At 38.5% G+C, this 243793-nt stretch overlaps 1 protein-coding gene across 2 annotated transcripts; it reads left to right on the top strand.

Annotated features, from left to right (window-relative positions):
- The first annotated feature begins 13716 nt into the window (after positions 1-13716).
- Positions 13717-200360, top strand: COL28A1 (collagen type XXVIII alpha 1 chain). 2 transcript variants are annotated; one of them, XM_033193259.1, is made up of 36 exons: positions 13717-13858; positions 16693-16853; positions 17697-18253; positions 25384-25404; positions 27550-27606; positions 29394-29447; positions 31632-31673; positions 33636-33662; positions 38333-38377; positions 42028-42072; positions 43124-43177; positions 59020-59088; positions 60207-60275; positions 71835-71903; positions 74347-74415; positions 92246-92314; positions 94970-95038; positions 96093-96161; positions 105200-105271; positions 106028-106096; positions 108804-108875; positions 112208-112276; positions 113202-113270; positions 116948-117016; positions 117119-117187; positions 139057-139125; positions 141400-141468; positions 169987-170055; positions 170740-170820; positions 170910-170945; positions 176076-176112; positions 177724-178272; positions 180074-180231; positions 196511-196649; positions 198222-198398; positions 199946-200360. In XM_033193259.1, the coding sequence occupies exons 2-35, from the start codon at positions 16730-16732 to the stop codon at positions 198392-198394; spliced, it is 3378 nt and encodes a 1125-aa protein (XP_033049150.1). In that variant the 5' UTR covers positions 13717-13858; positions 16693-16729; the 3' UTR covers positions 198395-198398; positions 199946-200360. The 2 variants fall into 2 exon arrangements, with proteins under 2 accessions (XP_033049150.1, XP_033049149.1); XM_033193258.1 differs by lacking the exon at positions 199946-200360 and having other exon boundaries at positions 198222-199153.
- Positions 200361-243793: the final 43433 nt, after the last annotated feature.

The raw sequence follows: 243793 nt of genomic DNA, 5'->3' as shown, positions 1-243793 counted from the left end.
TGAGGGTGGGATACATTTTACAGTCATCACTGTTTCTCTCATTATTTGTGGAATCAAAAAAATGAGTGCATGATGAAAAATTATACAAACACATACATGCTTTCATTCCAATTGAAAATTTAAAAATATGACTGTTAAAACAATGTTGAAGGACATGTAATAAAATTCAAATATTCCTACCATGCACAATTGTTTTCTCTGTGCCTCTTTCAACATTTATTTGTGTGAATGCACAGCATATTTGTTTGTGTAACAGGATGTTAAAAAATAGAATTTGTTACCTGTAGTTTTTGCTAAAGCTCTACTAGACTGTAACAGAACAATAGGTGGTGAATACTCCATTCCCCATGAGATGCTACCTACCTATGTAGAGCTGGAAAAGATTTTGCGACCTGAAGACCCAATTCTTTCTGAGAGATATAAAGGAACAAAAGAATCTGGAAGAGATTTCTTTGGAGAAATTCATTTTCTGTGAGTCTCACCCCTAATCCCCTATGAGATATCTGGGGGTGAGGGGCAGGTACTGTTCCACACAGAGAGCTTGAGCTGTGCATCTTGGAAGAGGGAGGTGGGTAGGGAAGAGGGTGGGCTGCTTTTGGACTCATGCCTTAAAACTCAGGTACTGGGGTTGGCTGGTTCTAATGACCAAGAGGTGAGAGGTGCACCTGTGGGGAACAAGCTTCACTCTCAGAGTTTGTCAGGATAAAGGATATGTGGGCCTTGCCCTGCAGATGGGATGTGGACTACAAGGGCAAGAGAGTCAGCTTAAAGAAATCTGTAGAATTATCTGCCAGGACTGAGGTGACCACAGCAGAGAGGTGTTGGAGGTATTCTGTTGGAAACAAGATAGTGTGAGGTAGAGATTGTGTTTGATACCTGCTTGAGAAGAGATATTGCATTAAGGCCAGCATTAAGAGAACTTCAGATGAGAAATCCTGGTGAAGCAAAGTCTCCAAAGAATGCATGAGACCTCTGCAGTGAGGAAGAGATCACCTCAATACCTTCCAAAATCAAAGCATGGCAGTGACCAGCTAAGCAGATCTTTCCTGTCTTCTACCTGAAAGGGCCTGAAACTGCGATTCATGAATTTGGGGAAGGCAGAGAGGCACAAAGTGGGGAAATGGAAAAGTTGACCATGTCCCCTATCCTACTGCAGTATTCCAGAGAAGAAACTTCAAGCTCAGAATATTGGCTACTACCCGGGATAAATATTTAAATTATTGGAACGAGAGAGTTTTTATAACTAAATTTGAAAGAAGTGACTTTTTATATCAAAGACCAACCCAAAGATTCATGACCACTGCCTGTGATTTCATCCATGTTGCAAGGAAAATCCCGCCCCAATAGGAAGAGCAGTGGGGGAAAAATAAAGTTGTTTTATGATGCATCCTATGGAGTTCTACTCAACAGAGTGGTAACATTCAACTGTAATCAGGATGAGCAAGCCACTTTATTAAACTAAAATTTTAAACTTTAATAAATATAATACAAACTGAAAAATAAAAATAATTTTTCAACCCTACACAAAAATGTTAACTGCATAAACAGTGAGATGTTACACAGGGCTGAGGCCGATAGTTCTTCAGTTTGTACATTAAACGCCTCCATGGAGGGTCAATTGCATCCTACTTATTCTGACAGTTATCAGGTAGCAAGAGATTTGAGGAAGGGGCACTTTTCTAATCTGGGGTAGAAAAAGGAAGGATACCGTGTATCATGAGAAGTATTCACACATAGTGTGTCAATTAAACAAGTGCTCAGACTATTAACAATATTACTATGTGATGAGTGTTTATACAGTGGATTCAAAAATGAGCTTCTTTCTAGGAAGCAGCTTAGTTTTCATTAATTACCAGCATCTTGGAAATTATTTATTTAATGGTTTAAAAGTTAAAGTTTCTATCTATATTTGTTTTTTTAACATCAGCCAAGGAAATACATTTCTATCATATTGCATCTTTGGAAGTATGCAATAAGTGTAACTATTGAATATATATTGAAGAGCCACAGACACTGAATTTAACTGGAAGAGACTATTTTAATTAGAAAGACACTCAATCATCTCCTGTGATCAGCTTTAAGTTTTTGTTTTGTTTTGTTTTCTCTTATCTGGAACAAGCTAAGTTCATATTTAGAAAATAAAGTTAGTTTTTTGGGTGCATGGGTTTTAGAGTAAACCAGTAATTTAGTAAACTTTGACATTTCCACTTTGTCTCTAAACATTTAAATTCTATTTGTCTGATTGAAGTTCTAAGGCATTCTGTGTTTACTTAGAAATGATTCCATATATTAATGTTTACAAATGCTAAATTGTATTTGTTAAATACATGTCTTATTGCCTAAGAGTTTTCCTTTCTTGTAAGTTTTTAATATAAATGTCTAGGAAATAAGACTCCCATTTAATAGCTTATAAAGAATGCTGATGTATCAGCAGTGGCCTTGACGTTATTGGATGCAAGTAAGATATACACTGATGATTAAATATAATTGGCTAAGATTATCCATTCTAATAAAAGCACTGGCTCCATGATGTTTTCTTGTGGCTGAAATTAACATTCGTGTTCCTACCAGCTCTTTAATATCTTCGTTACTGAAAATTATTCCTTTGGACCTAATTTTTTCTTTACTTTGGATGTATTTGACAAGGTAGATGTTAGGGATTGGAGACTATGTAAAGAATGAAATAAAATGTAATCACTTTTAACTATATCCACATATATCCACAGGGAGATCGGGGTTAACACTGATAATTATTCTCAACATTCTTCTTCTGGGTTTGGAGTTAATTGAGAAATATACATAGCGGTCAGAAACATAGGGATCAACATATCAGCATAGTTTTCAGTAAAGCTGAATGTGCCTTGGACCTGCAACTCAAACCAAGCTTCTTAGTAGCTGTACCCATGTCTAGACCTTGGGGTTTCTCATGGGTATTACAGTTATAAAGGGTTTCACTTGCTGCCTCCCATCCTTGGATTCTGAATAGTAAGTGTAGAAAAGAGGAAGTCACAATGCACAGGACTTTTAACATATTAACTCCACTAGTTCAAGAAAAATAAACTAACGGGTGTTAGATCAATAGATGTTAGACTATCTCCCCCCATCATAACACTGAGATGGGTCAGTGTTAGGGTTGCTAGATTAGCATACACAAAAATTACAGGCGCCAAGTTAAATTAAATTTCAGATAAGCAATGAGTTTTTTTTCAATGTAAGTATGTTCCAAATGTTGCATGTGACATACTTATACTAAGGATGAGATACACCTAACTCCACACCTAACTCCTCCTCCTATGGGTAGGAGTGAATTAAGGGATATAGAGATACCTAAAATTACACACTAGCAGAGGTATCATGAAAAAAATGAAGGCAGGGGCATAGGATTCCCATGACATACTTTGGGGAATTTTGCGAGTTCAAGTCATCAAAATCTTTGGAAAGATAAAATTATTTAGAAGACAATCACATAATGCTACAATATTTAAAATAGTTGTTCATTTTACAACCATTGCTGATGAATGACTATTGCTATGGGCACTATAAAGAAGTAGAATTAAAAAAAAAAATTCCTGCCCTTAGTGAAATATATATTATTTAAGTATTATTTTATAACACAAAATATTTACTTCTCAGTGCAAAACACAGTAAGTATTGTTAGATGAATGGTACCATAAATAATGCTGAAAGAATTCAGAGCAAGGAATGATCTTTGTGGGCTGCATACCAGTTAAGAAGCATTAAAAAGTAGAAATTTGCCCCATTTCCTATGAGTCTAGAGATAGAATGAGCTTCAAGTAGAGGACAGAAAGAAATGGATGATGTCAAATGATAACTGGTGATTTGTTTATGAGTACATATAAAATGTCTACTTGGGATTTCTAGGGCTATTTGGAGAGTGAGTATTTTGCAGGAGCTAAGGATTCAAGTTAGTGAAGTGGCAATCTGGTGGTAAATTAAAGTCTCCATGAGAAATGCTGAAAATAAGAATTAATGAGACCTAGTGGCTTAAGGAGTAGAGTCCAAAATGATAAATCTGTGTAACTGGCGTGGTATCAACTCTGTTTTAACTATTGCTTAATAGGTTGAGGAGTTGAAGTGTTTTCAAAGTACTTTTTATTATGAAAATTTAAAAACATGTATATTAAGGGGAAGATGACAAAAATCTGTATACCAACCACTCAGAATTTAAATGTTTCAGGGTTTTAAAAAAATTATTCTCAGATCATTAGAAACAGAGTTGAAGTCCCCTTTGTATCCAGTCCCAGTCTTATTCCCCTTTCTCTCTGCAGTGATAACCACCATCAGAAAACTGGTGAGTTTCCTCCTATCAAAGTTTGTTATAGATTTACAACATATAGATGTATCTATTTTACAGATATATCTGTAAAATAGCTAACATTTTGTATATTTTAAAATGTTATAGAAAATATATCATATTTTTATATCATTCCATAGCTTTCTTTTCTATTTAAAATTATATTTTAAAGATATATAAAGGTTATAAGATATATTTGTTGAATAAATAAATCAATGTTGTTATGTCCCAAATTATTTATCCAGCCTACTGATAAACATTTAGGTTGTTTCAAGCATTTGATTAGAATAAACATTTTTGTCTATGTCTTTTGAACAAATGTGCTAGAATTTCTCCAGGGTATATTCCTAGAAGTGAAAAAAATACACATTTTTATTTTTAACAAATATTGCCAAGTTGCTCTATAATGCAGTTTTACCAAATCACCCTCCCACCATGTGTCCTATTTCCCAACATCCTTGCTAACCCTTTATTACTCTCTTTAAACTTGTCAATCTAATGAAAAACATACAGTATCTTAGTGTTTTTAGTTTGCATTTTCATGAATACTAATGAGAGTAAATACTTTTTCATATGATTATTAGCCATTCTTATTTCCCTTCTAAAAAATTGCCTTTTCATATCCTATTTTTTTCTTTTTCTTATATATTCTGGATACTGATCCTATACATTATGAACATGTTCTAGTGTTGTTTGTCTTTTAAGTTGTTTTTGAAATTACAGAACATTTATGGATTTTTACTGTTTACAAAGCTCTTTTGATACTCACCACAACACTGTGAGAGAGGTATTATTTTTGTTGTTGATTCAGATGCTGCTGTTGCTATCCTTATTTTTATTGGGCTCCTCCTCATAGTCTTGACTTGCAGATGTGGAAACTGAGGCTTTCATAAGTTACAGGTCCGTGTCAAAAAGTGGCAGAACCAGTTCTCAGACCTGTGTGCTATACTCTTTTAAGAGGCAAGAGGGCACCGCACAGCCTGGAAGTTAGGTATGGTCTCTGGTGTGCTGAAGATGGCTCATGTCACCTTGTGAGGGTCAACTGCTAAATTTCCAGAAATTTTGTGAACCAGTTGTTAACCAGAGATACTATTAAATGTTGTATTATATATTTAACTTACAAATACATAAATTACATTAAAAACAATAGTAATACATACTCAAAACTCATTACTTCCTAACTATTTAGTAAATCTTACTATTGTGTATGTACTTGAGGTTGTTTGCATACATGGCAACTGTATGATGGAAATCCTGCAGAGTGGTATGCTGCTATATATTTGTGTTTCTCTTTCCAACCCTCTGTTCAGTGATGCCACATGAGTCATTTGAAATCTGACATAGTAGGACTTTTTACACAATAGAAATCTGCTACAAATTAGGGCTTGAATTACTGTCTCATTTATTGTCTAGAACAAAGGAAATGATGGAGAAAACAATAATGCAGATTAAACTCAAAAGTGTATTTTATCTGTAACAGTTGAATAAGAAAAAATCTAAGAAAATGTTTCAGTATTTGAAAAGTATTATATTATTCAGCTACAAATTTGCTTACATCATTGACAAACAAATGAAGTTTCAATGCACATCCACATTTTTCTTTGTTTCACTTTTGTCTTACTTGTTAAAGAGGAAAATGCCAACCAACTTTCTTGTTGGAACTACACTCATTCATCAGTAACAACCATAGATTGGCTAAGGATATAAGAATTTGGTCAAAAATCAATGAAAGCAATCTGTATGAGTCAGTTTGCTATATAGAATTTATAATAGAGAATATTGTGTATTTTGTTATTTGAAATTTTATACCATACATTCATTATACCAATAACATTTCTAATAAACTTACGTATATGTGTGTGTACAATACACTTTTTTCCCTAGAGAGACAGTTATTAAATACTTTTCAGCAGACTGCTGGGTACTGTCTTTCTCCTTCATTTCTTCCACTTTCCTAGGCCAATTAGGTGCTAAGCTCTTTGATTCTGCTTCTTATTTTTTTTTTAGACTTCTTCACTTTGCATTCTCATTGCTGGTACTTGAGAGCCTTGTCTCTCACTGGTGTCATGGTAAGTTTCCTAGTAGATCTCAGCCTCCAAGCTTGTTTTCCTGCCATTATTCACACAGCGATTAGAGTGATTTTCCTAACATGAAAGTGTGATCATGTCACAACCCTGCTTCAAATTGTTCATTGGCTCCCATTGCTTTCAAGATAAAGTTTAAACCCTTTAACATGGCATAAAAGAAACTGCTGTTTATCCTCTGCTCCTGCACTTCCAACTTCCATATCACAGTCTGGGCTGGGTGCTCTCTGTGTAGGTCTCTTTTATAGATGTTATCACACTATATTGCTTTTGCTCTTTCTGGCCTAATATTTTGTTATGAAAATTGTCAAACATACAGAAAAGTTAACAGAATTATACAGCAAACCCATTACCTACCACCTAGATTTCACAATTGATATTTACAATGAACATATTTGCTCTATTGCATAATCTACCCATCTACCCATTCTTCTATCCATCTCTTTTCTTCTCTTTTTCTTTCTTTTTTTTAGATGGAATCTCGCTCTGTGACCAGGCTGGAGTGCAGTGGTGCAATCTCAGCTCACTGATTCAAGCAATTCTCCTGCCTCAGCCTCCACAGTGGCTGGGATTACAGGCGCGGGCCACCACACCCAGCTAATTTTTGTATTTTTAGTAGAGGTGGGGTTTCACCATGTTGGCCAGGATATTCTTGATTTCCGGACCTTGTGATTCACCCACCTGGGACTCCCAAACTGCTGGGATTACAGGCGTGAGCCACTACGCCCGGCCACATCTCCTTTTTTTATGATGCATTTCAAAGTAAGTTGCAGACACTGGTACATTTTGTTCCCAAACCCTTCAGCATGGTATTGTCAACTAGAGTTAGATATTTGATTACGTAATTTTTTTTTTGTAAAACTTGCCATTGCTCTTTACTTGCTTATTTTCTTCACTGGGTTGAAGTGACTGCATCTACCTGTTTTCTATCCAGTGCCTCATATATAGTAGAAACTAAGTTAATGTTAGTTAAATGAATGAGTTTTGGATTTCATCAGATGTTACTTAGAGAACTTCTTGATCTTATGTAAGAGTAGTTTTATCACTCTTTGGTTCATCTCCTCATTCTTCTGCCCAGAAAAGCTGTAGAAAGCAATTTATATTCCACCCATTCAGCATCGCAGACGATTAAAATGTGTAATCTGTTAACAATAGTTGACAAACTCTCACACTATGTCTTTCTACAAAGTCCCACAAGGTGGTGCCCAAATATCTTTTTTCAAACAACAGTCCCTCAAGACCCATGCAGAGTCCTGACTAAATTGTGTTAGTATTTGGCATTTCTGAATTTGGTCAATTAGAATAACAGAAAATACATAATTAAGTAAAAGTTACTCATTTTAAATAAAATTATATATGTGTAATTTCAAAATCTATAGTTCTGGATATAAACATTGAATAATGATAATAGGTACCTTATTTCTGTGTAGAATTTAATATTATTAAAAGGTTGTTCATATCCCCAAATATGAAAAAAAATTCACCTCAAGTCCCCTTTACTATAAACTTTGTCCATGAATAATCTACCCTTAGTATAGAATTTATAAAGGCAGAAGAAGAAACAAACTGTTGTACAGGAGGAACTAGATAATTTAGATGCAATCAAAAAAACAGATGACCCTATTACCTTAATTGGGAACAACGTTGTATAAACCAGCATTGTAACGGCTTAATATAACATGGGATAATAAGTTACTTAATGCTTTTAAAACACTTTTATTCCAGAAATTTGGGAGAGTTATTTTAAAACTTTTTTTTTTTTTTGATATTCTTATTAAATCTCAAATACACTGACCAGAAAACCCGAGTGGGTATTGTGTTTCCACAACTTATTATTCATGCAAACAATGATATCTACCTATATTACTGGCTATATTTTGATTAGGGATGAAAAACATGGGCCGTCAGTTACTGAAGTAGCTATAACAATTCCCAGTTACTCAGATAAACCTGCCCAAACCTATAGGAGAAAGTTTTTCAACCCAGGGTTCGAAGAGGTGGTGTTCATTGCCTTTAATGGCCCAGACATTAAGATTTACACAGTGAGGCCGGGCGCGGTGGCTCAAGCCTGTAATCCCAGCACTTTGGGAGGCCGAGACGGGCGGATCACGAGGTCAGGAGATCGAGACCATCCTGGCTAACACGGTGAAACCCCGTCTCTACTAAAAAATACAAAAAAATTAGCCGGGCGAGGTGGCGAGCGCCTGTAGTCCCAGCTACTCGGGAGGCTGAGGCAGGAGAATGGCGTGAACCCGGAAGGCGGAGCTTGCAGTGAGCTGAGATCTGGCCACAGTACTCCAGCCTGGGCGGCAGAGCGAGACTCCGTCTCAAAAAAAAAAAAAAAAAAAAAAAAAAAAAAGATTTACACAGTGAGAGGTGAGACTCTTTAATGTGCTGGAACTTAGCCCATGATGATTTGTTCTGAGCCATTTGCCACTAAAGTTAAATCCTTATAAATATAATTATTAGCCATACAGCCTCCTTTTTCTCCTGCTCAAGCACAAGCCTGGATAGTGCAAAGGCCTAAAATTTTTCTACGGATTTAGAGATAATGAAAGATGGCCACTTTGATGTACAAAGACTTAAACTTTATTCCCTCACTGATTAATGATTTGACCTTTGAGTGGGTCTTAATATCTGTCCTCTATTTTATCAAGTGTGAAATGGCAGAATTAAATAAAAGTGATTGCTAAGTTTCCTTCCAGTTCAGAGATTTGACACTATTGTTTGTCCCCAAGACAAGAAAAGTTTAAATACCAATCAGTGGTAATCAAAGCATTCACCAAGATCTAGAACAACACTGTCTAATGCCTGAAAGTAAAATGAACTCAGTGAAAAATAGAAATACTTTTCCATTTAAAGCAGGGTTTAGTCAAGGTGTAAATAGATCTGATCTTTCTCTATTTGTAGGCTCTGCATGAAAAAGTTAAAACTGCTCTATCCACTGACCAAAGAAAATAGTTAAAGAAAAATATTGAACATTCAAACCTATGATAGGACTAGATCAATCTACTTTCAGATATTTCTTAGAAAAAAAATTGTAAAATTTTCCAGATGGCATCTTGATTTTTTTTGCTCTAAAATAACTGCATTTAGTAAGGAATAAACAGCATGGAAAGAAGAAATATTAATATTGAAGAAACATTTTAGAGAAAGAGATTAATAGTCATAAGATTAGTATAATGGGAATTTAGCCTGTCACTATAGCCTATGAGGCACTGTGTGTTGCAGATGTGACACAATTATTCAAGCTGGGGATTGAATGACAAATAATGAAGCAAGAGATCTTAGGGAGTAAACAATATAAAATATAATTGAGTCCATGTTGCTGTACACCAAAACTGCTCTAAACCATAAAGTTTATTAAATAATAGTAAGAATTGAAAAATAGTAGAGGGAATGTAGAAGGATCAACTCAATCAGAATTTGGTGAGGGAATAGGGACTGAAGTCACGCTGTTCCAGATTTAAGCAATGCCACAACCTATATTTTATTACCAATGATAATTTTTATTTTCATATTGTCTTTGAATGCTTTTAATCTTTCCCTTTGTTGACAAATAAGACCAATATAGTTTTGGTGTTTGCTGTGGTTTGGATATTTGCCCCCTCCAAACCTTATGTTGAAATTTCATCCTCACTGTTGGAAGTGGAGCCTAATGGGAAACGTTTGGGTCATGTGGGTGGATTCCTTATGAATGACTTGGTGCCATCCCTGCGGTAATGAGTGTGTTCTCTCTGTATTAGTTCCTGGGGAAGCTGATTGTTTAAAAGAGTCTGACACCTCGCTCCCTGCTCTCTTGCTCCCTCTCTTACCATATGATCCTCTCATGCTGGCCCCCTTTCACCTTTTGCCATGAGTAGAAGCAGTCAATGGCCCTCACCAGAAGCAGATGCTGGTGTCATGCTTCTTGCACAGCCTGCAGAATTGTAAGCCAAATAAACCTCTTTTCTTTATAGATTACTCAGCCTTAGGTATTCCTTTATAGCAACACAAAATGGACTAAGGCAGTATCCCTCTAATTACTGATGAAGGAGTTGGGAGAATGCCTTAGTCATATTCTGGGTCCAAGGATAACGAATCCCAGAAATTTCAGAGCTTTGGGGCAATTGTTAGAAATTCTACTATATCAACTTTTCTACTGACAAAAAGAAGAAAGAAAAAGAAAAAGAAAGAAAGAAAGAAAGAAAGAAAGAAAGAGAAAGGGAAAGGAAAGGAAAGGAAAGGGAAGGGAAGGGAAGGGAAGGGAAGGGAAGGGAAGGGAAGGGAAAAGAAAAGGACCTTCAAGAACAAATTTCTTCAAATAGGTACGAAGGTCATTCATTTCTTCCTTGTTAGTTGGTAATTTTTTTTTCTACTCTAGATCAGCTGTGTGGGAGGTGGCTAAAAATAGGGAGAAGCTTGTGAAACTATACTATGCCTTAATCTTGGTCGAAATGTATAACTTTGATTTGTTACCAGCCTTTTTTTTTTTTTTTGTATTTCTATGACTTAATGCAGATAAAATTCTCTGAAATATGTAAGTCCTAGCAGACTTGTCTCTTTTTAAATGATTCTAGGACCCCAAAATACCATCACCACTGAAATTAAGATGTTGGCACTGGTACTAGAATCAATAAACACAATGCAGATCCTACTATGGTAGCATATTCAAAGAATTTGAAAAAGTTGAAAAAAGATTTTCATCTAGCAGAGCTTTGGAGAAGAGCAATTTATTGTATCATAGACCTCAAGTGATTGATAAACACTAAAAATTACTTCTAATAATCATTCATTTCACAAATATGAGTGCTTACTCTGGGCTATTTATAGTAGTAACAATGAAAATAGTGTGCTATATTTCTTCTAGAAAGACTTTACTACAAAATAACTGTCAGAAGGGCATGGGCTCCACGTTGCCTTTTTCTAGTCATTAGGGTTATCCATGCTCTCTTATTTGGTCTGGTGTGTGTCCAACAGCATACTAATTCAAGACCATCTGTTGGGATTAGGATTGCAGTGGCGCATTGTTTCTGTGGGTGCAAAACTAATTGCCTTTTATGGATTGACAAAACTGAAGATTTTATTTTGCATAATCTTCCCAATCAACTTAGTGCTGATTTTCACGCTTGGGAATGAGAGGTGGCAAATCTTTGGTTTGAGTTACCCTATTTAATGTTGGAGAAAGGGAATGGATGAGTAACCTGGACTCCAACCTCCTACCAACTTTAATCAAAACAGCTCCAAAACAGAAGGGCTTTAGTCCATTTCCCCCATCCAGGAATCACTTGTTTGCTTCTTAGTGGCATTATTATTCTGCATGTTGTTAACCTGCCTCAGCAAAGAGAGAGTTGACCTGAAAAGATGCTACTTCCTTGTCTCTTGATTCTCATCTCACAAAAGTAAAAAGTGTGATTAACACCCACAGACTACCAGGTAAATACATGGTTGTTCCCTAGGAAATTCCACTGTTACTTCTGCATTATACCCACTGTTTCTTTTTTCTGTTACCAAAGCCTCACGAAACTTCCTCAGTTCCTCAAAACCTGTTTTGTGAGGAGACAGTGAAAACACAGACATTCACATGGATACTTAATGACACAGTAGTTGTTATAAGCGAGGCTCACAGGTCTTATAAACCTGAGTTAAAAGTTCATTTTGCCATTCTCTAGTTTTAGTATGACCATGGACAAGTTACGGAACCTCTCTCTGCCTCTGTCTTGGAAAAATTTGAATTCTTACAACTTCTACTATAAGTACAAGGGGTCCTGGAATAATGTTTTGTTCAATGTCATTTTGTTATAATATTGGATGAGAGAAAAAAATCAATTCCTGGACCAGGCTCACTGTGTGGAGTTGACATGTTTTCCCCATGTCTGTGTGGGTTTTCTCCAGGTCCTGGGGTTTCCTCCCACATCCCAAAGCTCTGCCCATTAGGTACATTGGTGTGTCTACAGGGTCCCTGTCTGAGAGAGTGGGTGGGTGTATGAGTGCCCTGTGACAGGATTGCATCTTGTCCGGGGCTGGTTCCTGCCTTGCAGCTGGTTCAGCTGCTGGGACAGGATCTGGTCAACCATGACCCTGAACTGGAAACATGGAGGTAAACAGTTATCTTGTTTTTATCAATCTTTCATAAATGTATGTATGGCTTAGATTAATTCCAATGTTTAATATTAGAGGTGTTTTGAGTCTTTATTTAGAGGTTTAGTGATGTTTTTGTGACTAGAAATATGCCATAGGAGCTTAACTCTTATTTGTATCAATTAGCTCATGGGAAAATTGGCTTCATTATCTATTGTTTCACTTTATGTCACAGTTTCCAAGCACCTATGGAGGATGTTAAGTGAGGACTGTGGTTGTGCTTGTGAAGGACTAAATGAGGTAATGGGTGTGAGGCACTCAGGACAGTGCCTAGCACCTGGTAAGTGTCCATGAATTGGAGACTATTATTGCTATAATAAGGAAATTCATACACATTAAAATGCCTAAGAAAGTTCATTTTAAATAATCGTAACATGAACGTTTATATTGCTTTCTCGGATGATCTTGCCATTCTCTATTTCAGAGGAAGTCCATGGAGAAGTCTGCCTGTTAGTTGTCTAGGGGTCAAGTGGCTTCTTGGCAGTACATATTACACTGATAAACATTGACTTAATATGGGCTGTAACCACAAGGTAGAAAATAGGGAAAAAGAGAGTGGAAAAACCACAGTGACCTCCTCTCCTAGACAGAGACCAAAATATTAACCGCTGTACACCTCTCATGTTACAGTTTGAACACATCTTAATAAATGTTTAAATCCACTCTCTCATTTCATAAGTGGGAAACTGAAGCCCCCATAAGAGTTAGGGGTAGAACAATGACTGTACTCAGACCACTCTTTCCCTGTATATTATGTATACCTTTTATTACAAAAAATTTCAAAAATCACAGAAATACAAAGACTAGAATAATGCACACCTATGTACTCATCATTCAGCTTTAATAACAATCAAACTGTTACCTCTCTTGAAAAAACAGCTTTGAATCTGAGTCTGGTGTCATTTATACTCCTTCACAGAGATGTTCAGAACCAGTATCTTAGAGCACATCCCCTAGGCAAAGAAATGTAGCAATATAAAGAGAAGGACATAGCATGAGAAAAAAGGCAGGCTGTCAACCAATGCCTAAAATGTAGAAAGTTCTCTCAAGTTGTTTTTACAATAGTCTGGAAAACACAGTCTCATTCTGAAAGACACTGTTCCTTTAAATTGCTTACTGATCCCACCCAGATCTTGCACCCTGGCCAAATGCCTGACCACTCTTGCTTTAACTTAGTCGAATAAACACGAATAAAAGACTGCAAAAGATCCTAAAGCAAAGACTTTTATTTCCCACAGAGCAGAACAATATCAAATAGCTAACTTCACCCCCTACCACAGTCCTTGCTGTTGGCATTTACTCAACTAGTTTTTAATTCCTGTTTGACAAACTTAATAAGGTAAGACATAACGGATTTATTTTAGTCACTTGAAATCAGATAGGACCATCAAGGAACTGTGGAAGACTAAATGACTTACATACTTATTAGGTGAAGAAAGCTTGTCAAAAGTTTGTGTTCTCTGCAATTACTTCAAATCAATTATTAGAAAAATATTAACATTGTTAAAATGTAGAAATTTAAAATTTAAAGTTATTTTGAAATTGATTTTTAACTTACAGTCTTCTAAATTGTTTTACAATGATGTTAATATATTTTAGGATATCTTTTTCTCAATTTGGAACAGGGTTTACAATTCAGAATTAATTATAGAATACTTTACAACTTGGCTAATTTGTCAATTTGAATGAAGTCTTTATTCAATCATTTTATATTTGTGTAGAAACTGAGATGCAAACATTGTAACTAAAGTTGGTGAACTCTGCTATAAGATCATTTTATTTTTGAAAAATTATAAAAAATAAAGTATCTTGGATTTATTTATTCATCCTGATATTTACCCCAAATAAATTTTAGGCCAAAGGTAAAAATACGGTATTTGATTACAAATTATGATTGTTTCTGCATTTATAAAATTTAACCTATAGTAAACACAGAGGTTCACATTTCTTTCACTTAACTAATGGCACTGTTTTTTTCTGAAACCTATTTTGCTTGTATGTGACATCAGAAAGAGGGAAAGGTGAGAATTATTAAAAACAGAGGCAAAATAAAACATGGTAAAAAGTGATAAGAAATGAGTGGGCTCTCAAGATGCCAAACTGATAAAGGAGAAAGATATTTCAGGGAAGCAGTAGAACTAACAAACTAGAGAAACAAAACTAGAGAGGTATGAAAATGTCCTCTGGCTACAATAGGGAAACAGAAAGAAATAACAAGACTTTGGTTTGGGAGCGCTAGATTAAAAATGTCAGAGCAAATGAGAATAAAATATGATATATTTTGATTATTGTCAATGGAAAAGTTATGTTTGTGAATATCATATATACAGGGGTCAGGTATGAATTCATGATTATATGCCAAGAAAACAGTTAACAGCAGGTGCTTAGTTTTGGGAAAAGATAAATCTTTATTTAAAGCCAGTATTTCTAAAACCTTACATGAAGGATTTTGAAGAGTTGCTTGATTATGTTGCTTATAAAATCTTGCTCAGTTCTCAATGGAATTCAATTCTCAGTCTCTTGTTTCCAGAACTTCTGAGATGTTCCTTATGGTATGAACTCAACCAAAGAGAAAAGTAATATGTAATACCATGGCCATGGTGTTATTCCCTTTCTGCTTTGAAAATGCAATAACACCTGTGTCTTTCATATAGCCTTGTCTTTACACTAACCTTCAGACTTAAAGTTGTACATCATTTATTTTTTTCCTTGCTTAGCAAAGGGATAACTTGGGGAGAGACGGCCTTTGTGTGTTCTTAGCACACTTCTTGGTTTTGTTTTGTTTCGTTTTTAATACCCAGCTCTCTTTACATTTTGGTATACATTGTCTGAGGATCAGTTGGCATTTGGCCAATTGCTACCCAAGATGTTTGGTCATACCTATCCGAAGTTCTTTTAACAAATTTCCAGCTGGATGATGCTATGTGAGGAGCAGACTGTGGCATGAAGCCAGCCAATGGTCCTCTTCTAACCCAACAGTTTTGTTTCCCTTTGGGGTTTATCCATCTGGCATGTATGAAAAAAGTCAGTCTCCATCTCACTCCTCACTGCCTTTGCATGTATTTCCACCCTCTATTCAGAGTCTGGAAAAATCGTGCTCATGATTTCCTAGATTCTTATCCCCTAAAGGCAAGGTGCCAAAGAAGGAAAATGTGATTCCTTTTCCAGAACTCCTGAAGTCAATATAGTTTCAGCAGGCAAGCATTTTTAAGCCATACTAAATATTGATTTGAAATAAGCTTTCTCGTTGCCATTCTCTTGGGTATATTGAGGCAGCAACACATGAGTCTTCTCCTCCCAGGGAAATCTGTGAGTTTAAGAGCCATTTGGTGTGTAGCTAGGCATATTGACTGATGAAGATTCAGGATTTCAACATAGAATTAGATTTTTCATTGTTAATCTGCCCAGAAAAATAGTTTCACAGGGCTATTCAGAGGGGGTGCTTCTTGGCTTTAAGTCCTGTTTCTGTTCATTAGTTCTTTTAGCCATCCCTGGAAGAAAAGTGTTGCTTTTAAGCAAATCTATTGTTTTTGCTCTCATATTCTTTTGATTCATTGGATATGCAGATTTGAACCCCTGGTGGAGACAAAGTTTCCAAAGGTAAGGTAGAAAAGAGAAATGGGATTCTATGGAAACAGAAGGGCAATGAATTTTTACTTTGACCTCGGAACTCACTGAAGTTATGTGTGTAGTATTAAGCCTGAAAGGGTGGTAGTTATCTACAATACTACAAAATACTAGATTTGTCAGGAATCAGTTATAATGAAAGTGAATGAAATGACCACATAGCAATCTGAATTCACCCTGAAGAATTTGGAAATGTCAAAGCAGACCCTGTGACTGAACTACAGTACTCATACAGAGTGGGATTGAAATGTTTTTAAATGGCTCTCCCAACTCTATGCTCCTCATAATACAATGGGGAATTAAGAATACTTAAATATAGTTCTTTGAATATATAGAAACTTTCACTAATAAATGTTTGGTCATGGTGCCATGATTTATTTGGATTTAAATCTTTTAAAATCTCAATGTGAGTATTTTTCTAGAAATATGAATGAAAACCTATTTTTTTCCAGTCACATGACAGTTTTCAACTCTGCTGGCTTGAAGTTTTAAAATAACAAACACCATATTTTATTAAAGTATTTGTAACTGACTTTTCTATTAAAGGTGCTACAAGGCAGATGATTTTTCACCATCTACCATAATGTGGAACAGATATTTTGTCTTCTGTACCCTGCTTTTGTCAGCGTTTATGAGTCAAACAGTATCCGGACAAAGAAAGAAAGGACCAAAGCCAAATTTGCTTGCAAGGAAAAGTGATGTCCAGGGTAAAAATAAATGTGTTTGTTTTTAAGTTTAGCCTGTTAAAAATACTTCTGTGAATTTTTCTAAATAGCATTTGATATAAATAGCAAGCCATATACATGTATACATGTGGTAATCTACTTTGATAAAATTACATGATGCTAATATACCTGACATACTTATGGCACATAAGAGTTTTTAATAAGAGCACTTGTGCACTTATTATCTCATTTGAGCCTCACAGTAACCTTGTAAAACAGGCAGGACGGAGATTGCCACTCATAGTATAGATTAAAAAAATTGAGGTCTTAAGAGGTTGAGTGGCATACTCAAGGCCATAGACAAATTAACTAGTGAGATACAGGGCTGGGATTTAAACTTAAGTTGTGTTTAAGTTAGATTTCTTCCCCACTTACTCTTGGTACAAGGGGTATAGTCATTTTCTACCTTGATTTCAAGAAAGTTAAAAAAAAAATAGGGACTCACCAATATGACACAACCTGAGAATTAGAGTATCATTTGCTTCTAGACAGCTATGCTCAGTGTTAGTTGGATTTTTAAAATGTGATGCATCTTGACTTCCCATTTCCTCCCACTTTCAGCAGGTTTAACATTGAAAAGATGCTCAGAATATCTGATATCTTATTTATTTTAATTTGCATGATTTTACGAGGAGAAAATGATTTATAAACTTAGACATTTAGTTTTTTACAATTTAAGCTTTCTGTCCAATGTGTCTCTCTTACTCTCCTCACACTGCTCTCAACACCAAACAATATACAACACACCACTTCAGGGCTTTCCTTATGCAAATTTCTTTCATGATATGAATAATTATTTTGCCTAACCTGTTTACTCTGTTTCAGGCTCCATTTGTTTCATAGATATTGTCTTCATCGTGGACAGCTCTGAAAGTTCTAAAATTGTCCTCTTTGATAAACAGAAAGATTTTGTGGATAGCTTGAGTGACAAGATTTTCCAGTTGACTCCTGGTCGCTCTTTGGAATATGACATCAAACTGGCAGCCCTTCAGTTTAGCAGCTCTGTCCAAATTGATCCACCTTTTTCTTCTTGGAAGGACCTGCAGACGTTTAAGCAGAAGGTTAAGTCTATGAATTTAATAGGGCAAGGTACCTTCTCTTATTATGCCATCTCCAACGCCACTAGGCTACTTAAGAGAGAAGGGCGTAAGGATGGTGTGAAAGTGGCTTTGCTGATGACTGATGGCATTGACCATCCAAAGAATCCAGATGTTCAAAGTATTTCTGAAGATGCCAGAATTTCAGGAATATCATTTATCACCATTGGACTTTCTACGGTAGTCAATGAAGCCAAACTTCGTTTGATTTCTGGGGATTCATCCAGTGAACCCCCTTTACTGTTGAGTGATCCAACACTTGTAGATAAAATTCAAGATCGCCTGGTAGGTACCTAATGGGTTGGCATACAGTTATCAACATAATTTATAACATAATTTTGTTGTAAATTCCATAAGAAGAGATACTGGGTCAAAAAGATGGAGAAAATGAGAATTCACCTTGAAAATAGAAAGAAGAATCTTTCTGAAGTGTCACTGCACTTTCTTGGCAGTTTACTCCAGATAATCTGGAAAACTTCCAGGCTGATTCCCTGGAATTGCATTCTTAACTTTATTGCTAGCTGATGCTGAGGATTTTGGAAGGGGTTACTTTCTAATCATATACCTTAGGCTCCTGTTTATACAGCCTACAATCGTGAACATTGCTGACTTATACTCAGGTTGTTTTCAACTTATAGTGTTAGGCTATATTTGTACTAAGTTGGTCTTTTCCCATTCTATGTCTGTACAGATATTTTTGACATAATTTTGACATATTCTCTCTTACTCTTCTAAATGAGTATTTTTGACTCTGTCTCACCTATCGTTATATTATGCTACTCAAAGTTCACAGACTTCCAAATTTTAAAATTACCTCCTTGTTTCTTAGATGTTCACAAGCCCATCCAATTTAAAATCATCTGCAACTTGCAGTCAAGCAACAGTTTCTACCATCAAATCAATGAGTCCCACTTGATTGGTCTGGTCAGCTTTTCTTTTTTGTTGCTCAGCTGTGTGTAAAAGTCTTTCCTTGCTGCCTTGTAAAACACACGGCACCACAATCAAAAGGAAATCCCTCTTCGCAATATATCTCAAGGAGAAAACCCCTAGAGATAAATTGGTTGATTGGCTGAATGTTAAAAATTGATTTTCTTAAAAACTTGGATTTCTTTGATTTCCTGAGAAAGGAAGGTAAAAGTGTCCTTTATGTGTCCTTCATGCACTGAGCATTTCGTATGGCTGTTTTCTACAGCTTGCACAGAAAACTCAGGCTCTATTTCAGAGACTGTTTTGCTCCTTTTGTCTTATCCGTCGATCCTTTTCTCAACATTACTCTTACCTTTTAACTCCCTGTTGTTTTCAGTATAAGGTCTGAGGTTTTCTTACCTAAATAATAGCTCTTATGTATTGAGTACTCTCTCTGTATTAGGCATTTTCCTGAGCACTTTATATATTTTATTTTGTTCAATGTTTCCCACAATCTTATGATGTAGGTACTGTTATTATACCCATTTTGTAGTTGACAATTTAAGGCCAGTGAAGACTTCACAGTTTGCATACTTAACCCTATAAAAGCATATTGAGAGAGGAAATAGTAACTGCTTTAAAAAAAAAAGATTTTCTCAATCAGAACTGCTCTGAAACAGTTTAGTAGCAGCCCTCCTCCAAAGTTACTATTGTTTCTAGCCTTTTTTCCTTGGGGATTCAGGGTAAATGGGAGAGTTATGCCTAGATCAGAGATAGAGCTGATGGGCCCAGCCCTGCGGTGCTCAAGGTAAGTGCTCATTCTGAGCAGCTCTTTTGCATGAAAAGGAAATTTGTAGTGGTTCCTGCCTAACACTTAGCCCTGCCTGTGCCATGACTTAAGTGGTCCTCACCACTAAACATAAAACAGAGGGCTCCAGCAGGTGCAGGAGAGAATCCTGGTGATGTGATCATGAGTAGGCTGTTGGTATTTATTCATCTTCACCCTTAAGATGGATAATAGCTGACCATAGAAGATGCAGGAAAGGCAGCTCCTTTTTTGGCCTCATGTCTAGGCTCAGGTTGTTCATATTCCCACCAGATACACCCTCGCTGAGAGCACTTGCTTCACTGAGAACACAGGCTCTTGGCAAGCAAGACTGGAAGCAAAACTGTCTGTTCCTGGGGAACCAGAAAATGACTGAATAATACTGCTCTTCCTTAGCATCCGGTGACTTCAACTTGTTTGTTTAGCATTTGTGATTTCAACTTGTTTGTTCAGATGGAAGCTCCATCAATAAACTGCTTCTTAGAAGGAGGTGCTGCTTTCCAAACACTTCCAGGATCCAAAGTGCTTATTAGGCTCTTCAAAGAATGGTACACCAACTTTCAATGTTTCAAATTGCCACCATCTAGAAGGCAGAAATTGACTTTTTTTTTTTTTTTTTTGAGACGGAGTTTTGCTCCTGCCACCCAGGCTGGAGTGCAGCAGCGTGATCTCGGTTCACTGCAACCTCTGCCTCCTGGGTTCAAGCGATTCTCCTGCCTTAGCCTCTCAAGTAGCTGGGATTACAGGCGCCTGCCACCATGCCCGGTTAATTTTTTTTTGTATTTTTGAGTAGAGATGGCCAGGCTTTTCTCAAAGTCCTGACCTCAAGTGATCCACCCGCCTTGGCCTCCCAAAGTGTTGGGATTACAGGTGTGAGGCACAGCGCCTGGCCCAGAACTTGACTCTTGATGAGACCATTGGAAAAATTCTTTATTTCATCCCTTTGTATTATATCTTTAGTTGAATTTTAAAACTTTTTATTTTGAAATAATTATGTAGTTGACTTTTTAAATAAGTTAATTAGGTGTGATTGAAGTATACAACTGCATCAACTTGAAGTGCACAATTCCATGAGCTTTTGACATAGGTACGCACCTGTGAAACTACCAACACAATTAGGACAGAGAACATTTCCATCACCTCCCCAAATTGCCTCATGTCTCTTTGTAAGACCTCCTTTGCTCCTGAGCTACTGATCTGACTTTTGTGACTCTAGATTAGTGTATACTTTCTAGAATTTTATACAAACTCAAATAGTACGTATTCTTTTTGTGTCAGGCTTCTCGTACCCAGCATAATAATTTTCAAACCCATCAGGGTTGTTTTCCGTATCAGAAGTTTACTCCCTTTTATTGTAGAATAGACTTTAGTTGAATTTAATGGACGTGAGTATATAGAATGAATAGATTCTTCAGGAGCCGAGACAAATCAAATCATTGTAAATTCCTTGATGCCTCTAGTAGGAATTATCATGTAAGAACCCTATAGAAACATTTTAGTTCTGAATTACCCAAAAGAGACTTAATGATTACAAATTGAAGGAGACATGTAATATATTTTTACTGCTATTTTATTATAATTTACATAGTAGTATTGAAACCAAAGAAACAAATTCAACCCAAAGTCCTGGATATATATTACTTGGTCCTGTAGAAGAGTAAGAGAGGATACGTGAAAATTAAAAATAATTTTTCCCTCTGTTGCCTTTGATGTTAAATATTTAAAAAGCCTTTATGGAAATAAGGATTATAACAAATTTGTCTTTTTTTCTGAGATATTTTTAAAAAACATAAATTTAAGGTATTCCCTCCCTCACATACCAAGAAGAGATCAATGTGATGATGTCTATATCATCTTCAGAATTCTATGCTTTGTTAATCTATTAATTATGATCACTTTCCATTTTTTCAAGACTTCCTCTGTTTAGGGCCTTATTTTTGTTTTCTGTTTTAGATTTTATAGTGGCTGTTTTGCTACCATTTTAAGTTGAATTTTTTTGTCACAGGGTTTGTTCTACTTGCCTACCAAGTGCTTTATTGTCATTCTACCTGCTATGATATTTGTCCATTCCTCACATGTTTTCTGTCCCCTTCTCGTAGCATAGACCTTATACTCCTTGAAAAATTGGTGGCTCCATTCTAGCATTATGGTTTCACATATATAATATATGTGAATATATGTCATATATATGAATCCATTAATGAAATTCTGACTGCATCTTCTTTTGCTGTTATGAGACCCTTTCCCTATTTATCCTTTTCACTGAAACTCAAGCATCCCCGCAATCTGTCATTGAACATGCCCTCCCCTCAGGCTTTGACACAGTTCTCCTTGCAGCCTGCTTCCCTGCCTGGGTGCAAGCCCTCGCCACCTCCCAAGGCCTCCGGCTCTGTCCATGTGGGCCCTTCTGTCCACTCCCTTTAAATGTCCCTCCTAACTGCTTCCTTTGTCTTATTGCCCACACTAGTCCTTATGACTTTTTTTCCCCTAAACTTTGACATATAGGACAGCATACCATCAATGGGTGGCCCTTTGCATTCCTCTCTTCAAAGCCATCCAGAAAACCCATCTATTCCAAGAAGCCATCTTGTTACTGGCTCCCCCGCCCCTGGCCTAGGACCTCCTTCCTACTCGGGTTTCTGTGTGTTGTCCTCTGTTCCTGGGGCTGATAGCCTATAAGAGCCCTCAGGGATGGGACTTTGTTCTTTGTTTGAAACAGTCTTATCTATTGTGTGGTTTTGGGTTCATTTTTGTTTCCATAGAAATATAAATTCCAGCAAACACAAATTTAAATGAGTTCCAAAAATAGTTTTTTGCATTGCTATGGTTTTAAGCCTTATGCCACATATTTCTAAAGAGCAATATGGCAAAGCAGAAATTGAATTTTAAAAGAAAGAACTGAAAAGAAGTGTAAAATTACACATCAGACACAGTAAGAGCTGAATTCACGAATTTAAAAACTGATTAAGATATTGCTTATTGTGGCTGGGTGTGGTGGCTCACGCCTGTAATCCCAGCACTTTGGGAGGCCAAAGCGGGTGGATCACTTGAGATCAGGAGTTTGAGACCAGCCTGGCCAACATGATGAAACCCTGTCTCTACTAAAAATACAAAAATTAGCCTGGCGTGTTGGCGTGCTCCTGTAATTCCAGCTACTCCAGAGGCTGAGGCAGGAGAATTGCTTAAACCCGGGAGGTGTAGGTTGCAGTGAGCCAAGATCTTGCCACTGCACTCCAGCCTAGGTGACAGGGCGAGACTCTGTCTCAAAAAGAAAAAAAAAAAAGGACATTGTTCATTGTAAAAAGATTGTAAAGTGACAAAAATTTAAAATTTTCTTTATTTCAGTAGTGGTTTTTAAATATTACAATTTGACTTGAATTATTAGTTGTTTTACTGCCTCTGTTGAACTTCTTTTGAATTTCTCTTCTCTCTCTTTCTCCCAGAGGAAACCACTCTCTGACGTGGTTTGAAATATTTTACATATTTTAATAAATCAGATCATATTGTATGTATCTATCTACAACTTGCTTTTGCAGTCAATTTTTTTTTTGGAAATGTTGTCAAAAGGCATAGATCCAATGCGTTCAGTTTAACTGCTGAGTAGTATTTCATTTACTGATCCATTCCACTATTGGCAATTATTTTATTTACAGTTTTTCATTACAAAAAACAATGAATGCTAAAATGTGCAAGAGCAAGAATTTCCCTGTGGTGTGTCTGGAATGGATGTCAGGATAACAGGCAAAAGCAAGAATTGTCCTGGCAGCCTAGTGATAATGCATGTCCATCTTCAGCTTTGTAGGCATAGCCAAATGTTCTACAGAGGGTATACCATTTTAACTAAAATTATCAGTGTATCTGAGTTCCTATTTCTCCATAGGACCTCCTAGCTCTTAAAGATACAAATATCTCATCTGCTTTCAGCCTGGATTTACATGGCTAGTAATTTAAAATCATTTGGTTGGGAAGGGTGGTAGGTGAGACTCTAAATTTTGTACATAGTGTCTGTGGCTAGGGTTTTATAGCTCCTGAGATCATGTAGTCAAACTTATCCTTTTTAATATGTGGAGAAAACTACCTGGAAGGATTGTATGACTTGTCCAAGGCCATATAGCTAGTTAATGGTTGAAACGGGATGGAAACCCAGGATGACACTTAATTCCCAGCCTAATTTTTTCCCTATTAAATCATTAGAGCCACTTAAAGCATTTGTTATCTTGTCCCTCTATATTATTAGTTTGTACGGAAATAAAGTAAAAATAAAACTGAAGGGATGCAGCATCCTTCATAAAGCTGCATACTCTTATTTAACTTTCTTGTTAGCTTCTGCATTTTTAATATCTTGCAACAAATATTCCAGTGCTTGTTCCTTCATCTTTCTATTTTATCGTATGTAAATTACCCTTTCAGATGAAATCATAAGGCACTGGTTTGATATATAATTTCTAGGTTAAGAAAGTACTAATTCTATATGTAAATATAGGTTAGTTTCTTTCCAGCGTTTGACTTCCAACATGGCCTTCAGTGCACTTATCAGGTAATATCCCACTGAATTAAAGTATGGTAGTGAGGCCTAGGTGTTGGACAAAAACAAGATCATGACACTTCTGCAAAATTATAAATTTAAAATAGTTTTGAAAAATATTCTGGCTAATTTATTCCTGTATGGTACATATGACATGCACTGAGGACTGTCAGGAGGCACAGCCCAAGTGTGTTACCTTGGTTGAGTCACATTATGGTGGAACCATGTTTCCTTATTGCAAAGCAAGAGGTTGAGTCTGATTGACTTCCAAGACTCATTAAATTTGTTTTTTTGTTTTTCATAATGATCACTTTTTATTATGAAATATTTATTACTTTTCTATAACTTAATTTTTTTCCTAAGGTAGCCAGTTATAAATGTAGGTCATCTTTTACATAAGTAATGCATATTACTATGAACTGTTCAAAATTTTTACCAGAATATTATTCCTAATACTGTTTAAATTTAAAAGCTGAGTATCTTTTTTTTGCTTATGTTGAAATCCTATAAATAAAGTACCATATTAGAGGCTTTTCAAATTTGAAATAGAAAACCCTTCTCCTAGTGATCATAATAATGGAAATCTTTGTCTGCTCATAATTCAGACCATCTCAAAAAATGTCACTGGACTTTGTAATTTTCTCTTTTTGAGTTTTAATATGATCTAACACCTATTAATATTTCATGAAGTTATGACTGTATGTTATTTTAATCTTGAAAAATAAATCATGAAAAATAGATGCATGTATATGTGCATAAGGATGGAAAAAATTGAAAATACAAAATTATATATTCTGCCTCAGTCTTTGTATGTAAAAGTGAGAGCTTTCTCATTATGACTGATTAACTTTATAGTCAAATTATGGAGATTACAGAGCTGATAAAGAAAACAAAAGATAAAACATAGAATGCAGTAAGATGAAGTTCCTAGAAAATATAGATTAATTTTTAATGGTAGTTATATCTCCTATTATTACATGGCTCGAACTGCTCCTTGGGTAGTTGACTGGTTGGCTTAATTGCTTTTACAAGGTTAAAAAGGCTGAATTGCTATTCTTTGTGGAAACTTCATATCCCATGGGGGATAATTACGACTAATAAGTAGCTGAAAGCAGAACTATGAATTGAGTTAATGCTTCATTCTTTTTTCCCTTGTAGGATATCTTATTTGAAAAGAAGGTAAGCATCACATGCTTTGATTACTACGAATTACTCTAAAAACTTGCATTATCAGATCAGCATTATAATTCACATTAGAAGATTAAGTGTGACTAAATAAAAAAGCTTAGTTCTTTTAAAACGAGCCACTCTATTCTGAGGCAGCCATCTGATTTCTTTTATACTACCATATTCAATGCAAGTTGGAAAATTTGGAAAAAGTAGGAAATATTGAATGTGATTCCAGGAGTGATTTTAGAAATCAGTCATAAGCAAACCACATCGTTGTTGATTACTTTGATGTGCTTCCTTTATTCTAAGCATGTATCTGACATCAGCCACATCAGGTCCTCCATTTTGGGGGGTGTTCCTAGTGTTGGCTAGGTTAGGCAGAGAGTTCCCAGCTAAGAGACAGAGTTTAGAGTCATCCCCTGCTGCCAGACAATTGACTTTGAGCTCATTCTCCTTATTGTAAAGAAAAGGCAGCCTGATGATGGCAACCAGACATGTGGCCAAGGAATCTGGCCAGTAAGATTGAATGGGCCTTAGCACAATAGGCAATCATCAGCTTGCTGAGAAATCCTGTCCTGGACATGCATTTCTTAAAAGAAAGTGTTTGTAACATCTGAACTTTGTTCAATGAGCTGCTTATTTAACATCAGGAAATTTACACTATCATTGCATAAAATAATAGGAGTTAACCAAACCTGTAGTGCACCATGTTTTATTAAATTGTACATGTTCAGATATACCATTATGTTATGGACCATTAAGAAAGGAAAAAAAACGGCTGGGCATGGTGGCTCATGCCTGTAATCCTAGCACTTTGGGAGGCTGAGGTGGGTGGATCACGAGGTCAGAAGATCGAGATCATCCTGGCCAACATGCTGAAACCACATCTCTACCAAAAATACAAAAAAATTAGCTGGGGTGGTGGCGCATGACTGTAGTCCCAGCTACTTGGGAAGCTGAGGCAGGAGAATCACTTGAACCCAGGAGGCAGAGGTTGCAGTGAGCCAAGATCGCCGCTGCACTCCAGCCTGGCGATAGAGCGAGACTCTGTTTAAAAAAAAAGAAAGAAAAAAAGCCCTTGCCAACTTAACTATGATACAATGTCTTCTTATTAATTGCAATTCTTACTTTCATATGGAAAGAAGTTTTTAGACATTTTGGATGTAGATTTAAAAATCCTGTATCACTTTCATATATACATATAAGGGAATATATAAGCAAAATAACTTGGTTATTTCTAAAACTTTTTCACATCACAGTCTAAATCAAGCTTGTTCAACTTGCTGCCTGCAGGCTGCTTGCGGCCCAGGACGACTTTGAATGCGGACCAACACAAATTTATAAACCTTTTAAAAACGTTATAAAATGTATGCATGGATTTTTTTTTTTTTTCTTGGCTCATTAGCTATCGTTAGTATTAGTGTATTTTATGTGTGGCCCAAGGCAATTCTTCTTCCAATGTGGCACAGGGAAGCCAAAAGATTAGACATCCCTGGTAAATCTTCTGAATCATTTTTTGTCTGAGTTGTTGATGTCCTTGTTTTTCCACATAATACTGACCTCTATGCCAGCAAAAGCATTGGTGATGCAGCATGTCTTAAGAATGTTCTGGAATTTTCTTCCATTTCATTCTGTAAGTTTTGAAGTGCATGTGCAAAAAGCAACTACTTTGTCATGACTGAACCTGATCAACAGCTATTATAAGACTCATTCTGATTTCAGAGTTGTTAAAATGAGGAAGAAGGTGCATCTTAGAACTGGTAAAATATAAGTCAAATGTTTTCCTTTGCCTAGTAAAGGAGCATTTAATATTATTATATTATTGAGCTTTGATGTGTTATGTAGAAGAGAAGCAGCAGAAATTCTAAAAGTTCATTGAAAATATTTATTTTCTCCTTTTAACTGGCATCTATGTATTATATATGTATTTTTGATGGGATGTCTATTTTATTTAACTATGCTGAAATTTAATAATATTTTGTTAGCTGGCTCTTGATAGGTATAAATTTGCCTAGAATAATTTAATAGAGCAAAACCTCCATAAATGTGCAAGGTAAAATTTCTTAGAGAGTGTTCCAGTTGGTTATATACTGAATACAATTCAAAATGCTATATTTCACTGTGTGTTAATATCATATTTCATTATTGATTCAGTGTGAACGCAAGATTTGTGAATGTGAGAAGGGAGATCCAGGTGATCCAGGGCCTCCTGTGAGTATATTTTTACTTTGAACTTAAGTCAGAAAGTCCTAGCAATGATAGCTCTACTGCTCTTGAAAACACCGGGGCTATTTTGCACTGTTGAAAAGCAATTGTTTGGAAATGGCAGCAAAAATGGAAATGCTACTTCTTTCTTTTATTTCTAAAGGGACGCATTCTATCCTTAGAAATAAGCCTGGGATTTTACTGACCTGAACTGAGGGCAGGAGTGTTTTGAAGTTGTTCCCACACAAAGGACATTTATGTCCCTCCTCGTAAAATAAAGCCAGAATTTCTCAATAGTGAACTGAATACAGAAAAAGCTAATACAAATAATCGTGCTTTAAGCAAAGCTTTATCCCACTAGAAACAAGAAGCATAAGCCTCTTTGAAAGTTAAATGTTGGCTTCACACGAATGCAGCAGTGCAGCAGCAACACTGTGTGGCCTCATGGACAGGAAGCTGGTCGCGATGCTTTGGGGGATTAGGGTGAGTTCTGTGAAATGGAAGTAAGCATGTGGCAACCAAAAATAAATGGCAGGATTTACTATGATGATTCATCATTTGATAAGATAATCCAGGAAGGAGTGCTTTCTTTATATTCTGGCCTAATAACTTGTAGGTGCCATGTCTGTACTGGGAAGGCATTTGAAATGACATCTAGATCACTGGAAATGCTGAGCAGTTTTTTAACATTTATCTTCATAAAGCATCCACGTGCTTATTCAGTCTTCTATTTATTTGTGTAATTACAAATATTATCCTTAGGGTTCAGAAGAAGCCCTGTGGAGAGTCTCACAAAATGCATGGATAAAAATTTTCAACTAATGCTTGTATTTGGGGCCAGGAGGGGAATGTGTATTGTGAATGTATTAGAAGGTGACAAATTTTACCTTGAGACTCGGATCCAAAGCCTACACTTTTTCAAACCATCCTACCAATCAGAGGATCTTTTTCTCCTCAAATGCAAAGTTAGATGTATTATATGATAATGGGGCAGCCAGTAGAAGCTGACTTTGGCTAAAGCAAAGGTTTAGCCATCCCTTCATATAAAGTCTTCGTTTATCCCCATTACACCAAGAAATGGCCAGGGTAAGGAATATTTCTTTATATTTTAAAATGAACAGTAAGAAAGCTCAGCTTTCTTGCTAAGCACCTGACAATTTTGTCACATTCTTGTCACATTTTAGGGATAAGCCACAGAATATGTCATTTAACATCTATCGAGTACCCCCAACACCAGTTCTCAGAAAAGCAAGCTTTTTGGTTGATTAGGAAAAGGAAAACAAAATGCTTTTCTGGAACACGATTACAGAGCTCCTTTCTCCCATCTTTTGAGATTGTCTCCTGGATATCAGAACCTCTTTGACCAAAGGCGAGCAAGCTGGCCTGGTCCTTGTAAAAGTGAGTAACAGAGGGGAATTGTAGAAGTGACCCACACTGAAGAGAGGTTGGGAACAACTCCTATCCTTCGGCCTGTTGCAGCTACTCTTTTAAATCTTTGCATGAGTTTGATTTTGTTTTCAAAACTGCTGAGAAGTAATTGTTTTGGGAAGAAGTAATTGGTGGGAAGACAGAAACATTATTCTCTTTTGAGCAAATCTAGAAAATCTGCCAATTCACGACAGTGGTTTTCCCGGTGTAGAAAAAGGGAGAAGAGAGTTGAATTTCTGCTTGGCAGGTAAAGGTTTTACAGTTCACCCTCATTCTAGGAGACAAAACTGATCAGAATTTATTATAAAGTATAGACAACAATAGAATACCTACTTAAAATAATATTTTTTTCCCTTTGCCTTCAGGGTACACATGGAAACCCAGGTATCAAAGGTGAGCGAGGACCAAAAGGAAACCCGGTAAATGAATAAACAGCTTTTCTTTAAACCAGCATATCTCCTAGATTTGTTTTTTAAAACAACAATTTTAAAAATAAAAAGCACTGTAGTATATGGCAAACATCTGACAAATTTTGTGAAGAATACAGATGTCCACTTCCTATATTATCTATCTTATTTCTGTTAGCTTGTATTCACAAATTCTGAGTAACATATGAACATTTTAGTTAGTAAGTTTATGAAACCTGGGGACATCAAATAAACAGAAACTAGTACTTAAAGGATAGCAGCCCATCTTATTTAGGACAGTGTTTCATTAACTGCTAATATGTGTTCCATATCAGATTGACATTGGCACTTGTGCTTTTAATGGGTCTACTTTTAATGAATAACTGACAGTAATAATAGAAAAGCCACCAGATGGTTTCTCACTCCCAGAGCATCTTCAAGTACTTCTCCAATTCTTTTCTCTGTGTACCTACCCCCCCCCAAAAAAAAAAAAATCCTAGGCTTTTAAAGAAAACATTCACCTGTTCAGATCATTGTTAGGATTTTGGTTCCAAGTTCAAGAACAACAGCAGGAATCACAAAGAGAAAAGTAGATATAACTATGTGAAAATTTAAGGCAAAATTATGTGTAATGAAAAAATAATAATTAAAGAAAAGGAAGTGATATGCTTTGGTTGTGTCCTTACTCAAATCTCATCTTGAATTGTCTGTAGCTCCCATAATTCCCACATGTGGTGGGAGAGACTGGTGGGAGGTAATTAAATCATGAGGGGTGGGTCTTTCCCATGCTGTTCTTGTGATCGTGAATAAGTCTCATGAGATCTGATGGTTTTATAAGGGGAAGTTCCCCTACATATACTCTTTTGCCTGTCACCATGTAAGATGTGGCTTTGTTCCTCCTTCACCTTCCTCCATGACTGTGAGGCCTTCCCAACACTGTGGAACTGTGAGGCCGTTAAACTCTTTCTTTTATAAACTACCCAGTCTCAGGTGTGTCTTTGTTAGCAGCATGAGAATGGCCTAATATAAGGAGGGAATATTAAAGAAATAGAAATATCAGGGAATATTTGCATCAAATGTAATGGACATTGGCTTAATTTCTATAGCACATTGAGTTAATTTCTGAACACAGTTTTCAAGAGAGGAAACAAAACTAGTAAAGAAAACAGTAAAAGCACATTTAATTTCATTAGGTAATAAAATAAATTTAAATAGAGAGAATGAGCTATCCTTTAGTAGTGATACTTATGAGGATTATTTTTTTTTCTTGGTTTTCTAGTTCACATCATTTGTTTTTGTGTGTGTTTTGAAGTTTAAAAACATTTCTTTCATTATAGCAATTAACACAGCAATATTAAAACAATAATAACTAATTATAGCAATGTGGCAGTGAAACTGGTTTGCTTTTCATTGCAGGTAACTTGACACAAATAGTTTGGGAGCAATACATAAGAGGCACTCGAGTACTAACAAAGTTAACTATTAAAAATTAACTCATAAATGAACTCTAAAACAGCCCTATTAGAAAATTTTTAGGGAAGTAATGAAAAAAAATCGTAAGTTAAATGCATAAAAGTATTTTTGGCAATTGTCTGCTTGTCAAGGAAAGGGAATATAGCAACCTTGGATAGCTTTACAACATACACACACATGCACAACCAAACAACCCTATACTCACTCATCTTATATACATTCAAACTGATGCCATCATGTCTTCTTTTTGTTGTGTTAAATACCCATTAGAAATGTATGTTCATGTTTTATTTCTTTGGTTTGTAATTTTGTGCCACATAATATATTTTCTTAAATCTTGCTGAAATCAAGCAATTACTCTTGAGGACATTTTGGAAAACATTCCAAAGCCCCTTTGAGAAAAACCAGAGTGACTGGCTCCAAGTGAGTATAATGCTGCATTTGAGAACAACGGCTATGTTGTTCAACCGGGATGTGGCGTAAGCTGTGAAAATGTACCTGGATCCTGCACCCTACACATCTGGCTTCACTCCAAAGGGCGAAGTTTATCTGAGTTGCTATTTTTTTTTTTTTGCCTAGATTGCATGGGCAAAATGTCAATGGGAAAGACTAAAGATGTTTCCTAATTGGGCTAAGCTATTAATCTTCTGTATAATGCATTTTATTGAGCAACCAGTCACTCTTCAGGGTTGTGGAATTTTGACTGTTTTTTGTTTGTCACAGGGTGATGCTCAAAAAGGAGAAGCTGGAGAAAGAGGTCCTGGGGTATGTACACAACTGGGATGCCTTCCTGAGAAAGTGATCCTAGGTTACTGATTTTGTGGTTGACCATTTTGACCCCTGTAGTGCAAGTGCAAAAGTGATTTCTATCTATCCTGTGCTCTTGATGGCTCAGAAAGGCAATCAGAAAGATATGATCTTAGAATTGGAAATGTGGGGAGAAAATACTCAGCTCAACAGGAGTGAAAACGGGAGCAGGAGTGTTCAATCCTATCAAATTCTCTGATGCTTAATTTGACATTGGTGAAAGGCTCCAATGAGAAAAGTATTTGCTTTATTTCTTATGTTTTTAAAGATAAGGAATAAGTTAGAATTTCAGGAGCATAAGAACTACATGGTCTAAACTATGCTTTTTTAATCCAATTCTACAGACATAATAAAATGTATCATTCTATTCGATTTCTTATCCCCCAAATTAGAAGATAGTAGATATTGCCCAAGAACTAATTACAGTATGTTTCTTATTTTGCACTTTTCTGAGCATTGCAGTAAGTGTATCAAATAGCAGAGATGTGTACAGTGAATAAAAAGAAGACCATATGACATTGCCGCTCTCTGCTTGTCCCCCTGGATGTGCCCTGGACTTAGACCCAAAGATGTTAAAAACTGTTCTCTTGATATTTTTAATCAACTTCATTAAAAAATCTGATAGAAACTTTGGTAATGTCAACAAAAAATCTGAAATGTGTGTTACTCATTCCGGAAACATTTCTTAGGTATCTTCTATGTATAAAGCATACGAGTATGTAAAATAAAACTAAGATAAAATAATTGTATTTTTAAATAGCTTATTATCTCATAGGAAACAATTCTACGTTCATCTGTTCCTCATTGACCACACACTTGGAAGTTTTATTTCCTTCATGAAGTTTCCTTTTGTGAAAAAAGTCAGTCTAGGCAAAGTGACTCATATGTGTAATACCAGCACTTCGGGAGGCCTAGGTGGCCTTAAGTGATTAAGGCCACTTGTTCGAGACCAGCCTGAGCAACGTAGTGAGACCTTCTCTCTACAAATAAATAAATAAATAGATAATACTATTAATAAAAAAGTCATGCATAGAACAAAATTTTGTAGTCTGACTCACATGTAACTGCAATAATAGCTTATTTATTAAATAGGTTTCTTCAGCTGTCTAAATAAATCTGACAATTTTATTTCCATACTTGAAAAATATACCTGTATGAAAGACAAAAAAATCCCATTTGAAGAGAACTTGCTGCTGCTTAGAGTTGCTAATTTCCCAGGCCATGTAATACTCATTATTGTATTTCTTGAAGGGCAATGGGCAGTGACACAGTAGAAAAGCCTGTACAGGATTCACAAGGGTGACACACAGAAGACAGCAGAAGTGCTGGCCCCTTATTTAGTGTGAGATAAAAGACAGTAGCTTAAAGGTCACTGTCTCATCAGGGCTGATAAAGGAATCTGTCATGTCCTTGATGTTATATATTTTAGACTGAATTTGAAAGGAGGACCATAATGGATACAAATATTTACACACATTTTAAAGGCCATTACCTCAGCTCATTTTCAAAGCCAATTTCTTTCAGAGTCTCTGTGAAACATTTTTAGCTGCAATAGTTCATAGTTTAAAAGTCAATATAACAGTTTTGAAGGGACCATTACAGGCCATCACTTCTACAGTGACTTTCAGTGTACATTATCACCTCTAGTTTTGGGCCAAAGGGCAAGAAAATGGATATGAAAAAATACCTGAAACAGAGAATAAAATGTGATAAAGGGAAAACAGATTATTTTCTTCTCCTCAGTAAATGCACATTTCTCCAAGCACAAAGAGAAATGAAACAGTTTACATTTCTATGGTCTAATTTTCCAGGCGGTATAGATGTGTTTTTGTTATACTTTGTAATTGAAAAATACCTAACCCTTATTCTAACTCTGCCTTAGAGTATCATATTTTACTTTTTCTTCTCTTTTTAAATTAGGGAATTCCTGGGTACAAGGGTGACAAGGTAAGTTGGTAACAACAAATAGATAGACCAGAATTTCAAAATGAAAAACAGAAACAGAAATGTACTTATGAACTTAATAAAAGTTATTTTCTTTGTTTTTGTAAGTCTGGATTCCCTCACTCCTTAGTTAACATAAAACAATAATAGAACTTAACATGCGGATGTGTGTTATAGGGATGGAGGGTACCATAAGATTCCTGAGATTAGAATCCAGCCTCCTTCAGCTTTGCAAACATGAATTATTTTAATAGGGAACCCCGGTTTATAAGCCATGCAGCACAGGTATGCAGGCTAAAAGTTTCTTTACACAAACAGATTCAGCAATACTGCAAGTAGGTTGCTCCCTTGGTGCTTAACTTTCTATGAAAACCTAGACACCAAATCCTCTCCCAGGGGAAAGAGAGGATTTATCCTGGTTAAGCAGTGAAGAGCCACTGACTTCATTGAATTAGGCAAGTGGGTAGAGCTCTCAGGGGAGTAAATTTGGCAAACAAGCAAACTAAAGGTATGGGTTGGTAGATGATTTGATGATTATTTGTGAGTTACAAATTAGGATACCAAACTGCTTTTAAAGGGTTTAACAAGTTGTACTGGGGCTCAGGAGCCTCTAAGAGTGCTCACTGGTTCATTGATAAGTCTGTCCCACAGTTCTCATTATTATCAGATTTTCTATCTGAATCAGAACATGCACCTATCATCCATTCCGTCCTACAGGGCTACAACCCTCAGGCATGGGAAAGAGGCTGGAATTTTAGAGGGTCCAGCTCTGAGTCTCCTCTGGCCTCCCTACTTCCCATGGAGCCAAGAGTCTGCAGGAAGTCTGTGCTTCCTTCTCCTGGATCATACATTGGGTAGTCACGACCCCAAAAGGCCTGCTGCTGGGAGAGCATACAAAAACCTCCTTTCCATATCCAACATCTTTCTAAGCTGGAGGGGGAGCCAAATGGTAGCTGTTTGTTGGGGCAGGAGAGGTCATATAGGGGGCTTTGTTGTGCTGCCAGGGGCGTCTTCACACGTGTGCTCATGCTCTTCTTGCTTTGGAAGGAGTTGGAGGTTGGAAGTGAAGTGGGGGCCAGGCTGCAGGGGTCTATGTCTGGCAAGGACCTCTGAGGGATTCACAAGTCTTTTAATTCTTTATTCCTTTTGAAGACATATTTGTTAAAGAAGGAAGCCAGAACATTATTAGTTTAGTTATAACTTTCAACTATTTAGACACATGGTATGTGGGCTTCCACTTACACTCTTGCCCTGGGCCCTGCAAATATTAGGGGTGAGCCTACATGCAAGCCAATAAATATATCCTAATTGTTGAAAATGTTAGGCCTCCAAGGGGAAGAGTGTAAGAAATCCCACGATTCTACACTTAGCAGCCTTAAGAACTTAGGTAACTCAACATCTTGGAGTATCTGTTTCTTCAACTGGATGGATAAAATTTGTATAGGCCTGCCTAATTTACAGAGTGATTGGAGAACCAAATAGTAGGCGTGACAATGTATTCCAAAATGTTGGCTTGTCTACAAATGTAAGTGCCACTATGAAGAGGAAAGGAACAAATATTAGTATGGGAAAACAAAAATTTTCACAGTTGTAAAATTATCAACTGTGTATATAGTTGAGGAAAATTATGGGTGCCCTCCTCCTCCATTTTGATTTATATAGTGAGGTAGTTATCAACACAAGGAAGCTTTATACATATATTTTTTGAAAAGATTCATTTTACTTTCTGGAGAATTATTGATTCACTGGAAGAGTTCTCACTTGGAAAATACAAGCTGTCAGAGCAAAGTGACCCTGAACCATCGACATTCAAACCAGAATTTCACCAAGAGCAGCAGCATCAGAAAATAGAGGCTGAGAACAGAGCTGATCTGTTTATGGCTTTCTGAAGTATCACTCTCTGAAACTATGTAGTTGTGGCCATTCCACAGGGATTAATGAGCCTACCAAAAAGGAAAACGCCTTTGCAGAGGCAAATAACATGAATACAATATTTTCATTGATGGCAATCTGTGCCCTGCAAAAAACAAATGCTGTTCCTCAGGCCCCTATAGCTAACAAATCTGTCTGGACAAATGGAATGTAAATTCTAGCCAAAAGCATTTTAAGTGTATTTATGGTACTTTTCTGTTTTATATTTTGGTGGTTGACTCATTTTATTCCCATCCAAAATTATTAAATTAATTGTTTTCTAATTGATTCTTCAAAAGTGATTTTCCATTTGCATTCAGAAATAAATGTTCAACTTGTTCTAAGTGAAAGCTCAGTTTTTCCTGGGTCAGTTTGACTCACAAAAGGATGTGAAGAGAGAACAGATTGCTTTTGATCAGAGGCATAGCTGGCTCTAAGAGTCACACCTCCCTCTTCCCTGCTTCTGATGCCTGGAAGAGCCCAGGCAGTACCCTAGGCAGAAATGTTAGGTTAATGGAAAGTGACTTGCAGCCTATAACTGTGTGCCTTGTTCAGCTACGGGTGACTGATAAGAACATGGACTTGAGAGCCTAACAGACTCAAGTCTGTGGTCATGAACAAAGTATGTAATCTCTCTGAGCCTCATTTTGCTTATCTGTGAGTGGAGATATGTATATATACCTCACAAGGCCGCTATGGGGATTAGCAATAATGTAAAGGCTATGGCACACACTTCACATCCATAATTGGAAGTTACAATTGTGATTTCCCTCCATACAGCACTGCTATTAAAACTGTGGTCTGCAAGCTGGTTGCCAGTCTGTGAATGGTTTGTTGCTATTCTGCAGCAAGATAAAGCTTCCACCAGCATATACATCCACTATATCACTACGTATACTGTTTAAAGTTCAGCTGACATTTATTTTTCATAGCAAGACTTCCTTGATGAAGGAAGCAATGCATTGATTTACATTTGAATGCAATTTCCTTATGTCATTGTGTAGTGGCACTTCCAGTAACACGCCCTAGAGCAGTACAGAGGCAGAATAAAGTAGCAGCAGCAGAAGCTAATGTTGAGAGCACTGGACTAGGAGTCATTGGGTAGCCTGTACATTTAAGTAAATCATTTGACATCTCCAATTGTGTTTCCTTATCTTGAAAGTGAGAATTGAATTGAGGATCAAAATAACGATATATATATAAAAGCATTTTGAAAACTCTAAATTGATTTATAAATGAGATAATATTACTATGATTATGAAACTTTAGTCATTTTTCTGTCACCTTTTAGTTCTAATTATTAGAAGCCTCAAAAGTCTGATCTAATGAATTAGTATTCAGAGGTCCCAATTCTCATTCTACTTGAGGAAACTAACCTTTTAAAAACATTTATTTTTATTTAAAAATTTTAATTGACAAATCTAAAAAGTTCATATTTATCATCTTGTATAAAATATAATTTGATAAATGTATACATTATAAAATGGGTAAATTGAGCTAATTAACATGTGTATCACCTCACATAATGATCAGGTTTTGTGGTGAGAATGCTTAAAATCTACCCTTTTAGTGATTTTCAATACAAGACGTTGTTATTAATGATAGTCATCGTGTTGAACAATAGATCTCTTGAACTTATTGCTCCTATCTAACCAGTTTTGTATCCTTTGACCAACATTTCCTAAATTTCCACCCATTCCCCCTGGTAACCACCCTTCTACTCTGTGCTTCTGTGAGTTCAAATTTGTTAGATCACACATATAAGTGAGATTATGCCATATTTGTCTTTCTGTCCCTGGCTTATTTCACTTAACATAATGTCTTCCAGGTTCAGGTTCCTCTATGTTGTTACAAATGACAGGATTTCTTTCTTAAAGGCTAAATAACATTCTCTTTACTTAACCTTCTTAATTACAAATTTTTAGTCTATAAAATTGGATTAATATTTATCTCAGACAGTTAATGTCAGATTAACTGAGATAAAATATGATACACTATCACTGATAAACTCTAAAGCACAACTCAAATGTTTTTTCAGCAATATTCTAGGGAAGACGGGTAAGTAGAGCATAATAATGAAAAATATGTAGCATGCTTGCTGCCAAGTCCCACTCTCCTACAGCAGACTTCGCTAACTCATCATGGCACCTGTTCCCACTAACTCACGATGCAATCTCATCTCAGAACCTTTCTCTCACCGTTCTCCAGGTGAACACTACTGGGTGATCAAGGTTGGTACTCAGACTGAAGCATGGGGTTCTTGAAAAAAATAGGAATTCCAAGTTAGAGTATCAGGGTTCAGACTCTGATTAGAGTATCTGGGTTCAGACTCTTACTAGCTATTTGATAGAGGGAAGTTATCTTGTTGAGTTTAAATGTTCTCAATTATAAAATAAGAATGATAAAGCTCATCTCCTTGGGCCGTTATGTGGATTCAGTTAAACCACATATGCAAAGGGCCTCTAATATGTGGTTAGGTGCTAGGTTTCTTTTCTTCTAGTTTCATCCATTTCTTAAAAATGTCAAACCTTATTACATTGTTCCTGATTTGTTCCTGTCAAGTTAAGGATGACTCATGGGTAAAAATAATCAGATTTCAATGCCCATACAACCCACAGTATTGAGGCTAAGATTGTGTAGAAAGCAGCAGAGTGCTTATGTTACAAGAGTGCTGGGAATTTAAAAAACAAACAAACAAACAAAATTCTTAATAGTGAATGACTGCAAGTGTTCTCTTATTTATTTCACTTATTTTTTTTTAGGGTGAACGTGGGGAATGTGGTAAACCAGGAATAAAAGGTGACAAAGTAAGGAACACGTTTTTAAAATGCTTACAGCTGTGATCCCTTTGGGGTTGTATTTCCTTAAGGGGAAATTCCTGGGCTGAATTATGGTGATCTCACTACTAGAGTTGGAATCAATGGCTCAATTTTTCACATCTGTAAAACATGTGGTAGAAAACAAAGTGATGCCTGACTCAATAATAGAGCCCCCAAATGCCTTTCTTATGGACCATTAAGACTTCATTTTGTGACACCCTGACCTTGGAGGCCACACCTCCTGAATGTTACGGTAAAAAGAATTATTTAACCAGCAAAGTTAATTAAAGCTGCAGTTGGGTGAGAGTAGAATTGCTTTCCAGATGCAAACACTGAAAACAGGCACTTTCCAAACTAGTGTGAAGAACTCTGAAATAAGTCAGTGAAATAGTTATAAACAGTGTGGTGCAACTAGACATAGAGATTTAGACTTTTGAAAATGTAGACACAGACAATTGGATAGATATTCACCTTTATTTAAAAAATAAATATAGGCTGGACACAGTGGCTAACGCCTGTAATCTCAGCACTTTGGGAGGCTGAGGTGGGCGGATCACCTGAGGTCAGGAGTTCAAGACCAGCCTGATCAATATGGTGAAACCCCCATCTCTACTAAAAATACAAAAATTAGCCAGGCAGGGTGGTGTGCACCTGTAGTACCAGCTACTCAGGAGGCTGAGACAGGAAAATTGCTTGAACCCAGGAGGTGGAGGTTGCAGTGAGTGGAGATCATGCCACTGCACTCCAGCCTGGGTGACAGAGTGACCCATCTCAAAAATAAATAAGTAAATAAATAGACAAATAAATAGAAAGCACTTAAATTTGGAAAAAATTTTAAGGATGTTAAATAGTTCCTCAAAAGGCCAAATATATACAGAAAGTATATTTGAAACATGATGTTAAAGGGTCCGAAAAAGTGCAGAGTAAAAATAAATAGTTTTCATTATATTAAGAACTATTAACATCATGCCACCAAGATACCACACTTTTTCAGTTTCTATGTTATAATTCTGGAAGGAAGTCAAGGAGAGAAAATGAGGCAGAAGGTTAGGAGAAGAGAGTGAGATAATCACATTGGCCCATGAAACTAAACACTTTAAATAGACTGAGACTTTCTGAATGCTTTTAAACTACTGTAGAGTTAAAGGTCAGGTGGATCTGCAAAAGGTAGGCTTAGTAATTATCTCTAGTCAAAATGGAAAATGTGAAAATAAATAGATTCTTCCTGGAGTATAACTGAACATGCAAGATGGACCTGGATATTGGAAATACAGAAAAAGGGACACACATAGAATAGAATAGAAATGAAAGTCAAACAATATCTGGGAAAACTAGATGAAATTAAAATGGTTGACAAAGGATATCATATTTAATTGATTGAGATGTCAGGGATTGTTAAATGTCCCATTATTTTCCATGCCAAAAAGGAATAACGAAAAAAAAAAAAAACCCACTGCCAATTATAAATGTAAGGTGCAACTGATTGTAAAATATACCCCAATGTCAGAGATATAAAAACGTGAAAAAATGTGTCTTAGAGCCGGTGAGATATCGTGTCCTTGACACAGAGAGTTTATACAAGTTTATTTAGAAAAACATATGAGCAATATGAAGAGATATAGAAGTGGAAATTAAAATGGCTAATAAATAAGAAAAAATATCCTAATACAGTAGCAATCAGATAAGTGAAATTAATACATTAAAATGTTCGGCCGAGGTGGAAGGATCACTTGAGTCCAGGAGTTTGAGACCAGCCTGGGCAACATAGTGAGGCCCCGTCTCTACAAAAAATTTAAAAATTAGTTGGGGCATGTGCCTGTAATTCTAGATACTTGGGAAGCCGAGGTGGGAAGATTTCTTGAGTCCAGGGGGTTGAGGCTGCATTGAGCTGTCATTGTGCCACTGTACTGCAGTTAGGTTAACAGAGTGAAACCCTGTCTCAAAAGAAACAAAATAGGCTGGGCATGGTGGCTTATGCCTGTAATCCCAGCACTTTGGGAGGCCAAGGTGGGTGGATCATCAGAGGTCAGGAGTTTGAGACAAGTCTGGCCAGCAAGGTGAAACCCCATCTCTACTAAAAATACAAAAATTAGCCAGGCATGGTGGTGCACACCTGTAATTTCAGCTACTCAGGAGGCAGGAGAATCGCTTGAATCCAGGAGGCAGAGGTTGCAGTGAGCCGAGATTGTGCCATTGCATTCCAGCCTGGGCGACAGAGTAAGACTCCATCTCAAAAACAAAACCAAACCAACAATAAAACAATAAAATATTATATCAGCAGCGTGGGCAATTCAGGAGGCTGAGGTGGGAGGATTGCTTGAGCCTGGGAGGTAGAGGCTGCAGTGAGCTATTCCAGCCTGGGCAACAGAGCAAGACCCTGTCTCAAACAACAACAACAACAACAAAAATACCAACAACCAAAACCAAACACACAAAAGTATTATATCACCTATCAAATTAGCAAACAGTGAAGTAATTTATAATACTAATTGTTGATGGGGAGCCCATAAGATGAAGATACACTCTCTCATATTCAGGTAGTGGGAATGATTAACAAACAAATTTTATGGAGGAAGTTTCTCTCTCTTTATTTCTGTATATGGCATGTGAGACAAAAGAGAGCCAGTGAGCCTTAAATGTACTTATGGTCTCTGCTTCCGTCATCCTCTTCTAGGAGACTATTCTTAGGAGTGAATCAGAAGTTGGGCAGAGATTTATACATAAAGATGTTCACTATAATATTACTTAGGTCAAAACTAGGGAAATGAGTAAATAAATTATGGTAGTTCCCTATTCTTGTATATTATCTGTTTACTATGAGTTTTTAATGACGTGGAAAAAGGAAAAGTATTTTTGATACAATATAAGGCCAAATAGGTAGGACACAAAATCAGACATACACTTTGATCACATGATTTGAAGAGAAATATATTGGGAATAAAACTGGACGAAAATATGCCTAAAATGTTAACAGCATTTGCCTCTGTATGATTTTTCAAATTGTTTATTTACATGTTTCTATAATTGTCGAAGTGTGTCAATAGTTAACAGGTTATACTTTGATAAGCAAAAAAAAAAAGAAGTTGAAATCTGGGGAAATAAAAACTAGACCATGTTCTCCCTCACAAAATAAATTTCAAAGGGTTTCCTGGCTATGGGACAGAATGAAATATTTTCTATTAGAAGAGTATTGACTATAAACAGTGTTTTGCCAAGTTCAATGTTTTGAAGATGAGCAAAAGAGTGATCTAGATATCATGGAAATGCACTACATTGTTAATTTAACTGACATTACCCTTTTGGAAGGAAATAATATTCCAGTAAGTTTATAGCCCTCTAAGGAATCTTATAAAATAAAATAATTTCTTTACTCTAACCAAAATGACCAAAATGTCAATATGTAGGCAAGGTACTTACATCTAAAATTGTATTTTCATGGAGATTGTTTACTGAAGGAAAGTTTGACACTCCTGCCCCTTGGCTTGTTGATTAGGATTATTTCAATTTCTTGCCTTTGATGTAAAGATAACCAGGGAAGATGGCAATTACTGAGAACACATTTCCTTCCCTCCTACCTAAAATCACTGCACATTGAAGATGTATATTTAGAGAGACTTATTTTCAATTTTTTTCCACAGGGATCCCCAGGACCATATGGACCAAAGGGACCCAGAGGAATTCAGGTAAAGGGGTTAAAACCAAATCTAAGTTTGGATTAGAATCGCCCGGGGAGCTTTTAAAACATCCCCTTACCCACTTGCACCCTCTGTCAATTAAATCAGAATGTCTAGGGATTGAAGCCAGGCATTAATACTGTTTAAGATCCCCAGATGATTCCAATGTGCAACAAATTTTGGAAACAATTTCCCTAATGTTTTCATTAACTTAACTAAAACTCCCTAAAGATAGGTACCATCAGGCAAGTATTAGTGAGTAGCTAAGGGGATGAAGTTAAAAACTTCAGAGTCTGGAAAGACAGAAAGTCAAAGTGGCTAAAAACAGGATGTAACTATTTTTGCACTGCTACTATAATGTAGTTGGAAAAGTTATGCATTTTATCTAAATCACAGTATTTATATTGTTCTATAACCATAGATAATGTTCTATAATATGGACTGATTCTCTAAGGCATTTAAGTTAGACATCCATAGATTTCAGAAAATAATTTGAATCTTTTCCTAGCCTGGGAACTTACCTCTTCTAAAGTTATAGTGGTGCTCTATGTGAGGAGTTAATTTCAGTATTTCAAAAAGCCTACAGAAAGTTATAATTTTACCCAGAATTTCCTAGACACCATCTAGTCAACCACTAACTTCTTTGCTTTAGCCTGGAAATGTCAGAGCCAGGCAGTAATTCTGGTTATCACAAATTCATTGGAAGCTCCAACTTCAGTTACATATGCCTTAGATATTTTTAAAAAGAAGATGCTTAGTTGGCAAAATCTTTTTTTGAAAGGAGTCAAGAACGTTGGAATAACATTGGAAACACAGGTTTAGTAAACAAACATCTCATTAATTAAATATTTGTTCTTAGCATAAGTGCTATTTTGGAAGCTACTTATTTGATGCAGGAAATTTTATCTCATCCCACTTCTCAATTGAATGTGATTTCAATTAAGCTCTGAGTTACACAGTCTAACTTCTAACGCCAGGATCTCTAGGGACCCTAAAGAATGATTCATTCCTGCTGGCCTTTTGTACACAGAACTAATTCTTGGTTTTCATCCTGGAGCAGGGAATTAGTGGACCTCCAGGAGACCCAGGCCCAAAGGGGTTTCAAGGCAATAAGGTAATCTTACCCTTTGATTAAAGACAGGCAGAGTGTGTTTCCCCTAGTGCACTATGGTAATGTATGTTTTATTAGGTAAAAGTCAATGGATTCTTTGAGGAAGTACCTTTGGAAATGCATAATAATCTGCAGATGTATACAGAGCATCAAGTCCAAGTGCATTCAGGAAGTTAGCAGCATACCTTTATCATTTATTCTTATATTATTCAAAGGGAGGCATTATTAACTATAAGCCATTATCTAGAATCTTTGCTGTGTTTCCTTCTTACTCCTGACTTTTATTATTTTATGGTTCATTGGAAACCAAAAAGCAATAACAAGTGACACAATTCAAACTATTCTATTTCTCAAATGTAATGCCACCTCAATATACAGTTTATAGGGGAAGGAAATTTACAATTGTTATACCAACAGAAATCAAGCCTTGTTTAATTACAGGGAATTCTCAACCATCAGCACCATGCTTGTAATATCAGTCCACAGAAAACCAGCCAAGACAGCTGGGAGGGGTTGAATACAAGCCATGCAGAACAAAAAGATGCAGATGGGAGGGATCTTTAAAAGCCTAGTTATAAGGCTCTCTTTTCCAATGAGCGTGACCATTAATTTGCTAAAACAAGCCTTTTTAGTTCCTTTTTAACTCTTCTCAATGTTTAGTAAATTTCACGGACATAGTAAATATCCAGTAAATGGTGTCGACTTAGTGATTTGAGTGGTATGGAATTTGTGGCAGTAATAAAAGCAGAAGATGCCATCCTCAGCTGACCCTAAAGAAAGCCAGCTTTTTAAGGATGATATTAAACTGAGGTGTAGGGAGCAGTTGGGCTACTTGAGAGAGAGGAAAGAGAGTGGCAAGTATAGTATTTTTATTGAGATAATGACAGCGTGTGATTTACCAGGCCACTTTTAATTGTCCAATTAAAATAGAATGGGCTTCTCAGCAGGCATGTGCTTAGGCTGCATCTGGGGAAACTGTCTTTTTCACTTCTTGCCTACGATTAATTATCTCTGGGGAAAGAAATGGCCTTGTTGAATATTGATGAGCAGAAGTTTTCATAAAATTGTGTTGGCTACAGGTACAATCCTACAGTAAGAAAAAAATATATTTTGACAGACCACACAATTTTTAGAATTACTTGATTACCTAAGATGATAATTTTCATGTTTGTGAAAAAGAGGCTTAAAGTCAGGGATCAGAGCTGGGGTTTGCAGTAGTGATAGAAGTATAGAATGTTTGAGCCACTAGAGATGTTAGAGATCATACTGGCTTAGCATTTTCATTTTGGAAATGAGAAATAAAGCCTGGAGATCAAATGGCTTGCCTGAAGCAGAGTCCCAGCGAGGTCCCATCATCTGTAGAGGGCACTGAGGTGGTGCTGGCCTGGAAATAGTGCCTGTAGCTTTGGGTGATGCAGGTTGTGGCTGGCAGTTGTGGTGGTATGGTAGGGAATGGTCCATAAAAAGGTGCTCCTCCTCCTCCTTTTCTTCTTCTCTCTCTCTCTTTTTTAGAGATAGGATGTTGCTCTGTTGCCCCAGCTGGAGTACAGTGGCATGATCATAACCAACTGTACCTTGAATTCCTGGGCTCAAGCAATTCTCCTGCCTCAGCCTTCAAAATAGCTAGGACTAGAGGCACACACCACTGTGTCTGACTAAATCGTAAATTTTTTTTTTTGTAGAGATGGGCTCTCGCTTTGTTGCCCAGTTGAGTCTGGAATGCCTGGCCTCAAGGGATCCTCCTGCCTTGGACTCCCAAAGTGCTGAGATTACAAGTGTGAGCCACCATACCTGGCTCATTTCTTTATGTCTAATAGTGTTATCACTTAGGGTTAAAAATTATTTCAATAAAATTTAGCTTTTAATTTCAACAGTGCATTAATTTTTAATAATGCGTCAAGTGTGTTTTGGGGGTTGGTTATAATTTTTCTGACATAATAGCACTTTGTGGTTGACTTTTACAGCATAATCATACAAGGAGTCATTTTTCCAAAAGCATTTGAGCACTTCATCAATTTCCCAAGGGCCTCTCTTTTGTAAAATATACATGACATAAAATTGCCACTTAAGTTTTAATCACAAAGTTCACTGCCAAGTGAACAAAGTTCATTGCCAATTGAAAAGCTGTCAATTTCTAGGGGATGTTGGGGATTGCTGGGAGTCTATGAAGTGGGCATGAGTTTCCCCTTTTCCCTCTAGTCATAGTTCTGGTTTAAGGTCCTGACTTTCTTACTTTGACACTATTACTAACTTCTATATAATTTCTACTACTCTTTGGATCTGTTAGCTCTCGGAGATTCATGTCATATTGATCATTAGCTATTTTTTTCATTTTATACATTTATTAGTATACTGTCGTAAAAGTCAGTATTCAGGGAATGATTTCATCTTGCCTCCCAGAAGGTACTATACTTTGAAGACATAATAAGCTATTTTTGTTCCTCAATCTGGAAATAGTATTTTATAGTGACATTTACTTTTATCCATTATCATTTTATTAGACAATTTTAAAAGAAGCTGCTTTTGCAATTTGTGTAAAGAAACCCTCTAAAATTCAGTAATTCTGTATTCTCTAATGGGCACAAGGAAGGTTATTTATTTTGAAACTTCTATAGTAGTTAACATTTATTTTTTGTATATTTATTATGTATAGGTAAAGTTTTAAATACTCATTTAATACTAATACCACCTTTTGAGACATGATCTATTCTTATTTCTGTTGTACAAATTAGTCTACTAAGGCACAAAGAGTTTAAGCAATGGGTCCAAGGCTACAGAGCTAGTAAGGGACAGACTGAAGATTGAAACCCAGAAGTCTGCTGTTAGCTACCATATTATATTTATCCCTTTAGGAAAAATTGCTGAATTTCCTGAATATTTGGCCTGAAGTAAATGCATTTCTTTCTGACAGTATGTAAAGTTCTGTCTGTCTTGCCTTCTGGTGAACTCTGGCTAGGGACAACAGTTTGTTGAAAGGTGCATTTCTACCGGGTTTTAATGTTCATCTGAAAGTGCAGGAAAAAGGAAGGGAATATCTTGGGAGAAAGAAAACAGTAATGCTAATTGTGCATTTTCAAATATTATATTTCATATAAGACCTTAAAATAGAAACCTTTAGACTTGTTACATTTGCAAAGATTCCATGAGAGGTTCTAGATAGGGCCTGCCTATGTCTATGAATTTACGAATGGTCTTTCTCTTGAATTACACTCACTTTCTGTTGCTTTAGGGATTGACTTTTCTTCATTAAAGGGTTTTCAGAAAAGGTGGCCAAAGAACAAAAGGAAAAAAAATAACGTGTTAAATCAGGAAAAAATGTGCTCCTGGCCCAGTTTCACAGATTATTTCTGTCAATAATACTTTCCACATGTAAAGTAGCTCCTAGTCTGCCCTGAATGACTTTGTTGCCTTAGCAACAAAACATAGATATTTCTCAGAAAGAAGCCTTAGCTCAGAGTCCACCTCAGCCTCTACCACACATGAAGGTCATCTCGTGCCATTCACAAGAACATCTCGGCCAGGCGCGGTGGCTCACACCTGTAATCCCAGCACTTTGGGAGGCCGAGGTAGGTGGATCAAGAGGTCAGGAGTTCAAGACTCAAGACCAGCCTGGCCAAGATGGTGAAACCCTGTCTCTACTGAAAGTACAAAAATTAGCTGGGCGTGGTAGTGGGCACCTGTGATCCCAGCTACTTGGGAGGCTGAGACAGAGAGTTGCTTGAACCCGGGAGGCAGAGGTTGCAGTGAGCTGAGATCGCACCACTGCACTCCAGCCTGGGCGACAGAGTGAGACTCTGCCTCAAAAAAAAAAAAAAAAAAAGGGAACATCTCAATAGTCTCTGCAATCATTTAGAATTGTAATCACACAGGTGCCCAAGATGCCTTATCCCTGAGACCAAACTGAAATTGTGACTCAGGAGAGAGCACTGTGCTCTGAGGAAAGACTGAACCCCTAAAAACACAATGCCACTGCCTTCCATGGGGCTGCCATGGTGGCTCAGGTTGCAATCACATCTCACCCTTGAAAAAGGCCTGTAATTACTAGGAAGAATGGCTTATGATTGGTAGGCCTTTCAAGTCACAGAGGACAAGTTACCAAAACTAATTTTGAACAAATCAACACAGTGGAACACTGGGTTTGCCCAGCCTATATTAGGTAATTTTTGCCATTTTCTTGATGTCTTTCTGAGGTTATTTCTGAAGGGCATTTCCTTCTCAAATCTCATGCAAATCCACTCTTTCCGAGACTCTCTTTGTGCCTTGGGAGGAGGGACTGCACAGTGGCATGTGGAGGAAGCAGCTGGTGACATTTCGAAGTATCCCAGCGTTAGAACTTCAAGGCCTAAAGGGCATAAGGAGATATCCCTGATGCTTTTTTCCAAAGGGAAAGTACCATATGCTAATCCTCAAACAGTTAAAAAATACTGCAATATTATATATTTATCTTAAAAAATTAATTGCCTCCTTTCTCCTAACTCCTTCCGTTGTTCTACTCTAGGACATTCATAATATTCCTGCAGGATATTTGTCCTAAGTGTTTTTTCTTGCTGTACAGTCAAGTGTAAGAAACTTAGCATTCTTTTACCTATGATACTTTGTCTTACTTTATGTTCAATTTAAGCTTCTGCGATATTAAGAAAATCCATAGAGAAATAGCACTAGACTGGTCCAGTTTAACAAATGGATATGGTCAGGGTAAATGACTCAAACATTCATCCAAAATGGACAAAAGACCTACTATTAGTGAATGAACTACAACCATGTTTGAAGAGGAGTTCATTGCACGAAGGGTGATAAGGGTAGTACATGAAACATTTAGTTCACCCTAAAGTTTGCACCACACCACAGTTTTTGGATACCCTACTTTTCTGAATCCTACTTTGTCAAGTTTCCATCCCAGTTTTTGAGGTTCCCAAGCAAAGGATATATTTTTCAGGTTAATGATATACTAATGAGGAGATTAAGTAAACAATAGCTAGAGGTACAGACCCTGAACTTAAAACTGTAAGCATGCTAAATATCCCTACACAACATCCTGTTTTCTTTAAAGTGTTCTATGAAAAAGGGTTTTGGCAAGAGGGCTGGCTGTCTTCCCTTCAGATATTATATCAGGAATGCATGTGTGGGTATTTCTGAGAACTGAAAGTGTGCTAATCAATTTTCTCTCCTTTGAGCTTCCATGTATTATACCATTAAACATTCCTAGTTTTCTTTCAGATAGGAATCATTGGCAGAAGAACTGGACAGGTATGAGCAGGTCCATCACTATTTTTAAAAAGTCTAAATCAGAAGACTTGGGAACAATGGGTCAGGAACACCACTATCTGGGAGATTTAAAAATTCTGCTTTGCGCACTCATTCACACACATTTACATGAAGCAACAAGTATTTCTTGAATGAATGAGTGAATAAAAGGTTTTAAATATAATGAGTGGTCAACAGTATCATATTGAAGACAGGCCATGTGGGCAGTTTCCTATGTGGTAACTTAATTTGGCAATATTGAGGTCATTGGGAAGCTTTGAAAGAATACTTTCTGTAGAAGGGTCAAGGAGATGGCAATGAGTCATGGAGAAAACCAGAGAGAAGGATGTAGCAGTCAGGAATATTGACCATTCTTCTAACATGGTTGGGTAAAAACAGGACAGTGTTGACCCCCCATCAAAAGCTTCCTGTGTGTTAAATAATCCAATGTGTTACTTCTACTTTCTTCTAAAAGTGGCATGAAGACTTGGGGGCTTAATTTCTTTTCTTTTTTTTTTTACAGTTTCTTGTGTACAACTTAGAGTCTTACATTTTCTATGTCAATATTTTCATTAGAACAGAAATCATTAATGAAGATTTAGTAGTTTTAAAAATACATTCTTATTTTGGTCATTATTTAAGTACTTGGTTTGGCTCAAAATTAGCTTAGTAGCTAGGTCAACCTACTAAACATAACTAATGTTTCCAGTTGTGGGTTGGAAGTAGTTCAACATCACAAATATGAACAACTATAAAGAATTTTAAACTTTCTCCTCAAACAAGCATCTTGTGTAGATTAATTTCAGTTCTTATGTAACTCAAAAACCTATTTCCTAATATCATGATGTTGCTTTCAACCACTTAAAAAGTCATGATTTGTAACAGGATATAATTCCTTATAATTTATCACTTGAAGTGAAGTAAATCAAGTGAAAACATGTAGACACCTGTATTTCTTGGTAAAGAATAATTAATCAAACAAAAAACTGTTTTAAGTTCACAATTCTCTTAACAGAATGACTGCATTTTTGGCTTCATGTAAAGTATTTTAAGTATAGGGTACTTGAACATGTCAACTTTTCTAGTTGTACAAAAACAATAATTTGCTTTCTGGTTCTTCTGGCAGGATAACAACTTTGAACAAGGTTGTGACTGCTCAGTGTATAGGAAGAATCCCTTTACAATTTTAATTATAAATAGCTGTTAAATGAAGACTCATAGTCAAGCTGCCAAACGATGTGAATGTTTTTCCTTCAGAGATGTCAAAGTCTAAATGCTATTTCTGTTCTGGGCCTAATTAAAGGGAAGGAATCATTAGTAATCCAGCAATTCTTGCTGTAGAGAAGGCTTTGACCTACATGCACATCTGCCCACCAAGACTCTAAATGAGCTTATTAACTTGTTTGATGCGAGACAACTAATAGTGACAACTTGAAGTGGCTGCCAGAACATGTGGGATGTCAGTCAATAGCTTCAAGGTAGATGATTTCTATTCCCAAATTGCTGATGCATGTGGTTCTCAGCAGATGGGGTATATATACTCTGTGTGTGTGTGTGTGTGTGTGTGTGTGTGTGTGTATGTGTGTGTGTGTGTCAGGTAAAAGCTCTGATGGACCAAGGAACTGAAAATGCTGCCAACACTTCCCACAAAGTGGCTGAGTCTAACCTGCATGCATAGTCAAAGGGGGGCACTAATGTGGAACAGGATCAGCCACTGCAGTGTCTTCAGAGGGATGTCAGAATGTTTTCTTTGTAATTACATCAATGTCCTTATTTATTTCAAGTAAGTTGCAATAGCAAGTTTGTAACAGAGAAAATTAATTGTATTCCAAGGGTGTTTTTATTGTGGTAAAATGTATAATAACATAATATTTATTATTTGAACCATTTGTAAGTATGCGATTCAGTGGTATTAAATACATTCACAATGTTATATAACCATCACCACTATCTATACCCAAAACTTTTTCATTGTCTCAACATAAACTCTGTACCCATTAACCAATAACTCCCCATGTTTTCCTCCTCCCAGTCTCCAAGGGTGAGTTTTTAAGAAACATTATCACACTGTCATATGCACTCATCTGCTCTCATAAATCAATGGCCTTGTTTTTAGGTTAATGGAGCATGTCCACCCTGAATTTTTACCAGCAACTCATTTTGTGCTGGAGGATTCTAAACAGTGTCTTCTAGAGCTGCGATTCTCAAAAGCTCTCCTAATGGGCTGCTTTTAGGGAAAGGACCTCTCCTAAGGTCCTTCCTTTTAGGGAAAATGACTTGCATTTTCTTAGGTTTTGTTAAATATAATGAAGTATGACTTTCCTATTAGTTGAAACACATGAATTGCCATGTTTGTAGGCCAAACACGATTAAATATTATCAATTTCATGTGGTTAAACCCAATAGCATTCCAGAAGATGAGTTAAGAGTTACTAAAATGTGGTTCAATATAATTTTTATTATATTCTTCACCAATTCATTGTTATTATGGAGTTTTTTCCACTTTAGAAAGCACAAGTAGGTAGAGTATGTGGACTGGACTTTTTCTCTTACCTAAGTAGCTGGTATTCAAAAAAGATTTTAGTTGGAGATTTGACATAATAGTTGTTCCAAACTCAGTACAATTCACTTATTGGTTTGTATGTAGATTTACCTTGTGTGATCACAGTATTGCCAGTTATAATTTCATTACTTTTAATATTAAGTAACAACCAGGTAGACTTTATGTACCTGAAATAGCATGTGCATCAGCTTGGATAAATTATATTTCCTCTTGGCTTATGTTTTATTTTAGAGATGCTTTGTCTTCATATGATGGATTTTCAGTTATGAGTAGGTTGTAATTATATGACGCTTATATTTTTCATCCTGTAATAAAGATATGAATTTAGTCTGTGGTCATACAATTTTTCAAATACTTTAAAAGAAGAATTGAAAAGTTTCAAGAGGCAGTTTGGCATAGTGGTCGAGAGTACTGGCTTTAACGTCAAACCGCTGGGTTTCAAACCCAGTCGTATATTTTATTGGCTGTTTGATTTGGGCAAGTTACTTTACCTCCCTATGACTCAGTCTTCACATCCATGGGGTAAGTTAATAATAGTAGCTACTTCTTAGAGGTGTGGTGAGGATTAAATGAGTTAATACATGTGAGTCACATAGAGCAGCACTTGTTGCATAGTAAGTGCCATATGTGTTGGTCATTTTAATTAAGTAGTTAAGTTTTTTGACAACTGTCTTTATACTAATGTACACCAAGTTTATTCTGATAAATTTTCTAAAAACCAGCCTTTTATAACACAACACTTCCTCTGAAATGAGAAACTTGGTGCTAAAAATGGAGCTTGATTTAACAAGTACTTGATAAATATTCGCCCCTTCCCTCCCTTCCTTCCTTCCTTCCTTCCTTCCTTCCTCTCTTTCCAAAAGGAGGCTTTCTTGACCTTTCTTCCAAGTCTCTGTATACAGTCATCACTTCACTGAGTTTCAGCTGAGAATGTATCCTGACCATACTTGAACCATTCTGCACCTACAAAATGCTCATCTACCATTTTCTTCCATTTGGAAAGCATTAGATATATGCAATAAAACTTAAAATATTAAAGTTGGTGCCATACATATCTGGGAAATGATTTTTAAAAGTTGCTAAAACATCTTTGTAATGTTAAGAAAATATGATAAAATTGTTCATAATTGTATTATCAAAGAAAGGGTAAAGTTCTGTCCTCAATTCAGTCTTGGATAACAATTTTTTATGTATTATCTTAGAGAAATGAAGGATTTGCTTTTGGTTAGAATCAGTGCCAGGGATAGGGAGTATTATTTGGTTTTCTTAGCTGAATTTTCCTCTTCATTGTGGTTTCATTACTCTTTCAGCTAAAAAAAAAAAAAAGATTAATTGTGTCTGGGTGAATTGGTAGGAGAAATTGTGTAATAGGTACTTGATATCATTATGTGATTTATATACAGTTGCTTCTAGTTGAAAACCTAAGCAAACCACAGGGAACTCCAGAGGAGCATTCTACACCCACAGCTCCCTCAACCTCGAACAGGTTTCCAGTTTTGTTCACCTCCCGCAGCTAGCAGAGCCCCTGCTCCCTAGTCAATGCTCAGTAAATGTTTGCTGCATAAATGATTGAGTGAATGATAGTAATGAGGTAAACATTGAGAATGCAAAGCTGAACAAAATCATATGCATCATCCCCACAGTCTAGTGGGGAGGAGATGGAGAACATTAAATGCAAAGTTGCAACTGTAATGAATGCTCAGAAAAAAAAAACCGGTGCTATCAATACTAAAATAGCGATTTCCTCTTATCAGAAAAACCCTTCTTGAAGCCATGCTGCTTAACATAAGATCTGAAGGGTAAGAATCACTATGAAAGAGAGAGGTAAGAGCATCCCAGACAGACAGAATAGACTGTGCAAAGATCCTGTGGCAGGAGGAGCAAGGCAAGTACAAGGAATTCAACAAAATCAACGTTGCTGGGGTGGGGAGCGAAGAGGTGACTGATGACAGATGGAATGGAGAGGCAGGGCCTTGTAAGGAGCCCTGTCTTAGGGAAAGGCCTCAGAAGGTTTTACTAAGATTAAAATTAAAATTAAAAAATTGCTCTGCAGCAATGGAGGGAATAAATTGGAGCATGCTAGAGTGGGTGCAAGTAGAGTACTAAGGACTTTGTTGTACTCTGAACAAGAGGTATTATCAGTTTGCTATAGACTGGAGAGGCGTGGTAGAGGACTGAAATGGATGGATTAGAGAGAGATTTAGGAGGCATACTGATAGGTGTTGGGATGCATTGCATATGGTGGCAGAGGGAGTGGGAGGTATCACGAATGACCCCCAGGTTCCCGTTTGACACAGGAGGGATTCTGGTGCCCTTCCCTGAGGTGGAGAACACTGGAAGATGACTATATTGCGGAGTGAAAGATGACAATTTATCTTTGGAAATAATGAGTCTCTTTTTGAAATTCTCTTTTTCCCCAACTCCACACAAGACATCTTTGTATTCTTCCACTCCCACCTGACTTAAATGTTAGTTCTGTTCATGGTTCTGACCTGAGCCTTCAACCTCGTTAATCACTCTAAACCGCACTGCCCAATAAGGTAGCCACATGTGCCTACTGTGCACTTGATATGTGGCTAGTCCAAACTGAGATGTGCTGTAAGCATAAGATACACATCAGATTTCAAAGACTTAGCATCAAAAGATAGTAAAAAATAATTGATACTTTAAAAAGTATTGATTACATGTCAAAATGATAATATTTTCTATTTATTAAGTAAAATTTATTAATTATAATTTACCTTTTTTATTTCTTAATGTGGCTAGTAGAGATTTTAAAATTACAAATGTGGCTCACTGTCTACTTGCATTGGACCATGCTACTCCAGACAGTGGTCCTGGTGTCACCTTGTTTCCGGCCTGTTAGGCTCACAGGGCTGCTGACTGTCCCTAGAACATTTAACATCATTTTATGCCTCATACTCTTTCATCTTCTGTAACTTTTGTTTCTTTTCTTTTCCATCAGATTAGCTATGATTCCTACTTCTTTGTTTGGATCAAACATTTCCTCTACTATATGAAACTTTCCCAATTCCTTAAGGTAGAATTAAACATTTCTGCCTCAGAGTCTTATGTATTCTGTTAATATCTTTATTATGATAATTCACATGCTTGTATTTTATTTTATATTCATTTGTCTCTCCAGCCAGATTGTAAGCTTCTGCAAAGTGCAGGTGCAATCTGATTTATGTCTGTAATTAGGTAACCTGATATTCAATTACAGACATAAATTGTTATTTACCTATTATTAGTTTGGTGCTCAAAAAGGGTCTGGTGAATAACAATTAAATCTCTACATATTAAACAGGTGTTGTGTGACTGGTTATGACTTAGATGTTTTGCAGACAATATCTTGAATCCTCTCAACAATGCTACAAGGCAGATATAATTATCCTCATTTTGCATATGGAGATCTTGCAAAAGCTCAAATTGTTAGTAAATGATAGAACTAAGGTTCTACAAGACCAAATGATTCAAAGCCATGTTTTTTTCCCTGTGACTCCATGCATGAAGAGCCGGGTGTGCTGGCTTACACCTGTAATCCCAGCATTTTGGGAGGCCAAGGCAGAAGAATCACTTGAGGCCAGAAGTTTGAAAAAAACCCTGAAACCCAAAACCTATTTCCTATGATTGTTAGAAGATTAAATGAGATAATGTATATAATATGTCTGGGCAGTGCTGATAAATAGTAGGTTTTATTAAACATTGGCTTCCTGTCCTCTTGAAGCCCACAGCATGGGTATTCTTGATTTCTGAGAAGGATCAAGGCGGTTTACCTAAACTTTTTGCTGCCTCCACACACGCTCACACTCACATTCACACACATTCACACTGACATAGAGGTAATGAGAAACAGATTCTTTCTGGGGCTACTCATTTTAACCCAGACCTCTTTGTTATACTTGCCTGTTGGTAAATGTCTCTGATGACAAATGAAAGTACAGTAGAGAAATAATTAGTAGTACTGTGGACATGCAATCTTTTGGGCATGCAATCTCTCTCTCTTTGTGTGTGTGTGTGTGTGTGTGTGTGTGTGTGTGTGTGTTGCTAAGGGCTGGGGTAGAAATATTAACAGGGAAGGAATTATGCCTGCCGTCTTACCAGGACTATGCCATCTTGGCAAATTCCCAGAAATCATTCTGACTAGAGTGCTTACTCTTCCCTCCCTGTTTTGTTTTTACCCAGACAGCATATTTTAGAGTCAGGACCACTTTCTTTACTACCTCAAGATTCTCTGTAGGAAAGAAAAAGGGGAAATGGGAAGGGAATAAACATGAGCTGTAGACCAATACTGTTTTGTGGATCCTATCTTGGGATACCAGGCTCCTGAGAAATAAATCTAAGCAAGTGAAATGTGAAGCTACATTGCTAAGGGGCTGTGTTCAGGTAAGGGAGAGCAATCCCTCTGTAGTCTTCAGATCCCTGTAACTCCCTTGCAAAGCAATATTAAGATATTGCTCAGCTGCTCTTGGTACTTGACGAAGGCTAAGGGGATTTCTATGGGCTTAAGGTAAGAGAGCTGCTTCTACTCTTGATTCTCCTGGTCCATACATTTCAAGGTAGTGACCAAACAAATTTATTGTCACCAACCTGGGCTCTTGGTTTGTTTCTGATCAAACATCAGATAAGTGCCAAGTAAGGAAGAACTTCCACTACTCAAAAAATCCTCAAATTCTCTACCAAATATATAATTTAGATGCCTTCTGACCCATTACAGAACCAATGCTACATATAGAAGGGATAAAAAATGAATAGAATAAGTGAATTTAGGGCCTTGTATTGTTATTATTATATTTTTTTTTAGTCAGCCAAATTCAACAGTGGGTAGATGTTATTGTATTTTTAATGATATTATATATATAATATTATATACATGTTATATAATATATACATACTTAAAATTTTTTATTTCAATAGTTTTTGGAGTACAAGTGGTTTTGGTTATATGAATGAATTATATTGTGGTGAGTTCTGAGATTTTAGTGAACCCATTACCCAAGTAGTATATGTTGTACCGAATATGTAGTTTTTTATCTCACACCCTAGTTTTAAATGGTATATTTCATCTCTCAAGCTGGTCCCTTAAGTTTTGGAACTATGTCTTCAGCTTCTTTGAATTTTACTTCATGGCATTCCACATAGCAAGTACCTGGTGTCATTTGCTGAGTGATAGAGACAGTCACTCATATGCAACCTGTATAACTGACAAGGAGATACCAACTTGAATGGGGAGCATGAGAAGTTGTAAGGAAAAGGCATTTGGAAGCAAAAATTCGGAATCTCTAGACAGCTAAATATTCTCTGGCACTTGATTAAACTGTGAGATTAAGTAAATGCGTTGGGCGCAGTGGTTCACGACTATAATCTCAGCACTTTGGGAGGCCGAGGCAGATTGATCACTTTAGGCCAGGAATTCGAGACCAGCCTGACCAACACAGCAAAACCTCATCTCTATTAAAAGTACAAAAATTAGCCAGGAGTGGTGGCAGGTGCCTGTAATCCCAGTTACTCAGGAGGCTGAGGCAGGAGAATTGCATGAGCCCGGGAGGCAGAGGTTGCAGTGAGATCACACCATTGCACTCCAGCCTGGGTGACAGAGGCAAAAAAAAAAAAAAAAAAGAAGAGAGAGAGACAGAGAGAGACAGAGAGAGAGAGAGAGAGAGAGAGAGACAGACAGACAGAGAGACAGAGACAGAGATTAAGTAAACAAGTTCAAATTTAGTGAGAACTTTTATGTCTGATATTGTGAAGCAAGATAAATTCCACGGCTAAAAACATGTAAAATGAGAATGTCAGTTACCTGGCTGCTCAGAAAACTTAATCAATATAGAAAAATAAGTACAACCTTAGGAGTTTAAGGGAAAAAATATTTGCCAGACTGACTTGTATGCAACAGGATGCACAGTAAGTACTTTTGAATGCGATCCACTTAAATATCAAAGGATCATGGATGTGGATGACTCATTTTGAGGCAGGATTCTTTGTTTTAAATCACCCTGAGCCTGGGCATATCTTTTGGGGCGCTGGTTTGACTCTGACCCTTCTTAGCCCTTCTCTTTCCCTTTTGCAATTGGTCAAAGTCAACAGACTTTTTTTTTTTTTTTTTTTTTTTAAATAGATGGAGGCTTGCTCTGTTGCCAAAGCTGGAGTGTGGTGGCGTGATCTTGGCTCACTGCAACCTCTGCCTCCCGGGTTCAAGCAATTCTCCTGCCTCAGCCTCCCAAGTAGCTGGGACTACATGCACATGCCACCAGGTCCAGCTAATTTTTTTTTTTTTTTGTATTTTTAACAGAGACAGTGTTTCACCATACTGGCCAGGCTGGTCTTGAACTCCTGACCTCAAGTGATTCACTTGTCTTGGCCTCCCAAAGTGCTGGGATTACAGGCATGAGCCATCACATCCGCTACAGACTTCTTAAAGTAAAGCAGTGTCTTTAACTATATCCACAGAACATTGCTCTGGTTACTAGGTGTCTCTTCCAAAATCACAAGCTTCTGGGGCGAATTGAGACTTTAGTATTTCTGAAAATTCCTTTATCTCCCATCATCTCAGAGAAGGCTTGTTTCACTTTCCTGTTTCATTTTACTGTGGGTTAGTGAAAGCATGAAGAGAGAAATCTTTGGGTTGAATTAAATTTTAAATAGCAAATATTCATTAGCTGAAATGTAAGAGTGTTCAGAAATCTTCCTTAGCATAAATTAAAGGTACATGTGTGAATGTAAAAAACTGGAAGGAAATATACCAAAATTTTATAGTATTAATAGTTATAGATAGGTAATTTAAAATTTTCTTTGCATGCATGCTTTTTAATATATGACCGTTTTCTACATTGACATATTATTTTGATAAACAGAAAAAAATAATATTATGAGAAGGGTAACTGAAGTCAATAGCCACTCTCCTTCCCCTATCATCATGCTACAGGGCTTAAAGCCTGAGAGATCTAAAGAGCTGTAACTGTGTAAGTGGTATTCAGGTGTGAGTTTGGGCTGGCCAGGTAATCTCTCTGGGACTCAGGTTTCTCACCTGTGAAATGTAGGGGTTTGAGTGCAATGGTCGCATCTAGTTCTAAAATGCCTCAATTATATTATGGGCCTGCCACATCATAGGCTGTTATTATTTCAAAATGCTCTGACTTTGAGTAACAGAAATCTTGAGTAATAGTGGCTTAAATAATAAGAACTCTTACTGTTGAGTAAACAGAATATTTGAAGACACGTAGTCCAGAACTGGATCAGTTGCTCATTGAGGGTATCCAGGAGCCAGACCTCTTCAACCACTGGCTTTTGTCCTAGAGATTGTTGCCTCATAGTTACAAGATAGTTATCACATCTCTATGTAGGAAAGAAGAGGCAGAGGCAGTTTTCTCCTTTGCATCCAGTAAGGTCCTTCACATCTCGTTTGTCAGAATTAAGCCATGTGACCAACTGAGATAAATCAGTGACAAAGGAAAGGAGATTCCCATCTTGCATTAGGCCAATGATCATTCATATTATACCTCTGAGAGCAAAGAACAGCTGCTGACTCAATTAGGGGTTTATCAGCAGGGAAGGAAAGCTGAGAAAGGACAGCCACAGCGGAGGAAACAAAATATGTCTTCCAGAGCACTTAAATATTTGTGAATGAATGAGTGGTGGCCACGTTATGCCTGTTATGACTCCTGAAAACACTTGACTTTGTGGGCCCCTTCCTCCATAAAAATATTTTAAAATTACATTTATGAATGCAAGCTGGATTCGTTGTTAGTCATTATGTTTATTTTTATTTTGAATCAAAAAATTACAATTGGAACATATTTGCAGGCTCCTAAAAGTATTGTGGACCCAGACACTGTGACTACTGTGCCTAGTGGATAATTTGATCTTGGGTCTGTGTTTGCTTTCCAGATGAATTGTAAAAAATTGAGGGCAGGCACTATGTACTAGGTTTGTTGTTGCTCTCAAGGCCCCTATTGCAAAACTATACATCTAAGAGCTGCTTAATCAATACTATTGAGTTGACCTAACATATAACTGATGTCACTGTTTCTTCCTCCAGGGTGAGCCAGGTCCTCCTGGTCCTTATGGTTCTCCAGGAGCTCCTGGAATTGGACAGCAAGGTATTAAGGTAAAGATACTTGTCTTTTTGCCTATTGATGACTATTGAATTTATTGTAGGGCCTGAGGGAGCCGTGATTTGAACTCCATTTGGCCTAAACCCAATAGACACAAGGAGGTTTCCTGAAGTTACTTCATTTTATATGCTTGGACACAGCAATGTGCTTGTCAGGGGCAGTTACCACAAGAATAATTAATGTATTTTTAAATTTTGTTGGAATGAAAAACTTACTTGTCTCCAAATACCCACCCTTTTACCAAGGTACATGTAGTTCTGTTGAGTTTTCATGGACTTTAAACATTCACATGCAAATATGTTATTGGTAAGTGAAACAGCTTAACACATCGGCAATCATGGTTCACACTGAAACAGCATAAAGGGGCAGAAACCAGAAGGGCCACGGCAAAGAATAGGTCAATGATGGCAGAGAGGTTTGTAGAGAACTAGAAAGGGAAGGAAGGAACATCCATCCTGTGAGGCTCTACATTATGCAGGTTATAATAAAGCAGAAGTGCCTATTTTGAATGGCTTTTCTAAGTGGTTGTGACAATAAGATTTTGATGCAGGATTAAAATAGGAAGCAGTACGAAATAGTGTACTTTGAATGTAATTGAATATCCCCATGTATAGCATTTCAACAATAAGCACACTGAGACTCCAGGAAAGGTGGAGTTTATGTTGGCAGAGTTATGGAGAAGTTTTCTGGAAGAGATGAAGTCTGAAAAGAGCTTAAAGGAGAGGTGAAGTAGGATAGAGTGGAGAAAGGAAGGGGTGACATTCCTGGACGGTGGCAAGAGGGCAGGGCATAGCACACGCTTTGTCAGCTTAGTCAGCTCAGTAACAAAATGCATTGCCACACAGTGTGTCCTGCCAATTCTTACATAATATTTTGTGAAAGTTGAAAATGCTGAATTACATTTGGACAAGAAGAGATAACAAACATTTTAGGGTAATTTGTTCACTTAAATTCGAGCTATTTCTCTTCGTCTAGAATTTTTTACCTTTATGAATATGCAAATTTTGTCTATTTCGCTATTTATCCTTGTTGAAATCTCGAGATAACTTTATGCTATGTTTATTCTTTATTTAAAATCTCAAGATTTCATTCTATTATTTCTTTCTCTTAGGGAGAAAGAGGCCAAGAAGGAAGACCGGGAGCTCCAGGACCCATTGGAGTTGGTGAGCCTGGACAGCCAGTAAGTAGCAAAAATTCTAGATGAAATGAAAAGGACAAATATGGTTTTTGCTTGTTCTTTCTGGTTAGAATAAAGAGTCAAATTAATCCACCTTGTATCTATTTTATTTATTTATTTTTTTGAGATGGAGTCTCACTCTGTCACCCAGGCTGGAGTGCAGTGGTGCGATCTCAGCTCACTGCAACCATCACCTCCCGGGTTCAAGTGATTCTCCTGCTTCAGCCTCCAATTAGCTGGGACGACAAGTGCACGTCACCAGGCCCAGCTAATTTTTTTGTATTTTCAGTAGAGATGGTGTTTTGCCTTGTTGGCCAGGCTCATCTCGAACTCCTGAGCTGAGGTGATTCACCCGCCTCAGCCCCCGACCACCTTGTATCTTTATGAGCAACAAATGAAAATAAATATGAAAGGACCAGATCCAAGTGCTATTTTTCACAACACTTGAAATAGAACTATGTATATATGTATATGTGTAAATATATATGATGTTTACAACCAACTCTCTTTTACTGTAACTTCTTACAAGATTAATCAACTTGAACAAGAAGAAAAGAGTTCTCAGGTGTCAACATTTTCTAGGAAGAAGATCTGGACTCAAGCCTAATGTTTATACTTTATAATGGATTTCTTTGTAACCACAAGAAAAATCACTGAACCGGGCGGAAACAGCCTTAATTACGCCTTCTTTGGCCGGGCGCGGTGGCTCAAGCCTGTAATCCCAGCACTTTGGGAGGCCGAGACGGGCGGATCACGAGGTCAGTAGATCGAGACCATCCTGCCTAACACAGTGAAACCCCGTCTCTACTAAAAATACAAAAACTAGCCGGGCGAGGTGGCGGGCGCCTGTAGTCCCAGCTACTCGGGAGGCTGAGGCAGGAGAATGGCGTGAACCCGGGAGGCGGAGCTTGCAGTGAGCTGAGATCCGGCCACTGCACTCCAGTCCGGGCGACAGAGCGAGACTCCGCCTCAAAAAAAAAAAAAAAAAAAAAAAAGAAAAATCACTGAGAATAAAGACTTGGCTCATTATGTAATCCATGAGTATGCTCTAGAGTTGGGATTGATAATGGTAGACAGATAATACCTGTGTTATTCACAACATCTCTTTTATGTAGCTTTGAAGTTTACTGTTGTTGAAGAAAAAATTTCTATTAAAAGACATTTGGAGAGGAAGTAAATAAAATATGATTATTCTGGTATAAGAAGCTTGTTAACTTTTCAAGTAGTCATTATTGTCCTAGGGAAAAATAGTACCTGACTCACTTAGGTACAAATAAAAACAACTGATTGTGGATAGCTGGTCTTTGAAGTTGTCTTTGCACTGCATAGTTCCTCACATGTGTATATTCACATAAACATACACTTCCTTACTGCACTCTGTGAGTGAAATGGCAACATATTGTTTCGGTTTAGGCTTTTCACTAATGTCTGAATATACTAATTCAAAAAAGAGAGCATCATATGGAAGAAAAATACACTGGATTAATCATCTAGAGATCAGTCATCTAGTCTCAGTTTCCACTAACTAGATAGTACCATTAAAGATAAACCACTAACTTATTTTGTTCTCTGTTTTGGTTCTGTGTTTCTGCTTAACAAACTTCCTCAGGACTTAGTGCCTTAAAACAATAATTTGTTATTTCTTATGATTTTGCGGGTTGACATGAGAGTTCTGTATAACTTGAAGTCAGATGGAGTGCTAAAATGGCTGGAATGTTAAAAATGGCCTCACATGGCTGGCAGTTTGGTGCAGGTTGTTGTCTGGGAACTTAGCTGGGGTTGTTGCCCAGAGACCTCAGTTCTCCACCACATAGGCAGCTACAGGTGGTTGCTTGGGCTTCCTCACAACATGGCAGCTTAAATCCAAGCAGAAGTGTTCTAATAGGCAGAATTTGTGAGGCTCAGCCTCAGAAATTATATAGCATCATTTCTGTGACACCTAAAATAAGCATAGGAGCAGCTCAGATTCGAGTGGAATAGAAAAAGATTTCACCCCTTATGAAGAATATCAAAGAACTTGTGGATATATTTAATTTAGCAAAGTCTCAAATTTTAACTTCTATAAAATTAAAAGACTGGGTTCTCCTTAGGTCTATGATTTTCAGAGCTGGAAACATTCTGAAAATGTCAAAGAAATAAGCCACAATTATTATTATTATTTTAGAGAGTCTTGCTCTGTCATCTAGGTTAGAGGGCAGAGGCATGATCTCAGCTCACTGCAGCCTCTGCCTCCCAGGTTCATGTGATTCTCCTGCCTCAGCCTCCCGAGTAGCTGGGATTACAGGTGCCCACCACCACACCTGGCTAATTTTTGTAGTTTTTGTAGAGACAGGGTTTCACCATGTTGGCCAGGCTGGTCTTGAACTCCTGACCTCAGGTGATCCCCCCCACCCCCACCACCAGGCCTCCCAAAGTGATGGGATTACAGGCATGAGCCACTGTGTCCGGCCTAAAAAATTTTTAAATGTAGATTGACAATTGTTTTTTCCAAAGAACTTTGTGCTTTGCTATTATGCATACCTTCCAAACTCAGAACTAAACTTAAGAATGAGTTTCACTTATTCATTGTTGTTCTTAAAATGTTTTTGTTTTTAAATAATGAAATATTTTAATCATACTGGAAAATCTAGAGAATGAGTTGGTAAACCTCCACCAGGTAGATAATTAAACTTAGTACATTTACTACTCTTGCTTTAGATTTTCTTTAAAAAACATAAAACATTATGGATACAGTAAAGTCTCCCTATCTTTTTCAGACAATAGAAGAGGAAGAAACACTTATCAACTTATTTTATGAGGCCAGTTTTCCTTTGACACCAAAACAAAATACTAAACATACATAAGAGGAAAACTACAGACCAATATACCTTGTGAATATGATAGACATAAAAATTCTTAACAATATGCTAGCTAAATAGAATTCAATGTATAAAAAGAATTGTACAGCATGATCAAGTGAGGCTTATCCTATGGATGCAAGTCTGGCTTAATAATTGAAAATTAATCAATGGAATATACCATATTAATAGGCTAACGAAGAAAGATCACGTGTGATCACATCAAATGACACAGAAAAGCATTTGACAAAACTCAAAACCCTAATAAATGCTGATAAATCTCTCATAAAAACTCAGAAAATTAGAAATAGAGGAAGAATTTCCTCAATTTCTATGAAAAATCTAGAGCTAATATTACGCATAATAGTGAAAGAATGAATGCATCCCTCTAAGATTAGGAACAAGAAAAGATGTCTGTTCTCACCAGTCTTATTCAACATAGTATTGGAAGTTCTAGCCAGTACAGTAAGACAAGAAAAAGAAATATAAGGCATTGGTATAAAAACAATAAATAAAACTGTCCTTATTTGCAGATGATATGATGGCCTCCATAGAAAATCCCAAGAAATCTACACGAAAACCTCCTAGAATTAACAAGTGAGTTCAGCAAGGTCACAGGATACAGTATCAACATACAAAATCAATTTAATTTCTGTATCCTAGCAATGAACACACAGAAACTAAAATTAGAAGCACAACACCATTTTTAATTGCTAAAAAAGAAAAATACTTGGGTAGAAATCTAATAAGACATGTATAGGACTTGTATAAAACTACAAAACACTGATGAAAGAAATCAAAGATATTTAATAAATTTAGAGACATGTTTATAGATTAGAAGACTCAACAACATAAAGATGTAAATTCTTCCCAAATTGATGTAAAAGTTTAGTGCAAATGCTTTTGATATCCCAGCAAGATTTTGTTTAGACTTGGACAGGGCTATTTTAAAATTAATATGGAAAGGCAAAAGAGCTAGAATAACTTTTAAGAAACTTCAAAAAAAATACACTTGGAGAAATTATACTAACTTATCTGGTCTTAAGATTTATTATATAGTCACAGTAATGATGACTGTGTGGTATTGGCAAATTATAGAAATACGATCAGTGGAACAGAATAGAGACTCTAGATTCAGACCTACGCAAACGTAATCAACAGATTGCAAAAGCAATCCAAAGTGGAAACATAGTCTTTTCAACAAATGGTGCTGGCACAATTGGATATCTGTGCTAACACAAAAAATGAACCTCAATTTAAGTCTCGCACCTTACACAAAGAGTAACTGAAAATGGATCATAGATTTAAATATAAAATGTAAAATCTATAAAACATTTAGAGTAAAACATATGAGAAAAGCTTTAGGATTGTGGGCTTGATGAAGATTTCTTAGACATGTCACCAAAAACATGATGCCCCCTAAAAAGTAATTAATTGGACTTCATCAAAGTGGTAAATGTTTGCTCTGTGAAAGACTCTGTTAAGGATCTAAAGAGACAAGCTGCTGATTGGGAGAAAATATTCGCAAACTACAAATTTATAAAGGATTTGTATTGGGAATACTTTTTTAAAAAAATTCTCAAAACTCAATAATAAATCAAAAATCTAATTAGAAATTGGGCGAAATATCAAATATATATACATATCTCAAGCATATATACATGCACATACACAACTTGGTGTATATATATCTATATATGTGTACATAATACTTGTATATATTTTTACATATTTTGTTTCTTTTTTGTGGTTACTAAACTTTAATATGTGTTCTTTTTATTAACTTTCATTTTAGGTCCAGGGGTACACGTGCAGGTTTGTTATATAGGTAAATTGCATGCCACAGGGGTTTGGTGTAGAGATTATTTCATCATCCAAATAATAAGCATAGTATCTGATAGGCAATTTATCCATCCTCACCCTTTTCTCACTTTCCGCCTTCAAGTAGGCCCCAGTGTCTGTTGTTCCCTTCTTTGTGTCCTTGTGTTCTCAATATTTAGCTTCCACTTACAGGTTAGAACTTGCAGTGTTTGGATTTCTGTTTCTGAGTTAGTTTGCCTAGGATAATGGCTTCTAGCTCCATCCATGTTGCTGCAAAGGACATGATCTCATTCTTTCTTATGGTTGTGCAATATTTCATGGTGTATATGTAACACATTTCTTTATCCAGTCTACTCTTGATGGGCATTTAGGTTGATTCTTAACATATTTTCTTGACTAACAAGTTTGAAATGTCATCAATATTGCCACCTGCTCCTGAAAAATATACTGACCATATGAGACTTTTACTTTAATCATTTCTTCCACTTTCAGAGTATTATTCCTGTTGACTTAGTTCTACCTTATTTTCATCCTACCAAAATTATTTATTATTATTTTTGAACTTTTTAAAGTTAGTATTTGTATAGTTTTACCCATATATTTACCCATTTCTTAGTTGACATAGCTTCCTAAATTTCTCTTTTCTTCTTGGCCAATTTCTTTATTTTTTCAATAAATATTTTTTTCAGAAGATGTTTTCAGTAAAAGTATGTTAGTGCTAAAGTCTTTCAGCCTTTGGTTGAAATGCCATTGTTTAGTTTGCTTTGTAAGAATAATTTAGCTGGTGCAGTCTGGATTGTGTACTAATTCCATTGTCTGCTGGCAACTATGGTTTCTGTTTCCATGTTTTTAGTCTGTTTATAATTTCTTGCAGTAATTCATTTTTGCCTTAGGCTGTTTTGCAATTTTTTTTTATTCTTTAGATTTCCTGTAGAGGAATTATGATTCACATAAGTGTGAATATATTTTCACATATATTTTTTCAGATTTACTGTTTCATGAATCTGAGGACTCCATAGTTTAAAAAAGTTCTTAGTTATTATTTCTTCAAATATTTTCTTTCCGCATTCTATTTATCAAGAAATCCTTCTAGACGTTTGGTTGCAATTGGATAATTTTCTCAAATCTAACTTATAATCCACAAATTTATCTTTATCAGGTTATAAAATGTTCTTAACTCATTCATTGTATTTTTAAGTTAATAAGTATTTTAAAAATTCTTAAAGTTATTTAGAAAAATCTACTTTTTATTCACTATATTTATTATCTTTTTACTATACTGTTCTTGTATTTTCCATTATTTCCTTAAGACCATTAAGTATTTAAAGTACTGGCTGGGTGTGGTGGCTCACACCTGTAATCCCAGCATTTTGGGAGGCCAAAGCCGGTGGATTATGAGGTCAGGAGATTGAGACCATCCTGGCTAACACAGGGAAACCCCATCTCTACTAAAAATACAAAAAATTAGCCAGGCATGGTGGCGGGCGCCTGTAGTCCCAGCTACTCGGGAGACTGAGGCAGGAGAATGGCATGAACCCGGGAGGCAGAGCTTGCATTGAGCCGAGATGGTGCCACTGTACTTCTGGGCAACAGAGCGAGACTCCATCTCAAAAAAAAAAAAAAAAAGTATTTAAAGTACTTCTTTTTTGTCTCTATTATTTTATTCTATTATTTGACATTCTTGAGGAGGTTTACATTGTGTTAGTTTACTTTAATTCATTGTGAGTTATTTTCTTTTATGTTTTGTACTTTGCCATCTGAATTATTTTCAGCTGGGCTTTAATTGTGGATCCTAAGTTTTCTTAGGATTCGAGAGGAGTTTGTGTTTGTATCTCTTACTTACTCTAGGGGTCTCCTTGATGCTAATGTCTTGACTAAGGTGTTCATGAACTAGTTAGATAATGTCAATTGAAATCATAAACTCACACACAGCACAGGACCAGCTTAGAAATATTTAGTTATTATGAGCCCAAGTCAAGCAGACAAGATTCTTGTCATTCATATCATTTTGTTGATGGGATGGCTTTTTTCTACCTTGTTCTTTCATTGAATATATACAGATGCTCTTTGACGTACAATGGAGTTACATCCTACTATACCTATCATAAATCAAAAATACTGTAAGTTGGAAATGCATTTAGTGTTGGTAACACTGAAGATGGTTCCCAACTTACAATGGTTTGATTTATATATATATATATTTTACTTTATGAGGATGCAAACACAATGTATTCAGTAGAAACCATGAGCCCATTGTAAGTCATAAGGAGATCCTTGATTTACCATGGGGTTACATGCTGACCAAACCATTGTAAAATCCAAAAATCTTAAGTCGAACTCCATCTTAAGTTGGAGACTGTCTCTGTAAGTTTGTGGGAATCTCAATTTCTCAGTTTCTGTCTTCATTTTCCATTGCATGAGCCAAAGTCTTTGCTACTGTTTCTCCCTCTAAATTTCCTAGTCTTCCTCCCACACAAACACACTTTTCTATTCAGGACATCTGTTGCACCAGCTTAGATGCTTACCTAAGATGCTTAACTTATATGCTAGAATTTTCGAGTTTTGATTCTCTCTTTTTGAACCCTGTAATTTCTCTTATCTTCTTTGGAGTCTTCCGTGCCTTTAAAATTAATCTTAAACAATGTATATTACCTGTCTTTCTAACCGTTTGTAGCTGAGAGTTTTTAACAATATTACCAGAACATGAAATGCTTGCTTGCTTGCTTTCCAAGTCATAATTACACAGAGTTATACTTAATTGGGAACTAAAATCATAACACAGATGGGAAAGATCCTAAATAATGTATCAAAACGTTGCATCAAAATGTCATTATAAAAAAATCAACAATGTGAATTTTTTTTTTTTTTTTTTTTTTGAGACAGAGTCTTACTCTTGTCCCTCAGGCTAGAGTGCAATTGGGCAATCTCGGCTCATTGCAACCTCCACCTCCCGGCTTCAAGCGATTCTCCTGCCTCAGCCTCCCAAGTAGCTGGGACTACAGGCTCCAGCCACCACATCTGGCTAATTTTTGTATTTTTAATAGAGATGGGGTTTCACCATGTTGGCCAGGCTGATCTCGAACTCCTGACCTCAGGTAATCCGCCCACCTCAGCCTCCTGAAGTGCTGGGATTACAGGCGCGAGCCACCATGCTCGGCCAACAATGTGAATTTTTGAATTATTTAGAAGTAACATAAAGACTTATCTTAGGACTAACAAAGGTTCTACTGAAAGTCCTTTACTTCTGTTTCTTTGCCTGAATTATTTCAAGTGTTTCATATTTACTACTCTCTTTTCACTACCACACTAATATAAATCTGTTGATAGATTGAATTAATGTTCTAGCTCCGAGACCTACTTTTGAACTGTCATCTGTCATCTTTATGTGATTACTACTAGCGTTGTGCTGGTCTGGTAGATGTAACTGATCCATAAAAATTAAATTGGTTAAGACTGTCAGGGTGATCTGTTTGTTTTTTATGCAAGGTTATTCAGAGCACTGTAAATAAAAAAAAAAAAAACCCTGAAAGAGAACTGTAATTACTTTGAGATTAAAAAATAAAGTAGAAGGCAATGTTTGAAGATAATGGACAGTTACTATTATTATTGGCATATTTATTTCTAATGCTTGCAACGTATATTGAAAGCATTTTTATTATTAACACTATTGAGATTACTATGGAAAGTAATAAGATGAACATAATGAACAATCATATTTTATCCCATTGTTAATGTCTGAAATAAAGCATTTCACTGATCAGGTTGTGTTAACGGATAATTAGATTCCTTCATTATTTATTTTTTATTAGAGGTGTTCGTTAGAAGCCAAGTAAGTATGTCATAGTTGTAATTGGTTCTCATGGCCTTAGAAAGGACACTGAGTTTTTTTAACAGAAGGATTTCTGTCTTTTTTTTTTTTTTTTTTTTTTTTGAGGCGGAGTCTCGCTCTGTCGCCCGGACTGGAGTGCAGTGGCCAGATCTCAGCTCACTGCAAGCTCCGCCTCCCGGGTTCACGCCATTCTCCTGCCTCAGCCTCCCGAGTAGCTGGGACTACAGGCGCCCGCCACCTCGCCCGGCTAGTTTTTGTATTTTTAGTAGAGACGGGGTTTCACCGTGTTAACCAGGATGGTCTCGATCTCCTGACCTCGTGATCCGCCCGTTTCGGCCTCCCAAAGTGCTGGGATTACAGGCTTGAGCCACCGCGCCCGGCCGGATTTCTGTCTTTTAAAAATAATCTTTTGGTACTATCTTAATAAATTAAACTATAGCTCATTTAACCCAAGTACCTTCTACTTCTCTTCTCTGGTTAATGATCATCTTTCATTCTGAGTGTTTAACTGGAAGACTTGAGAATATACTGATGGTGTGGAATATTGCTCTGATGGTTTATAGAAATTACACTTTGGATCGCTGCTTTTTTCCCCTAAATGATTGTCCATGAGCGTTAACTCTCTGTTCTCAGCAGCTTTGGATACTTGACTCCTTAAAGCTTCCAATATTTTCACCTCCACCTTAGCTAACGTACTCTAGAAGTGCAGAGAATGAAGGAAGATTCAGTGTTTATTGTGTGCAGCATGCTTTTTACACATCGTTTAATTTAAATAACTCACTCTGACTGCCTTTATTTGCAAAAACTTCCATAAAAGGACATTCTTAGCAATTAAAAGTAAAATAATTTGGATAATAATAGCAGATATTTATTGAGTGCTTAATCTGTAAAAGATTTAAGTCTCTCTGACTTAATCCTTACATGAACACTTGTGGTTGAGGTAGATACTATTATTATCAACATTTTGAGGAGGATGCTGTGCTTTGCAGAGATTGACTTACTTGTTTAAGGTGAAACTGCTCATATGTAGCAGAGCTGGGACTTGAACCTCAGTCCAAATGACACCAAAATCTGCTTTTAATTATTATGCAATACTATCAGTTCCATGAGACAGGGAGCAGTTTTGTCTGCTATCCCTAGAACCTAGCAAAGTGCCTTTTACCTGCTAGGAGTTTGGTATATCTTTGTTGGATGAATGAAAAAAGTTGAGTGAACTGGAAAAATACTTCCTTACATTTAATGTAAATTGTGTTTTTTTTTTCATTTGTCATATTATTAGGGAAAAAATAATTTGTCAATGTTTTCTTTGTTAAAGTATGTGTTTTCTTTGTTAAAGTATGTGATGTTGACTTGGCACTTTTGGTTTAGTTTGCAATCTATTAATAATTTGGCTTAGCTTGTAATCTGTTAATAATTTTCATGCTCCTATTTATTTTTCTACTAGGTAATTGCTCTGCCAGTAGAGTAAACTGTCATGGATATTAGTGCTTTCATTAAGATCTCGAAAGTGTTAAAATCTAGGTTTCTGTTAAATGTTGCAATTTAAATTGAGTAAGATGTTAGCTTTTTCTTTTAATTAAAGTCTTTACTAAATCAGTATGTATAAATACTGAAGAAGATTGTCTTGCAAAATATAAAACATTAGGGAAGGACAAAAAAATTAAACACTGGAAAACAGATCTTTTTCTTACGAATCTGTAGCTGTGATCAGTCGCTGATGAGTATAATGCTGCATCCTCATTCTGCTACTGGGCTTTAGCGGAAAGCATGTCTTAAATCACCCTGGATTACTGTATCTCCAGCCCAAAGATCATTCAGTGGCTGTAGTGTGCTGGTTTAGGAACTTGTGGGAAAGTTGTCAGACTTTGTTCCATCATAGGTTGATTTCTCTGGCGAGTGAAGCCTAATTATCGTTTAGATTCATCAGAGAAAAAGCTTCAGTTTTTTCTTCTAAGATTCTTGTTATAAGTTCCTTTACTACTTTTTTACCTTCTGGCCAAGAAGAAAAGGAGAGAAAAATTATCATCTTTAAAAATTCCTGATTTAAATGAAAACCTCACTATTACTCTTTTATTTTTCCATTAGTACCTTTTCTGCAAGTCCATTCCAAAGCCTGAGACTGTGTTTTTCTTAACTCATGTGAGAAGTCATTTTTCCTAGTGGCTTTCTGAGCAATAGTTACATGAACTTCTTAATTTGAATCATTGCAATTGAAAATCCTGTTTCCCCTTAATGATCCTATCAAGATTTCAATTTGCATATAAAACTGCCTGTGGGTTCAACCAGTTCCTGAAATAATTCAAGTTTTAATCCAAGTTTATCAGTACAGAAATTAAAACACATGTAAACAGCACTTAATGCTTTAAAACAGCTGTGTGATGATTTCTTCACAGCGCTCCCCTGATAATTAAATTATTAAATCACTCTGCATCCTTCTCTGGGCCACACTGTTCTAGATTTTTAACATTTCCTCAGATAATTTATTTCTTAATTCTTATTTCAAAGCATCATTTAATTTCCATTTTCTTCTACTTTGAGAACACTGGAATAGAACATTTTATGCCAATCAAATGGAACGAGTATTTAATACAATGGGAATATTATTCTTCATAGCTCAACCATTCTACTGATCAGTATGGAGATTACTAGAAGGATTCTCACTAAAAATTTAAATAGAGCTACAGTCATTAGCCATTTCTTGGTATTCATGGGAGATTGGTTTCAGGACCTCTGTAGATATCAAAGTCCACAGATGTTCAAGTCCCTTGTATAAAACGGCATAGTATTTGCAAATAAACTATGCACGTCTAGTATACTTTGAATCATCTCTAGACTGCTTATAATACCTAATACAACATAAATGCTGTGTAAATAGTTATTATACTGTAGTATTCAGGAACTAATAAAGTAGAAAAAGCCTGTACATGTTTAGTACAGATCCAACTATCCATTTTTTCTTCTTTTGCATGTGAACTGAAATATAACCATTCTCTTTCTTCCTCTTTCCTCCCTTTCATCACTCCTCCTTCCATTTTCTCTCTCCTCCTGCTCCTCATTTTCTCCTATCCTAACCAGGGTCCCCGTGGTCCTGAGGGAGTACCAGGAGAGAGGGGCTTACCCGGAGAAGGATTTCCAGGACCAAAGGTAACAATACCTTCAGTACCAGGAAAAGGTGCTTTGTCTTGCATGCTCATGAATTACAAATATTAAAAATGTGTCCTAGCCAATTTTTAGAAGTTAAGTATTTTTCTGACCATCTTTATTCTATTAAATGAAGGAATATGTAATTTTCCCTGTAATGTGAAAGTACAGTAAAATTTGGAACTACAAATAAGTAATTGAAAGACTTCTACTTCATGTAATTACTACATATGAAATTAGAAAAATCTCTTAAAGTAGTTTGCAGTCATTAAAGCTACAGTGATAAATAACATCCTTATGCCCAGAGGTTAAATCATTATGTGTAGCTATGGCAATGCTTTGCTCACAGCTTTGTTTGTGAAACACAGATAAGAAACCAATCTGTAATAGTACTGCCATCAATATAATAAGAAAGAAAATTTTACCACAGGAACAAAATGTTACGAAAGACCTCCTTTTTACCTGGCCATTGAGAATTTCCTATCATTTCCCATATATAATTCTTGAGCTCAAGTTGTTCTGCACCAAGGATTGGCAAACTTTTCTGTAAAGGGGCAGATAGCAAATATTTTAGGCTTTGTGAGCCATATGGTATCTGCTGTAACTACTTAACTCTGCTGTTGTAGCTCGAAAGCAGCCATAAACAATGTATAAATGAATGAATGTGACTATATTTATAAATAAAAACTATATTTATAGTAAAAAAAACAGGCAGTGGGCTGAATTTGGCTTATGGGCTGTAGTTTGCTGTCCCCTGCTATAGGCAGTTTGTATATAATCTTTGGCACATTTGCTGAAGGCCACGTTAAAAAGCGTTTTCCAAAATACATTGAGCAGCATTGACAATGTTTCAGAGTATATAAAGATACATTTTGGATTCCTTCTTCCTTTATTTCCAAAGTTTTCCCTCAAAACGCACACATGCATATACATACATACTGCCCAGAGAAGTACATGCAGCTTTCTAAGTGTCTGAGACCCTCCACATCAGTCATTCCATCAGGTTACTAAGATATGACCTTCTCAGTATGGCCTCATGCTCTAAAAGTGCATTTCATTCTCAGCTTCTTCCACCATGATCAATATTCAATTACCTATGAGAATCCTAAATCTCTACTAGAGGGAAAACAATTAGATAAAAACAAATAATTCATCCTCAGTTGTGAGTGACAAAGACGCCCTTGTTAACAAACACATTTTAATTTGTCATGATAATGGAAATAATATGTTGGATAAAGGGATATTACTAACACCTCTGACTAATCACAGTATCACTGTCGGAAGACAGGTCAGCAACTTGGCTTGACATCAAGGAAAGTTTTATAACACACAGTTTGAAATTTTTTTGGCACTTAGTAAATTTCTATTTCTATTTATGTGTAGCCCAAATAATCTGAAAAATTCAAATAGAATTATTTCTCTTTAAAATCTGTGTTTTTTAAAGAGAAAGAAATAAATGAGAAACGAGTATGTGAAACATTAAGAAGAGTATTCCAGGGTATTTCATAATGACAGGTTCAACATACTTTTATATTATATAAAGTATTATCATACTTTAATGATACTCTTGTATGTAATAGCTCATGAGCATTGACCTCTATCTCATCAAAGAAAGAACACATCATGTTCTGTGCTGTTATAGGGTCAAGTATATGCAGTTATATTCTGTGGTAATGATCAGAAGAACCCATTAGTCAGAATATTTCATTCCTCAACCAGTCAGACTGATGGGTGTCCTCTGTATGTCCTATTTGGGGCTAATTTGTAAATGTTCTTTGATTTTACTCTTGGTTCTAATAAATTTATTAAATGAATGCTACTTCTGATTGATTATATGGTTTATTTTTCATAAAAATGCATGAAGTATTATGACTTGATATAAATTATATTAAGGACAGAGTTGTTCACTTAGGTCATGTAACTATAGAAGCATATCCAAGAAGATTTTCCATGAATTCTTTTAAACATAAATTTTCAATGAATGTTTATAAACACAGACAAAAAAAATTTAGTGATCTAATCCTAGCAAGTATTAGTTCACATATTAGTATGAGAGATAAATTTTCCTTTTGTGATGGACCCAGTTTCAGCAATATTAAGGAAAAGGAGGCTTGATCCAGCTAGTTATACTATGTGCTTGATTAGGTGCTCCATTTCCAGAATATTTTTGTTTAAATTGGGAACTGAGCTCTTTTCTAACTTCAGGGATGCTACATATGTGTTTTGCTTGGATAGCTTCCTTCTTGTTTAAGTGTTATGACTAATGTATTTTTTGCAAGTTGCGAATCTCAGAGTCAATTAGAATTACCCGTTTGTAGTAAACAATGACTATGGATGCTTGATTTAAAAAATAATTTTGAAGCACAATTCATAGTATTTGTAATGTAAACTCTTTTAAAATTCGGATTTTGGTTGGTGCATTGATATCCCTCCCTTGTACTTTCAGGGTGAAAAAGGTTCTGAAGGACCAACTGGCCCACAGGGATTACAAGGCCTGTCAATCAAAGGGGACAAGGTACTGTATAATAGGGTATACACTAGAAACAATGCCAATAAAATTGTCATCGTTTTTTATGTATGTACATTTCTGAACTGTATACATGACAACCATGCCACACAGGTATCTGGTTAATTATAAATCTAGTATGTTCTTTTTTAAAATTAATTTTTTTTATTTCCATAGGTTATTTAGGAACAGGTGGTGATAGGTTACATAAGTTCTTTAGTGGTGATTTATGAGATTTTGGTGTGCCCATCACCCAAGCAGTATACAGTGAACCCAATTTGTGGTCTTTTATCCCTCACCCTCTTCCCATCCTTTTGCCTGAGACCCCAAAGTCCATTGTGTCTTTTTTATGCCTTTGCATCCTCATAGCCTAGCTCCCACATATGAGTAAGAACATACGATGTTTGGTTTTCTATTTCTGAGTTACTTCACTTAGAATAATAGTCTCCAATCTCATTCAGGTCACTGCGAATGCCGTTAATTCATTCCTTTTTATGGCTGAGTAGTATTCCATCATATATGTGTATATATACACACACACACTATAATATATGTATCATAGTTTCTTTATCCACTCATTGATTGATGGGCATTTGGGTTGATTCCATGTTTTTGCAATTGCAAATTGTGCTGCTATAAACATGTATGTGCAAGCACCTTTTTCGTATAAGACTTCTTTTCCTCTGGGTAGATACCCAGTAGTGGGAATGCTGGATCCAATGATAGTTATACTTTTAGTTCTCTGAGGAATCTCCACATTGTTTTCCATAATGGTTGTACTAGTTTACATTCCCACCAGCAAGGTAGAAGTGTTCACTGTTCACTGCATCTACGCCAACATCTATAATTTTTTGATTTTTTGATTATGGCCATTCTTGCAGGATAAGGTGGTATCACATTGTGGTTTTGATTTGCATTTCCCTGATCATTAGTGGTGTTGAGCATTTTTTCATGTTTGTTGGCCATTTGTATATCTTCTTTTGAGAATTGTGTATTCATGTCCTTAGCTCACTTTTTAATGGGATTGTTTGTTTCTTTCTTGATAATTTGTTTGAGTTCATTGAAGATTCTGGATATTAGTCCTTTGTCACATGTATAGATTGTGAAGATTTTCTCCCATTCTGTGTGTTGTATGTTTATTCTGCTAACTGTTCCTTTTGCTGTGCAAAAGCTTTTTAGTTTAGGTCCCAGCTATTTATCTTTGTTTTTATTGCATTTGCTTTTGGGTGCTTCATCATGAAATCCTTGCCTAAGCCAATGTCTAGAAGGGGTTTTTCAATGTTATCTTCTAGAATTTTTATAGTTTCAGGTTTAGATTTAAGTCCTTGATCCATCTTGAGCTAATTTTTGTATAAGGTGAGAGATGAGGATCTAGTTTTATTCTTCTACGTATGGCTTGCCAATTATTACAGCTGAATTATTCCAGTTGAATAGGGTGTCCTTTCCCCACTCTACTCTTGTTTGCTTTGTCAAAGATCAGTTGGCTGTAAGTATGATGGTTTATTTCTGGGTTCTTTATTTTGTTCCACTGGCCTATGTGGCTATTTTTATACCAGTACCATGCTGTTTTGGTAACTATGGCCTTATAGTGTAGTTTGAAATCAGGTAATTGATGCCTCCGGATTTGTTCTTTTTGCTTAGTCATGCTTTGGCTCTGTGGGCTCTTTTTTGGTTCCATATGAATTTTAGAATTGTTTTTTCTAATTCTGTGAAGAATGATGGTGGTATTTTGATGGGAATTTCATTGAATTTGTAGATCACTTTCGGCAGTATGGTCATTGTCACAATATTGATTCTACCTATCCATGAGCATGGGCTATGTTTCCATTTGTTTGTGTCATCTATGATTACTTTCAGCAGTGTTTTGTAGTTTTCCCTGTAGAGGTCCTTCACCTCCTTGGTTAGGTATATTCCTAAGTATTTTATTTTATTTTTCGCAGCTATTGTAAAAAGGGTTGAGTTCTTGATTTGATTCTCAGCTTGTTTGCTGTTGGTGTATGGAAGAGCTACTGATTTGTGTACATTAATTTTGTATCTGGAAACTTTGTTGAATTCTTTTATCAATTCTAGGAGCTTTCTGGAGGAGTCTTTAGGGTTTTCTAAGTAAACAATCATATCATCAGCAAACAGACAGTTTGACTTCCTCTTTACCAATTTGGAAGTTCTTTATTTCTTTCTCTTATCTGATTGCTCTGGCTAGGACTTCCAGTACTATGTGGTGGAGGGGTGGTGAGATTGGGCATGCTTGTCTTGTTCCAGCTCTCAGAGGAAATGCTTTCAGCTTTTCTGCATTCAGTATTATGTTGGCTATAGGTTTGTCATAGATGGCTGTTACTACCTTGAGGTTTGCTCCTTGCATGCCAATTTTGCTGAGAGTTTTCATCATAAAGTGATGCTGGATTTTGTCAAATGCTTTTTCTGCATCTATTGAGATGATCATGTGATTTCTGTTTGTTGTTTTGTTTTTTTGAGGCAGGGTCTTACTTTGTTGCCCAGGCTGGAGTGCAGTGGTACCATCTCAGTTCACTGCAACCTCCACCTCACAGGTTGAAGCAGAAGGCTCCTGCCTCAGCCTTCTGAGTAGCTTGGATTGTAGGTGTCCACCACCACATCCAGCTAAATTTTATATTTTTAGTAGAGACGGGGTTTCACCATGTTGGCCAGGCCGGTCTCGAACTTCTGACCTCAAGTGATACACCTGCCTTGACCTCCCAAAGTGCTGGGATTACAGGTGTGAGCTACCGTGCCCAGCCTGTTTTATTCTGTTCATGTGGTGTATCACATTTATTGACTTGCGTATGTTAAACTCATCCCTGCATCCCTGGTATGAAACCCATTTGATCATGGTGGATTATCTTTTCTATATATTGTTGGATTCAGGTAGTATTTTGTTAAAGATTTTAGCATCTATGTTCAGCAGGGATATTGGTCTGTAGTTTTCTCTTTTGGTTATGTCCTTTCCTGGTTTTGGTCTTAGGGTGATACTGGCTTCATAGAATGTTTCAGGAAGGGTTCCCTTTTTCTCTGTCTCACGGAATAGTGTCAATAGGATTGATACCAATTCTTTGAATGTCTGGTAGAATTTTGCTGTGAATCCGTCTAGTCCTGGACATTTTTTGTTGGTAATTTTTAAATTACCATTTCAATCTCACTGCTTGTTATTGGTCTGTTAAGAGTATCTACTTCTTCCTGATTTAAGCTAGGAAGGTTGTATCTTTTCAGGAATTTATTCATCTCCTCTAGGTTTTCTACTTTATGTGCATAAAGGTGTCCATAGTAGCCTTGAATGATCTCTTGGATTTCTGTTTGGATTTCTTTTTGATTTTTGGTGCCAGTTGTAAATCTCCTGTTTCATTTCTAATTGAGCTTATTTGGATTTTCTCCCTTCTTTTCTTGGTTAATCTTGTTAATGGTCTATCAATTTATCTTTTCTTTTCTTTGTATTTTTTTTTTTTTTTTTGAAACAGAGTCTCGTTCTGTCCCCCAAGCTGGAGTTCAGTGGCACAATCTTGGTTCACTGCAAGTTCCGCCTCCTGGGTTCATGCCATTCTCCTGCCTCAGCCTCCCGAGTAGCTGGGACCACAGGCGCCCGCCACCACACCCGACTGACTTTTTTGTATTTTTAGTAGAGATGGGGTTTCATCGTGTTAGCGGATGGTCTCAATCTCCTGACCTTGTGATCCGCCCGCCTCAGCCTCCCAAAGTGCTGGGATTGTAGGCGTGAGCCACCACACCCAACCAATTTATATTTTCAAAGAACGAGTTTTTGTTTAATTTATCTTTTGAATTTTTTATTTTCAATTTCATTCAGTTCTGCTCTGATCTTGGTTATTTCCTTTCTGCTGAGTTTGGGTTTGGTTTGTTCTTGTTTCTCTAGTTTCTTGAGATGTGACCTTAGATTGTTTGTTCTCTTTCAGAATTTTTGATATAGGTGTTTAGGGCTATGAACTTTCCTCTTAGCACCACCTTTGCAGTATACCAAAGGTTTTGGTAGGTTGTGTCACTACTGCCATTCAGTTCGAAGAATTTTAAAATTTCCATCTTGATTTCATTTTTGACCCAATGATCTTTCAGGAGCAGGTTATTTAATTTCCATGTATTTGCATGGCTTTGAAGGTTCATTTTGGAGTTGATTTCCAGTTTCATTCCACTGTGGTCTGAAAGACTGCTTGGTATAATTTTAATTTTCTTGAACTTATTGAGGCTTGTTTTGTTGCCTTTGATATGGTTTATCTTGGAGAAAGTACCATGCACTGTTGAGTAGAATGTATATTTTGTGGTTGTTGGGTAGAATGTTCTGTAAGTATCTGTTAAGTCCATTTGTTCCAGAGTATAGTTTAAATCCATTGTTTCTTTGTTGACATTCTGTCTTGATGACCTGTCTAGTGCTGTCAGTGGAGTATTGAAGTGCACTACTGTTATTGTGTTGCTGTCTCTCTCATTTCTTAGGTATATTAGTAATTGTTTTATAAATTAGGGAGCTCCAGTGTTAGCTGCATATATATTTAGGACTGTGATAATTTTCCGTTGGACAAGGCCTTTTATCATTATATAATGACCTTTTTTGTCTTTTTTAACTGTTGCTACTTTAAAGTTTATCTGATATAAGAATAGCTACCCCTGGTTGCTTTTGACATCCATTTGCATGAAATGTCATTTTCTATCCCCTTACCTTAAGTTTAAGTGAGTCCTTATGTGTTAGGTGAGTCTCCTGAAGTCAGTAGATAGTTAGTTGGTGAATTCTTATCCATTCTGCAATTCTGTATCTTTGAAGTAGAGCATTTAGGCCATTTACATTCAATGTTAGTACTGAGATGTGAGGTACCATTCATCATGCTATTTGTTGCCTGTATACCTTTTTTAATCATATTTTTGTTTTATAGGTCGTGTGAAATTTTTAAAGAGTTTCTGTTTTGATGTGTTTCCAGGATTCATTTCAAGATTTAGAACTCCTTTTGGCGGTTCTTGTAGTGCTGGGTTGGTAGTGGCAAATTCTCTCAGCATTTGTCTGAAAAAGACTGTATCTTTCCTTCATATATGAAGCTTAGTTTCAGTGGAAACAAAATTCTTGACTGATAATTGTTTTGTTTGAGGAGGCTGATGATAGGACCCCAATCCCTTCTAGCTTGTAGGGTTTCTGTTAAGAAATCTGCTGTTAATCTGATAGATTTTCCTTTATAGGTTACCTGGTGTTTTTGCCTCACAAGCTGTTAAGATTCTTTCCTTCATCTTAACTTTAGATAACCTGATGACAATGTGCCTAGGTGATGATCTTTTTTGTGATGAATTTCCCAGGTGTTCTTTGAGCTTCTTGTATTTTGATGTCTAATTCTCTAGCAAGGGTGGGGACGTTTTCCTCGATTATTCCTCCAAATATATTTTTCAGACTTTTAGATTTCTCTTCTTCCTCAGGAACACCGATTATTCTTAGGTTTGGTTGCTTAACATAATCCCAGACTTCTTGGAGACTTTGCTCATATTTTCTTATCCTTTTTTGTTTGTCTTTGTTGGATTGGGTTAATTCGAAAACTTTGTCTTTGAGCTCTGAAGTTCTTTCTTTTGCCTGTTAAATTCTATAGCTGAGAATTTCCGGGGGGTTTTGCATTTCTTTCTTTTTTTTTTTTTTGAGATGGAGTTTTGCTCTTGTCTCCCAGGCTGGAGTGCAATGGTGCGATCTCAGCTCACCATAACCTCCGCCTCCTGGGTTCAAGTGATTGTCCTGCCTCAGCATCCCGAGTAGCTGGGATTACAGGCATGTGCCACCATACCTGGCTAATTTTTGTATTTTTAGTAGAGACGGGGTTTCTCCATGTTGGTCAGGCTGGTCTCGAACTCCTGACCTCAGGTGATCCACCTGCCTTGGCCTCCCAAAGTGTTGGGATTACAGGCACGAGCCACTGTGCCCAGCCTGCGTTTCTGTAAGTGTATCCATGTTTCCTGAAGTTTTGATTGTTTTTATTTATGCCATCTATTTCATCAAATATTTCTTCCTTCATTTCTTTTATCATTTTAAACATTTCCTTACATTGGGCTTCACCTTTCTCTGGTGTCTTCCTGATTAGCTTAATAACTCACCTTCTGAATTCTTTTTCAGGTAGATCAGGGATGTCTTCTTGTTGGGATCTATTGCTAGTGAGCTAGTGTGATTTTTTGGAGGGTGTTAAATAACCTTGTTTTGTCATATCGCCAGAGTTGGTTTTCTGGTTCCTTCTCATTTGGGTAGGCTCTGTCAGAAGGAAGTTCTAGGGCTCAAGGCTGTCATTAAATTCCTTTTGTCCCATGGAGTGTTTCCTTGATGTAGTAATCTCACCCTTTTTCTAGGGACGTGGCTTCCTGAGAGCCGAGCTGTAGTGATTATTATCTCTCTTCTGGATCTAGCCACCCAGCAAGTCTACTGGGCTCCAGGCTGGTAATGGGGGCTCTCTGCACAGAGTCCTGTGATGTGGACCGTCTGTGGGTCCCTCAGCCATGGATACCAGCACCTGCTCCAGTGGACGTGGCAGGGGGGTGAAATAGACTCTGTGAAGGTCCTTAGCTTTTGTTGGTTAGTGCAGTATTTTTGTGCTAGTTGGCCTCCTGCTGGGAGGTGGTACTTTCAAGAGAGCATCAGCTATGGTAGTATTGGAAGCAATAGGTGGCGGACGGGGCCCTAGAACTCCCACGAGTATATGCCCTTTGTCTTCAGTTACCAGGATGGATACGGAAGGACTATTAAGTGGGAGCAAGGCTAGGTGTGTCTGAGCGCAGACTCTACTAGAGCGGGTCTTGCTGTGGTTGCTGTGGGGGATAAGGGTGAGGTTCCCAGGTCAGTGGAGCTGTGTACCTAGGCGGATTATGGCTGCCTCTGCTGTGCCATGCAGGTTGTCAGGGAAGTGGGGGAAAGCTGGCAGTCACAGGCCTCACCCAGCTCCCATGCAAACCGAAGGGCTGGTCTCACTCCCACTGTGCTCCTCCAACAACACGGAGTCTGTTTCCAGGCAGTGGGTGAGCAGGGTTGAGAACCTGTCCCAGGCTTCCCGCCTCCCAAATGGGAAAGTCAGTAGAGCTTTCTTTCTTCCCCTGCCTGTGGAGTCTGCACACTGGATTCATGCCCTTTCCTGAGTTCTGACCAGGAGACTTCTCAATCTGTTGAAATTATTACAAATTCAGTTGGAGGTTTCCTTCCCACTGTGGCCTTTTCCCAGTGCCTCTGGCAGACATCCAATTGATATTCATGATTATATCAAGTGTTGGGTTTCAATCTTGAACGACTTATTTTTATTTGCTGGTAGTTATTTCTTCTAGCTGTTTGTATTTAAATAGCAGAAATAAAGAGTGATATGAATTTTAGATGCAATACAAGGCTTGCTGACTCTGTAGGGAGGGAGACCACATACGATGAACCTACAGGGACTCAGGAAGAGGATGAAAGATATTTTATAGGATTTGTGCTTGTGTTAGGTGATTTTTGGGAATCATTTAAGAAATCAGGGCTGGGTGCGGTGGCTCTCGCCTGTAATTCCAGCACTTTGGGAGGCCGAGGAGGGTGGATCACATGGTTAGCAGATCGAGACCATCCTGGCTAACATGTTGAAGCCCGTCTCTACTAAAAATAAAAAATAAAAAATAAATTAGCCGGGTATGGTGGCAGGCGCCTGTAGTCCCAGCTACTCAGGAGGCTGAGGCAGGAGAATGGCGTGAACCCGGGAGGCAGAGCTTGCTGTGAGCTGAGATTGCGCCACTTCACTCCAGCCTGTGTGACAGAGTGAGACTCCATCTCAAAAAAAAAAAAAAAAAAAAAAAAGGAATCAGGGATGGGCTCTGGGTTGAATGTTATCAATAATTGGAGATAAATTTAAGATTGGGTATTTAATGAATCTCATCTAGAAGTTGGGACAAATGGAGTTAGGCTGAGTCATAACTGGTAGAAGTAGCCATCACTCATTTTAGCCAATATTGGAGATGTTTGATCATTTGAGGGTTTTGTACAGTGTTTGCTGTTTTTGTCTGTGCTTAGATATAATTATGGAATAGTCTGGCTTTCCTCTTGGTCCATCACAGTCATGGGGTGGCCTTGTCTGATCTTGGTGATTTGTCAAATTGTTCGTGTTTGGCACTACAGCCTAGTTGCCAGGGTCAGGTCAGCTCCTCGTTGTTAGGGATTGCTTTTCTCTTTCTCACTGGCTATTTGTTTTCTTTACAACAGCTGCAGATTATACCAGATTAGAAATGGGAATGGGGCTGGTGATAGAAGCTACTAGAGGCTGATACAGCCATAAAAAGCAGTGGAAGTGAAGCTGCCAGAGGGGGAAGGATATAAGAAATGTGTAAAAAATCAGAGAGCTCATATCAATTCAGAGTCATTTATATATCAGCCTTTAAGCATATCATTATATTGTATATTATATTGGAATAACAATTGATATTCATAATTATATCAAGTGTTGGGTTTCAATCTTGAATGACTTATTTTTGTTTGCTGGTAGTTATTTCTTCTAGCTGTTTTGTATTTAAATAGCAGAAATAAATAGTGATATGAATTTTAGATGCAATACAATTCTTTTTTCAAGTCTCTTAGCTCTGGTTGTACTGCAGCTCCAAAATACTCCAAAAAATACGTAAGATGCTCTTTCTTCCTTTGGAGCAGTGAGAACTGAATACAACAGAACCATTGTTTTTGAGTTCAGTAAATTAACTTTTTCAGGTGGTGTTGTGACATGGTGCATGTATTTTTACATCTGGAGCTCATGCAAAGAAAACACTTTGAAATATCAGGATATTATTACATAGCAAAGCTTTTATCTGCTGTTCCCTCAATACCATCTTCTTTTTCCTTTCTTCCTTTCCTATTCTTTTACATATAACACTAGATTCAGAGATCCTTGGTGTCTGTGATTCAAGTGATAATATACACACGCCTCTGATAAGGCCTCTCATATATAAAGGTACAAAACAAAGTTGTACTTATGGTGTGGGTATTTAAATGTCAATAACACTGCACAAAAAGGGACCCTCTCTTACGTGTTTAACAAATATTTGCAAACTAGTGGCTATGAGTTGGGTTTTGGAGTCAGAGTGGACTTGACTCTCACTTCTGCCATCTAACAGTTGTGTGACCTGGGGTGAGTTACTTACATTCATCTGAAAAATGGGGATTACCACTTTACCGGGGTTGTTGTGAGGATAAATGAAAGGATGTAAAGCATTTAGCACAATATCTGATGCATAAGAAATCAAGTTCTGAATCAGAATAATCCAGCTCTGAGCCAGAACTTGAGTCCATTATGTTTTCCTTCCATAATATTTATGTAGATCAAGGGTTGATAGAAAGTAGAACACTAAGGAGTGTATTCCAGGGCATCTCTTAGTACAGGTTCTATATATTTATTATTATATAAAGTTTGGTCTAGTGATACATTTTTTTTTTGAGACAGAGTTTTGCTCGTTTCCCAGGCTGGTGTGCAATGGCATGATCTCAGCTCACCGCAACATTCACATCCCTGTTCAAGCAATTCTCCTGCCTAAGCCTCCTGAGTAGCTGGGATTACAGGCATGTGACACCATGCCCAGCTAATTTTGTAGTTTTAGTAGAGACGGGGTTTCTCCATGTTGGTTGGGCTGGTCTCGAACTCCTGACCTCAGGTGATCCACCCACCTCAGCCCCACAAAGTGCTGGGATTACAGGTGTGAGCCACTGTGCCTGCCAAATGATACATTTTTTTTTTTCATAAAAACATATTTATTTAGTTCAAACATTGGCCAGCTGTGGAGCTGGCTGCCTGTTTTTATAAATAAAATGTTATCGGAGCACAGGTATACTTGTTCACTATGTATTATCTATGGCTACTTTTGTACTACCAATGCAGCATTGATCAATTACAAAAGAGACGTTATTATGACCCTCAAGTCCAAAATGTTTACTATCCAACTGGTTTTTTATTTTTTTATTTTTTTATTTTTTATTATACTTTAAGTTCTAGGGTACATGTGCATAACGTTTATATCATGTATAACTCCGCAATGCAATCCCTCCCTCCTCCCCCCTCCCCCTGATAGCCCCAGTGTGTGATGTTCCCCTTCCCGAGTCCAAGTGATCTCATTGTTCAGTTCCCACCTATGAGTGAGAACATGCGGTGTTTGGTTTTCTGTTCTTGTGATAGTTTGCTAAGAATGATGGTTTCCAGCTGCATCCATGTCCCTACAAAGGACACAAACTCATCCTTTTTTATGGCTGCATAGTATTCCATGGTGTATATGTGCCACATTTTCTTAATCCAGTCTGTCACAGATGGACATTTGGGTTGATTCCAAGTCTTTGCTATTGTGAATAGTGCCACAATAAACATACGTGTGCATGTGTCTTTGTAGTAGAATAATTTATAATCCTTGGGTATATACCCAGTAGTGGGATGGCTGGGTCATATGGTACATCTAGTTCTAGATCCTTGAGGAATCGCCATACTGTTTTCCATAATGGTTGAACTAGTTTACAATCCCACCAACAGTGTAAAAGTGTTCCTATTTCTCCACATCCTCTCCAATATCTATTGTTCCTGACTTCTTAATGATTGCCATTCTAACTGGTGTGAGATGGTATCTCATTGTGGTTTGGATTTGCATTTCTCTGATGGCGAGTGATGACGAGCATTTTTTCATGTGTCTGTTGGCTGTATGGATGTCTTCTTTTGAGAAATGTCTGTTCATATCCTTTCCCCACTTTTTGATGGGGTTGTTTGTTTTTTTCTTGTATATTTGTTTGAGTTCTTTGTAGATTCTGGATATTAGCCCTTTGTCAGATGAGTAGGTTGCAAAAATTTTCTCCCATTCTGTAGGTTGCCTGTTCACTCTGATGGTAGTTTCTTTTGCTGTGCAAAAGCTCTTTAGTTTAATTAGATCCCATTTGTCAATTTTGGCTTTTGCTGCCGTTGCTTTTGGTGTTTTAGACATGAAGTCCTTGCCCATGCCTATGTCCTGAATGGTACTACCTAGATTTTCTTCTAGGGTTTTTATGGTATTAGGTCTAACATTTAAGTCTCTAATCCATCTTGAATTAATTTTCGTATAAGGGGTAAGGAAAGGATCCAGTTTCAGCTTTCTACTTATGGCTAGCCAATTTTCCCAGCACCATTTATTAAATAGGGAATCCTTTCCCCATTTCTTGTTTCTCTCAGGTTTGTCAAAGATCAGATGGCTGTAGATGTGTGGTATTATTTCTGAGGACTCTGTTCTGTTCCATTGGTCTATTTCTCTGTTGTGGTACCAGTACCATGCTGTTTTGGTTACCGTAGCCTTGTAGTATAGTTTGAAGTCAGGTAGCGTGACGCCTCCAGCTTTGTCCTTTTGACCTAGGATTGTCTTGGCAATGCGGGCTCTTTTTGGTTCCATATGAACTTTAAAGCAGTTTTTTCCAATTCTGTGAAGAAACTCATTGGTAGCTTGATGGGGATGGCATTGAATCTATAAATAACCTTGGGCAGTATGGCCATTTTCACGATATTGATTCTTCCTATCCATGAGCATGGTATGTTCTTCCATTTGTTTGTGTCCTCTTTGATTTCACTGAGCAGTGGTTTGTAGTTCTCCTTGAAGAGGTCCTTTACATCCCTTGTAAGCTGGATTCCTAGGTATTTTATTCTCTTTGAAGCAATTGTGAATGGAAGTTCATTCCTGATTTGGCTCTCTGCTTGTCTGTTACTGGTGTATAAGAATGCTTGTGATTTTTGCACATTAATTTTGTATCCTGAGACTTTGCTGAAGTTGCTTATCAGCTTAAGGAGATTTTGGGCTGAGACGATGGGGTTTTCTAAATATACAATTATGTCATCTGCAAACAGGGACAATTTGACTTCTTCTTTTCCTAACTGGATACCCTTGATTTCTTTCTCTTGCCTGATTGCCCTAGCCAGAACTTCCAACACGATGTTGAATAGGAGTGGTGAGAGAGGGCATCCCTGTCTTGTGCCAGTTTTCAAAGGGAATTTTTCCAGTTTTTGCCCATTCAGTATGATATTAGCTGTGGGTTTGTCATAAATAGCTCTTATTATTTTGAGGTACGTTCCCTCAATACCGAATTTATTGAGCGTTTTTAGTATAAAGGGCTGTTGAATTTTGTCAAAAGCCTTTTCTGCATCTATTGAGATAATCATGTGGTTCTTGTCTTTGGTTCTGTTTATATGCTGGATTACATTTATTGATTTGCGAATGTTGAACCAGCCTTGCATCCCAGGGATGAAGCCCACTTGATCATGGTGGATAAGCTTTTTGATGTGCTGCTGAATCCGGTTTGCCAGTATTTTATTGAGAATTTTTGCATCGATGTTCATCAGGGATATTGGTCTAAAATTCTCTTTTTTTGTTGTGTCTCTGCCAGGCTTTGGTATCAGGATGATGTTGGCCTCATAAAATGAGTTAGGGAGGATTCCCTCTTTTTCTATTGATTGGAATAGTTTCAGAAGGAATGGTACCAGCTCCTCCTTGTACCTCTGGTAGAATTCAGCTGTGAATCCATCTGGTCCTGGACTTTTTTTGGTGGTAGGCTATTAATTGTTGCCTCAATTTCAGAGCCTGTTATTGGTCTATTCAGGGATTCAACTTCTTCCTGGTTCAGTCTTGGGAGAATGTAAGTGTCCAGGAAATTATCCATTTCTTCTAGATTTTCTAGTTGATTTGCGTAGAGGCATTTATAGTATTCTCTGATGGTTGTTTGTATTACTGTGGGGTCAGTGGTGATATCCCCTTTATCATTTTTTATTGCGTCTATTTGATTCCTCTCTCTTTTCTTCTTTATTAGTCTTGCTAGCAGTCTGTCAATTTTGTTGATCTTTTCAAAAAACCAACTCCTGGATTCATTGATTTTTTGGAGGGTTTTTTGTGACTCTATCTCCTTCAGTTCTGCTCTGATCTTAGTTATTTCTTGCCTTCTGCTAGCTTTTGAATGTGTTTGCTCTTGCCTCTCTAGTTCTTTTAATTGTGATGTTAAAGTGTCAATTTTAGATCTTTCCTGCTTTCTCTTGTGGGCATTTAGTGCTATAAATTTCCCTCTACACACTGCTTTAAATGTGTCCCAGAGATTCTGGTATGTTGTATCTTTGTTCTCATTGGTTTCAAAGAACATCTTTATTTCTGCTTTCATTTCGTTATATACCCAGTAGTCATTCAGGAGCAGGTTGTTCAGTTTCCATGTAGTTGAGCGGTTTTGATTGAGTTTCTTAGTCCTGAGTTCTAGTTTGATTGCACTGTGGTCTGAGAGACAGTTTGTTATAATTTCTGTTCTTGTACATTTGCTGAGGAGTGCTTTACTTCCAATTATGTGGTCAATTTTGGAATAAGTGCGATGTGGTGCTGAGAAGAATGTATATTCTGTTGATTTGGGGTGGAGAGTTCTATAGATGTCTATTAGGTCCGCTTGGTGCAGAGATGAGTTCAATTCCTGGATATCCTTGTTAACTTTCTGTCTCGTTGATCTGTCTAATGTTGACAGTGGAGTGTTGAAATCTCCCATTATTATTGTATGGGAGTCTAAGTCTCTTTGTAGGTCTCTAAGGACTTGCTTTATGAATCTGGGTGCTCCTGTATTGGGTGCATATATATTTAGGAGAGTTAGCTCTTCCTGTTGAATTGATCCCTTTACCATTATGTAATGGCCTTCTTTGTCTCTTTTGATCTTTGATGGTTTAAAGTCTGTTTTATCAGAGACTAGGATTGCAACCCCTGCTTTTTTTTGTTCTCCATTTGCTTGGTAGATCTTCCTCCATCCCTTTATTTTGAGCCTATGTATGTCTCTGCATGTGAGATGGGTCTCCTGAATACAGCAGACTGATGGGTCTTGACTCTTGATCCAGTTTGCCAGTCTGTGTCTTTTAATTGGAGCATTTAGTCCATTGACATTTAAGGTTAATATTGTTATGTGTGAACTTGATCCTGTCATTATGATATTAACTGGTTATTTTGCTCATTAGTTGATGCAGTTTCTTCCTAGCCTTGATGGTCTTTACATTTTGGCATGTTTTTGCAATGGCTGGTACCGGTTGTTCCTTTCCATGTTTAGGGCTTCCTTCAGGGTCTCTTGTAAGGCAGGCCTGGTGGTGACAAAATCTCTAAGCATTTGCTTATCTGTAAAGGATTTTATTTCTCCTTCACTGATGAAACTTAGTTTGGCTGGATATGAAATCTGGGTTGAAAATTCTTTTCTTTAAGAACATTGAATATTGGCCCCCACTCTCTTCTGGCTTGTAGAGTTTCTGCCGAGAGATCTGCTGTTAGTCTGATGGGCTTCCCTTTGTGGGTAACCCGACCTTTCTCTCTGGCTGCCCTTAAGATTTTTTCCTTCATTTCAACTTTGGTGAATCTGGCAATTATGTGTCTTGGAGTTGCTCTTCTGGAGGAGTATCTTTGTGGCGTTCTCTGTATTCCTGAATTTGAATGTTGGCCTGCCCTACTAGGTTGGGGAAGTTCTCCTGGATGATATCCTGAAGAGTGTTTTCCAACTTGGTTCCATTTTCCCCCTCACTTTCAGGCACCCCAATCAGACGTAGATTTGGTCTTTTTACATAATCCCATACTTCTTGCAGGCTTTGTTCATTTCTTTTTCTTCTTTTCTCTTTTGGTTTCTCTTCTCGCTTCATTTCATTCATTTGATCCTCAATCGCTGATACTCTTTCTTCCAGTTGATCGAGTCGGTTACTGAAGCTTGTGCATTTGTCACGTATTTCTCGTGTCATGGTTTTCATCTCTGTCATTTCGTTTATGATCTTCTCTGCATTAATTAGTCTAGCTGTCAATTCTTCCACTCTTTTTTCAAGATTTTTAGTTTCTTTGCGCTGGGTACGTAATTCCTCCTTTAGCTCTGAGAAGTTTGATGGGCTGAAGCCTTCTTCTCTCATCTCGTCAAAGTCATTCTCTGACCAGCTTTGATCCGTTGCTGGCGATGGGCTGCGCTCCTTTGCAGGGGGAGATGCGCTCTTATTTTTTGCATTTCCAGCTTTTCTGCCTGCCCTGCTTCTTCCCCATCTTTGTGGTTTTATCTGTCTCTGGTCTTTGATGATGGTGACGTACTGATGGGGTTTTGGTGTAGATGTCCTTCCTGTTTGATAGTTTTCCATCTGACAGTCAGAAGGACTGTCTGTTGGTCTGTTGGAGATTGCTTGAGGTCCACTCCAGACCCTGTTTGCCTGGGTATCAGCAGCAGAGGTTGCCGAAGATAAAATATTGCTGAACAGCGAGTGTACCTGTCTGATTCTTCCTTTGGAAGTTTCCTCTCAGGGATGACTCCACCCTGTGAGGTGTGGGGTGTCAGACTGCCCCTAGTGGGGGATGTCTCCCAGCTAGGCTGCTCAGGGGTCAGGGACCCACCTGAGCAGGCAGTCTGTCCATTCTCGGATCTCAACCTCTGTGTTGGGAGATCCACGGCTCTCCCCAAAGCTGTCAGACAGAGTCGTTCGCCTCTGCACCGGCCCCCGCTGCTTTCCCTATTGGACCTCAGCTGTGGGCTGTCCCCAGAGGTGGAGTCTACAGAGACAGGCAGGTTTCCTTGAGCTGCTGTGAGCTCCACCCAGTTCGAGTTTCCCAGAGGCTTTGTTTACCTACTTAAGCCTCAGCAATGGCGGGCGCCCCTCCCCCAGCCTCGCTGCTACCTTGCGGATAGATCGCGGCAGACTGCTGTGTTAGCAGTGAGGGAGGCTCCGTGGGCGTGGGACCCTCCCGGCCAGGTGTGGGATATATTCTCCTGGTGTGCCTGTTTCCTTAAAGCGCAGTATTGGGGTGGGAGTTACCCAATTTTCCAGGTGTTATGTGTCTCAGTTTCCTTGCTAGGAAAACGGATTTCCTTCCCCCTTGCGCTTCCAGGTGAGGCGATGCCTCGCCCTGCTTCAGCTCACGCTGGCCAGGCTGCAGCAGCTGACCAGCACCGATTGTCCGGCACTCCCTAGAGAGATGACCCCAGTACCTCAGTTGAAAATGCAGAAATCACCGGTCTTCTGTGTCACTCGCGCTGGGAGTTGGAGACTGGAGCTGTTCCTATTCGGCCATCTTGCTTCGCCCCCTATCCAACTGTTTAAAAGTTTTGCAGCCCTAATGTAGTCTAAATACAACTGCAATTAAAATGAGCATCTTAACCATGTTACTCAATCCAGTAGTCAATTCTCTGTCATCAACTTATTTGCCCTGTTGGTAGCATTTGACAGATGGATTCCTCACCTTCTTGAAACACTCTCTTCACTTGGTCTCTCTGGTTGCTTCCTTCTCAGTCTCCACTGCTGTGGCTTCTTCATCTCTGACCTCTAATGATTGGAGTGCTTAAAGGGCAGGCTCAGTCCTGGGACCGTCTCTTTTTTCTATTACTTGGCAAAGTCACTCAATTATGGCCTTCAATATCATCTATATACTGTGGGCTCCCAAGTTTATGTTCTCATCCCAGGCCTCCCCCACCTACTTGATATCACCATTCGAATGTTCATTTTAGGCATCTCAAACTAAACATGTCCAAAACTGAACTCCTGATATCACCCTCCACCTCAAACCTTACTTTTCTCTCAGGCTTTTTCTTCTCGGTCAATGACAACTCTATTCTGCCAAAAGCCTTGGAGACATCCTGGAGTCCTCTCAATCCTCAGCAAATCCCATCACTCTACCTTCAACATTTTCCAGGTTCTGATCACTCCCCACCACTTCTGCTCTCAACACGCTGGTTTGTGCCCCATTATCTCTCATGTAGACCTCCCTTCAGTCTGTTCTCCATACAGTTTCCAGATGGGGCCTTAAAAACCAAGTCAGATCTCTCACTTCCCTTCTCAAAACCCTCCAGTGGCTTCCTATCTCACTCAGAGAATAGCCAAGTCCTTACAATGGCCTCAAAGGTCCCAGTAATCCTTCTACCTGACTCCACTGCCATAATTCTCCGACTTCATTGTTTACCGCTCTCCCTCATGGAGATGGTTCCACTAGCACTGTCTCCCTGCTGTTTCTGGAACATGTCAGGCATCATCTTTGCTTTGGCTGTTTCTCTGCCTGGAATGCTTTTCTTCTGGGTTTCTACCTGGCTCATTGCCTCTCATCAGTGACGTCATCTCTGGACATCTTAACCAAAATCATCACTGCCTCCTCTCTTCCCTGATTAATTTTTCTCCTTCACACTTATTATTCAACAGACTAGTTATTTTGTCTACCTGTCTTGATGACTATCTTGTTTCCCCTACTAAAATCTAAGCTCAATGGAGGACAGAGATTTTGAGCTCTTTGGTCACTGTTATTTTCCTAGTGTTTGGAACACTTTCTAGCATATAATGGGCACTCAACAAACATCTGTATAAAGACACAGAAAGAATGAATTAAGTTCTTCTTGCTGGTACTTTAATTTTCTTTTCTCAGTTTCATGGAAGAAGAAAAATAGGGCTCTTTAATTTTGTTGCATTCACTTGAGATCATTTCTTAATTTTCAAAATGCATTTTAAATAAGATTTGGAGGGAAAGGGTATTTAGAAAATTTAAAAATATTTTTCTTCAATTTGTCTCTCAAATTCTATTTTTATTATATCCTATGAATTTTCTACTTTTAAATATTTCTGTTATAATCTTAGCAGGAAATGTTTATGTCATAACAACTATTCAGGAATTTTTGTTTGTAAGAAAAATGATTGATAAATATAAGCCTATACAAATGCTCACTAACTTAGACCAAATAGCAAAAATGTCATTTACTATTTTGGAGAATTTGAACTATAAACTGTTTAAAAGGAATAAAATAAAGTTTTATAATTTTCCATGTTGAACTTTTTTTATGGTATAAAGATAGATTTTAACATAGCCTAATTCCAGGTTAGCAAAGTATGAAATAATAAGATTTTATTGTTATATTTCTGTGCAGGGGGATATGGGACCTGTGGGACCCCAAGGACCAATGGGGATCCCAGGAATTGGGAGTCAAGGAGAACAGGTAATTAATGCATTCTTCCTTTCCCTTCAGTGCAGAACATTCTAGCCCCATCTTGGTCTTCATTGAAGTCCAGTCCTGCAAACAGCTATGAGTATGTTTGACAGTTAATTGCAATGGAGTATAAGTCCCGAAATGAATATAGGGAAGGATAAGATGGTTTCATGAGAAGATTTTATTTTTTAGAACTTCCAAAGGCTTAAAAAATAGGTAGTGTGTTTCGTGAGGCTGTGACTTTTAACATTAAAACCTAATTAACAAGGTAAAGGTTTTGGTGCAATATTTTTAGTTCCCCTTGGGAACAACAGTTTACTTACCTGCTGGTTTGTATATTTTTTTTCTCCTTGAAGCTTTGTGAAAATTGAACCCCACTCTCTCCCAAAGGAGTAGAGTAGTATCCCCCCACCAACCACTCCAACAAGCTACATACCAATTTTTTAAAAAGTATTATAGTTAAAACTTGGACCAGGATCAGAAGTAACCACTTAGTTTAAGGGGTACCCTTCTTGAATAGAAGCAAACCACAGAGAGAATTTTTAAATGACACCTGGCCCGTTGGTGAGAAGAAAAGAAAGATCTGTAAGAATGTCTACGTTCATGATTAGAACCACTTCCAAAATCTTCTGATAACTTTTGGAAAATCTAGGTATTGTGATAAATCTAAATAATGTGAAGATAGTATAACAGTACTCTCTACTGTTGTTAACCATGTAGTTTTTTGTTTACCATATACTTTGTTGTTTACCGTATACTTATGCAGTTTCATAATCAAAGTGACCAGCAAATCCAGTTTTATGCTAAATATCTCCTGGTTAGAAAGTGGCAGGTTAGGTTTGATTAAGATTTATGATTAAGATTTGAATTATTCTTTGCTTAGAGAATGAATAGTGCTTTCTTTATCTAGGGTAGTGGGAGAACAGAAGAATTTAAAAAATGAGATAATTCCAAATGTCATTGTTGAGATGAACTTCGGGTTTATTTCTAATTGTCTGCTAATTTATTGTTATTATTACTTTTTTTTGTTGGGTATGACTCCTTTTTCCACTCCCTTAACCTTGACAGAGGACCTAGTCTAACACATTAGGAATCTTAAGGTACAGAAGAAGCCAAGATAATTGTATAAATAAATATTTAGATAATAATTAACAGCTGGATATTTGGGCTACTCCAATCATGATTTGATGATACCAGAAGACATTCTCAAGCCTTGTAGCTTATTTGTTGGTTTTAGCAGGGGCTTACTGATCCCGAAAGTGGCCGGACAATGCTGTCACATTGGTCTTGTGGTGCTCCTGGTGCTGAGTCACCACTATGGGGCTAAACATGAGGTTCAAAGACAAGTCTGTCCAGATGGCCTGTGAATTCTAGACCTCCTACCTACAGCTTCTTGTCGCCTTTAATGCTGTTCCTTGGTGGAGGTTGTTCTTCTTCAGCTTGGGAAAAAACAAAACAAAAGAAAACAACTCTTGTACTTCTTTCATTTTCTCACCCCTTTTCTTCTTTTCAAAAAGAAAAAAAAAATTTTGAGGCAGATGTGTCCTTAGAGAGCTGATCTCGATTGGAAATGAGACCTCTATTTGTAAAATGATCTGAGCAAGAAAATCATTTATTTACCTTTTAAGACAAATGATATAAATTCTACTTAAATTTAGCCTCTGTTTATTTACTTAAATTTAACCTCAGTTATTCAATGTTCTTGTCTTTAATTTTATGTGTTTATCCATTACATTCTTGTTATATTCGATCTTCCTATTTCTCTTATAAAAATGAGTGTTTTCCCTCATGTGTTTACGAGGGGACTTCTGTTTCCAGCAACATGTTTACAATATCTCTTAAATGGCCCACAGATTTTTGTTACATATTTGGAGGCTTGATCAACTCAGATCTTTTACAAAATAGAGTGAAATATAAACAACCACATATACACATGTACACGTATGTGCACATCCCTTTTTATACCCATGTATAAAAACCTCCTTTATAGTGTGAAGGAGCGAGTCAAGTGTTTGAACATTCTTCAGTTTGGTATCTACTGACTATTGCTTCTTAGAGCCTAGGTCAAACCTTCAATTTACCATCCTGATACATATATATTGGGACAACTGGGATATAGGTTTGCCTACATGTGACAGAGATATGAAATAGGTTTACTAGATGTAATTTTATTTTCCTTACTTAAAATTCCAAGCTGGTATAGTGGCTTTATTAATCAGTCTTGTTAGTCTGCCATACTGAGGGTGCTTTCCTCATCTGCGTGATCCTGGGTGGCCACCCTCTCTTAATTCCAGCTACTGAAGAAGAGGAAAAGGGAAGGAGAAGGCATACCTCTTCTTTTAGCATGAACCAGGAATGACACACATCACTTCATTCACATCCCATTGGCTAGAATCTAGCCCACATGGCCACTCTTGGCTGCAACAGGGACTGAGAAATGTGGTCTTTATTCTAGGCAGACATATGGGCCAGCTAAAATTTCTCTTAATATGGAAATAGGGAAGAATGCAAATTGTGGTTTAACTAGCAGCCTCTGCCACCCCACTCCACAAATGTTTATTGAGTGTAAGTAACTTATTATGGGGTATGAACTAAAGTTTTACTTTAGAGGATTTGAAACTACTTAATTTCACTAATACTATTTTATAAAATTTTATTTTAAAGGGAATCCAAGGTCCTATTGGTCCACCTGGTCCACAAGGACCCCCAGGACAAGGCTTACCTGGTTCCAAGGTAATTTTGTAAACGAGAGCAGAGTTTAATATATCTATAGTATAATTGCTGTTTTCTGATCAGTACCAGTACATTTGGAAGACAGCAGATAGAATGAACTTAATCAGAGATCTCTACTTAATGCAAAATGTTACTGATATTCCTGACAATTTAGAAAATGTAATGTGTATTCTTTATGCTTTAAGAAAGTTTTACTTACGCAATTTTCATTTGTTGTTTTCTTTGTTACTTTTACTTATGAGATCCTATTCTAGCAACTCAAGCAGTAATATTAACAGAGGCAACCAGTGGTTATGTGTCTTTCTAGGTTGGCTAACTTTCATTCTCACCACCACTCTGACAGTAGGTCCAACTACTAAAACCATAGCTAAAGAGATGGGATCAGAAATGACCTAACAAATAAAAATGTTTTATGTACTTGGGAATCAAACTATCTCATAGATTGGAACTATTATTTTTTCCTTGAGGAGGAGCATGGCACTTATTTAACTAGTTATCCTTAATATTGCTTCTAAGAATCGTGAATCATTGTTCAATATAAAATACTTCTCTGAGACTGCTCACCTTAGAACGCACTCCTTAGAGCTGTCCATGTGAGAAGCTGCTCAATGGACCGCTCTGACTATTCTTGAGAGTTTTGATTTGGAGCTTGTCCTTGAAAGCTCAAGTTGTGTTCTCTGCTTATGACATTGCTCTTGATCAGCAGTTACCTTGGCTTTTCCTGTGCCAATTTTAGTTGTTCTAGAATGCAACTGCCTATCTTTTCCAGATACCCTCCACAAGGGGCTCCTTAAAAATCAATTTTGAATATGCTATATGGCCTATATTTTAAGTCAGACCATATATACATCAAATATTATATATATTTTTCATTTACATATATTCCAAATCTTGTGCAAATCCATCCATCTGAAGGGATTTCAGGTAATATATATGAATTGAGCATATGAAACTATTTTACTTTATTGATATACGACAGGTTTTAGGAGATCAACAGCAGGAATATATTATTTTCACTTTGCTGCTGTATTAAAATATTCCCCTTTCTTACTAGGGAGAAGTAGGCCAAATGGGACCTACAGGCCCTCGAGGACCAGTAGGAATTGGAGTACAAGGTCCAAAGGTGAGCTGACTGCTGCTCAGAAGTGATATGATACTTTGTAAGTGTGGCTGAAGGATCCCGCTGGCGCTCCTCAATCCCACTGCCCTCCCTTCTCTCCTCACACATAATCATTATCATGAATTTGGTGTTTATCATTCTTTTGAAGTTTTTATAATTTCCTACACGTTTTTACCCATAAAATATATATCGCTTTTTTTGTGTTCTTGAACTTTACATGATATATCATTCTGCAATATATTTATAGTCAACCTTATGTTTTATTGGTGTTTTTATGTGCCACTAATTCATTGCTATTAATCACATTATAGTATTCCACTGTATGAAAATATCTCATTTTATATTTATTCATCTTCATGTTGGTGGATATTTAAATTGCTTATCTTTCTTTTTGATTTTGCCAACAATGCTGCCACAAACATTCTGTTTCCTTTTGTATAAGTTAGAGGACAAGTTTCTTGACTTGTAGAAGATAGACAGCTAGAGGTAGAATGGGAAGATCATAGAGCATGTGAGTCTTCAATTTTGATACTGCAAAAATCTTGTCCAAAATGCTTGTGCCAGTTTACCTTCCTGCTAGCAATAGGTAATGATGTTCCTTTCTCTAAATCTGTGCAAATATGAAATGTGTACAAATATCTCTTATTGTGTTATATAAACTGCAAATATCTTCTCCTAGGCTGTGACTTATTTTTTTCACTTAGAGTACTTCTTAGTATATAGAAGTTTTAAATTCTGATATATTTCTATCCCTTTATGATTTGTGATTTTTGAATATTATTTTAAAACATTTCTTGACCTCAAATTCATAAAGATATTCTTATGCATTTTTTCTGAAATTTTTATTGTTTTGTTTTAAAAATTTAGGTATTTAACCCACACAGAATTTATTTTTGTGTGTGGGTCAATGTAGGGATCTATTTTTTATTACTATAAATAAGCAAGTACCCCAGAATCAGTTATTTAATAGTCCATCTTTACAACACTGATTTGCAGTACCACCTCTTCCATATATCAGGCTTCCATATTTTGAGCATCAGTGCCTGAGCTCTCTGTTCTACTCCATTTGTCTATTTATATCTCTCACTGCTATTACCTCCTTGTCTTGATTATAATAGATTCATAATATGTTTTGTCATCTAAAAGGAAAAATACTCTCATCTTCTTTCTTGGTAATTATTGACTCTAAGATATGTATTTTAGGGTTGGCTTGTCAAATTTAACAGGATACCCCATTTGGTTTGCACTAAATCTACAGATTAAATAGTAAGTCTTTCATACTACAGAGTAAAGCTCTAATTTTTCAAGAAAATATTTGTAATTTTTTCCATAAATGTCTTGTACTTCTTTAGTTAAATTTATTTCCAGATACCTTGCAGAAATTTTTGTAATTGTGAATTTTTTTCTACATCTTTTAACTAACTAGTATAGGTCTAGATCTATAGGAGAAGGTTTTTTTTGTAGTTTGTTTTGTTTGTTTGTTTTGGCATGTTGATTTTGTATCCAGCCACCCTGTGAAATCTCTGTGGAATCTCTTGCTTTTTCAGTCTCTATGTACACAATCATATTGTCTGAAAATCAAGTTTTACCTATTATTTTTTAGCTTTCCTTTTATTTTTTTTTTTTTGTCATTTTGTACTGCTAGGATCACTTGTACAATGTTTAAGAGAAATGACTTCAAAAGAAGTGACATTTGCTGAAAGTTTTTGATAGATACCCTTTATTAGATTAAGGTAATTCCCTTCTTTTTTAGTTGTACCAAATGTTACTTATTAAATATAAATGATTACTGGATTTTATCAAATTATGCATCTACTAAGATAATTGTGTTGACTTCTTAATAGGATACGTTACAGTTACAGAGTTTTCAGATGTCAAACCATCCTTGCATTCTTGAGATAAACTCAGTTCATTATGTGTATGTTTTATGATGATCATTCAACTGACTAATGTTTTATTCAGGATTTTTCTTTTATTTTAATAACTATGTATTATATAATTGGCATATAATAAATGCACATGTTTAAAGTATAAAACGTAATGTTTTGAGATATGTATATACCCTTGGAATCATCACTGCAATCAAGGTGATAAGTATTTCTATAACCCTCAGAAGTTACCATCTGTCCTTCTATCCCTCTGTAACTTCTTGTATGTTCACTAATATGCTTCCCACAGATCTGCTTTCCAATTATCCACTAACCATTGACCTGTTTTTTGTCATCATAGATTAGTTTGCATTTTCTTTTTTTTTAAATTTATTTATTATTATTATTATACTTTAAGTTCTAGGGTACATGTGCATAATGTGCAGATTTGTTACATATGTATGCTTGTGCCATGTTGGTGTGCTGCACCCATCAACTCGTCAGCACCCATCAACTCATCATTTACATCAGTTATAACTCCCAATGCAATCGCTCCCCCCTCCCCTCTCCCCATGATAGGCCCCGGTGTGTGATGTTCCCCTTCCCGAGTCCAAGTGATCTCATTGTTCAGTTCTCACCTATGAATGAGAACATGCGGTGTTTGGCTTTCTGTTCTTGTGATAGTTTGCTAAGAATGATGGTTTCCAGCTGCATCCATGTCCCTACAAAGGATGCAAACTCATCCTTTTTTATGGCTGCATAGTATTCCATGGTATATATGTGCCACATTTTCTTAATCCAGTCTGTCACTGATGGACATTTGGGTTGATTCCAAGTCTTTGCTATTGTGAATAGTGCTGCAATAAACATACATGTGCATGTGTCTTTATAGCAGCATGATTTATAATCCTTTGGGTATATACCCATTAATGGGATGGCTGGGTCATATGGTACATCTAGTTCTAGATCCTTGAGGAATCACCATACTGTTTTCCATAATGGTTGAACTAGTTTACAATCCCACCAACAGTGTAAAAGTGTTCCTATTTCTCCACATCCTCTCCAGCACCTGTTGTTTCCTGACTTTTGAATGATTGCCATTCTAACTGGTGTGAGATGGTATCTCATTGTGGTTTTGATTTGCATTTCTCTGATGGCCAGTGATGATGAGCATTTTTTCATGTGTCTGTTGGCTGTATGAATGTCTTCCTTTGAGAAATGTCTGTTCATATCCTTTGCCCACTTTTTGATGGGGTTGTTTGTTTTTTTCTTGTAAATTTGTTTGAGTTCTTTGTAGGTTCTGGATATTAGCCCTTTGTCAGATGAGTAGATTGCAAAAATGTTCTCCCATTCTGTAGGTTGCCTATTCACTCTGATGGTGTTTCTTTTGCTGTGCAGAAGCTCTTTAGTTTAATTAGATCCCATTTGTCAATTTTGGCTTTTGTTGCCATTGCTTTTGGTGTTTTAGACATGAAGTCCTTGCCCATGCCTATGTCCTGAATAGTACTGCCTAGGTTTTCTTCTAGGGTTTTTATGGCATTAGGTCTAACATTTAAGTCTCTAGTCCATCTTGAATTAATTTTCGTATAAGGAGTATGGAAAGGATTCAGTTTCAGCTTTCTACTTATGGCTAGCCAATTTTCCCAGCACCATTTATTAAATAGGGAATCCTTTCCCCATTTCTTGTTTCTCTCAGGTTTGTCAAAGATCAGATGGCTATAGATGTGTGGTATTATTTCTGAGGACTCTGTTCTGTTCCATTGGTCTATATCTCTGTTTTGGTACCAGTACCATGCTGTTTTGGTTACTGTAGCCTTATAGTATAGTTTGAAGTCAGGTAGCGTGATGCCTCCAGCTTTGTTCTTTTGACTTAGGATTGTCTTGGCAATGCAGGCTCTTTTTTGGTTCCATATGAACTTTAAAGCACTTTTTTTCCAATTCTGTGAAGAAACTCATTGGTAGCTTAATGGGGATGGCATTGAATCTATAAATAACCTTGGGCAGTATGGCCATTTTCATGATATTGATTCTTCCTATCCATGAGCATGGTATGTTCTTCCATTTGTTTGTGTCCTCTTTGATTTCACTGAGCAGTGGTTTGTAGTTCCCCTTGAAGAGGTCCTTTACATCCCTTGGAAGTTGGATTCCTAGGTATTTTATTCGCTTTGAAGCTATTGTGAATGGGAGTTCATTCATGATTTGGCTCTCTGCTTGTCTGTTACTGGTGTATAAGAATGCTTGTGATTTTTGCACATTGATTTTGTATCCTGAGACTTTGCTGAAGTTGCTTATCAGCTTAAGGAGATTTTGGGCTGAGACAATGGGGTTTTCTAAATATACAATCATATCATCTGCAAACAGGGACAATTTGACTTCTTCTTTTCCTAACTGAATACCTTTGATTTCTCTCTCTTGCCTGATTGCCCTAGCCAGAACTTCCAACCCTATGTTAAATAGGAGTGGTGAGAGAGGGCATCCCTGTCTTGTGCCAGTTTTCAAAGGGAATTTTTCTAGTTTTTTCCCATTCAGTAGTTTGCATTTTCTAGATTTTTATGGAATTATATACTTTATGATATTTTTCTGGCTTCTTTTAACTCTGCAAAATCATTTTAAGATCCATGTTGTAGCATATATATGAACAGTTCATTCCTTCATATTACGGAATACTATTGTATTATATGGATATGCCACAATTTGTTTATCCATTCATCTGTGGATAAAAATTTTGCTTTTTTCCAGATTTTGAATATTATAAATAAAGCTGTTATGAACACTTATATATGTGTTTGTATGGACATTTGTTTTTATTTTTCTTGGGTAAACACCTAGAAGTGAAATGGCTAGGTCAGAAGGTAGGTATTCATTTAGCATTCCAAGAAATTGCCAAATCAACTTCCAAAAGAAAAAATCTTTGCTTATTATTTTTTCCAGTTACAGAATTACAGTGTGCAGTTCCTTTGTCTTCCTTTTAGTACTTTTAAGATGTTGTTCTATTGTCTTCTCTCTTGCATTGTTTCTGATGAGAAATCTGTTGTTATCCTTATATTTGTTTCTCTGCGCAACATGTCTTTTTTTCCTCTGGCTGCTTTTGAGATTTTCTCTACATCACTGGTTTGGAGTGGTGTGATTATAATGTCCCTTAGATATGTTTCTTGTGCTTGAAGTTCATTGATATTCTTGGTTACTGATATTCTTAGATCTATGGGTTATAGTTTTCAACAAATTTGGAAAATATTTGGCCAGTATTTCTTGAAATAGCACTTCCTCACCTAAGGAACTTCAGTTTTACTTATATTTGGATTTTATTCTTGTTTTGAGACAGAGTCTCACTCCCACCGAGGCTGAAGTGCAGTGGCATGCTCTTGACTCACTGCAACCTCTGCCTCCTGGGTTCAAGTGATCCTGTGCCTCAGCTTCCCACATAGCTGGGATTACAGGCATGCACCACCACCCCTGGCTAATTTTTGTATTTTTTAGTAGAGATGGGTTTTAATAATGTTGGCCAGGCTATTATTTGGATGTTTCAGGTTATTTCACAGTTCACTGGTGCTCTGCTCATTCTTTTTCAGTCTTTTTCCTCTCTGTGTTTAGGATAGCTTTTATTGCTACATGTTTTAGTTCATTTATCTTTTCTTCCATGACACTAATAAGCTTTTAATTCTGTCCAGTGTTTTTTTATCTCATACATTGTAATTTTCAAATCTAAAATTTTAATTTGTATCCTCCATATATCTTCCATGTCTCTATTTAACATGCTTTAAATTTCCTCTGTTTTCTTGACTGTATGGCATATAGTGATAATAACTGTTTTAATGTTCTTACCTACTAATTCTAATGCCAGTTTTATTTCTGGGCAAGTTTCAATGGGTTGATTTTTCTCAACACAAAGTGCTATATTTTTCAGCCTTTTTGAATGCCTATTTTTAAATTAAATATTATTATTAATATTAATATTTTAAAAGATGGGGTCTTGCTCTGTTGCCCAGGCTTGCTTTGAATTCTTGGGCTCAGGCTGTCTTCTTGCCTTAGCCTACTGAGTAGTTAGGATTACAGGCATGTACCACTATGCCCAGCTGAGTAGTTTTTTATTGAATGCCCAACATTGTGAATTTTATCTTTTTGCATGTTGGATATTTTTGTATTCCTCTAATTTGAGCTTTGTTCTTGAATATTTTGTAGTTACTTGAAAACGGATTGACCCATTTTGGTCTTGCATTTAAGTTTTATTAGGTAAGACTACAGCAACATTTAGTCTAGGGTTAATTTTTCCCTGCTGTTGAGGTAAGACCCTTTTTAGAACTCCAATTTATGCCTTCAGAATTGTGAGGTTTTATTTCTTGAAAGTAGAAATAGGCAGTATTCCTGGTTCAAAGTCAGTTCTCTCTAATCTTTTAAGTTGGTTGTTTTCCTGGCCTTGGGTAGTTTCTTCATACACATGTACTGAGCAGTACTCAACTGATTGAATACTCATTGTGGATGCTCAGCAGATGCTTATAGTTTTCTCTGTGTAACTGCTTCTGGTAATCTACTCTGTGAACTTTTGATACCTTGGTTCACCCAGATGCATGTTTATCTCCTTAGAGAGATGCCTGAACTTTCCCTGGTTTCTCAATCCCTGCATTATGACTTGGAAACTTTTATACAGGCACTGGGGGAAATTAAAGCATTTGATTGGAAGCTTAAATTGTGCTATATCTCATAGGGTGACTGGTCTATAATTTTGTTTTCTTGTCTTGCCATTGCATAATTTTTTTGAAAAGGCTTTATAAGCCTCATAAAATAAATTAGGTAGACTTCCCTCTTTTTCTTTTTTTTAGAACTGTTTATATAAGATAGGGAATAACTGTTCTTCAAAAGTTTAAAAGTTGGGTAAGTCTTGCTGTAAAACCAACTAAGCTTGTGATCTTGGAGGGAGATGAACTAGAGACTTTTAATCACTGACTCAATTTATTTAATAGTATTGGTTTATCTAGCTTGTTCATTTCTTTTTACAGCATTTATATAATTCATATTTTTCAATACATTTTAAAAAATTTATCACCAATTTTCTATGACTTAAAAAAATTTACTATATTTATAGTTATATCTTTATTTTTTAATATTATTTATTGGTATCTTTTAAAAAACCTAATCACTCCTATTAGAAATGTATTCACTTAGGCCGGGCGCGGTGGCTCAAGCCTGTAATCCCAGCACTTTGGGAGGCCGAGACGGGCGGATCACAAGGTCAGAAGATTGAGACCATCCTGGCTAACACAGTGAAACCCCGTCTCTACTAAAAATACAAAAAAAACTAGCCGGGCGAGATGGCGGGCGCCTGTAGTCCCAGCTACTCGGGAGGCTGAGGCAGGAGAATGGCGTAAACCCGGGAGGCGGAGCTTGCAGTGAGCTGAGATCTGGCCACCTCACTCCAGCCTGGGTGACAGAGCGAGACTCCGCCTCAAAAAAAAAAAAAAAAAGAAATGTATTCACTTTTATTCTTTTTAAAAAAGGCATTACCAGCCAGTCATGGTGGCCCAGACCTGTAATCCCAGCACTTTGGGAGGCTGAGGCAGGCAGATCACCTGAGGTTAGGAGTTCGAGAACAGCCTGACCAACATGGAGAAACCCTGTCTCTACTAAAAATACAAAATTAGCCAGGTGTGATGGCACATGCCTGTAATCCCAGCTACTCCGGAGGCTGAGGCAGGAGAATCACTTGAACCTGGGAGGCGCAGGTGGTAGTGAGCCGAGATCGCACCATTGAATTCCAGCCTGGGCAATAAGAGTGAAACTCCATCTCAAACAAACGAAAAAAAAAAAAAAAAGGCATTACCTTTCAGTTTTATGAATCTTCTTACTTTTTGTTTTCAAGTTTATTATTTTCTTCTCTCATATTTATCATTCCATCTACTTAGTATTAGATTTACTGTGCTTTTTTCCACTGGCTTGTTTAGGTTAGTTGAAGTTACTTCCAATTATTTTCCATTTTGTTGCTATTAATAAATGCCATAAAGATACTTTAAACTCTTTGAAAGTAGCATATTTTTTCCTGAACATTTTAAAGGATTTATTACTAATCATAAATTAACTTGAAAGCAAGTGGAATTACTGAATATTAGAGTTGGAAGTGGTGTTAGGGCACAAATTTGTTATTTCACTTTTATATTAGTTTTCTAGAGCTGACATAAGAAAGTACTAGGAACTGAGTGGCTTAATACAACAGACATTTATTGTCTCACAGTCGTAGAGGCTAGAAGTCCAAAATCAGTCTGCAGGGCTATGCTTCTTCCAAAACCTGTAAGGGAGAATGCTTCCTGGTCTCTTCTTAGCTTCTGGGGGTGCCTGTCAATCCTTGGCATGCCTTGCCTAGCAGATGCTCACTCTAGTCTTTGCCTCTCTTGTCACATGGTGCTCTCCCTATGTGTCTGTCTTCAAGAGGCATTTTCCTCTTTTTATAGTACCCATTGTATTAGTCCATTCTGTCTTTGCTTTAAATAACTATCTGAGACTGGGTAATTTATAAAGAAAATAGGTTTAATTGACTTACAGTTCTGCAGGCTGCACAGGAAACATGATACTGGCATCTGCTTGGCTTTTGGGAGGCCTCAGGAAACTTATAATCCTAGCAGAAGGTGAAGGGGAAGCAAGTACATCTTCACATGGAGGAGCAGGAGAGTGAGTGAAGGGGGGCGTACTACACACACATTTTTAAACAACCAGATCTCATGAGAACTCTATTATGAGAACGGCAAGGGGAAAGTCCACCCCTATAACTCGATCACCTACCAGGCCCCTCCTCCAACACTTGGAATTACAATTCGAATAAGATTTGGGTGGGGACACAGAGCCAAATTATATCATCTATTACACTGAATTAGGGCCTCCTGTAATGACTTTATCTTAACTTGATTAAATCTGCAAAGACCGTGTTTCCAATTAAGGTTACATTTACAGGTACAAAGAGTTAGGACGTCAACATATCTTTTTGGGGTCACAATTCAGCCCATAAAAATAGAATCAAAAACTAAGGCCTAGGGATGTTAAGTAACTTCCAAAGATCAAATAGTTTAGTATTAATTACTAATCAGATTTCACGGAGGCTTTTCTCACACACTAAGATACATCCAATTGCAAGTACCTCAGAATGGAGGTATGAACTTTTGGGAAATAAAATATTTGTTCATCCACCAGGGGGAGCCAGGCTCAATAGGGCTCCCAGGACAACCAGGAGTACCAGGAGAAGATGGAGCTGTTGGGAAGAAGGTAAGACCAAGCTTTTCATATTACTGGAGTAGGAACTATTAAACCAAACTGATATCTTGGTCCCTCAGGAGTGCGAATCAAGCCATCCAGGACAAACTTAGTCTCTTGAAGAAAAAATATCTCACAATCCCAAATGTCCCTTTTCACTTTTCCCTGAGAGAAGGAGGGGCCTACTCAAAGGCTGAGATAGTGTCTCACATCCTCTGCCTTCTCTCTGGTGTTTTGGTTATGGCCTAGTTTCTTCAGGATTTCTAGAAAGCACATTAATTTAAATTTAAGAGAAAGCCACTCCCCCCGCCCCCCGTCCCCCGCCAAGAGGAGAGTCTGTGAATGCATTCAGGAAATAAGGCCATTGTAAAGATTTCCTGAAGTATTTTGAGTTGACATTTGAAATACTCATTTTTCAATAAAAGTAGCAAAAAACAGCAGGTGGAAAGGCTGAAGGTCTTCCCTGTTTTTTAAAAAATCTACCAAATGCGAAGGAAGAGCCAAAGGAAAATGAGCTTGTTGCTTTGGAAATTGGCTGAGAAATTACTTTTTCATGATACTCCAGCTGCTCTGAGTTAAACTGGAGTTTGATGTTACTTTATTTCAAGTTTATAAACTTCCAGCTTGATTTTGAGACTACAGTGAAGGTATGGTGTGTTTTGGAGAGTCTCAGCTGAATCCACTGGTGATAAAAGGAGACAAGGTGGGATGATACATACAGTCTGTCTACTGGAGGGTCACCTAAGACATCAGTGTCATTTTCTCTAGGGAGAAGCAGGGCTTCCAGGAGCAAGAGGCCCAGAGGGACCACCTGGAAAAGGACAGCCTGGCCCCAAGGTATGGAAATGACAGTGTTGGAGGAAGCAGCCTGTGTTCTGGTCCTCATACTGAGGAGCCAACTTAGAAGAAATTTGGTTGTTATTCTTACTATGTCAAATGTGTTTATATCTGGCTTAAAAGTGTGAATACTATCTTGCAAGATTTGGGAAGACAGCAAGCATAAATGATTCATTTTTATTTTCCTAACATCTATTGTAAGACCCAGCACAGAGAGGAGTTCAACACATGTTGTCTCAATAAATGGTCAGATTGACATTTAAAAAACACATAGGAAGGAAAAGAAGCCTTGAAATACATCATTGAGATTTGACAGTCCGTAAATTTTCTTTATAAAATCTCACACAATAATAAGAAATATCACTTTATTAAATGGCCATTTCACTTCACAACTTGGCATACATTTATTTTAAACTCTGTAGAAATGCTAGTTGAATAACATTTTTATATATTAAGATGAGACTATACAAATTCATCCATAGGATAAGACGACTAGTGACATAACCTATAGCCTCTAAGGTTCCAGGTCTTCCTGCAATTTTTGTTTGTTTGTTTGTTTTGAGATGGAGTCTCACTCTTGTCACCCAGGCTGGAATGCAGTGGCATGATCTCGGATTACTGCAACCTCTACCTCCCAGGTTCAAGCAATTCTCCTGCCTCAGCCTCCTGAGCAGCTGGGACTACAAGCATATGCCACCGCACCCAGCTAATTTTTGTATTTTTAGTAGAGATGGGGTTTCACCATATTGGCCAGGCTGGTCTGGAACACCTGACCTCATGATCCTCCTGCCTCAGCCTCCCGAAGTGCTGGGATTATGGGTGTGAGCCACTGCGCCTGGCCTTCTTTCTATTTTTATGTGCAGTTATCAATTCCCATGTAAAGATTCTTATGGATTATATACAAGTCAAGTAAAAATAAAATTTGTATATATATTAGTGTTCTATTCATAATTCTACTAAAATAGTAATTGATGTCTTGTGAACATACTCACTAAAATTGAATCCTTAATCTTAAATGTGAAGATATGAAATTTAAATCTATTTGTAGGCTTGTAAACATTTTCATTTATTGATTTACCAGTCTCAGGGATTCTTTTTGGGTGAGGTGGAGAGGATAACATCATCATGCAAAATACACTGTTAGAAATGCCGATCTGTTAACATTCAGGAGAACTGTTGTTTTTAGGATGTGCTTTTGGAAAATAGTCACTTGGAGTTAATAATTGAAGCCGTGAGAATGAACAATGTCTCTAAGAAAGAGAGTTGAGGTTTAAGCCCCACATTGTGAGGTAGCTGGAGAACAAGCACTCAACAGAATAAGCAGAATGGTAGCATGTTAGGAATACCAAGGAGAAAGGATTTCAAGATGAAAGCAATGGGTGGTATCAGATGCCACCAATAAAGCAAGGAGAATGTGCGTTGGAAAGAGAGACTACTGGATTTGTGGCTTGAGGTGACTTGTGGCTTATGGAAGGCTATTGGAGAAGAGTGGTAGGAACATGTTACATAGCCCAGGTATACCATGGTTCAGTGTTGGCGATTTATTACATGTAATTGGGTTCCTCCTGTTCATTTCTGGGGTGATTTAGGTCAAAAACCTAAATTAGTGGTAGTGGAGGGAAGAAAACAAATAGTTGTGGTTGAATTGTCTCTACTGGTAAGTGATAATGATATAAGATACTTGGAGGTTCAACTTTTTTTTTTTTTTTAACACTGGTGCTACTGCTTTCCATTAGTGTGGACCATGGAAACTTCTGTGGATTCTACAGGAGGTCACCTCTTCTTAGTAAAGTGCCTGCTTTGCTGATGACCTTAGTATAGTCCAGTGATTCTCAAAGTGTGGTCCCTTGAACCAGCAGCATCAGCATCACCTGGGAATGTTATAAATGCAAATGCTTGGACCTCAGTGCAGAAGTACGAAATCAGAAACTCTAGGTGGAGGGCCCAGCAATCTGTTTCTAACAAGCCCTCCAGGTGATTCTGTTGCTCAACCTTAAAAACCATGGTACAGTCATTTATATTATAAATGTTTAAATAGCGTCAGCACAGACCATGAGGAATTTTTCATTTGTTGAGCTATGTGCATCCCTGGATATGGTGCCTTGCAGTTGAACCCTAGTTGGAAGATAGTTTTGAAAGTAAAGGAATTCTTTACCTTCAGTTTTACACAATCATGCTGGGGAACAGCCAGTAGTCAGTTCCTAGCTCTGCCTCAGGTTAATGCTAAAACATCTTTCTGCCAATAAAACTATTGGTCTCTTTTAGGGGAAAGAATTAGACTCCCCAGTGAGGAAGAAATAGGGCTGTGGTTTTTAAAATGTTTCATTTCATGTTTTAAACCTGAAATAGAAAAATTGAAAAACAGCATGAAAAAGCATAGATAGCTCTCATTTCTGAAACTGCGAATGTCTCAGAACCATCTGTTAATAGACCAGGGTGCAAAGGAACTACAAATTCAAATAAAAGTTCCAAAAGAAAGATACGAAACCTCGATTTTTGAAAAACAGCAAATCACATTGAATAAATGGTAAAGGCTGAAGTCATCTGATCTCCTCAAGAACATTGACGAATCCTGTGCAACTGAGCTGTGCTCAGGGCACCCCACTTTAAAATTGGTATTAGTTGAGAATCTGGCTCCACTGTGGTCCTTACTAGGTTAGGGGAGGTTGCTAATACAATATTTATATTTTCATAATTATTTTGTTAGGGTGATGAAGGCAAGAAAGGGAGCAAAGGAAATCAAGGACAGAGGGGACTTCCAGGGCCCGAAGGACCAAAGGTATGTTTCTTGTATTCTGACTTATGCTTTGAGGAGTTTGTATTTTTGTCTGGTTTTAATAGAGTATTAGATTTCCACTGAAAATTGGATTCTTTGTTTCCTTCCCAACAAATACAAAACAAAAACCCCAAAATAAAAAACCATAGAAAACATACTATTCCCAGACCACAATAGAATGGAATAGATTGCATAAAATATGTAATACCCATAGAAATACTTTTGTTTCTAATTTGTCTGTCAGTCCTCTCTAGTAACAACCAAATATTCAGAAGTTGGGATATAATTGGGACCATAGGAGATACCAGTTCTTCATAATCTTGCTTTGTTAAAACCCAAAAAGCCTGAGACTGACAGGCAGCACAGTGATGAGGAAGGCTTTTCTTCAGAAGGCTGATTGCCTCCTGCTGTGCCGTGACCGTTTTAGAGCCAGTCACTTCAATTATAGAAAGAAGATAATGATATATTCTATTTCACAGGGTTGTTGTGAAGACTAAAAGTTAATAAAGCACTTAGCACATTTCCTGGTATATAGTAAGTGTTGAATACATCAAATTATTTGGAGAAAAAAATCAATATGGTGAAATGGGAAGTAGGGGATCTATGTCCTGGTAAATTGTCGATAACAGGGTGCTGAGAAGAAGTGAAGGGGATTGTGAGGCGAGCGATTAAGTATGTGTCCTGACTTAGCCTCCGAGACCCACCATTAAGGTCATTTGAATGTGTCAGGAAACAGAAACTGCAAACCTAAGAGAATTCATGTGTTTAGGAAGATGCTAATTGTAAGAAAGAGACAAGGAGTATGTTTTAGGACCAGATGATTAAAAAGCACATTTTTAAAAAATGGTGCTGACTAGATCAGATCAGATACAAAACAAAACGTCACCTGTACACCAGTGACTCTTAAACTTCGGTGTCCGTTCAGTGTCCATTGGTATCACCTATTACAAATCCAGATTTTTTGTTACCATCCTCAGCTATCTGGATTCAGTAGGTGAGTGGGCCCAGGAATCTGTGCTTCTCAAGTAAATGCCCCGTGCTGCAGGGAGTTCAATAAGCACATTATGAAAAGTGCCACTATGAAACAAATATGTTGTATTACTATTAATAACAAATTAGTCTTTATGTCCTACTCTATTTCGAAGTGAACATTTTTCTGTGTTTTGAAATAAAGCTGTTTTGAAAGATGAAGGTGAAGAATTGCCATATGTTAAGGCATAATCATCCCTTAGCACAGGGTATTTAAAATAATTGTATACTTTCCATGATACTTTTCATATTATAAAAGTAATTGACCTCTTTTTTAAAAAAATAAATAAAACAAATTAAATCTGGAGACATAATTTTGCTTTTCCTTTGGTTTTAGTGAAGAACTTTAATAGGTTCATGTTCTGTTCCTTTGTCAAAGGCTTGGATAGGGGGTTTTATGTGTTTCCAAATTCTTGTCGTGTCCTGTGCCATTGCCTTCCAGGTTTGGATTTAAGGACTGGCACATACATGCCATGGCATGAATTGGTCTCGGTGGGCCAGTGTGCTCAGCTTGTTGGTTGTATTGTCTAATCAATACAGCGGGAGGCCTCAGCTCTGAAGATGAACACAGCCCCCGGCAGGAGTCATCACTGGTGAATCTGACTGATGGAGTCCCTGCTGGACGAAGCAGGATGACTGAATAGGAAGCTCATGCGATTGAATTTTCAGAGGACGTGAGTCAGGCAGACGCAGGATTAGTCAGCAGTCTGAGAACCTAGAGGGTCATGTTTAGACATAGCATAGAAATAGCTCATTCTCCATGACTCATCTCCACAGTGTTTTGTTTGTTTGTTTGTTTTGATAAAGGTCCAGATAGTAAATATTTTAGGTCCTGTGGCCCAAGAGGCAAAATGAAAGATATTATGTAGTTACTTATATAATGACCACTTGAAAATGTGAAAGCTGTTCATAGCTCAAGGCTGTACAAACAAGCGGGTGGGCAGATTTGGCCCACCTACTGTAGAGAAGTAGTTTTCAAACTGTTTTGATTATAAACCCCTCCAGTAAAATTTTGATCACATGCCACAGATTTTTAATTTTTTAATTGTAATTTTTATTAATAAGCTATCATACTAATATGTTATGAATTTGTATAAACAATTGAAATTTTAATAGATGAGATAAAAACATAGAGACAAGTTGTAATATTTTCTTATATCCCAGTGGGTCATTTGGAACACCTTATGGTGTACATTGACAATTGCTCTGGAATAGTGTTTTTACCAGGGGTGCTTCATGAAAATTCATAATCCTGGGCACCAACCTCTAGATCTGATGAATCAGAAACTCTGGAGTTTGAACCCAGAACTGTGCATTACCAAACTTCCCTGATAATGCCTCTGCTCTCTAAAATTTGAGAATCACTTGTCTAGACCCAGATGGAACAGAAGAATTACCTGTTGCTCCAGACTGAGTCTTTGAGACTCTAAATGTTAGACATCTCCCCCACTAAATGTTTAAAATTTTCTATTAAAAATGTCATTTTTTAAAATCATAGGGGTTCTTTTTTTTTGTTTTCTTTTTTTTTTTTTTGAGACAGTGATTTTCTGTTACTCAGGCTGGAGTGCAGTGGTGCGATCTCAGCTCACTGCAACCTTGAGTGATTTTCCTGCCTCAACCTCTTGAGTAGCTGGGATTTCAGGCACACACCACCATGTCCAGCTAATTTCGGCTATTTTTTTTTTTTTTGTATTTTTAGTAGTGATGGGGTTTTGTCATGTTGGCCAGGCTGGCTTCAAAACTCCTGACCTCGAGTGATCCGCCCACCTCAGCCTCCCAAAGTGTTGGGATTACAAGTGTGAGCCACCACTCCCAGCCCATAGGGGTTCTACTTCTTAAAAAGGATGTGAGATAACATAGAATGGAAGACGAATACCTTTGGTCATTAAAATAAAACAACAAAGAAAAAAGAGTTATAACCTAGAAATACACCCTAAAACATTTGCTGAAGATAATTGCTATATTGAAAAAAAAATTCTCTCTGAGCTTCCCAGCATACAACACAAAAGGGAAGCACCATGAATTGCATAATTTTTATTAGCTAATAAAAGGATGCACAAGAGATAAAATTTTCTTAACATTCAGTTATTAATTGAACATAGTTATTTAAAAGCACTGAAATCTTACTGGTCAATAACTTTAGCAGTGGTTTACAAAGGATGCTCAAATTATTTTCACATCTATCTTTGAAACCAACAGAGGTCATAATATAATTTAAAAATCTGCAGACGTTTCTATACGTTTATTATTGTCTCTATATGTGGTTTCTCTGCTTGAAACGTAGTGAGCATTTTGCTCTTTTTAAGGGTGAACCGGGCATTATGGGCCCTTTTGGAATGCCTGGAACATCAATTCCCGGACCACCTGGGCCAAAGGTATATATTCCTGGCAATTATTTTCCTTTTCTTGACCCTTTGGCAGTTGGAGAAAAAAAATCATGGTATCAGTGAACTAGAATTTTAGTTTTGGAAGAGCCTTAGAAATGACTCAGTTTAACTCTGAAACTTCACAGATAAGCAAACTACAGCCAGCAGCAGAGTTAGGACTAGAAACCAGATTTTGTGCTCCTGGTCCCAAGCTTGTCACTTTACCCTTCATTACGTCTTCCAAATCCTAAACCCCAGTACGGGCAAGAATTTAGAACATATATTCAGAAGAATCTACCAGGATTTATAATTGAAGAGTTTAGCAGAAGACATATCCACTCGGGTTGGTTGGTTGGTTTGCTTTTTGAGACAGAGTCTCACTTAGTCCCCCAGGTTGGAGTGCAGTGGTGCAATCTTGGCTCACTGCAACCTCCACTTCCTGGGCTCAAGTGATTCTCCTGCCTCAGCCACCCAAATAGCTGGGATTGCAGACATACCACCATGCCTGGCTAATTTTTGCACTTTTAGTAGAGATGGGGTTTTGCCATGTTGGCTAGGCTGGTCTCGAACTCCTGGATTCAAGTGACCCGCCTGCCTTGGCCTCCCAAAGTGTTGGAATTATAGGTGTGAGCCACTGTGCCTGGCCTTCACTTAGTTTTAAGAGCATTCCCAGCCAATCTTAAAGTCTAAATATTTGAGTCTGAATTGCCACATATTATTTCAATGGACTTTCTCCTAACAGCAGTAATAGTCTTTACTGACAGATGTTATTTACTTAGGATTTGAAATTCCCCTCAAATGTTAAATATACTATCTCAAGGTCTGAGATGGACAGATTAAGCTCTTTACAGAATGGCCAATGCTTTTTTTTGCTATGTGTGCTTGTGATTTCTTGCACAACTGTAGCCTGTGAAATGTCATTTGAAATGTACAGGGAGATAGAGGAGGACCTGGGATACCTGGATTTAAAGGAGAACCCGGACTTTCTATTCGAGGACCAAAGGTATGCTTTATTCATGTTCTGTTTTTCTGTATCTGAAATAAACGAAGCTAGATGTAATCCATAAGTTGATTTTTCAACTTGCAAAGTTTCTACATTGATGAACTAAAATGTAAGAATATAGCTATTCCCTTTTATTAAAAAAAACAAGCAATCACGTAGTTTATTTTTCATACTTGTGGGGAAAAGTAGCTCTTATGGTTAAATTTTTGCTGATTAGACAATTGTTTGAAAATACTCTTTCGCACTGTCTGTGATACAAGGGATTAAATGGCCTCTGGCCTCTTCATTTACATATTAATTGCCAAAGTATCTGTTCTGCAAAACATTGTCCAAAAAAGCATGTGTGCTTGGAAGCTTTGTTGAATAAAAATTTCCTGCTTTGATTATTTATCCTTTTGAGCTATTTCAAAGGGAAATACAAATAATTAATAAGAAACCAGGTTTCTGTAATCATATCTGGTTTTTCATGGCAACGAAGCACCATTTTTCCTCCTCACACTATACCCAGCACCACAGCAAAATTTAGCATTTATAACATTCCTAGGTGTCAACTAGGATATCTCTGTTTGTGAGGACAAGCTTCAGGGCCCCGTCATTAGCACTTTTAAAATCAATAGCATGTTGTTGCGTAGCTTTGAAACTTGCTTATATTCTCCCATATTAAGTTGTCTTATCTAGATAAAAGGGTTCAAGTACTAAACTGATGACCTTCAAAGTTAAAAGAAGAAAACATGGAGTCATTTTTAAAATAAAATATGATGCAAAAAACTTGTTGTATAAAACTGACATAAATTGGAGTGGTTCTTATTAAAAGCAAATGGAGAACCTTGAGCCTCCCGTGTTCTTACTGCTTTAATAGTTCGCCCTGCTAGAGTGACAGCTGCCCTAGTTTTCCCGTGATTGAAGGGGGTCCTGGAACACATGACTTTCAGGGCTAAAACTGGGAAAATCTTGGGCAAACTTGGACGAATTGTTCATCTACTTCCCCCAGATCCCAAGGTAATCCAAACTATGTAGACCACTCTCTTTAGAGACACAAGCTATATAGACAGCTCATAGAGACAATAGCAAATTTTCTAATGTGAAAACTACAGATATGACCTTGATCAGTTATATTTGCATGACAATTTTGATAGATTGAAGCTGTGTATTCACAATCAATGATTTATACATCTCTCTCTACTTATCCTTCTATTTGCAATAGGAATATAATCCAATTAAACGTGCTGCTAGAGTTTATAGGCCCCACCTGTTTTCTGTTGATGATTATTAGGCATTATAGATGATGGTACTTAAAGATATTTGCCACTTCACCCAAGCCTTTTGCTACTCCTCTGGACTCTAATGATACTCTTTTTGTCGTTCTTCCCTAGTTCATTAGTTTTTCAGTTTTTGGAGGGTCATACACACCTTTGAATGTCTGATGGAAATTTTAGCACATTAATTTCATTTTGTGTAATACTTCAGGGGTCTCCCAGATGCCCCCTAAAGCTGATTTCAAAATACTGGGTTTCCATTTTTGCCCTAATTTCTAATGAATGAGAGAAACACTTTGAAGTAAATAACTTTGTAGGACATCTCCTTGAATCCAGTGTAGAAAAGCCAAGTGGCAAAATTCCATCTATAAAAATATGGTAAGGAGTCCAAAATAAAAACCTGCTCCTCCTCTTGCTCCTTGATATTTCCTATTAATAACAGAAGTAACAAGCTACCTGAGATTTTTGCAGGAGCGAGGACAAAGATCTCTATAAAAAGGATGTTTGTAAACTGTGAGTGTTTTAATGGTTTTCCCCTCCACTGTGGTTGTCAGACTTTAAACAAGAGCAGCTGCTGATCATTTGTTGTAAGTCTGGACCGTAGAAATAAAAATTGAAAAGTAAATTTTGATTCCAATTTTCTTTTCCTTTTAACTCAACCAGGGGTCAGTTACTGCTTTATTTTGTTGTTGGGCCTCTCCTTGTGTAAACATGGAGATAAGTGGAAAACTTATTTTGGGACAAGTTTCATATGAGAATGTTTAGAGCTTCAACCTTAAATGTAATTGGAATAGCATAAAAAATTGGTTCTGAGAAGTGACCAGTTCCCCATAGATGGAATACACCAAAATGTACCATCCTGAAGACTATGGGCTTCCTTTCTCTCATTCAACTTTAAAAAATCACCTTGAGTTTTTGTTGATAATGAATAGTATGTTAAATTTTTATAAGTGGCCACATATTTCCTAAAGATGATCATTCTTAAGAAGGTTAGCCACATAAAACAGCCTTTTAGATTTAATAGGAAATAACAGCTGTTGCATTCATGGTTTTAAAAATAAAGTTTCTGATTGCTTAAAGAGTATGTAAAATTTTTTCCCCTGTTCCCAATAAATTACTCATTCATTGGGGTATAGTTGAGAATAGTTTTTGGGAGTTGGACTTTGGGCAGTATTTTCACTTGGAATAATGGTAATTTGATCTCCGAGTTTGCTTGCATATAAGGAAAGTTCTTAAGAGCCCTGCTGCTTTCTTTCTCCATTCTTGGAAAGCAAAGGTCTGCCTGTTGTTAGAGTTTCCTCCCAATATAAAGAAAAACCATAAATATTTTAAAACATGAGTAGCTCTTTATCAAAACAAGCGCTGCATATTGACAAGGGCTGTTGTAAGAGTTATCAACCAGTAACAGGTGGAATGTGTTGTAAAAAGAAGTATTACAGGTTTTAAATATAAGCGTAATGGACTTGCAGGTAATTTTGTGTTTTTTTGGAGACAGAGTCTCGCTCTGTCGCGCAGGCTAGAGCACAGTGGCGCAATCTCTGCTCACTGCAGCCTCAGCCTCCTGGGTTCAAGCGATTCTCCTGCCTCAGCCTCCCAAGTAGCTGGGATTACAGGCGCCTGCCACCAAGCCCAGCTAATTTTTGTATTTTTAGTAGAGACGGGGTTTCACCATGTTGGCCAGGCTGATCTTGAACCCCTGACCTAGTGATCTGCCCACCTCAGCTTCCCAAAGTGCTGGGGATTACAAGTGTGAGCCACTGCACCTGGTCACTTGTAGGTAATCTTCTAAAAGATCCTTCTTAATTTTTTTCTCTCCCCCCATTTTACTTTAGTCAGAAATTTTTCTGATTTCTGTTTGTAAGAGAGTTACAAGTCTTAGAAAACTCTATTGTACAAAGGACAATAATCGCCCCTCCCTGCTCTTTCTGTAGGAGACTAAGAGCTGCTACCAAAAGTTTTTGATGCCTAAGGTCATCACTGTAAAACAATATTTACAACTTTTTACTAGGTCTCAAGATACGAATCACAAACCCTGTCCCTTCATAACTTGTTTTAGAAAAATTAATGTGTTTTTATTTTCATCTGGGTTTGTTCCCTGTATAATTCAGTCTCCATTAATGAAGACAATAGATTTAACGCAACAATAGGAAACTGTAGTTATTCCACACTCAAAATTTTGCTATGTATTCTTTTCTACTCTTCTCACATTGTACTTAATAAATTTTATTTTTTATACGTCTTCTTGATTTATGATGCACTAAAACTTTATAATTTTAAAAATTAAAATATTAGCAATAAGTCATTTTCTAACTCCTGGGTTAGAAATCCACCGTTGGCATATTGAGTTGGTTTTATGCTTAAGTTTAACCAGATGTTTTATAGTTGAGTCTCATGACATCACTGATGTTGGAATTTACCCAGGGTGTCCAAGGCCCTCGGGGACCAGTGGGTGCTCCAGGACTCAAAGGTGATGGCTATCCTGGTGTGCCTGTAAGTGGGACATTTTTTTCTTCCCTCCCTCCCTCCCTCCCTCCTTTTTGAGAGTTGCACACGACAAGGATGCTCACACCCTCCCTTACTATGTCATCTCAGGGACCTCGTGGATTACCAGGACCCCCTGGGCCAATGGGTTTACGTGGAGTGGGAGACACTGGAGCAAAGGTAAGACTTTAAAGTAGGCAACATATTAGCTTCTAAGAGTGTGCCTATAGGTAGGTGACTTTGGTAGAGATAAAATTTTTTATCAGCTAGAAGAATAGAGGTATCTGAAATAATTAATAAAGTTATTTGCCCTTATCTATAGACTTCCCAGGGAACTAATCTGAACATGTAGACTAACTTTATGGTTTGGCTCCTCCTTCTCTGATAGCAACTCACGTTCCTTTGCTGCTGCTGCTTCTTATACCAAGATCAGGGTTCAAGTTGGAGATCTCCTCTCTCCTCTAGCCATACTCTTTCCCTAGGTACTCTCATCCAACCCCATGGCTTTAACCACTGTCCACACACTGATGGCTTCCAAATACCTATATTTTCTCCCTTAAGATATGGTTTCATGTATGTATTTTCTTACCATGTATCCCCTCTTGGGCTTCTCACAAACATCTCTAATGTAAAATAACCCAAAATAAAATCCTTGATTTTTGCCCCATAACCCTGCAAATGGCTCTCCCAAGCTCAAGCCAGAAGGACTAAGCATCATGCTTTGTTCCTTCCTTTTCCTCTCCTTCCTCCACACCTAGTCCTTTGGTAAATCCTGTCAGTGCTACCACCAAAATATATTTCAACTCTGGCTCCTTTTTCCTTTCTGCTTCTGCCTGGCAGACTGTCATCTCTTACGTAGGCTGTAAAAATAGCCTCTTCATTGGTCTTCTCTCTGTTCCACCTCTGTCCTCCAATAACTTAGCAGGAAGCGTGGTCTTCTAAAACCATAAATCAGAGTGTATACCATTCCTTCCTAGAAACACCCTGGTGGCTTCTCTTTCAGACTTTGAACACTTCCCATGGCCTTGAAGGGCCCTTCATGCTCGGATCGCAGCTGCTATCTTTTCTCCCCAGCTGCCTACATTCAACCAAAATGGCCTGCCCTACTTCAGCTCATTCCTGCATCAGGGACTTGCCAGGATGACTGATAATATTAAAAGCTTAGTTCAATTCTCACCTCCCTGACTACCCACACAAAAAGCATTAGTATCCCAACCCCTCTGTATGTTTTCCATGTAGCGTGTATCACTTTCTGAGATCATCTTGCTCATTTATTATTCTGCATATTTCATGAGAGTGAAGGTTTTCCTGGAGGCAGGCTTTTTGCTTTGTTCCCTCCTAACTTCATGTCACCAGAACTAGGTGTACCATTCAATAGGAGCTCTACAACCTGTTGAATGAATGGAAAATGAATAAATGATCAATATTACCCTAAAGGGAGAATTTTTCCTTTGAAATATATCTCCTTAGTTTTTTGAATGTTTCCAGGTCATTAGAGAGAAAAGATGTTGTATGTGCTTAATGCCAAATTCTCCTCTTGGTATTTGCCCCTGCCACAAAATTTAGAAGTGCCTCTTTGCCCTCTCCCAGGTAGAATAAAAGATTGGAGACCCATGGCACTAAATTTCATCTTTAAAAGGGAATCTTGATAGCTGCCTCATCTCTGCTTCTAGGGGTAATGTTGAGAGTCCAGTGAGGATGTATCTGGAAGTGCTATGTACACTGTACAGAGAGGACAAACCTGAGGTGCTTCAATGAAGGATCTGGCTTGGTCTGACTGAGGACTACATCAGATCCTTGAATAAGCCTCAACAGTATCAATAAACTGCACTGAATTTGGGTACTGATGTATTCTTTTTTCTTTAAAGCATAGCACCTGTCAAAATCCTAAAATAAAAAAAAGTAGAAAGAGAAATTCAATAGGTAAACCTCATATTTTATGTGGTCAGTGAAACAATGGTAAAAACTTGTATATTGAATATTTCTTTATGGAAGTAGAAACTTATTTCTATGTAAAATAAGATGTGAAATAAAATATGTTAAATATATATTGGAATGTGTGTATTCCAATAGAAACAGATGAGCATTTACATTTTCACAGAGTAGATTATTATGAATTTTTTATATAACTAGGCATGATGTTATATTAAATTATAGGTTTATGTTACTGCTTTATATTGAGCAATAATAATAAAGACAAGCACTTAGGCACAGATAAAGAACTTAAAAAAAAAACTAGCCAGGTGTGGTGGCTCATGCCTGTAATTCCAGCACTTTGGGAGGCTGAGGTGGGCAGATCACCTGAGGTCAGGAGTTTGAGACCAGCCTGGCCAACATGGTGAAACCCCATCTCTACTAAAAATACAAAAATTAGCTGGGTGTGATGGTGCATGCCTATAATCCCAGCTGCTCAGGAGGCTGAGGCAGGAGAATTGCTTGAACCCAGGAGGCGGAGGTTGCAGTGAGCTGAGATCGCACTACTGTACCCCAGCCTGGGCAACAGAGCGAAACTCCGTTTCAAAAAAAAAAAACATTAAAATACCCAATTCTTGTGAATATCTCACTGTGTCAGATTATCTAAGATACAGACTAAAACATTTTCTAAATGATTGCATACACCATTTTCCTCCAAAAGTCCCCTGTATTTGCCATCATCTACATTTTAGGGGGAAAATGGTAAGAAACAAGGTGTTCAAAACTTCATCTTGCCTATTATTTTTTGAAATGGCTAATATGCTGCCAGAAGATGTATCTTAAGTGAAACTCCCATTGTCTGTGTGAGCCCACATGGGAGGCTAAGTGGAAGCAGCAGTCCATGGTTTGCTTCCAGCTGCAGGCAGAACCCGGGCAGAAGAGCACTAGCTGGGACCTACCTGTCTGCCCGCCTCCCTCTCAGCTGCTTTTCCTTCCTTCCATTGCCTATTGTCTCCTCCCATGAAAATTGTGTTATTCAGAATTTCTCTAGCCCTAGAAGGAGATGTTAGGAGGGTGAGCTGGTCTTAGGATCAAGGGAACTTGGATCATAAAATAAAGGAAAGTCTAAAAGAAAATACTAGCTTTTAAATAACTTTAAAAATCATCTCTCCTTTTTTATAGAGGCCTCAAAATCTCTAAGTGGCCTTTTATTCTGAAGAAAACTTCTGGAAACACATACACATACACACACACCACACACAGACAGAGAGCACAGAGAGAGAGAGAGAGAGAGAGAGAGAGAGATTCATAGACAGAAACTGGTGAAGAAAGGAAGATAATTCCAGTTAACTTTGCCCTTCTTGCTTGGTAAAGTGCAGGACATTCTGAAAATACCAAAAATTGTCCATGGCAGCAGAAGCACAGGACCCAAATGTGTGCAAAATTTCTCCCCCTTTGAGTTAAAGTGACAGAGAAATTGTATACATGTGTGTGTGGTAGTATAGCCATATGGATCCTGATATGTTTTTCATTTAAGCTTTGTGTAGTCGCCTTAAAATTGTGGCCTTAAGGCATTAACTTACAAAACAAATGTGTTTTGAAATGAGGAAACCATTAAGGTTGACGATGAATTTATGGTGGGTTTTGGTGCTGTTTAGTTAAGGTCACATGTGTTTAACATGTGACACAGACATTAAACTCAAAGCTTCTGTGTTTGAAAACATATAAAAAGCAGTCCCTGACATCTAGCACCCTTGTGGTTCCCCATAGCTTTTTTCCAAGTGGAAAAATTCCCTACAACATCAGTGATTATTGTCCTTCTAGATACAATTACTTTGAATTTAATTCAAATTTGGCAAGACCTTCTGAGATATTTCCAAAATTCTTGTAAAAACTACACCTTTGAAGGAGAGAGGAGATACAGATTTTAAACTCACCTTTGAAACATGCTGGGAAGAGGAACTGATAATTTGGCTTCTTGCCAAGTGAGAAGTGCTCATCCAGTGTCCTCACTCCTGGATCCAATCTCCTGGCTTGTTGATGGGGAAGCCAAGCTCCAAGCCCCACCCATCACTGCCTACTTTTCTTCACTGGAGCCTTGGATATTAAGAGCACTTCTTGTGATTTGGGGACAAACATGCCATACATCTCATTTCTCTTCGAGAAGCTGCAGATAACTCTGCTCCTGTGTTTTCACCCCGCAAAGCTTTGTAAGGTACATGTAGCCTAAGGGCTGATCTCCTGTTTTCCCTGAGTATGAGTTTATTTCTGGCCTCATAGAAAAGGAATATAAGAGGTGGTTCTCCTGAGTTCCCTAAGGGCAGGTACAGCCTACCATGCCCCTCTCTTAGCTTTTTTCAGGCCCTCTCAGGGAGCTGGGTCATCACAGAAAAAGCTATGATCCTCTCCAAAACTTTGGAGTGGTTGAACTTAGCCTAATCTTTGCACAGAGGAGATCTAACCTGGATTTGGAGTTAGGACCTCTTAACCTCAAGTTGTTGGCATAAGTCTGTTGGCAGAAAAGACTTATTGGATTGTTGTTGTTATTACAAGTATAATTACTATTATTATTATAATGATTATGTATTACCTAAATATTTCCAGAATATTATGACATTTTGAACAGTCCCCCTGTTTTATAGATGAAGAAATGAACAACCAGAAGGTTGAGCAACTTGCCTCTTTACAATAGAAACATTTTTGATACTATATTTGTTTTGTATATGAGATGGGCTTTGGATATGGATGAATGAATGAAAAACTAAATGGATGAATAAATCAGAGCAGAAAGCATGACTTACCCAGATCTACAGATGCTCAATCTCCTCTGCTGTCCATCTTCTATCTAGGCACTGTTTTGTGTGCAGTTGGATTGTTTCTTCTTTCAGCCTAGCTTTTCTATTGTCAAAACTTAAATTATGTAAACATTAAAGAGAAGCATAACCCCAAAACCCAAAAGAGTTAAATATTTTTCAGTAACTTTAAATGTTTGAGTATCATAAATACATGCTTTATTTGACAAAAGTGGCCCATAGTCATAAAACGCAAGTCTATGTGGAATTCCACTGAGTATCATTATTCTAAAAATGTTCCCAGCATCTGAATTGCCCCTCTGTTCTCTGCAATGGCTCACATATGTACACTCCACCAACAGGCATTGGTGGAACAGAGGACCGATTCACACAGAGATGCATTAGGAATGTGTGAATTCCATTGGCAGACATAGACTGGACAAGGAACTCCATTTTGAACAGTGCCCAACAAGGAGGGCTGGCCTAGGATACAGACTTAATAATGAAGTTAAGGGCATGTAATTCCAAAGTGGACTTGAAGAAAGCCACCTCCCTGTAATATGACTGCAAAATTGCTACAAGCTGGACAATCAGCCCAAAACAGAACTAATTAAAGCCAGAGCCATACAAAGTTTATACGCTAGGCCGTTTGACCCAGAGGTTTCAGAAAGGGTCGTATCCAAGACCAGGAAAAGGTAACTTTTCAAGTTTACTCCCCAGTGCAGTTCTATGCCTCATCTCTAAAATCTGAGCTGCACTCTAGTCCACCTCATGACTTTCAGTATTGCTTTCATCTCTCCTTGCTGTTTTCCTAGCTTTGTATTTCTCTTCTTATGAGTATGTACATACTTTTCCTTCAGCCCTAGAGACACACGGTAAATCCCCTTAACATTCATCGCCCACATCACAATAAACACATTTTTATTTTTAATCATGCGGACTTGGAGGAACTTTCTCCCAGTGGAAAATTGTAGTCAGTTTTAGTACAAGACAGCCTGCTCTTCTCCCTGTCATAAGAGGCAGTATCAATATTTCTGTTTTCAAGCTTTCTAACCAAGCTAAATAAGACTCTTCCTCTCCAATGAAGTTCTTGGCAAAAGGCCATCACTTGTGTATCTTTGATGAGTTGATTTTGAGAAAAGAAAAAAAAAATAAGAAGTTTTAAAATTGTCAGGGACTATGAGATACAGCTGTTTTGGGGTGAATATCAAAGTTTTAGGAGAGAAATTGATTCAAGTAATTGAAAATACTTTAAATACTTTGAAATTTAAAGGTGAAAAAATACTTGAGAGGAAATGTAGCAATTTGAGAACTTTGTTTTCCAGCATTTGTATAATTTTTTTCTCATCCTCATGATGATCATGCTGACAGTTGGTACTATCTTCCTATTCATATTAAAGGGTGTCATTGAGAAATGACTGAGTCATATCGTTCAATAATCAATACACATTGCCAATATGTGCGTATGCTTAGAAACAAGTCTCTAAAGCTTCCATTGATATTCTGGCTACCATGAGTGAGGTGTTCAAGAAGTACTAACTCATGACATAGGTGGAATTACGTAATTCATTCCAGAGTTCTGCCTATATTTGTGGTAGTTGGAGTAGTTATATCTTAATTTTATTTAAAAACCAGAAAGAATGAAACATAAGGCAGCTGCTATCATCACTTTGACTTCTACCTTATTTTAAAACCCAGTCATTCCTCAGTTTCATCATTTAGCAGAATCTTTAGAGTACCATTTCTTGGAATATCCTTAAGAGGCTGATTCTTTCACAGTGAATTTAATTTGCTTTTATTGTCCCCAAAGTAGAAAAGCATGAAATCACTTTTGGAACAAGTATATCTTGCTTCCACCTTCTTCTCAAAGAGTGGCAGGAACTTAGCTGGCACAAAGGGAGAGAGAATGATTAAAGCCTCATTAGTGTGTGTGGGGGAGTGAGGGGGAGGAAAATAATCTAATGGGCTGATTATTTCCTCAAATATTGCATTGATATTTTTAGAAAACTCATAAGGTATAATGGGTTGTTTCTTTGTCACTGCTCTACCTTGAAACCTTGCCACTTACTAGCTGTGTGACCTCAGCAAGTCGTTCAGTCTCCCTGAGGCTTAGCATTCTTATCTGTGATTTGGGATAATAATGCCTACATCACAGGTTTATTTTGATAAATTAATAGAATAATGTACGTAAAACATCTTTATGAATTCTAACATATTAAAATGTAATTAGTGGTAGTAACCATTTTATGCATCACACTGCCAAATCAAACACATTGTAGGATGGATAAGATGAGAGATTAAGAATTGGTATAGGTAGGAGATCTGGAATGAAGTCAATTAACATGTTGGAGTACACCACAAAACCGAGGATTAGCAATGGAGGGAAAATGGGAAGGGAAGACATAGAGGGCTGGGTTCTTGTGCAGGTTGTGTGGGACCTATGTAATATGGGATGAATCTTATAATCCAGGATGTTCTTCTCCTTGAGAGAGTGTGATTGGCGACATAGGAAAAGGACTTTCACAGTTTCACAGCCAAACAGCCGAGGTCTTTGCATTAAATGGCAGCTGGCAGAAAGTCTATGGAAAAGTTAGCATCTTGCATCTAGTCCCAGCCAACATCAAAATGGGAGATGGGTTCTGGAGTCATACCTGGGTTTGAATTGCTTCAGACTGCCTGGTTTTTGGCAAGTCATGTATCCTGCTGTAGCCTCAGTTTCCTTATCTGTAACGTGGAATAAGTTGATGTTGATAAGATCAGGTAAGATAATGAATGAAAAGTGCCTGCTGCATAATAAACTTAATAAGTATTATTTTTATTTGTTATTTATTATAATAGTTTTAATATTAACCAAAGTGAAGATTTACTAATGAGAAAATGAATGAATGTGTTTGCTCTCCTCTTTTTCTTCTTTCATTTAAAAAAGGAAAGCTTCAATGTGTGAGTTTTAGAACTATCGTAAGATGCTGTGTATTTTTAAAGGAGTTAAAATTATCCACTCTGCAAGGTTATGGTCTAGGTAGTCTTCACTGAATCATTTGTTAAGTTCATATGCACAAGTACTGCAGACAGACCTAAATTTGGCCATTTCCTGTGAAAATGAAAGCAGTATCTCCCATCTAGAATCCCTTTTGTGGGCCAAGAGGAAATGGTATGCCATCTAAACAGTCCATTCTTCTTCTTTTGAGAGAGTGTGTGCAGCGGGTAGGGATAAGGCTAAGGCTGTCATCTTAGGAAAGTGATAGATGTCGTTGCCAATGGCGACTCTAGAATTTGCTCGCATGTCTGTTCATTATCTCCTAATACAAGGGCTCCCTCTGCAGGCTCCAACAACCCTCAGCTGTTGCGTGGGAAGCTATGTCCAGCTATGCAAAAACCTGTTGTAATTTCCTTTATTTGTGAATGTCGCTGTATCCACTGACAATAAACTGTGTATCTGAAAATATCACAGGTCAACACACTTCTTAGGTACCTATGGTGCTACCTTATGACAAAACCAGTGCCGTCAAATGGCCAAGCAAGACCTGCCTGCAATTCTCTTGCTCACATTCACCAGGTGTGGTGGCCTAACATGGACACATAGCCCATGGAACAACAAAAGATCATCTTCAAAGACCCCATCATAGTGGAGAGACACAACTTCTGTGGATTGTCAGATTATTAAATGCTTAATGTTCCCATCTATCAAAGTATGGTACATTTACACTGAGGAACAACTCTCATGCTATGTTACAGAACAATTCTAATATCTGCAGAATGTTAAGACTTGATTTAAAGTCTATTAGATTCATAAAAGCATTACTATATGTCATTATTTTCCCATAGTTTGAAAGATACAAAAGATTATTTAGATATGTGAAACATAGATATATGTCAACAATTACATGGATAAGGATGGACAATTTGTTTTAGGTGAACACTGAAGGACCACAGATGACATGGAACACACCTTAAATTCATTGGCTGAGGCTGCAGGACAGAGAGAACAGTAAGGTATCTACAGGGTCAGCTGTCCTACTGCAGTTGGCCATCAGACACTCCCAAAGGTTGAGGGTTAGGGGGAAGTGAATAAGGGAGACTATCAAGGAGAGAATGAATAGCAACACTGAGCATTGACAAGGCTGGCCTGAGGTAAACTATGGACCTATTTTAACTGCTTTTCCCACTTGCTTTCCCATATAGGGGTATTAGTATGATTAATACTAGTTGAGGGGAGGTTTTAGCTAACATTCTCACAAGAAAAATATCTTGAATTAAATACTAGAGTGTCAAAATTTTTCTTAAAACATACTACTTTGTTAAAAAAAAATCTTGCCTTCTCTCCATATCCCTATGTTAAAAAAAATTATGTAACATTTGGTACATCCCAAGAATACACACAACACATGTAAATTCTAATGATGTTGAATCTACCTGTGTGCTCCTTCCTTTTGCCCAGTTTTAACATCTTTAAAATCATGAATTATTATTAAGGAGGCCTATTATAGCAACACTATCTCATGCTCACTGGAGAGACTTTTGCTGGGTATTGTTTGTGGATTTAAAAAAATTGTATTAAGACAATTCGTTATAAAAATTATAAATTTTAAATTATAAATTATGAAAATTAAGCATGCACAAAAGTGGAAAGACTAGTGAAATGAACTCTCATTTACGTATCACACTTCCTTAACAATTATCAACACATAGTTGATCTTGTTTTAGCTATATTCTCCACTCCTCCCCTCACTGCATTATCCTGAAGCAATCCTCAGACGTTACTCATATAAAACTTTAGTATTTGTCACTCAAATGTAAGAACTCTTTTTAAAAACTTGACTGTAATACTATTATCAAACCTAAAACAAATGAACAATTCCTTAATATAGCAAATATCCAGCATTCAAATTTCCGAGCTTGTCTCATCCATTTGCTACAATTGGTTTGTTTGGATTGGGATCCAAATCACGCCCACACACTGCATTTGATTGAGATAGCTTTTAAACCTTTTAATCAAAGTTGACTCCTCCCTGTTTTTTAGCTCACAGTTAGTGAATATGTTATTTGTACTTGCGGATTTGCTGATGATATCCTCATGGTGTTGTGTAATGTGTTTCTCCATCTTCCATCTATTATTGTAAGCTGGTAGATCTAGAGGCGTGTTTACATCCAGGTTCAGTTTTTCTAGACCAGAATGTTGATAGGTAGGGTGGTGTATTCTCTACTGCATCACAGCAGGGGGCACATGGTGTCTGGTTGTATCCTTCCTTCCTTTTTTTTCTTTCTTTCTTTTTTTTTTTGGAGACAGAGTCTCACTCTGTCACCCAGGCTGGAGTGCAATGGCACAGTCTCGGTTCACTGCAACCTCCACCTCCCGGGTTTAGGTGATTCTCCTGCCTCAGCCTCCCCAGTAGCTGGGAGTACAGGTGCCCGCCACCACGCCTGGCTAATTTTTGTATTTTTAGTAGAGATGCGGTTTCATTACATTGGCCAAGCTGATCTCGAACTCCTGACCTCGTGATCCACCTGCCTCGGCCTCCCAGAGTGCTAGGATTACAGGCTTGAGCCACCGTGCCCTACCTGGCTGTATCCTTCCTAACCTCTTCACCTCATCATGGAAGGGCACAGGTGAACAGAAATGAGTGAGAGGAAGCCATCAAATCTGGGGTAGGTTGGGGTGCTTGAGCAAAGAGGAATATTATTTTTGATAAAACATTCAATGATTTTAGGTAAGATTTATTTAACTATGCTTCCTTGTTTTGTTGGAGGGTGTCAAAATGTTTGGAAGAGAAAAGACATGTCCCTTTTAAGATGTAGCAAAGTATATGAATCAGTCAGGTGCAGTTGGAGAACTTCAGGCAGTGAACTTACACTCCCTTTGAAGGTACTTCAGAGGTACTCAAGAAAGGAGTGATAATGGAAATGTATGTATTACAGGGTTTTCATGTTCTCTACTTGGAGCCCTTGATGTTGGAGTGATCCTTTCAGCCGACAGGAACTTGGGGACACTCAAAGATGGGAGTCAGTAGGAGAGAGGTGTTAAAGAGATAATTAGCACCTGTAGCCTTAAAAGCAGCTGAGTACTAAGTGGAACAGATGGAGACAGTATACTAAAAGTGGCCTGTAAGTAAAAGAGAAATACATAATTATGAAAGTGGTGGCTCAAGCCTGTAATCCCAGCACTTTGGGAGGCCGAGACGGGTGGATCACGAGGTCAGGAGATCGAGACCATCCTGGCTAACATGGCGAAACCCCGTCTCTACTAAAAATACAAAAAAATTAGCCAGGCGAGGTGGCGGGCGCCTGTGGTCCCAGCTATTCAGGGGGCTGAGGCGGGAGAATGCGTGAACCCGGGAGGCAGAGGTTGCAGTGAGCTGAGATCAGGCCACTGCACTCCAGCCTGGGCGACAGAGCAAGACTCCGTCTCAAAAAAAAAAAAAAAAGAAAGTAGATATTAAAAGAATTAAGTCAATAATAAAGTACAGTTTTAAAATGGCCCCTGTCCTTTTAAGGGCTTGTGTTTTCTAGAAGTATTTTAGAGTTTGTAAGTAGAAAGTAAATTAAAAGATGGACTGTTTTTCTGGATAAACAACTTCAACATTTCTTATAATTTATGGTTTTTGCAATGTTGGAAGCTAGAAGCTGTTTAGCTGGTAACAGGATATGGGCAAAACAGGACCTAAGGCAAAGGTCTTAGGAGATATTTCAAAGCCTGACCCTGGTTCTTTTTATTCTTTATTACTTTATTCAGGCATATTTTACACTTTTATAGAATTCATCCTTTTTAAGTATAAAATTCAGTGGTTCTTTAAGTAAATTTGCTACTATGCTATACAGCCATCACCATAAATCAGTTTTAGGACATTTTTATCCCCTCACTAAAATCCCTCAAGACCATTTATGGTTAATCCATGTTGCTATCCCTGGCCGCTGGCAGTGACTAATCTCCTTTTTGTTTCTATAGAGTTACCTTTTCTGGATTTTTTTTGTAAATGTCATTATGTAAGATATCTGGCTTCTTTCATTAGTAATAATGTTCTTGAGGTTCATTTATGTTATAGCATTTATTCATAGTTTATTCCTTTTTATTGCTGAATTAACAGGACTTTGTCCATTCACCAGTTGATGGGCAGTTAGGCTGTTTCTAGTTTTGGGCTATTAAGAATAATGCTGCTAAGGGCATTCATATGCAAGTCTCTGTGTGGATATACATTTTTATCTTCTTTGGGTGTGTATGTAGGAGTGAAATGACTGTATCATATGGCAAATTTATGTTGAACCTTAAACCACCAAACGGTTTTCCAAAGTGGCTACACCAGTAATTATGAGGGTTCCTGTTTTTCTACATCCTTCTAGCCCTGCACCTTAATAGCTGTGCAGACTTGGGCAAACCTTAGTTTCCGCTTTAATAAAATAGGGGGGTGGAGCTGACATATACTAAGTGCCTATTCTGTGGTAAAAATCATGATAGAAGCACTTATAAGCTTTGTCTCACTTAATTCTGAGTCCTATGAAATGCAGATATTATTTTCTACATATGTGATGAATTTACTGAGGTTCAGAGAAGTTACATAAACTAGACATCATTATAATGCAGGATTATTGTGAGTACTAAATTACATCAAATAACATATATGAACATGCATAGCATTGTCTTGGGAATACAGAAGGTGGCTAATGAAGTGATTTTTATGTCTCTGCTTCTTCTCATCATTAGCATCTCTAGTAGGTCTAGCCACAGGGCTTCACCTACCCTCATCAGGTCCCACCAATTTTCTGGTAATAGTTGCCAGCTATGAAGCTGTCATGCCTTAGTGAAGCTGAAAATCCTTTTTAGAGTTTACCCTGCAGTTCCAATTAATGAGATGGCAGAAACATCATAGAGCCAATCTCTAACTCAAATAGCATAATCTTTGTGGCATACAATGATAAAAGCAACTAGTTCAGGATATGATTATATTTCTTTTTTTTTTTTTTTAATTTTTTATTGACTGATTGAGATGGAGTTCTGCTCTTGTAATCCAAGCTGGAGTGCAATGGCGCAATGTCTGGTCACTGCAACCTCCTCCTCCTGTGTTCAAATGATTTTCCAGCCTCAGCCTCCCAAATTGCCAGGACCACAGGCACCTGCCACCACGCCCAGCCAATTTTTGCATTCCCAGCAGAGACAAGGCTCCACCATGCTGGCCAGGCCGGTCTCAAACTCCTGACCTCAGGAGATCCGCCCGCCTTGGCCTCCCAAAATGCTTGGATCACAGGCGTAAACCACCACTCTTGCTCTGTTGCCCAGACAGAGTACAGAGGCTCGATCCCCTGGGCTCACTGCAGCCTCCGCTGTGGAGTGCAGAGGCTTGATCTTGGCTCACTGCAGCCTCCGCCTCCCAGGCTCAAGCAATCCTACCACCTCAGCCTCCCGAGTAGCTGGGACCACAGATGCACACCACCACACCCGGCTAATTTTTTTACTTTTAAATAAAGATGGGGTTTCAGTATGTCACCCAGGCTGGTCTCAACTTCCGGACTCAAGCGATCCTCCTACCTCTGCCTCCCAAAGTGCTAGGATCCCAGGCATAAGCCACCGCCCCCAGCCTCCTTTAGAAACCCTCTGACGGCCGGGCGCGGTGGCTCACGCCTGCAATCCCAGCGCCCTGGGAGGCCGAGGCGGGCAGATCACGAGGTCGGGAGATCGAGACCAGCCCGGCTAACACGGTGAAACCCCGTCTCTACTAAAAATGCAAAAAATCAGCCGGGCGTGGCGGCAGGCGCCCGTGGTCCCAGCTACTCGGGAGGCCGAGCCAGGAGAATGGCGTGAACCCGGGAGGCGGAGCTTGCAGTGAGCCAAGATCGTGCCACTGCACTCCAGCCTGGGCGATTGAGCAAGGCTCCGTCTCAAAAAACAAACAAAAAAAGAAACCCTCTGACTCGGCCGGGCGTGGTGGCTCACGCCTGGAATCCTAGCACCTTGGAAGGCCAAGGCAGGTGGATCACGAGGTCAGGAGTTCAAAACCAGCCTGGCCAACATAGTGAAACCCCGTCTCTACTAACAATACAAAAATCAACCGGACATGGTGGCACGTGCCTGTAATCCCAGCTATTCGGGAGGCCGAGGGAGGAGAATTGCTTGAACCCAGGAGGTGAAGGTTGCAGTGAGCCGAGATCGCGTCATTGCACTCCAGCTTGGGCAACAGAGTGAAACTTTGTCAAAAAAAAAAAAAAAAAAAAAAGGTCGGGCATGGTGGCTCATGCCTGTAACCCCAGCACTTTGGGAGGCCAAGGCAGGTGGATCACCTGAGGTCAGGAGTTCGAGACCAGCCTGACCAACATGGAGAAACCCTGTTTCTAATAAAAATACAAAATTAGCCAGGCGTGGCGGCACATACCCGTAATCCCAGCTACTAGAGAGGCTGAGGCAGGAGATTCACCTGAACCTGGGAGGTGGAGGTTGTGGTGAGCCGAGATCGTTCCATTGTACTCCAGCCTGGGCAACAAGAGCAAAACTTCATCTCAAAAAAAAAAGGAAGGCGGCTGGGCATGGTGGCTCATGCCTGCAATCTCAGCACCTTGGGAGGCCGAGGCATGCGGATCATGAGGTCAGGAGACCGAGACCATCCTGGACAAAATGGTGAAACCCTGTCTCTACCAAAAAAAAAAGAAAAAAAATTAGCCGGGCGTGGTGTTGTGCGCCCACAGTCCCAGCTACTCGGGAGCCTAAGGCAGGAGAATCACCCGAACTAGGGAGTCAGAGGTTGCAGTGAGCTGCGATCACACCACTGTACTCCAGCCTGGGCAATAGAGAGAGATTTTCTCTAAAAAAAAAAAAAAAAGGTAAAAAGAAACGCTCTGACTCCTCACCTTTAGGGTGGCTTAGATCTCAAAGACTTTATCCACAATTTCCTTATCTTCCTTATATTGACTTACAGAGGACCACTGACTACATTTGCCCAACACAAGATCCCTCAAACTATTTAATATTTGGTCAGCATAAAATCTTTAGCATTCCTTTGCCAATGCTATATTGGCAAAGTTTTTATCTGACCAAGACATTCTAAAGCATGAGTATACAGCGGTTCATTAACATTCTGCTAACACTGATCAGTACATACTTACATCTAAGACATCTTGTGAATCCAGTGAATAAAAGCACGCCCATCATAACAGCAGTGAGGCACATCTGGAAGGTGAGGAATCCGTAATGCATTATCTTGTATCATTGAAAGTCCAATGATCTTGAATCATGGACAATCATAAATCCAGAGTTAGAGCCAGGCACAGGGGCTCACGCCTGTAATCCCAGCACTTTGGGAGGCCGAGGCAGTTGGATCACGAGGACAGGAGATCGAGACCAGCCTGACCAACATGGTAAAACCCCATATCTACTAAAAATACAAAAAATTAGCTGGGCATGGTGGTGCACACCTGCCATCCCAGCTACTCAGAAGCTACTGAGGCAAGGAAAATCGCCTGAACTCGGGAGGCAGAACTTGCAGTGAGCCAAGATCACACCATCTTACTGCAGTCTGGGTAATAAGAACAAGATCCCATCTCAAAAAAAAAAAAAAAATCCAGAGGTTGGCCTAAGAAATTAGAGTGGGCACAGAAGAAGTAAAACCTCAGCACATGAGCTCCCCAGCATGTACCATACTTATCTTTAAGGTCCTGGGCTTAAACCCCTGATACACTAAATAGATCCACAGAGAGAAACAACTTTGTTTCACCCAAATAAACTGGATCCCCAGACCAGACTGGTCACCTCATTTCCCTTTGTTTGCTTTAAGAGGACAGAAAAGATTATGCCAGGAGAATTTGGAGCTTAACATGGGCGTGCTTTTTGTATTTTTGCCACCTGTATTCAATTCCCTTTTTTTTTTTTTTAATTTATTTTTATTTTTTATTATACTTTAAGTTCTAGGGTACATGTGCATAATGTGCAGGTTTGTTACATATGTATACTTATGCCATGTTGGTGTGCTGCACCCATCAACTCGTTAGCACCCATCAATTCATCATTTATATCATGTATAACTCCCCAATGCAATCCCTCCCTCCTCCCCCCCACCGATAGGCCCCACTGTGTGATGTTCCCCTTCCCGAGTCCAAGTGATCTCATTGTTCAGTTCCCACCTATGAGTGAGAACATGCGGTGTTTGGTTTCTCTTCTTGTGATAGTTTGCTAAGAATGATGGTTTCCAGCTGCATCCATGTCCCTACAAAGGACGCAAACTCATCCTTTTTGATGGCTGCATAGTATTCCATGGTGTATATGTGCCACATTTTCTTAATCCAGTCTGTCACAGATGGACATTTGGGTTGATTCCAAGTCTTTGCTATTGTGAATAGTGCCGCAATAAACATACGTGTGCATGTGTCTTTGTAGTAGATAATTTATAATCCTTTGGGTATATACCCAGTAGTGGGATGGCTGGGTCATATGGTACATCTAGTTCTAGATCCTTGAGGAATCGCCATACTGTTTTCCATAATGGTTGAACTAGTTTACAATCCCACCGACAGTGTAAAAGTGTTCCTATTTCTCCACATCCTCTCCAACACCTGTTGTTTCCTGACTTCTTAATGATTGCCATTCTAACTGGTGTGAGATGGTATCTCATTGTGGTTTTGATTTGCATTTCTCTGATGGCGAGTGATGATGAGCATTTTTTCATGTGTCTGTTGGCTGTATGAATGTCTTCCTTTGAGAAATGTCTGTTCATATCCTTTGCCCACTTTTTGATGGGGTTGTTTGTTTTTCTCTTGTATATTTGTTTGAGTTCTTTGTAGATTCTGGATATTAGCCCTTTGTCAGATGAGTAGGTTGCAAAAATTTTCTCCCATTCTGTAGGTTGCCTGTTCACTCTGATGGTAGTTTCTTTTGCTGTGCAAAAGCTCTTTAGTTTAATTAGATCCCATTTGTCGATTTTGGCTTTTGCTGCCGTTGCTTTTGGTGTTTTAGACATGAAGTCCTTGCCCATGCCTATGTCCTGAATGGTACTACCTAGATTTTCTTCTAGGGTTTTTATGGTATTAGGTCTAACATTTAAGTCTCTAATCCATCTTGAATTAATCTTCGTATAAGGGTTAAGGAAAGGATCCAGTTTCAGCTTTCTACTTATGGCTAGCCAATTTTCCCAGCACCATTTATTAAATAGGGAATCCTTTCCCCATTTCTTGTTTTTGTCAGGTTTGTCAAAGATCAGATGGCTGTAGATGTGTGGTATTTTTTCTGAGGACTCTGTTCTGTTCCATTGGTCTATATCTCTGTTGTGGTACCAGTACCATGCTGTTTTGGTTACTGTAGCCTCGTAGTATAGTTTGAAGTCAGGTAGCGTGATGCCTCCAGCTTTGTCCTTTTGACTTAGGATTGTCTTGGCAATGCGGGCTCTTTTTTGGTTCCATATGAACTTTAAAGCAGTTTTTTCCAATTCTGTGAAGAAAGTCATTGGTAGCTTGATGGGGATGACATTGAATCTATAAATAACCTTGGGCAGTATGGCCATTTTCACGATATTGATTCTTCCTATCCATGAGCATGGTATGTTCTTCCATTTGTTTGTGTCCTCTTTGATTTCACTGAGCAGTGGTTTGTAGTTCTCCTTGAAGAGGTCCTTTACATCCCTTGTAAGCTGGATTCCTAGGTATTTTATTCTCTTTGAAGCAATTGTGAATGGAAGTTCATTCCTGATTTGGCTCTCTGCTTGTCTGTTACTGGTGTATAAGAATGCTTGTGATTTTTGCACATTAATTTTGTATCCTGAGACTTTGCTGAAGTTGCTTATCAGCCTGAGGAGATTTTGGGCTGAGACAATGGGGTTTTCTAAATATACAATCATGTCATCTGCAAACAGGGGAAATTTGACTTCTTCTTTTCCTAACTGGATACCCTTGATTTCTTTCTCTTGCCTGATTGCCCTAGCCAGAACTTCCAACACTATGTTGAATAGGAGTGGTGAGAGAGGGCATCCCTGTCTTGTGCCAGTTTTCAAAGGGAATTTTTCCAGTTTTTGCCCATTCAGTATGATATTAGCTGTGGGTTTGTCATAAATAGCTCTTATTATTTTGAGGTACGTTCCCTCAATACCAAATTTATTGAGCGTTTTTAGCATAAAGGGCTGTTGAATTTTGTCAAAAGCCTTTTCTGCATCTATTGAGATAATCATGTGGTTCTTGTCTTTGGTTCTGTTTATATGCTGGATTACGTTTATTGATTTGCGAATGTTGAACCAGCCTTGCATCCCAGGGATGAAGCCCACTTGATCATGGTGGATAAGCTTTTTGATGTGCTGCTGAATCCGGTTTGCCAGTATTTTATTGAGAATTTTTGCATCGATGTTCATCAGGGATATTGGTCTAAAATTCTCTTTTTTTGTTGTGTCTCTGCCAGGCTTTGGTATCAGGATGATGTTGGCCTCATAAAATGAGTTAGGGAGGATTCCCTCTTTTTCTATTGATTGGAATAGTTTCAGAAGGAATGGTACCAGCTCCTCCTTGTACCTCTGGTAGAATTCAGCTGTGAATCCATCTGGTCCTGGACTTTTTTTGGTGGGTAGGCTATTAATTGTTGCCTCAATTTCAGAGCCTGCTATTGGTCTATTCAGGGATTCAACTTCTTCCTGGTTCAGTCTTGGGAGAGTGTAAGTGTCCAGGAAATTATCCATTTCTTCTAGATTTTCTAGTTGATTTGCGTAGAGGCATTTATAGTATTCTCTGATGGTTGTTTGTATTTCTGTGGGGTCAGTGGTGATATCCCCTTTATCATTTTTTATTGCGTCTATTTGATTCCTCTCTCTTTTCTTCTTTATTAGTCTTGCTAGCGTCTGTCAATTTTGTTGATCTTTTCAAAAACCAACTCCTGGATTCATTGATTTTTTGGAGGGTTTTTTGTGTCTCTATCTCCTTCAGTTCTGCTCTGATCTTAGTTATTTCTTGCCTTCTGCTAGCTTTTGAATGTGTTTGCTCTTGCCTCTCTAGTTCTTTTAATTGTGATGTTAGAGTGTCCATTTTAGATCTTTCCTGCTTTCTCTTGTGGGCATTTAGTGCTATAAATTTCCCTCTACACACTGCTTTAAATGTGTCCCAGAGATTCTGGCATGTTGTATCTTTGTTCTCATTGGTTTCAAAGAACATCTTTATTTCTGCTTTCATTTCGTTATATACCCAGTAGTCATTCAGGAGCAGGTTGTTCAGTTTCCATGTAGTTGAGCGGTTTTGATTGAGTTTCTTAGTCCTGAGTTCTAGTTTGATTGCACTGTGGTCTGAGAGACAGTTTGTTATAATTTCTGTTCTTGTACATTTGCTGAGGAGTGCTTTACTTCCAATTATGTGGTCAATTTTGGAATAAGTGCGATGTGGTGCTGAGAAGAATGTATATTCTGTTGATTTGGGGTGGAGAGTTCTATACATGTCTATTAGGTCCGCTTGGTGCAGAGATGAGTTCAATTCCTGCATATCCTTGTTAACTTTCTGTCTCGTTGATCTGTCTAATGTTGACAGTGGGGTGTTGAAGTCTCCCATTATTATTGTATGGAGTCTAAGTCTCTTTGTAGGTCTCTAAGGACTTGCTTTATGAATCTGGGTGCTCCTGTATTGGGTGCATAGATATTTAGGAGAGTTAGCTCTTCCTGTTGAATTGATCCCTTTACCATTATGTAATGGCCTTCTTTGTCTCTTTTGATCTTTGATGGTTTAAAGTCTGTTTTATCAGAGACTAGGATTGCAACCCCTGCTTTTTTTTGTTCTCCATTTGCTTGGTAGATCTTCCTCCATCCCTTTATTTTGAGCCTATGTATGTCTCTGCATGTGAGATGGGTCTCCTGAATACAGCAACTGATGGGTCTTGACTCTTGATCCAGTTTGTCAGTCTGTGTCTTTTAATTGGAGCATTTAGTCCATTTACATTTAAGGTTAATATTGTTATGTGTGAACTTGATCCTGTCATTATGATCTTAACTGGTTATTTTGCTCGTTAGTTGATGCAGTTTCTTCCTAGCCTCGATGGTCTTTACATTTTGGCATGTTTTTGCAATGGCTGGTACCGGTTGTTCCTTTCCATGTTTAGGGCTTCCTTCAGGGTCTCTTGTAAGGCAGGCCTGGTGGTGACAAAATCTCTAAGCATTTGCTTATCTGTAAAGGATTTTATTTCTCCTTCACTGATGAAACTTAGTTTGGCTGGATATGAAATTCTGGGTTGAAAATTCTTTTCTTTAAGAACGTTGAATATTGGCCCCCACTCTCTTCTGGCTTGGAGAGTTTCTGCCGAGAGATCTGCTGTTAGTCTGATGGGCTTCCCTTTGTGGGTAACCCGACCTTTCTCTCTGGCTGCCCTTAAGATTTTTTCCTTCATTTCAACTTTGGTGAATCTGGCAATTATGTGTCTTGGAGTTGCTCTTCTGGAGGAGTATCTTTGTGGCGTTCTCTGTATTTCCTGAATTTGAATGTTGGCCTGCCCTACTAGGTGGGGAAGTTCTCCTGGATGATATCCTGAAGAGTGTTTTCCAACTTGGTTCCATTTTCCCCCTCACTTTCAGGCACCCCAATCAGACGTAGATTTGGTCTTTTTACATAATCCCATACTTCTTGCAGGCTTTGTTCATTTCTTTTTCTTCTTTTTTCTTTTGGTTTCTCTTCTCGCTTCATTTCATTCATTTGATCCTCAATCGCTGATACTCTTTCTTCCAGTTGATCGAGTCGGTTACTGAAGCTTGTGCATTTGTCATGTATTTCTCGTGTCATGGTTTTCATCTCTGTCATTTCGTTTATGATCTTCTCTGCATTAATTAGTCTAGCTGTCAATTCTTCCACTCTTTTTTCAAGATTTTTAGTTTCTTTGCGCTGGGTACGTAATTCCTCCTTTAGCTCTGAGAAGTTTGATGGACTGAAGCCTTCTTCTCTCATCTCGTCAAAGTCATTCTCTGACCAGCTTTGATCCGTTGCTGGCGATGGGCTGCGCTCCTTTGCAGGGGGAGATGCGCTCTTATTTTTTGAATTTCCAGCTTTTCTGCCCTGCTTCTTCCCCATCTTTGTGGTTTTATCTGTCTCTGGTCTTTGATGATGGTGACGTACTGATGGGGTTTTGGTATAGGTGTCCTTCCTGTTTGATAGTTTTCCGTCTGACAGTCAGAAGGACTGTCTGTTGGTCTGTTGGAGATTGCTTGAGGTCCACTCCAGACCCTGTTTGCCTGGGTATCAGCAGCAGAGTTTGCCGAAGATAGAATATTGCTGAACAGCGAGTGTACCTGTCTGATTCTTCCTTTGGAAGTTTCCTCTCAGGGTGACTCCACCCTGTGAGGTGTGGGGTGTCAGACTGCCCCTAGTGGGGGATGTCTCCCAGCTAGGCTACTCAGGGGTCAGGGACCCACCTGAGCAGGCAGTCTGTCCGTTCTCAGATCTCAACCTCTGCGTTGGGAGATCCGCGGCTCTCCCCAAAGCTGTCAGACAGAGTCGTTCGCATCTGTACCGGCCCCCGCTGCTTCCCCTATTGGACTTCAGCTGTGCGCTGTCCCCAGAGATGGAGTCTACAGAGACAGGCAGGCTTCCTTGAGCTGCTGTGAGCTCCACCCAGTTCGAGCTTCCCAGCGGCTTTGTTTACCTACTTAAGCCTCAGCAATGGTGGGCGCCCCTCCCCCAGCCTCGCTGCTGCCTTGCGGATAGATCGCTGCAGACGGCTGTGTTAGCAGTGAGGGAGGCTCCATGGGCGTGGGCCCCTCCCGGCCAGGTGTGCGATATATTCTCCTGGTGTGCCTGTTTCCTTAAAGCGCAGTATTGGGGTGGGAGTTACCCGATTTTCCAGGTGTTGTGTGTCTCAGTTCCCCTGGCTAGGAAAACGGATTTCCTTCCCCCTTGCGCTTCCAGGTGAGGCGATGCCTCGCCCTGCTTCAGCTCTCGCTGGTCAGGCTGCAGCAGCTGACCAGCACCGATTGTCTGCCACTCCCTAGTGAGATGACCCCAGTACCTCAGTTGAAAATGCAGAAATCACCGGTCTTCTGTGTCGCTCGTGCTGGGAGTTGGAGACTGGAGCTGTTCCTATTCGGCCATCTTGCTCCGCCCTCATGATTATATTTCTTAATGGTTGTTTTTTATTCTTGTCTCTTCTTCCATCCTCTATTCACAATACTTTTCCAAATTCTAGAGAAGAGAGTTCTGATAAAAGTAAATGTTGCCAAGAAGTTAATTGACTTGATTAATTTGAAATGGACCTGGATCTGTTGGTTTGAAGATTGCCCAAGTGGTAATATAAAAGTGATCTAGGAGAAGGGGGTTCAATTAGTACCTTGGTCACGTTCAAGAAGTTTTTATATTAAAATATATATACTGAAAAAAACATAAAGTCTTTAAAAAATTAGTAACTTATTATTCATTGTGTCTTTTCAGGGAGAGCCTGGGGTCAGAGGCCCTCCAGGTCCTTCTGGGCCTCGGGGCATAGGAATCCAAGGGCCAAAGGTGAGTCCTCAGCTCAGTGCTCTGTGTGAAGGTTAGATACCATCAGTGACAAGTGAACAGTAGCTTCATAGTAAGTGTTCATTTTGGTGTTGACTTATTTTTTTTCTGGATGACTGATGAAAAGTCTTATTTTTCGTATTAGGTGAACATTCAGTAAAATAGAACATTTGAATTTATAAAGCCATTTACTTCCGCCAAAAGAAATGAGCAAGTCAGCCTCTTTTTAATTGCAGAGTGCTCAGAACATTTCCAGGTTTCTTAGAGGCTGTGCCATCATCAAGAAGAACATCTTTACTTTGGCAGAGGTGCCTCAGGTGGCCTTTTAACAGGTCACCTGATGATGTGTTGTGCCCTGTGTGCCACAGCTACTCTGGCAGGGCGTCAGTGCAAAGGTCTAGATTGATTGTCCCTGGAGAAGACGAGAGCAACCTTCTTTTGGCCCATATTCCCTCCTTTCTATGTCTCCTTCAGTTTGGTGGTTATTCATCCTTTTATTCTTTTAATCCAGTGTTTCTCAGAGAGGGAGACTTTGTTTCCCTTCCCTGGCCTCAGGGAACATGTGGCAATGTCTAGGGGCATTTTTTTGTTGTAGTAGGTTGAGTCCAGAGATGCAGCCAACCATTCTACAATGCCCAGGACAGCCTCCCATCAGAAAGAGTGACCCAGCTCAAACATGTCAATAGTGCTGAGTTTGAGAAATCTAGTTTTAATTGTTCATTCACTTGCTCAACAAATTTATTTGATTTGTTCAAACGTAGGGTAAAGAAGTAGCAAGCATGTTCAATAGGGAAAATAGATGTCAATGAACCAACTACCACAAATTCAAATTTTGAATTGATATATTCATGCCAAAAATGCACAGAAGTGAATTAGAGCCCATACTCAGAAGAGAGAGGGAAAAGGCTGTATGAGTCAAAGATTTCACTGAGCATCCCAGAATTACCAAGATTCTCAGTTTATCTCTGTTTTGTCCATCAACTCCATTTTGGCGGTGTGCTATTTTTGAACCTTCTAGATCACTTTAAATGGATGACAATCCCCTCAAGATGTTAGTAGTCATTATCACTGGGTGATGGGAAGATGGGTCTGTTTTTCTTGTTCATGTCATCTTTATTTCTGTTTAATTTTTTTTTTTTTTTTTTTTTTGCAATGGGCAGGTATTCCTCTTATAATCAGAAAAAAATCAAGCTTTTTTTTTATACTGGAAAGAAAAAGACTGACTTATACAATAACTTATATTAACTCAGCATTTCTGAAGGTTTCTTCCATCCAATGTTAATTTAGGAACTTCTGGGATAAGCAACTTTACACTAATTTCTTTATTGTGGGACTTGTTAGAGCCATTAATCTACTGTATTAGTGTGCACTGGAGATCTCCAAGGGAAAGCGCATGCTATTTTCCAATCTTATTCCACCACAAAGTGTTTCCAAAGAAACATGGGCTCAGTTTATGAACAGATACTGGGAAATGCTACATGTGCTTATTGCTTCATCTACATAGTTTCCTAAAAATTTGGACATTGATATCCACTGAATCTTTAACTGCAACCTCAGTGAAATCACACCTTATATTGAAATGGAGGCTGGGCATGGTAGCTCACACCTGTAATCCCAGCACTTTGGGAGGCCGAGGTGGGTGGATCACGAGGTCAGGAGATCGAGACCATCCTGGCTAACACGGTGAAACCCTGTCTCTACTAAAAATACAAAATATTAGCCAGGCGTGGTAGTGGGTGCCTGTAGTCCCAGCTACTTGGGAGGCTGAGGCAGGAGAATAGCATGAACCCGGGAGGTGGAGCTTGCAGTGAGCTGAGACTGTGCCACTGCACTCCAGTCTGGGAGACACAGTGAGACTCCATCTCAAAAAAAAAAAAAAAAGAAAGAAACGGAGCAACATCTTAAAGCTATATGGAGCCACATGTCAGTAGTTTCCGTACGTGGTACAGGGCAGCCCTGGTGTTCTTGGGCTTGGTGGTAGGCAGTGAAGGGGGCCCAAGCAGATGAGGCCCTGGGCGTCCATTTCTGCTTAGGCCAAGCAGCTCTGCTTACTGCTTAATTTTTATTTGGATTATATGTAAGGTTTTGTTTGCAAAGAATTCTGTGGTTTAAAAATATTGGGGAAGCACTTGAAGTAAAATCAGAAGTAGCTTATAGGCAGCATGAAGGTCCTGGTTAGACTGAAGTAAGAACGAAGCTGAGAGTAGTAATACTTAACACTCTTTCTTCTTCGATCTTGTTACATTTTGTGTTCAAATTCTCCCCATCTTCTAACAGGGTGATACTGGGCAAAAAGGCTTGCCTGGCCCTCCTGGCCCCCCTGGCTATGGATCACAAGGAATTAAAGTAAGTGAATGGGGTTGTGCTGGAGTCACCTCTGATTTCACCAGAGTGATGGGCAGAAGAGGTTATAGATAACACAAAAATGGCTATTATGAAATAGATTTATTGTGAGTGTAGCAGTTAAATGGCATCCAGTATTTAGAGGCATCATCTGGAAGTGTAAAAATGGTATGAGTACAATCCTTTAGCAAATGCTAAACATTATATAAATTGCTTGGTGCAAAACTGAACTGTTCTATGGTTTGTTGCTCTCCTTTCTTTGTGAATTGAATGGAGAATTTATACTCAGCTGCTCTCTCTCTCTCTCTCTTGCTCACTCGCTCCCTCACTTGTGCTCACTCTCTCTCTCTCTCTCTCCCCCACTCACCTTCCTCACCTCTATCCTCCATGGTAGCCCAGGGCTTCCCAATCTTAGTTCACAGTGGCATCACCTGGGGAGCTTTTGAGTAGCACTAATGCCCTTTCCCAGAGGAACGAAATCCAAATCTCTGGGAGTAGAGCGTGAGTGCTGTAGTTTTCAAAGCTCTCCAAGGGATTCTCCTGAGCAGCCAGGGTGAGAACTTCTGTTCTAGGCCCTAAATCTGTGTTACTGGAATTCATAGCCATCTGCATGTCACTTTGTTTCTGTGTCAGCAGCATCAAGCTTATCCAGCATGATGAGACTCTCAGGGTCTCTCATGTCTCAGTAGACAAATTTGGCATCTAAAGGTTACTATGTAATTCTAAAAAATTCCCTCTTCTGCTTCTAATATGTTGATGATGTTGTTGTTCTTATTGGTTCACTCTTTTTTTCCTATTCCACTGCTGCCCCTCTCATAAACTGGTTTTTCATTTTACATATATATTTACCATGCTTAAGCTTTGAAATTGAGTTATTCACCTCTGGATGATTGAGATTGATTCTAAAAATGTGGAAACATTAAAAATAAACTGCTTTTCAAACAGCAGAACTTCTTAGTAAGTAGGAGACAGTAGGACTTAAGATAATAAATGTGAAAATCCCATGTTGAAATTAAACCGCCTACTTCTGTGTAGAGAGAGTGAGCTCAGTCAAGAGCAGAACTCATAGAATGTGTGTTAAATCTCCAGTTTTATCACACAATGTCTAGAGCTTCTATAGCAGGTCTTTTAAATAACAGTTGTTCATCTCTCGGGCTGAGTATCCAAGCAAAGGCCAAATAGGCATGTTGCCCATATTGTACAAGCCCTGAAAAGAAAATATAGCAAAACTCTGCTTTCTCATAAACACCACCAATCTCATACTTAATCTTTAAATTCTAAGGTTAAAAGGTGGTAGTGCTGTACACACAGTTTTACATGAGTTTGCTTAGGGAATAAACCTATGCCAAACCACAGGTCTTGTCACCAACATAAGTTCAATTCACACATGCTATTAGTTTATTGCTGCGACCTCTTTAGGCCTGGGGCCGGTTTTCTCCACTTTCTTATCTGGGAAATACTTCCTCATTTTCACCTGGGTTGTGTTTAATTAATCTTTACCAACTATAACTTATCTGACTTCCTGCCCATCCCTATGCCCTCAGGGTTATGCTGTGTCCAAACTCCATCCTGGATGGAACCAGGTCCTGAAGCCTCCCATCATAGGAAAGAACCAAAATCAAAGCTGCCACGTATCCTCATCTTATCAGAAATGAGATAAGTTTTTCCTTCACTTAGGGCTGTAGCCTGATGCTGCTTAGCAGTGAGCTCTGACTAAGGCTCACTTATAAAACTTCTCTAGGCCGGGTGCAGTGGATCACGGCAGTAATCTCAGCACTTTGGGAGGCCAAGGCAGGCAGATCACTTGAGGTCAGGAGTTCAAGACCAGCCTGGGCAACATGGTGAAACCCCACGTCTACTAAAAATACAAAACTTAGCCTGATGTGGTGGTATATGTCTGTAGTCCCAGCTATTCAGGAGGCTGAGGCACAAGAATCACTTGAACCCAGGAGACAGAGGCTGCAGTGAGCTCAGATAGTGCCATTGCACTCCAGCCTGGATGACAGAGCGAGACTTGTCTTCCAAAAAAAAAAAAAAACAAAACAAAACCACCCAGCACTTTGGGAGTCCGAGGTGGGCGGATCACAAGGTCAGGAGTTTGAGACCAGCCTGACCAATATGGTGAAACCCCATCTCTACTAAAGATACAAAAATTAGCCAGACATGGTGGTACGTGCCTGTAATCTCAGCTACTCAGGAGGCTGAGGCAGGAGAATCACTTGAACCCTGGAGGCGGAGGTTGCAGTGAGCCAAGATCGCACCACTGCACTCCTCCCTGGGCAACAGAGTGAGACTGTGTCTCAAAAAACAAACAAACAAACAAAAACAGCCAGGAAAACCTCTTTAGACATATTGGATTGCCTGGCATCCAGTTGGCAGCAGGGCAGAGGTACGTCCCTCAGGACTTCCACCTCATTTTCCTGACCCTGGCAAAAACCGCAATTACTATTGCACCAACGAAATACCATCGCTGCAAAAGGGAGGGAACTGAAAAACCAAATTGGTGGCATTCTTCTGAGTCATTTCAAGGATATAGGAACAGTAAAATTTCATTTCTTACCTTCATTTGTTGACTTATTTCCTACCCCTTTCCAAAGAGCATTTGAATCAGTGAAATCTGCTTCTGTTGATGTGTGTGCTTAGTAGGCTTTGATGGAAACCTTTGTTGCTGTTAACCTTTAACACAGAAGCCTGAACTGTACTCTGTCTCTCTATCCCCTTCCATTTATGGGAGAAATAAGGGTTGTAGCTGCAATCACAAGTGATTTGCTTCAGCACTCACCTAACTTAGTTGCTGGAATATTGGCTCTTCAGCCAGTCATTCATTCATTCAACCAACCAACCGATACTGATTGAGCACCACCTATGTCAGGCAAATAAGCCAAGTGCTAGTATAAAGTAGTGAGTAAAAATATGTGAACTTAGTCCTCATGGGATTTACAGGCTATAAAATAGACTTTGGGTTCTGGAGAGTATAGAGGATGGCACAACGGAGTGCATTTAGATTACAGCAGTAGGCAGGCCCCTCGTGAGGTCCTATAGGCCAAGTAATGAGTTTGGCCTTAATCCTAGGAGCAACTGAAGAATGATCTGATCAGTTTGGAAGAGATTCACTCTGGCTACCATTTGTAAAATGAAAGGACATGACTGGAAGGAATGTGGGAGTAGGAGGGCTTCTCTTTCCATACCCTTTCCCATTCTCCTGATTCTCTATGTGGAAGAGTATGATCTTCTGGGAACCTCTTTCCCCTGCCTTTCCTGGGGTTCTGGGACCACCCAGGGCTGCTGCTGTGGTAGCTCTGGTCCTGGAAAACCCTGAGAGCACAATGGGCTCGCCCCTGTTTATTTAGTTCCATGGCAGCCTCCTGCCATTCCTTTGCTGGTCTAACTGACTCTGCACTGAAGAGGAACTCCAGCTCCTTCAGGGCCTCAGTGCTTTTTCCCAAACACAAATATCTGTTGTTTGGATAGATGAATATGGGACTGTGGCTGTTTAATCCTAAAATGGTTCATGTCACAGGTCAGGAAGTTACATTTTGTCCCACTGTGAGCCTCCAGCACTAACTCAGATACAGACTCTAGATATATCAGAAGTCCCATAGATTAAGTCAGGAGGGAGAAAGAATGGGGCTGGGTCTGGAGGAATTCCTTTATATGCTAAGTAGCCAATGTGAGGCCAGGAGGGATGTGATTAGAGGGTGGACCACCCAGGTTACAAAGCACAGAGACAGACGTGGATGGCTTCTCCCATTCTTCATTTCTAATTGGGAGTTATGCCAGTTTCCCCCTTTCTATCCTTGTTTAAGTCAGTTCCAGTGTCCTGATCAACCCTGACATTCCCTTAGTACTTATATTCAGAGGACCCAGAAGTCCTTATATAAACACAATTCCTGGTAGCCCTCCTGACTTTAAAGACTTTATGAGGTAGATTTGTGGACTGGCTCTACTATAATTGTTCCTATGCATAAATGCTTTATTCATTGAGAGAATTAGCTTCCATGCCCCTGGCTTTTGCTCTTCCTGTAGACTTGAACATGACTGATCTACCCCTGGCTGAGGATACCTCTTGTTGTGCTATAGCAAAGGAGGGGTTATTTCAAGCCTAACAAGTTTGTTATCAGTTTTAAAAAAATAGCCTTGATTACATGCTGGGTAATTTGGTGACCTCTATCCAACAGAAACTCTGGGGTCCCCAAAACTGACAAATAGCAATGACTACAGTGGTCACACAGTCACAGTCCTAACAGATCAACCTCTGAGACATCTGAAGCTCTTAAATAGAGTGAAATACATTCTGCATGACATCTCCCTCTATCTATATTCTGACCTCCATGGTGTAAGGGAAAGAGAATGAGGGACTCATTTCTCAGTGACTTTAGAGTCACTCAGATCTTGGCCTGAATCTGGGCTTCGATTTTTTCCAGTTGTAACCTTAGACAAATCATTTATCTTTGTTGAATCTCAGCTTACTAATTTTTAAATTGGGATAATAAGGCTTATTTTACACAGTGTTAAAAAGAAAAAGTTGTATAAAATATCTAGGACACAGAGTTGGTATTCAACCAGAGTGTGGGCTATGGAGTCAACAGATTTGAATCATGGCTCCTCCACTTCCTGAGTATTACCTCTCTCCCTCGGTTTCCACATTTGAGTAATGTGATAATGCAGTACTATTTCCTGAAGTTGTTGTGAGGAATGATTAAAATTAGATAGTATATGTAATGCATGTAATACATGGTTATATATGTGGAAAATGTTTGTACGTATTCACATTATTATTTCTACTGTTTCCCTTCCCTTTCTGCTAGTCCCTCTTGTATTTTCCAGGAAGAAGGCCTACAATTCTAATACTCAAGTGATTTAATGCTCTTAAGCCTAATATGTTGGTTACATTAGTTAGTGTAGGCATTGCTCCAATTCCAAACAGACACCCAAATGTATAATGGTTCAAACAGAGTAGAGGGTTTTGCTCACATAACAGTCCAATGTGTGTGTTCCTGGTTGGTGGGTGATTTTCTTCCACACAGAATTTTAGAAAACCTTGTCTTCCATTTATGGTTCTTCTATTGGCTGGGCCTCTTTACCACTTATACCCAGCAGGCAAAAAGGGAGTATGTAGAAGGGGTATACCTGCTTCATAAACTCTTGGCCAGGATTTGACGTGTATCCCCTCTGTTCACATTTTATTGGTGAGAACTAGTTGCATCGCTGTACTTAATTGCAAAGGGGCTGGGAAAGGTAGTCACGCTGTGTGCCCAGGAAGAAAAGGAACCAGAGGTTTGGTGAAGAGTCAACAATCATTGCCATTTTTAATTTAACTTGTTTCTAGGAAAGATGGAAATTTTAAGTTATTTGTTGCTCTGACGTATATTGGTGCCTCCAGAAGAGAACAGAAAGTTTGGTGGTCTCCATGGCAACTTCCAGAATGCCCCGTCATTCTCCTGATACTGTGGGCACAGACACCTGGACTTATAAGGACTGAGTTCATCCCATCATTTATTTTATCCTATCCTAAAAAGAGAATCTTAGAGCATTGATAATCTTCTTACTTATTTCAAACAGCATCGGTATTACTCATGGATGACTTAGAAATTGTCAGTAGACAGGCTGAGAATCGGCCAAAGAGCTGGAGGGGCTTAGGGTTTTTGGTAGGACCAGGAAAGTAACAGGAAATGCTCATTCATGTCCATAGCAAAGCCAGGGCTAGAGAAGGAGGGACACCTGGGATTTAGTAGGAGCACCATGATTCAAAGGCTGGGAAGAGATGAGCAGGGAGAGGATCAGGGGAGGGAGACAAAGCTGGCACAAACAGCCTGATTTTGGGAGAAAAAGAGGAGCAGCAGTTAAGCTCCTGAAGGAGAATAAGGGAAGGTTTGGAGTCCTGGGTGATTGCTTGGGATGCCAGCAGCATTTGAGACCAAGTAGGGGTGTGAAGATGGGTGGGTCAGCTCAGCTTGCAGAGTGTAGCATAAATGGGCACAGCCAGAAAATTGCTTCTCCCTCTAAAGCTCTCTGATTCAGGAATTTGGGGCATAATGTGGAGTGTTATAAGATTCTTGACTCTGTGTTTAAGATTAATGTCATTTCTTAGGAAGATTTCTTTTGGTTTGTCTCAGTTGTGCCACAATAACTGTGTTTCTGTAAACTCCAGGGGCTCTTTTAATAAAATCAGGTGTCTTTGCTACCTCTGGCTTCCCTTTACAAGAAAAATTAACTTTTGAAAGAATGTCAGGGTTCTGTAGCGGAAATCTCACACGGAGCCTGCCAACCTTCTGCCTGGCTCCTACCTGTGACCTGATTGCTTTGAAAGTGTTTCCAGAATCCACTTGACTAGATTTGTGGTTAGAATGAATATTTTACAACACAGATAATTGCCATGCTTGAAGGCCAAATAGAAACGATTTATTCATTGAAATTTAACTTAAAGGGGAAAAAGGAATCTCATTTATAAAAAAAGTCAGGGATGGGTTTGAAGTACACTAAGTTGTAAGTACCTACAGAAGGGTTAAAAAGTTTTGATATGAGGAATTTTTCTTTCATCTTCTAAACTCATAACCATGCTGTACAATGGTGTTAATTATGAAGGGAGTAACGCACATATATTTTAATATTATGACTTTAGCATTTGAACTTAAAGGTTTTTTTCTCCTTCTTGACTGCAAATAAATAACAGCATTAAAAAAAAAAAAGGAAGAAAAAACCAATCTTGGTGGTAGTAAAATCACTGCATTCAAGTTGAACACACCTCAGAAATTAATAGAAACAATAAGTTATCCAATTAACAGCATAGCATAGATGATGTGTTTGCGTGCACCAGAAACTTTCTTTGAATTAACCTCTGTGACTTATCTCTTATTGTAATTTTGAAATTCACACAATGACTCCACTTCATAAAAAGGAGGAGTCAAGACCACATGAGAGGCTTCAAGTTTTAAATAGTTTGGTGTTTTAGGATTATGCCTGCCAAGTCAATTGTGGCAGGGGATTGATGGTGTGGCTAAAAATTATCCTGGTGATCAAAATCTACAAACCTAGTTACAGACATTGAAAGCATCTCTATACCTTTATTATTTTTAAAACCAAATTGAAAACAATTACCTGGGTTATAAACCAAAATCAAAAGCACTGAGTCCACGGTATTCTCTCTGGGTGGTACACATCAGGGCACATTTGCATTTATTAACTGAGGCTGGATCTGTGACCATTTGTATTTTTCACTTTTACGCTTTCATTTTCTTCCTGGGCCAAGTTGCTTTCATTCCTTCAAGCCAGTTAAGAAAAAGGATAATTTTTAAAAATAATTCCTAAATCAAAATCTGAGGATATAGTAGACTGTTTTCCTCTTTCAATCTCATTATTAAATTTTCATTTTTAATATCCAATTCTCCAAATCAGATTTGGAATGAAAACTTTAGGCTCTCAATTGAGTGGGGGCTTGAATCATCATTATTACCAGCTTGTATTTCTTGCCTATTTGCTATGAACAAGGCCCTGTGTGATGACAATGACCGTCACAGATTTGCTGAAATCTGTCATGAAACAAAAAGGAAAAGCAAATTTTGAAATCACGTTTTTGAATTAAATAGGGTGCCCTATCTCAAGGTTCACTATAGTTTCCAAATTCCAAAAGAAAAATAAAAATGGCTGCTGATTTGGTAATAAATATAAGACACTGTTCAGTACTATGTGCTGATTCTGAATATTTAAAAAGGAGATTTGAAAATATCATCAAAAGTTAGAAAATTATGTGAAAGATTTCATTTGAACTGTCATACACTAAAACTACTCATCATGCTATAATAGTCCATAATTTATAACTATGGTACGCATGCTGCTGGTTTAAATTGGTCTTTTTTCTCTCCTTTTCCTTCATTTCTTTCTTTCTTTCTACCTTCCTCCTACCCACCTACTCATATTTGTCTAATGTATAAAGATGTAGATACCATATATTTTTTTTTCATTCTTGTAACAGATTCTGTCCATATAAAACCAAGTCAAGTGAAGGACATGAATAAGTTACTCTTAGCTGCTGCTACCACCTTTATAGCCTATGAATTTCACTGTTGAAAATTTATAAAAGGCATTTTCTCTTTTTCCTACCCATCAGTGGTTGGTCAGAAGTAAGTTACTAGTATAAATTTTTCTCCATCTCCTTTTAGCAAGATAAGAGGTATTTTTAGTACTTAGAGCTTTGGGCTCCTGGAGAGAGGTAGGGACATATTATACTCTGTAAATTTGATGTATTATTTTATTCAAGCCTCACCATCCTGTGAGGTAGGCCATAGAAAACTAAGTCACAGAGATGTTAAATAACATCTCCTAAATCACTCAGAGCTGCTCTTCACACGACCTACTTAAAGTAATCATGCGTTAGGTAGTAATCAAATTAGAGTAGATGTTAGAGAGGGGAAACTGATCAATTTGAGGTCTTAAAAACGAAATGTCACTCAAAATTTTAATTTGCATCTTGAAATTTAAAGTTGACACATGGAGATGTGAGGTATATAAAGTGAGGTCTTTTTTTTCTGATAATCTATTATTTCTATAAGATAGAAATATTACATAAAGAGCAATTCTTTTTCCCCAAGTACAGTTCTGCAGAATCCAGGAGTTGGATTTAGTGACCTTTTGAAATCAATGCTAGCTTTACAAGGAAAAAACAACAGCAGGATCTGGGCTGGCATGTGTAGCTGCACTGGCATGGGGCTGTAATAATCACTTCTCATACCTTCAAAGACTTATCAAGTTCTTTCCTGTTTGACTGGTTGAAGGACACGTTCTTTTATAATGCAATCCTCTGTGACAAATTAGTGCACAGTATGTAATCTAAACAGACTTTTATTGCTCTTACAAACACCTTAAGAACTTTACAACTGTTGGCTTTTTAGTCATCAGCACCTTTCCTTACCTAGTTGCAGATAAGTCTGTTTGTTTTAATTATAAGAAGCAAGGGGAAATGAAGTAAATTACTTGCTCAGGGTTACTTACAGAATCTCTAACAAAGGAGAGATAATGAAGTTTTGAGTATTGTGGCTCAAATTGGCAGTCCAGAAAGATAGCCCCAGAGCAATCTGTCTTTAATCTTGCAAAAATTCTTCAGCAGCAGTTCTTCAGAACAACTTTTCGCATTGTCAGAGTGGGAATCATGAGCATGGCTGTAATGCAGGAACTAGTGCCTACCCTACTCTAAGCCAAATGAGAAGAACAAACAGTATTAAAATGAAGAGAACTGGAGGCAGAGAAACACAGAAATGGAATTAAGAAGAAAATGGAAAAAGAAATAGAAGAAAAGAAAATAGGATATTGGTTGTGATGACTTCGTTAAGACCCCGCATTTAGTAATGCTTTTGGCCTTAAAGTCTTTTATTATCTGAAATTAATGTAGTTACTGTCCTTTGATTACATTTCACTGGTGTTCTATTTTTAATCCTCTAACACTTAAATTCTGTTTACTTCACCCTGATATTATTATTGTTGTTTTACATTTTAATCAGTTTTTAATGCCCCAAAATATTATTTTGGGATATAGTCACTGTTTATTTGGATTTATTCATGTATTTACTATTCTCTTTCTCTTTAATCCATCTTGCATCTCAGATTGAAACCACTCTCTTTCTGCCTGCATTGTATTCTTTAGAATTTTTTTTTGGTAAAAGTCCACTAGAGCAATTTTTTTCCATTTTAGTTTGCCTGAAAGTATCTTTTTTTTCTCCTTAATATCTTCTTAAAAGATATTTTCCCAAGAATAGAATTTCAACTACAGTTTTTCCTCTGAGTGCATGGAAGATTTTCCTCTGTCACTTAGTCTCCATTATTGCTCTCGAGAAGTTATCTATCAGTCTAACTATTTCTTTCACAGTAATTTATCCTTTTCTTGGTGGCTTTTGATACCTTCTCTTTTTATTTAGTGTTTTGCATTCTTACTATTATGTGTTTAGATATAGATTGATTTTTATTTATCTTGTTTAAGATTCATTAGAATTCCTGATTCTGTGGACTAGTATATTTTATGATTTCTGGAAAATTCTCTGTGTTATATTTTCAAAGATTGCTTCTGACCTAGTCTTCTTCCCCCTCTGCCCCACTATCTTTCTGAAACTTCAATTAGTTAAACCTTTTAGTTCTTTCCTCTCCACATATCTATACATATCTTTTATATATACATTTTCAATCTAATCATTCTGAGTTACATTATGGCTGTTATTTTTCTATTCTATGTTCCAGTTCATTAAATCTTTCTTCAGCTGTATCAAATCTGTCATTTAACCAGTCCATTGAGTTTTTAGCTTCAGTTACATTTTTCATTTCCAGAAGTTCTATTTGATTTTTTAAAACCCACATAGTCATTCTATATAGGTAGAATATTATTTTAGAAAAAGAATTTAGTCCATATCACTTCCTTGCTTAAAAAGCTTCTAAGGTATTCCTATAATATTTTTTAAAGATTAAAGAAAAGAAAGAAAACCACTAAAAGTTTGTTTGTAATCTGGATGCTGTCCACCTCGTTAACTTTATCTTGCATCTCACTTTATCTCACTCAATACAATCAGAGCACATTGGCTTTCATCCTATTGCTCAAAAACAATATTCACTCCTTTGAGCCTTTGCACTGTTGTTTCTTTTATCTTGGCATTTGACATGGCTGGTTCCTTCTCTTTACGACAGTATTAGCTCAGATATTATGTCCTTAGAGAGACCACCCTTGACCACATTATCCTGCCCCTACTCCATTCTCCAACATTTTATCATGTTATCCTGTTTTATTGTTTTCACAGCACTATCATTATCTGAAAATATTTCTTTCTTTGTTGATTATCTGTCTTCTCAAAGTAAAAAGAAATTCTGTGAGCACTGAGGCTGTGTTTATTTTATCCCCCTCTCATTCCCAGCACCTAGCAGAGTGTCTGGCAAATAGTAGGAACTTAATAAATATTTGTTGAATAAATAGGTGGGTGATGACCAAGCTCCACCTGCAATCATACTGTTAGACCCACAAAATGATTCATTCATATATACTTTAATTCAACAAACAATTATTGGATTCCATTATTAAAGAGAACCCTAAACGTGTGAAGTGATTCTTTTCTAAATCCTAGTGTTCAATAGTGGAAGTATCTCACTCTTACAGGTTGGTATGTGTGGTTGGCCTAGCAGGTAGGCACTTACTTGGTACAGCTGGATTTGACTTTCTTAAATTGATACCTTTGTGACCAAGTTATCTATCACTATAAAGCAGCAGGATCACAATGAATGCAATGAAAGTGAATGTACTTATTGGACATGAATAAACCTAAGAGTGCTCTGTCTGTTGGTTCTTTTATATGCTTTGGTTTTGCCCCATGATAGGGTATATACTTAGTAAATTCTTGATTGATCTTATCTAGGTCCTACTTTTAAAGACTCATATTAATATATTAAAGAGTTAAGGTGGAGGAACCTTACTCCATAGTTGCCTGTCACTAGATCAGCTAATCACTATGCAATATTGTTACAGTTTCCATGGTCCTCTTAGATTAATAATTAAATTAGAAATAAATGAGACACCTGATGCTCTCTAGTTGTTAGATTTTCACAATTCTGTGGTTTCTACAAGGAAGCTTGTCTTGGAAATGGACAGCTTTTCCTGTGAATTCATATTTGAGGAGATGACATTTAGAGAGTAATCCTAACACATTCATTACAATTCCTCTTCGTTGGCATAAAGACAGTGAGCTTTTATAAGACTTCATAAAAGGCATATGCAATTATGCCTTTAAATGGTACCTCTTAAATTTCAAAGCAGAAAATAGATTTTTAATCCATTAGAATACTAGTCTTCTGAAAGTTCTCCAGCTGGCTTCTGTTGGTTTTGAAAAATGAAATTTGATGTGTTAATAGTTCCCATTGTGATTATTATGCCAGTTTTAGAAAGAAATAAATCTTCCACAGACCTCAGTCTATCTTAAATTACCATACTGTGGTGATTTTGTAAACAATTATATTTGCTATATTTTCCTGCTATGTATGTACTTAAATAACAGTGTACACACACCCTTTGCCAGGGTTGTGAGATGAATAATGCTAATACATCCTTCAAAATATAATCTGCTTTTGTTTTACATATAAAGAAAATTAGTTCATATACAAGTTCTTAAATCAGATCTTCTTTCTGCTTAAAGTGAAGGATACTGACTCCACTAGTCAATCCTTGCTAGTTATACAAAGTTTTATTTCAGAAATTTATTCAATAAAGGATTATTGAAATTAGCTGGGCATGGTGGTACATGCCTGTAGTCCCAGCTATTCAGGAGGCTGAGGCCAGAGGATTGCTTGAGCACAGGAAGTTGAGACTGCAGTGAGTCATGATCATGCCTCTGCTCTCATGCCTGGGCAACAGATCGAGACTCTGTCTAAAAAAAATTAAAATAAAATAGTAAATAAATGTTTATTGAACATATGTAAGTACACCAGGCTCTCTTCTAGGTGCTTGGGATATATCATAAGCAAAAGAGACAAACATTCCTGACTTACGGATATTGCTTCTATTAGCAATAAATATAATAAATAAAAAAGTTATATAGTATGTTGGAAGGTGAAAATTGCTATGGCAAATCAAGAAGAGCAGGGTGGTGGGGATAGAGGTGTGTAATGTAGTTTTAGTGAATGGCCTTATGAGCAGATAATATCTGAGCAGAGACCGGAGGAGGTGAGGGAGGCAGCTTTGTGGATTTCTTGGGGAAGAACATTTCAGGAAGAGGGAAGAGCTTGTGCAAAGGTCCTATAGAGGCAGGAGGGTGGCTGACATGTTCAAAGAGGAGAAAAGAGACTAGTGTGGATGCAGATGAGGTCAGGGAGGTAACAGCACTGAATTTGGAGTGGGCCTGTAGCCACATAGGCCTTCTTAGGTCTTTGGCTTTCCCTCAGAGTGAAATGGGGAGCCATTTCCTGGGATTCGACCAACAACATGATATGGTTTGACTTACTCCTTGAAAGAGTAACTGTCTCCTGGGGGCAGTCACTCTTTCAAAGAGTAAGTCAGACCATATATAAGCTCCCTGACCTCTGAGGGGTAGGAGTGTCTCCTACTGTGTGTTTTAGAATCCCTCCCCTGCCTTGTTTGGTGTCTTTCACTGACTGATTTCTGAATCATGTTCTATTTGCTTTGCCCTGCCACATGGGCCCAGTGTTCATTTGAGTGCAACTTTACTAAATCTTTTTTCCTGATTAGTCTAATAAAGGAGTGATGTGTAATTAAAAAAAAAAAATGACTGTGACTCTTGGACTGAGAATACACTGCAACAGGGCCAGGATTGCACCAAGAAGGCTATTGCAGGCATCCAGGCAATTACAAATGGCATTCAAAAATCTAGTTTACATAAATTTAACTTCTTAGGAAAGGATTTTTATCTAGTGGCTTGTGTCTAAAAGCTGAGACATGGAATGGAAAAGGTTTTATTATGACAAAATTGATGCTAGGTATATAAATCTAATTACAAATCTACCCACTAAATTGTAAGCTATCGAACCATACAAAACTGTATTTTATATCTAGACTGTAGCATAAAACAAAAATCCTATCCCTAGATGAATATTTTCATTATACATTTGGCAAGAACAATGGTGGAATCCATCCTTTCTATCACCTTAGTCTATAAATATTACGTGCTGAGACATTATAAGTCACATTACCAGGTTTAGTACATACATTTAAGAAAAGTGCCACTCATCCTTACCTGACTTCCTTACCAAAGTCCAGTAAGGAAGTGTCTGTCTATTATTTGCCATTAACAAACATTCTGGAATGTACTTTTTAATAAACTAAAACTTCATCCACAGTAAAATGTGAGTGTGAATATATAATAAAAAATCCATTTTATAATTTTAAAAGATTTTCTGTATTTATCAAGAAAATAAGTCAAAAGAGGCATTGAAATGGTTCTTTCAGTTTATAACATGTAGCCAAAGAGATCAGCTTCAAAAACTAGTGTACACATATGATATACGTACCTGTTCTCAAGTCTTCTCATCCCCTTGGCTTTGATCTGATTGTACTGAAAGTCTTTAACTTCCCCGTGAAAGCTGTGTTTTCTGGGCCACGTGCTTGTTCACGTGCTGTTCCCTCTTCTTGGATAGATCCCTTTCACCCCCACTTGAACGGGTTGACTTATATATCAGGGCTTATATTAGATAGCCTCTCCTCCAGAAGCCTTCCCTGTCTCTTGAAGCCTGTGCTCCCATGGTACACTGTGCCTAGTCCACATCATAGCACTTCTCACACCATGAGTGATCATTTCTTATCTAACCACCATACTGTGAGATAGTAGATGTCTGTTTATTGTGTATCCTGAGCACCTAACTTATACCTGGATACACAGTAGCTACCCAAGGAAAAAAATGAGTCCTGTCTGTAGTTTTCCTCAGTATTTATAATCTTACCCATCTTCCAGAGCATTTATTCAACAAATATTAATGAGCATCTATGTGCTAAATACTGTAGTAAGTGCTGAAGATAGAAGGGACTATCACAGCTAAAGCCCCTGTGCATGGAGATTAGATTCTATAAAGTCTCCATCCACATTCCCTTAAATCCATTTGGCAAGAAAGTATCAAAACATACAATGGGGGAGAAAATAAGGACCTATGGATTGAGTCTGTTATCCCTTTACTTTATAAAAGATAAGTTGGTCTTGTTTAGTGTTTTGCCTTGATATTTGTTTAGTACCTGATACAGCTGGTGTCAACGTTTTCATCTCAGCTCATAGTGAGAACTATATCTCCCTGGTTTGATTCTCTAAATACCTTACAAAGCAATTTTCTTTAAATATGAGACAATTACTACATGCAGTCTCTCGTTTGCTAATTGAACAATGAATTGTATTTGTGATAAAAGTATTGGCCGGGCACGGTGGCTCACGCCTGTAATCCCAGCACTTTGGGGGGCTGAGGCAGGCGGATCACAAGGTCAGGAGATCAAGACCACTCTGGCTAACATGGTGAAACCCTATCTCTACTAAAAATACAAAAAATTAGCTGGGCATGGTGGCGGGCGCCTGTGGTCCCAGCTACTTGGGAGGCTGAGGCAGGAGAATGGCATGAACCTGGGAGGTGGAGCTTACAGTGAGCCAACATCACACCACTGCACTCCAGCCTGGGTGACAGAGCAAGACTCTGTCTCAAAAAAAAAAAAAAGAAAAAAAAGTATTGAACAAAGAGTAATTAATATATGAGGTGGAATTGGGAACTGTAAGATTGAACCCATATATCACACACTAAAATAAGTCCATTCCTTCTGAGCCATAGAATATAGGCATTTATACTTTATCTCTTCTTATTGTGTAAGATAATGACATTGCGACAAGCCTTGACAGGAAGAAGCGAAATGTTCTGATGTTTAACAATTATGAGCTGGAACTAATCCTAATAATCTCAGTCAATGTGCAAAACAGTTTCCCACAGTAGCCAGCTGTATTGATGGTAGATTTGAAAGCATGAATTAAAGGAAGACTTTAGGCAACTCCTCACCCATTGGGAGAATCCCGTCACTACACGCTTTTGCTTATTTTTTTCAAAAAGCCTCCCTTATTAGCATTGTTATTTGTCCTTCTGTACTCTGCATTCCTGGCTCTTAACATTGAATCCTGCATGTTTAGAAGTGGGGTAGAAGCTCAGGCAATGGATAGAATAAATTTTGGGGGTTCTCAATTAGGGATTGAAATCAGAATCCATGCCTGCCATATTTGAGGAACATCAGTGACAATTTGGAATGCAGTGAGCATTGTGATATAAGAAGTTCTTGAAGGGTTTTGCACAGCAGAGTGACCTGATATAAATCATGATGTAAAAGGATGGTTCTAGCAGTATGTAACAAATGGGCTATAAGGGGACAAAAACAAACAAAGAGAAAAGATAGAAATGTATTGCCAAAGTGCAGACAGGAGATGGTGTGGGCAGGGTAGTGATGGTGGAAGTGATAGGGGGTGGTTGCATTCTGGACTGAATATGGGGTATAATATAGACAGAGAAGTCAAGGATAACTAAGATTTTTGACCTGAATAACTGGAAAGGTGAAATTTCCATTTTCTGAAATGGGAGACTTCATATAATAGGAAGAATGGAGGTGGGTAGGCGTTGAGAAATCAGAAATTCAGACTTGGGCACATACAGCTAAATCCTTAAATGGACCTGCTAAGTAGGTATTTGGGGATAGAAATCTGGAGTTCAGGGGAGAGGTCAGGGCAAGAGATATAAATTTTATTTAACGATTTATAGATGGTATTTAAAGTCTTGAGACTGGATGAGGACATGTGGAAAGTGAGAGTATACATAGAAGAGAAGAAATCCCATTACTGGACCCTGGGTCTTCCTCATCTAGTCTCAAGACTTTAAATACCATCTATAAATTGTTAAATAATTGTTAATTGATGAATTAGGGTAAAGGGAATATGGGAAATATTTGTATTATTCTTGGAATTTTTTCCTGTAAGTTTGAAATGATTTTAAAGTGAGAAATTTTAAAAAGAGAAAATGATAAGAAAGAAGTGAAGACAAAGTATACAGGCAACACTTGTGAGAAAGAAGTATAGAAATGGAATTATAGAGGAAGTAACATGTGCGATTAAGGAAGGCTTTTTTTTTTTTTAAGCTGTGAGATATTATCGTATGTTTATGCTGCTGGAAACAATCCAGCAGACAAAAAATCCATAATGCCAAAGAGGAAGGAGTTGCTAGGCATGTGCTTGATTTTTCTTTTCTTTTTAACTTTTTTTTTTTTTTTTATACTTTAAGTTCTAGGGTAGATGTGCATAACATGCAGGTTTGTTACATATGTATACTTGTGCCATGTTGGTGTGCTGCACCCATCAACTCATCAGCACCCATCAACTCGTCATTTACATCAGGTATAACTCCCAATGCAATCCCTCTCCCTTCTCCCCTCCCCCCTCCCCATAATAGGCCCTGGTGTGTGATGTTCCCCTTCCCGAGTCCAAGTGATCTCATTGTTCAGTTCCCACCTATGAGTGAGAACATGCGGTGTTTGGTTTTCTGTTCTTGTGATAGTTTGCTGAGAATGATGGTTTCCAGCTGCATCCATGTCCCTACAAAGGACACAAACTCATCCTTTTTTATGGCTGCATAGTATTCCATGGTGTATATGTGCCACATTTTCTTAATCCAGTCTGTCACTGAGGGACATTTGGGTTGATTCCAAGTTTTTGCTATTGTGAATAGAATAGTGCCGCAATAAACATACGTGTGCATGTGTCTTTATAGCAGCATGACTTATAACCCTTTGGGTATATACCCAGTAATGGGATGGCTGGGTCATATGGTACTTCTAGTTCTAGATCCTTGAGGAATTGCCATACTGTTTTCCATAATGGTTAAACTAGTTTACAATCCCACCAACAGTGTAAAAGTGTTCCTGTTTCTCCACATCCTCTCCAGCACTTGGAGGCATCGTGCTATCTGACTTCAAACTATACTACAAGGCTACAGTAACCAAAACAGCATAGTACTGGTACCAAAACAGAGATATAGACCAATGGAACAGAACAGAGTCCTCAGAAATAATACCACACATCTACAGCCATCTGATCTTTGACAAACCTGACAAAAACAAGAAATGGGGAAAGGATTCCCTATTTAATAAATGGTGCTGGGAAAATTGGCTAGCCATAAGTAGAAAGCTGAAACTGGATCCTTTCCTTACTCCTTATATGAAAATAATTCAAGATGGATTAGAGACTTAAATGTTAGACCTAATACCATAAAAACCCTAGAAGAAAACCTAGGTAATACCATTCAGGACATAGGCATGGGCAAGGACTTCATGTCTAAAACACCGAAAGCAACGGCAACAAAAGCCAAAATTGACAAATGGGATGTGCTTGATTTTTCAAGTAAGAAAGGGCTTCTTCAGATTCCCTCCCACCAAACATGAGAATGCATTCTACAGCATTCTGAAGGGCACCTGGCCATGCAAACGCTGCTAGGGGAGAATTCATTTCCTAGTTTTTTCCATCTTCTATAGACACATTCCTCATATTCCTTGGCTCGTGGCTCCTTCTTCCATCTTCAAAGTCAATGATTTCCATCTTTTCTGTCTGACTCTGCTTCACCCTATTTTCTGTTGCATGGCCTTCTTCTCTCCTGTCTATCAAATCTCCCTCTGCCTTGCTCTTAGAATACTTGTGGTTACATTCAGGGCTCACATGGATAATCCAGGATAATCTACCCATGCCACAATCCTTAAATTTTTCCGTGGATAGTAGAGTTCATAGGTTCTGGGGATGGGGACCTGGATATCTAGGGGCTATTGTTTAGCCTACTCAAGTATTAAATCAGCACAAAGAGTGCTTTGGCCTTTCGCTGCTTCTGGGTCTACTCTTGTCTGTTAATGAACTGATAGATGGAAAAGAGAAGAGTAATTTGGAAAGCATGCAACATTTTATGGAATCCTTTCATTCAGAAAAGTATACAGAGGTATTGAATGCTTTGCTTGGAAGCCCCATTCCTGCTGCTGTTGTAGCAGCTGTGGCCACACAGGTCAGCAGTTCTGGCTGGCTTTGCATACTGGCAGCTCTGCTGAAGTGGCCTATGCAGTCAGCAGAATGCTGCTTAAATGAAGTGTAGTATTTTTCAAACTTGTGGTAACTCCTTTATCTGCTTTATTTAACTGTCTCAGAGGACAGTGCCACAGAAGTTTTTAATCAAATGGCTCTAGACTCAGCTCCAGATTCCAGGCCCAGAGAATCTGGTTGTAAACACTTCTTTCAACTGAACCACATAATGAATTCTTGGATGGCATTTTTCCATGTATCCCTATTTTATTATTTCTTTTCCATATTGAACTCCAAAAATTTGTCATGAAATTTGCTTTCTATCAACCTGAGAGGAACCCAGGCTAAACAAGACAAAATTTAGGATGCATAATTTCTAGGCAACTTCTACCAAAAAGATGGCCAACCTCCACATCCATTCTTTCTAGCTCAGAACAATATACAGGGCCCTGGAATAAGCATTCAGAATGTAGAAATAAGGAGAAATGCCTCCACTTTGTGAGTTTATGATAAGTAGGACAGATAGGATGTGAGCATCCAAGCCTGTTATGAGACATATGCTCTAAGAAAGTTGTGGGTTGATATGGAAGATACCAGTCTTGGCTGGGGTGAGGGCAGATCAGAGAAGACTTCTTGGATGTGTTTGGGAGGCTGGGACTTGCCCACAGACTGGATGAGAGTGTTCAGGAAGCACAGAGGTCAGAACACAAAAAGAATCCTGAGCCTAAGGGGTGAGTGGAGAAGGGAAAGCCAAGAGTGAAAAGCAGATGTGGCTGAGCTGCATTTGATGGATTTGGTTCTGAAGTGGCTAGCATATGGAAAACTGTAGAAAGTAGATATGAAGTTATGCCTGGATCTAAGAGACAGGGCTGACACTGGGAACTAGAGAATTGGAGATTAGCCCTCTAGGGTCACCATTAAAGTCATAGAAGTGGACAAGATTGCTAACGATAACATGAAGGTAAAAGTAAGGGACCCTGGCAGAAACCTACCTGGAGGATACAGGAAGCACCAACAGAGGCATCAGAGTAGCTAAAGGCAAACTGACATCTGAACACACAAACCACTAAACACTCAGGAGGACAAGGACACTGCATTGTGCAGATGGCCAGCAAAGAGAGCATTCGAGACATCCTTGTCTCTAGCAGAGTCAACTGTCATAAAGCCAACCCTGTCTCTCTCTATTTATCACTTGTGGTGTGAGTATATTCAAATGCCATGTGAGGCATTCATGAGATTTGGCAGGTTTTACAGACAGCTGTTTAGACAGGAGGGCAGGACAAGTTAATGTATGCAACTGAGTTCAACTGGAAAAGCTCCTCAAAGCCATGGCACCCTTTGCACTGACTTATTCATGTATTTAACTCTAGGACTTAAACTAAGAACAATTTTATTGTCAGAAAACAGGACTAAATTCTGTGAATTGGACAGAAAATCAAAATTGTAAGCATGTATCCTTGAAGCAATCAACATAGTTAAGTGGCTTGACTGTTGCTGAGATTATTGGCAAATATTCATTTGCTACTTGTCCAGTCACTTTATCATTTGCTAGTGGTTATAAACAGAAAAAATGGAAGCAAGAACTAAAAGTTTAAGAAAATGATTGCAGGAAACAATCTTCAAATGGAGAACATTTGACTGTAAGTATTGAGAGCTGAGCTAAGCCAATTTGGATATTTATTATTTATTAGATTCTGTTTGATGACTGTCAGAAGAATGGCCTCTGAAGAATAGAATTCAGTAGGAGTACCTGCTTCCTCCTGGACAACTTTGCTATCAGATGGCAAGTTTCAATTAAAACAAATTTCAGACAGAATTCTACCTTGTGTTCAGCTATTTATTATAAACATGCATAAACCACTTTACTAAAAGATAGGCCAGAGTTCCAATTCTATATATTTTAAAGCACTTTGCATGAAATGAACACTCTGAGGGAAATGCAAAAATATTCTCATGACAGGACCAACTAACCTTTTAGTCACATCAGGTGAAGGGATTCTTCATTTTGATGGGATGAGAGTAGGAAGCACTTGTTCTGAATGGAGCTCAAGAATTAGGTGCTCTATTTGGCTATTGAGTGGACCTCACTCTTATGCCCAATTTATGCAGGGGGTAAGGTGCCTATACAACATTTCTAGCTACCACATGTCTTAAACACTCCTTATTTCATCAAAGATAGATTGTTTTAATTATCCCTCTGGAGCAAATCCAGATAGCAATAGTTGAAGCACACGCCTGAGAAGTGCACTGTTGGTGGGAGTGTGAATTAATTCAACCATGTGGAAGACAGTGTGGTGATTCCTCAAGGATCTAGAACCAGAAATACCATTTGACCCAGCAATCCCATTACTGGGTATATACCCAAGGGATTATAAATAATGCTATAAAGACACATGCACCCGCATGTTTATTGCGGCACTGTTCACAATAGCAAAGGCTTGGAACCAATCAGATGCCCATTAATGATAGACTGGATAAAGAAAATGTGGCAATATATACCATGGAATACTATACAGCCATAAAAAAGGATGAGTTCTTGTCCTTTGCAGGGACATGGATGAAACTGGAAACCATGATTCTTAGCAAACTAACACAAGAACAGGAAACTGAACACTGCATGTTCTCACTCAAAACTGGGAGTTGAAAAATAAGAACACATGGACACAGGGAGGGGAACATCACACACCAAGGCCTGTCAGGGGGTAGGGGGCTAGGGGAAGGATAGCATTAGGAGAAATGTCTAATGTAGATGATGGGTTGATGGGTTCAGCTAACCACCATGACACATGCATACCTAGGTAACAAACCATGTTCTGCACATGTACCCCAGAAATTTTAAAAAATTGAACTGAAATTGGAATGAATGTAAATCCTAGGGAAATATAGAGGCTTCTGGTAACAGTAGAAGCCTCCTGAATTCAAAGAGCAGAAGCTGTTTCTGCATAGGGAGAAATCCACACCTGTAGCTTTGTTTTAGGTCTTTTTTTAATGATTATTTTATTTATTTATTTATTTATTTCATTATACTTTATGTTCTAGGGTACATGTGCACAATGTGCAGGTTTGTTACATAGGTATACATGTGCTGTGTTGGTGTGCTGCACCCATTAACTCGTCATTTACGTTAGGTATATCTCCTAATGCTATCCCTCCTCCCTCCCCCCACCTCACAACAGGCCCTGGTGTGTGATGCTCCCCTCCCTGTGTCCAAGTGATCTTCACTGTTCAGTTCCCACCTATGAGTGAGAATATGCGGTGTTTGGTTTTCTGTTCTTGTGATAGTTTGCTGAGAATGGTGGTTTCCAGCTGCATCCATGTCCCTACGAAGGACATGAACTCATCCTTTTTTATGACTGCATAGTATTCCATGGTGTATATGTGACACATTTCTTAATCCAGTCTGTCATTGGTGGACATTTGGGTTGGTTCCAAGTCTTTGCTATTGCGAATAGTGCCGCAACAAACATACGTGTGCATGTGTCTTTATAGCAGCATGATTTATAATCCTTTGGGTATATACCCAGTAATGGAATGGCTGGGTTATTTTAGGTCTTCTGATGTTCGTTTAGCCTTTGGGCTCCCAAACTTTGAGTAGGCCAAGTACCTGTATACTCATATGCTTTAACCGCTGCAGCAGTGATAGCTGACATCTTTTTGCAACCATTTGGTACATTCATTCATTCATTCATTTTATATAATAATGTTTAACTTTTATTTTGAAATAATTTCAGACTTTCAAAAAAACTTGCAAACATAATACAAAGAATTTTTATATATCCTTTACCCGGATTCTCTAAATGTTAATATTACCACGTTTGCTGTATCAAACACTTTGCGTGTATATATATATATGTATGTGTCATGTTATTTTTCTGAAACACATGAGAGTAAAATTCAGATATGGTACCCATTTACCCCTAATACATCAGTATTTTTGCTACAAACAAGCACATTATCTTATATAACACAGTACAATAATAAACATCAGAAAATGAGAGTAAAATTCAGATATGGTACCCATTTACCCCTAATACATCAGTATTTTTGCTACAAACAAGCACATTATCTTATATACACAGTACAATAATAAACATCAGAAAATGAGAGTAAAATTCAGATATGGTACCCATTTACCCCTAATACATCAGTATTTTTGCTACAAACAAGCACATTATCTTATATAACACAGTACAATAATAAACATCAGAAAATTATTGATATAAAACTATTTATAGAACTCATTTAAATTTTGCCAAGTGTTCATCTAATTCTTTTTAATTTTTTAAAGAATCTTTTATTCTTTAGTAAAGGATTATTTATATGCAGTAAAATTAACCCTTTTTAGTTTGCAGTTTTATGTGTTCCAGCAAACCCATAGGAGGAGGCCTCTAATGGTGTGGGCATGGTTTCCTGACCCTCCCCAAGTAGTAGGGCATCTCTAAAGATCTGGGCCCAGGATTCATTCTTGCAAGGTTTATTCTGTTTCCTTCAAAAGGAAACAGAATGTGGTCTGAAATTGCATATGGTCCCCACATTCATATGTTGAAATTTTAATCCCCAAGGCGATGGTGTTAGGAAGTGGGGCCTTGGGGTGGTGATTAGGTCACCTCTGCCCTCAGGAATGGGATTAGCACCCTTATAAAGGAGTCCCCGGGGTGCTCTCTTGTCCCTTTCACCATGTGAGGACACAGCAAGAAGGTGCCACCTATGAACCAGGAAATAGACCCTCACCAAACCCTGAATTTGCCAATTCCTTGATCTTGGGTTTTCTAGCCTCCAGAACTGTGAGAAATAATCTGCTGTTGTTTATAAGCCACCTAGTCTATGGTATTTTGTTATAGCAGCACAAACAGACTGAGACCTGTGGGACTGCTGCTTCCCTCCCAAGGCTGGCACCACAAGGGAAGCCTACTCCTGGCCCCAGTCTCTCTCTTGAGCACCAGCAAAGTCCCTGAGAAAAGTCTGTGAGTAGGTGTGATTTTCCCTTGTGCCTGAAGCTCCCAGGGGTCCTATCCCCTCATGCTGTCACACACTCAGCCTTTAGCAACCTGTTAAAAATTTTAGCTGAATTCTTACCAGTTTGTATAACATGTGGCACCTCTACCAGGTAAGTGAATATCTAAGCCTGTGTCTCCTTGAAGGATCTTGACTTTCCTTAGATGCTGAATTGGCTGGTTGCCCTGCAACCACAGCTCTATGATGGATTCAAGAAAAGCTGTGACTTCACAGATTAGTTCTCATTTTTTATTGTTGGGGTTTTAAGAATAAGAGTAGCATTTTTTCTACTTTTCTACATACTGGCAGAAGCCAGATGTCCATTTTACATTTTATGATCATCTATAAATTTGATTTTTTTCTTACCACACCTTATTGAGAAAACATTTCAAAAGAAAAATCATTGTTTCCTGACGTATCAGTAATGCAAAAGTAAATCAGTGGAAACATTCAGGTAGATATGCATTATTCTTAGAAATTTCTTTCCCAGAGAACAAGCAGTCATCTGAAAAATGAAAATGATCACATCTTTATCAGGACATACATCTAATGTGGTGATATAGTGATTAACCATGGTTTGAAATTTAGATTTAATTATAGCTTCCAATAGGTTGTTTCCTGCAGTTGCTTCTGACTCACACTCAAATCATTATTTATTATTTTCCTGAGACTTACACACTTAAAAGTCTGATTGGATAGCATTCACCTCTGCCAAGCTCAGACATGGATTTACTTGCTAAAGGCTTTTAGCTAGATAGTCTACTCTGAAAGTTATAGGAAGCCTTTAAGTATTTCGAAGGGAAACTAGCAATTAAAAAGAAAATGAATTGCCTTTATTATAGGGAAATCTAGCTGCCTGGAATATCTATAGTGTTAACAGTTATACAGAAAATATTTATATTGTGAAGTAATGCAAAAGACATTCCTGAATATTATCCTAACGTGATAATTTGCTACTGTAACGTTTTTTCCCTCAGGACATGTGCCATGCTTCCCCTTACAGCAATAGGTTTTAGCTATATTAGGAAATTGTGTCATTTCTTAAAGGCAGCTAGTTACTCATGAACATTTATTGGACATCTTCTGTATTAGCTACTGGAGGAATCTGAAATATTGCAAAAGAAATAATTATTCTGAGTAATTGTCAGAAAGGTATGGCATTCTTTCTGGATCCACTTTGTCTAAACATACAACTCCCAGTGATATTCACCGTCACACCACAGTCCCAGCTCCTCTGTTTATCACACTGTTCTGTCCTTTGAGGTTGAGACAAAGCCAACCATGGATTTCCTCTTAGTGTTCTCCCATGAACCTTTAGTCTCTCTTATCCCTGGCCTACAGTGGTCTGATGCATCTCTCCTGCAACCCAAACCTTCTACCAGGTACCTCACTGAATGAAAATGTCCTCATTGACCTCCACAAAAAATCTGAGAAAACAAATTTATACCAAAGTGTACCTTACCAAGACATCTTTCTTAAGAGGATATCTTTCCTATAATATTTGTGTTTGTTTTCCTTTTGATTTGAACAGAAGAAGATGATATAACCTCAGGCAGGTGGCTGCCTGCAGTCCTGCATATCACTCTGGGGGTTGGCTGCTAGTCTGTATGTAGGCAGACTGCACTAACCTTCATGTTCAGAAGCAGACTACAGATCCACTCCTATTAGAGCATGTTTTGCAGTGAGCATAATGAGGTTGATCTGTGTTATCTACACATTCCCGCCTGTTCATCTTCATGACACCTGTGTTGGGAGTGCCATCTTTGGAAACAGGACAAATTTTTCTCCTCTCCTTTTTTTGGCTTGAATTTTCATCTTGGAATTCCAGTGTCAGTTGAATGTTTAGGGCTTATTTAACTGGTACAAATTCCAATCCAGGGTTTTGGGGCTCCCAAGACATCAAGTTTCCTGGTGGGAAAAGATTACAGTAGTCCCTTCTTATCCACAGGAGATATGTTCCAATATTCCCAGTGGGTGCTTGAAACCTTGGATAGTACCAAACCCTACATATACTATGTTTTTTCTATATATGCATACCTATAATAAGGTTTAATTTAAAATTAGGCACAGTAGGAGATTAACAAGCACATAATAAAATAGAACAACTATAAGCAGTATACTGTCATCAAAGTTATGTGAATGTGGTCTCTCTCAAAATATCTTATTGTACTATACTCACTTATTTTCCAACCACAGTTGACTGCGGGTAAGTGAAACCATGGGAAGTGAAAGTACAGATAAAGGGGGACTACTGTATTCTCTCCTGACTTTAAACTGAATAAAGGAGACCAATCATCCCCCTACTTGTTCCCTCTAAGCAACTAACAGAGGAAGCACTCCTTCTTCTGGGTGAGCCTCCTTGGGGGGCCCAAGAAATTGTAGTGCAACACTCCATACCCATTCCCACGGGGCCCAGTATGTTACTGCATTGGCTTGGCTCAAGAGATAACAAAGTAAAAAGACATTCAGTGAATTAAGTTCTCTGTAGTCTCACCGCTGTAAAGAACTTCTTTTAAGTCCTCTGGTGTTGAACTGGGGAGGCAATACTATAACCCCATACCTACAACCAGTTTAGAAACACATGTAAGAGAATAAAAAGAACCTTAGAGTTCAGTCAAGCCAATGTGCTGTGAGAGGTTAGGGATGGGTGTGTGAAAAATTGAGCCCTTTAGTTCAACTTTAGAGAATCTGTACTTGTATTCACTTTATTTTGTACCATTTTATACAATATTTGTTTTGATGTAAGAGTTGCCTCCTAGGAATGTATACAAGTATGCAAAGGTATATACAAGAATATTCTTAAAATTTTTTAAAACAGAAATATTGGAAATAACCTAAATGTCCATCAAAAGGCTAATAGATAAGTTGTATTCAGTTATTTAATGAAATAAAATACTGTATAGCAGAGAGAAACTCAACAAATTAGAACCTCATATATATATATACACACACAAATAAATTTCAAATAGATAATATTTTAAAAAATGGATGCATAAATATATCACTTATTGGAAATTTAAAATATTAAAAACATCAGCCAGGTACGGTGGCTCATGCCTGTAATCCCAGCACTTTAGGAGGCCAAGGCAGGCAGATCACCTGAGATCAGGAGTTTGAGACCAGTTTGGCCAACATAGTGAAACCCCCACCCTACTAAAAATACAAAAATTAGCCGGGCATAGTGGCCCACACCTGTAATCCCAGCTACTCGGGAGGCTGAGGCAGGAGAATCACTTGAACTTGAGAGGTGGGGGTTGCAGTGAGCTGAGATCACACCACTGCACTCCAGCCTGGGTGACAGAGTGAGACTCTGTCTCAAAACAAAAACAAAACAAAAATCACACAAACAAAAAAACATGTATTATTTTGAAATGTAGTTAAAGCATAAAAACATGGATACAAATGATAAATATGAATTTCAGGTAGAGATTTTCTCTCTCAGAGAAATAGGGTTGGGGATGAGTACCTAAGAGGTTTGAATTGTATCTATTTTATGTTGTAACATGGTGGTAGATAAGTGTTTACTTTATTCTATATAATTTTTGTTCTGAAATATTGCATTATAACAATTTTAAAAAGAATGAACCCTTTTGATTTAAAAAAGCTTGACAGCCAATGAACAAGGTAAAGGAGGCTCAGGGATGTTGAGATGCCCAAAGTTACAATGGTCTCCAAGCAAACCTCTGTGGCCCCTTCCAGGAGTGCCTCATAAGTCCCATCATGACTCCTGGAGTAGTGGCTCTCAAGCTTTAGCAGACTTATGGCGAAATGCATACTTTGCCTTTACCTTCACCTGTGATTCTCATTTAGTCGGTTTGAGGTTGGGCCTGGGAGATGCAATTTTTATCAAGCATGCCAATGATCTTGGTGGGGACCATCAGGATACTTTTGAAAAACACAGATCAATCCCCAGGAGCCCATGGTCCTTCAAGCCTTTGCCAGAGACTCATCACTAATAATTATCCAGAGTCAAATAAGGATTGAGTATAAGATCCAAGGAGCATCAGAACTATGACTTTCTATACTTGCTAGTGATTGTTTCTGTTTCATGCTCAACACCATGAAACCCCTTGGAACCTGTGTGGTTTTGGTGGGGCAAGAAATAATGTTAAAATGTGATGGAGAAAAATGGAAACAAGTCCTGAATGTTGCTACAAATTATCAGAGATGAAACTAACAGTGTAAGGGGAATTACATAAACAGTAACTTGGCATTAATTGTGGATGGATGCTGTTATATACTCTTTTCCCCCGTTACCAAAATGATTTTTTTTTTTTTTTTTGAGATGGAGTTTCACTGTTGTTGCCCAGGCTAGAGTGCAGTGGTGCAGTCTCAGCTCACTGCAACCTTTGCCTCCTGGTTTCAAGCAATTCTCCTGCCTCAGCCTCCTGTGTAGCTGGGACTGCAAGTGCACACCCACCATGCCCAGCTAATTTTTGTGTTTTCAGTAGAGACAGGATTTTGCCATATTGGCTAGGTTGGTCTCAAACTCCTGACCTCAGGTGATCCACCCACCTCGGCCTCCCAAAGTGCTAGGATTACAGGCGAGAGCCACTGCGCCCAACCAATATCTTGTGTTTTTTAACATACCAGAAAACATGGAAAAATATAAAGAAGATGCAACCCACCTTTACTACCACAGCTGAAATAGTAGCTATCTGTTATGTGTGAACTGGCTGATGTGTTCATAGCTTGAAATTAGCCACAGTGAAAGTATTTACACCACAGAAATAGGCAAATGGCATAAATCAGAGCCTTCACTTCTATCGTAGTCTTAGTTGTTAAACACTTACTAGCAAACCGTTGAGCCATACACATACACACATACGTGAATGTATTTATATACAAATGTTTATATATATATTTCCCCCCAATATTTAGATAATACTATAATTCAGTTTTAAACTGTAAGTGTTTTTCTGACCTAAAGAATATCTAAGCTATCCTGGGAAATTAATAGAACATCTCTTTCTCATATCCTGTGTAGGGGGAACAAGGACCACAAGGCTTTCCGGGCCCAAAGGGCACAATGGGCCGTGGCCTCCCAGGCCAGAAGGTAAGTGTCTCAGGATCTTAGAGAAATGCTTAGGCTTAGGATCTCAATAGCTTCACTTTAACTTTGGAATAACTCTCATATATGTGTCACGCGTCCCCTTACAACTCTCAGAAGAAAAAAAAATCCACTTGAAATTAAATCCTTGCGCATTGCTTTTTCTACGTATAAATAGGTTCATTTTATAAAATGTCCTTTTCTTCAAGAGGTTGAGGCAGGGGGATTGCTTGGGGCCAGGAATTCAAGACCAGCTTAAGCAATATAGTGAGATCCCATCTCTATGTTTAAAAAACATCTCATTTTCTTTATTCTCAGAAGATAACTAATAAAGGATTTATTAGTTATCTTACAACATACAACATACCATGTAGGAGATACCAGATAACTCAGGAACTTGGTAAACTGTGTAATAGTTGTATGTCCTGAAAGGTAAACTGATTAGATGGTGTTATTATATCTCAAGGTCTCTTCACTCTGAGACCTCTGGTTCGTCATGAATTAGATTATGGTATCTGATGGGATGTAAATAAGTTACCCCCAATTTTTTTTTCAAATACCGCATTTGTATAAACAAGAACTGAAGATATTCAAGAGATGCCAGTTGCAGATAAACCAAAGTATAGAGCTTTTCTTATCTGGCTTCTATATTCACATTCTGAACCTATCATTTTACCCTATTGTGTAAAGGGAGAGCATGGAGAACGGGGCGATGTGGGAAAGAAAGGTGATAAAGGAGAAATTGGAGAGCCTGGATCTCCAGGAAAACAGGCAAGAAGCAGTTTTTAATGTCTCGCTGTGATTTTATACTCTAACTGGTTCCAACCTATATTGACTCTTACTCTTCTTCCACTAAGTAGGGTTTACAAGGACCCAAAGGAGACCTAGGACTTACAGTGAGTATCCATTCTAGAGGGTAATTGAGGGTTTTGTCCTTGCAAAATTTTTGCATTCATGCTTTAGCTTTATAATTATGAATTTTTGGATGCAGAATTCCAGTTTCTATAGAGAGCAATTACTACCAGCCCAGTGTTGACTTAGATGCATGAGGTAATTGAATCTGACTGTGAGGGGAGAAATAAAACTTTGTCCTGCCTTATGGTGGGTGTGTGTGACTACTCCACTCGGATCCTTGGTAGAAATGATCACACTGCTATTACTGGCCAACAAGGAGGTGGCTGTTTCAAAAAAGCCAGATTACCAAATAACTTTAATTTATGTGGTTCATCTCATTTTAGAATGAGGACTTTTTTCCTGAACTAGTTCCTTTAGAAATGCTCTGAGGAGAGCAGCAATCACAAAATTGGGATTACATTTATGTATTGATTCAATTATTCAATAAGTATTTTTTGAGCATCTACAAACATTTTCCTGTTCTTCTCCCCACACCATTAAGAACAGAAAACGGACTCTTTAAAGTCTCATGAGTGGAAGGCAAAGTCTCATTCTTCCTTTCTGATTTGAAGGCAATCCATCTTCTGGGGTTGAGGAAAAACAGATACCTTTTCCTTTTTTCCTGTTGGACTTTTCCAGGGGTTGTGGTCTAGGGGGGCTGACTTGATGTACTGTACTAGGAACATCCAAGTGTGAGGGAGTGACGGTTCAGGTGGTGAAGGCAAGAGCTGAGAGCTGGGCATGTGACCAACAGAACTGTACATGTGTTCTGTGGGCTGTCTGCCTTTTTCTCTTTGCTGTTCCCCACCATAAGTCAGACCCCCAAAGATGCCGATAGTAGATGAAGTAGCTACATATGCACAATTTCTCCCCAAAAGTAGCAGGGGAGAGTGTATGTAAATGAGCAGAGGAACGTTTCCTGTAGGTTTATACCTGCCCTACTGTTCCAACATGGGGAGAGGGACTGGTTTCCTTTCTCCATTCGTTTATTCATTCATTTCACCAACCTTTATTGGACGTATCCAGTAAACCTTACTCTGAGTCAGGCTCCAAAATAGGCACTGGGGAAATAGTGGAGATGAGGCTATCTCTTAGAACTGAAGGAGCTCACAGCCTGGTGGAGAGAAAGACAACAAAGGATGTTCACCTACAGAGTGATAAATGCTATGATAGAAGAAGTGATCTGGGGGTCCAGAGCAGACAAAATGGTGTATGATGGTGTTTGAGGGCAAGATGGGCTTTATCTCTTGAGTGGAAGTTTTTCAACCAAGAGGCAGGGACCTTAGAAGTAGGGACATCATTCTGCTGACTTTGGCTTTCTAGAGTCTGGAAGAAGAGACTAGCAAGACAAGGAGAGTGAAGGAAAAGGGAATTTGCATTAAGTGAGAATTTAGTGTGTGACAGGCTCTGTTAGGCTCCTCTACATCAGTACATGTTAGGCTCCTTACCTAGTACTACAGGGTGTTTTAGAGGCCCCTGCTCTGGAACCCTGGTCCTTTTCCAGCTGCACTCCTTTCTCCAGGTGAGAAGTCCTTGGGGCCAAAGCGCATGCACGTATGTCCCTCTGTGCCACACACTGGAGGCATGGAATTCCAGAATTCTTGGTTCAAATGGCCACAGGTTTGGAGAGCTGAAGCACCGGCCTGGATGCACAGGTCCAGCCAAGAGGTGGCCAAACAGCAGGTGGTTTCAGGGGATTTGGACAGAGCTTGGAAATGAGGACTGGTTCATGGCATGAATGCTGGCCAAACCCCCATGCAGTGTAGGACTAGTGGGTTGTGGTACAAGAAGACGGTGACAGGCTGATGGCAATAACCTTCTCTTACCTAAGATCCCACCTTTAATCTGCATGATAGCTCCATGAAGTAGATAGTATCTCTACATCAAATGGAGACACACAAGTTGGTTGAACATTACACCCAAAGTCATCTAGCAGGCACGTAGCAGAGCCCTTATAGCTAGAGGTGGCCTGTCTGATACCAAATTCAGGCTACTCCCCCATGAAAGGTGTTCTCAAAAGGCCTCTTTCCTCTCTCCCTCTCATCCTTTCTGTGATCTAATGTATCCCCCAATAGCTATCAATTGTGCAGATCCATTTTAGACTAACAAGCTCCTCTTTTAAGAGGCAAATGCCATTGATGGCATTAAATGTTTTAATACATCCCATAAAATTATTTAAAAAGACTCTGTGTCTCCACCTGTCACTTTGGTGTTAGCATTTCCCAGTGTCTGGCCTCAGTCTTCCCTGTCTTCAAACTCTCAGGGAATGCAGCCACTAAAGGCAGGGGACATACAGTTTGAAAAGGCTAATTCAATAGCACAGTGATGGCATATCGTGAATGAAAAAATAGTGTTTTTATTTTAAACAGAAAGAATATATTTATCGAATGTGGGGAAGGGGAAACACACTGGTTTTAAAAAGGCTGAGAAGCCCTGCTCCAGGCAGTCTTATTTTTAGTCCCTGTTTTAACAGGCAAGTGTATGCTGGCATTTCTTAAATCTACCCCCTGCTTGGACAATTCTCCTGAGCACCAGATCTTACATCCTAGGCTGCCTGTGGACATATCTAGTTGGATGTTTTATAGACACATGAGACTCAGCCACACTCAAGCTGGGCTCCGTCATCTTCATGAGCTCCCAACCTGCCCCCATCCCACTCCTGCCTCTCTCAGAGTATGGCCCCACCATCATTTGCCTCCTCTTAGACTCTTTCTTTCCCTCATCCTTTCTTCCAGTTACTCACCAAGCCCCTCATCTTCCCCTGGAATGTCCCTCCAGGCCTGTCCTCCTCATCCGTTACTACTACCACAGCCTTCCGATGTCATTTTTTTTTTTTGCCTGAATTATTTAGGAACCTCAAACCCCTCCACTGGCTGCTATGATCATCTCTCTTAAATAAAAGTTCCACTAGAGCTCTTCTCTGCCTAGGGATCATGTGAGTCCCACTGCCCAGGATAAAGTTCATACTCTTCAACATGACACAAAGGTCCTCAAGAGTCCATCTGTCTCCAACATTTCTTGTCATTGTTTCTGCTATGTGCCCTGATTCATAAGTTTACTCGAGTACTGTAATGCAGTATGCTCTGAGAGAAGGCCGACCCCCTTGCCTAAATGTTCCCCTTCCCTGTCCCAACCTGGTCAGAGTCTGCCTCCCTGGACCACAGTCCCATCCTCATTCTCCTGCCCCAGAAATCCCAGCAGATCGAGATGGTTCCTCGGTTGTCCATAGCACTTATGAAAGTCTTCGTCTGTCTACTTCTTCCTAGATTGTGAATCCTTTGAGGGGTATAAATATGATGCCTTCATCATTGGCACCAAGTAGCCAAGGTAGTTATTCAGTGATTTTAGGGGAAGGAATGAACTCTTCCAGTCACTTAAATGCAAAGAACATGAAGACATTTATATATATGGTGACTTCAAGCATTTTAAATCTGATTATGCCACAAAATATGTTGCAAAATTAAAATCCAATCTTGATACATGCATTGCTCTTATAAGTGAATAAAAAGCAAATATTCCCATAGAAAAAGGTAGGACAAAGAACATACACAGATATGCACAAGAGAATACAACTTGGAAACATGCATATGAAACGAAATGTAGCCTCATGAATATTTTAATTAATGTAATTTAAAACAATGATTTTGATCTACCAATTGACAAAGATGATATAATAATAACAGCCAGTATTGTGTGGCTAAAATAAAACAGATTTTCTTATCTACTGCTGTTGGAGGTGTCAGTTACTACAACTTTTCTAAAGTACAGTATGAGAGTGTATATCACAGAGCCTTTAAGTGGCCGTACATTCAATTTCAGTAATCAAGTTTTTCAGAATCCTTAATAATGTGGAAAATGAATGATAATATAGTATTGTAACAAATTATAACCCTAAAACTTGATGTATAGTATTTTCTCCATTTATAAAAAATTAAACATAAATATATAAATACATACATTTCCCCTTTCTAGATATTTTTAATATAAATATATAAATACATACATTTTACCTTTCTATACATGTTCTTGTTTCAGATTTTTTAAAATGTCTTTTTAAGTGTGGGAAAGCATGACAAAACCTAGAAAAAAAGAAGACTGTTGACTCTCATTTTGTAGAATTGCATTCTATAACTTAGCATTGTGGTAGATGTTCTTTTTAAATAGCTACTTGGAATCATTAGCTTTTATGTACAGTTTAAAAAGTTAAAATATTATGAATATTCCCCATATATTCTACTTTTAAGCCATGTTACAGGCTACATCACCTCCACCTTGATTTTGTCATTATAGATTTGTTCTTAAAAGTTTTACTTTTGCACCTGTTAAAATTTATTTTATTAGATTGAGTCCACTGGTCTTCCTGTTGAGATCTAGGCTTCTGTTAATCATCTCTTTTAGCTTCAAGTGTTTGACAAATGTGGAATCTTGCCTTCTCTAGTCTCATCGTACTTACTTACAAACACACTGCACAGGGAAGAGCGTTGGCAGCTTTATTTCTAGTACGCAGCTCATTTCAGGCCCTTCTGATGGAGCTCATGGGCAGCAGGACAAGGAAAGGGCACTCAGGAACACGGGGAAATGTCACAGAAGAGCCAAAGCGAGAGTGTTAAGAAGCTGAAGAGAGGACTTGAAAAATCAGGAACTAGCACAGAAAAAGAAGGGAAAACATAGCACAGAATGAATTCTCTGCAGGCATTGGGGCTTGTCTTGGTTGCTCAGCACGTGTGGTTTAAATTGTGTAACTGAATGTATATATAGTGCCACACCACTGTAGGTATGTTAAAGTTGCCAGACCCTGTGTTGATGTGTGCATTAACATTGATTAATCCATACCATAGCCCTGAGACACAGATACTATTAGGGCACCAAATGCCTGAGGTCACACAGCTGATAAATGCTGCAGTTGCAATTTGAATTCCAAAAGTCTCAGCTATTAAGTTTCACAGCTCAAATGCATTTTAGTTATGGTATATTATAGTCAACTTTTGATTTCAGTGTTATTTATTTTATTTTCTGCAGTGAAAGGATTAAATCAAATGGTCAATGCTGATTGTAATAAGATATCTTTTATAGCTATAGGAAAAATATTATAGTCATTCATATAGTAATACATTTTTCTTTTTATCCCCTAGAAAGAAGAAATTATCAAACTTATTACAGAAATATGTGGTAAGATTTGACCCTCAAGAAAAAAACATCACTTTAAAGTATCAGCCCCACTACGTACTGTGTTGGTGAGAGAATGTGTTTGTCCAGATGTATATTATATAGCTAGTGGGAAAATGTAAAGCTCATTTGAAGTCAATGGATACTGAAAGGAAGCAGTAAGAGAGATGGTGGAAATCCTGATGTAAGAAAATAAAATCATCTTCCTAGACTGGTTAAGGCATGTGAGGGTGCCAGCCTAGAGTATGTAGGCAGCCGGGCCTTTTGTTAGCACAGTGCTCGTTTGTATTCTGTGACATTTACCTGAGCTGAGAAGAAAAACTCGACAAAGGAAATATGACTACAAGAGCCAAACTGGTATTTGAGTCCAGCCTAGCTGGTGATTAGAATGTCTGTGTTTTTCCTGAAGCCATGAATTCTTTCTGAGTAGAGGTTTGAGTTGTACTCAGTCCCAAAGGTGGGAGGACAGAGTCAAGTGTTTGCCTTGCTTCACAACTACTAAATCCTTCCATGGCTGAGTGGTAGACTTAGAGTTACCAGAAAGAGGAAGTAAAGAAAAGAAATTAGCCAAAAGACAAGAGACTAATGGAATAATGATGAGAGAATCTTCTGGGTTTAAAGTAGTCAGAGGCAGGCATATTGTTGTCCTTCTATACAGAGAAGCCCAGAACCAGCTTATTTCCTAGAAGACTGCTGGGCCTAAGAGGCAGCCTGGGAGTCTCTCTAGTGAGAGAGCAATCTAGACATGGCTTCTGGGTTCTAGAAGCCCTATAAAAATAGCACATGATTTCCTGATGGTTTTCTGCAGTAGGCTTGTTGAACAACACAAAGATATGAATAAAGAAACAGAACCCTGATAAATTTCCTGGTGACTCTGGCAACTGCTTTACGTGGTTGTTATCAACTTAAATAGAAGGTTTTTTTAATTGGCTAGTGTTCTCGGGGATTACTCCCCGAGAAAGCTTTCATAGCGTGGATGTACTGCTGGCCTCCTTGATAACGTGAAAGCTGCCATAGTTGTCACTGTGGGTGACTGGAGACATAAACTAGAGTAGTTAGGGATAGCTGTTCCTGTGTACATTTAAGATCCCAATCCTTCCACCACAATGACAATTTTTCATCCCATTACTTCATCCACTGGCCAGCCTGGTGAGCAAATTTCAATTTTCATATACGGCTATGGTTGAAGACTGAAATATCAGCTTTCAGATTCAGATTAAATACAATGGTGGGAGATAAACAGCAAATGTCAGATGGTGGTTACCTCTTTGGGAGAGGAAGAGGAATGTTATTGGGATGGCATCCACAGGGCATGCTAACTCTTTTAAAAATATTTTATAATCCAAGAAACGAGCACATAAGTATTTATTATTATCCACTACAGTGTTTTTCCCCATACATATATTATATTATATTATATTATGTATTATGTATATTTTAAAAGAGTCAAGTATAGAAACCAGAAGGGAGAGAGCTGTCAGGTATTTTCACAATCACAGAAAAGGAAAAGAATAATTCAGGTCTCAGGTTCATCATTGCCTTTTTCTCCCCTCCCCTCAACAATCTGATGTCAATCATTCCCACAATGTTTCTATCTCGACATTCATCTTTTAGGTTGTGGGCCCAAATGCAAAGAGACTCCACTAGAGCTGGTGTTTGTGATTGACAGCTCAGAAAGCGTGGGCCCAGAGAACTTCCAGATCATCAAAAATTTTGTGAAGACTATGGCTGACCGGGTGGCTCTGGACCTTGCCACGGCCCGCATAGGCATAATCAACTATAGCCATAAGGTGGAGAAGGTGGCTAATTTGAAGCAGTTCTCCAGCAAGGATGACTTCAAGTTGGCTGTGGACAACATGCAGTATCTGGGGGAAGGCACATACACAGCCACTGCTCTCCAAGCAGCCAACGACGTGTTCGAAGATGCAAGGCCAGGTGTAAAAAAAGTGGCCTTGGTCATCACCGATGGGCAGACAGATTCTCGTGATAAAGAGAAACTGACAGAGGTGGTGAAGAATGCCAGTGACACCAATGTGGAGATATTTGTGATAGGGGTGGTGAAGAAAAATGATCCCAACTTTGAAATATTCCACAAAGAAATGAGTCTAATTGCTACTGACCCAGAGCATGTTTACCAGTTTGATGATTTCTTTACCCTGCAAGGTAAGGAAGGCTGTCTGGCCCAGGGGAAAGGCATTTACGTTGTTTTTCAAATACCATATCACTGGTTTGTCCTGACCAAATAGAAAAATCTGGAGGCTAATAAGGCTTATGCCAACATTAAATGGTAACACATAAACTCCAGAAGATTAAAAATACTTAGTGTCATTCAGTTTGGAGGATACAATCCCTTGTCTTTAATCGGGGTTAATAAATGCTGAGTTGGCTTTGGAGTTAACTAGAGCCCATGGTCAATAGACAGGAATGGAGAGAAACAATAGGACTTGGGGATATTGCTAACATTGGTTAATGTTCAGAAAGTTACCTAACTAAAATAAGGGATTGAGCAAGCCAACAGCAAGACAGAAAACAGTCAGGAAATCAAAATGAATTAAGAAGTACATGCTGAATGAAAAAAAGAGTTATGGTCATCTAAAGAGATGAGAAATGCAAGTAACTGGGATGAATTAGAGGACATGTTCTATTCTCTGTTTTTATGAAAGCAGATAATGATGAGTAAACAGGTTGATACCAGGAATTTATCTCAAAGAACAACCTTTTAAAATTCATTGTACAGTGCCGGGCACAGTGGATCACGAGGTCAGGAGTTAGAGAACAGCCTGGCCAGCGTGGTGAAACCTCATCTCTACTAAAAATCCAAAAATTAGCTGGGCATAGTGGCGTGTGCCTGTAGTCCCAGCTACTCAGGCAGCTGAGACAGGAGAACTGCTTGAACCCTGGAGGCAGAGGTTTCAGCGAGCCGAGATTGCGCCACTGCACTCCAGCCTGAGTGACAGGCGAGACTCTGTCTCAAAAAATAAATAAATAATAAACAATAAATAAAATGTATTGTACAGTCAATGCTAATCTGATGGGCTTCTCTGTGCTAAGTTTATCCTTTCACATTAACTGATATTTACTAATGAGCCATCCTAGGACATTGATCTAATTTAATCTATGATTAAATCATGGTCAGTATGACTTTATAATAAAATGTATACCAATTCTTTGGAAACTGATGATTCACTCTGGCAGGCCTGCACCTGGCAAGTTTGTGAAGTAAGTGAAAGGCTTCAGTTTGGCTTCGTCCTTCTTCCTTTACCCACCTGGGAGGGGGATCTGATGTGGCTGGGCACAGCCCATCAGTGCCTCATGCCCTGCCTACTCTGTGTACCAGCACACTGGCCTTAAGGAGAGCATACCATTCTCAGAAACTTTCCATTTGTTATTTCTCACCTTCTCCAGAGCTTTCTAAGCTGGGGTTGGTTCTACTTCCTCAATACCCTGCTGGCTGACTGGTGGGCTTGTTTATCTGGTATGTTCAATCTCACTGGGCTTTGAATGTGTTAGAATAGTCAGAGACATTTCAGAGCCAACTTATATTTAATCCTTGAAGAGCTTTATCATTCTATCTGGAGTTAGTAATTTGTTACAGCCTGTAAGGAGTATTTTCAACTGGCTGGCCATTTGCTTTCCTTAAAACCAGAGGTAGTTGCCAATTCAACTTACTATGGGTGAGGCTAGCTCTTGACAAGGAGTGATTCACGGTGAACAGAGACACTTTGGATGAACATATACATTAAAGTCATTCTTTTGCCTCTTTGTGTCATATATATTAAATCAAGTTATTTTAGATGACCTCTTACACAGGATGTAAAAATGTATTATAAGTTAGTTAACTTAGCAGTTGATTTCAAGTAATGGGAAATTACATATTTTAAGGAGAATGCAGATATTTTAAAATGAGTTTTAAGTATTGTTTCATTGCTTCTACTATCTCTCTTTTCTACTTCTTTTTCAAAAGACACCCTGAAGCAAAAATTGTTTCAAAAAATTTGTGAGGATTTTGATTCCTATCTCGTTCAAATCTTTGGTTCATCATCACTTCCACCTGGATTTGGGATGTCAGGGGAAGAACTCAGTGAATCTACTCCAGAGCCTCAAAAAGAAATTTCTGAGTCAGTAAGTAACTGTCTCACTTACTCTGTGAGCTTAAAATGGTGTATTCTCTCTGTTTGATATCAAAGATCATTCTGCCCCGCATTGTCAAGAATCAGCTGAGGCATGTGTATTTTTAAGTCCTTGGCTCTAAGTGTTAGTAACTTGACTTTAGATTTCTAGTTCTGAAATAGCATTAGGTTTTGTAGGGTATTTTTAAAAACTTATATATTTTATACATATTTATTAAATGTTGCAGATAACATTTTTATATTATACTCCTATCACCATCAAAGTAACCATGTATGCTAGAACAGATTAACACGACACTCTGAATTCACCTATTTGCCATGCTGTGCAGTGCGTTTCATACCAGGCCACAACTCTCCCTCTTCGTCTGTGCATCTGCTTCCCACTTTGTACCCTCTCATGTTTTTTCTAAATATGCATATGCCCAACTGGCCACTCTCCCACACTCCAAGCCATGCGTTTGCTCATTTGGCTTCCACCTCCTGTGCTCTGAGTGAGGACTGTGAGGGAGGCTATATATGCATATGGTGCAAAGTAGATGCTCTGTTTCAGAGCTCCTCAATCACATAGCATGTGAAGAACCACCTTCTGAATCAATTGAGACAAATGTGACTGTCCTCATAGCAAGCTTCTGGGAACTGACTTCAGCCAATTAGATTATGGGCAAAGATTAGTTTTTTTAAGGAGAAAATGGGGGAGACTTTTGTAGTTACTGATGAGTGCTATAGTCTCTTCTCCACCAAATTGCAACTTGGGGAAGTCTAGACCAATTTCTATTACCCCCATGGACATCCTCTGGCGAGCAGGCACACAGCAGTCATGGCCCTGTTCTGTAAGCTCAGTGAAGTCCTTGCACTGCCCTTTTCTGAAGCCTTCATGTACATGAAAGAGTGATCATGAGCCTGTGCAACAGTGTTCCAACATCAGGATTCAGCTAACAGTCTACTTAGACTAAGGCCCTAAGGAACATTCAGATCAGTAGTTGGACTCAGGGCCATTCAGGGCCATTCAGGAATCAGGCCTGCAATACCATTCCTAAGGGCACAGACTATAGAACTTACTAGATTCTCATATCCTGTTCATAAAAGGGCACAAAAGCCTCTAACATATTTCTATTTGATTAAATAGTAACCAACTGCAAAATGGGTAATTCCAGTCAGGGCAACAGATTCTACTAAATTGCAGATTGAAATTAACACAAACATTTATACTCCATGGTCTATACCAGGGGTCAGCAAACTCTGTAAAGGGCCATATACTGAATAGTTTTGGATTTTCAGGTCATTTGATTTCTGTTCCAATTACTCAACTCTGCCTTTGAAGTAGAAACACAGCCATAGATAATACTTAAATGAATGAGTGTGGCTGGGTTCTGATGAAATTCATTCACAAGAACCGATAGTGACTCAGATTTGGCCCACAGTGTTGCCAACTGTGATCTATATTGTGCATTGTAAAGTAAATTCCAGACAATAATGGACACAGTCTATCTCCTCCTGAGCATGGACCGCTACCGGGGCCTCTCCTGTTTGTGTGACTTATCACTTTGTCCCTCTCTAGTCAATTGACATCCCTTTCTAAAGTCTTCCTAAACAAGAGCAAGCTCAGGTTTCATCCATGAATTGATGCTTCAACTGAGCCCTCCTTATAGTCACTGAATCACATTTTTTGCTATATTAATACCAGTGAATTCCAATAGCATGTATTGATTATTAACTGCTGTGATAGATGGTGTGGCTCTTAAGACATGGCTCCTGCCTGAGAGAAGCTCACACTCTTTCAGGGAGATAGGTAAGTACAAGATGAATTACAAATTTTAGCAAAGCTATGAAGGAAGCACAGAGATGATGCAATTAATTTCAGGAAAGAGAAATGGGAAAGTGTCTTAGTCTGTTGGGGCTGCCATAACAAAAATACCATTGACTGAGTGGCTTAAACAACAAACATTTGTTTTTCACACTTCTGGAGGTTGGGAAGTCTAAAATCTGGTGTTTGGTGAGGGCTTGCTTTCTGGCTTGTAAACAGCCACCTTCTTGTTATGTCTTCACATGGCTGAGAGACAGCTCATCTCGCATATCACTTCTTATAAGGGCATTGATCCCATACATAAAGGCTCCACCCGCATGACCTAATCACCTCCCAAAGGCCCCACCTTCAAATACCATCACACTGGGGATTCAGGTTTCAATGTATGATTTTTGAAGGGACACAAACATTTCATGAGGCATCACGGAGGAGGTGACATTCGTTGAGTCAAGTTTTAAGAATAACTAGGAGTTTTTCAAGAGAAGAGCAGGGGGAAGGGTATTCCTAGCAAAAACAAAAACAAAACAACTAAAAAAATGGTAGGCAAAAGGAGACTTTAAAGTGCCATGGCATTTCAAGAAAGTTGAACAAGTTCAGTCTAATTGTAGGCTAGGGTGTGCGTGGTAGAGTGATGAGAGTTAAAACTGGACAGGTAATTTAAGGACTCATTATAAATGTCTTAATGTATTAAGGCAAGGAGCTTGAACTTCATCTATAGGCCAGGCAGACAGAGACAGCAGAGGAGTTTTAAAAGCAAGAGTCATATACTCATATTTGGTTCACAGAAAGAATAACCCTGATTGCTGTGTGAAACATACCTAGGAGGAGGTAAGGAGACTGGAGGCTGAGATATGAGGCGTGATAGTCCAGGGAAATGATAATGAGGCCCTGAAAGAAGGCAGGGGCAGTGGGAATAAAAAGGAGGCACAGATTGAAAAGCCATTTCTAGGGTACAATTAACAGGATACAGTGATTGAAAGGATTGGAAGTTAGGGAGAGGGAGGGGTTTGGGTAGGACTATCGGGTTTCTACCATGGAGATGAGATGGATTGAAACACTATATACTGAGATGGAGAATATAAAAGGCAGGGTGTTTTTTTGTTGTTGTTTTTTTGTTTTTTTGTTTTTTTGTTTTTTAAGGAAAATAGTGAGTTTAGTTTGCATCATGTAAAGTGGAGGTGCCTGAGGGACATCCAAGGCAGTTATGACACATAATGAGGAAAAGTAAGAACAGATGCCTCTGTATCACGTCCCAGGAAGCTTGATGGCCTTGAGAGACAAATGACATTAACAGACTAGGACAGATGAAGCTTGCTAGTAGCTGGGGAGGGGAGGAAATAAGAAAAAATACAACCAAAATACTCTGGATTTATAACACCAAGAGCCACATGAAGGGAAGCTGAGCATCAGCTAAGTCTCTGTAAGGGGAACTTTGACCCAGATAGCGGGACCTTGCAGTGAACTTGACCTTCTCGGATCACACCTCTTGTCTCTAGGCTTTCTCATTCTGGCTCTTTTTAAAGAAGCACCAATGCAAAACTGAATTTTTAAACAATTATTTCCTTATAGATATTTAGTTTGAACAAACATGTGCATTTATATTCACATTTAAATCTTTGACATAGAGTCATGCATCGTTTAGTGACAGGGACACTTTCTGAGAAATGTTTCATGAGGCAATTTTGTTTTTGTGTGAACATCAGAGAGTGTACTCACACAAATCTAGATAGTATAGCCTGCTACACACCTGGGCTAGATAGTAGAACCTATTGCTTCTAGGTTAGAAACCTGCACAGCATGTTACTGTACTAACTACTGTAGGTAATTGTAACACAATAGTAAGTATTTGTATATCTGAGCATATCTAACCATAGAAAAGGGTAAAAATACAGTATTATAATCCGATGGGACCACTGTTGTGTATGTGGTGTGGTTGACCAAAACGTCATTATGCAGCACTTGACTACACGCACATGCACACGCACATAGTATACACATACACATATACAAAAACATATTTATGCCTCTGTGCATGCACACCCACCTTTATCTAATAAGTATAATTACAGTATCCAAACATCTAAAATTAAGTGAATCTGTTACAACCTTTCTATTCTCAGGTCATTCCTGAGCCTACCCTAGGCGATACTGCAAAGCTAGTAAACAATCATGTCAGAAGTACCATTTCCCTTTTGTTTTCTCTTCCTTTTCACTGTTGTCCCTTCTGTCACTCCCTTAAGACACCTAACTCTGTCCTTCCTTCCTCCTCTTCTTTCTACCAAAATGCGTTCTTCAGGAAAAATAAAATTAACATTCTCTCACTGTGATTGTGAAAAACATTCAAATTCTTCATAAAACTCTGAATAACAACTAATTATTAGTATCACTACAAAAGGTTGCTGTATAAGTATTATTTATTGCTTATAGTAGACTTGTTACCCTCAGAATATAACTTGCACCTGTGTTATGGAGGAGGAAAAAACAAAAAATAATAAACATATTGCTAACTGATCTAGAAGAAATATTCCAGACCGAGAAGTCAGGAAACCTGGCTTGTGGTCTTAGTGCTGAAGCTAAGAACTATTCTCTTGACTCCAAAGCCTGTATTTTTTCTATTTTATTATTTCTGAAATTGGGATGCATCTATTTAATGTGTGTGGTGTTTTTTCAAAACTATTTAAAAATTTATAGTACATCTCATGATGAATGACATCTTAGAAATGAAATCTGATAGCTGCCTGACATTAGGGGAATCACCTATTTTCCTGAGGTCTCAGTTCTCTCATCTGTAAGATAAAAGATTGTTACTAGAATGTTCTTCCTGTTCTAAAAGTATATGATTACAGGTGTCAAAAATATTTACTGGGTAAAGCCAGAATGCAGGCTATTTTACTGCATTTTAATGTATGAGAGGTTTAAACAGAACAAAATCTTGCATTCCACCCTTTATGAAAGCCACAGTTAATCCAGAGAGGTGCAGCCCAAACTCAAAGTGTTCCTGAAGGCCCCCAGGAACTTTAAAATGCAAATAAATCACCTTCAGATTAAGTATTTGAGTGCAGAGAGACCTGACAAAGAGGTGTGTTTGATTCTTGGGGAGAATCAATCAAGAAGGACTCCTGAGAAGCCAGACAATTTGAAGATGCTGGCTGTGGAGCCCACTGGCAGTAGAATCCCCAGAGCCGAATTGGAGAAATTTTGACCCACACTCCTGGGAAAATGCTAAGTCTTAACACAAACACTAATGCAGATGATCATTAGCATTCATCCAGAGCAGACATGCGTTCAGATTTGAAGACTTTGTAATATATGCAAAATTCTGGGCAATAAATTACGAGGAAAATATTCGGAAATCAGAAAGCAAAAGACCTTTTGCATGTGGCACCTGGTCAGCAATCCTCCTTAGAGTCCATTTTACTCCCCTTGAAGATCAGCTCAAAGGCTGAAAGAGAATGGTGATAACACGTCTGCTTCTCCAGCTACACGGAGCAGCCCTGGACTCCAGGTGTCAGCTCTCAGGTGCCCCTAGACTCCTCGTTCGTGCCTTTGACTATTGTGTCCCTGCTTGGAGCTGGAGCCAGCCTTCTTTTCTAAGGCAGGCCAGTGTGGCTAGAGTAGAAATGTGCAGAGCTTACAGGCAAGCTTGTGTTTTTAGATTTAAGATTTATTAAAAAGAATAGAAATACAACAAACATTTGACTGCATTCTCACCACCCGGAAGTAACCAGTGTTTCCATTTGTTCATTCACTCTTGCTTCAGATAAAGTCCTAGCTTTTTCCCTCCAGAGCTCTTTTTCCTCATCTCTCCATAGGCAATCACTATCATGAATTGGGTGTGTATTCTGCCAGTCGTTTGTGTTGGTTAAATCCAACTTTTAGAGTTGGAAGGCAGGTTATGGCCTAATCTTTTTTATTTGAAAAATGATGACATTGAAGTCTAGAGGAATTAAATGATGCAAATTTATCTTTTTCTCTTTTGCTCTTCGCATATCCTTATTGAGTTCAACCTAAAGATGAGTATAACAGAAAGATTAACCCATTGTGAATTTATTCAGTGGATACTTTTTGCCTATTTTATGCTATGGAGATAGAAAAAAAAGAGATAGAGAAAGAAGAAAAGAAAGAAAAAAGATATGGCATAATTTCTCTTATCAGGAAAGTGGTATTTCTTTAGAAAACAAATTATACAAGATAGTGGAGGGGAGGAAAACATTTTTTTTCCCTCTACCCATCTTAGGGTTATTAGCTAGGGCCTTGTAAATTAGACTGACAAAAGACAGATTAACAATAGGAAAACACCCAGAAGTTATTAACATGCAGCATATACACATAGGAGCATGGAGATGAGTAGCTCAAAGGGGTGGTTAGCACTTGGTCTTATATAGCATCTTAATGAAAGAACAATAGAGCTTAGAGGAGTGACAAGACAATGAGAAAGGACTTTCTACAGCAGCAGATGATGGGAAGATAAACATATGGGTGAACTAATGGAAGATAAGGATTAGTGAATAGTTTGTTATGTAGAGTCCTCTGGTGTATCTCTGGGCTAAGTAAGGGTCTAGACTCCTCTTGAGTCATTAACCCCGATTTTCCGAGGAGGGATGCCTTTACAAATGTATGTCCTGCATTTAGACAAATGAGCTTGTCTCTGATTCTCAGTTGCCTTCAGTTTAAAATAATCAGTGTGCCACAGGGGCATATTTTGGGAGGCATATTCTGTTACTCTTCAATAGGATAGGACTAAAGGTTAAATTACACACAATCAGCATCAAGTATAGAAGAGTCAGAAGGTACTGTGCATCATCTAGAAGGGGAGAATCAGTACTGAGTGGGTTATTGGAGAAGGTTTTGCTCATGGAGACCAACTTTTCCTAGGCTATGGTGGAAGGGTTGATATTGAGAGCCTGAGGCAGAATAGAAAGGAAGAAGGAATGAAAGATCCTGACCAGATATTCTGGGATTAGTGGAAGGCAAGGTTACGAAAATGTGGAGGAGGCTGGGCGTGGTGGCTCACATCTGTAATATCAGCTACTTGGGAGGCTGAGGCATGAGAACTGCTTGAACCTGGGAGGTGGAGGTTGCAGTGAGCCAAGATCGTGCTGGGCAACAGAACAAGACTCTGTCTTCAAAATAATAATAATAATAATAATAAAATAAATGTTATAGAGTCATGGTGAAATATAGTATCATAATACAGTATATTATGTCATAATATAATATATTTTTAAAAATAGCATAGAGCATAGAAAACCAACACACAGTATTTTTTTGTAAAAAAAAAAAAAAAAAAAGGATATGCACATAGAAAAAAGACTGGGGAAAAATATACCTGAATACCAACAATGACTATGTTTAGGAGGTAGAATTACTTCTGATTTCTATTTTCTTTTTATGATATCAACATTTTCTAAAATTCCCTTCAATTAACATGCTTGCTTTTGTGGTAAAGAAATTATAAAAATTGCAAGCCATAATAATTATGCATTTGTTGAAATAATCTGACATCTCACTGAGCCAGAAAATTAATGAAATTATTTTCACTTACTAAAGTTAACTTTGCTTGTCTTGGAATCTGTGGTATAATGTTAACAGATGTCAAAATTTCCAAATGATTATGTGATTGAGAATGAAAACACACATTCCTAAGCTTAGAAGAGGTAAAATATAGCTTTTGAGGACTCCAGACTTGAACAAGGTAAATATTTAAAGGCTGAGTTAATTCCTTGAAGAAAACTGTGCTGCTTGGCCCGCCTCTTCAATGGAACAGTCTCACCTTCTAGACCGTATATCTGAAGTGTAGACTAATGTCAGTTGACTTTTATGTTTGATAAACTCCTCAAACTCTTATTTCTTGCTTAAAATTAAATACATGCAAGCAAAAAACAACAGGCTTTTTTTTTCCTGAAGATATGTCACTAGCTTACCAATAACTTTTGGAAAGTTTCTTAATCATTTATAGCTTTGTATTCCCTCCAGTAGAAAATAAGGGACTCAGTGCTGGGCTCAAAGAGGCCAAGGTGGAAGGATCATTTGAAGTCAGGAGTTTGAGACCAGCCTGGGCAACACAGTGAGACTCTATCTCTATGAAAAATAAAAAAGAAAATAAGGGACCAAGAAAGTTTTCTTCTAGCTTTAAACTCTCTAATATAATGATTATTTTAAAAAGTTCACATTCAAATTGCTGTATGTGCATACAGGATCATTCCGAAAGAAAGAGGAACCTCAAGTAATTTCCGGTTTTGTCTCCACTTGTACCAAAAGCTGTGTTCAGGGGACAGTGAAAAGTTCCTATTGTATTTGAGTTGTATACCCTTTATATAGGGCTAACAACCAATCCAAATGGAAATCTTTGTTCTGTGTCACTTGATAGTAAATCACTGTAAAAAACACACATATATGAGTAACGGTACCCATTAGTTTTTCCCTCTTGTGTGTGTATGTGTGCATGCACACACACAAAAAATCAAAAGCAATAGAACAGCTTAGCTGGCAGAGGGCAGCTAATGATGACAGCATACCAGGATCCCTGAGTAAAAAAGCATAAAAAACTATATTGGTCACAGATTTGACTATTTAAATAAATAAAAAAGCAAACAAACAAATAAACAAGAAAAACCGTTGCAAGGATAAATAACCAAGTGTCAGGACTCAGGTGAATGACTGATTCAATTGCATAGAGCTGGAATCCAAGGAAAAATTTGAAAATGAAAAAAGAATATAATTATTCCCATAAAAGATTTGTCTAGCTCCTGGTAATTGTCAAGAATAACTGACATGAATTTTATTATTATACTTTAAGTTCTGGGATACATGTGCAGAATGTGCAGGTTGGTTACATAGGTATACACGTGCCATGGTGGTTTGCTGCACCCATCAACATGTCATCTACATTAGGTATTTCTCCTAATGCAATCCCTCCCCTAGACCCCCACCCCCCAACAGGCCCCAGTGTGTGATGTTCCCCTCCCTGTGTCCATGTGTTTTCATTGTTCAACTCCCACTAATGAGTGAGAACATGTGGAGTTTGGTTTTCTGTTCCTGTGTTTGCTAAGAATGATGGTTTCTAGCTTCATCCATGTCCCTGAAAGGACATGAACTCATCCTTTTTTTTTTTTTTTATTGTACTTTAAGTTCTAGGGTACATGTGCACAATGTGCAGGTTTGTTACATATGTATACATGTGCCATGTTGGTGTGCTGCACCCATTAACTCATCATTTACATTAGGTATATCTCCTAATGCTATCCCTCCCCACTTCCCCCTCCCCACAATAGGACCTGGTGTGTGATGTTCCTCTTCCTGTGTCCAAGTGATCTTATTGTTCAATTCCCACCTATGAGTGAGAACATGTGGTATTTGGTTTTCTGTTCTTGCGATAGTTTGCTGAGAATGATGGTTTCCAGCTACATCCATGTCCCTACAACGGACATGAACTCATCCTTTTTTATGGCTGCATACTGTTCCATGGTGTATATGTGCCACATTTTCTTAATCCAGTCAGTCACTGATGGACATTTGGGTTGATTCCAAGTATTTGCTATTGTGAATAGTGCCGCAATAAACATACGTGTGCATGTGTCTTTATAGCAGCATGACTTATAATCCTTTGGGTGTATACCCAGTAATGGAATGGCTGGGTCAAACGGTATTTCTAGTTCTAGATCCTTGAGGAATCACCACACTGTTTTCCACAATGGTTGAACTAGTTTACAGTCCCACCAACAGTGTAAAAGTGTCCCTATTTCTCCGCATCCTCTCCAGCACCTGTTGTTTCCTGACTTTTTAATGATCACCATTCTAACTGGTGTGAGATGGTATCTCATTGTGGTTTTGATTTGCATTTCTCTGATGGCCAGTGATGATGAGCATTTTTTCATGTGTCTGTTGGCTGTATGAATGTCTTCTTTTGAGAAGTGTCTGTTCATATCCTTTGCCCACTTTTTGATGGGGTTGTTTTTTTCTTCTAAATTTGTTTGAGTTCTTTATAGGTTCTAGATATTAGCCCTTTGTCAGATGAGTAGATTGCAAAAATTTTCTCCCATTCTGTAAGTTGCCTGTTCACTCTGATGGTAGTTTCTTTTGCTGTGCAGAAGCTCTTTAGTTTAATTAGATCCCATTTGTCAATTTTGGCTTTTGTTGCCATTGCTTTTGGTGTTTTAGACATGAAGTCCTCGCCTGTGCCTATGTCCTGAATGGTATTGAGTAGGTTTTCTTCTAGGGTTTTTATGGTATTAGGTCTAACATTTAAGTCTCTAATCCATCTTGAATTAATTTTCGTATAAGGAGTAGGGAAAGGATCCAGTTTCAGCTTTCTACTTATGGCTAGCCAATTTTCCCAGCACCATTTATGAAATAGGGAATCCTTTCCCCATTTCTTGTTTTGTCAGGTTCGTCAAAGATCAGATGGCTGTAGATGTGTGGTATTATTTCTGAGGGCTCTGTTCTGTTCCATTGGTCTATACCTCTGTTTTGGTACCAGTACCATGCTGTTTTGGTTACTGTAGCCTTGTAGTATAGTTTGAAGTCAGGTAGCGTGATGCCTCCAGCTTTGTTCTTTTGACTTAGGATTGTCTTGGCAATGCGGGGTCTTTTTTGGTTCCATATGAACTTTAAAGTAGTTTTTTCCAATTCTGTGCAGAAAGTCATCGGTAGCTTAATGGGGATGGCATTGAATCTATAAATTAGCTTGGACAGTGTGGCCATTTTCACAATATTGATTCTTCCTATCCATGAGCATGGTATGTTCTTCCATTTGTTTGTGTCCTCTTTGATTTCACTGAGCAGTGGTTTGTAGTTCTCCTTGAAGAGGTCCTTTACATCCCTTGTAAGTTGGATTCCTAGGTATTTTATTCTCTTTGAAGCTATTGTGAATGGGAGTTCATTCATGATTTGGCTCTCTGCTTGTCTGTTACTGGTGTATAAGAATGCTTGTGATTTTTGCACATTGATTTTGTATCCTGAGACTTTGCTGAAGTTGCTTATCAGCCTGAGGAGATTTTGGGCTGAGACAATGGGGTTTTCTAAATATACAATCATGTCATCTGCAAACAGGGACAATTTGACTTCTTTTCCTAACTGAATACCCTTGATTTCTTTCTCTTGCCTGATTGCCCTAGCCAGAACTTCCAACCCTATGTTAAATAGGAGTGGTGAGAGAGGGCATCCCTGTCTTGTGCCAGTTTTCAAAGGGAATGCTTCCAGTTTTTGTCCATTCAGTATGATTTTGGCTGTGGGTTTCTCATACATAGCTCTTATTATTTTGAGATACGTTCCATCAATACTGAATTTATTGAGCGTTTTTAGCATGAAGGGCTGTTGAATTTTGTCAAAGGCCTTTTCTGCATCTATTGAGATAATCATGTGGTTTTTGTCTTTGGTTCCGTTTATATGCTGGATTATGTTTATTGATTTGCCTGTGTTGAACCAACCTTGCATCCCAGGGATGAAGCCCACTTGATCATGGTGGATAAGCTTTTTGATGTGCTGCTGCATTTGGTTTGCCAGTATTTTATTGAGGATTTTTGCATCAATGTTCATCAGGGATATTGGTCTAAAATTCTCTTTTTTTGTTGTATCTCTGCCAGGCTTTGGTATCAGGATGATGTTGGTCTCGTAAAATGAGTTAGGGAGGATTCCCTCTTTTTCTATTGATTGGAATAGTTTCAGAAGGAGTGGTACAAACTCCTTCTTCCTGGTTTAGTCTTGGGAGAGTGTAAGTGTTCAGGAAATCATCTATTTCTTCTAGGTGTTCTAATTTATTTGCATAGAGGTGTTTATAGTATTCTCTGATGGTAGTTTGTATTTCTGTGGGGTCGGTGGTGATATCCCCTTTATTATTTTTTATTGCATCTATTTGATTCTTCTCTTTTCTTCTTTATTAGTCTTGCTAGCAGTCTATCAATTTTGTTGATCTTTTCAAAAAACCAGCTCCTGGATTCATTGATTTTTTGGAGGGTTTTTTGTGTCTCTATCTCTTTCAGTTCTGCTCTGATCTTAGTTATTTCTTGCCTTCTGCTAGCTTTTGAATGTGTTTGCTTTTGCTTCTCTGGTTCTTTTAATTGTGATGTTAGGATGTCAATTTTAGATCTTTCTAGCTTTCTCTTGTGGGCATTTAGTGCTATAAATTTCCCTCTACAAACTGCTTTAAATATGTCCCAGAGATTCTGGTATGCCATATCTTTGTTCTCATTGGTTCCAAAGAACATCTTTATTTCTGCCTTCATTTTGTTATGTACCCAGTAGTCATTCAGGAGCAATTTGTTCAGTTTCCATGTAGTTGAGCGGTTTTGATTGAGTTTCTTAGTCCTGAGTTCTAGTTTGATTGCACTGTGGTCTGAGAGACAGTTGTTATAATTTCTGTTCTTTTACATTTGCTGAGGAGTGCTTTACTTCCAACTACATGGTCAATTTTGGAATAAGTGTGATGTAGTGCTGAGAAGAATGTATATTCTGTTGATTGGGTGTGGAGAGTTCTGTAGATGTCTATTAGGTCTGCTTGGTGCAGAGTTGTGTTCAATTCCTGGATATCCTTGTTAACTTTCTGTCTCGTTGATCTGTCTAATGTTGACAGTGGGGTGTTAAAGTCTCCCATTGTTATTGTATGGGAGTCTAAGTCTCTTTGTAAGTCTCTAAGGACTTGCTTTATGAATCTGGGTGCTCCTGTATTGGGTGCATATATATTAGGATAGTTAGCTCTTCCTGATGAATTGATCCCTTTACCATTATGTAATGGCCTTCTTTGTCTCTTTTGGTCATTGATGGTTTAAAGTCTATTTTATCAGAGACTAGGATTGCAACCCCTGCTTTTTTTTGTTTTCCATTTGCTTGGTAGATCTTCCTCCATCCCTTTATTTTGAGCCTATGTGTGTCTCTGCGTGTGAGATGGGTCTCCTGAATACAGCACACTGATGGGTCTTGACTCTATCCAATTTGCCAGTCTGTGTCTTTTAATTGGAGCATTTAGTCCATTTACATTTAAGGTTAATATTGTTATGTGTGAACTTGATCCTGTCATGATATTAGCTGGCTATTTTTCTTGCTAGTTGATGCAGTTTCTTCCTAGCATCGATAGACTTTACATTTTGACATGTTTTTTCAATGGCTGGTACCTGTTGTTCCTTTCCATGTTTAGTGCTTCCTTCAGGATCTCTTGTAGGGCCAGCCTGGTGGTGACAAAATCTCTAAGCATTTGCTTATCTGTAAAGGATTTTATTTCTCCTTCACTTATGAAACTTAGTTTGGCTGGATATGAAATTCTGGGTTTAAAATTCCTTTCTTTAAGAATGTTGAATATTGGCCCCCACTCTCTTCTGGCTTGGAGAGTTTCTGCCGAGAGATCTGCTATTAGTCTGATGGGCTTCCCTTTGTGTGTAGCCTGACCTTTCTCTCTGGCTGCCCTTAACATTTTTTCCTTGATTTCAACTTTGGTGAATCTGACAATGGTGTGTCTTGGAGTTGCTCTTCTCGAGGAGTATCTTTGTGGCATTCTCTGTATTTCCTGAATTTGAATGTTGGCCTGCCTTACTAGGTTGGGGAAGTTCTCCTGGATGATATCCTGAAGAGTGTTTTCCAACTTGGTTCCATTTTCCCCCTCACTTTCAGGCACACCAATCAGACGTAGATTTGGTCTTTTCACATAATCCCATATTTCTTGGAGGCTTTGTTCATTTCTTTTTACTCTTTTTTCTCTACACTTCTCTTCTCGCTTCATTTCATTCATTTGATCTTCAATCACTGATACTCTTTCTTCCAGTTGATCGAGTCAGTTACTGAAGCTTCTGCGTTTGTCACGTAGTTCTCGTGTTATGGTTTTCATCTCTATCAGTTCTTTTAATGTCTTCTCTGCATTGATTATTCTAGTTATCCATTCATCCACTCTTTTCAAGGTTTTTAGTTTCTTTGCGCTGGTTACATAGTTCCTCCTTTAGCTCTGAGAAGTTGATCGACTGAAGCCTTCTTCTCTCAACTCGTCAAAGTCATTCTCCGTCCAGCTTTGTTCCATTGCTGGTGATGAGCTGTGTTCTTTTGGAAGGGGAGATGCGCTCTGATTTTTTGAATTTCCAGCTTTTCTGCACTGCTTTTTCCCCATCTTTGTGGTTTTATCTGCTTTTGGTCTTTGATGATGGTTACATACTTATAGGGTTTTGGTGTGGGTGTCCTTTCTGTTTGTTAGTTTTCTTTCTAACAGTCAGGAGCCTCAGCTGTAGGTCTGTTGGAGTTTGCTTGAGGTCCACTCCAGACCCTGTTTGCCTAGGCATCAGCAGCAGAGGCTACAGAAGATAGAATGTCACTGAACAGCGAGTGTTGCTGTCTGATTCTTGCTCTGGAAGCTTCGTCTCAGGGGTGTACCCCGCCGTGTGAGGTGTGAGGTGTCGGTCTGCACCTAGTGGGGGATGTCTCCCAGTTAGGCTACTCAGGGGTCAGGGACCCACTTGAGCAGGCAGTCTGTCCATTCTCAGATCTCAACCTCCATGTTGGGAGATCCACTGCTCTCTTCAAAGCTGTCAGACAGGGGCATTTACCTCTGCCGAGGTTTCTGCTACTTTTTGTTTAGCTATGCCCTGTCCCCAGAGGAGGAGTCTACAGAGTCAGGCCGGCCTCCTTGAGCTGTGGTGGTCTCCACCCAATTCGAGCTTCCCAGCAGCTTTGTTTACCTACTTAAGCCTCAGCAATGGTGGGCGCCCCTCCCCCAGCCTCACTGCCACCTTGCAGTTAGATCTCAGACTGCTGTGCTAGCAATGAGGGAGGCTCCATGGGCGTGGGACCTCTGGGCCAGGTTTGGGATATAATCTCCTGGTGTGCCATTTGCTAAGACCCTTGGTAAAGTGCAGTATTAGTGTGGGAGTTACCCAATTTTCCAGGTGTTGTGTGTCTCAATTTCCTTTGGCTAGGAAAAGGAATTCCCTTCCCCCTTGCACTTCCTAGGTGAGGCGATGCCTTGTCCTGCTTCAGCTCTCCCTGGTCAGGCTGCACCCGTGGACCAGCACCAACTGTCCGACACGCCCCAGTGAGATGAACCCAGTACCTCAGTTGAAAATGCAGAAATCACTCGTCTTCTGTGTCACTCACGCTGGGAGCTGGAGGCTGGAGCTGTTCCTATTTGGCCTTCTTGGGTGCGCCCTCCGAACTCATCCTTTTTAATGACCGCATAGTATTCCATGTTGTATATGTGCCACATTTTCTTTATTCAGTCTATCATTGATGAGCATTTGGGTTGGTTCCAAGCCTTTGCTATTATGAATAGTGCTGCAATAAACATATGTGTGCATGTGTCTTTATACTAGAACTTAAACAAATTTACAAGAATAAAACAACCCCATCAAAAAGTCGGTGAAGGATGTGAACAGACGTTTCTCAAGAGAAGACATTTATGCAGCCAACAAACATATGAAAAAAACCTCATCATCACTGGTCATTAGAGAAATGTAAATCAAAACCACAATGAGATACCATCTAATGCCGGTTAGAATGGTGATCATGAAAAAGTCAGGAAACATTAGATGCCAGAGAGGATGTGGAGAAATAGGAACCCTTTTACACAGTTGGTGGGAGTCTAAATTAATTCAACCATTGTGGAAGACAGTGTGGCAATTCCTCAAGGATCTCGAACCAGAAATACCATTTGACCCAGCAATCCCATTACTGGGTCTATACCCAAGGGATTACAAATCATTCTAGTATAAAGACATGATTTTTTAAAAAAAGTAAAACACCTTTCTTTCTTGTTTCATTATATATCATGAATTTGGATGAAATTTCGAAGTTTTAGTCCAGGAAATTTGCTTTTGAAACAAAAACCCTTTGTTCTTTAGATACCAAACATTTCTTAGAGCATCTTAGATGTTAAGCATCCTACAACATTTGGCCTTAGCTGGGGTGTGATGATAGAAAGAGCAGGCAAAGGTGTCTACAGCTGAGATTTTGGTAAGCAATCAAAAAGTGACGACTGTTGCTTTTATTTCAGCTGTATTATTGTTTTCTGCTACCCTAATTCCCAATCTCAAAATTGATTGAGTTCATGGTAAATATTTTGGAATATATTGTTAAGCTGTCTAGTGTTAGGAAATGGAGAAAGGCCATAAAAATACTAAATAAATTAGTGTTATTTTCTCATAGCAGTGGCTAAGAATGAAATGAACTCCTCTCAACTTCACATCTTTCACACTTGCTTTGGATGTCCTAGCACCCAAAAATCTGTGCCTGGAGGTGGGCTGTGTATGTATGTGTGTGTACACACAAATACACCCACACCAAGTGGTGGGAAAATCCACAACTTGGGGATTCGGGATGCATGACACAGAGGAGGGGCATTATTTCCTGAGTTTTATTTGAAATTGTTAATATCAGAGAGCTAGGGAAACACAGCATGGCTGAACTTGTCCTTATATATTCCAAAAAGCAAACTAGTTAATTTTTTTTTACTTGATATTATTAGAAACACAAAATGTGAATTTTTGTGTGTGTGTAGTTGAGTGTCACCAGAGACCAGGATGAAAATGATAAGGCTCCAGAGCCAACCTGGGCTGATGATCTGCCTGTCACTACCTCATCTGAGGCCACCACCGCCACCAGGCCACTGCTCAGCACCCCTGTGGTTGGGGCAGAGGGTAGGTAAACCAGAACTCCAAGTCCCATTTTGATTCTACAGTCTCGTGCACAGATTTGGTGCACAAAGGTAAGAGGGATCTGCCAGCCTGCTACTGTATCTACAATGTGAGGAAGGCACAGGGTTACCCAGAGAGAAAATGTTATGATTCTAAATAAGCAGGACAAAATATAGTTTTCACTGGATTATATGTAGAATTTGAAAACTGGCTGGTTGTGGAGTAAATTTGGTCTATAAAGAATTTCAAAGTTCTTATAGTATTTATTATTTTAATTTGAATGCTTTTAGAGGGGATTATGTTCTCCTATTTGCCGTAGTCCATTCTGCTCCCTATTGTCTTACATGTGCCCTTCATGCATGTAGACATTTGAATCTTTGACCCTTTTATTGCACAGGAAAGAGAAACAAGCTAAAATCTAGATTCTGGTTCATTAACATATTTTCTATAGAGTTCACATCTATAGAAAATGTATTATTATGTACATATTTTCTGCAGAATATGAGAGACAATTTTTGTGCTCAAAAGTTTAGATTAGCTTTAAAATGAATGAAACATACACATTGTTTGGTTTTGTTTTTAAGGGCAGAGGTAGTAGAAATATATGACTCTTTTTCCATTTGGTCTAGGGAGTCTGCATAGTAGAGGTAGATTTAGAGGTAAGTTTTAGCAAATAAATGAATCAACACATACCCCAAATCTGGGAAAATGTTTAAGGAAGATAGAGGGAGTACTGGTTTAGCTATTGCAAAATAACGCTTTTGACATATAAATCCCAGAGAGCAATTATCTATTTGGGGTTTTTTTGTTTGTTTTTTGGCTTCTCCTACCTTGGAATCACTTCCTCAAGTACGAAATACTAATCAAGGCACTCCAGAGTACCACACAATAAAAAGAGATTTAGCAAATGAAGAGTTCCATAATTAAAGGAACCTTATCAGGACAATGTGGCTTTATTGTTACAGCTATCCTAGGCTTTCTTATAGTAGGTGTATTTCTACGATAAGACAATATGACATTAGAAGGTCATAGCATGTTTTTAGTGTCCTGCAAGAGCTGTTCTTTTTAAAAAATAATTGTAATATAAAGACAGTCCTTCATTTTACTTTTTTTTTGGAACTGAAAGAGTTTTCCTTTCATAGTGGGCAATTGCATGCGATCATAGTGGTGCTTTCTGTGAACAGAGTGGGAGGAAATGTGTACAGAAAGTGGAAATGTTATTCCACATTTTCATTTGATTGTAAATCAAATCCAATGTAAATGAAAGAAGTCCTGTCTTTCTGATCCCCACAAAAGTATTAGCCAATGAAGTCTCACATAGGCCTTCAGAGAAATAAGCATTTTTAATGTGGTTTCATGAGGATCAAAAATTTTCATGTTTTCAAAAGAATTAATATCTAGTAGCAGAGTTTCAGGTGGTGAGGGAAATATTTTGGGCTTAGAACCGTATTTTCTTGGTTGGTTCATTAGTGTACATGAAGAATAAAGTTTATTTATATAACTTTATAAGGTTTTTATTTTTCATGTCTTCAGTATAAGAAAAATCCATAACACATTTTCCTTTTCTCACTCTAGATCCTAGATGTTTGGAAGCCTTGAAGCCTGGAAACTGTGGTGAATATGTGGTTCGATGGTATTATGACAAACAGGTCAACTCTTGTGCCCGATTTTGGTTCAGTGGCTGTAATGGCTCAGGAAATAGATTCAACAGTGAAAAGGAATGTCAAGAAACCTGCATTCAAGGATAAGCAAGTAAATTGGCCTGTCTCTATCAAAAGCCTAGAACTCTCTCATTTCCACATATTCACCCAATACAAATACAGCACTATATTTGAGTGTATACTGAGTATTTACACCTTATAAATGTAATTGAAATCCCACTACAGTCCTAGGATGTAGGTATTATTAACCACTTATATAGGTAAGGAAGCTGAGTCTCTGAGAAGTTTAGTAACCTGTCAACTGACACTCAACTAAAAAGTGTCAGAGCTGAGGATTTAGACTTAGAGCTGTGTAACTTCAATACACAGGCTCTATCTACTTCACAACCTGCAATGTGATTCTGATTCCTTTAATTCCTGTTGTATGTACTATGTCAGCTCAAACCCCTACCCCTGCCCCTGCCCATACCTCCACCCACTCACCTCCCCAACCTCCTTATGTCCCTGACAGTAGCAAGACGTACGTGATAGGAAGGACTTTGGTGTGGGAATTAGAAATGATGTGAATGTTTATGCAGGAGTGCTGGGATAGGAGTAGGGATGGTGAAGGTAGTTAGATTTTTGCCTCACTTGCCCTGAAAGTGGTAACAGGAAGAAACCAATATGAATTAAAATTACTTAAATGTATCACAAACTGTCACTTTGTATTCCTCCAACATGTTTGGTAACAAAGTGTTTAATGTATGTTAAAACAATATACCCTTTTATACCCTTCCATTAAGGTATGTCAGTGGGCCCTTCCATTTTATGGAGTGGAATTGGAAGGCCCTTGACAGCCAGGAACCACTTGAAGTTGGCATCCACTCTTGAACAGCATGTATTAAACAGTATTAAAGATAGGACTCACAGTGAAAAGCGAGCCACCAAATTGAAATGTGAGTAATGGAGAGTAACGGAGGATTAACTCTGTCATTTTATAATACTTTTGCAAGATCCTGTCTGGGAAGAGCATTAGTTCTGACCTGAGTTCAGACTGCACTTGCATATTTCTTTTTTTTCCCCCAGACTGAGTCTTGCACTGTCTCCCAGGCTGGAGTGCAGTGGCACAATCTCGGCTCACTGCAACCTCCCCGTCCTGGGTTCAAGCGATTCTTCTGCCTCAACCTTCTGGGTAGCTGGGATTACAGGCACGCACCATCACGCCCAGCTTGACCTTGGGATCCACCCGCCTTAGCCTCCCAAAGTGCTGAGATTACAGGCGTGAGCCACCCCGCCCAGTCACATATTTCATCTTACAAAACACTTTCTAGGCTGGGCACTGTGGCTCACGCCTGTAATCCCTGCACTTTGGGAGGCTGAGGAGGGTGGATCACCTGAGGTCAGGAGTTTGAGAACAGCCTGGCCAACATGGTAGAACCCCATCTCTACTAAGAATACAAAAATTAGCTGAGCCTGGTGGTGCATGCCTGTAATCTCAGCTACCCAGGAGGCTGAAGCAGGAGAATAGCTTGAACCTGGGAGGCAGAGGTTGCAGAGAGCCAAGATCGCGCCACTGCACTCCAGCCTGGGTGACAGAGCAAGACTCTGTCTCAAAACAAAAACAAAAACAAAAACAAAAATATTTTCTCCTTCTATCAGGTCTACCCTCATTCAATTCAACAGTGCAAAAAAGAGCACTCAAGAAGGAGCTGGAAGAATAGCCATCTTGGCAGAAATAATGATATATATATAATTTTTTTATTTAATTAAAATTATATATGTAATATTTGATACTACAAAAGAAGATAATGTATTATGCTTGTCATTTAAACAATACAATAAGATGAACACTAGTGAACACGTCACCTAGAGAATGAAGCAAACATCACAAATTCTACTGAAGTTTCCCATGTGGCCCTCTGCCATCCCAGCCCTCTGTTCCATGCCAGGGATATCCCATTTTGAACTTCGTGTTTACCATGTCAATGTGCTGTTGACTTTTATAGATAATTTTACATGTAAAACTCTATATATCTCTATGTGTCACTAAACAATAAATATTTAGCCTTGCTTATTTTAGAGTTTTACAGAAATGGTGTCAATGGTATCATACGCTAGTCTTCCGCAACTTACCATCTTCATTCAATATTATAACTAATCCATATATTTTATGATACATAAATGTACTCCTAAATAATTTCTTATTTAGCTTTTTTGACCTTTTGAAAACTTGCATCATAATATGCAATTCTCTACAATTCACTAGATTATTACATTATAATTCATAGATGTTCATTTACTTCCACGGTTGTATATTTATGTGAATATATCACAATATGCCTCATCTGTGATCAGTTAAGTTCTTCTATTTCATTTTCCTCAGTATTCTGCCACTGTTGCTGTGAATGTTCTTATTCATGTCTCTGAGTACACATACACCAGTGTTTTTCTGGAGTGTATTCCCCAAAAGTAGGATTTCTGGGTTGCAGAGTATGTAAGTGTTCAAAACTAGTGTATCATACCCATTTGTTTCCTGAAGTGTCTGAGCCAATTTATTATAAATTCCCAGCAGTTGCCTATAAAAGTTCCCATTGCTTGATATTCTTATCAGCACTTAGTATTATCAGATTTCTTGATTTTGCTAGTATAGGTGTAAAATGGTATCTTATTTTATTTTATATTTGTTTTTGAGATGGAGTGTTGCTCTGTTGCCCAGTGTTACAGTGGTACAATTTCAGCTTAGTGCAACCTCCACCTCGTGGACTCAGGTGATCCTCTCACCTCAGCCTCCTGAGTAGCTAGGACTACAGCTGCCTGCCACCATGCCAAGCTAACTTTTGTATTTTTAGTAGAGGTGGGGTTTTGCCTTGTTGTCCAGGCTGGTCTCAAACTCCTGGCCTCAAGTGATCCATGAGCCTCAGCCTCCCTAAGTGTTTGGATTATAGGTGTGAGTCACTGTGTCTGGCCAGTATATTATTTTTATTTGCCTTTCTCTGGTGACACCTTACCATGTTTATTTACCTTCTGTGCTGCTGCTTCTGTGAAATACCTGTTTATAATTAGGAAAGATTTTCTTTATTGGATTGTTTGTCTTTTCCTTATTGAGTTCTTGGAATTCCTATATATGTGAAATCTAATTCTTTGCTAATTATTTATGTTGCTAATATCTTCATAGTTTGTCTTTTTACTTTTTTCTTGTTTTTAAAAACTCAATTTTAATGCAGTCCAATTTACCCATCTTTCATTTTGTGGCTGGAACTTTTGTTCCTTCTTTACGCCACTTAGCCTGTCAGCCTCTCAGCCATCTTTCTCAGATGAGAAACTTCCCTCGGACAAAAATGACTCTGAGTGCTGGCTCCACCTCACTAGATAATCATCTTCATGCCAGGTAACTTCTTAGGAGCCTATTAGCTTTTTGGTGTCAGAGGCATCCAAACCAGAGTGACTCCACCTTGAATAAAGGCTGCATAAAGCCAAACCTGCTGGGTAACATTCCCAGGAAGTTAGGTACTCTTGGTCACAAGATATTTATGGTTAAGGGAACAAGTTAATGGTGCTAACTAATTAAGTAAGACTCAGAAGTTATGGAAGTATCCCAATATTTTAAGAACAAAAAGCATTCTTAGTTTTAGAGTTTCACTTTAGAAATAACAATATACTCATAGATTCTTGCTGAAATCAATAGTTGCAGAAGAGAATAACAATACTAATAGCCTGTCACAAGCTGATCACAAGCCTTTATAATAAAGCACATTATTTTTAGCTCTACTACCCTATATAAGCAAGTATTAAGTTTAGGTAGGGGCATTCCTCCTCTTGCTTTTTGAGGACACCCTACTCTGTAATAAGAGTAGTCTCTAATAAACTATCTTAATTTCACTATACTTTGATACTTGCCCTGAATTATTTACTGCACGCAATCCATGAACCTGCTCTTGTGGTCTGGGTTGACACCCCTTTTCCAGTAACATTGGTGATTTCTAGGTGCTTAAAAAAATTTTTTTTGGCCAGTTGCCGTGGCTCATGCCTGTAATTGCAGCACTTTGGGAGACTAAGGTGGGCAGATCGCTTGAGCCCAGAAGTTTCAGACCAGCCTGGGCAACATGGGAAATCTCCATCTCTACAAAAAAATTTAAAAATTAGCCAGACATCATGATGGGTGCCTGTAGTCCCAGATACTTGGGAGGCTGAGGTGGGAGGATCACTTGAGTTCAGGAGGTCAAGGCTGCAGTCAGAGTGACACAAGACCCCATCTCAAAAAAAAATTTTTTTTTCCCTTTATCTTCTTTAGTTGTCCTTAGCATGAAAATGGGTATGAGTTATAGAAATAGCCTTTACCATATTTTTTATTGTAGGATGGAGAGCTATGGGTATTTTCTCATTTCCTGGATGCCCACAGTGCATTAAAACATAGGTATCAGTCACCATATTGTTGTTGGAAAGTAGAAGAACCCTTTAGAGTATCTAGGCTGCTATTTTGACAGGAGAAAAAGTACTTACATTTCTTTTTCAAGCTTTTCACAACTTTGCCCACATAGAAAACTGATATGGAAGTATGTTGTAAATGTTGACTTGGGTGTTTGTCCCTTTGTTCCTGCCTGCAATGTCCTTCTCCTCCTTCCCTGAATGACCACATCTTAATACTGCAAGGACAACCTGAAGACCTCTTCCTTTGTGGTACCCTCTTGTCTCTACCAATTGAGTGGCAACCAAAATGAGTGGCTGAAGCACGGGTCTCAATGATCGAGGTTTATTAAGCCAGCTTTAGGGCAAATCCAGGGAAAACACCCATTTGAAAGAGGTTTCAGAAGGTTTAGTATTTATACATTTCTGCAAAGTGGGGAAGGCGTGTAGGAAGAGGGGCAGCTAGCCAGTAAGGCAAATAGTTATTTTCCCGTGTGTCTTTCATTAGTGCCTAGATCTACATTTTACACAAGACAAGTTGAAAGTCTGAAGAGAAAAAGAGAGTGAAGCAAGAGCCAATTATGTAGACATCTCTGGGCAGGTGGAGAAAAGATTGATCTCTTGTCTTTGTTGTACACCTGGGAAGATAAAGTTGTAATCAACATTATCAGCGTGGAATTGAACAGACTTCAGTTTAGGAGCTAGACTTGGATTGTAGACCTGTAGTTAAAATTGGCATGTCCTTGCTTGTAGGAGGCCAGGAAAGAATTTATCTATGAATGATCTGTTGGGGGCCGTGCTTTCCAGATGCCTAATGCCTTTTACCTTTCCATGGGGATCTGGCTGATGCACAATGTTAGTAACAGCTATTCATTTGGAAGAAGAGTAGTGTAATGACACAGCCCCAGGCTTAACCTTTTCTTTTGCATAAGAATTTGAGGAGGTCCCGAGATTTTTTTCCTTTCCCTTATATGGTTCACTCACTCCCAACACTGAGGACCCAAAGCCCTTGGCTTATGCCTCCATTCTGCACAGTGACATCAGGCTGAGCTACTTTGCTCTTAGTTGAGGCACATTTGCATTAATTTCCTTTCTCCGCTATTACACATTACTACAGATTTGATGGCTTAAACAACAACAGTGTGTTATGTTATAATTTGGTAGGTCAGACGTCTGATGAAGGTCTTACTGGGCTAAAATCAAGGTGTCCGTAGGACTGTGTTTCTTCTGGAGGATCTGAGGGAGAATTCATTTCCTTGTCTTTCCCAACATCTAAAGGCCACCCACATTCCTTGGCTCATAGTTCCTCTATTTTTAAAGCCAGCAACAGCAGGTTGGGTCCTTCACATTCTACCATCCTTCTGGTTTTCTGAATAAAGTTGGGAAAGATTTTCTGCTTTTAAGGACTCATGTGATTAGATTAGGCCCACCTGAATAATCTAGAATAATCTTGCTACCTCAAAGTCCTTCAGTTTAGTTACATCTACAAAGTCCCTTTTGCCATGTAACGTAGCATATATACAAGAGAGTTTAGGGAGCAGACATCTTTGGGGCCATTATTCGATCTACCACAGCAGCTGTGTCCTCTGCCTGCTCTGTGAGTTACTTACGAGTGAAGACATGCCTTGTTTATCTTTGTATCCCTAGTTCCTTACAGTTAAGAAGAATTCAATAAATTAAAAAATTGAACTCATTTTATAAAAGTCATTACAGAACTAATTAATTTAAAGTCACATCAGACTCTAAAAATTAGGAATCCTTAAAGCCTGTTTTAATCAAGTTAAGAAAATATGGGCTCTTAGAATTACCAAGAAATCTTAGAGTCTTCCAATCCTATGTCCCCTCTGTTCCTATTGTAACCTTTAGACAAACACCCCAAGCAACTGGGCATTCTTGGAGTTTCAGGAAGGTTATTATCTCTTCCAAGGGCAGCTCATTCTTAGAGAACACTGACTCCCACTGCTGTAATTGGAGCTGGATGTCTTCTGTGGCTTCTGGCCTCCTACTCTGACCTTGTGAAGCCAATCATAATAACTGCATTATTATTTTAAGACAGTCAGTATATCCTCTCTCATTCTGGCTGCTGCTGCAGCTTCTCCTGTTTCCATGGCTCTTTTACCATCTATCCTCTAATTCCGAGCATGCCCTATGGCTTGTAAGGATGTTCTTGGTGACTAAAGTGGGGGAGAAGAACAAACCACCATGTTCCTTGTTCTAATTCTTATATTCTTATGGATTCCACCTCAGATGGCTGCCACATCAATAAAAGACAAAATGTCCCTCTAGTTTGGCAGCAGAACAAAACAGAAATTACATAGTCAGAATTCTAAATTAACAAGTAAACTGGGACTTGTGGATGCATAGACAGCAAAGACTTTCTCTCTTTTTCTCTGAAATTGACTAGAGGCTTAAATTTTATTTTCACCACCCTTCAGATTTGCCCTTAAACTTCACACTCAGTTTCCTGACATTATTTGTCAATGCTAATGGAATGCTCCAGTTATTTCCTTCTTGGCATATCAGTTGGTGTTATGTTAAATGTATCATTTGGATACTTTTCTTCTGTACATCTTAATGAGGAGTGCTATGGTTTGCCAGTATCTGCAACTTGGGATTTTTCTCAAACTGATTCCATTAAGAATAAATCACTGCTCAGACTTGCCTTCAGCTGTTTTATGTTTGTTTGTTTGTTTTAAAAAAACGAAAAACAGAACGTCTCCCTGCTGGAAAACAAAACAAAAACAACTCTTGCCTTTAAGTAATTATCTCATCTTTAATCTTCTAAAAAATAAATATTGGAATTGGTATAGACTTTGCCTCTGAGGTATTATGTGTTTTGTTATTAGAAAAGGTTGACAAACACAGTAAGATTGACTAAAATTGTGCTGCTTCAAATTTTGGAGCATTATCTTAGACTTCCTTATACCAAAGATTAGAGGCCAAGTCTGTTACATTTGTCTTGTCTCACTCTCCACCGCCACTGTATACCAGGAGTCCCTTTATTCCATCTCTCTGTGGATGGCACAGTCACCCAGCCAATGACTGCAGCTGGCCTCTGAGAAACATCCCTGAACCTTTCATCTCCCTCCCTCCTCATATCCAATTGCTCAGTGGGTCTGGTCTGTCTTACTTCTTCCTGTTCCTCTCCACCCTGAGACTGTCATTGCACCTGGCTTCCAAATTGACTTCCTCTTCTCTAGTCTTTATCTGCCCAGTACTGTGGAGTTACAGTAATTCTGATCCAATTATTTTCCTCCTTCAAATGTGTTAAGGGCCCTTCATATTCTTTAAGATAAACGGCAAACCTTTTAGCATCATATTCAAGGTTTTTCAGGACCTGTCTGTCACTTATATTTCCAGGTTCTCTCTCTCCATGTCCTTAAACATGTTCTTCAATTCAGCTATACTGAACTATTTGCTTCTTTTTGAGAGCACGATTTATTTCCCTTTGGAATTTTCTCTTCTTCACTCCCTCCCTTACTCTCTCCCTACCTCCCTTTTAATTCTCTTCTTTACTTCCTTACTTACCAAGATGAAGTAACAGGGACCGAATTCTCTCTCATGCCTGAAACAACCAAAAACAGATAAAAGATATGAAAAGATGCTTTGCAAGACATAGTAAATCAGGCAAGGAAGAGCAGTGATCCCTGAGAGGCAGGAAAGAAAGTGAGGTGAGCCCTACAATGGCCCCAGCTTAACTGCTTTGAGAGAGTTTCCAGGCCATCATACAGAGAGGGGACACCAAGTCAGAGTCTGGTAGTTTCCCAGGATGGAGGGGAAAATAGTGGAGTCCAGGAAGACTAAGGTAGCTAGAATTCTGAGGGAAGAGTACTGTAAAGAAAGGAATTTCACAGAAAGAAAATTTAGGAGATCTGCAGAGGGTTCGCCTTGAGCATTTGGTTAAGTACTGAGGGGTGAATGCAAGTGAGGAAACTACCCAAAGCCAGTAACAGAACCAACTGAAAGGATTAGAGGGAGCAGGTGCTAATACTGGACTAGAAATAGTACTTGTCACACCAGCCAGACTGGAAAACCTCAAGATTCATGAAGTATTGGATAGACTATATATTCTGGGCCATAAATAGGTGCTAATAAACTTAAAAGAACTCAAATCATACAAAGTATGTTCTCTTATCACAATGGATTTAAAATGGAAATCAATTATAAACAATATATTTGGAAAACTCTGAAATATTTCTAAATCATATAGAATACTTTAAGGTCCATATGTCAAAAAATAAACCATAGAGGAATTTTTTAAATGTTTTGAATTGATTGAAAAGGACACAACATATCAAAATTAGTAGCTGGGTACTGTGGCTCATGCCTATAATCTCAGCTATTTAGGAGTCTGAGGAGGGAGGATTGCTTGAGACCAGGAGCTCAAGAGCAGCCTGGGCAACATAGTGAGATGCCATCTCTAAAAAAGTAATTTAAAAAATTGTCTGGGTGTGGTGGCAGGTGCCTGTAGTTCTAGCTACTGGAGAAGCTGAGACAGAAGGCTCATTGGAGCCCAGGAGTTCAAGGTTGCAGTGAACTATGATTGTGCCTTAAAAAATATTGTGGGATGCTGCTAAAGCAGTACTTAGAAGGAAATTTATAGCACCAAATGTCTACTAGAAAAGAAGAAAGGTCTCAAATCAATGACTTAAGCGTCCACCTTAAGAAATGAGAAAAGAGCAAATAAGTAATGAAAAATAGAGCAGAAACTAATGAAATAGAAAGCAGAAAATAAATAGATATACGCATGTCAAAACTTTTAAAATTGTATGTTTTAAATTTATGCAGTGTATTATATGTCTTTTATATCTCGATAAAGCTTTTAAATGTTTTTAAAAGTATCTTGTAGGAGGACAGAGAGAGTGAGTGAGTAAGAGTGTGCTAGAACTCACCAGAGAGTGGAGATCTCTTATGAGCTTGGCATTTTAATTCACACTGCCCCTACCTAGAGGTGAATGTGTCTCCTTTGGTGACCTGAATCTGATTGTCATGTTAGCATCTCCTAATCTTAAGGGGAGAAGCTGGGGTTTTGAGAGATGGATGGAGATCTTCACCTCCCCCGTACACTACTTAACTCATAGAGCAGCTGGAATCACTTCAGTGATAATTCCAAGTCCTTCTGAACCCCAACTTTACTCTCATTGTCCTTGTCTTAGTCAATGGCATCACAACGTATCCAGTTTCCCAAGCTTACCTTCAGCCGTTACCATCCTCTCCCTTTCTGTAACTCACTGAGTCCTGTCAATTAGACCTCAGAAATCTCTCACATCTGTTTCCTCCTCTATATGTTGACTTCTGCTATTTTTAAATGTTCTCCTTAGTTTTATTAGTTGTCATGCCAATTAATGCCTCAAGAATGATTAGAAATATTCTTCCTAAGATACATATCAGATTATTTAAAAGTATTACCCCTGTCCCCCGTTGCCTACATGATGAGGCTCAACTTCCTTACCAGGGCTGATGATGCCTTTCACAATCCAGCCTTCATCCTGTTTCAGCATCCCCTCCACACTTTATGTTTCAGCTCCAGCTGAAACTGGAGCTGACTAATTCCAAACATATTAGGTTAATATGCTTAATAATCCCAAACATATTAGGTTGGGCTTGTTTTTGGTATTTTTGCCTTTGTATCTTTGCACCTGCTGTTTCCTCTATCTCTTCTCCACATGGCAGTCTCCTACATACTATATAAGATTTAGTTAAAATATCATATCTTTGATAAATTCTTCCTCATCTTTGCCCCAGAAATGGCCCCCTTTTGTTTGACTCCCAAATGGTTTTGCTCCAGTGGTATTTACTAACAGCACAAATAAGATGTTAACTAACTGCAACCTGGGGCAGTGAAGTTGGGCTGAGAGAAATGACTGAAATGCTGGTGTAAAAAGGAGGTAGCCAGAAGAGAGAGGAACTGCTTAGGTTGGACCCTGCAGTATTCCCCTTTCTTGGAGCCACTTAGAGACTGAGAACATTTTCAGAAATATAGCAGTAAAATATGAACAGCCATTTTTCTTAGAATAGACATAAGAAGAAAGAGCTATGTTCTGGGTATTGAGAGACTTGCAATTATTAACCCACCCACTGGGAAAGAATTGATTTGCTTAATGACAAAGGGAGCTGTGTCATTCAAAGGAGACTGTAACAGGTATTTTAAGTCAGGGTTCATGCACCAGGGACAAGAAGGAGATCAGTCACTTCCCTACACTGCCTGGTATGGCCAAATACTAACTGAAAGCTCATATACATTGTTTTTTGCTAGTGTGGACATTATAATTCATTTGAATCAAGATCCATCACTACATGGAAAAAAGCATTCTGGTATTAAGAAGTGAAAGTCAGGTTTCTTAATTCATGTCTGCTAAAATCATCTTGCAACTGATTTATCTGATTTGTTTAATAAAGAAAAATAATTTTAAATATCTTAAGATAATAAAGCTTTAAAACTTGACCCTATAGATAATACTTACACTTCCAGTATCAAAAGGCTCTGGCAAATAATTTTGAAGTGGAATGTTGGTATAACAATTGGGAAAGTTTTTCTCGTGATATATTTGCTATCTGCCTTTTCCCAGAACTATTAGTTCAGATTAATGAATATCTCTCTGAAGCCCTTTTCCCAGTACAAATACTGCCCCTCCTTCAGCTTATTTTTGTTTAACCTAGAGCTTAAATGACTTTCCAAAATGAGTGAATTTTTCATTATTTTATTTTGAGAAAGATCTCTCAAATCAATTACTATAGGAAATTCAATGGTATCATTTGATTTCCTGAACCATCAACTATAATATAAAATAGACATGAACATATTAAAGGGCTTGAGTCATTTTCTGGTATGTTTTCTTTAGTTTCTACTTCCACAATGGAAGAAATCTTTATTTTCATTCTAATTCATACAACACTGTATTACCTTTAAGAGGGAGGGCTTTTGTAATTCTCTAGATTCTCTTCATTTTAGAAAGAATGTTTAGAATGAGTACTTTAGTAAATATAGATTCTTATTAATAAAAAATTTTGAATCAGTTTAAAATTAGAGACTTCCATTCCTAGCGATATGCAGGACTACTTTATTTGGGCAAATCCTTATGATGAAAACTACTAATTTCTTGAAGAAAGTTGAATACATTTCTTAAAAGATCTCTGAAATCTGAAAAAAATTATTAAAGCTAGCTAATGAGATATTAAGGGGTTCCAAGGCTAAAATCTAAGGGAAAATGGGAAATTAGAACAAGTAGTGGGACACTAGAGCTGATTTTGCCACCAAATACTTGTTATTTCAGAATGTCTTAAACTTTAGTTTTAATAGCTTCTGAATATTAAAAAGGCAAAATTTGAAGCTCAGGATCACAGGAAATGAGGAGTTTAATAGGAGACCCTTCTACCAAAAAAACAATGACTGCAAAGCGACATGAAGGAGCTTGTGGATGATGAAAAATAGTCTATATTTGAAAACATAGAGATAATCTCAAATTAGATGAAAAACATCAAGTCATCCAAGGAACTAAGAATCTCAAGCAGGGTGAATGCTAAGTAAACAAAAACCAAAAAAACAAAACATACATAGCCACATCATTGTCAAACTGCTAAAATCCAAGAATGAACGGAAAATCTGAGAAGCAATGAAAAGAAAAATGACACATTACATTCAGGGGACCAACAAATGTGATTATCAACTGACTTCCTGTAAAAAACAGGAAGGAGGCCAGAAGACATTTTCACGTTTTCAAAATGCTGAATGACAAATATCTGTCAAAATGGAATTCGATACCAGTAAATAAAACTCTTCTTTTAAAATGAAGATTTAAAAAGAGACACAAAAAACCAAAACTGAAGATAGTTATTTTCCAGTAGATATGTACTATAAAAAATGGTATAGGAAATTTTTTACCTAAAGGAAAATTATACCAGATGGTAATTTAGATCTACTGGAAGGAACGAAGAACACCAGAAATGGTAACTATATAGGTAAAAGTAATATACAAATTAATTAGTACAGGATCTTGGATTTTATAATTTGATTTCCTGAGTCACCAAACACAAGATAATAATGAACATATTAAAAGCCTTGAGTAGGTTTCCATTATATTCTGTATGCTTTTTTTTAAGTTTTCTACTTCCATCATGAGAAACTTTTATTTTTCTCTCAATACAAACATCATCATATAACTTTTAATAGGTAGGGCTTTTGTATTTTCTAATTTCTCACATTTTATTTTATTTTGCTGTTTCTAGTTACTTTATTAAGGGGTTCTTAATAAAATAGCATAATGTGGTGCTGCTTTTGCAAATTCAGCAAGTATATCACACAAAAGAGAATGCCCCCCGCCAACACACATACAGCAAAAGGGGTGTGTGTGTGTGTGTGTGTGTGTGTGTGTGTGTATTTCTTGGCCAAACTCATTTCTCCTGCCCATTTTCTTTTGGTTGTGCACCTGCAATTTGATCTTGCACTGTAATAACTCAATTTGCCTAATCTGATTATACTTGACTAAAAATGAAAAGCAGCATACATAAGATATATTGACAGGTTTGTAAGAAAAACTGTTTAACCTTCCAGCAGATTGCAACAGTTTAATGCAGGGTTTCTTAGCTTTGTTATTGTTGACATTTTGGCTGCATGATTCTTTGTTGTTGCGGGGAATGTCTTGTGTATTATAGATGCTTAACATCATCCCTAGCTTCTATCCACTAGATGCTAATTTCTCACATTTCGGAAAAGAAATTCTATTACTTTTCTTAATGCATTTAAAAGACAGATGATGTGAAACAATACAAAAATTATTTATCTGTAATTTTGGAATTTAGATCTACATAGATGTAATATATATGACAAAATAGCACAAAGAAGGTGGATGGAGGTAAATGAAACTATATTGTTGCAAATTTTCTGTATTTTATCTGAAATAATTCAATATTAACTATAAGTAGATTGAGATAAACTGAAAATGCATATTATAATCACTAGAACAACTATTAAAAAATAATACAAAGAAATAGAACTAAAAAGTCGTTAGAGGATTACCCTGGCATACTAAAAATTATTTCATTAATCCAAAAGGAGGCAGGAAAAGAAGAAAAAATATGAACAAAAACCAGACAAGACAAATAATGAGACAACAGGCCAGGTGCAGTGGCTCCCACTTACAATCCAGACCCTGTCTGGATTTTGTAGAGATGCTGTCTACAAAATAAAAATAATGAAAACATAAATAGTAAAAGGACAGCCATACATCAAACTAACAGATAATTATATTAAATACAAGTAGATTAAATACTCATAAGACAGAGAATATCAGGCTGGATTTTAAAAAGCAAGACTAAACTATATGTAATTAAGAAACATGAATGTCATGAATGTAAGAAATTAAGAAGTGCACCTGCACCTTTATTTTCACTTTTTTTTTTTTTAAGATAGAGTCTCACTCTGTCACCCAACTGGAGTGCAGTAGTACAATATAGCACATTGCAGCCTCCAAACTCCTGGGCTCAAGCAATCCTCCCATCTCAGCCTCCCAAGTACCTGAGACTACAGGCATGTACCACCATGTCCAACTAATTTTTAATTTTTTTGTAGAGATCAAGTCTCATTATGTTGCCCAGGCTAGTCTCACACTCCTGGCCTCAAGCTATACTCTCTCCTTGGCTTTCCAAAATGCTGGGATTATAGGCATGAATCACAGCAGGTGGCCCACAAATGTACTTTAAATATAGAAAGAGAAATATGTTCAGAGTAAAAAGATGAGAAAAATATACAAGGCAAAGAATAAGCATAACAACGCTGGAATGGACGTACTCATATATATTATAATATTCTGCGTCTTTATTTGCCAAAACTTATATAAAACTACGTACTTGAAGTGAGTGCATTTTTTATGTATACATTATACCTCATGAAGTTGATTTTAAAATAAGTAACACATAGATTAACAGCCGATTATGTGTAGTAGAAGACAGAAAACTGGAAGATCATTCAGAAGACCTTCCCTAGCATGTTTCAAGAGAAAAGATGAAGAGATTAAAAATAAAAAGGAAAAGTTAAGAGACATGGAAGTTGGAGTGAGCAGTCTGAGATTAATTGAAATTTTAGATTGAGAAGGAAAGAAAGGGGCATGAGGCATAGACAGTCTTAAAAAGGTGATACCATGTGAAATTTTTCAGAACTGATAGAAGTTACCAATTTAAAAGTTCAAGAATCCCAGTGAATCTTAAGTAGGATAAATTTTAAAAACCTACACTTATATATATAATATGAAACTACAGAATACTAAAGACAAGACCAAAGTTTAAAATCAGACAGAGATTACCTCTAAGCAGGAGCAGTTGATGTACAACTGGCTTCTTAATAAAATCAGTGGAAACTAAAGGACAGTGAAGGAATGTCTTTCATGTTTTGGAAGAAAGTAATTGCCAACCTAGAACTGTATTTCATGGCATGAGGGTGAAATTTACTGATGAAAAAGAGTGAGGTCAACTCTAGAAAACTCTAAATAAGTTATAAAAAAAAAAGTTATTTAGGCAGAAGGAAAATGATCCCCAGTGGAAAACCTGAAAGAATAAGGGACAAATAAATTGATAAATATGTAGGTAAAAATAAATGAACATTGCCCAAATAAAATAATAATAATAATATGATGTTTTAAAAAGAATTAAAATGCAAAACAATGGTAATGTATAAATCCAAAGTGAGTAAAAGGAGATAAGATATTCTAATGTTCTGGTCTGAGGATGAAGATGTTGGTTAACTTTAGACTTTGATATGTGAAATATGCATGTGGAATTTTCTAGGAAAATCAATACAAGAATAGAAACAGAGGACATAGCTTCAAATCTAGTTGATGGAAAAAAAAGGAAAAAGATAAAAGTATTTAATTAGTCCAAAAAAAAGAAAGTAAGTAAAACAAAATGTTAGTCCTATCAGATAAATAAAAAGCCCAACACAAAGTGTTGGATTTAAACCAAAACATATTCATAATTATATTAAATGTATTCAGACCAAGCATTGCAATTAAGAGGCAAAGAGTAATAGATTGGATAAAAATATCTATACATTCTTTTACCAGAGACAAATCTAAAACAGGCAAACAGGAAAAGTAAAAATAAAAATATGGACAAAATACAACATGCTAATACTAACCAAATGAATGTTGGTGTAGTTATGTTAAAGTCAGACAAAGTGATATGAAGTCAAAAGAGCATTATTGGAGATAAAGATTTCACTTCATAATGATAAAAGACTTGATACACCAAGAAGATATAATAATTTAAACTTGTATGTACCTAATAATATAACCTCAAAAGATAAAAAGCGAAATTGACTAACTATAAGGAGAAATGGATGGAGCCAAAATTGCAGTGGGAGATTTCTCTCTTTGTAACTGAAAGAATAACACACACAAATCTTTAAGGCAATAGAATATTTGGATAACATGATTAAGTAATTTGATGAAATGGAAGTATATTGAACACTGTGCCTAACAGCTGCAGAATATATATTCTCTTCATGTATAAATGCAATATTTACAAAATGTGACCATATACTGGGCCATAAAAAGCAAAGTTTCAACAAATTTCAAAGGCAAAGGATTTTTCTCTGATAACAATGTAGTTAAACTAGAAATCAACAAAAAGTTCATTAAAATATCCTCATATATAAATGAAGAAACACATTTCTAAAATATTCATGAGTCATTAAAAATTCAAATACAAATTAGAAAATACTACATACCTAGAGAGATATAATTGAAGGAGTGCTTAAAAGGATAGTTTTAAGTTGTAAATGTGTATAATAGAAAAGGCTGAAAATTAATAAGAAGTCAGGTGTGGTGGCACACACTTGTAGTCCTGGCTACCCTGGAGGCTAAGGTGGGAGGATTGCTTGAGCCTAGAAGTTCGAGGCTGAGGCTGCAGTGAGCCACGATCATGCCAATGCACTCCAGCCTGGGTAACAGAGCATGACCTTATCTCTAAAAAATTTTAAAAGGAAAATAAATTTTAAAAAAGAAAATAATGAGATTAGAAAAGCATCAGCAAAAATAATTCTAAAAAGCAAAATGAAGAAAATAAAGAACATAATTCAATGAAATAGAAATCACGAATAGATATGATCGGCGAAGCTGATTCTTTGAAAAGACTAATAAAATTGACACATCTCTGGTGAAGCTGAGCAGAGGAGAAAAAGAGGGCACAAATAATTATTATATCCTCCTTCTACATCATACACTGGGTGTCTGGAATCTTAGAATTTTCTGTTCAAATGGCCCGAAGCTTGTTTCCAGAGCCTGTTCTGGCCTTAAGTGGCCAAATGGCAGTGTTGCGAGGACTGTGGACAGCACGCACAGAGGTGATGACTGTCTACCTATGCATGCGCATGGCTCTGTATGGGTAAGTACAGAATATAGTAGAAAAGAGAAGGGCTTGGACCTTAGCCTGGAGCTGGGGTCATCTCTCCCCATGTGACTGCATTTGGATGGAACTCTAATTCTTAGAGTCTAAGAATTCTAAATTCAAACCAGGTCTTCCTAGTCATTATAAAGGTATATTTACCAAGGTAAGAGGTTATGCCCAGATGGTGTGCAAGTCTACATTTTTTCCCTTCCCCAGAGTTTGCAAATGATTATGGATGGCCTCAGAGAAAGGATATGTCATCTGTATGTCAAGGTGACCCTGAAAGTACCCAGCAGTAATGCAGGTATAAGTGTAAAAAACACAGATTAGAGATCAATCAGGATCTTGCTTAGGGGGGAAAAAAGATGGGAAGTGGCAATTACTGGTACAAAGTACTTGGTCTAAGTGCAAATCAGCAATAAGGCAGCCAATGAGGAGTCACTGAGCTGATTGCTATGGCCTCATCATTCCCTGCTAAGAGGTTATATTTTCAGGAAAGCCAAGGAGCTCACTGAAGAGGCTGTTGTGTATGGGAAAGGATCAAGAAAATCTTGAAACAGTGAGCTGGAAAGTTTAGATATCAATAATAACAATATCAAGTAGTCCCAAGAATTTCATTTAGGTGAGAGCACACTCCTGACCTGGGCCAGGTTAGCAGGTTTTCCTATGTACTCTAGCACAATTTACTTCACCAGGAACACTGGAAAGTTCAAACAAGAGTTTGTTTGATATGGTTTTCAAAAATATTGGGATGGAGAATTCTTTAAACTTTTATTACCAAAAAATAATAATGGGCCGGGCATGGTAGCTCATGCTACCATGGTGAAACCTGTCTCTACTAAAAATACAAAAAATTAGCTGGGCGTGGTGGTGCGCACCTGTAATTCCAGCTACTCCGGAGGCTGAGGCAGGAGAACTGCTTGAACCCGGGAGGCGGAGGTTGAAGTGAGCTGAGATCACACCATTGCACTCCAGCCTGGGCAACAGAGTGAGACCCTGTGTCAATGAAAACAAAAACAAAAACAATAATGTAAGGACTATCAAATCAACATTTGGGCAGGATTTTCAAGTTATTTCTCTTAACCACATTCAGACTTTCATGAAATAAACAAATGTTATTTCTAGTCATGATCATCATGTAGAAACAATTTGTATGACCTAAAAGTGTACCTAATTTTAACAATCCAAGGAAAATTTATTTAATTTTCTTAGATTTTCTTGTTTAATATGTACTATTTCTTAACCACCTATGAAGTAGTCAAATTTGGTGGACAACACAGTATGGTGATTCTCATGTGGTCATTAAATAATATGTCTTTTTTCTTTTTTAATAGAAATCAAATTGTAAAAGAGATAGAAGTTTTATGAAAGAAAATGAATGAATGAGATCTCCCAGGAAAGGTGTGTAAAGTGGAAAGAGAACCCCAGGGCACATTTCCCAATTAACAGTAAAGTAATGGCCGAGCATTGAAAATTAAAGAGAAGTCTGTCGAGGATCCCCAGAGGGAGTGACTTGAAAGTCAGAACAGTATTCTGCCTCGGCAGGAAAGCCAAAGCGGGAGAGTCAATTGTGATAATGCTACTAAAAGGTTTGGTAAGATTTATATCAAAAGTGTCTACTTAATTGAACAACAGGACAGATACAGAGACCTTAGCAAAAGCAGTCTTAGAGGAGTGTTAGGGCTGGTGCAAGACTAAGAAACTTAAGGGAGTGAATAGGAAGTAAAGAAGTGAAGAAAGCAAGAGTAGTATGTTATTTCAATTAATTTAGCTGGGAATTGAGAGGCAAAAGCTTGGATTAGATGAAAATAGACATCTGGTGTATCAGCTATTGCTGTATAACAAATGGCTTCAAAACTCAGTGGTTTAAAACAATCAGCATTTATTATCCCTCAAATGTCTGTGAATGAGCTGGTTGTTTCGGTTAATCTGGGCCTGGCTATGCTCACTCATGCATTTGCAGTCAGCTAAGAACTGGCTAATCTAGGATGAGCCTACTCAGAGTTTTGGAAGTTGATTTTTTATTGGCTTGGGTGTTTGAGGTAACTGGGCCATGTTTCTCTCATAACCCAGCAAGCTAGTTCACAAGGCAATGGCAGGGTTCTAGAAGACAGCAGAAGTCTGCAATAACTCTTGAGGCCTCATCATAAATTGGCACATCACCGTGTCATAGCCTGCTGTCCAAAGCAAGTCACAAAGTCAGCCAAAATTCAGCTTAAAGAGAAGGGGATTGACCTCTTGGTAGGAGAAACTCACAGTCTCATTGTAAAGCACATAAGTAGATGTAAAGAATAAGGAAAGTCCTAGCTAGAGCAGTCAGGCAAGAGAAAGAAGTAAAAGGCATCCAAATGAGAAAAGAAGTCAAATTATCTTTCTTCACTGGTGATATGATACCTAGAAAACCCTAAAGACTCCACCAAAAGGCTCTTAGCCCTGATAAACAACTTTGGCAAAGTTTCAGGATACAAAAATCAGTAGCATTTCTTTCTTTCTTTTTTTTTTTTTTTGAGACGGAGTCTCGCTCTGTCGCCCGGGCTGGAGTGCAATGGCCAGATCTCAGCTCACTGCAAGCTCCGCCTCCTGGGTTTACGCCATTCTCCTGCCTCAGCCTCCCGAGTAGCTGGGATTACAGGCGCCCGCCACTTCGCCCGGCTAGTTTTTTGTATTCTTTAGTAGAGACGGGGTTTCACCGTGTTAGCCAGGATGGTCTCGATCTCCTGACCTTGTGATTCGCCCGTCTCGGCCTCCCAAAGTGCTGGGATTACAGGCTTGAGCCACGGCGCCCGGCCTCAGTAGCATTTCTATACACCAATAACATTCAAGCTGAGAGCCAAGCCAAGAACACAATCCTATTTATAATAACTACAAAGTAAAATACCTAGGAATACATCTAACAAAGGGGTAGAAAGATCTTCACAAGGAGCACTGCAAAACAGTGCTGACAGAAAGCAGAGATGGCACAAAGAAATGCAAAAATATTCCATGCTAATGGATTAAAATAATTAATATTGCTAAAATGGCTATACTGCCCAAAGCAATCTACAGATTGCCACCAAACTACCAACATCATTTTTCACATAATTAGAAAAAACTATTCGAAAATTCATATGAAACAAACAAAAAGAGAGCCTGAATAGCCATAGTAATCGTAAGCAAGAAGAACAAAGCTGGAGACATCACATTACCAGACTTGAAACTACTATAAGGCTACAGTAACCTAAACAGCATCGTACTCATACAAAAACAGATACATAGACCAATGGAACAGAGTAGAGAATCTAGAAATAAAGCCACACACCTACAACCATCTGATCTTCAACAAAATCAACAAAAATAAACTATGGGGAAAGGACTCCATATTCAATAAATGATGCTTGAATAACTGGTTAGCCAGAAGAATAAAAGTGAAGAATATGCAGAAGAATAAAACTGGACCCTTACCTTTCACCATATATAAAAATTAATTCAAGATAGATTTAAATGTAAGACCTCAAACTATAAAAATCCTAGAAGAAAACCAAGGAAAGACCATTCTGGACCTTGGCCTTGGCAAAGAATTTATGACTAAGTCCTCAAAAGCAATTACAACAAAAATGAAAATTGACAAGTGGAACCTAATTAAAGAGCTTCTGCCCAGCAAAATAAACTATTACCAGAGTAAACAGAAACCTCCAGAATGGGAGAAAATACTTGCAAACTAGGCATCTAACAAAGTTCTAATATCCAGATCTATAAGGAACTTAAAAAGCAAAAAACAAGTTAAAAAATGGGCAAAGGAAATGAACAGACACTTCTCAAAAGAAGGCATACACGTGGTCAACAAACATTTGAAAAAATGCTCAACATCACTGATCATCAGAGAAATGCAAATCAAAACTAATGAGATACCATCTCACACAAGTCAGAATAACTATTATTAAAATGACAAAAAACAGATGCTGGTGAAGCTATGGAGAAAAGGGAATGCTTATACACTGCTTGTGGAAATGTAAATCAGTTCAACCACTGTGATTTCTCAAGGAACTAAAACAGAACTACCATTTGCCTCAGCAATTCCATTACTCGGTATATATCCAAAGGCAAATAAATCACTGTATAAAAAAGGCACACGCACTCATGTGTTCATTGCAGCACTATTCACAATAGCAAAGACATGGAATCTATTAGGTGTCCATCTACAGTGGATTGGATAATCAAGAAAATGTGGTACATATATACCACAGAATACAATGAAGCCATAAAAAGAACAAAATCATGTCCTTGGCAGAAGCATGGATGCAGCTGGAGGCCATCACCCTAAGCAAATTAATGTAGGAATGGAAAACCAAATATTGCATATTCTTCCTTGGAAATAGGAGCTAAACATTTGGGTACACATGGAAATAAAGATGGGAACAATAGACACTGGGGACTACTAGTGTGGGTGGGGAGGGGCCACGGAGTAAAATACTACTATTGGGTACTATGCTCACTACCTGAGTGACAGAATCATTCATATGCCAAACCTCAGCATCACACAATATACCCATCTAACAAAGCTGCGCATGTACCCCAAGTCCAAAATAAAAGTTGAGGATACCCCATTTACCCTGTTGTAATTATTACACATTGTATGCCTGTATCAAAATATCTCATGTACCCCATAAATATATACACCTACTATGTCCCCATGAAAATTAAAAATAAAAAAAAAGTTGAAATTATTAAAAAAAATTGGGGCCATTTTTTGCAATCAATGTACCACATGGAATGAGGGTTAGATTTTAGATTTGATTTGATTGAAATAGACTTGCTCATATTTCAATGATGCTCAGAAGGAGTTGCATAGAGGAAGAGGTTGAAGATATGGGAGAGAGGGGATCATCAAAAGAAGCCAGTTCCTGAGGTAGAGGAAAAGCATGTGATCTACAGCAGAAGTGGAAGGGTTAGCCTGAAATACCGCTTTTGTTACATGGGGAAGGAAGAGAAGATGTGTGTAGAGCAGAGCCATGCGTTGATTTGATGGTAGGAGGTTGAGTAAATTGTTGTATGATGGCTTCTTTTTCATTGAGAAGAAGGAGGCAAGATAATTTGTCAAGAGCAAGAGAAGAGGAGGAAGGGTAGGATGTCTGTGCACAGGGAAAGAAACCTAACCAGGGAAGTAGCATGTCTGGTTGAGATTTCAGATATAACTTTAACGTTTCATCAGTTAACGTGCTGTTGTGATTTTCTCCAACCACGTTCAGCTGCTTAAATGCAGGCCTAGACAAGATCAAATGTTATGTTCATGTGAGGTTGAGATTTTACCCAGCCAGCAAACTGGAAGGATGATGGAACAAGAAAGCAGAAAGAGTGGTGCATGCATCATGGAACACAAATCAGACTGAAAGAGAAGGAACTATGGAAGGTGGTTTTATTAGTTTGCTAAATCTGCTATAACAAATACTACAGGGTGGGTGGCTTAAACAACAGAAATTTATTTTCTCAAAATTCTGGATGCCAGAAGTTCAAGATCAAAGGTCAGCAGGTTTACCTTCTTCTAAGGTGCCCCTCTGGCTGGCAGAGCTGCCTTATCACTGTGTCCTCACACAGTCTCTGTCCACACACATGTCTATCTCCTAATGTCCTCTTCTTATAAGGACACCCATCATATTGGATTAGGACCTACCTGTGTGACCTTATTTTATCTTAATTTACACCTTTAAAGGCTTTATCTCCAAATATAGTCACATTCTGAGGTACTAGGACTTAGGACTTTAATATATAAATTTTGGATGGATGAGTAATAGACAATTGGAAGAATATGAGCTTGTGGTTTAAGAGTGGGATGCCTAAATTTATTACTTCAGAGGAACAGTTGCTCATCAGGTGATGACAAAATTTAAGACAAGGCCATGAGAGTGGGTAGCTGAAGAGGAAAGAGTGATCATGAGCTCAAGAAGGTAGCATTCTGGAGGAGTTTTCACATAGAAATGGAAGTCATTTGAGTTAAGGAAGTACTTGGAGCAGAGGGTGCTGATAATAGCAGATGGCTTATGAGGGCTGCAAGACTAGAACAAGACTATAAGAGAATCAGTTCTTGAGGACCTTTGGTGGATATAAGAACTTAGGGGTCCTCCTTCCAGAGATACTTAGGATATGTCAAATATAAAGTGTATGGGGAGACTCTGGTGCCTCTGAAAGCAGTCAGTTTCAGACTGGCTTGAGGGTGAGGCCTCATGGAAGAGCCTCCTGGATGGCAGGCTCTGTGGGGCCTGGATGGAGGTCCTATAGGACCGAGAGATCTGGGAGACGGTCGTGATGCCAGTGGAAAGGATGCAGGAGTAGACATGAGGTCCTTATGCTTTGCTCTTTGAGCTGAATTCAGATTTTAACATAACTCCTTACTTTACACCTTGTCAGCCCACAGAGGTAGGTAGCAATAATAAATACTGAAATATTGCAAAAACATGTTATTTTTCCTGTTGTTAAATCAGGAAAACAAATCCTGTTGTTAAATCAATCCTGTATTTTGAATTCTAGTCTATAGATTTGCCTTCCTGGCGTCTTGTTACTATAGGATTATGTTTTCCAAACCAAAAACCTGACACACAAAGGCTGGCAATATAACAGAAATTCAAAACAGGAAGGTCCTAGACCTTTGTTCTGATTAGTAATAATAATAATAGCACATATAGAGTGAATGCATATTATGTGCCAAATGCTACTCTAAACTTGCCTTAACTTATTTAATTTTCATAACAGTATGCTTTTAAACAGTGCTATAGACTTTGGATTTGAAACAGTTATATATATATATATATTGCAAAAATCCTCTTCTATTCTGTGGATTACCTGTTCAGTCTGCTAACATGCCTTTCATGATCTTAATCTTATAGTCTTATTTATGTTATAGAGCTATTTGTCAGTTTTTTCCTGTATTATAGCACTTTCCTCTTCTGCTTAAGAATAAGAAATCTTTGCTTAAAAGCAAAACCTCAATGAGATACCATCTCACACCAATAGCCAGTCAGAATGGTTATTATGAAAAAGTCAAAAAATAGCAGACATTGGTGAGGTTGCAGAGAAAAGGGAATACTTATACACTATCGATGGTAATGTAAATTAGTTCAACCACTACAGAAAGCAGTTTGGAGATTTCTCAAAGAACTTAGAACTACCATTCAACCCAGCAACTCCATTACTGGGCATATATTAAAAAAATTGTTCTACCCAAAAGACACGTGCACTTGCAAGTTCGTCACAGCACTATTCACAATAGCAAAGAAGCAATCAACTTAGGTGGAATCAATGATGGACTGGATAAAGAAAATGTGATACATGTATACCATGAATACTATGCAGTCATAAAAAAGAATGAAACCTTATTGTTTATAGAAACATGGATGCAGATGGAGGCCATTCTCTTAGTGAATTAACACAGGAACAGAAAACCAAATACCACATGTTCTTAACTCTAAGTGGGAGCTACAGATTGAGTACAGATTGAAAACACACAGATGCAAAGATGAGAACAACAGACACAGTGGACTACTAGAGTGAGGAGGTAGGGAGCGGGGCAAGGGTTGGAAAACTATTGGGTACTATGCTCACTACCTGCATGACAGGATCATTTGTACACGAAATCCCAGAGACATGCAATTTATCCATGTAACACACCTGCACATGTACCCCAGAACCTGAAATAAAAGTTGGGAAAAAAAGAAATGTTTACTTAAAAGAAGCCAACAAATATGAAAAAGTGCTCAACATCACTAGCCATCAGAGAAATGCAAATGAAAACCACAATGAGATATCATCTTATACCAGTCAGAATGGCTATTACTAAAAAGTCAAAAAACAACAGATGCTGGCACGGATGCAGAGAAAAGGAAATACTTATATATTGTTGGTGGGAATATAAATTAGTTCATCCCCATGGAAAAAAGTATGGAGATTTCTCAAAGAACTAAAAATCCGCTACTGGGTATCTACCCAAAGGAAAAGAAATTATTATATCAAAAAGACACCTGTACTCATATGTTCATCATTGCATTATTCACAATAGCAAAGTCATGGAATCAACTTAAGTATCCATTGATAGCTGACTGGGTAAAGAACATGTGATAGATATACACCATGGAATACTCTGCAGCCATACAAAGAATGAAATCACATCCTTTGCAGTAAGATGGTGAGTTTAAGGCAGTTATCCTAACTCAGAAACAGAAAACCAAATACCACAGGTTCTCACTTATAAATGAGAGCTAAACAATGGGTACACATGGACATAAAGATGAAAACAATAGACCTAGTGACTCCAAAAGTGGGGAGTGTGGGAGGGAAATGAGGGTTGAAAAATTACCTATTGGGTACAATGTTCGCTATTTGGCTAATGGGTATATTAGAAGCCCAGTCCCCAACAGTACACAACATTCTCATGCAACAAGCAAGCACATGTACCTCCTGAATATAAAATAAGTAAATAAATAAATAAGAAATCAGAAATATTTGCTTATTCTAAGGTATTAAATATTTTCTTGTTAAAAACTTTATTGCTTTGTGTTTCATATTTAAATCTTCAATCCATTTGGAATTGACTTTGAGGTATGGTGTAAAGTAGAGATTAAGTGATTTTTTTTCCATATTGCTATCCAGTTAACTGAGTCCCATTTATTGAAGTGACTGTCCCAAAAGAGGTGAGCAGACATGGGTAGTATATTTCTGAATGTTTTATTCTGTTTTATTGCTTCATTTGTTGTTGTGAGGTTACCATTATTAACCTAATTTTACAGATGAGGAAACTTAGGTGCAGTTAAGAAAGTTGCCCTAGATCACATAACTAGTAAGTCCAACCTGTTAATCATATAATACATGTCTCTTAAGAGCAAGTTTACCGGAAGTTATTACATTTTTCTAAGGAAGTTCCCAAATCGATTCTTCGAAGAACACTCCTTCCCATTGGGAAGTGGTATCAGGGATTAAGGGAAGAAGGTTTGACACAGAAAGAAGGTGCAAGTTAGACAGATGTGGGTTTGGGTCACAATTCCAACACTTACTAGCCATAAGAATGCAGGCCATTAAGCCCACCAAAATGCTTTCTTTATCTGTGAAATGAGATCAATAACACCTATCTAGCAAGGTTGGACTAAACCCAAGTCAGCTGTGGATATATAACCTAGGACATAGTACTTATTAATATAATTTGCTTCCAAATTCTTTGACCAAAATGCTTGAGCCTGAAGAAATTCATAAATGAATGTTATGACATATTCTGAACAATTCTGGTATATTTTGTTGGTTATTGGTTGGCTTGCTTTAGGGGTTGACTCCAATTTGAAATTAAGTTTTTGGTGTTACTAAGAAAAATAAATGGGTAGTTTTCAAAACCTAATGGGAAAGAAAAAAGGAGAAGAAAGAGTAGAGCTGAGAAAATCACAACTATTAATTTTGGCTGGATACCATCATGGTAAGCCACAAAATCTAGAACTTTATTTTCATTCTACACTGCAAATATTTGTTATCTTGGGATTATGGATGAAAAATACACAGAAAGTAAGTAACTTGCCTAAGGCATTACTGTTCAGTTAATCTCAGATTAGGATACATGGCTTGTTTCTCCACTCAGATGCTTGTGTTGCCTAACCGGTTGTCAGGAACCTGTGGTCACAGGCATCGTTTTGGGAGGCTATTTATACCTCCAGCAAAAACAGATCCTCTTAAAAAACATATTTGCTTCCCTCTCCTGCCTCTCACCTCCTTCTAATTCTATTTTTTCCCATATCAATTTTTCCTATTTCATCTTTCTCTAGTTCTTATGATTTAAATCTACATATACATGATACTACCCGCAGCATTTCCTTCTGGCCTAATGAAATGCTGTCTCCTGCATCAACATCAAGCAGCATTTTGGACACAAATTGATTCTGGACCAGTGAGAAGCACTTGTACAGCAACTCAATCCTGTTAACTATGGCTTTGCAAAATTATGTTGATTCAAGAGATAGTTCACAATTCTCAAATATTTGTAAAACTAACTGGTTTTCAATTTACTTTAAAACTGCATATGATGGCACCCATCCTGTTCTGGCGGAGGAGGATGGGGCATACCAGGTCACAGCCCCATCTGGTGTCCAGATTCATCCCTGCTGTGGACAGAGACATCAGGCTGTCACAGACTGATGCCAGTGGACACTTCCATCACCCTACTAGGACCCCTTGCTCAGATTAAAGACTCTGGAAGCATCCTTCTGATTATGATTCTCACGAGATGTGCCTATGGGGAGAGATGGATCTGATCCTATATTTCTTATTTGCCTACTGAAGAATAGGAGGGACTGACATTTCTTAATTTCAGTGATTTTTCAAATACTTGAGCCAATGTAATTGCTCTCAGGAGCTGAGAGGACAAAACATGGGAAAAGAAGCACAAAATTTGCCCCAGACTAATGGTTAATATGCAGAAGTCATTGAAACATTTAATTTCAGAATATATTTAAAATGTGAGGATCATTTTAAAAAGCAGGAGAGTAAGTCTTATGCCAATCATTTTTCTTCTACTTTCAGAATCTTAGGATTTTTTGTAGCTTTATTAAATGGCATATGCCTGGACTTTGCTGCTTAATTATTCCATTTTCCTAGGAACTCTCACTCTGACCTATTCTAGGATCTAATGGCGCACTGGAATTTTAAGCATGTGATGTGGATAATCAAGAAACTTAGTTCTGTTTCCTTCCTCCAATACTTCAGAAAGGAATTACAGACATATCTGGCACAGAGATAGGTTAGAAAAGATGGTCATAACCCCACTTGAAGGGAAACAAACTTGCCAAACAGGTGGAGAAAACAAACTGTTTGAGAGTGCACAAACTGCATGTGCAATTTTGGTTAGAACATCCTGCAGCAGAGAGGATGAAGAGCAAAAGGGAAAAAATCCCCAAATTTTCACAAGCACAGAAACCCGTGATTAGTGTCCTTGGGTTGACCTGTGCTCATTATAATAGTAAAAAACACACCCCTGGGTAGAGAATTAAGATGCTAATAAGACATGCCATATATGTCATAGCATGTAACAGCAATTGCACATGCACACCCAGGAGACAACCTGCAACATGCTTAAGCCAACAGCCAGGCTCATTCCCACCCTTTTTGAGTAATCACATACGCTTCCCATAAAGGGGATTTCCTAATGTCAGAGGGGGCTGTCTTATTCTCAAGGAACCCAGTTTGACCTAGCTTGCACAGTGTCCTTTCACTTTCCAATAAATGTCTTTGCCTGCTCTTACTTGGGACTCACTCTCAAATGCTTTCATGTGGGTCAAGAACATGAAGCAGCCTACTGACAACAGCACCATCTACAACCCAGAGCCCTTCACCCTTTGGGCAGAATGCAGGATTTCTCCACCTTTGTATCTTGGTCTGAGACAATAGATGGGGCTCATACCTGGGGAGTAAAGAAAAAAACATGGAAAGAGAAGTGGCAGGAGGTTTTTGGGTTGGAACAGGACAGGACCCTCTTAAATCTGGAAGGGGCAAAACTCAGATTTTTTTCCTTATTCCATTGATGGTATTAGCTCTCAGGTCTAGAAAACAGAAGGTGCTATCTGTGGTCTAGAACTGGACATTTTGAAAATTTCCAGTCTCGATCCATAAGCCCCTCTGGCCCCTCCCTACTACTAATATCAATAAGAAGAAGGAGGGCTTGCCAGAACCTCTGTCAAATGCTCAAAATTCCAGGAGGTGTGTTTCTTGGCATGCTGGTTCCTAGAATTCAATTCCTGTTGGCAGTGGTTTCTCAGCGGTGCCTGGGGGACAAAGGCTTAGTGAAAAGTCTGGGCTTGTTTAATACCTTGCTGGCTCTGAGGAGCTAGTGCCAGAGCTGTCTAATCACATCGCCATGGTGCTGTGAGAAAAGAGACTTTGCTTTGGTTTCAGTGACACAGGTCAGCACTCTTGTCCACTCCATCCTCAGACTCAGCTCCATCAACTACAGATGTAGCTATAGAGTCTATTTTAAAATCTGGAGTTCAATGAACAAAATGTTAGAAGAGAAATGTAAAGTTGTAAGTGGAAGTAAAGAGAAGTTGACATTTAGGTAAATTTCATCTCTTTGGGCAACACGTGTTACTGAGAGACTAAACTAATTCAGCTGAGTGTATATTGGGGTGACGGGATTGAGATAATAAGTTTGTTTATAAACCTTTATGGTCAGATGCCCTTAGACTCAGCTCCTGGGGAAATCATATTTCTAACCATCATACAATGAGGGTATGTGTAGCCCATGGAGAAAACAAACAGGGCTTGTGTATGCAAGCACCACCTACATGCTAATAAGCTTATTAAATTTTACTTCCTCTACTGTTCTATCAAATACCTGAGCAGCAACCCCATATCACTGCAATCATCTGCATATTCTTCTCCCGCTAGGCTTTTTGAGGGTGGAAACCCATGTCTCTTCTTCTATGTCTCCTAAGCACCAATGTATAATAGTTATGGAGAAAATGAACAAAATCTGAAGTAGGATTAGGTGGAATGAGGCAGTGAAAGACCACAGAAAGTTTATTTCTGTAATTAGAAAATCATGGCCAGGTGCAGTGGCTCATGCCTATAATCCTAACATCCTAACACTTTGGGAGGATTGCTTGACCTCTGGAGTTTGAGACCAGCCTGGGCAAGATGGTGAGACCTTGTCTTTACAAAAAAAAATTTCTTTTAAATTAGCTGGGCATGGGGCATACTCCTACAGTCCCAACTACTTGGGAGACTGAGGTGGGAGGATCCTTTGCACTCAGGAGCTCAAGGCAGCAGTGAGCTATGATCACGTCACTGCACTCTAGCCTGGGTGACAAAGTGAGACCCTGTCTTAAAAAAGAGAAAAAAAAAGAAAAGAATTATCAGCAATGGTGAACTATTTGTTACTTGGAGAATATTTTAAATAATGAAAGAAATCAGAGAACTTTCAGAAGGTAACTGGAATGATGAAAATGTCCCATTTTGATATGTATGACAGTTAATTCCTCGTGTCATCTTACCCAGATTTCAGTGCCCAGATGTTTGGTCAAACATTGGTCTAGATGTTGCTGTAAAGATGTTTTTTAGATCTGAGGGATATTTCAATCAGCAGACTTTGAGTAAAGCCGATTACATTTTGTGGTGTGGGTGGGCCTCATCTAAACAATTGAAGGCCTTAAGAGAAACAACTGAAGTCTCCTGAGGAAGAAGGAATTCTGCCTCCTATCTTCCTTCCCACTTAAGTTGCAACATCAGCTCTTCTCTGGGTCTCCAGTCTGCCCACCTGCCCTACAAATTTTAGATTTACCAGCTTCCCTTTCCCGCTTCCCTTCCTTCTCCCTCTTCCCTCTCTCCCTCCTCCTCTCACTCCCCCTTTCTCTCCATCCTACTAGTTCTGTTTAGCTGGAGAACTCTAATGCAATATGTAACAGTTACCTTTTGAGAATGTAATCGGGAATTGACAATGAACATTTTGGGTGTCAGTGCTGCTGTTGAGCTCTTGAAGTATTAAGACTAAGAACAAGTCCTAAAAGGAAATGTGGGAGGCACCTGGACATTTAATCTCCCTGACGGAGTACACATGAAAATCCTTCTAATGTAATCACTCCAGATCTCATTTTCAGCTGCTGACCTTCTTTAAGGGGGAAGATCAAAAATGCACCACACTTGGTCTACTGACTGATTAGCTGCTAAGGCAAAAATGGCATTTAATCAGAAGGACATGTCCAAACAAGTAGCGAATCTTTTTTTCCCCTGACAGCCTAGATTCAGTCAATAATTAAATTTGTGTTGGAGGCTGACTATATTTAGAGTACTGAATTAGCTGTTGCTGGGACTGAAAAAGAAGTAAAAGATGTTGCATCCCCAACGAACCTGCATACTAAAGGAGTCAGTGTAGGATAGATCCACACATAGGTGGCAAATCAATTACAATATTTCATAAAACCACTGTTGTTAGGGAATGTCAGGTGCTATTTAAATGAATTCTTCTTATAATCTAAACTCTTTTGTCCAATACTTAAATTTTATTCTAACGTAAACAATATTGGGGGTTTTCATGAAGTATGTGTATTCCCTATTATTAAGGAAATCCAAAAAAGTTGCTCTATCAGTTAGTTAGGCATCTTTATAACTCCAAGATTGACTTAGAATCACTTAAGAAATAGAGAGTTTTAGATGAATAAGACCTAGACTTTTCCCCCTAATGGTTAATATCCTACATTGTATAAAGTTTATGTTTCTTACCATAAATCTTAATAGAAGTTTATAGTTTATTAATTGTTAATTGTCCAAGGCTTTTATTTTACAAATATCAGAACTTAGTTCCTGAAGTTAAAATGATTTGCTCCTAGTCATTTTTAGCTAGTCATGTTAGTGAGTTAATCTAACTAGTCACACAGCTAATTGTATAGTAAAGTAACTACCCCAAACCAGTTCTAACTTCAATGAATAGGTTGCTATTGTTTTAACTGCCAAGGTTATTGGTCAGGGTGGCTGGGAATGGGGTAACTGACCAGGTAGGATCCTTCACACAGAGCCCACTCCCAAAGGCTGGTCAGTTCTGGTCCAATCTTAGGGTGCTGACCATTCTGTGGTTTGTTAAATCCTCAGAGTCTAATAGTGAAGAAACAATAACTTCCAGCCTTTTTGGCTCCAGTTCATTCCTGGGATACAGGTATCCAAAAAGGTAGATCAGCCATGAGTCAAACCTGTGGGTTTGGTTGACGCTGGCCAGCCAAATTACCGAAACAGAAACTCAACTTCTTTTCATATAGGAAATATATTAGAAATATGCATCAGATAGCAGTAGCTACTTGCAATACTGCTTTTGCTTTTGGACTGTTTAACAGAGAGTCCTTTAAAGTAGAGTTGAAATTCAAGAGTTGTTCAAGGAGTCTCTTGAATGTGTAACCTAGACCTTGAATATGACCTAGAACCAAGTGGCTTAGAATTTTAAATCTACACTTCATCAAAATCTTAACTTTCTTTTCCACAATCTTAAAATCCAAATAAGCCCTCTTCAGTTCTGTGTTCTCAAGTTGCAGACTGTAACTGTAGAGATATCCAAGATAAGTTTCACTAGGATTTATACCCATTTCCATGCATGATGTAAGAATTGTTTTGCAATTATCATTGACTGATACTTGTAAAACATCATTTCTTCTTTATGTTAATACTGAATCTCATCTGTTATTTTCACAATATAATTTCTTCTAATTCATCAATAATTTCAGACCCCTTAAGAATTGGGTTAGAGAATGACAGCACATCAATATATTAGGGAAAAAACTGATGGAACTCAAGTGCCTTTGTAAGAATTAATGTAATTGGTGACAGTGGCCATGGGTGGCCCACCAAGTGTTTTTTGCCCCTTCCACCTGGATGCAGAGTGAGGGGCCAAAAGCCTTTTTTGTGTGGGAGTAGGTTGGATGTTCCCTGAGAAGGAATGCCCTGTAAGAGACAAGGATTGCTGTGGCATAAGACCAGTTTTAGTCCCCTGAATATCACAAATGTATCAGTGTTTTCTCTGGAATGGGGCACATCTTCAGTTGCTCACTGCTCAGAACACAGCACAGTCTCTAGGTCTTTGTCTTCCTCCTACATAATATCTAACCTATATTATTGGTTAGAGACCAATGTGGCCTTTTGTCCTCACACGTTACACAATCCCCATCTTCTTGCTGTGGGCTCAGTGCCCTGTTCACACTGCCTTTATGCACCACGTTGCCATTCACAGTTACTTCAGTGACCCAAACAAGAAGAGAGTAAAATGCCTCCTAACATATTAAAACATCTTTACAACAACATCATACATAGACTATATACTGAAACACTCATTACATTCATTTTCTCATGGCAACAGGATATTGCGGGGTTTTTTTTGGATAGATTTGGGATTTGTTTTAACTTTATCCATGTGGTTTTCTATTCTCAATTTCCTCATGTTCCCTTCCAATTATTAACTGACTCTTCTTTAACTTTCCAAAATCAAAAACAAAAAACTATGTGCTTGGAATCTCAGCTGCTTCTGCCATCCTACAGAAAAGGTCTAACTTATTTGGGTCAGAATTTCCTTTCTCTCTCCCACATACAGGGAAGTCTATCAACCATTTGGCTTTGTAAAGAGCAAGATAGTCATGTTTGCTTCTACTGAGTCTGGTTCTTTTTACTCATATTATTGGTTATATTCTTTCAGGTAGCAAGGAAGAAAGTGCTGGAAATTTAGAAGATAGGCTCCATGTGGAGGGCAGATAGGGAGGACACAATCCCTGAGCAAGTGTCTACTCCAATTTTGTCACTTCCAAGGGTAGTATGTCAAGAGAGCAGAACAGAAACCTTGTCATTCAAGATGTGCTAGTGACCCAGGTGTGGTACTCTCTACTCATTCATTTCTGTGGCAGTTTGAGTAATACTCTGTGTTTGTGTTGAAAGTGTAGGGCAATTAGTGGTATTTGGAAAATGACTGTGAAGAAATGAGGCTGCTTTCACAAGTCACAGGTCCTCACACTTTCTTTTTATATGTGTGAAATAAAGGTCACAGCTTAGATCTAATTTTCATTTCTGCCTGGAAATTCTAGAATATCAGGGCCAACTGCAAGTCCAGTTGTTTTGAGGACATTCTCAGACTCCTGGGAGAAAAGGCAAAAACAACTTTAGATTAGACGGTCAGATTCCAGGAGGGTGGGGTCACTCACCCGGGCAGAGGATGCATCCAAGGCAGTCATCAAGCCTTTCTCACAGGGAATCAGGGGCCAATTAGAGGAATCAGCTGTAAGCTCTTTTGGTGTCAGAGATGGGAGTGACAGACCAAGTCAGGGGTCAGTGGGAAAAGCTGATGTTCAAACAACAGAAACACCCTTCACAAATGGTCGTTTCCAAGGATAAAAGTCAAGTCCACAGGGTCTCAGATCAGCATCACACTGGATCAGGTTGACAGCAGGATGGGAATAAGTGAGTGGAATATGATACTTGCTGAGGTAACTGCAGGGTGTTGGTTGTTAGAAGGAGGTAGAAGGTGGCTTGGGTTGGAGCCACTCAAAGAACTGGAGACAGGACAACCGAACAGCAGAACACTGAAAGAGGTGTTCCATATGGCAACTAGTAATGACCTTAAAGCACCCTCTGGCCTGAGTCTGAGACAGTCTTGTCAAGGGAAATCTCTCCAATCATGAGGTAAGATCCATCCCAGCACTCCCATCCCTAGACAGTCTTGGCAGCAGTTGGACAGAAAGTAGCAGCCATGGAAGGAGGGGAGTTATGAGTGTCCAGACAGCAGCAGATGGTGGTCAACAGACAATGACAAGAATGTGGGCACCTCTCCCCAGCAGAAAAGACACAATAACCACTGAGGAAAATCAAATGCCTTCAAGATCTTTGGGAACTAGGGAGAGAATTCTGGTTGGGGAAGAAAAGAATGTATGCTTCCCCAATCTTTGATTTTCTCCTCAGCTGTTGAAGCCCCACAGAGCAAGGCTGAGGGAGGAATTCCTCAGTTTCCAGCATTATGCTCCAGTCTCCTCCCTCCAGGACCAATACATAATACATTCTCCCACAGCTACCACTGTGGCCTTTGTTCATCTAAATTATATTGAGTCCCTCTCCCACAATCAATCATTCCATGGCCTCTCATAAAACCTGCAAGACAAGGCTCAGTGTGACCTGGCTCCTGCTGCCTACCTGAATCTTTCATACGCCTCCTGCTCAGCTCCCATGAACTCCAGCCACACTGGCAACCTTTCTCTCCCTCCACAGTCAAGGCTCTTTCCCACATCAAAGTGTTTGTACTTGCTCTTGCCTCACCCTGGAAAGCCCTTCCACAGCTCTTTGCATGACTGGTCAGTCTTCACCTCTCAGGTCTCAGCTCAAATGTGATGAGTTTTCCTGACCTCCCTATCTAGATTAGCTCCCCTGGTTGGGCACGGGGGCTCACACCTGTAATTCCAGCACTTTAGGAGGCTGAGGTGGGAGAATCACTTGAACCCAGGAGTTTGAGACCAGCCTGGGCAACATAGGGAGACCCCGTCTCTAGTAAAAATACAAAAATTAGCTGGGCATGGTGGTGCACGCCTATGGCCCCAGCTACCTGGGTGACTGATGTGGGAAGATTGCTTGAACCTGGAAGGTCAAGGCTGCAGTGAGCTATAATTGTGCTACTTACTGCACTCCAGCCTAGGCAACAGAGCAAGGCCCTGTCTCAAAAAAAGATAAGATTTACACTCCCTGCAGTGACTCTACCACAATGTTTATTTATTTACTTTTTACTATCTCTTCTGAGAGCAAGTGCCTTATATGTCTTGCTCACTATATCCCAGAATTTAGTATGGTGTCTTGTGTATAACAGATGCTCCAACGAATCTGTATCAGTTGAATAAGTGAATGAAAAAATTCTCAGTTAGCAGCGGGGGATAGGATGGGAGAAGGGTAGGATCTTCAGGTCTATGTTTGATGGCAGTGATCTGAAACATTACTGCCTCATTCTTCTCCCAGTAGGGCGTGTGTTTTCGGTCATGCAAATACAAACATTGACATTGACATAAGCAGTTCTGCCTGGGCCAGGACTGTTCTTCCTTTGTGTCTCAAATTACTTTGGAGGGTTTCCAGGAGGAAAATCACTGGACCCTGAATTGACACTACTCTTAACCAGCACATTCTGTGCTGGCATTTTAGATGTAACTGTCAGTGTCATCCTTTCCCTCTCTCCTATTGTCTCTAGTCCCTTTACCTATTTATCTGAGCCCAGGGTAGACATCAGCAGCTGGTACAAAGTTCAGACATAGAAATGAAGCAGATTCCAGGTTCTATAGGAGAAGAAAAGTACCTTTTTCTCTGCTCACCCTAGGTTCATGGCTGAGACCCCTATACCAGGAAAAAAGCATACACATTTATTTAATGTGAGTTTTACTAAAGCTGAGTATAAGTTTTATTAAATCTGAGTGTATTTTATGGCAGGTTTGAGGAAGAGTAGATAGTGGTGAGGAAATGTGATAGGATGAAGGAGTGGCATGATCTAATGGTAAACTGGCACAAGGTATCATATTTTGGGGGGGTAGCATGTCCCAAACCCCATCAGTTCTCTGATATAAAGGAATTGGCAAGTCCTCTGTGACCTTAAAATATCTATTCCATCTACTTGCCACTTATCTGAAGTCCTTCCAATAGATTGACCAGCTATGCCTTTGAGCTAAGACACTGCCTCCTGGGGCCTCTTTTTCCAAGTGGAAATAGCTCTGGGCAGGGTTTGACAAGAAAAGGTGTCACAAGCTCCCAACCATGAACCCACAGAGCATGCCTGCAAGCTGCCCTGTCCCGGGGACTCCATGATATTGCTTGGGACTGAACCATAACCACGTGGCTCTCCTTTACCAGATATAGGAAGACCCAAGAGCCCACCATTCCTACCCTAATGATAAGAAAAAGCCCAGTAAGGTACAACATCGTTGTTTCAAAAAACCAAAATGTTTGAACTGTAGGGTAAAAATAATAACCCCTAATAGGTTCTTATTGAAACTGATCCCTGTTACAAAAGACAAATTAAGAAGAGAAAAACAAACAGAAGTTTATTAACATGTATATTTCATATATATATATATCTTTGTAAATCTATGTTCTGCTTTTAGGAAAAAAGAGGAAAGGCAGAGAGTGTGCCTGTATCCATTTCTTGTTAATGGCCTTCAGCTCAACATTCCTTCATATTTTTGGGAGGCATTTGCTGATATCCCACAAAAGTAAATGGTAAACAGAACCCAGCTGGGGCTATGACAGAGCCCAGAGCCAACTCAGCTACATTGATCAAACTGACTGGGCTCCTACACAAGTGGCCCCATGGAAGTTGTCAACCAACTTTAAGCGTTTCACTCTAACAAACTTGTTCTGGAAGGCTTCTCTTTCACAGTGTGAGAATAACAGGGCTGGATCAGATAATAGCCCTGAGCATGACTAACCTGCCATGCGTGTGTTTTCGGTCATGCAAATACAAACATTGACATTGACATAAGCAGTTCTGCCCGGGCCAGGACTGTTCTTCCTCTGTGTCTCAAATTACTTTGGAGGGTTTCCAGCAGGAAAATCACTGGACCCTGAATTGACACTACTCTTAACCAGCACATTCTGTGCTGGCATTTTAGATGTAACTGTCAGTGTTTGTAGATGACACTTTGAAAGTCATTCTCTTTGAGAGGCAACACTTACCCCTTTCTTTCCTCCTCTTAGACTTTTCATTTCTCCTTTGCCTACCTTTAACCCTCTACAAAACACACACACACCCCCTCTGCCTGCGTTCCAAAGCTAGCCTCACTGACCTGAGACATCAGTCTTGAGCCAGGCAGTCAGTTCTCATCCATGTTGACCCGCATGATTCTGCCAGCCCACTGTCTAGGGGACTGGGGATTACCACCAGTGTCTCCAGCAGTTACGGCTAAAGTCTTATTTGAACCCACACTTGTGCAAGTTACCCAGAATGTTGAAATGGTTTTTGACTTTGTAATTCAAATTTAGGCCTTTAAATGTGTCAAGCCTACTTTTCACTTACGATCAAAAATTTTGCTTTTGTGTTTTCTTGCTTTACCAGGCAGTCACTAATAGGAATGAAGCTTTCCATTTTAGGAGATCAAGTTTTGTAGGAGCTTATTTTTATTGTAGTTCATGATTTTATTTATTTATTTATTTATTTATTTATTTATTTATTTATTTTTACAGTCTTGATTTCATCCAGGCTCAAGCAGCATGAGTGGAACAATTCATTGATAACCAACAAAAGAATTAATTGTAAGGAAAAAATGTAAAGTCAAAAAAGAAAGTCAAAGGTTGGCCCTTCTAACACAGCCATTTTACAGACAAAGAAAGCCAAGTTAAAGACTGTTCAAGCAACATGACCAAGGCACAGCACGGTATAGGACTAGCAGAGATGGCCCAGGAATCATGGCCTGCCATTTCCAACTCCATCTTACTTCTCCTGTGTGGGATGACAGGGGTGCTTTGGCCAGGAGAGCCATGGGTAAAGACTACACAACTAGCATTGTCGCTTGGGATTATGTTCAGTTGTCACAAAACAGGAGACAAATGCATCGCAGTATTTTAAACAAATTAGGGATATGTATTTTTTTCCATGAAAAAAGAATCAAAAGGTAAATAGTTCAGGACTGTCCTGGAGGCTCCACAGCATGATGGAGTAATTCAAGTTCCTTCCAGCTTCCCTGCTCACCTTCATTAGGAAGTATCCATAGTCTTCCTGTTGTCAGGATGTATTTCCAGTCGTCACATCCATGTTCCAGGCAGAACAAAAAGGATGAGCTAAGGAAAGCAAGTTCTCATTCCCACTGCGTCCCTTTTAAAGAACTTTCCAAATTCCGCACTCTATGCCTTCTGTTTACTTCTCACCGGCTAGGCCAGTGCCATATGGTTATTTCTAGCTTCAGAGGAGGTGGATACGTGAGCACTCTGGATAAAAGTAGGGTCTATGAGTAGGGAAGAGGGAAAAAATATTCTATAGGCAATAGTAGTCTCCCTGGGGAAGACTGGCCCTAGGAGCCACTAGGGACAAATCTATTCTATCGAATGGGAGGAAACAGGGAGGAGAGGAGCCAAATGCAGTGGAAAATCCTTAGGTTTAATTCTACTTAATTGCTTGGCAGCCTTCGAAATAGTTTATCCCCAACTCTTTCTTTTTTTCTTTTTTTTTTTCCTTTTTTTTTTTGAGATGGAGTCTTACTCTGCCACCCAGGTTGGAGAGCAGTGGCATGATCTTGGCTCACTGTAGCCTCTGTATCCCAGGTTCAAGTGATTCTCTAGCCTCAGCTTCCTGAGTAACTGAGATTACAGCTGTGTGCCACCACGCCCAGCTAGTTTTTGTATTTTTAGTAGAGGCAGTGTTTCACCATTTTGGCCAGGCTGATCTCAAACTCCTGACCTCAGGTGATCCGCCCATCTCAACCTCCCAAAGCTGAGATTACAGGCATGAGCCACTGTGCCTGGCCCCTCCCTCCTCCTTAAGTGCCTATTTTTTCCTGGGTTTCCAGGAAATCGTGTGGTTTTCCCCTGCAGTACTGGCTATTTCTTTCCAGTTCTGGCTACATCCTCTTTCCCTTCCTGACCTCTAGCACCAGAGAAACCTAGGATATAGGTCTCAGATGGCTTCTCAATCTGTGTTTTCTTCCTGGAGCTCTCATCCAGCCCCACGGCTTTATATGCTTTTTTTTTTTTTTTTTTTTGAGGTGGAGTCTCCCTCTGTCACCCAGGCTGGAGTACAGTGGCACAATCTTGGCTCACTGCAACCTCTGCCTCCCGGGTTTAAGCAATTCTCTGCCTTAGCCTCCCAAGTAACTGGGATTACAGGCATCCACCACCACACCCAGCTAATTTTTGTATATTTAGTAGAGATAAGGTTTCACCATCTTGGCCAGGCTGGTCTTGAACTCCTGACCTTGTGATCCACCCACCTCGGCCTCCCAAAGTGCTAGGATTATAGGCATGAGCCACTGTACCCAGCCTATATACTTCTTATATGCCCCAATTTTTATCTCTACCCATGTCTTCAACCTTCTAGTCTCATTTTGCTGTCTGCCTGAAATTTCTACTTAGATGTTTAATCGGCCTCTCAATACTAACGTGTTAAAAGCCAAATTTTTAATTTAGCCCCCAAACGGATTCTCCCCGACTGTTCTCCATCTCCATGATATGATTACTATTTATAGGTTCATGCCGAAAGCCTGTGTCATCCTCGACTTCTTTTGTTTTCTCTCATCCCAATGCAAGCCCTTCAAACTGTCTCCAGAATCCGACCACCTCTCACTCCGTACAGTACTGCATTCCTGGCCCAAGCCACTATCATCTCTTGCCAGGCCTATCCCTCCTAACTGGTCTCCTTGTTTCCATTCCTGCCCTTCTATCGTCAATTCCTCACACTGCAGCCAGAGTGAGCCTTCTAAAATGGAAGTCAATCAGAACAAGGATCTCTGAGGAATACTTTTAAAAAGAAAAAAGAATGGAGTATAATCCCATTCCCTGCAAGAATGTTATGTGTCACACCTTATCAGACCACATATGAGAGTTATTGGCCTTAACTACTAGACTCCAAAACACATATATACCCAAAGTTTTGACAGAACTTTGACAGTTCAGGCTGTGGGAGAGCTAATCTCTGTCAAGCTCTGAGCCACGCCCTGAAGCCTTGCCCATCTATGCTGTCACTGCTCTCTAGCATTTAGGAACCTTGTATGTTTCATGAATCTCCCCTGTGTTGGTCAGGCTGGGTCTCCCAAGAACCTCTTAGAGAAAGGGAGGCCTCAAAACTGATTAGACTTTACATCCACAAAGGCCTGCTTCCATCCTAACTGAGCAACTACACTATGAGAATTAGACTCTAAATGAAATTGGAACTCATTCATTATGGGATTAACATACCTCATCTATTGAGAGTATTCCCTGTGAGATTTGTGCTAAAAAAAACTCTTTGTATAACAATGAATGTGATTTGTGAAGTCATACTTTAATCATCTCTTTATTTTAATCATACAAAATAGTCCTCTTGAAGGCTGGCACCTGGCTTATAGGATCTTCCCTATCCTCTCTGTGTCTCCATTCTTTCGCTACCCATGTGGCTTGTTCATACTTCTCCAGTGACACTAGCCTACTTGCTGTTTCTTAAATACACCAGGCATATTCCTGCTAAGAACTTTGCATTGCTGTTTCCTAGTCCTGGAATGCATTGCCCTATGATCTCCACATTGCTCTTTCCCTCAGTTGATTCAGGTCTCACCTCCAATGTTGTCTCTTCAGAAAAGTCATCCCTGCTGACCTGATGCCTACTGTTCTTCACCCCCTGACTCAGCATGATTTTATTTTCATAGCGCCTATCACTGTCTAACACTGTGGCACATATTGGTTAACTGTACACTCAATGAAAGCAGGGATTGAGTTTTGTATAACACTTTATCCCCAGTGCCTCTTGTATAGTAGGTGCTCAATAAAGATCTGTTGAATTAATGAGTGAATTCATAATAGAGGAAAAAAAACCTTTAGGAGACAGTAATTATGACATGGTTTTTGAGTCTTTCTTAGAGAGGCTTATATAGTGCTTTAGAATATTATTCTTTAGCCCACAGGGAAATCCCAAGAGACAGGTGGAGCAAGCTGGCAATACCGTAATAGAAATCCTCTGATGAAAGACATAACATGCCCTATTTATGTTAATGCTAATTCCTTACATCTTACAATAACTACTGCTGACTTTCAACAATATAATCCCTATCTAGCAGGAGATGAAAATTCTGGAAAGTAGAATGGAAAGGCATTTTTCATCTTCAAAATGGCATTGAAAATATAACTCAAGTCTAAGCCCAAGAAACATGAGAAAACAGTATGTTCACCGAGGCTGCTGCTGATCTTGAATTTTAGGAACAGACCGAGTTCTTCACATCAAACCAAATCTTGCAGGTGGAATGAAGATAGGATAGACTTTCTGACCAAGCCACTTCTTGAACAGAGACTTAGGGTGATTGCGAGAAGGGTTCATGCATAGAGTACGAACCAGTGTATTCAAATGGCAAAGTGAGAAATAGGAGCAATTAGCCAGATGATAGTGGTTCAAGAAGACCTTGAAATGTCAGTGATCCATAGCAAGTCACGACATCAGTGACAGGGAGAAAAATACCCAAGTATGAGTGGAAAAGTGCTGGAAGAAAAAGTTACTAAAGAGTCATTGCTGTTAAAGCAATGCCTTTAACAAAGGATGCTCTGTCTTAAAGATTTGTTCGGGTTTCTCAAAACAGCATTGACAAACATGGGAAGAAAGTATTACAATTAACAACTATTTTTACTATTATTTTAGGGTAAGGAAAGTTCTTTGCTGGATCAGATACAAACTCCAGAATCCACAGGTAAAATAATGACAAATTAATTACATAAAAAATACTTCAGGAAAAAATTCATTAATGACAAATAGAGGATACACAATGAAAAACTGGGGAAAATATTTTACCAATATATGACCAAGTGCTAATTTCCCAAGTCTGTAAAGACCCTTAATAATCAATAGATACAAATAACATGCCAAGAAAAAAACAGACAAGGGCAGAAAAGAAGTTAAATTGCTTGTAAACATAATAATTTTGAATGAAGAAGCTCAACTCATGGGTATATATGCAAAATCTAATTTTTATTTTTCTAAAAGTTGCTGTTAACTGTGCTCTCTCTGCCCACCCTCCCCTCTCTGTTCCCCATCTATAGCTGTTAACAGTCAGATAACTTAATATCTCAAACTAGCTCCACAAGTATTTAGTTAAGACAATCCTATTCACGTTCTTATATTTGTCTTGTTCATTTATAAAATTTTCATCTCCTATTTGATGAAAACCTTAATTTATGAAACTTCAACATCGTAACATCACATTCCCCCCATCCCCCTCCAGCACAGGCTAGCTTGGTGACTGGGAATGGCCTACACCCCTTTTTCTGCCCTGTAACTGGTAAGGAGCAGGGGGGAATGCTTCTGCCAGGCAGCTTCTCTTGGTTGTCATCACTTCTCTCTTTAACATGGATTGGTCTTGGTTTCCACAGGGGAGATGGCCGAAGCCAGTTTTCCAGGGCACTGGTCATTTGTTTCTTCTAGGGAGGTTTCTGTCAGGGGCTTCTTCTGCAGAGTCACAGCTCTGGGAGCTCTGGCTAAGGCCTGACCTCTTTCTTGTCTCCTCACCTGACATCCCCACGTCAGCCTCAGTGATGTTAGGTCTACCCCACCTGTCCTTTCTGGTGAGGATTTCCTCTGCTCCCTCCCCTCCCCATTCCAAGGGAACATTCTTTCTTTCTTTTTTTTTTTTTTTTTTTTTTTTTTTGAGACGGAGTCTCGCTCTGTCGCCCGGGCTGGAGTACAGTGGCCGGATCTCAGCTCACTGCAAGCTCCGCCTCCCGGGTTCTCACCATTCTCCTGCCTCAGCCTCCGGAGTAGCTGGGACTACAGGCGCCCGCCACCTCGCCCGGCTAGTTTTTTGTATTTTTTAGTAGAGACGGGGTTTCACCGTGTTCGCCAGGATGGTCTCGATCTCCTGACCTCGTGATCCGCCCGTCTCGGCCTCCCAAAGTGCTGGGATTACAGGCTTGAGCCACCGCGCCCGGCCAAGGGAACATTCTTATGGTGGTATGGGAGGTTAGAAAGCACTACCCGCTATAGTTAAGATCTTTTTAATGATTTATATTTTGAATCTTAGGGGAAAGCTTAAAACTGACCATGCGCGGTGGCTCACGCCTGTAATCCCAGCATTTTGGGAGGCCGAGGCAGGCAGATCATGAGGTCAGGAGATTGAGACAATCCTGGCTAACACAGTGAAACTCTGTCTCTACTAAAAATACAAAAAATTAGCCAGGCGTGGTGGCAGGCACTTGTAGTACCAGCTACTCAGGAGGCTGAGGCAGGAGAATGGCATGAACTCGGGAGGCAGAGCTTGCAGTGAGCTGAGATTGCACCACTGCACTCCAGCCTGGGTGACGGAGCGAGACTCCATCTGAAAAAAAGAAAAAAAGCTTAACATTGTACAGGATCTGGATTTATAAGTGTCTTTTAAAAAATCTTAAAAGCAACAACCAAACGTATGAGCTGCTTGTGAGTGGTTTTGAGGGACTAGGACAGGAGGTGGTGAAAGTATGAGAAGGCTCTCCATGCATCCTTTCCAACACAGCAGCCAAACCACTACCTACTCCAAAGGTAGCAAAACCTTAAGATGGAACTGCTCTTTTAATTGACTGGCCAGTAGCCTTAAAAGTATACCCTGATTGTAGACTGCCTCCTTTCCTTGTCTGTATCAAAATTGTTTCCAGTGAGAAACCCACTGTACTCCCAAATCCTCAAGCTTTGCAGTTTGTGTGCAGAGAAGAATGTACCTGCCCATTGAAATAAACCTTAGCTCACAAAGTCAAGTAGACAACAAACCTCATCTGTTTTTAAAATATATTCATTTGGCTTTCATTCTGAGTTCCCATGAAGCTAACCTGGCAGTAAATTCTACCTCAGCCTTACTTGAGGCACCTCCAAGTCCTACTGCCTGGATAATGCCAAGTTTCCAGTGCTGACTTAGTGCAGAGGGAGCTGCATAAACTTTGGTTTATCAATTTTATGTCCAAGAAAATGCTATCCATTGTCCCTGGGGGTATGGCAGCTTCAGGCCTGGGCTTTTGATTTACTTCCATTCTACTCTTAGACAATAGCAATCTTTTTGGTGCTGTGGCTCGAAATCCTAGGGACTGTGACTTCTTCCACCTGGACTTGGCAAAGAGCAGTAAGTCCCTGAGACCTCATCACCTTCTCAGGGCAATGTTCTGAAGCAGAAGCATGGCTCTGCTCGTCCAAGGCCATAGGTCTCTCTTCTCTTCAAGCCAAGGGGTATCTTTTCCTTACCTTGATCTTCTCAGTCTGTCTCCCCACAATGCCTCTTTCCCTCATATCCTAATCTACTCAGTTGGCTTCAGTTGCTAGATAGTGCATAAAGTCTCCAACATTCCACATACCTTCTCTGAAACAATGACACACAGAGAATACTATGAGCAGGAATGGGGGATGGAGGAGTTAAGAAGAAACAAAAATATGGAGAGAATAAGAATTATACAATTGGTGGGGCTCAGTGGCTCACACCTGTAATCCCAGCACTTTGGGAGGCTGAGGCAGGCGGATCATGAGGTCAGGAGATCGAGACCATCCTGACTAACACGGTGAAATGCCATCTCTACTAAAAACACAAAAAATTAGCCGGGTGTGGTGGCAGGTGCCTTTAGTCCCAGCTATTCAGGAGGCTGAGGCAGGAGAATCACTTGAACCCGGGAGGCGGAGGTTGCAGTGGGCTGAGATCGCATCACTGCACTCCAGCCTGGGTGACAGAGTGAAATCCTTTCTCAAAAAAAAAAAAAAAGAAAGAAAGAATTATACAATTAATACGCCAAACTATTTCCAACCAAGTCTTGTTCTTGGGCTCTGTTTTCTCAGTGCTTATATCACCAGACATGTGGAAGACCCCTCACAATGTGACATCCGGCAAGTTTCCTAAGACACGGTCTGCTGGTGTGCAGTTTCATAAATGGTTCCCTTATATGTCAATCTCAGTGTGAATAAGACTCCAAACAGGATGGTGAGAAGTAAGAAAACCCCATTTCAAACAAGCTTCTTTACCCTTGAAGTCTGTGAATTAACCTATTTATCTACTTTGAAGCTTTCTCTTTGGTTGGATGCACAGTCATTTAATAGTAGAATAATTGGACATGAGTAGATTGTCTAAGCGCACAGGTAATGGAGTTTAAATGTTCCTTTTACATTCTCCTTCTGGCTTGCCTGACTGGCTGCCATTCTTGATTCAGGATGAGACTTATGTATAAATAGGAAGGTTACAGCATCATCTATTTGTGTGAACTAGGGAGTTCAAAAGTTCTACCCCGAAGAACAAAATATCTTCTCTATCTTTGGTTACGATCTGAAATTCTACTAGTTTACATTTGTTTTCTTTGTAATATACAATGCTTCTGGGATAGCTAATGTGTCCGTTTAAAAATGCACATATTGTTCTTGGGAAAGAGACCACTTTTATGTAATGTGATTTTATGTGATTGCTTTGAATTTGAAAGAAGCTGCTAATGCCCTGGCTCTCTTAAAGCCTTAGGGGATGTTGACAAAGACTACTGGGAAAATGCTGTGTAACTAATATAATTGTGGTCTTGACACGCTTGTGGCTAGCAAATGAGACCATCTTTTAAAACAAGTATCCATAATTCAATGACACAGAA

The sequence above is a fragment of the Trachypithecus francoisi genome, unplaced genomic scaffold (assembly GCF_009764315.1).
Source record: "Trachypithecus francoisi isolate TF-2019V2 unplaced genomic scaffold, Tfra_2.0 Lachesis_group4, whole genome shotgun sequence".
NCBI classification, from domain to species: Eukaryota; Metazoa; Chordata; class Mammalia; order Primates; family Cercopithecidae; genus Trachypithecus; species Trachypithecus francoisi.
This window is presented reverse-complemented; position numbering and strand designations above follow the sequence as displayed.

Coding starts and splice junctions, on each gene's coding strand:
- COL28A1 (XM_033193259.1), top strand. CDS start 16,730: ATGTGGAACAGATATTTTGTCTTCTGTACCCTGCTTTTGTCAGCGTTT. Junction 106,097..108,803: donor AAGGACAGCCTGGCCCCAAG/GTATGGAAATGA, acceptor TTATTTTGTTAG/GGTGATGAAGGCAAGAAAGG. Junction 139,126..141,399: donor TAGGAATCCAAGGGCCAAAG/GTGAGTCCTCAG, acceptor ATCTTCTAACAG/GGTGATACTGGGCAAAAAGG.